General features: G+C 42.7%; 2 protein-coding genes across 2 annotated transcripts; both read right to left on the bottom strand.

Annotated features, from left to right (window-relative positions):
- Positions 1 to 4,704: 4,704 nt before the first annotated feature.
- On the bottom strand, positions 4,705 to 38,694 carry MRPL3 (mitochondrial ribosomal protein L3). Its single transcript, XM_063124765.1, has 10 exons — positions 38,543 to 38,694; positions 36,895 to 37,076; positions 35,508 to 35,599; positions 33,811 to 33,909; positions 25,112 to 25,211; positions 23,339 to 23,399; positions 18,689 to 18,797; positions 18,014 to 18,091; positions 17,519 to 17,596; positions 4,705 to 5,262 (listed from the first exon to the last, which is right to left on the bottom strand). Exons 1-10 carry the CDS (start codon positions 38,650 to 38,652, stop codon positions 5,113 to 5,115), a joined length of 1,059 nt encoding a protein of 352 aa, XP_062980835.1. The 5' UTR covers positions 38,653 to 38,694; the 3' UTR covers positions 4,705 to 5,112.
- A 10,042-nt stretch (positions 38,695 to 48,736) lies between these two features.
- On the bottom strand, positions 48,737 to 257,413 carry CPNE4 (copine 4). The gene is made up of 16 exons (XM_063124856.1): positions 257,370 to 257,413; positions 203,560 to 203,742; positions 146,728 to 146,907; positions 139,038 to 139,109; positions 137,491 to 137,565; positions 126,410 to 126,493; positions 123,145 to 123,234; positions 100,696 to 100,794; positions 83,392 to 83,478; positions 81,143 to 81,202; positions 69,604 to 69,737; positions 61,498 to 61,552; positions 59,653 to 59,704; positions 57,252 to 57,385; positions 52,745 to 52,981; positions 48,737 to 48,897 (listed from the first exon to the last, which is right to left on the bottom strand). Exons 2-16 carry the CDS (start codon positions 203,737 to 203,739, stop codon positions 48,766 to 48,768), a joined length of 1,671 nt encoding a protein of 556 aa, XP_062980926.1. The 5' UTR covers positions 203,740 to 203,742; positions 257,370 to 257,413; the 3' UTR covers positions 48,737 to 48,765.
- Positions 257,414 to 288,358: the final 30,945 nt, after the last annotated feature.

The following is a 288,358-nucleotide window of genomic DNA, read 5'->3' as shown; positions in this document are numbered from 1 at the left end:
TGGAATAGGAGCAGAGTATTCCTTATTTTCACAAGGATTACATAGAACAGATGGAAAGGGAACTACATCCTGCAGGATAAGTACTAATTTGGATTCACTTTTCTTCTCAGGAGGGGAAACCAGGACCCAGGTTCTGTTACACCCAGGTTTGTACTTTGCTCTCTTGTTTAGGCTGCTTCCAAATGGAGGGCTCCTGCACCACCAGTTAGAAGGCACCGTGCAGCTATTCCATATTTGTCTCCGTAATGGATTTTCTGCAGTGAGAAAAAGGATGGAGGAAGTAGTGGGAAAACCGTGATTATGAGTGGAAGAGGACATCAGGACATTCTGTGAATGAGGCAAAGTGATGACCAATCAAAGGCTCTTCTGGAAGCACCTTTACGCCATTTGCATATTATGAAACTGTCCTAGAAAGAAGTACTTTTATTTTTACTTTCCAAAACTGAAAAATGGAGGCAACAGAGAAGAGAGCTTGAGTAGAGCAGGCAAATGGGAGATTTCATGCAGTTACCAGAAAGCAAAGAACTACATCCCTTGGCACTGAGAAATGACATATCATGTACCTGTGCTAGAGAAGCAAATACATGAGAGCAGCACATTGGGACTCTACTTTTTCAAACCATCATCCCCTTGCATTTTATTTAAATTGCTGGCTAGCAGATATAATATATTAAATCAATGATAATCCTTCTGGATATGTTTAAGTGATTATATCTCCCAATAGGAAAGTTTTGGAAGTTAACACATTACTCATAGTAATCTCAAACGTGTGTGTGTGTGTGTGTGTGTGTGTGTGTATGGGATGTGTGTGCTTTCAATTATAGGACATAGCTACAAAACGCCTTGTAAATTAACACTAATATAACCATGAAATTAAATGATTTGGGTATCCCCCCAACCTTTAATTCTAGATTCATAGATTAGGTATATAGTTTCAAAACATAATTTATATTTAATGTCAGGTTTAAAATGGATTTGTTTTTGGGTTTTTTAATTAAAATCTCATTATGCTTATAAATAAGCAATTGTTTCCAATACGATAGAGCATCTAATGTGAAATGATTCATTGGGAGCTCATATTTAAAACATCAGCCTTGATAAGAATCGATAACTGAGTCTGACATGGCATTATATTTCCGTGAAAAGGCATAATACTCATCCAGATCAAAGCAGACAGTTTGGACATTAATTAATGCGACAGGTTTGGGTGTAAGATGAGCATCGATGGAGGAGAACAATGATGTTTTCTCTTATAAGTGCAATCTTTTCTTCTTCTTAAGATAATTGAGGGAGTAGCTAAGGTTGCCATCTATAGTGAACTGTGAAATGGGCAAACTTGAAAATTGTTTCTTAAAGTACTTCTTTCCCCCATTCTTGTTTCTAGGGGAACTTGGGAGAGGGAAGGCACACTTAAATGCTCACAAGATTGCGTTAGCTCCTGAAAGGTCCGCAGCGAGTGATATATGTTTGTCAGTCAGATTTGGGAAAAACTGAAAAGAATTTTTATTTTTTTTACTATCCACCTTATTCACTGCATCCCTGTTAATGCATACTTCGGGAGAAGAACAACCTTTGGAATTGTTAAGATAGACGCAAGTGAACCAAACACTCAGGCAGCTTCCTCTGCAGGTTTGCCTTCAACAACTCTGACAGCGGCTGTTGAAGCTACTGTTCCATTAAAGGAAGTGAGTTGTGTTGCTGGCTGTCAGATACGCTGTAGCAAAAGCGGCAAAGGAAAGCCACCACTGAGAGGGGTGGCCTCCTTCCGTGGAAAGGTCTCTTGAACCGTACATCAACCCATGCCTTTCTGTCTCCCAACATTTGACAAGTTACGCTTGCGAGAAGTTCCATTTCGGAAGATTAACGCTCCTCCTCTTCATTTCCCATGTGTGTTTTTTTCCATTAAGAGTAAAAGAGGGGAGGAAAGAAACCAAATGATTAAGTCAAGCAAGCATCTCAAAAGCCGAAGCAGCATTTTAAGGAGTACTGCTCCTTACCGAAATTTAACACGGCAGCTGGAAGCTGGGTTCTAGAGTAGCCCAGGATTCCTCAGAAGCTTATCAGGGGTTCTTCAAGTAGTAAAGGCAAATAAACTTTCCGAAATACAGGTTTTCTAGCACTATTTATTTTCCCCTGCAAGACGAAGAGTGGTGTGTTCTAAGATGCATTCTGAGTTTATGCTGAGTTTATGCTGGCCCTGTCAAGTTTCCCATAGCTTAGTGTACACCAATGATGGGGAAATGTGTGACCCTCCAGATGTTGTTGGACCACACCACTGTGGTCATTCCACACCACTGGCTATGGTAGCTAGGGCTGATGGGAATTGCAGTCCAGCAACATCTGAACAGCCACTCGTTCCTCACCCTGAGTGTACACAAACCATGCTGGAGCCACGTGCAAGGTTATGTTACTATCCTATAAAGCCCTAAACAACTTGGGACCAGGATACCTAGCAGACTGCCTTCCCTTATATAAACCCAGACAACATTTATGATCGTCGGAAGAGGTCCTGCTCATCATTCTAAGGAAACCCTGACCACGGGCCTTCTCTGTAGCGGCACCCACCCTCTGGAAAACCCTCCCTCATGCAGTTCAGGAGGCGGAAAATGTAACATCCTTCAAATGCCTCCTGGAAACATAACTGTTTAGACAAGCTTTCCCTGGATTATAACTTATTCTGGTTTTATATGACATTTTAATTTTTTTTTAATGTTTTAAATCTTTATCTTTGTATATTATAGTTTTAATTATAAACTGCCCAGAGAGCCTTGGGCAGTAAAAATATGTAATAAAATGAATAAATAGACTCTTATCTTGTTGCCCACAGGGGCCAGATGGATGGTTCTAAGCTTTCAAAGCAGGCCATCAAGGCAAAAAAAACCTCTGCTAGATTAATACCCCCAACCCAGCAATATATCCAGAAACATGTAGGGTATTTAGAGTAGACCCACTGAAACCAATGGGACTTAAGGTGCACTGACTTAATGACTATTGATAGACATATACTCTAATAATAATAATAATAATAATTTCTTACCCGCTTCTCCATTTTAATCGAGGAGGGGATATGTCTAATCTGCTTTTAAAACCATTTAAACTTCAGCCCATCATCCCATCTTGTGGCAGAATTAGAGATGTGAAAGCCCGGAAAAAAACTGGAAAGATTCAGAAGAAAAAAACATCCCCCCCCCCAAAAAAAAATGAAGAAAAAATGGATTATGGAATGTTTTATTTTAGCATGATGAACAAAATATTTAAGACAGGGTGTTCATATACTTCTCCAAATGATTTCTAAAAACTATGTACAGTATCAGATTATCACAATTTCTGTGCACTGAGGACAAGCAAGTCCTAGGTTGCAAACTGAGACTACAGCTCTCAAATGCAAGGTGCATTTCTGCCTCTAGGAGGCACTGTCATTGCAGCAGAAACTGAAACTGATAGTGATAGCTACAGTATATGCCAGAAAATTAATCAGATTAATTTTCACGCATATTCCCTTCTCAGGGTTTTTTTTTTTTTATGGGAATGGGTGTTTTATGTCTGCTTGACACTGTGGAAGACTAGCAGAGACATAAATATTTTTCTTGGTTACTAATGTTGATGGTTTCTTCTGTTTGTTTTAATTTTTTTGCCTGCTCCTCATAAACTGGCAAAACTAAAGAGGTTCCTTACAGTTCAGGAGCTTGTAGCTCCATTTGTTACAAAAAAGAGTAAAAATTTAAAGAAGTAAATTCAATTTGTAATAATTGTTTGAATACACTGTACTTTTAATATACCCAAAGTGATAATTTTATGCCAAACCAACTTGGACATAATTACATTTTATGTTCCTAAAGTAAAGTGACTTTCAATCTGTAAAAAGTGCTAATTTTCCTTTTTCAAAATTTTCCAGAAAAATTCAGTTTCCCTCCCCCCAAAATGTTTTTTTCCCCCATGGCTTCAAAATTTCTGGAAATTTTACATCTCTGGGCAGAATATGCTGAAGAATCCTCTGAAATGTACAAGAGTTCTGACAACAACCCCTACTGAGAAGTTGATGGGGAAACGTAGGAAGTTTGAAAAACCACTGGACTAAGTGAAGTGTTCCACATATATTTTCCTATTCTTATACAGCACGTGCCTTTCATATAGAAATAAATGTATGAGGCCTATGGCAGGACTGGCTTGAAAAGGCGTTTCATTCACACTGAAATGGGCAGTTTTGATTTGTCAATTATTATTTTGGGCTAAATAAAAAAGGACGTCTTGAAAAAACCAAAGATGCTTTATTTGAAAGTAAATCCAAAGAGTAAAAAGGCGTCTCAAACCATGTTTTTTGTTTGGTGGTGGTAGCTGGGGCGAGGAGGGAATCAGAGATGAATTGTGCAATCCTATCTATGCATGTCTAGTTACAAATAGGTCCATTTGAGTCCAATGAGGCTTCTTCCCAAGGAAACATGCTGATGTATCAGTGAAACAAAGGGGTGTGTGTGTGTAGTGAAGCGTAATATTTCATAAACCGGTTCTCCTTGAACCAGATCAGTTCACATGGTTTCGATCAAACCACTGTTTCCTGCAAGCAAAAACAGAAATTTAAGTCCTAGGGTGTTTTTGATGAGACAGGGAAGGGGAATATGGCAGATATCCAATTCCTGATGGTAGGTCTTGTGAAGTTTCCCCATGATGCTGAACAGTGACAAATAGTAGACATCTCTGCATCACTTAAAATGGAAATATGTTTTTAATCAATCAAATAATTATTGTTAATGGTCTTTTAAGGAAGAGGAAAAACAAAGGACACATAATATGGTTGGAACAGATATATTAACTTTATCAGTTTGGAAGTTTTGGAATTAAAAACATTTTTTTAAAGTTGTTGATCAGCAATGTCACCATTTCTTTGCTCATCCTTTTTCAGCCTCTCTTAAGTTTGCTATAGCTGTTTATATATTTCAGTGCAGTTTTAGAACCTGTTGCCATACAGAAAATGCTTGACAAAAATAACCCATTGTCCAGGGTTGTGTTGGGTAGGTTGATGATGTCAGAGGACCCTTGGAGGACTTCTTGCATTGGGCCTTTCCAACTGACATTTATAATGGGAAAGCTGGGTGTTCCTCGGGATGTCAGGAGCTAAGCGAACGTGATGGAGGGCTCACTGAACTGGAAAACTTCCTCATCATACAGGTCATCAGGCAGCTCTTCTTCACCATCAGCAAAAAACGTTGGGAATGGTGAGTTCTTACAGTCATCTTGGTATGCTGGTAAAGATGAATCACGGATCTAGAACACAAGAGCAAGGAGCATTGATTTTAAAAAGGACAGAAAATCACAAAGAACATAAAACAGAAAATGACTGGTAAATTGGGCAACACCTGAACAAACCGGTGCCTGAACAGTTTTTGGTTTCCTTTGTTTTACAAACTACTCTTAGGCCGTAGCTAGACCTCAGGTTTATCCCAGGATTGTCCTGGGGTCAAACCTGTTCATCTAAGTGCCACACAGGGCATCCAGTGCTCAGGCAGGGACGAACCCGGGATGATCCTGGGATAAACCTTAGGTCTAGCTACGGCCTTAGTGAGTACAGCTAATACTACTTAAAACAAAACGTATTTTATTAATTATTATACTTGTTAAATACACTACACTTCTCTAGGTCTTGGAGGGAACATTGGGGCTGGAAAAGGATGTGGAGAGCAATGGGAAACCATTAGGGAGGTCTGTGGAGTGACCTATGGGGAGAGAAAGCAGGCAGGGGGGTATAGATAGGTATTTTAGGCGTGGGTGTGAGCAAATGAGTGAGATAAGAGAGGGACTTTGGAGAGAAAGAAATGAGCGACTGGGGTAGTGGATCATGTGTGTAGGGAGTGTGGTGAAAAGGAGTGAGAGTGAATGGTGGGCTCATTCTGAATATGAGAGGGAGAACAAACCAACTGTGGGTTAAAAAGCAGGTTTGTGTTCTGGGGCTCAGCCCCCACTTCTGCCTTATTTTCAGGATCTTGGGCAACTTACCCGTTTTTTAGCCTTGCCATTTTGTCTTTCTGTAAAATGAGTGTTTCGTAACTGCCCACCGTGGCAGCCATTTTGTGAGGGTGCCCATGACACAAGTCAAAATTTCAAATACGCCCACCAGCCCCAAAAGGTTAGAGACCCCTGTTGTTGTCAGCAAAAATAGGTGACTGGGTAGACACAGAGCCCACTTTCTTCCAAATGAGTGTAGACACCAAACGGGAAGTGTATAGAAAAGGGAATTACAAGCCTGACTATTCTGATAGTCCAGTCAATAGTTCTTAAATGGAAGAGGTTCAGACATTAAGGACACTATCTGGCCAAAGTTAAGCACATCTAAGTTGCACTGTTTTCAATGGCAAAGTGTGAAGCACATGATTAACTCTTTCTTATTGGAAGCATGAAAACATTTCAACTTCAACGTGCTTAAGAGTATATGGATCAACTTCTTTTTTCTCAAATGAGCTGTCCTGTAGTGCTCATTCAAGTCAACAAATGTAAAGTGTGGACAAAGTAATCCTGATCAATGGTCAGCAATTTCCAGGCTGGTTTACACAAAAGGTAGCAGGATCAAATCCCACCCACGCCATTACGACTTGAATTGCTTGAACCCAGCACTGCGTGGATAGCTCCATGCAAAGAATAGGACTGGAGAACTCTTATTTTAAATCATTACTCCATTATCCGTCCTTTCATTTATGTGTAATGTTTACTAACATGTGGGAAAGCTGTGAAACTTTGCAGAAAGTTTAGTGCTGCCCAGTGATACATTGGAGAAGGAGGGACACATGGACCAGGTTTAGGTACTGTGTCCTTTCTAACTGATATCAGATGGGTAAGCAGTATTTGGTATATCAAAGCCCCCATTGTCAGCCTAAGAGATGAACACTATGGGCCAAACTAGATGGCAATTACATGAAGGCAATTATGATTTTATTAGAATGTAAGCCTATGCAGCAGGGTCTTGCTATTTACTGTTTTACTCTGTACAGCACCATGTACATTGATGGTGCTATATAAATAAATAATAATAATATTTTGAGGGAGGCTGGAGATAGGAATTTAGCCCATTATCCCCTCCCATGGTCCTGATGAAAATCCCTCTCCTCCAAGGCTGTACTTGCATTGGGAAGAAAGCCTTTGTTGGTACCATCAGCTCTGACTCCATCAGTATATATGTGAAGGTAGAGTTTGTTTGCCCCCAATGTGCATCACCTTACACACAGAACACAAATTGAGCCCCATTTGTCATTTTCATGCCTCTTCACCCAGCTTGAAGAGACCCTACTGGAACTCTTGGCAGTCTCTGGGTGTTCTACCACCCTGAATAATTGGGTGTCATCCGCAAAGCTGGTCACCTCCCTGCTCATCCCTAACTCCTGATCATTAATGAACAATAAAGATCCTTGGGGAACTCCAGTGTTTACATTCCTCCATGATGATAACTGTTCTTTTATTCCTACTCTCTTCTTTCTGTTCTTTTAGCTAGCTACCGACTGATGAAAGAACCTGTCCTCTTCTCTCATGGCTGCTAAGTTTACTCAGGAGCCTTAGTGAAGGACTTTGTCAAAAGCTTTTTGGAAGTCCCAAATTTGCATTGCCGATACATGCCTATGCCATCTTACTGCATCTTTAACATGTTGGGAGTCCACAGTGCTCGTAAAAGCTACAATATTTATATATATATATATATATATATATATATATATATATATATATATATATATTTCTGATATAACACCAAATAATCAAAAGCAGAACTTTTTTATTTATTTATTTTAAAAAATCAGTTACATCAACCCTTTCTTGAAAACAACAATGTAGCTCAATATCTAAATGTCAAGAATGAATCAGCCAGGGAATTCATGTCTACAGAATGGTCCCAGATCACGTAGCAGCCAAACCTCCAAAGGCAGAAGCACCAAAAACAGGGTCTGCCACTTGAGGATCTTTAAGGGTCGAGGGGGAAAAACACAGGAGAAGGTTCTTCTTCAAGTTATGCCCTCCAGCTTGTGTTTTGGGAACTGGCCTGTATCTGACAATAAAAGCTGCACAGCAGGCGTAAGTCTGGAAATGGAACGTTGGCATTCAGAAAATGTTACTGGCTTTTAATCATGGTTTTGCAGAACAGTAAATTAATGCGCTGCGGACACCTAGGGAAACAGACCTACAAGACAGTGCGCTATTGTCAGCAGAGCTGTCAAGTACAAACAACTAGAGTTTGGCAGAACAGAATCAGCAAAAATTGCATGAGCATGTGGCAAGCTGGGTGCTTTAGCAATTGGGTGAAGTCACAGCTCAGTTTACAGCTTAGTAACGCTCCAGGCTGTATCAGTACTTTTACACTGACTGTAACAAGATGTAAGACACTTACATGGGGGGGGGGGGGGGAACGCTTCTTTCCAGAGAGTGCAAGATTCGAATCTTTTTGCCACAGTAAAATTGTTTGACTAATGAAAGAGTTGTGGAGATCAAATCTTGAATTTGTTTTTTGCAAGGTTCTTTAGTGCCCGATTGCTCCTCTGATAAGAGTTAGCAGCCTGCTAGAGGCGCCTTCCCCAACCTGGCCGCCCTCTAGATGTGTTGGATTACAACTTCCATCAACCCAGGCTGGCTGGGGATGAAAGGTGTTGTAGTTCAACATAGCCAGATGGCGTCAGGTTGGGGAAGGCTGTGCTAGAATGAAGAAGCTGTCCTAGGCAACGCATGTGCCTTCTGGACACACCTTTCCCCCTTGCTTATGTTAATTTAAGAACAACTAAATGAGCTGCGATTCATTGTTTAGCTACAGTGAAGCTTAGAGATTTAAAAATAAAAATTAAGAGCATGGCCAGCTACGTTCTGACGAGAGCTAACATCATATGCACCATGGTTTCCTGTCAAATTAGGTGCCAGGAGCCAGAGGCATCACACTCCATGGTAAGTGAAGCATTTGATGGGCTCAGGTGAGACTCATACAAAAACATAGATAAATGAGAAATTTCAGCCTTCCAAGTTGATAAAAATTAAACCACAGGGCAGGCACAAGGTAACACACCATTATGCTTAATACTTTTATCCTGCTCTATCTGTTTACTGGACTACAGCCGGGAATCAGAAGTGTTACAAACTAAATTATTAAAATTGTATTAATTTAACCTGCATCTTTTTCTGTGCAAGAAAGTATAGATTTGGTTAAGATTTCTATATTTACTAAGTGCTTATTGAAGATATGAATACCCATGCTTTTTTTACAGTGGTGCTGTGGGAACATTCGTGTTGTTTTTGAGTGTTTTCCTTTTACTCTTGTGTGTTTACTGTATTTGTCCTTACTTGAAAATCAATAAAAATAGTATTTAAAAATTGTGTTAATTTTTGTAAATACCCATAATCTATTTCCAAGACAAATGGTAGAGCCTGTTACTCAGAAGTTTGTTTGTTTTGGCTCTTGCTATGCCCACATTATGTTGTTCATGCTTTGGTTCTACGAGCTTACATGTACTGTGAATCGAGAAGACAACAAACATACTTTCTTAATGAAAATTTCACTTGATTTTCAATTTTAAAAAAATCTTTCTTAAGGGAATGAACATGCTTTTGGGTCAGTTTTCTTGCTAAACAGAAAACAATTAAATGATATGCTGCACAGCTTGGATACAAAACCATATTCTAATTAAAGCAGAAATACACCAATGTTCAGTTAGAAGAGACTTTGCAATTTTAGGGTTGGAGAAAGACCTTAATACCATTCATTTAAGGTTATTTCAAGACTTCTGGGGGAAATGTTTTCTATAAATGTACATCTGCCAAAGTGCACAGAGGCTTAAGGGTTGCTAAGCAACCAGTGAAGAGGGCACCAATGTACCTTAGCTGTGCTTTTTATGCACATAAGGCAGCGGCCACATTTTTTTTTTACACTTTCATAGCAAATTATATTGTTTAAAATGTACTTGAATGAAGCATTTTTAACAAAAATGAAATCCATTAGAAGTGTTGGCCTAGGGAATGCACACTTGCCAAAGATCCAGTTTCTTTAGTGCTATAGTTCACACATGATAAATTAAGTATCGCATAAGACTTACCAACGCAAACTTGGGAGCCTAAATCAATACAACCCTTACCTATCAAGTGAAACTGGGGACTACAACAGTAGGACTTCCTATCCGGCGCTATTGAAGTTCTCCCAGCATATAGACTCATCTAGTCCTTTGTGTTTCAGTTTTTTTTAAAGATCATAAAAACATTTTTGTTTCAGCAAGCTTTCAGAGAAGATTTACCTTTTATTATTTGGCTACTCTGGTTTTGCATTACTGATATTTTAATAAACACAATGAAGAATCTTGTGGCACCTTAAACACAAACACATTTATTATGGCCTTTGTGGATCTTACCAGATGAAGCAGACAGGCTCTAGTCCATAAAACCTTATGCTATACTATATTTGTTAGTCTTTAAAATGCCATAAGCCTCTTCGTTGTTTTTCCTGCAGGAGACTAACACCGCAACCCACTGGAGTTTTATAATGTGCCTCATTGTATTATCTACCATTTATTGCTTTCTACTATCTATAAACAAGTTTGAATTCCCAGTTGAATGTAAAGGCTGGAAATAATATACCTCACTGGCCATGCAGTATTTACCCAGTACATTATTGCTTTCATCCGAAGAACTGTAATGGATCATAATGAGTGGCCAACATGGATGCTGCCCCCCCCCCTTTCTTGAAGTCCTACTGCCACTACTGAACTTGTCACAGAAATTCAGTGGGGCAGCAGCCAAAAAGGACGGATTTCCTCTTTGTTTTAGCGAGAAGCAAGCTGCATTGGCAGAGTGGCATAGCAGCAAAAAAGGGGGGGAAAGAAGAAAAAAAAAGGGGAAGGGGTAATCAGTCCTTTTTTTTGTTTTTGCTGCTTTACTCTCTAATTTCGGTCCCTCGATCCCAGAAGTTGCAGACTCCTGGATAAGATGGATGAAATCGTGCACATATATCTAAGCACAGGTGATAGCAAACAAATTGCCAGCTAATAGCACTGAATGATGCAGAGGTGGGTAACAAGGAAGACTTGGATCTACTAGAGAATCTCTTGGCTGATTGGCTGTAAATTGTTTGCCTGTAAACTGGCTGCAAGGTTTTCTGACTCCCAACTGTTGAACAATGGCAACAACAAATTGGCTTTTCCCCTCTAAACTAGGCTGTGGAAATGAAGAAAGCTTGTGGGTAACTAGGAGTGGACTTTGCTGTGAAAGGGATAGCTTAACACAGTTAAGCTATGTTACTGAAACGAATTCCTGGGCTCATCCTGTTTCTAGGTATGAATTCTAGGTGTGTCTTTTGCACATAGCTCCGGTTGATGGATCTTAGGGTGCTAGTAAAAACCAAAATAAATCCCTCAAGCCTGAAGTTTGCCCACTCCAGGGCTATTATATTACAAACATGTGGCTATAGAAAAGCCTTCCTCAATGCAATGTGTTGGACTATGTGAGGTTTAGGTGCACGTTCTGAAGGGCTCTGAAATATATGGATTACAGGAACTAGTCAAGTTCAAACAGCAGTTGATCACAATATAACTACAACAAAAAAGCAGGGGGGGAGATAAAAAAATATGAGAAGACACCCATAAAAAGTAACAGAAAATAAAATTAAAATAATCCTCAATGTGTTCTAATTTTCCCTCATAAAGAAGTGAACAAGAGAGAAGATTCCTTACAAAGCTGCTACAATGGTAGTCAAAAGAGACTACCATTAAGGTAATCGGCATGGACCGGCTGCGGATATCCACACCGGGAGGAAGGTTCCTGCCCCAAATCCTCAGTCATCATAGGTTCCCAAATGGGAGTCTGTACAGGCGCAAAGCCCATACGTGTGAATGCACTGATGACTACAAGAACTTTAGGTGCTTATTCTGAAGAACTGGAACATCTGGATTAGAGAAAATTGTTAAATTCAGACTGTCACACCAATGGTGTCATTATTACATATACAGATAGTTATCAATATGATGGAATTTGAGGTGGCCCTTAGTATAGTTAGTGCAGGGACACAACAAAATACCTAGCATTTTTTCCGAAGGCAAGGTGTTCAGAGGTGCTTGTGGAGATGCAGATATTGAAAAAACCTGACTTTAGCAAAGGACTTTGTTGTGTAGGTAAAACTGCCTAAAGGGAGAGTTGGTGTGTAATATGAGTAAGAGCCAAGGTTGTGGTCTTTTCTGTTTTTAACAGTTTTTTTCCTAATATTAATTTACTGAGAAGTGCTCATTGCAAGATCAGCAGTCATCAAGTCTTGGACTTGGGAAATTATAATGTGTAGGGTTTTCACTGAAGAGGAACATGCAAGGAAAATTCACCTTATTGCAAATGTTGATTAGTCCCATTTACGCTAGTCATCTAAACAGGACTAATGTTTTATTGAAACTGTTCCTAACCGTCTAAATTGTTTTAAATTCTGTATGTTTCTTTTTTTTTATGCTGCATTTTATTATCTTTGAATTGTTGAAAACTGCCCAGAGAGCTTTGGCTATTGGGCAGTACAGAAGTGAAATAAATAAATAAATAGTAATTAGTTAAAAGCTGTAAGAGAAGATACATGCACCCCCACAACTAATAGTTACATGCATGTCAGATAACCAGCCATTTCATTAGATGACACTTGCCAAGTTAAAGTTGTGCTGAAGACCTTGACCCCTTCCTCCTCCCATTCCAAAACTGGGCTTGCTGAAGCCCACCACTCAACACACAGATGACTGTTGCCATCTATAAAACTACTAATTTAATCACTCATCTTCCTTTCAGAAGTGTTAGTATAGTTGACATTGCCATGAAGACTTTGAAATCCAGATACAGATTTATGCTGGATCAACTGTGTTGGCTGAAGTGGACTTCCCCATCCTCTCCTTTCCACGGCAGTCCTTCCAGCCCCCTACACAGAGAGTGTAGAAAATACTACACAGAAAATGCTACATAGATTGAGAAGACCTTGGTAAATGGATTGAACTGTTAGGAGAAGAGGAGATCCTCCAAAGCTGGGTGGAAGGATCTGCAAGCAGAGCCCTTTCTCTCAAGGGAGGTCCTTTCCACTCAAGGAAGGCAGATCCTGGACCCAACCCCACAGTCTTATGCCAGAAAGGAAATTGGTGATGAAACTGATGTACATTCTTGCATTCATAATTGCTATGTAGTCCTTCCCATCTAAAAATTTCAAATGCTTTAGGGAAAGGTCAGGAAAAGGGGACACTTCTGCCATGACGCAGACTATAAGAATGCTACAGAGCGACAACTGAATGCAATTTGTGCCTGTAACTATCTGAACAGAATGCACACTTTTGTAAGAAAGGTTGTTTTACAGAGTAGCTCTCTTGTGGGTGAACGTTTTGAGGTGGCTAAAAAGCCATGGTGTCTTCACCCCCACCTCCAGCAAAGATGGGAGAAAGGCACAGGAACAAGGTTGAGAGCAAATACGTAAGACTAGATCAAGCAATTCAGTTTCTAATACACCTCCTAAAATGCATTCCCAAAAGGCAAAGGTGGGGATATAATTGAACAAAACATGAATGTTCTGGATAGCAAGAGTGATATTTAATAAGACACCTAGTCATTCACCTGCAATATGTTTTATTGTTAGACTCCATCCTGGACACCTGTCTTTAAGACAGTTATTAGCATCTAAGGTCACCATTTTGTTAAAAGAATATTAATGGTAAGAAAGGCCCAGCTGAACTCTTGTTTCCAACAAGTACAGCCATCATCCCCAAGCACCCTCTTTTGTTATATGGGATGAAAGGCCAGCTCAGTCTTTCTCTCATAGCAAGTAGCATCTTTTCCAGTGCTTATGAGCAGTAATGTCATCACTTTTCTCTAAACTGTATAAATACCCTCAGTTTGGAGAGTCCAAAGTCGTCTTCTTACCAGAGGCATGGGGCCATTCTGCTGATATCACTAGGCTTCTTGCTTGCTAGAGCAAGGTGCCATTGAAGGGTGTCCTGTGTCCCCTAGCCAAGTCTCCCCGCTTTCTTCCCTCTTCACCTGAGACCAGGAGCTGCAACGCTCACCAGTATGCAGGAAAGAGCTTCAGCGAAGGATAAGTATATTGTCTTAGGGGGTTCTTAATACAAGTTGTAGCCTCCATGCCCCTCTTTCATCTCTCTCCCCCTCCCTCCGTGTGTGTGTGTGTGTGTATGCTTTAAGACTCTTAGGCCTCCATTTGCTCAGCTAATTTCCCCAAAACTAGCTTGTGCATTTGAATCTGTGTAAACATCAATAAATGTGACATTGTTCTCTTCAATGGCGTGAGCCTCTTTGGGTGAGAATCACATACTTAGCCATAGGTGCTCTATTGCCAATGTCTAAAGATTCCTTGTAAGTGGATGTGTAAGTCTTGTCAGAACACGTTTAAGTTTGTACACGGATCTAACTAGAGCACATCACATAACAGAGTTGGATCCAATGGTTCCCCTTCCTCAGTTGGAGAAAGACTCCATCCCACTGGAGGAAGGGAACTTTTGTCTCCAAGCCACTGAGTTTATTTACTCAAGTCCTGTTCACATTCCGTGGCTTGTAGACTGTACACATGACGGGATGTGGGAACAATCATACCTGATTGCTTGTAAAACCATATAAATTGGGACCTATATACACAGATGTCTACAAACAGGCACTATTTGCATGATCCATCCACTGCTAAAAAGGGGTGGCTGACTCTTAAGACTGGTGCTGTTATGCCAATTGGCACGGGTTCATACCAGACTGGCTAGAGGGTTAAAGTGCACAAGCACAATTTCTCATGTCATGTGTATGACCTACACAGCCGTTATAGGAGGAACCAGACTAAATCTTTTAATGTTTACCATTTTTAATTGTTGTAAACTGCCCAGAGAGCTTTGGCTGTGGGGCAGTATATAAATGTAATAAAATAAATAAATAAATAAATAAAGCCATCACGGCATAAAAATATGGCGAAAATGCAATTTTACACTTCATGGGATATATCTGATAGCACTGAAACAGATACTGCAATAAGTTGAGATCAACTTCTATGGCATTGAAAGAGATGCCTATGACAGCTGCATTCAAAATGGTTTCGTTCCATTTCCCCACCCCACCCCCACCCAGTCAGATTTCACTAGCTGTGCAACAAGCCTTGGCTCAGCGTTTTTCAATTTCCTGTGTTTGTAGTTTTGCTGACTGAAGCACTGTTTTGTCAAGGACTCCTCAAACCTTGTGGTCCAATTTCCATACCAACGTCCTTCTAGCACAAGACAGGAACAAAAACAGCGCGCAACCTAATTGAATGCGACAGTTTGGTAGAGAGGAATCAAGAGAACAAGGGCGAGACTGAAGAAAAGCTTCTAGCATCCTTAACTCTCTATGTCAAGAGAATACCAACCAAACTTGGGGAAATGCAACAATATTGCATTAAAATGATTGTTCTGTTACTGCGACTGCAAGGCAAAGGTCACTCTGGTCTCTTTCACCAGCCTAAGGAGCCAAGGGCCACATGGAATTCCACCCCCCACCCCCAGGAATATTCTCAGCAAGTGGAAGACCAGCCTGGACCCAACCATCAGCCAGAGAAGAAGGAGCTTGCTTCCTGCTTCCCCATCTTGTGACTGCAGAACCATCAGGAAGGCCATTCTCACCCCGGTTACTGGCCAAAGGACCAACCATTGTGGTGCCATTTCCATCCCAACAGGAACAGCAGTAAGGGAAAACTAGCCCATTCAAAACCTGCGTCGGCATTGCCAAACTTGATTTCCCTCCTCTACGTTTCGTCGCCACTCCGCTTCCTTCCCGTATCTTCTCTAGCAGCCTGTGATCTTGAAGGCAGGGGCCTTGTGAGTCCTTTTTGCCTTTAACGTACAAGTGCCTGCCAGCCGTATTTTGTCCAGAATGTCAATTGCTACGTGCTGCTTTGAGAAGGTATTTTTGTTGGAATGTGGGATAAAGATATAATGAATAAATAAAATGGATATTGGATGCAGTTATTAGAAAGTAAAGTTGTCTCGGACTATACACAAGCTGCACTTTTTAGGAATGCTTGCAGAGGCAAAAATATTTTCCCCTTGAGAAAGGTCAAATAATTACTGGATGCAGATAACATCTCTGTGGAGATCGAATCTAATAAAAATAAAATCTAATAAAAAGTAATGAAATCCATTTTTTTTAAAAAAAACCAAAACAAACCCAAAATCTCTCAATACCCTTTCCGAAGTATTTTTTTCTATAAGCTTTCCAAATGTTTAAATGTAAGAGAGGCCACAATCCAGCAGCTATATGATTGTGGCAGATTTCCAGGGAGGAAACGCTTCCCCGGTCAGCAGCTTCTGAATAACACGGCAAGGAACTTTTGAAAGACAGAAGCAGTGCCGTGAGAAATTGGGGTTAGGACAGGCAAGCTCTTGAGTGCACTCGTAGGAGTTTTCTGGATTGTGGCCCTTTTCTCCAGAGCTATGGGACCTCCCAATTTCAGCCCGTTTGGAATCATAGGCTGTCTGAAACCTCTCATTCTTAGCTTTGAGTATTGCCAGAACCTTAGCGTTAAAAAGAACTATTGGAGAAACTCTGAATATGCATCAACAGAAGCAAAGGAAGCTGTGTTGGTCCCATAGTAAAAATGCCAAAATCCAGTGATGGGCATTTATTAGGACCAATAAATGAACCGGCCAGACAGCTTCAGCTATTGGGCGGTATAAAAATGTAATAAATAAATCTTAAGGCCAAAGAATAGTGAGTGAGATTTTGCCCAACTGCAGGCACAAAATACATTTTCTCTTGATGTGATTTTATACACACAAGCTTCACTTTTCAGTACTTGTGTAACCTAGCAGGGTCGAATCCATGGGCAGTACCCTATTTCATGCTAGTGCTAATGTAAATTAAGTTGCGCTAGCATAAAGGCCCTCTAACACAGCACCAATAGCATTTGTTTACGTAACATAATTTACGTTAGCGCTAGTGTTGAATAGGATAGGCATAACCCACTGCCTAAACTGCTGCTGTGGCAAAAGAAGCCACATTTCTGCTTTAAAGCAAGGTATGCAGTGAGACCCGAAAGAGCACTATTTGTCACTAAAGTAAGGGTCTCATGGGTCTTTTTGCTGCTGCACCACTAACTTGTGATGGTGTGGCAGTGAGGGGGGCTGCAAAACAGCCTGCACGTTGCCTACCCCCGTTCTCAGCAATGTTGTGAGATTAATTTGTGATGAGTTCCTTTAAAAAGTGTTTTCTAATTTTTCTTGGTCATGCCTTAGTAAAGTAATTTACTAATTGTAATCTGTAAACAAAAACATATCTTGCTCGTTAACAGGCTCCTTGACCAACAGCTGATAACATCAGTGTGTGTAATTTCTGAGACGGCTTTCACTGCTAGTTATTGTTGGATAACAATGTAAGAAGACTTTCCCCTTTTAAGACAATGGTCTAAACAAAGTACGAGGCCCTGCAGCAGAGGATACTACGTAATAATGAAGAAACAAAAGAATCAATATTGTACAACAAAGCATTCACTAGTGTATTGGGTCAATGCATTATGCAACAGTTCAAGAGTCCAACTTACCTTTACTAAACAATTTCTATGACCTGGAACAGCACCATTTACATAAACGATGTTGTGCTTTGCAGAGATCCGCCATACCTGAAAGATCGAAATTACCAAATTGAAACCAAAACATTTTATTACAGTTTCATAATGTATTTGATTTGCGAACTATGACCCCAAAATATTTCCAAAGACAATTGCCACCTCGGGAAATTTCAGACCCTCCTCCCCTGGCATCATCAGTGGCCACAGTGGCAAGCGAGGGTTAGGGAAGGCCTTCCCACTTGCCCTGAAGGAATGCTGTTGTCACTTTGAGAAAACAAGCAAGATGGGCATGGTAATAACTGCAGCCATCTCCCCATCCATTGGTTGGTTTGCTTCTTTTGTATTTATTAAGAGGAAAAGTGGTATCTGCTGTTACATGATGGTAATTCTGCACTAGGAAGCGACTAGTGCAGGCATCACAGATATTCCTAAATTGCCGCAGCTTTATCCCACATACATAATCCTCACCTTTAGCCCTTTAACTGTCCTGTAGCGGTTACCCATCTGTCCAGGCATTTTCTTTCCTTTGAAGACCCTTCCAACCCTCTATCTCAAAAAGACCAAATAAGAGTTAGACACGTACGACAGAAGTGCCCCTATATGAAAAGCTCACAAGGGTAAAAGAAGGAAATTCAAACCAGGTACCAAAGCAGGTTTTTCATAACATCATGCCATCCATCGGGGGTAGGCAACTTGGTGCCCTCCAGATGTTTTCGACTAGAACTTCCATCAGCCCCAGTCAGCATGCCCAATGGTCAAGGATTATGGGAGCTGCAGCACAAAACTTCTGTAGGACACCTTGTCACCTACCCATGCCATACATGCTAGTTAAACTGATGCTTACAATCCAATCCTATACCTGCTCAATCCGAAGTTAGCCCCATTATGTCCAGTGGGGCTTACTCCTAGGTAAGGGGGTGTAGGATGGTACCCTAAGACAATCTTCTGCACAATTATTTGGAAGTTCCATTAAACTCAGTGGGAAACTGTCCCAGGGTCAACATGCAGGGTCCCAACAGATTGCTTGATTTAGGGAGCTTTTGCGTTGATTAAAATGTCAGGAGAAATGGGAATAAATTCATTTTTAAAAACATGTATCTTTTTCTATTGACAAAAGTAATAAACACTGTTACGAATACGTACAGTATTGGAAATTGCTCCAGGTCGTCTGTGTGTTTTAGTTTGGCCATGGCTAGCAGGCTGGCCTTTAAAACCCCATCTTTTCATAACTCCTTGGAAGCCTTTGCCAATCCTAAAAGCAAACATAGCCAGAACTAAATCAGTTTTGAAATAGCCATCTAGGAAAAGATAATTTCCCCATTTTTTCTAGTAGTACATGTTTTAGCAAACACTAGCAATCAGCTTGGTCCTTGTGTCCTCTATTAATCAATGCTTCTGAACCATTTTCAAGGGCAGCCGCATGCAGAGCACATTACAGCAGCTTGAAATCAAGGGGTTCCCCAACGTATGTACCACAAGAAGCGGCGGGGATAATTCGCATACTCCTGAGGAATTCTGGGAAGTGAGCAGAAGTCACTGCGAGCAGCAGAGATGTTGGACTTCAACTGACCGGCTCAAGACAGCGGTGCGCGTGGAATTGGAAACATTTGGGGGTTTTCCTCCCTGGCCCCACCTACTTTTGCCTATGGCCCCACCCTGGGAATGCAGTCCTCAAAAGCTTCTCTGGAATGTAATTTGGCCCTTGAGCTGAAAAAGGTTTGTTACCCCAACCAAAACACTTCTACTTTTGGCTATTTCTACAATGGAGCCAAAGTTGGAACAGATCCAGGCAATTTGATCAGCAAAGTACTTTGCAAAAACATTACAGTGGGCCACTGAGCATTCCAAGCCCTCAATTGAAATGATCAGGATATAAAATCTCCTTTACAACTCAGACCAAACAATACATTGGCTTGGATCCAGCCTATGCTATGTTCTAGTCCAGATGTGCAGAACCTCCATTTCATGGGACACCCCAATCTGGCCCATGTAATCTCGTAGGGTTCCTCCAGAGGGCATGGTTTTAGGCTCCAAGCCCTAACCCCTGGAGGAATCCCCACGGGGGAGGCATCGCCCCACTGCTATCTCCAATCTGACATAAAAATTAAGATTCCCTTGCTGGTGAACACCAACATCGGGGCATGGCGGATCCTGGGCATTGAGACTTGCCCGCATAGGGAAAAGTTACCGTTCTCTCTGGTGTAGATGAGTCCCAATACCCACTGCTATCTTTGATTGGCACAGTTCCATATATCCTTTCAGTAAGAAAAAAGGGGGTTATATCAGGGGTCGGGGCCATGCCCACCCCCCAATGTGACATCATGTACAGCCCATGATTTCTGGTGTCATCTGGTGGGCAGCACAGGATGAATCCACCCCCCTCACTGCAAAACAGTTCTGCACCCCTGTTCTAGTCCCACTGAAATCAATCAGACACATTAGTCATGACTAACTTAATTCCTAATTATTTCAATGACGCTAAAGCATAATTGTCTTAGTCCAGAACAAACCCATTATACAAGGATCCAATATACACTCTCTTCCCTCAGAGGGTCTCAATTACTGTACATTTTGTAGCAGAGCGGAGTAACATTTTCTTGATTCAACCCGAAATTAATTTGCTGAAAAAATACCCCATGGGAAATACTCCTCAAATAGAAAAGTGGCAATGTTACTTATGAAGTTAGCTGTCATTCCAGGAATATCTTATGTACATATTTCAACCACATATGTTTAAGCAAACTAGAAGAGCACGAACATGTTTGTTTAACCTGTAATTTTCAGACAGCTAAAGTTTGGAGCTGCATTTGTGCTTAAGGATCAAAAAGCAACTGCTTCCAAGTAACCCTGCAAGTCAGTAGAAAGAAGTGTTGCTCGAAAAGGATTATACCAGAATGAGGTATTCCTAAAGAGCTTCTCGAATTGCAGCATAATCCTATGCAAGTTTACGCTTAAGTAAATCTCACTGCTTTCAATTAAGTTTACTCACAGGTAACTGAGCACAGGATTATGCCCCAAGGGTAGGAATAACCACCATTAAATAGACAGTGGGATTTCCTAGACATATCAGGGATCGGCAGCACAGTGCCTGCCAAGACCCCCGAGTGCACCTGCCAGACCCCCTGGCACTCATCACCATCTGCCTCTCCACCCCCGTCTGTCCACGTTCCTTAGCCCCTGCACATATTCCCCACTCAGAAGACAACACACACAAAAAGCTGGGTGGACAGCAATAAAGCCTTAAATTTTCCTTAGTTGATTCAATTTATATAGCACATTTGCACTACATTTTGGTCATACACATAGTGATAATTAGAGCAAAAAGTGTGTGTAGACTGGATAGGAATGGGAACAAATTGAGCCAGAGGACTGCAGTAAACTAAGCCAAAGTACGTATAATTGAAGTAATCACATATTCTTCCCCATGCCTCCATTCCTTCCTTTCTCACTTGTCTCCTGGTGTTTATTTTAGCTTGTAAGCCCCTTGGGGTAGGGACCTGTCATACCTATTCCCTGTAAAGTGCCATGTAAATAGATGGCACTATAGAATTATTAAACTTAATCATCATCAGATACTTAAAACAGAAATCTTCAACCTTTATTTTTCATTTTAAATGGATGCACCCGAAGCTTCTTCGCTTTCTTTTTGGGATGTAAATATGAAGTCAAATCCACCAGCTGAAAATGACACAACCCAATGTACCGAATGTTTAGAGCAGATGTTTGGTGGGATGGTGAAACTTAAAGCAACTAGATTCAAGCAGGGAGCACTGACCACACACTGATAGGGTTGGGACACAATGACCAACCATGTGTTAAACAATCCATCGTTAGTTGGGGCCGCACAGAAGCGATCGCGCATGCTCTGCCATGTCCATTTGCCACATTGCAAAACAACCCAGGAGTACCCCAATCCTTAACAACCCAGAGTTTTAACTCAACAACCCATGGGTTAAAAAACACACAATTAAAATTGACAGCCATTTATAGTGGCCCAGTTCAGATGTAAGTTGTTACACCTGAACTGGGCCACTAGAATTTGGGAAATTATTAATTCTTTAGCAATAGAGCAGAATTTGGGGGTGGGGTGTAGGAAGAGGACCACAAATCATGATCTGAAGGAACCAAACTTCAAAGAAAATAGCTCTGTCAACTTTAATTAACCAGTGTAATCCCTGGTCTCATAGGACTAAGTGTCCACTTCAACATTTCATTCTGATGGCCCTTTTTAAAAGAAGAAAAGGAAAGATGGGAATTATCCACACAGCCATAAATAGTGCTTTTCGAGGGATAAAAATCGAAAAGCAATTTCATCACAACAAATTGTACACATATAAGAGGCAGCACTCTGGGAACAATTTTTCCCCCATGCCTGTGTCAAGCTTTAACAAGCTCCAAGTATACTACAAGGGAAAGTTTCCAGGGTTTAATAGACAATAGATTGCAGCCTATTACTATGGTGCATAACCTTGCCTCTCTTATGATTATGTTGAATGCCATAAATTCAAAGCTGGTGTTCATGTGCCCTTTGAGCTCTCTTACATTATGAAGAAATTAAAAGGGACCAAAAAAGGAAGAAACGGATAAGAATAGGTGAGAATTTGATTCAGTTTGCTTCTTGTCTGGACATAACGGGCAAAAACAGAGAGTGGGTGGGACAAACACACATGCATAGTCATACACACTATTATAAAATAACAGCAATTCTATATAAGGATAGGATCTGGACTAAAGGGATGTGCACACGCAGGAGAAAGCCACATAAACAGCCAGAGTTTTGCTTTCACTAGAAAAGCTTTCACAACTGAGCTGATGAGTTGCTTTTGAAAACCAAAAAAAGAGGGGGCCATTATGCTGAGCAGTGGGAAGTGTTGGAGTTAATCATGAAAACATAGGAAAAGGCTCTCCCCATGCCCGTTTCTCTTATTTAAATACCAGCCTGTATCTTACCCCTGGATTCAGAAATGGAACCCATTCTACATCCATCTGGAATTATATTAATCTTTCAATCACTGTATCCAAAATTGCTATTCACTGGATGTCCCACACAAGTTATCTGCTAAAATGCTAAAAATGTATGAGAAGAAAGTTTCATTTGCAAACCATCAACAATTTAAGACCAAGTAGTTAAAACAGTAGCTACATTATAATTAGCCAAGAATGAAGGAAACTACAAATGAAACTCATAATTTGAGAGAGGTGCCGCATAACATGAGAGAAAGAGGGGAAGGACAGTGAGCCCGAGGAACTGCCCAGAATTACCATCTAGCTCCTCGTGTTTCAACTGCCACCACAGAACTACAGCTTGCCCTGAGGGGAGGAGACATTTGGCTTTTAAAAAGTTTTATTTCCTGTGGCGTTACTATTCCTAGGACAGGCCCAAGACCTGAGATGAAGGACAAGCAGCTGACTGGACAGGTAGCTGAACCTTCCTTCAACACTAGCAATGCAACAGCATTCTCCACCACACCTGAAGGCAGTATGGTAGCTTAGGGGGAATGGGCCACTGCTCTCTCCAGCAGAACCACACTGCCGTCTTCCAGAATCTGCCACCTGAGGCAACCACCTCACTCTGCCTAATGGAAGGACCTGTCCTGACGTTTTTCTTTCTATAGTTTTACCGATGCTTTTTGTTTTAATATATTTATGTGCACCACTTTGTGAAGTTCACCTGAATAGTAGTATATAAATACCATGGATAAATAAAAGCACCAAAAACATTAAACAAAAACTACTAATCATTCCATAGTTAAAAACACCCATATATAAAAATGGCTATGGGACAAAACTTACGTTTTTGAAGTGACGTCCACATACTGTCCGGGGCGGAAGTGAGCAGCATACAAGGGAGTCCCTTCAAACAGATGGGGAATGTAATTAAGTTAAGCCAATAAATTACTGCATGGCATAGCAAACAATTAGTGCCAGTCTATTTGTTTTATGACTGTGAAGGAGGAGACATTAGAATCAAGTGAACTGCGCCAAATTACTTCAAAATACTGTGGTTACATATGCACATTACAACTAATGTGCATAAAGCGTACAAGTCAAGAGCGCCTGCCAATTCCAAGGTAACAGTAGAGATAAAGGTGCAGTATATTATTCTTTCCGTGACATGATAGAGACAGACAATGGTCATGTTCACTTGTCATGATAAACCAATGAGCTTTGGGGTTGTATACTCCTGCCACACACGCATACCCATCCGACACAGCCAGGAGGAAGAGTTTGGAAGTTTTTGCTTTTAGTTAACTGTGATTTGTCATATTGTTCGGAGCAAAAAAATTGTGCTTAATATTAACTATGCTTAATTTAAAAATAAGCCAACTTCAAACCATGGATTGGGAAGACAGTTTGTTTGAAACTAATACCCGTTAATATTAACAACTCCCCGCTTGGATAGCACAGGGTGTCGTGTTTAACTAAAACTAGAAGCAAAAGCTTCTGAACTCGTGTTGGCAATGTGGGAGGGGAGAAAAGTGGGTATGCATGAGCAAAAGGTTCACCACTGCTCATGTACATCATGCTCAACGATGGTTTATTAGCAAATACAGCTAATGTTTAACACAAAATAGCTGTTGTAAGTTTAGTGGCTAACCATCTTCCATGATCTCACTCTCTCACACACACACCATTCTAAACACCTCTCATCAATGTTCCAACTTGTCTGCTTGAATATTTTTTTCTTCAATCCTGTCTCTCCAGACGTAACTGCACATAAGAACAGACTAATTTCCTAAGGGTGGAATCCCATGTATGTTTAGACAGTAAACAAATCCTACAACTCCCAGCATCCCCAAGCAGCGTGGCTGTCTGGGGCATGCTGGGAGCTGTAGGTGTTTTCTCTGTCAAATCAGGCACAGGATTGCACCCTAAATTGTTGATATTTGAATTCATTTTGAATTATATTTCTCAACAACCTTTTTAAAAAACCAACATTGGAAGACAAATGTATTTGGAAACAATATTTGATGCATAGACTTTCCGACATTCCCTCTACAACGTTGTAAAAAACTTTACAATGAAATGGAAGACTCGAAAACCAGTCATACAGTTTTAATTTAAAATGTTGGGTGAGATGGTCATAATATAATATACTTCTGCTATTCAATACATTTTTTGATGAAAAGGGAAGTGCACATACACAATAAACAACACACAGGAGACTCCTATAAGAGGAGTGTTTGTTAAATGTAAAACTACAGTAAAGGAATAATACTAGTCAATGACACTCACAAATGTTTTGACTCATTTTATGTGTCTTGTATAAAATAAGAAATTTAGGAAGTTTATTTTTTTTTAAAAAAATAACTATCTTAAAGGAAGCTTCTTCTTTTTTTTAAAAAAAAAGGTAGCCAGCATACAAGAAAGCAACGTTACCCTCCCATAGAAAATGAGTGTTATTTAATTGTGACCTTTTACATACATGGGATTTTTCTAAAAAACATAAAATGACATATTAAAATGTATCAGCACACTTTCATACCTCTACTCAATAGCTCTGATTTAAAAAGATGGAATATTATGCAAAATTATATTCAAGGCCCTCCATTTTGCAAAAATTACCTGGCTTAATGATAGCGTTATGTGACACTCTAAAAGTTGTAATTTTCTGCTTTGGCGGAATGCCAACTTCTCTGTACATCTCCATTGCACTCACCCCTTTCTGGAAAAAACCACATGGCACATAACAAAATGGGGAAATATTAGGACTTTAGAGCTTGAGCTTAAAATGTTTTAAACAATATTTTGAAATACCAGACGATATTGTAATTTTGAAAAGGATTTGCATTTGTGATAAAGGTTAAAGAGAGACTTTGCCAAAGAATTCATATATCATGGTCTGTAATAGTATTAAAGCACAATCCTACCCATGTCTACACTGAAGAAAGCTCTATTGGCTTCAATGGTCCTTACTCTGATTTTATTTATTTATTTATTTATTTATTACATTTCTATACCGCCCAATAGCCGGAGCTCTCTGGGCGGTTCACAAAAATAGGATTTAAATAGGATTCCAGGCTTAATTTCCTTTCAAGGATTTTGTTCAGTTTATAGTCTAAATGCAAAGAGGTAAAAATTAAGTGTTTAACCATGGCCCAGATAATTGCGCACTTAGGGCATAGCTGTACTACAGACTTGAAAGTGGTTGAATAGATATTTCCTCGCTCAAAAGGAAAACTGAGAGTTGTCATTTTATGATGGGACAGGGATTTCTAACGTGTTCACATATAACAAGCCAGGATTCCTGACTCTTCCTGCCTTACTGAGCAGCGTGTTGGTACACACAGCCCGTTTGCTCCTACTTCACTTCTCCCTTTGTGCAAGCGGTAAAAACTAATCAGGATGGGATAGCTTCTGGTGACATCTGAAATCAGGATCCTGGTTTGCTGCTCCCAGACAAGCCATAATCGTATGTCAGCAAGAAGCCAGGGTTTATTGTTGCCATAGCAACCTTGGCTTGTTTAGGAACAACAAACAAAGATCCTGGATTTGGATGCTATCGCAAAGGATCCCTTCCCAGCTGTTGCATCAGCTTATGTGACTAGGGAGAATGCACCAGATGTTGCTCATTCACAGTAAGCAAAAACTTCCTTGTGTGCAAATATGGACAGTGAATCTGTAGCACCCTCATGATTCATTGGGAGAAACGTAACACTTTAATAGGTAAAAAGGTGATAATAAATTAGTAGTTAACACTTCTGCTTTCTGTGCTTGGGTAGATTCTAATCGCTTAGTCACCTGGAGGTTAGATAGAAGCTACTTAAAATAAATTCCTTTTCCACCAGCTGTGGATGGATTAATCTGACCAAATAAGTCGCTGTTACCAGATATGTCCACAAAGTCACTACATTCATTTTTTAAAAAGTTATCCTTATCCTGCCTTTCCAACAAGGAGCTCAGGGTGGCCCAAAGCTTCCCATCTCTTCCTCAAAGCTGCACTGGAAGCAGCAGCATGGAGAAATGTGAAGCTGAAGGTTGCACTAGCACATTCCTGTAATACTAAACCATATTACGTATGAATGCAGCCTGTGAAATTTATGGATGTGCAATAGATCTGCAAATATGAACATGAGAATTTTTTAAATGGTTAATAAAAAATCAAAATGTCAAAAGTTGATGACTAATTACATGGACCAAGTTCCTACCAAACAGGGTTTCCACTCAGCTCCTAATAATAATAATAATAAAAAGCATATGAATAATGTTTAAAAGCTTGTTAAAGAAGAAAGATCTGGATTAAATCTAAAACTGCACAGTGAGAACAAAAAAGGTGAAAGTTCTGATTCCTTCACATTTTTAATTTCAATTCAACATACTTTCAGGGACTGTAATCTTTAATAAAAGGAGTTTTATTAACCAAACGCGGAGAAAAAACAGTTTATAAATGGTTTATGGTGGATTAAAGGAACTGTCCTTGAGTTTCCCTCTCAACATATTAACTAAATGGAAGCTAAATTAATGAAAACTGCAAATGCAAGAAGCCGTATAGCTGAATTTCGTACTTAAAATGGATCCCCCTAAAAAGCAATTTATGTGACTGACAGGAGTGACACACTTGGATAATCACCATCTGTAAGGTGGTCAGTGTTGTTGAAGTTATCTGCAATTTTCCTTTTCCCAGTGAAAATGTCTGCCTGAACTTTTAAATGAATCCATCAAGACAATTTTAAGGTGATAGAGCATCACTCAAGAATCTGCAGAGTACTAATTATTTTGCGCATAAATTGTGTAAAACGAGGAAACCCTGACAACTCTGTGGTGCAAGACCAGGGCTAAAATACATATTATCTGTCACCTTCATGAGACTGTTTCTCTCACACGCTCAGAAATCAGCACTGGAAATCAATGGAACTTGCTTTCAAGAAAGACATTTAGGATAGGAGTGTTCGAGTTTATAACAGGGTGTGAGGGTGGAACAAGGGCCATTAACCCACAGAGTTGTGGCTACATAATAAATCGTGCATTTGATTGATTTTTTTCTGTATGTTAATAGCCCGAGGGACACCTTTGAAAGAGCAGATAGTGTTGGCTGTCAGCACCTTCAAAGCTCTCCTCAGGCCCTCACCCCATTCCTCTCTCTTCTGCCGTGCCATTTCACCCCCACCCACCCCCTCTGTTCTGGAAAATCTCTACATAGAAGAAGCTTCCTGTCAGCCCAAACCAAAACTGTTCTAACAACAGAGCTTAGAGCTCACTGTTCCTGTATTTCTTTGCTGGTTCTCACACTGGCCCAGTCAAGGCAATTGAAACACTTTGGGTGACTCCTCCAACTCCTCCTTGCCAGCTGCAGGTGGCAGTGGTGCATTTCTGAGGGAAAGAGCAGAGAGCACAGCTGTTTTTGCTTTCTTTCTTTCCTGTCTGCTCAAGATTGGCTTCAGGAATTGCAGTAGCACCAGGCGCACACTCCAGGTAGTGAGGGAAAGAGAAGGGAACAAAATGGCAGCCGTCACCGCCTCATCGTGCTGCTGTCTTCACTTCTTTCCAGGGCTCACGTTTGCTCATACTGTACCATTGCCTACCCAGAGTAGGTTGCAGCATGTGATGGGCCAGAGGGAATCAGGGTGAAGGTTCCTTGCCCATGGCTTGTACAATAAAGGTGGTCTATTTCTAGGACAATCCTTTTACAAATCTCTCTCTCTTTAATGCTCATTACTGTGTATAGTAACCACTTTGGAATGCAAAATGTAGCACCCTACAGCACATGTACACATGAAATGACTTTATATCTGGTATTCAGGGATCCTGTTTTAGGTCAAAAAATAATCGACAGATATAATGCAGTCTGAGGATGGTTACAATAATCAATAAGCGAGGAGATGAAGAGATAGTCAAGACAGGCAAAATTGCTTTTTAGATGCTTTGCCTCCAAATATCTGATTCCAGCTTTCACATTTTTTCAACATGTTGAAGGAAAATTTCATCAAGATGTTTTATAGAGCATGGCATAGGTAAGCATTTCAATTTCTGGAAATATACAGACTATACCAGAGAGGGCATTGAACATATTAACAAGTACATACATCTGAAGAACATCTTGTAAAAACAGAATCACAGGCTATTTCAAGTAAGGATATGTGTGCACACTTCAGCATCACATAATATTTCTCCAATGGGTTAGGATATGAAAGATCTGTCTCCCAGGTACAGAACATATGTGGCTGCAGCCCTTGTTAGTTTAAGGGTGAGATTTATCTTTAGCTGTTGCCAACAGGAATCTGGGTGGCTGTAGGTATTGAGCATAGGTCCCACTATTTGCAGCTACTTGTAGGATACCAGTTTCAGGCATTCCCCAAAGCTGTGACAGCAGAGCAGTTATAGCCTCTTTTCGGTCTAAAATAATTTATTTGATTTAGTATTGCACTATTAAAAATAGTTATTCTACCCTTCAAAAGTTTCCAGGGTGGACATGATAAACAGTTAATGCCTGCAACAGGCACAGCTTTGATTTTACATCTAGTAGAGCATGTTGTGTAGGAATGATAGATCAAATTATGCAGCCTGAAAGTAGGTAGAGTTGGCTGTCACACATACTGTTCTCTCTTGGAACCAAGGAGGAAAATGTACAAAGATCTTTTAATTCTACAGCCTAGTATTTGCAACTTAACATACCATGACTTCAAGCTACAGGTATTTAAATAATCACCCCACAGCTCCCTAAAAAGATTTTAAGTGATTTTTTATAGTATCATTATTTTTAAGACTGAAGTTCGCTATCTGTAAACAAAAACACACAGTTCATTTTTCAATCTGGACTACTTTTACTTCTGAAGAACTATTTCCACATGTGCCACAGCTGTTCCCACATAGGCTAGCCATTACATAAATAATGAACATTAAAGAGAGATATAAAATCTTCAGGTTGATGACACTGGAGGGTCAGCCTGCAAATGAGAACAGATGATAAGATCTAGGCCAGAGGTGGGCAACTTGTGGTCCCCTAGATGTTTTGAATTACAACTTCCATGATCTCTCACCATTGGCTATGCTGGCTAGGGTTGTTAAGAGTTGTAGGCCAAAACTGCCCAATATTATATAACTGCCCTGTTTAATTACCCTTATTCAACAGAGGAAGGTGGGAATCCGCTAGAGACTGGGGCTTCAAGGCAATGTCATTTATTAAGTCCATTTGCAGCCTATCCTTTCTCCAAAGGACTTGGCAGTGTACATGGGGTTAATCACATTTTATTTAAGAAAATGCACTTAGGTAGGCTCAAACTCACACTCTGAACTTCATGCATGAACAGAGATTTGAACTGAGGTAAGCCCAGCACTCTATCCATGCATAACTAGATGTCAGTGAACTGACATGGTAAAATGAGGGTTCAGAGTAGGAATGTGCACTCCACCCCAGAATCATCTGGTAACCACAAACATCCTCAGAGCATTCAATCTTCCAGTGGAGAGACCTGCCACTTCCAAACCCATCGATTAATATCAGAACAGAGACATGCCCAATCGGAGCTTCTGAAGTCTCTGGAATTATCCTGCTGTGTGTGTGTGTCTCCATATTTGGAAGATGCTGAGTGGGGTGATGAGGGGTAGCTTTGATATTGAGTTCTGTGGCTAACCAATAAGAATAGCCACAGCAGTGTTCTCCTCCAATCACAGTGTTCAGGGAAGTGGGAAACACTAACTGGCTGGATTCTGGTGGGGGAGGGAGAGCGTTTCTGCTTGGACTCATAGAAGTCCACATTTCCACCATGTGAAAGTGCTGCTGGGCTGGCTAGTAGGTGAGAAAGCTTGGCAGGCAATTTATTTCAGTGGCTGGGTGTGTGGTGTGTGTGTCCATCCAACAGATCTGGATCGCAGCAGGTTGGAGAAGGTTGGAGTGGGGAAATTTTAAAAAAGTCCTAAAAAATCAAGGCATAAACCTATCTAATTCAAACTTGGTGGACCTGAAGCTCTCCTTAAGAGCTATCAATGTACCAAATTTTATCTCTTTATCTTTAAAAATGAGGGAGCTGTAAGCATTTCAGTTAATACTAGTTACCCAAATACCGAACAGTTCTTTGAGGGTAATTTGATGAGGCGGAGAGAGGGGAAGGGCTCCAGAATCGAGGCAGAGAATCACCTCTACAGAGCTCCAGATCAGATTTTGAGGCAGAGAAGACCCACTTTGCACACCCCTAGTTGAGAGCATGATGCCATGCTACACGTTTGTTTCAGTTTCAGGGCCAAGAGTAGATACATTTTCATGCCTGAAGACAGACTAGGAATCATCTGTAACACCCCTTAAAACACACATACATTAATAACTGTGTCCTAGGTAGGGCTGGTGACATTCCTGTATTTTTAAGACAAGCCTTATATAGAGACATTTAGCAACTTTAACCACCACTTTACCTCTATGCCACAAGTTTTACCCACACTTTCTGCATGTTAGCTTGCTGTTAAAGGCAGAGAGCAGGGCCAGGAAGTGCGTCTCAGATCCTTGCCAGGAAACAAAATATGAGAACTAACGCAGATTTTCATGTCCCATTGTAAATTAATCAAATGGGTTCAACTGAATATGCTAGTCCTAGCCTAGCCATATATTTCAAAGAAGATGTTAGGGCTCAAAGTGGGGACAGACATGCTGGGCCCACCTCCAACTTCCTCATGTGCATTGACCCCCACCCCTTTGTTCGTCAATCCCATGATCAGGCCTGAACAGGGATCTACTTGTGTTCGACTGAACGTGATTAGATCCCTACTTCAGACTCTATTACATGGAATGGTGAAGCTGGAGAATTAAAGGGCTGTGGCCTGATGCAGCAGAGTGGCCCCGGCCCCACTTTGTGCCCTCGCGTATTCTTTGGAACACATAAATAGGGCTGGAGTTAAAATAACTTGTGTAGAAACACATATTTCAATGCTGAAAACCAGACCCTGAACCTGCTCGCTGCCAAGGCAAAAGAAAGACTGGCTAGTCCAGCCCCCAGCTGAATTTCATTTCACTGCCTCCTAGCAGATAGATAGGAGAGGAGAACATCCCAGTGCCTGGAGACTAGATGGCAAGAAGGTTTGTTCATTCAAATATACATCACTATTAGTTAGAAGCAGCAGACATATGTTCAATAGTATCTAGAACACTTTAGCCCAATCCTTTGATTATTTTCTCTGAAGCAAGTTTCACTCAGTTTAATCAGGTCCAGAGAATGACTTGGTCAGTGCCTGAATGGAGCCTTATTTAAAGGGATAGAGCAGTGTCCCTTTAGTTAAGGATGGACAGTAAAAAAAGCATTCTACCATTATAAAGGGATAATGGAGGGGTCATTCCAACATTTATAAAATTGAAAATATTTCACCAATCTTCCTGGAATGTACATGTGCCAGAAAGAAATGTTGATTTTACATACCCTGAAAATTTCAAGAAGATTTGTGAACGATTGAGGGGGGGGAAAGGCAGTTTAAAGTAGAAAAGAAAACAACAACCTCTCATACTGTGATTACTGAATGTAGGTTGGCGATTTTTTTATCCACGAAATTTGGAGGAATGAGCCCCTTACTCATTAATCCAGTGGTGGTGTCTTCTTCTTTCTAGTTGGTGGAATAGCTTTTCTTTTTTTAAAATTCCCTTCGATTGATTTTTAATTAATATATATTCATCCTATTAGAGTCCCATTGTCTTAGGTCTACTCAGAAGTAAGTCCCATTGTCTTAGGTCTACTCAGAAACTGCTAGCTGCCATCAAATAGAGACCCCTCATGTGAAGCAGAGAAACAACTGATAGTTCCCCAAAAGGACAGAGTGCAGTTGCTTGAACTATCACATGATATTCCATGTCCAAGACATATAAGAGTTGAGAAAACCTGAAGGAGATTGTTGGCTAACTTTTATTGGCAAAATAACTTTAAAATTGATCAACCCCTTACTAAGAAACAAATGAGAGCCTTTCTTGGGATGGCAGGATAATATAGAAGGTTTATCCCAAAATTTGGTGAAGTAGCAACTCCTCTGCATGAATTGACCAAGAAAGGGAACCCGACAAAGTTCAATGGACAGAAGCATGCCAAAAAGCTTTTGACCAGCTAAAAACATCATTGTGCAAAGAACCTATTTTAACTGCCCCAGACTTTGGACAGACTTTCATTTTAAGCACAGATGCTTCAGATGTGGACTGCTGCTAGCTGCTGTTTTGAAAGGATGATTCAGTAAGATGTAAAACAGGTGGGTAGTATCATTTGCAATCCCTCTGCCTAAGTCACTTACTTCTGAGTAGACATAAGACAATGGGACTTACTTCTGAGTAGACATAAGACCCTTAGCACACTTACTTGGGAGAAAGGCCCACTGGAGACAATAGGACTTTTAAAGTTGGAATAAACAGCCCATTAAAGCCTATGGAAATTAACCAAAATGCTTACAGCTCCATCATTTTTAAAGATAAAAAAATGAAACTTGGGACTCTGAGAGCTCCTAAGTAGGGCTTTAGGCATAGCAAGTTTGAAGTCAGTATGTCTCATGGTCAGGACAGCTAGTAGCCCCATGACTTGCAATGATGGGAGTTGTCGTCCAACACCTTTGGAGGGCACCAGGTTGGGGAAAGGCTGCTCTAAACAAACAAAAAAAGAGAACCAGGTGGCCCTAAGTTGTTGTCATCAGTTTTCCACAACCTCACAGTCACCTCTGCATATCATATTCTCCATCCCATCCTCATGAATTATCTGCTTTGGGAGAATGAGAATTTCACTTGCACTTTCTCCTTTGGGAGGATGTGGCGTAAAGGCTGGTGAGGCTTAACTACAGATTTCCCTGCTTTTTGGTGCTTGGTTGAAAACTGTAGAGCCTTAATGTTGTTTTGTAAACCGTAGGTTTTTTGTTTAATGAATATAAGATAACTCTGCAAAAGGAAAAGTAGGATGTGTGTGTAATAAATATTGTTTTTTATTACAGGAGAGTAAAAGCTTCTTGCACAAACTAATGTGGTGGGATTAGAGGACAAATGGAGGCATAGCTTCATATCTGCAACACAAAAGAATTGATCTGATTAAATAAACAGAACACTGTCCTGTTTATTAAAACAAGGATATCGGATACAAAAATCCTCTACCTTCCCTTCATGAATTCTCCTTAATAATTATTAGCAAAGGGAAAGAGTGGGGCAGAAGAGATCAGTTTCAAGTATTTATAACCAGCAGAGGCACATGTGCGGGTTTTTTTATGGCAAGCGTTGAGATATACAGAGAGGCACCTCACCTAAAACCTCTTATCAATGCACCCTAGAGAAGCATTTAATGAAAACTGATATTCTGACACAAAAAGCAATATAATAGACTTACATGAAACTGAGACACATTTTTTCCTCCAACGACTAGACCCTGATATTTTCCATCATATTCTTCCTTTGGTATGTGCTTTACTACATGGCAGTCTCGAACCTTCAAAAGATGACTCAAAATGGTAAAAAAGTTCTGAAAACCCATATATATTGATCAAACAGCAACAAACCATTGTAAGATGCCACTAAACAACGCAGAGAAAGCTACACTGCATGGTTCTGCAACTTTAATCATTTATTTATTTTTTACTTTCTTATTCAAATTTACATTTATCGCTTTCCAAAAAGGCATCAAATCGGTGAACAAGGAAGTGAGGTGGGTGGACCCTGCCAAAGGGAAGTGAGGCCGGTGGCGAACAGGAAGAGGGCCTTTCCTGCTGAGGCACCCCAGCTGTGGAATGAGCTCCTTAGAGAGGTTTGTCGGGAGCCTACATTGTGCTCCTTTCTGTGCCAGCTGATGACATTTATACTTTCCTAGTCTTTTAGCTCTGCTGTTTTAAATCCGTACATTAAACCTCTGCATTGCTACTAGGTTTTATTCTGGTTGAACTTTCATATTATGATTTTAAGCTTCCATATTTTGTATTTTATGCTGCACCTTGTGGTTTAAATTTTTTGTGAACCACCCAGAGAGCTTTGGCTATTGGGTAGCACAGAAGTTAAATGAAATGAGTAAATAAAATACAATAGCATAAACATTAAATATAGCAATAAAAACAACACAACACAAACCAATCAGCAAAACCATACACTCCACTATGTGCTACAAACCATAGCTGGCTGGGTTACATGAATGTCAGAACCGTAGGGGCCTCTATAATATCCTTTGGTAAAGGGTTCCAGAGGGTGGGTGCTGCAGTACTAAATGCTCTACTGCAAGTGTTCCAGAGGCGAACCTCAGGAGCATGTGGTACCCTCAGAAAAGTTCCCCTCTGATACTTGAAGAGATCAGAAAGGCACATAAGGGGTGAGGCAGTCTCTAAGGTAATCTAGTCAGAAGTTGTTTAGGGTTAACAACCCCTTGAACTTTGCCTGGTAGCTTATTGTCACTCTTTTTGCAAGGGTGCAGCTTGCTGTTGGAAAAAGAAGCCCCATTAGCAGCCTTGTTGCCACATTTTGCACCAGCTGCCAAGAAAGGAGTGAGGCTGGGGAAAAGGTAACAGGGCCATCTGGGAACTCCAGAGGGCCAGACTGGGAACCTTCGTGGACCAGATTCCACCCTTGGGCCTAGGGTTTTACACACCTCAGTTAATCCTAGGCACTACTGGACTGGCTCTCTTAAATAGTCATTTGTCTGTGGCAAGTCAGAACCTATTTCAAGAGAGACTTTTGTAAAACGAAAGGGATTTGTTTTTTTTTTCCTTTATGACCGTTTGCTTGCCACAAATGGTGGGAATGTTTGTGCACTTATTCACGATGCTCACTGGTCCCTGGGATACAACTCCGGAGTATAGGATTCACTGTACTGACAAGAGTATAAGAGGTCTGCCAAGATCCAAATTAAGACTCGTTTGCCTTTAGAGAGCCACACAATTCTCTAGACTCAGTTTAAGACTGTAAAGTTGTAAAGGTGAGATAAAACTGCTATAAAGAGAACTTTGATATATAGAAGATAAAAAGAAACCAAATAAAATCTAGAAAACAGAGTACTTCAACAAAGCATTACGTTTTTGAAATTCAGAGCATTATTTGTCTTACATGAAGTAACGTGACAGCCATTCTTTCACCTTTTTTGGTCCATAATGGCATCATCCCCAACTTTACTGCAACAAGGCCAACTCTTTTGGACCCTGTATGAAAAAGTAAAAGAAAAGGACTATAACACAGCCATCCTTTATTTAAATTTCTAGCCTATTGCATTCCAAGCGCTCAGGGAAGGTAGCACTTTAAAAACAAAGGGCTCCATCCAATGTATTTGCAGATGCAGCACCTCTAAATGGAAGGAGCACTACTATATTGTATTAACAGTGCCTGGTGTGGACATACAGACACATGCTCAGGCACCATACCAGATCATTACATGGTTACAGGAGGCTTGTGCACACCTCCAATATCCCCATTCAGCTATTCAGTTAAGGTTTGTGAGTTGGGAACTTGAGTTCCTGTAATGAATTTTGGGGGTGGGGGTGGGGGTGGAGGAGAGAAAGCTATGGGATACGGGAATTATGCAAAGGCTTCCCATTCCTCAGTGGTCTAGCACATGTGCACCCACACACAAATGGGGGGAAGACATGAAACAATATTATTATTTATATAGCACCATCAATGTACATGGTGCTGTACAGAGTAAAACAGTAAATAGCAAGACCCTGCCACATAGGCTTACATTCTAATAAAATCATAATAAAACAATAAGGAGGGGAAGAGAATGCAAACAGGCACAGGGTAGGGTAAACAGGCACTGGGTAGGGTAAAACTAACAGTATAAAGTCAGAACAAAATCAAGTTTTAAAAGCTTTAGGAAAAAGAAAAGTTTTTAGCTGAGCTTTAAAAGCTGCGGTTGAACTTGTAGTTCTCAAATGTTCTGGAAGAGCGTTCCAGGCATAAGGGGCAGCAGAAGAAAATGGACGAAGCCGAGCAAGGGAAGTAGAGACCCTTGGGCAGGCGAGAAACATGGCATCAGAGGAGCGAAGAGCACGAGCGGGGGAATAGTGTGAGATGAGAGAGGAGAGATAGGAAGGAGCTAGATAGTGAAAAGCTTTGTAGGTCAACAGGAGAAGTTTATATTGGATTCTGAAGTGAATTGGAAGCCAATGAAGAGATTTCAGAAGTGGAGTTACATGGTCAGAGCGGCGAGCCAAGAAGATGATCTTAGCAGCAGAGTGGTGAACAGAAACCAACGGACTGATGTGAGAAGAAGGAAGGCCAGTGAGAAGAAAGGAAGGACAGTGAGAAGAAACAGTATCTGTTAAATGGGGGAGAAGACGTGAAAGGATCGGTTATGTCCCATGTGAGTTGTGCCCATTACAGACTAGATCAAGCTCACAGATTTTAAACATATCTGTAGTTAAAAAATCAGAACAAAAGATGACGAACTGTTCTTAATTTACAGTTGCTTTAGCTCTTGATCCTAGTATTTACAAACCTGGCTCCCAGGGGTGCAAAGGCCAAGGTTCATCTTTCAATGGACACAGTTTATTGGCTGTTTGAGCTTTGAATTCTTCTGCTGTAAACTTCTTAAGGAACTCAGTATTTTCTTCTGAAAGGTGCTCATCCCACCATGTGGGATTGTCAATAATGTGCCTCGTTATGACACTCCACAGACCCCTGCCAAATGGAAGACAAAAATGTTTTAGAAAATGAGACACACTGTAACGTTTCCAGAGTTTCACTTCTTCAACTCAGACCTCTATCTTTAAGATATCCCCAAGTCATCAATTAAAGAGATAGGTTAAAAATAATAATCATCCATGTCTGGTAAACACCTGCAACACATTCCAAAAAGCAAAAACTGGGGGAGAGTAGGAATCTGATAGCCACGTTAGCAATTTAAAGGATTGGAAACAAAGAGTTGATATTAATAAATTACTCAACTGACAGCCTTAAAAAGCCAAGCACATAATTACTAAACCCTCTAATTTGCCTAGGAGTACATCTAGAATATTATTGCAACATATCACAAACTAGCAAGGGAGCAGAATGGGGATGGAATGTAACAACATTTTGCATGTCTTATTTGTACCCTTCTGGTACAGCTTCCAGAAATGTGTGGGTTGTGCCCCAATTAACACTGTGCTAAAGGAGAGATGGGGCTGCATTACCCCAACTGTTGCAGACTTAGCAACTGCAAGCTGAGAATGAAGTTATGTGGGAAGAGAAAGGGTGTATGAACGAGAAAGGGTGTGTGTTTAGCAGGCCATGCAGGGAAAAAGCAGCATTAGGAAAGTGACAGTCATGTAGATACAAGCAACTATGTTCCTTGGGTATACAGAAGATCTAGTAAGCCTGAGGTGAAATTTCATTGGGGAAAATCTATTCTGTTAAGGTCAACAGACCTGAGGACTCCTAAAAGCAATATATATTGTAGTTGCATGGCACCTGTTGACACAATAGCATGTATCTTAGGTCTGTTTCACACACCAAATTTTTAGCAAACAAGGGAGATAAATATGGAGTTATAAATGTGTTACATTGCTGTTAAAAATATTTGTACAAATGTCAAGTTTCTGGAAACTGGTTTGGGTTTCCTGCTATGAATATTTATTTAAACCACACTCCCTTATCACAGCTGATGGGAATTGACGTCCAAAAGATCTGGAGGGCATCAGGTTGGGGAAAGGTAGGCTTATCACAGGCGCATATAAACTTTCTTCCCATCCACCACTGGTCCGTAAAGCCACAACAAAAAAGTATGAGCAGGGTTGGGTAGAGAAGAGTAATTCTACAGCATCAAGAAGTGGCAGTTAGTTCACAGTTGGTACACAGTCAAGGACTGATCAGCTACCCTTGTTCAAAGCACAAATCACCCCAGAGCATCTCCCAAATGAAAACAGCACGGTTTCTAGCTATTAGGATTCAAGCAGTTTCACACGAACTTTTAATAAGACAGAAAATCAGCAGATAAAGCTTTACCCGGCAGAGAGGGGGTAATCATTGGCTACTGAATTTCTGTCTTTTCTGCCGCTATTAAGGGAAGGGGGGAGGGGAGGAGACGACTACCTTAGCCAGCATACATGCGAAGGAGGGGAAAGAGACAAGGACCGGGCTAGAACGAGCGCCCACCACCCACGTACCCGCTCCTAAGTCCGGCCTCTCTAGCCTCCGCTGCCACGTGAGCTGAACCGAGGAGGCCTCTGGACAGGAGCCGCGCGCCCAACCGACACAGCAGCCCCACGCCCGGCATGGTCCCCCCGTCCCGAAAGCGGTCCTCTCTCGGCTGGGGAAAAGACCGTCCGCTCCGAAAAACCTTCCCTCGCAACCCGCGAACGTAAGTTCCGGGTACACTTCATTCCTACCCGCTCCGTGAGCACGCTGGGAGGAGGCGGAGCTTATGCAAGATTGCTGGCGCCGAAGGAGCGTTTCTCAGAGTCAAAGATTCATCCCAGCTGCTGCAACCATAGAGTGGGAGTCCATGTGAGCAGAGCGGTTGTTGTATCCCGGGTTTCAGTCGCGGGGAAAAGAAGGCGGGGCGAAGCTTGAGCCTCTCTTGTTGTTGAGGGGAGGTTGTCTGTCACTGCTGAGCGGCTTTGACTGGCTGGGGTACCCTGGGACCTGTAGTCCAGCGCGCCTGGAGGGCCCCAGGTTGCGGGAGGCTGCTCTGGCCATCTTTCACTCCACGCGCCATGAACTATTTGATAAACCTCTCTCTTGTCTTTTAGTCGCCTTTTCTCCTCAAAACTAAAATGCCCGAAATGTGTTAGCCTCTCCTCAGTCAGGCCAGCATTCAGGTTAATAATATGGTGAAGCCTAGGAATATGCACACTAAGGGTGCAATCCCATGCATATTTAGACAGAAAAAAAGTCCTTAAAAGGCCCAGAATTCGCTGGCTGGGGAATTCTGGGAGTTCTAGGACTTTTTTTCCTTTCTAAACTTGCATAGGATTGCACCTTCAGAAGCTCCTTCCTACAGGCATTTGCAAATTGCCTTTCCCTTACCAGTTATTACTTCCATTCCAGCTTGTCCTCTGGTATAGAAAGTCACACAGAAAATACGAGTGAATTAACATGTATTAACATGTATCACACTCTAATGGTGTGTACTATACCCCAATACTGGACATCCACAACTCAGTTTAATTGCTGAGTCTTTGGGCAGGGCAATCCTACATGCCTATTTGGACTGCTTTGATGTTAGAACCTCCAGTCTATCCAATGCCCTACTGTGCTGCTACTGGCAGGGTGGACGTGGTGGAGAAGTGGTGTTTGCCACCTTTCATTTGAATTTTTAAAAGAATTATTTCCCTCCCATTGTAATTGTTTATGCCAGTTCCAGTGCTGGCATCAAGTTCCCCCATGGTGAGCGGCTGGGACGAAGAGTATTGGATCCAGCACCTATGCCACTTGTGCCTGTGCCACATCCCTGTTCCTGTGTCTCTGATGTTATAAGGGTGAGGGCTATGGATCTTTCTGCATGGCTGAGTAGCTGGGGAAACCATAGAATAGTAGAGTTGGAAGGGGCCTATAAGGCCATCGAGTCCAACCCCCTGCTCAGTGCAGGAATACAACTAAAGCATACCTGACAGATGCTTGTCCAGCTTCTCTTGAATGCCTCTAGTGTGGGAGAGCCCACAACCTCCCTAGGTAACTAGTTCCATCGTCGTAGTGCTCTAACAGTCAGGAAGTTTTTCCTGATGTCCAGCTGGAATCTGGCTTCCTATAACTTGAGCCCATTATTCCGTGTCCTGCATTCTGGGATGATCGGGAAGAGATCCTGGCCCTCTTCTGGGTGACAACCTTTCAAGTACTTGAAGAGTGCTATCATGTCTCCCCTCAATCTTCTCTTCTCCAGGCTAAACATGCCCTGTTGTTTCAGTCTCTCTTCATAGGGCTTTGTTTCCAGACACCTGGTCATTCTGGTTGCCCTCCTCTGAGGGTCAGATCTCCCCCTTTGAGATCACTCCACAACCATAGCTCTCCAACTTTGGGGGTGGGGGGAGAGATAAAATCATTTGTATGACTCCTGGGTTGCTGTCCCAGGAACCATAGCTTTGCAGTGTGAAACAGCAAATAATGGTTTAGGAAGGCATAGAAAGGGGGCAGATGGAGGGCTCCTGGCACTAAACCAGAAGAGGTTGTGAAGCTATTCTGTCTTTTCTTCCTTCACATATTTTCCATGGTAAAAGCAAAGATGGAAGAAGTAGTAGGAAAACACAGGAAGGTTATAAATGGAAGACAATCCCCTGTAAAATTCTGTGCATGAGGCAGAACAATGACACCATAAACGCCTCTTCTGGAAGTACCTGGAATCTCAAATTATTGCCATGCAACAATTTGTTTGGAACAAGTAGGGAACAGCCACCAAACATGAAAAGTGGTGCGAAGAGGACAGATGCAAACAGAGAATTGGACTTGGGATGCCTCACTCAGAAACCTAAAAGTATTTCTGCCGCTGTAGCCAGTGGTGGTTCCAGATTTTGTGGGGGGCGGGTAGGGCTTGGCAAAATGCCCTCAGTGGACTCCCTGTTTGAGTGGGCCCAACGCTTCCTTGCTGTTGTCACCACTACCCCTTTCCCTTTCGGTCTGATCTGCATGGCTGCCCAGAGGGAGAGGGCCAGGTAAGTGAAAGCTGCTTTTCCTTTCCCCTTGCTCCTGTTATTGCTCATGTGCTTAGAGGAATATAGGTGAACAGGCATTGACAGCAACGAGGCCGGATCTACACTACTGCTTTAAAGCGCTTTATAACAGTTTTGACAACTGTATATGGCGTGTGTCCTGGGCCCCAACAATTGTCAAAACTGTTATAAAGTGCTTTAAAGCAGTAGTGTAGATCCTGTCCAGGTCCAGGGAGCTCCTGGGGTTGGCAGTGGGCCACACGAAATGCCTAATAATGCCTATCTCTGACGCCAGCTCTAACCAGAGCGTTAGTGTGTGAAAAACAAACTTGGGGGGGGATCTACACTACTGCTTTTAAAGCGCTTTAAAGCACTTTGAATACGTTTTGAAAACTGTATATGCAGTGTGTCCTGGGCCCCAACAGTTGTCAAAACTGTTATAAAGCACTTTAAAGCAGTAGTGTAGATCCCCCCCAGATCATCCTGAATTCTGCATTGGACTCTGGAAGCTGAGTGGTGAGAGATTCAGGACAGGTAAAATGAGGTACTTTTTCACACAGCACATAGTTAAACTATGGCATTTGCTACCACTGAATGTAGTGATGACCACCAACTTGGTGGCTTTAAAAGGGGATTAGAGATATTCATAGAATCATAGAATCGTAGAATCATAGAATAGCAGAGTTGGAAGGGGCCTACAAGGCCATCGAGTCCAACCCCCTGCTCAATGCAGGAATCCACCCTAAAGCATCCCTGACAGATGCTTGATGCATTGATAGTGGCTATCAATAGCTACTAGTCCTGGCAGCTATATACCGTATTTCTTCGATTGTAAGACGCCATCGATTGTAAGACGCACACTAATTTCAGTACCACCAACAGAAAAAAAGCTTTGATTCTAAGAATAATAATCGCACCCCGTTTTTAGAGATGTTTATATGGGGAAAAGGTGCATCTTAGAATCGAAGAAATACGGTATTACCTCCACCAACAGAAGAAGTATGCCAATGTACAACAATTGCTGGGGAACATGGGGGGAGGGTGTTGTTACACCCGTGCCCTGTTTGTGGATTTCCCACAGGCAGCTGGTTTGCCACTGTTTGAACAGAATGCTGGATTAGAGAGGCAGGGCTGGGGCCTGAATTCAGTATGGCTTGTCTTATGTTGTTATCACCTGTTCGCCAAAGTGGCATGTGGGTATGCGAACCTCACTGTCTCATTCTTACATTTGGGTTCATTTAATTGTATGGGAATGAAAACTGCCCAGCTAAGAGAGAAACACCCAAGTACCCTTTCTTTCCATATAGCAGAAAAAAATAATGAGGCTTCTCCCCCTCCTCAAACCAGTGATCAGAACTGGTGGTAGTATTTCGAATGCATTGGCTCATTGATTGCTTCTGTTTCATGGGTGTGTGGGGGCTTTAATTACTACCTGTTTGCTACTTTAGTTTATTCCTTGTTTTATAAATTCTAGATCTATACATATGAATTAAACCAATCCTGATCATTACTGTTGAATTGGATTTGAAAGCATCTGCATAATTGGGAAGCTTTTCAGTGTCAGAAGAGGAAGATTAGATTTCCTTTGAAAAAACAGGTTACCATTCCACTTCCAGCATTACAATGGCACATTTATGCCAAAAGCTAGAGATTTGACTTGAAAAGTATTGAGCAATCTGACCTGGCCAACCTAATGGCAGAGCAGTTTTTAACTGAAAGAGAAATCTACCAAGAGAAATTTACGGAGTGGGGTCAGGGTGGGGGGGGGACCCTTTCCTTTGTGTCTGTATATTTAACAATTCTTCTCACCTAAACCTTTCATATCTTACTGAATTGAGTCATTCCATCGGGTACAATGAATTTCAAATCTGACTTTAAAACCCTATGTGCCACAGTCCATTAAGCTCTGAACACTCTGTCTCGCATCACCTCGTACATTACTTACGTTCGGTTACATGATTGTCTTTTATGTTTAAATCTCTGTAGCAATCTGCAGCTGGCAATTGCTATGCCACACGTGACTGTATTTCCTTGCACTTCTGCCTCGCTAAGGTCTTTTCTACATGAGGCTTTAAGCTCACCGCTTTACTGAGGCTTTTGCTTTCAGATTCTTAGCGTGATTAAGATCTGCTCCGTTACATGTGGTTTTTTCCCCAGGGAGTTTCTTTCTCTGCCTTTCTATATGTTCCACTACACAACCACTAGATGGCACTGTAGTATGGTGGAATTGCACAAATGCACCAGGAGTTCATGCCACTATTTACAAAAATACCAGTCTTTCCTCATTAGAAAAAAATCCTGCTGTAATGGTTGCAAAGCACGGGAGAAGCCCTGGAGGTGCTTTACACAACAATGTATAAAGCACCGCAAACTACCATGAGTGAGGAATCATGAGTGCACAATAAATGCCTCATGTAGAAAGACTTTTAGAAGCACATCAAAGCTGCCATAAACCAAGTCACATCACTGGTCCAACTAGCTCAGTCACAGCGGCTCTCTATCATTTCAGGCAAGCATCTCTCTCAGCCTACTTGGAAATGTCAGGCACTTAACCTGGGACTTTTTGCATGCAAAGCATGTGCTCTATCCCTGAGCTATTGCTCCACCTCAAAGGAGAAGCAAAGTCATATGTACCCTCAAACATACAATGAAGTTGTACCTTTATTCAGATTCTGAAACTATCCATGTCGTTTTGAGAGGACAGGATTTCCATCCATGTAGGAAATATCCCAGCCAAATTTGACTTTCACATGATAGACTTGGGTCAAGTCTTGCAGATCAGTCTACAAGAGTTACTATTCCGTTAACTTAAAATAATAATAATAATAAAAATTATTATTTCAATCTGCCCACACATACCTATGCTAGTCATTTTTGTCCTAAAAGGAAAAAGAAGAAGAGTCGATTTTTATCAAATTTTTTGCTTGGTTGCCTGGAGGAAATTATTACTGCTTTGGAGGTCCTCAGTGGGCTCTGCTGACTAGTAGTCACTGGCCAAAGGATCACAATGAAGAACAAGGGCAAGAAATGCTGTCAGGCACTGTGCTATTTCTGATTCTGATACTTTACTTCAGCTTTCCCCAGCATGGCACCCTTCAGATGTGGGCTAAGTTTGTGCAATTCAATTCTGATTTAGTTCAGAGAAACCTTGGCTAGGCAGATACGTTCTCACAGGTCTGGCAAAAGTAGTGCTCTTACTGTTTGTGAAAATCTGTGTGTGTGTGTGTGTGTGTTCTTTTAAAGTAAGACTGTTATTTAGAATGATGGCAAATGCTGTTTGGAACTCTCTAGTTGTATAGTTTGGAAAACTGCCAAAATCATCTTGGGATGGATCCAGAATCTGCCTTCTGTTAATGGAAGGGCTCCATTCATGGAATGTGCCTCTGCCTGACTTTTGGGAATCCTTGAACCCAGTGCTGGCTCCAGTTTTGGAGGCCCCTTGGGCAAAACACCCTCAATGGGCCAATCCCCTGAGTGAATCTACCTTCTTACCACTATTCACTCTAGTTGCTCTTGATCCTCCTGTTCCTCATCATTGCTCCCACTTGCTTGCTTGAGAGACAGAGAGACAAGTTGGTAGTGGCATCTACTGTTCCGCCTCCTCACCACCACCGTTGCCTGGGCCAGAACAAGAGGACACGCAGGTTACAATGGTGAAGCGGAGGAGCAATCCAGGGGCCACTTGTGAGTGGGCTCCCACTGACGTATGTGGGCCCTTGGCAGGGGTCTGATCATGCCTACCCTTGATGCCTGCACTACCTGCACCACAGGCCACCTCCATTCAGCAGAGTCCCCAACCCTCTGAGTAGTATTTTCAGAGTGCTGAAGGGTCTGCTGTGGGGAGAGGGGACAGGACGTCCCTTTCCATCAGCCCAGTTGCACAGGCCTCAATCTGTATCCAACCTCTTCCTCAAGATCTCCTGATAAGTTCATGTCCAAGCTAGAAATTCAATATTATATTTCCCTTGTTATTTTTAAACCATATTTCTGCTGGAAGCCGATAAAGAGAAAAGGGAGGGGGGACATGGAGAGAGCTTGAAAGTCATTGCATTATAGATTTGGAACGAAGTGCCTTGTCAGAGGCAGGGTGTTTGAGGAAATTCTTTTTCAAAAAATAATGGTTGGCTGCATGTCAGTGCCAGCTAGAATTAACTGACTCAAACCTTGAGTGACAGTAAACTGTGGATGGAGCATTTGTTCACAATTTACACCTATGACCATGTAAGAATTGGCCACCAGTTATCTCCGCTGGAAGAATTTGTATTGGACAGCACAATCAGAAAGCATTCTCAGATCACAGTGGAGTCGTCTCTAAACCGAGGTTATTGAACATGACCTATTTGCATATTACTGTAGCAAATAGATCACTGAGGATAATTTGGGTCTCTTTTCCTGCCATTGATTAAATAAATCTTGAGGTTCTTTAGCAAATTATTATTTTGTGTTTCATTTAACTAAAAAAAATATTGTTTCAACAACAAAAAAGGTCGTAACGTTAGGTCAACAAGTATAATGTCTTGGTAACAGCCTATGGCTGAGACCCAGAGAAAGTGGATCTTTACGTCTTGTTGAATGGGACAGCTTGATATTGACTAACTTACATCCTGTTGATTTCAATATGATTTACAGTGCAATCCCAGGCATGTCTACTCAGAAGTAAACCCCATTAATTTCAGTGAGGCTTGTTCCCATATTAGTGAGCGCTGGGCCGTTTCTACACCTGCCTTTTCCCCCAGGATTGTCCCGGGATCATCCCTGTGTATCCAAATGACACACAGGGTATCCCAGCAGCAGGCAGAGACGATGCCTCCATTTACCTGGGATAATCCTTACGTGTAGAAAGAGCCCTGGTTTTTCTGGGACAATTTCTTTGCCTGTTTTGTTATGTTTAATCTACTATGCTTGATACCTTTTAATTGTGTTTTACTGCTCATTTTAAAGCTTTCAATGTCTCTCCCCCCCCCCCCCGCATTTCAGTTGTATGTCACGTTGAATTAAGGCAGAAAGAATTTGCATTTTTTAAAAAACTAACTTCCTCTGGATTGGGTCATGTGTACTCATGTTGCGATTATAGGATGGGCAGTTCTAACCTAACTAAAAAAGCACAATTTTTTTTTTTGCCACAGCAGCTTTCTAACTTATCAGTATACCCCTGTAAACTCCCTAAAACTGTCTTAAATCCCCAATCTAAAGAACAGTTTTTACAGTTCCGTTGATTTCAATAGCACTTAATTCCAACAGGGCTGCTTGGGACTGTGGCTAGATCTAAATTACAGGCCCAGTTTAGAGTAGCCGTGTGTCCTCTTTTACAGAGGACAGTTCTCTATCTGACAGGCAGACAGAGAAATGACCTCTATTTTGAAGGTGACTTCTACTCGAAAGACTAGCCTGTCCCAAGTCCAGAAGAAGGAAGACCTGGGCCTTGAAGTTGCCCATCCACATTTAGCACCTGGACAGCAGAATGAGCAAGGCTCATGGGTCATCTTATCCCACTCTTCTCCACTAAGGTGAGATGTACTGTATTTCTCCTTAAATTAAAAGTTTCTAAATTTGCACCTATACATATACATTAGCCTATGCAAACTGTATGCAAATCAATGCCTTTTGTCCATGTTTTAGTGATGCAGTTCCTCTTTTGGGGTGATTCATAGGTTTTTTGTGGGGGTTGGGGGATTTCTTATTAGAGGCTTTCGGTAGTCCCTCCTATTCTTTCCTCACTCTACCCTGCAAATCATCTTTATACAACAACACAGTTAAGTCATGTACTGTCTGGGAGATGCCCCAGTGTAGCAGTTAAATCAAGCAGGTCCTTAATTGCATCAGACTAAGACGTTCTTAGTCTTAGATGTTAAATGTATCAATTTTCAATTAATTTTTAAAAGCAAATTCCCAGAATCCCCACCATGGCTTTGAACATCTGCAATCCTCCTCAGTGGAAAGTAAGTAGCCTCCATTAGCTGTTGCAAGGGGGGCAGTGCATTAGGAGTTGGCTGGAATCTCTTCCCCCTTTGTAACACTGATGATTATTTTGTTCCCCTGAGGAAGAATGTATTTATTTGGGGTGTTTATTCAGCATTACTAACTGAAGTTCTCAAGGTGGCCTACAACAATTTAAAATGTAACAAAACAGTCAAGAGATACTAGGACAGGCAAAGGTATACACAATTATTCTCCCAGTCCTTAGATCAGTGGTGATCCATGGCAAGGGGTCCAGTGGCCATTTTTAGCCCTGGAACTGCCCCCCCTGCAGGCATCCATAGTGCTATGGAGGGCCAAAAGGGTCAAAATTGCAAACAAGCTAATGTTGCCTTTAGCACACCGTAGCCTCTACAGATACCATTTAAAAATAATAATACAAGACTGTAGGGGATGGTGGAGGACATAGCAGGTGCTTCAGATGTTCCAGATGCTATTCTGCTTCTCAGGACCATGGGGAATTAGAGGAAATGGCTGCTCCAGAAGCCAAATATTAGTTCTTCAGAGGATGAGGCCTACTCACCCAGGCTGCTATGCTGATGTTTCTCGCAATTTTGGCTCCTGGTGACATGCAAGAGGCACTGGGGTAGCAAAGGTGTTTACAATTCTCAGATGTTCCAACAGAATTACAGATGTTCAAATCACATTGGGAATTGTGGGAAATTTTAAAATCAACTTTTGAATAAATCATTTCTTTCCACCGATTGGCTTTGTCCTTTCTGTAGCTTTTCTACTATTGGGTACCTTTCTTATAGTTATGGTACATCAGAAGCACAGGACTCCAAGGATGCAAGCAGCCTGTGTGACAATAACCCTTCCAGTGATCTGTTGTGTTAAATGAAGTCATGCAGGATAGGTCTCAGAGTATCCACACGAAATTTGGCATTGTGAATGAAATTGAAAGAACAAGCAAACAATGTTCTAAAAATGATCAGATGTGTCCAAAATATAGTCCTCCAAATCCTGTAACAGCTAGCCATGACTATGGCTTTTAACATAACATGGCATGTAGACCTACTGGCCAATACCTACACATTAAGAAGTATTGCAGCAGCTACAATCTCCTGCTGTTACAGAAATTATGTGAATCCCTTGAGCTTTCTACACAGTCTTCAAATGTAGACAATCTTGGCTATGTTTGGCCACATCTCTTACAAGCTGCTATCATGCTTATTACATACATCTTACTCATGCTTTGGTGGTGTAATTTCCTAGAATGGTTTGGAGTGATTCTTTTTCTTAAAAAAAACGTTGTTACTTTAAGTATGGAATTGTTGATGACATTTTCTGAGCAAGCAGATTTGTGGCAAGAAATAAACACAACAACTGCAAAACTGTGTTGTTTTTATTTTAGAACATGCAAAATACAGTCCATGCATCTGCCATTTTGAAAAATCTTTTCATTTCATAGCAGATAAACCCAAAGACGTTTTGGCTATCAACTTCCAATAAATGTTTCAAAATGCTTTACAGTGTAAAGATAATAAGAAATTTAGCAAAATTTCAACAAACCTGTATAAAAAACAGATACAGATAACTTTCGTTTCAAGGCGACATGCTGTAATGTAAAGAGTTATAATTTTGTTTTGTTTTGTTTTCATAAAAAGTCTTCAACAATACAATTGCTTAATCTTTACCTGCAAGCCTTTAGGCTACACATGCAAAAAAAAGTATTTGAGTTAAAAATCACCAAAACGTGCTATTTTCATTTAAATACAATAGTTGTAAGTAGTAGCATTTCTGAACTCTGTAAAAGTGTCCAGGGAAGTTCATGGAGCTAGTGTCCTGGAAGACTCATACTCTGACATACATTTTGGTTTAATCGCTTTCCCATTGTAATAGTCCACCACTTGATTTGGAACTTCAGCCAAAACACTTTTTGCTAACGCAGCTGGGGATGCCTGCAGGAAATGGTAGAAAATAACATTGGTTAACTCACTTCTGTGCAAAAGGCGCCAACTATTTCATAACCAACAGTGTTGAGATGAGCACAACAAGGTTAGCCTGTAAGATGTTAGATATGCCACCATCAAACTCTCTTAGGGTGCTATCCTATGCATATTTAAACAGAAAAAAGTCCTACAACTCCCAGCATTCCCCAGTTAGCAAGCTGAGAGATGTGGGGCTTTTTTTTTTCTTTTCTAAATCATATTTTTTGTTCCTTGCATCCAGTTGGCCAGCTGTTTGAAGACTGAGAAATTTGGAGGGTTATTGTCCCCATCATCGCTATTCAAGTGAAACCTTATTTGAGTGCTCTGAGTACTTATTGATTTTCACCAGACTATTCTATGTTTCTACTTTCCAGGTTGTCTCTGGTAGCTGTGAATCTTTCAGTATATATAAATAAACTAAACTACACTCCATCTACCTTTATTCTGGTAGATTTGTGAACGATGTTCAAATAGGAGAGCCATCGAATGCTTTCTATAGTCTATCATTATCTAATATTATATTATTTATATACCTGCATTTGATAGCTTTAGTTATTGGGTGGCGTAGAAATCTAATAAATAAATAACACTTTTGAAATTTATAATCAGTTTAGGCAGTAATTTTAACTACAACTGATTACTACGAATAGGTCCCATTGAACTCAATGTTGCTTACTTTTGTAGGATTGCACTGCTAATGTATTCATTCTGGTTTATTTGTTCTAGACAGAAAATAATCTGATATTTATGCTTTAAATCTGTCTTTGCTATTCCATCGGTTTTTGTAACAACTTTTAGACCTTATCCAAATTCTTAACCATTGATTTTATATTGTCATGGTAGGAACAAAAAATATAGATGCCATTTAGTTTAAGTTCTGGAGTTCTTGTTTATCTTCCTCTCTTATGACAGACTCAGGTTTCATGTAGTGCCCAAGATAGTGAAGACTGCTTTATACATTACATTATTACGTATATACCTAAATATGTAAATGTGATAAACACACGTAGAACAGAAGTACACTTGTCAAGGAGTGAGGATTGACTAGTATGTTTGCTCTGTATCATGTATGAAATGATCATCTTGTCCTAAGGTGTTTTCATACATTACTCTAAAAATGACTATCAAATTTCTCCCTATTCGTACCACGAGTGGACATTATTAACATGGCATAGAAAACATGCCATATTAAAGGTCAGGGGTTGGATCCAACCTTAGTCATGCTTAGAGTGGACCCATTGTAATCAATGGGACTTAAGTGAACTTTGTCCCATTGATTTCAATAGACCTACTCTAATCATGACTATGACTGGATCCAACCCAATAATTGCATATTCTCTTTCTCTCTTCCTCCCCTTTAATAATTAACAGGGAAACGCTTGATGTGACGATTCCACATTTGGAGGAGGAGGGAAGAGACTCAACACTGTTCTTTTCAGCCGTAATATATACTTCCAGCCCTAATCCAATATTTTCTGGCCAGTGTGGAATTCACATTTGCATGGTATCCTAATTTTTAAGTAAAGGGGGAAAAAGGAAAAAGAATTAGAAGTGTGAACCTCCATTTAATCATCTCTTATATAAATTTAAAAGGAGTTGGTTGCAGTCTTGTTCTACAAAACCTCAAACAATCTATCCAGGCACACAGTTACATGCACTTAAATTCTATTGAAGTAAAAAACACATCCCCTCTACATTGGCATCTTTGGGAATTGAATATTTCATCCTTATTTTATTTTAAAGACTAGAACACATGTAGAATCTAAGCTGGTTACATAATAGGTCCTGAATTATTGTATAAACTCTGTAAATCAGGCTAATAGTACACACACTTAGGATAGAAACGCATACACAGCTCATAGAATATTGAGTGTTGGATCCAGATTTACAGTGGATCAACTGTGCTGGAGGAAGTGGACCTTACCCAACTCTTCCTTCCTTGGCAGGTCTTCCAGCCCCCTGAAAAAGTTACAGAGACTCAGGAAACCCACCTGGATGTGGGGAGGAGGAGGGATCCCCCCAAATCAGGTGGAGGGTCCTTCTGCAAGCAGAGACATTCCTCTGGCAGAAGGCAGATCCTGGAACCAACCCTGAATAATGAATATATTCAGTGTTCTATGATGCTTTCCCTCTCCATCCTTGGGGACTGCCTTACAGTGCAAACCTATGCATGTAAAATCAGAATTCAGTCCCATCGAGTTCAAAAGAACTTACTCACAGGAAATGTTTATAGCATTGCACCCCTACTTCATTTATAATTATTACTGAAGTATTCAAATCTGGATATGAAAATATAATACAAAATGAGACAACTGCACACAATGAACATTAGTTTTGCTTTTTTATTTTTATTCATAAGTATGCAAACTCACACATCAATTCTAAGTAAATGTAGACACAAATCCCATTGAATCTACATTTGATTAAATGTGATTAGCTTTTTCACCTAGAAATCTAGTGGTCTTTAATAGATAAATTCATCATCGTGATTAAGGATGACAGTTACTTTCTTTCTGGGATGAAAGTTGCTCAGTACCAAAACAACAGAGGCAGGACACTGGGGCTTAAAGAGCTGAATTCTGCATGTGTATAAGAACTTTGTGTTTATATGTTTTCTTTGAACAATGTTCTGCCTGGCAGAATTTAGACAAGTCTGTGAACTTTGTGAACCGCCCAGAGAGCTTCGGCTATTGGGTGGTATAGAAATGTAATAAATAAATAAAATAAATAAAAGTCAATGCTCTCTGGCTTCTCACTGTGGAACAAAAAGAGGGTTGGAATTTATCTCATTCATTTACTGGGCTGGATCCAGAAAGCCAGTTTGCAAGTAACATCAACCCATAGTTTGTTGTTGGGTTAACTGCTGGGTTGTTTAGCAATCCCACAATGCACTACCTACAAAGGAGCCAATCATGGGATTTTGCGCTAAAGCAGAAGACGTGGGCATGCTGCAGGCAGTATGCCTGTGTGCCCCCAACAGACCATCAGTTTTTAAACCAATGGATTGTTATTACATACGGTCTTAGTCATACCTAAGAGCAGACCCACTGAAATCACTTGAATTGACCCTGTTGTTTTCAGTGGGTCTACTCAGAGGCCTTTGCTAGACCTACCTGGTAATCCGTGCGGGAGGAGGGGCGAGCCTGCGGTACAGCTACCGCAGGCTGTCGCTCCAATCCACATGTCAGATGCAACGGGCTAAAGGAAAGCCTCGTCATGTCCACCATTTTTTTTTCAATTAAAGGGCCGGATGCGCACGAACGCTCGTGCGTTTAGGTAAGTATTTTTTTTTTAAAAAAATCATTCTCCCCGATCTCCTCCCCTGCTCCAATCTCCCCCCTGCCCCGATCTCCCCACACTGCCCCGATCTCCCCACACTGCCCCTAACTCCCCCCGCCCCGATGGCCACAGCGCTCCTGCGGAGGGCTGCACCCCGCCTGCCACTTTTCCTGGCTACTCGTGAGTAATTGCGGTAGCTGGGAAAAGCGGTGGAATGGCTACATGCTCGCAGTCTCAGGCTCAGCCCAAGACTGTGGGAAATACCGGGCCAAAAGTGGTGCCCGTTATCTTGGGGCCAGGGAGGGTTGACTGAGCCCGGGATCCCCTGTGCGTCATCTGGACACAAAGGGGGGAGCCCGGGGTTCACACCGGGCTAACTTGTGGTCTAGCAAAGGCCAGAGTATGACTATGTCTGGATTCAGTCCACTGTCTTGGAAGTCTAAAAAACCCTGCACCCTTAGTCATGAAAACAATGAAAGAATCCCTAGACTAAGAAATAACACCTTCCAAAAGAAAACACGGTGAAAATTCATCTTACGTGTTTGAAGTTTCTGAATGGCACAAACTGAACAATGTCACGGAGAACTGGCTCTCCCTTGGGAGATCTCAGGATCCCATCGTCGCCATCTAGCATCTGCATGTCACTGAAATCGGCGTTCCCAACTCCAACGATGATGACCGACATGGGCAGATGGGAGGCGTGAACAATGGCTTCGCGTGTGTCAGCCATGTCTGTGATGACACCGTCCGTCAGGATCAGCAGGATGAAATATTGCTAGAGTTTGAAGAAGAAAATCAAAATTCGTCTCCAGCAACTAGATAAAGACTTCAGAGGTTCCCTGGCATTCCCTCCCCCACCCCTGTGGCAGTGGAGGCTGGTGGCTCCGATGTCAGTGGAGAGGGGAAATCCGTTCCGGGTTTCAGTCAGAAGCACCTTGAATAGCTCATTTAGAGTTCTGATTGAAACCCGGAGTGGATTCCCCGCCCTACTGACATCAGAGCCACCAGCTTCTATTGCGCTGTGCTTATTTTTATTGTGCTATTAATAAGGTTGGGAGGAGGAAGATTAAAATGTTTAAAAGTTAAATACAGCGCTAGCATACACTCATTGCTAGGGAGGCCATATGAAAAGGCAGGGCTCCTGCATTTTTAACAGTTATATAGAAAAGGTGCTGCATGCAAACAAATGACACCTGCTGAAATTCCCTCTTCATCACAATAGTTAAAGCTGCAGGAGCCCTGCCTTCTTTTGTAAAGTGATCAGATAGCTCTTGCAGCTTTAACTGTTGTGATGAAGAGGGAATTCCACCAGGTGCTGCATGCATACAAGTGACAGCTGCTGAAATTCCCTTTTTCAATACAATTGTTAAAGGTACAGAAGCCCTGCCCTCCTTTTCATATGGTCACCATACTCATTACCTACTAGACATAGATATTGCAGAATGACTGGCTTTCTTAAGAAGAGCCATGTAACCACACGTATAGTCTTTTCTCCCTCCCCACTCTTCTATGTGCTTTACGGGAGTGCCTGACCAAAAAACCCCAGGAGAAGGAGGGAGGTAACAGTTGTAAGTTGGAGCACACAATTTGTGTGGTCATGGGGGATTTGCCTAAGGCATTGAAACATTTGTGGCCCAGTTTCTAAGTGTATGACTTTAGAATGTCCAATTGGATGGCCAGTCTAGTAGCTCTGTAAAGATAACAGAAATTACAGCCCATGGCTCCAATCCAGTTAAAGGTCCTCATGATGAAGTCCCACTGAAAGCAAAGGGACTGTTTTTAACAGGAGTGCTGGTCTGGAGTGTTTGTACTGTGTGTTGGGTACTCGAGACAGATTAGGGATTCTGCTGGTGTACCGTCCACCCCGCTGCCCAACAGTCTCCCTGCCTGAGCTGACGGAGGTTGTCTCGGACCTGGTGTTGAGGACCCCCAGGATGGTGGTTCTGGGGGATCTCAACTTCCATGCCGAGGCTGCTGTATCCGGAGCGGCTCAGGACTTCATGGCTGCCATGACAACCATGGGGCTGTCTCAACATGTCATCGGCCCAACACATGCAAAGGGACACACACTTGATCTGGTTTTCTCGACTGGACAGGAGGATGGTGATCTGGAAGTGGGGGAACTAACATCTACCCCCTTGTCATGGTCGGATCACTTCCTACTGAGGTTTAGACTCTCGGCGGCCTTTCCCCTCTGCAAGGGTGGGGGGCCTATTAAAATGGTCCGCCCCCGGAGGCTAATGGACTCCGATGGATTCCAGAGGGCTCTGGGGGATTTTCCTGCTGATATGGCCGGTGCTCCTGTCGAAGCCCAGGTCGCTCTGTGGAATGCAGAGATGACTCGGGCGGTTGACACGATCGCGCCCAAGCGTCCTCTCCCTCTGAGCAGAGCCCGGTCAGCTCCTTGGTATACATCTGAGCTGAGGGTGATGAAGCAAGAGGGGAGATGGCTAGAACGCAGGTGGAGGAAAACTCGTGCTGGGTCTGATCGAACACGGGCTAGAGCTCACTATCGAGCCTACTCTGTGGCGGTGAGGGTGGCAAAGAGGCAGTTCTTTTCCACCAGCATTGCGTCTTCTCGGTGTCGTCCGGCGGAGCTTTTCCGAGTGGTTCGTGGCCTGTTACACTCTGGGCCAGGGCGTGAGATAGTTGAACCCTCGGTAGCACGCTGTGACGAGTTTGCACGGCACTTTGAAGATAAAGTCGCTCAGATTCGTCATGAATTGGACACCACACTTAATGCAGCACCACTAGTAGAGGCGTTCAGAGCGCCGTCCGGCTCAGTTTTATTGGATGAGTTTCAGTTATTGAGGCCCGAGGATGTGGACAAGGTGCTTGGCCAAGTCCGGTCGACCACCTGTGTGCTTGACCCTTGCCCCTCGTGGCTCATTACATCAAATAAGGAGGGGATCGCCGGCTGGGTCCAGGAGGTTGTAAATGCCTCCTTGAGAGAGGGAGTGGTGCCGGCCTCTTTAAAAGAGGCGGTAATTAGACCACTCCTGAAGAAGCCTAATCTGGACCTGGAGGAGGTTAACAACTACAGGCCGGTGGCTAATATCCCTTTCCTGGGCAAGGTGCTTGAGCGGGTGGTTGCAGGACAACTCCAGGCACTCTTGAATGAAACGGATTATCTAGATCCATTTCAATCGGGTTTCAGGCCTGGTTTTGGAACAGAAACTGCCTTGGTCGCCCTGTGGGATGACCTCTGTCGGGAGAGAGACAGGGGGAGTGCGACCCTGTTGGTTCTCCTGGACCTCTCAGCGGCCTTCGATACCATCGACCATGGTATCCTTCTGGATAGGTTGTCTGAGCTGGGAGTTGGAGGTACTGCGTTGCAGTGGTTCCGCTCCTACTTGGATGGCCGATTCCAGAAGGTGGTGCTGGGGGATTATTGCTCTGTGCCGTGGCTCCTAAGCCATGGGGTTCCGCAGGGCTCTATTTTATCCCCTATGCTGTTTAACATATACATGAAGCCGCTGGGGGAGGTTATCCGGAGATGTGGACTGAGGTGTCATCAATATGCGGATGACACCCAGCTCTACCTTTCCTTTTCATCAAACCCAGGTGAGGCAGTGGCTGTTCTGAACCAGTGCCTGGGCACGGTAATGGACTGGATGAGGGCTAACAAACTGAGACTCAATCCAGACAAGACGGAGGTACTGTTAGCGGGTGGTTCATTTGTCCGGCGAGGTGATGTTTGCCCTGTCCTGGACGGGGTTGCACTCTCTCTAAAGGATCGGGTCCGTAGTTTGGGGGTGCTCTTCGATCCAGAACTGTCACTTGAGGCACAGGTGAACTCAGTGGCAAAGAGCACCTTTTATCAGCTTAGGCTGATATACCAACTGCGCCCTTATCTGGACAGTGATAGCCTAGCTACAGTTATCCATGCTCTGATAACCTCTCGTTTGGATTACTGCAATGCGTTATACGTGGGGCTGCCTTTGAAAACGGTCCGGAAGCTTCAGCTGGTACAAAACAGGGCAGCCCGTTTACTAACAGGGACTGGCTGGCGAGATCACATTACGCCAGTCCTTTTACAACTTCATTGGCTGCCAGTCCAGGTCCGGGCCCGATTCAAAGTGCTGGTATTGACATTTAAAGCCCTAAACGGTTTGGGGCCAGGTTATTTGAAGGAACGCCTCCTCCCATATGTACCTACCCGGACCTTAAGATCATCTACAGGGGCCCTTCTCCATGAGCCCCTGCCAAAGGAAGTGAGGCAGGTGGCTACTAGGAGGAGGGCTTTCTCCGCTGTGGCACCCCGGTTGTGGAATGAGCTCCCCAGAGAGGTCCGCCTGGTGCCTACACTGTACTCCTTTCGTCGCCAGCTGAAGACCTTTTTATTCACTCAGTATTTTAACACTTAATTTTAACTTAAATTTAAATTATACTGTTTTAACTCTGTATTTTAACCTTATATCAATTTTGCTGCGTGGTTTTATCCTGGTTGTGCTTTTTATATTGTATTTTGTATTTGTATTTTTAACTTGTTGGTTGTTTTATGATGATTTTAATTTTTGTGAACCGCCCAGAGAGCTTCGGCTATTGGGCGGTATAAAAATGTAATAAATAAATAAATAAATAAATAAAGGACTAACTCTCCAGTAAGTGTTTACAGAACGGCTGCATTACAACTGCCTCTGGATTGGGATCAGCGATGACGGTTGTATGAACGGCACTTAAAAACAATATCATATTGTTATAATCAAGAGGTGCTATTTCTGACTTACACACACAAGATCACACTATTTCACACTCAATGAATTGTGGAAATGGCTCCTATACACACATGTGCATGCACACACACAAATGTCGTGGTTCTTCGCTGAACCTCCATGATGAGAATGCACACGCCAAACACAGATTTAAAGAGTGGGGGGAATTCATCCCTTCCCCATGCTTTAGCCACCTGGAAGGTAATCACACAGGTGTGATTAAATTATACAAATGGTTAACAAAGCTGTGTTACGTGCACTTGCAGATGCCACCAATGGGAAAAAGGTAAAGGAGGCCTAGTCTAGTTTGCAGTCGGCAGTGATCCTTACCGATGCCTCCTTAGTGTTGATTTCTTCCGATGCTGATTTAGCCACCTTCTGAATGATGGGAGCAATGTTTGTAGGCCCATAAAGCTGAAGCTTCGGGAGGCAATTCTGATATGCTTCAACTACTCCTTGAATTCCTTACACAATAAAAAGATGAAGAAAACAATCACAGAATCATAGCATTGGTCTAAATGGCTGTCTAGTCTCTGCTGGAATCTCTCCAGTGACAGAGAGCCAAGCACCTCCCTGGGCAGTTGGTTCCATTATCTGAATGCTCTGACCTTTAGGAAGTTTTGCCTGATGTTCAACCGAAATCTGCCTTTGTATAACATAAGCCCATTATTTCCTGTCTTTCAATCTTGGATGACAGAAAACAGGTTGCGGCTCTCTTTTCTGTGGCAACCTTTTAGGTACTTAAAGTGCTATCATATCCCCCCTTAGTCTTCTCTTCTCAAGGCTAAACATATCCAGTTCCTTCCATGCCACACACACACACACACACACACACACACACCGCTCATAGGACTCTGGCCTAATCAACACCAAGCAGGATATTGCACTATTAAAGTATGAAAGCAATATATCAAAGGCAGGAGCCACACTACTGCTTTATAGTGGTATTGAAGTGCACTGACAACTGTTGGGGCCCATTGACACATAGCACATACCGCTTTCATAGTGCTATATCCTGCTTGGTGTGACTCCTGCCTCTTATATACTTCTTTCATACCATTTTTGTAGTGCTATATTCTGCTTGGTGTAGATTAGGCCTCCGTTTCTAGTCTCCTGATCATTTTTGTTGCCCTTCTCTGAAAAGTTTATCTGAATCCTTCTTAAAGTGCCTAGACATGGACAGAGTACTCAAGGCGAGGTCTGACCAGTGCAGAGTAGAATGGAACGATCACTTCCTGTGATTTTGAAGCTCTACTTCCATTGATGCAACCTCAAATAGCATTGAAGTCAGCTATTTAGCAAATAAATAAATAATTGGGGGGGGGAGGGGAGAGGCAACGATTCAGAAGTAAGAGATCATCATTCCATTACCAAATATGTTTTAAAGGAAGCGATTCCTGCAATTTTACACACACACACACACACACACACACACACGATTCACGATTCTGCCAATTTATTCTGCACAGCTGCAACTCCGAAGGGTTTGTTCAAAGCAGCTGTCCCCTGCTGACCTGACCTCTTTTAGATGTTATGTAATACATAATTCATGAGCCAGCTTCTCTCCTTGCCAGCAGCATTTAACTGTGCATTTTGCAGCTATTAACCGTCCCATATGATATTAACACACTTTGTAAATGCATTAGGTTTACATTCAGCTGAGGCACTAGAAAATGTTCACACTTCCAGGCCTATAGACTTTAATTATTAGATGGTGATAACTTGGTAGTATTTCTTTGTCTCTTCCTGCCAGTAGTCAAAGGTTTACTTGTAGCGAAGCGAAGCACTTCACAACAGGCCAGGCCCTTTTCCAAAACCCCTTATTGACTGAAGTATCTGGGCATATCTATAACAAACTGAAAATTCTTGGATCTTATACCCAGCCAGGTCTACAATTCAGCAGAGTGAGGCAACTGCTTGGGGTGGGTGGGTGAGCCTCCCCAGCCATTCCTCTATGGGAGGAAAAATGCTCTGTGTGCCACAGAACCTGCCCTGCATCCCCTAAATTAGTTTCCTGCCCTCTAGTGCTGTGGAGGTCACTACCCTGTTGAAGTAAGATTCAATAGCCAGTCCAGTCAGCTTCTGTACATGAAATGAGGATGGGTGGGCACCATCTTTTCTTTTGGCTCAAGCAGCCTTTTCTTGCAGAATAATTCGTGCACAGCTGAATTTCTCTTCATCTATACATTGTTTATATCCAACTTCTCCAGGGTGAAGTTGACTCACAGTCAAGTAAATTAAAACAAGACCTACTGAGGCCTTACAGAGAGTCAGAACATTGTTCCATCCAGCTCAAAATGGACCTCACTGACTGACAGTGACTTCTCCAGGGTTTCAGGTAAGGGTCTTTTCCAGCCTTACCTGAAGATGCTGGACACTGAACCTGGCATCTTCTGCATGCAGTGCTCCAGAGACAATAGTTCTCAGTTGGCCTGCTAATATTTTAGCAATAAGTTATTTCCCCTTAACTAAGTAGCAAGCTGAAAAAAAGATTTACAGTGGAATCCTATTGAGTTACTCAAAGGTAACTGGTTATAGGATTTTAGCCTTAATAATGATGATAGATGCTCTTCTCTTTCCCCCACTAGGAAGCTATCTAACATCTGTGACTGTGCCTCAGTCAGTCGCGTAGCTTGCATCATTATTTCCAAGAAAGCTTAATAAACAGCCACAACAAATGACATGGTTTACACCCAAATGTGTGTCATATTTACTACGACAGAACTATTACCTGCGCATTCCGGGTTGTCTTCATTAAAGTTGATGGCAAAATCGTGAGAGACCTGTGGACCAGCCCCCCCCCAAAAAAATTAGATAATTTTTTAGTTCAGAAAAGTGATTGAGCTGTTTTCCAATAGCAGATGGAGAGTTCAGATATACTATCTTCATCCAGACAAACAAGTACTGAGAAATGTATTTTAGGGAGCTGTCTTATTGAGACAGTCAGCAGCCTCTGAAGCTGGAGGCTGCCGAGTATCCAATGTAGGGCAGCTGCAGCATGGAGCTATCAAAATTAATGGTAGACATTATCACTGTGTTCATTACATTCCCAATTTGAGGCAAGCTATTTCCAGTATATGTGTAATGGTTGACTTAAGTGTACAATTTGTGAAGAACCTCAGATCTAAGGATCAAATCTGGCACTCTGGAAGTCCCATTCTGGCCCTCCGAGTTTCTCTAGAAGTCCACACCCCTTTCCCTGGCTCTTCCCCTTTCCTCCAAACACCAATTGTTTGGTGCTTTCTTGGGGTTTGTGCAGTTTTCTCCCCCATTGAAACATTGAAATGCCTCTCCTAAGGCTGATTTACTGACAGTAAGAGCTTTAAGTTCCAATAATGCTGGTATGTTTAGAAATTTGGCCCCACCTCTTTGACCCCGCCTACAACAGGAATGCAGCCCTCGAGAGGTTCTCCAAAATGGAATTTGGCCCTCAGACTGAAAGAGATTCTGCACCCCTGGTGCAAATGCATCTGGCCCAAATGTTTAGCCTTACTATTTATGTACTCAACAATATTAAGCAAGTAGATACCTTTCCAGCTGCATGTGTTTTACCAGGAGAAAAATGAATCAAGTTTACCGTTCAAGTCACCATTTTGTCAGCTTTTTCAAAACTACGCATGTTTGACTTTCTAGCACCTTATTTGTCTTATCCCTCATGCATTTCACATTATGATAGGAAAAGCACAACATTTCCCCTCGTAATTGGAAGCAAGAATATCTTAAGGGGCATATGTTGGCGATAGGTATCGTTATTGCATTTAGAGAGACAGATGGAAACAGCATAATTCATCCTATGCAGTGATTTCCCATTAAGTGTGAAGTGTAAGTGTAAAGTTAAAACAATCTTATTGGCTACCATTAATCGAAGAGTCAGTCACTCAGTCCTGTAAATAATGTGCCTCAAAAGAACACTGTTCTAAGCACAGACAACTAGTACAGAGCTTTTCTATTCTAGTGGTCACATAAGTTAAATTGTCCAGTCAATCACGCAAAAATGTATGCAACTTCCTTCCTTCCTTTTTACTTTATTCAACCCCCCTCTACCTCAGCCAATTTCTGGCCAGCTCTTATACCCCATTCTCAAATCACAAAGAACAGCTGCTTCACGTCAAGTGCATTCACACACATACACACACACTCCTCTCAGCAGTGACATTAATCCCATCCTTTTGAAGCATTGACACCCAGCCTAAATATCAAAAGTGCTATTTTCTAAAAATAAAGTATGTCACAACAGGAGGGGAAATTGAGTGGCATGGGAACTCTGCAATATGGTAATATTATGTGAAGAGCCAAAGGGCTTCAAATTATCATCATTGGCACAAGATTGGTTTGGAACTCATAATTATGTATACAGAGATATGGTCTGAGCAGAGCGCCTCAGAATTGCAAGCATCCCGGGTAACTAAAATTGCTTCTGCCACTCATTCACCTCTCCTGCTGAGTTCTTCTCCTCTCCCACCAGCTGCCCCACAGCCTTCCAAGTTCACCTCCCACTCATACATTCTCTCTTCAACAACCTATACATTGTGCTACATACACCAAGAGAAAGAGGAAGATTCACCTGTACACCTACTTTATAGTCCGGAGGTATTCTGGCTCCAAAACCATAGACGGGGAACATTTTATCACTGAAATCAGAACAAAAAACAGGGTTAGCTTTTATTCCCCCATCCCACACACAATAAGCCCATTCCATTGTTTCACAAAAACATCACAGAGTAGAAGAAAGTTTTGTAAGATCAAGCATTTTATTCACTCCTGTTCAAATGATCACAAAAACCTGTTCAGTCTTCTTTACATATTTATCAAAGATTCAAAAGCACAGATATCATTAGCTTCTCACCTATTTTCTCATTGTTATTTATGTTTTTATACATTTCCTACGCTGATTATTCCCTGTCATTTGGCATGCTTATATACATTTCCACATGTTGCTATAAGACATGAATTTCTCCAAATTGTACAATTCTGACTTGGAGCTAGGTAACAAATGGCACTGTAAGTTGGACCTAAGTAATGGGTTCAAAATCTGGATACTTCTCATAGGAATAGATGCATATGGAGCTGCTTTATACTGAGCCTGACCACTGGTCTATCTAGCTGAGTATTGCCTCTATTGACTGCCAGCATCTCCAGGGTTCCAGACGGGTCTTCCCCAGCCTTAGTGGAGAGGCTGGGGATTGAACCTGGGACCTTCTGTGGGCAAAGCGTCTATTCTATGACTGAGTTATAGCCCTTCACTTGAGTCAGACAGGATTGATTCAAATATCTTGTATCTCAAATACATTGTGAATAAAGACAACAGGACTAATCCAGGTGTATCGAGTCAAGCAAGCAAGATGTCTATTCTCAAGTGTTGTCTGATGTTTACTATTAACTTACTCAATATTTCTATTTGCAATGCTTGGATCTACCAGTGCCTTTCTGGTTATTAGTCACCCTAAAGACTATAGCTAAGCTATAGACCTTTTTCATCGTTTTTACTCCCCTGAAAGCCAGCCAACTCCCTTAAGTTAAGGAAATGAAATAATTTGGACATAACCTAATTGCCAGCTCAACCATAACATTGCCATAATGATAATATAACTTACCAACAAAATGGAATGGTTGTTGATGCTATGGAAGTTAACTAATGGAATGAGTATATCTTCTGAATGCTTTAGGTATCCTATCTTTCCAATGTGATTCAAGGCAGGACAAGTGTTGGCCTGTTACATCCCTTCTAACTGCAATATTCTGTTCAGAATATTGCCGTGCAGCCTGACCCTAAGTATGTTTACTGCCAAATAAATCCCATTCTGTTTGATTTACTCTCCAGTAAGTGTACACTGAACTGCAGCCATAGTACTTCCAACAAGATAAATACTGGATTGGGGATGGTGACTAGATGATGCAATAACATTTACTTCTTTTAGATCACAGGTATGAAGTTATATATTCCTGTAGTATGTAAATACTACTTCTACCCATTCAATAATGGGTAGAATCCTGCACTTTGTACTTATGTGCTCTAGCATATGGACAATCAGTCTTGGATTCCCCCTCCCCCTTTAATCTGTTGGTATATATATATATATATATATATATATATATATATATATATATTATAATATTAATATAATATTATATATGTCAAGAAATACTTTTGTAAGCCGCCATGAGAGCCTTTTTTGGCTGAATGGCGGCATAAAAATCCATATATATATACACAATTCTACTGTAGGTTTAATTCTAACTTTTGTAATTTATTATTATTATTATTATTATTATTATTATTATTATTTATTTATTTATTTATATAGCACCATCAATGTACATGGTGCTGTACAGAGTAAAACAGTAAAACAGTAAATAGCAAGACCCTGCCGCTTAGGCTTACATATTTATATGTTTTAATTGTACATGTTTTAATCTTGTAAACCGCCTTGAATCCCAGTACTGGGAAAAAGGCGGGAAATAAATAATAATAATAATAATAATAATAATAATAATAATAATAATAATAGCCAGCAACTTTTAAGTTATAAGGCAATGATGCTTTTGAAAAACAAAACAAGGGGTGTCATAAACAAAGCAGGTGGTGCAACTTTCATGCTAATTGCCTGCTGATTGCCATCTCTTTGAATATATGCTGATAGAAGCAGGAATTGGGATGCAAAAAAAAAAAAGTCCAACAGACTAAGAACTCAGAACAACAACAACAACAACAACAAAAGGACCAAAGGATTGAAAACTGTTCTACCAAAGAGTAATCAGAACTGGATTTAGAACCACTCCCTTTTTTTGAAGTGCATGAAGAATCAGATAGAATAACTCAGGGTTATTCTATCCACAATTACACATGTGGCTATGTGTGCAGAACTGTGTATGTATCCCTTAGAGCACTCACTTAGTGAATGAAACAAGCAGGCAACAAAATCTCCATTCTGCACCAAGCCTCGAAATATATACATAGGAAACAAGCAATACAAAATATCCAGAAGTTCTGTGGTACAGTTTGAAATGTGATTCTGAATCCTTTAGAACACAACACGTGATGTACAAATGCTATCATAAATTGCATTTCAAAGAAGATCAAGGGCCCTGCTATTTGGTTAAACTCTAACAAAAGTTGCTTGTCTTTAACTTTTACTAAACTTGCAACTGTGAACAAATGCTATCAGTTCTATTGTTGCAGACAATGCATTCCGGAGGCACGGTAGGCAGAAGCATCCTTATCTATCCAACTGCTTCCGGCATTATGGAAGCTGTTATGGATGTGCACTGGCAGGCGTCTCAGCTAAGGATGTTGGAGAAATCCTCAATGGAACCAAATGAGTTGAGGTCTTTTTTTTTTATCAATCCAACCTGCAGATTCTGTAGTGGACCAGCTTTTCCCCATGGACGTGTGGACCATTTCCCTAACCTTCAGAATTTTTGTGCAATTTTTGTTGTACATAATTTTTAAAAAAAACCTGGCCAAAACCATGCATTTCCCCCATAGGCTAAAGTGTGAAATTGTGCATTTGGAGGGAATACGGATATTTGGCATGTGTGAGTAGCATAAATTTGCATTTGCGCAAATTTGGGAACTGAAAAAAAAAATCCAATTCCATCAATGGGCAGAGGACAGAATGAAAAGCACCTTACAATCTGCAAAATACAGACGGAACAGATTTTGCCCATTCTGTACATTTAGATTCAGTTACTGATCAATGCAATACTGTTGCCATGAGAAGCTTGTGTAAAACTGAAAATGGACAGTACTTTTCTCTTCTCCCAAACACTTAACAACATATGCTGAGTTTTTAACTGAGCCCAGAATAGTTGTTATAAATGGAAATTGTTGTTTTAAAGCTTTTGTTGGTTTTAAATTTTTGTATATTTGTTTTCACTGTTTTTAACCCTTGTAAACCGCCCAGAGAGCTTTCGCTCTGGGGCGGTATATAAATGTAATAAAATAAATAAATAAATAAATAAATAAAATACTTCCAATCAGAAGTCAGGAAGATGGTTTTCTCACAAGTGAAACTTTCTCTGCTACTGAATCGTATCAACAATTCCATAATGAAAACTCCAGATGGAGACATTATACCAGTACATGAGGCCACCCCTGTTGTCTGATTCACGGAGATAGGGCTGTTTTGGATTTTACATCAGGGAAGTGCAAGTTGCTACCACCAAGCTAAATTCAACCTACCACCCCTCTCTGGGCCGTGAAAGACTACAGTAAGATGAGTTAATTCCTGTGTGGTGATTTTTTTTTTTAAAAAAAAAAGTTACAAGATCACATAATGTTTAAAAATAGAGCTTAAAATATATGCACCTGCTTTAGTTATTCTTCTGTCCATTTCTCTCTCTCTCTCTTGCTTTTTTTTTTTAAAAAATAAATTGCTCCTGAGGTGCCTTGGGGAAGTGGAATCTGCTGACTATGGAGAAACACGTGCTCATAATTGAGCTTTAAGTGCATGGAGACGGAAAGTGGCAGTGTGCTACCTACAAGAGGAATAATTAATGAACATGGGGAATACACATGCTCTGAAGCTAACTTCTGAAAGGCATCTACTAATGAATTAACTGACAAAGCTGAATCTAAATACTATACCCATAAATTGACCTGATTAACATTAAAATTAGCTGCTCTGGCAAAAGCAAAAATAAAAATAAAAAAGCAACAGCCCCAAACATGCCAACTCTCCGCACCTCCTTCAATGAACTCCCCAATAGGCGAATCACAAGGATGCAGTAAACACCTATTTCAAGATTAGTAACAACACTAAAAATAGGAAATATATATGTACAAAGATAGGAAACTGCCTTAGCAGCCACATTCACAAACAACGGTAAGCCAGAAATCTGGAGAACCCTGGCTTCGCTTTCAGGAGCTGCATGCTGGTATACACAGGCTGATACTTTGCTGCTTCCGCCAGTGGGAACAGCTAAACCAGGGGTGTAAACAGAGCCGACCGTATCGTTGGGCAGAGTGAAGCGGTCACTTCAGGCAGATGCTGGAAGGAGGCAGCAAGATATTGGAAAAGAGGCCAGTGTGCCATGAGACCTGTTCTGCAGCCTGCTATGCAGCCCCCTCCCAAATTATCCTGCTGTCTTCAGGTGCATGGGGGATGATCAATACAGAAGACAAACCACCAGCCAATCCAGTCGGATCTTGTACATGGAGTGGGAGAGGGCACTATCTCATCTTCATATCAGGCAGCAAAAAGTCTTGGGCTGGCCCTGGTGTACAACCTGGTGGCCCTGAAGGCCTTAACTCCAGCCTCCACCACTGCTGAATTCTCATAATTCATTGTAGTTTCCCACTGATTTTATCATTGCTATAGGCCATCCTGGCTGGCCTATAGCATGCATGTATGAGGTTCTTTGGGGAAGGGAACAATCCGTATCAGGATCACTGGGAGACAGAGAAGGAGTGGGGATCCTCATGGAGTTTGCGCTTTTCCCACCACTGGTACCAATGAGGAAAGTGTTTTCTATGTTGGGATTGCTGGGACATGCCACCAACCTCCAAGCTTGGCTGCTGCATCGTCGTTTGAAACTTAATATGGCAAAGACTGAATTGCTTGTTTTTCCTCCTAAACCTTCTCCTCATCTCTCATTCTCTCTTACTGTCAACGATATTACGCTTACTCCAGTCAAGGAAGCTCGTAGTCTTGGCTTTATATTTGATTCCTTGCTCTCCTTTATTCCTCATATTGAGGAAGTAGCTAAATCCTGCCGTTTTTTCCTGTATAATATTGCCAGGATTCAATCATTTTTGTCTGTCTCTTCTGCCAAGACACTTGTTCATGCACTGGTTATCTCTCGGCTGGACTACTACAACCTACTTCTCTCCGGCCTTCCTTCTTCTCACATCAGTCCGTTGGTTTCTGTCCACCACTCTGCCGCTAAGATCATCTTCCTGGCTCGCCGCTCTGACCATGTTACTCCACTTCTGAAATCTCTTCATTGGCTTCCAATTCACTTCAGAATCCAATATAAACTTCTCCTGTTGACCTTCAAAGCTTTTCACGGTCTAGCTCCTCCCTATCTCTCCTCTCTCATCTCACACTATTGCCCCGCTCGTGCTCTTCGCTCCTCTGATGCCATGTTTCTCGCCTGCCCAAGGGTCTCTACTTCCCTTGCTCGGCTTCGTCCATTTTCTTCCGCTGCCCCTTACGCCTGGAACGCTCTTCCAGAACATTTGAGAACTACAAGCTCAATCGCAGCTTTTAAAGCTCAGCTAAAAACCTTTCTCTTTCCTAAAGCTTTTATAACTTGATGTTGTTTGGACTTTATACTGTTAATTTTACCCTACCCTGTGCCTGTTTACCCTACCCGGTGCCTGTCTGCATTCTCTTCCCCTCCTTATTGTCTTACCATGATTTAATTAGAATGTAAGCCTATGCGGCAGGGTCTTGCTATTTACTGTTTTACTGTTTTACTCTGTACAGCACCATGTACATTGATAGTGCTATATAAATAAATATAATAATAATAATAATAAGAAGAAGAAGAAGAAGAAGAAGTCAGCATCATATGCAGCCCTCAGGGCCAAAAAGGTTTTGCTCTCCTGAGCTAAACTAGCTAGGCACTGAAAGTGTAATATGTCATCTGAACTGGGGCTTCTGTCTTGTTGCCTGTTTTACAGGCCAGAATTGCAAACCAGCAAATGTTCCTGGTTCCTGGCTTGTTTGTCATCTGGGTTCGGATGACACGCTAAGCTTTCAATTCCTGGTTCGTTAGTTCAGCAGGAGAAACCAAGTGGGAGCGAACAGTTTGCATGTGGCCATCAAGCAGCAGCGGCAGGTAAGGTTGTTGGTTGTAGACTGAAATAGAAGACATCGTGACCCGTTGCAAAGGAAGGGAAACACAATGGTTCCTGGGAAAATGCATAGTCATGAAGTTTCAGGAAACTTCATTGTTGTGAATGTACCCAGGATGCACTGCGCTCCCATTCCCTTTGGAAACATTCTTCTTTGTTTCCCGAGTTGTAAACTGGGGGACTTTTCTATGGACTGAAAATGCTGTTCCTACAAATATAATGAGAAATGGTGCCATATGATTTTGTGGACAAAGGAGGGATGAAGGCACTCAACAGTAATCAGTTTTTATCCAGGCCCTTTGCTGGCACACACATAATCACCAGTTCTCTAAGGATTTAATTCCAATTTGCAGAAGTTCCATTTGCACGACTCTAGCAGCGTTCCACTCAACTCCTTCACTTGCCTTTGAAAGGAGCTTTCATTACCATGTAAACAGCATTCCTTTGAAGCAGCATCATTACTGCCCCCTGTAGTTTAATACGTGGAAGACAACAGTAAACTCCTCAAGAATGATCCAGAAGCGAAATTAGCATCAGGCTGACAAGGCACTCTGTCAATTTCATAACGGACATTCCTGTCTGATAAGTACGTCCATGGTACCACATATGATGGACAGCCAATGCATATTTCAGGAGCGCATGGGAAATAATAATGATGTGCCCAGATACAAGCTGTGAGACTAATCAAAGAATGCAGAAGGACCCAATTAATTCAAATCAATGAGATTTGGCTATAGGTATTGCTAGCCAGGGTGTGGAAACAATTAGTTTGACAAAAATACTCAATATAGACAAAGCAGAATACTTTGGGGTTCATTAGATGATCCCTTTACCATTGGTTAAAGACTGCCTAAATCAGCCTTCCTCAAACTGGTTCAGACATGTTGGACTGAAACTCCCATCATTCCTAGCCAGGATAGCCACTAGTTTCAGTCCAACATATCTGGAGGGAAGGCTGAACTAGATAATGTGGGCTATTAATTAATTTATTTGTAATAATTATATACCACTTAATACAATAAAATCCCTAAGCAGTTTAAGAGAGATATGGGATTGGATCCAGATTTAGATGTATCTTTAGATATGGTGAGCAGTATAAAAATTGAAAATAAATAAAACTTAAATAAATAAACTGACACTGGATGAACTGCACCAACAGAAGTTGACTTCTCTGTCGCCCCCTTCCAGTGGTAGCCCCTCCAGCTCCCAGAAAATGCTACACAGAGAGTCTGGAGGCGCTATTGAATGAGTGGGTTGTGTCTGGGGGCATGGGTGATCACCCAAAATTGGGCAGAAGGACCTCTGAAGAGTGGAGCTTTTCCTCTTGTGGAAGGCAGATCCTGGATCCAACCCATGAACTGCAAGAAAGACATACTTGGGCCAGGATTGAAAGAGCAACTGTGGGCGCACACACAGTTCCCTCGATTAAGACCACGAGCTTCCCACTTCAAATCCAGAAGTGACAATATGGTGCATGGCTGCTAAACATAAATGCACGTGGTGGCTAGTTACACAGATGTGCATGTGCTTTATGTTTAAATGGTCAGTGTGACAATGGGAGGAATGGTGGGCTGGTTGGAGATATGAATACACCAGATGTATCAAGGCAATGGTTGATGGTGGGGTGGATTAGGATCTGAATGCATGAAACCAGTTTGTTGAACAGGTCTGGGGATTAGCTATCAAGACCTCAAAAGGTTCTATTTTGGTTTATTACTAAAAGCTTTCCGCAGGCCCAATCATGCTAAAACTCTTGGAGATTTTCACTGCAGCAGACACAGCATTGTTCTAAAGCTATCAGCATGTAACCACCAAAGTTATTATCCTATTATCTGACTGCCACCTAGAAACTACTCTGAAGCAAATGTGGTCATCTTTCACCTGTCGTAGTCTTGGCAGATCTCCCCAACAGCGACCAGGGCCTTCAAGTATTCATTTGGCTGATAGGGGTGGATGTAGTGGAGTGAACAGCTGTTCCGGGGATCACCATTTGAGGCAGTGAAATCTATCGCTACCTGGAAAAGAAAGGAGAGAAGAGCAAGTTACCATACGTAAGCTTCTCTGCCGTGTGCCTCCTTCTTCATGAGAATGGTGATAAGCAGTGGAAATTGACAGCAGGAACCAAGAGAGCTGGTTGCACCATGCAACTATTTGTATGGCCTTCCCAAACAACCTGGTGCCTCATAATGTGCAGCACGTAGTAAGACTTATGTGTGACATACACCAAAAGGTAGTATGTGATATTATATAAAAGCATACACACAACTATGCTGTAGAATCCATTTTTAATCATTACTTATTATACATCGTACTCGCCTTTCCAATATAAGCCATAGAGCCAGGTCAGGTTACAAACCAACAGAAAACAAAACCAGTAACAACACAACTCTCACAACATACTGTAAAAATAACAGTATCTGTAGTGACATTTTATTTATTTATATCTTAAATATTTGCGCCCTGTTTTTCCAGCAGAAGTGCCCAAGGTAGCTAATGGAGTGCAGTAGAGAGCAGGAGATAACTCACAACAAAACATAAAAGAGTGATATTCCAGAAAGTAATCAAAACCTAAGAGTGGTTGCAGCTGAAAACACAACTTAGGGCCTCAACAGGCGAAAGAGCGAGATCTTAATAATCCTCCTGATTTCATTCAGCTTGAATGGTCATCATGGTTCATTCATCCTCAATGAAGTTCTCTGAGGTAAGTCTAGCGTGGCCACTTAGGCATCACCAAAAAAGAGGAAACGCATCACCAAAAAAGAGAACAATAGAGGATAGACATTGGTATAAAATCTGCATACACTAATTTATATAGAGAGATGCAAATCTAGAAAGAGTTACTATAATTTAAACATGACCATAGTAATGAAGACCATGAACAGATTACTGTCTGTGGCATGACATAATCTGAATTCTATAGAACGGTCAAGAGGTGTGTGTGTGTGTGTGTGTGTGTGTTGGAGAGGGCAAACACTAAATGGGCTTTAGGGTTTTTTCACCCCTAAAAGCCTTTCCAGACATCTATTGCATCCATAGCTGAGTTGAGGGCACAGGCTCATCAAATTTCTACTTCAAAATTAATGACTATGCATGATTCATGATCCTTTATGTAGAAGAGCTCAGGCTTTAGCTGTGTGTGGGATTGACTTTGTTTTTCACTAGAACCCCGAGGTCCACCAACTGAAGCCTAATGCAAAATAGTGACTCAGGAAGGCAGACACAGAATTGTGGAACAAGGTGGCTCTGAGCCCAGAAATTTGTTTTCATTATCAAAACTGAAGCCTGTAGACAAGTCCTTGCAAACATAAATCTACTCCAGTTCCCCCCCCACACACACACACACTCCAAAAAGCTTTCTCAATTTCATCGGCGAAATTCAGGAGAGGAACAGGCCGTTTGTTCTTGCTATTATTAAACCATTGGGAGTTAGAAACAGAGTGGCCACATAGGCATCGCCCCCCCCCCAAAAAAACAGATTTGCATAACATTTGCATATGCTGATTTATATTTATAGATGCAAATTTAGAAAAAATATTATGGAAATACGATTCATCTGAGTAGAGCGAGGAAGATTGTGGTTCCTTATTTTTAACAGTCTTTGGATTGCGCAGCCCTTCAAGTAGAGGACAGCTTCAAACAGAGGACTGGCCTCTGTAAAATAGGGGACATGCCATCCCAGTTGGAATTCCTTGCTGATCTACTGCAAAACACCGAGAGATCCTAATCTGACTTTTGACCACTCCTGCTGTATTTGTTCCCAGGTTCCTAAATCCACAATTAAGGGGGAAAGATTAGGTGGTTCCCTAATGAAGTCCACAGATCCACCTAGGTTCCTTCCAATGTTACACCCCCTCACAACTTTCTAAAACAATGGGGGGGACAACACAAAAAGGTGAGGGGGCAAGCACTGAATATGGGTGGATCTGCAGAGGCAACTTGATTAAACCAAGTAACACAGCCTGGCATGTGGACCACTGAGAGACATGGTGGAAAGACCAGGCAGAGGGATCACAGTGGGTAAATCACGACCTCCCACTATAGCTTTCTAAAACAGTAGCAAATGAGGCCCATCAAAAAAGATCACTGAGGAGCACCTTGAACACCCCGTAATTCACACACAGCCTGAAATACTACTTGATATTTTCGGCTCATTTTCAAAACCAACTGCAAATGCCCCCAAAGTAGAGATGGACAGATTTTGTTAAATCTGCTACGTCTGTGTTTTGTGGACTATTCGGTGTCTTTCGTTCCATTGTCCACTCACTGACAGAATCAGATTTTTTAAATGAGAATTTTGTTCCTGTATGCAAGTTTCCCCTTGTGTTAATAAGTATTTGTGCAACATCCCCCCAAAGTTGAAAAATGAACTGCAAGTCTGCAGAATCCATGCGAATCATAAAAAGTCGGTCCGCCGTGGAATGTGCAGGTCGCATTCACAAAAATCCAAAGCCGTTTGGACCTGTTGCGTATATTTTCTCCAAATCTCAATATACTTGAATAAAATTATATTTCTGTGTTTTATTTGTTTCAACCTAACTTATCACAGTAAAACAAATGAAACTCAGTGTCTCTTCCAATTATGTTACAATGTTCATTTGTCTAATTATAAGTTCTAAGCAATCAGAGCTTAATTTAATCCCCCACACTCAGGTGCTTTCAGGTTCACACATCTGTTTAACAAAATCACTGCAAAATTAAAATGTTCCACACTGTATATATGAATTTAAACTCCAGGCGGTGTCAGATACCTGCATTCATTTCATTCTTACTGCTTAAACTTTATTATGATTTCGGTAAAACTAACAATTGGTACTGCACTTTCCCTATCCAAATAATTTTATGAGCTAATTAACCATTCCACGTTTCTTTTACAGATGGAAGAGAGCTTGAAGTTCAGCCAGGAGGCAAAACTCAAATTTGAGCTTTGAACAGAGTTTGGTACATCATGCCCTCATTTTTTGAGAAACGAGAGGCATCTGGCAGCAAAAAGAGAAGTTTTACCTAACCTTTTAGAACTCCTGGCATCTGTATTTCCGGAAATGTCTTAGTGGTTTCCAGTTCAGGGAAAATTGGACTGTGTCACCATCGAGTTTCCTCAATGAACCAGGACAAAAATGCAAGACAAGCTGGACAATTGCATGAATTGAAATCGTATAAATGGAATGGAGCCCGACACCGTGCAAAGTAAAGTCACGCACTTGTGGACTAAGAGTGAACAAATTTCCAGCTGATAACACAAGTGTCAGCTGGAAAGGATAGAGCAGCCTTCCCCAAACTGGTCTGTCCTCCAGAGGCTTTGGACTACAACTCCCATAATCTTCAGTGACCATGCTGGCTGGGGATAATGGCAGTTAGAGTCCAATATATCTGGAGGACACACCAGTTTGGGGAAGGCTGGAATAGAGGAAAGGAAGAGAGCTGCCAGTGATTTTCACTGACAACAGAATGACTGCAGGCCATCAAAGGGATGCAGCGATAAAGTTTTCACTAAGGAGACTTTTGATGGAGATTGCACTACTGCTACTTGGTGCAGTTTTATAAATTGGTATCGGGATCAGAAATAGGGGGAGACAGAAAATTAATGCAATCCACGAAGAAACCCTAATGCAGACAGATTCTCTGGAAAACTTGTCTAATCCTAGGAAAAACAGTTGCAGGTAGGTTAAAAACTTGCACCCAATGGAGGCTGGTGGCTCCAATTTTGGTGGGTGGTGAATCCAGTCTGGGGTTTAGAGCTTTATCACACCAGCGTTATACTGTGCAATCACTGCGAATTGCGTGCAAAGGACTCTGAAGTTTTCCAGTTTATAATCTGCTTTTATTGTGAAGTACTCTGAAGTTTTCCAGTTTATAATCTGCTTTGACTGTGAAGTACTCCCATGCATCCTGCTTTAATTGTTAGATAAAGGGAAAAGACCCGCCCTATTTTGCTACTAGTTTTGGAGCGAATCATTTGTTATTTTCCGAGCGGCCACTGGGGGCGCAGGAGCAGGATTTGATAGGTTTAAAGGAAAATTAAACAAATGCTTACATCTGTGTAAGCTTTAAAGATAAAGGCATCAAAATTGGCACAGTAATAGATATGAAGGAGAGCTTTAAGTATACCGAATTTGAATTGGATTGGGTCATCCGTTGATTTTTTATGATTTTTTTACATTTCACCCCTTAAACCCTTTGCAAAGGATCTTAGGAGCGCTGCCACCCGGGGTGTGATTTAACAACAACAGCGCCAACAGCTTAGCGCTGTAGGGGATAAATCGAGGGAAACAGGTATGTGGGATGAAGCTTTTAGTCTGAGCCAGCCGACACTCAAAAGGAGCTATCCAAGGTAATGAACCCTCCCCAAATAAAAGTGGGTTCAGCACCTTGGATAGCGCCTTTAGCAGTGCAGCCATCAGCCTCCATTGCTTACACCTGACCTATTTATTTCAAGGTGTGCTACTGAGTTCATTTAACAAAAGGATCAAGTTAGGGCACAATTCTATGCATATTTAGACAAACAGCAACAACCTACTGCTCCAGCATGGCTTTCATCTAAAGATGCAGAGGATTTTGTCTTTACTTCGACATCTTTTCTCTCCCCCACCCCAATTATGGAGTTAACATCATTTCTGCATCATCATCATCATCATCATCATCATCATCATCATCATCATCATCATCATCTTTATATCCTGCCTTTTGCCCAATGCTGGGCCTCAACGAGGCATCACAAAATTTAAAATATATACATTAAAAACCTATAAACAGAGATATACAAAAGTTAAAAGTATATTAAACATATTCCAATATTAAAACATTTAAACATTTAAAATGACAATATGTGTCATAATGTGAGGCTGCTTTTGAAAACTGTTCTGAAACTTCAGGTGGTCCAGAATGCTCCAGACAGACCGTTAACCAGGGCTGGTTACAGACAATACGCTTCTCCTTTGTTGAAACAGCTTCACTGGCTACTGGTCTGTTTCTGGGCATGGCATGGGCGCAGGCTACCTGAAAGACTGCCTTCCCCCATAGTTCTTTAAATCTTCAGAAGAGGCCATTTTTTCAAGACCACCACCTTCAGAGTAGTGATGACACGGGCACCCAACTGGATCCAGGAGTCTGTCGGATTCACCTGCGTTGCCCCGGATGCAATTGGGCACCCACAGTGTGCTTATGAACCCATGCTCTGAGTGCCCACGAGGCCCAACGAGCACTCAGCGGCCATCTGCTCTCGTCATGCGGAGTCTTCATAGTGCACCACAAGAGAGGCTCTGGAAATTATGTATTTCCCCCGTTGCGTAAATAGTGGCTGAATAGGCCCCATTTATGTAAGAGCATTTGCACCTTTACTCTTGTGTAAATGGGGCTTTTACAGCTACCATTTACGCAACGGGGGAAATGAGGAATTTCCGGAGCGAGGATGGCTGGCTCCCAAGGGCTCACTGGGCCTTGCTGAGCCTCAAACGAAGCTTGTCCAGCCAGACAAGCAGGGGCGGGTGGCAGCGGGGTGAGCGTCTGATGGATCAGATGTGTGCGACTTCGCCAGTCCCTACTTCAGAGGCACATTTCATGGCAACGGGAAGGAGTCCTTCTCGGTTGCCACTCCTTCACTGTAGGACTTCCTGTTGAGGGAGACTCCCTCTCTGCTGTCCTTCGATCAGCAGGCAAAGACCACTTTAGTCAAGAGGGCCTTTCAGATGTAAGTGGGACTGTTTATATTTTGTCATTGTGATTTTATTTGTTTTTAATTGCGTTTTAATGTATCCACTTATTATTTTTTTTATCACCCTTTATTAGTGATCGCAAGCCACCTTGATTGCCATTTTTGGTAGAAAGGTCAGGTACAAATCAAATCAATCAATAAAATGTCAAAGGCCCTAACCTGGGTTTGGAGGTGTGTCAACCAGTTCTGGACAGGGTTACACTCCCCCTGACAGACTGCGTTCGCAGCTTAGGGGTGCTTCTGGATCCTTCGCTCCAAATGATAGCCCAGATAGATGCAACAGCCAGGAGTGCCTACTATCAGCTTTGGCTGATATGCCAGCTGCGCCCCTTCCTAAAGTTAGAAGACCTAAAGATGGAAGTGCACGTGCTGGTAACTTCGAGGCTCGACTTCTGCAATGCGCTCTACATAGAGAATCTACAAACTACGAGTTCCATCATAGATTTTAAAATGCGTTGGAAAACTCATCTGTTTTCCATAGCTTTTGGTATTTTAGCCTGATTTACTGTTCTCATTGCTATGATTATTCCTTTATTTCTGTATAATGAACAAGTAGCAACGGTAAGAACAGACCACGGAACAACGGACTGGTTTAAGATTGGGAAAGGAGTACGGCAGGGTTGTATACTCTCACCTTATCTATTTAACTTGTATGCAGAACACATCATGCGACGTGCTGGGCTTGACGAATCCAAGGCTGGAGTTAAAATCGCAGGAAGAAACATTAACAACCTCAGATATGCAGATGACACCACTTTGATGGCTGAAAGCGAGGAGGAGCTGAGGAGCCTTATGACAAAGGTGAAAGAAGAAAGTGCAAAAGCCGAGTTGCAGTTAAACCTCAAAAAAACCAAGATTATGGCAACTAGCTTGATTGATAACTGGCAAATAGAGGGAGAAAACGTGGAGGCAGTGACAGACTTTGTATTTCTGGGCGCAAAGATTACTGCAGACGCTGACTGCAGCCAGGAAATCAGAAGACATTTACTTCTTGGGAGGAGAGCAATGACAAATCTTGATAAAATAGTTAAGAGCAGAGACACCACACTGACAACAAAGGTCCGCATAGTTAAAGCAATGGTATTCCCCGTAGTAACCTATGGCTGCGAGAGCTGGACCATAAGGAAAGCTGAGCGAAGGAAGATAGATGCTTTTGAACTGTGGTGTTGGAGGAAAATTCTGAGAGTGCCTTGGACTGCAAGAAGATCAAACCAGTCCATACTCCAGGAAATAAAGCCAGACTGCTCATTTGAGGGAATGGCATTAAAGGCAAAACTGAAGTACTTTGGCCACATAATGAGAAGACAGGATACCCTGGAGAAGAGGCTGATGCTAGGGAAAGTGGAAGGCAAAAGGAAGAGGGGCCGACCAAGGGCAAGATGGATGGATGATATTCTGGAGGTGATGGACTTGACCTTGGGGGAGCTTGGGGTGGCGACGGCCGACAGAAAGCTCTGGCGTGGGCTGGTCCATGAAGTCACAAAGAGTCAGAAGCGACTGAACGAATAAACAACAACAAACTTCCCCCCTTCATATGTTTTAATGTGATTTTAGACTGTAAGCCTCTAGGCAGGGTATTGCTCTTTTATTTGTATATTCTGTACAGCACCAAGTACATTGTTGGTGCTAAATAATAATAATAATAATAATAATAATAATAATAATAATAATAATAATAATAATAATAATAATAGAGCTACCTTTGTGCCTAGTCCGGAAACTTCAACTAGTTTAAAATATGGAAGCCAGGTTGGTCACTGGTACACCTAGGGGTGACCATATTACACCAACACTAAAATCACTTCACAGGCTGTCAATTAGTTTCCAGGCAAAGTATAAAGTGTTGGTTATTACCTTTAAAGCCCTACATGGTTTGAGTTCCAGTTACCTTCGGGATTGCCTTCTCCTTACAATGTGCCCCCCACACTTAGATCCTCTGGGAAGAATTTACTCCAGTCAGCCAAAACTAGGCTGACAACTGTTACCTGGAGGACCTTCTCTTCTGCCACTCCCAGACTGTGGAATGGCCTGCTGGGAGAGATTTGTCAACTTAATAGTCTTTTCAAATTCACGAAGGCTATAAAGACTGATCTCTTCTGGCAGGCTTACCCAGATGAATTTTAAGATATTTGACTGTTATTTTTAATATTGTATCAGTTTTATATGTTTTTAATCAATTTTATGTATTTTGTGGTATTTGTATCTACTGTTATTCCCCACCTTGATCCAGAGTAGAGGCGGGTAAGAAATATATACATTGGCTAAAACTTTTATAGAACGTTCTGATTCTCTTTGAAGACGGGGAAATGCTAGAAGCACATTTGTTCGCATATGGTGGAAATGCAAGCATGTCAGGAATTATTGGAGAGATATTTTGCAATGTCCTAAAGACGTTATTGGATATGAAACTCAACTGGATTCTTTACCTCTCCTTTCTGGGATGTTTAAAGAGGGAAGTAAGAAAGGTTCATATGGTGAGAGTGGCATGCCTGTTAACAGCAGCTTGGATTCTGTTGGAAAAAGCAGGGCTCCCTTCCATCATTAGGGATTTGGAGGGTGGGTGGGTAGGTGGGTGGAATCTGGGACATTATGTTAATGAACAGGCTTACTTTTTCATAAGTATGTTTGGGAAGGAAAAAATCCAGACAATGATAAATGTTCTCCAATAGAATGCACATTGACTTTTTAACTAAGGCCTGCCAGCACTGCATTTGAAAGACATTCCTGTGTTTTTAAATAGCCTCATTTATTTGTGAGGTATGAGTTGGAAGTTGCATTTCCTATGACTTGAAGAAATGAAGCAGCAGGACCTGAAATTCCCCCTTGCCTGCTATTAAAATGACATTTCATAATGCCAAACAATGGCGCCTTCATTTCAAACCAACAAGAGATTTTCTGGTCTTTGGCCATGCTCACATCAGGTTTCCAGGTAACCTAATTTCCTCTCGAATGGAATTAGCATCTTCCGTTTCGCTCACACGTATTTCCATTTTTTTTTTCAGAAGAGCCGTATGAAAACGTGCCATGCAAATTCCATGCAATTCACAGCAGAGTGAGCTATGAGCTTGTTTCTCCTTAGCTAATGATATTGATACAATGCCACACAATGGCCCTGGTCAGTCTAGAACCTGTTTAGAAGAGTCCATGGGCTTTCTGGGAGGGAGGGGGAGGATCTCACGATATGCTAATCACGAGATCCTGCCCCTCAGTCCACACATGTCGCGCGATGTCCCGGGAGGACAGAGGATGTCGTGCCCGCCATTTTTAATTTTTTTTTACTGAAAATGAGTGCAAGAGCGCTCGAACGCCACAGTAAGTTTTTTTTTTTTAAAAAAAACCCTGCTCCCGCTCCCCCCACCCCCGATGGGCATGGAGCTCCTGAAAGGCTCCGTGCCCCGTGTCTGGCTCCTCGTGAGGAGCCGGGACAAACCGGGATCGCCGCCCACACATCCCGCGGTCTCAGGATAATCCTGAGACCGCAAGAAAAACTGGGATAGAAGTGTAAGGCTATATCCTGGGGAAAGGGAAGGATCATCCCTCCCTGCTCCTGGGATCCCCTGTGCATCACGTGGACACACAGGGACGATCCCTGGGATATTGCCCCATCTAGCCATGCCCCATGTTTGATGCCCCCCCCAATAGCATCCTGATCTTAAAGGGATTCTGCATAGGTTTTGCAGCAGGGGTGTTGAACATCTTTTGGCCTAAGGGACAAATTCCAATTCAAAGAAGCTCTCATTCTGGGGTGGGCAGAGCTAAATGCCAAAGTGGCAAAAATACCCACATATTTTAGCTTAAAGCTCTTATTGCCAGCAAACAAGCTTTACAACAGGCATTTCAACCTTTTAGAATGGGAGCGGGGGGAGAAACAGAACACAAAAACACCGGAAGTTGCCAAATCAGAATGTTGGCCCATCCAGCCCAGTATTGTGGACACTGACTGGCAGCTGCTCTTCAGGGTTTCAGCCAGAAATTTTTCCAGCCCTACTTGGAGGTGCAAAGCAGGTGGTCTTAATTCTGAGCTATTGCCCCTCCTAAATCCAAACTGCACAAAACCCAAAGGATTGGTGGCTGGGAGAAAGGGAGTAGGACCATGGGAAGTGGGGGTGACCTTCTGGGGAGCCCCAGAAGGCCAGATCGGAGAGCTCCTTGGATAGCTCCTTTAAGGTTCTGACGAGTTCCAACTGGAACCCATAGAGAATTCACTGCCCCACTGACGTTGGAGTCGCCAGCCTTCACTGACCCCAGGTAGGCCCCAGGCCTGAGGTTCTGCACCCCTGTTCTACACAATGGGTTGAAAAGGACCAAACATTTGCTTGCCTTTCGCCGACATGTTCTTTCCAGCCCAAAGTGATATGCTCACAAAGGATGCGCGGAGCCTCTTCAGTACGCTCAGCGTGATGCGCCAAAAGCTCTCATTAGCTCTTCAAATTAGCAGGTACATCATACCATAGCTTTTTGTTCGGAAACCCATGCTTAGCATCTTAGCTCCCTCCCCTATCAAACGGCCTTTCAGATCACAGCTGCATCGTATTGTCTGCACCCTGCTTGAACTCAATGGAAACGTAATTAATTTGAAAACAAAAAGAGAGTGGGCTGTCTTACCAGTTAAGTTCAGAACTCTGCACCTGCTTTTGTGGAAATATTGTCAATACAAAAGCTGGTCCTTAATCTGGTATAAAGATCCCTGCAAGTAACGGTGCCTGTTTTCTTCCGTGGATATTATCACAAATCTTGCGATAATGTCCCACTTCCATGTTAATCTGTACCTACTCTGTGTACATGGTTTTTAAAATAAATTTTACTGTAAAATATGCTTTTTCACACTACTTTTACACCACTTAATATCCTAAAATCTCTAAGCAGTTCACAACACAATACATTTGTAACACAGAATCATGTTTTCCGCCCCCACCATAAAACGTGCATTTTATAAGTATTTTAGTATGTTTTTAAAGCCAAAAACTCCATCGCAAAATTTTGGGGGGGGGTGCAAAAATCAGAAACATAAATCCATTCTGATCTGCACTTTAGCTCGGGAGGTGCAAATCAGACTGGCTTATTTGAAAATGTGCACTGAACAAAATTTTCAACGTTGCTCATTTCAGCAAGATGTACGCTAATAATGATAAATACGTAAAGACTGAGACCACTGCACAAGAGTGAATGTACCACTTGCTGGCTCTCTATGCAAACGTCAGCTGTTTATAAGCAAAATTAACTGTGACATACTACCAGATTTTAGCTGAACAAAATCATGGGGAGTTTCCAACAGGATCCCACTGATTCTGTTGTGCAAGCAGGATCCACCACTTGCACAATCGGGATTTAGCACTTCAGAATGCAAGGCCCCAAATGACCGGAAATGCTAGTTTCCAGATTGTCCCATGATGTGAGCTCTGCTGATCTGTCCCATTCTGGAAACAAGCATTTCTGTTCTTTTTCAGTTCCTACCTGAAGCACTAAATCCCGGAAGGTGGATCCCGCTGGTACTCGGGCAGACTTGGATACGGCCCCATGACATATGAAGCACACATAAAAATACTTTACCTACTCAGTCTCCCGTGTAAGTGCAGTAAAAGCTTATGGTGCATGATGTACTGGTGGGTGAGGGGAGAGTATTACCTGCTACTTAGTTTATCCCATATGTGAAATGATTTTTTAAAAAATTGCCCTGTGAAAGGCTTCCATCTTCATTTAGAAACCACTTACTGTAAACTGTATTTGGCATCCACCCATGATGTAGTCTAGGAATGAATGCATCTTGTGAATCTGGAAGTAAGAGAGCCAGAAACCTGCATTAAAATGGCACATGCTTAAATACGTCTTCATGTATTGCAAGGGAAGGTACATTTTTGAAGAAGGCAATTCTCCAGAGAGCACACTGACAATGCGGTACAGAGGAAATAAAGAAAAATGCTCCTACCCACCCACCCCGCCAAACCTTTGTACCTGTACAACAGGGAGAGAATGGCAATCTACTTTAGGTCACTGCTGAGATGGAATGGATTTTAAAGAGATTTGAAGGATGACGCTATCATTTTATTTTTATTTATTATTGCATTTATATCCTGTCTTTTTTCCCTCCAAGGAACCCAAGGCAGCACTCCTCCTCCTCCTCCTCCTCCTCCTCCTCCTCTTCATTTTATCCTCACAACAACAACCCTGAGAGGTAGGTTGGGCTGAAAGTTTGCAACTCAGTGAGCTTCCACGGCCAAGTGGGACTAGAATCTGCTTCTCCCGACTCCCAATCCAGCACCTTACCCGCTGCTGTGCTAAGACAGTTCCCACAATCACGGAGCGGGAAATAAGCCATGGTGGCTTATTTCCCCCCGCACCCTGCATCTGCTGGTCACATGCCAGGAAGATTTGCATAACTACCCTCGGCAGTGCAACTTGTCATGTCGTGCAAGCCTGGCCAGGGCAGCTTGTTGCCATGGCTAACAAGCCACCAAGGCTCATAGTGGGGACAGGGTAGCCATTCCCAAAGATGGTGCATGGAAAAAACACGCTGCCTTGTGCCAATGCAAGGAACCATCTTCTGCTCAGGTATGAGTGTAGCATTCCCCAATGGAGCGCTCTCCAGATGTGGTGGACTGCAATTCCCATATTTCCCAGCCAGAATGGCCAAGAATTATTATGGGAGTTGCAGTCTAACACAACCAGAGGGTACCACATTGGCCAGTGCTGCCATACAGGCACCAGCAGTCTCTCACTCCCCACTTGTATTTCTGATGGCCATTTTCATGGCATCCATACCTGGCCACTTTGCTAGCTCATTGCCCCCCAACACCACCGCATCACTGCGGCAAAGTGGAATCGATACAGCTTTGCAGCAGGAGTGAGCACAGGCTTCTGGGCAGGAAAAATCACAGCACTGCTCTCCAATGGCAGGAATGGGGAGCAAATCCGAGGGACTGGAACACTTCAAAAGCCATTTTTCTTTCTTTCTGGCAGCTCTGCGCAACTTTGAAAGCCTGTAGCAGTGCAGATGCGCTGGTACAGTTCATTTAATTTCTGCATTATATATCATAACTGCCTTTACTTTCGTTCGTTAGAGTTTAGCATCGCCATGACAGCCATTCCTAGGTTTGCTAAGCCTGCCCCCTGGCCTGCATTCCTGCGCTTACTCTGCGCTGGGATCTGCCCCTAGCTACAGAATGCTCACTTTCTTAACCCGAAACGAAGCCACCACCGACAGCTGAAGAAACAACTGTGGTGACATCGGACCAATGGAAAAAGTCACAGTGAAACGACACTTCGAAAAGCACAGTTTCACGGAGAAAAGCCCCATGTTGCCGCAAGTTGGCAGCTGCATCATTTAAACAACGGGGTGCAAATGCACAGCCATGATGGGGTATATAGAGCATATAAGCAAGTCCGGTATCTTTAGGATGGGCAGCTCCCATTATTTTGTCTAGGAGCACTTCCAAGTATATTTCACCCCACATAATCAAACGTTCATTTGACTGAAACCACGTCTTGCAATTAAGATCTCGGTGGCCGGTGTGTAACTTCAAGGCATCCTGAGCAATGAAACTATGTGTGCAGTATAGAATCTTACTTCTCTCCTGGTTAGCTTCAATGCACATTTTGCTCCTGGGCATCACAAATTAAGGAAGCCAGTAAAACACTGATGCTCCTTCCACTAAACAACTAGATGCATTTATGGGGAACAGAATGGATCTATAAGGGTCAACAACCACATTTCTGAGCAGCAACTGTCATCCCAGTGAAAACACTGATCCACCTTGACTTAGCAACATCTGTTATGCTACCTTTGGGAATCCCTCACTGTAATTAATTTCTATGACTTGTTTGCCTTGTTTTTGTTTTTAAACAGAAATGTCCACAAAATGTGGATCATTGAGTCCAATTCTATTTCCTCACTTTGGTTTTTAACTCAGATTAAAAATAATAATAATCAGCTTCCAATTGAAACATTGTTTAAATGACAGCACCTTGCACAGGTTAAGAATGACGATGCCAGAGTTCTTGTAATTCTTCTTCTTTACTTTGTACTTGGGGTTTATGCACTCCCACTGTACCTGCAAAAAACACAAGTCAGTGCATGAAAGCCATTCTATGTTAGCAACTGAATCATTTATTCGGGATGCACAATGTGTGCTCTGCAGATGAAAACAAAAAATCACACAAAGTAATCCAAAGCTAAAGACATCTAAACATCACATAGTCAGGAGGGAATTAGCCCTAATCCAGAGCCTTGTGCAAACATCTATTCCAAATATGTGTGTGTGTGTGTGTGTATCTGTTTGCAAATACTGATTTGTCATGGACTTTGGCAAAGCTAGTCAAATGTACAAGGATGAATTTATTGCCTTGCTGGTGTACACAAAAGGCCCATCTAGTTTATCATTCTGTATCCAGCAGTGCCAGCATCTGGGAATCTCACAAGCAGGGCACAATGGAGATAGCCTGTTCTTCTATTTATTATCACACTTATATCCCACCTACTGCTTTATAAGGGCACTGAAGTGCACTGACAACTGTTGGAGCCCATGACACATTTCATATACTGTTTTCAAACCACTTGCAACGTGTTATATCCTGCTTGGTCTAGATCTGGCCCTGGTCAACGTGTCTGAGTTTAACTAGGGTGACCATATGAAAAGGAGGACAGGGCTCCTGTATCTTTAACAGTTGCATAGAAAAGGGAATTTCAGCAGGTGTCATTTGTATATATGGGGAACCTGGTGAAATTTTCTCTTCATCATAACAGTTAAAGCTGCAGGAGCTATACTGCAGCTATGCTGTAGCTATACTGTGACCAGATTTAAAAGAGGGCAGGACACCCGCAACTTTAACTGCTGTGATGAAGAGGAAATTTCCCCAGGTTCTCCATCCAAATGACACCTGCTGAAATTCCCTTTTCAATACAACTGTTAAAGATACAGGAGCCCTGTCCTCCTTTTCATATGGTCACCCTAGTTTAACTGATGTCCAGAATAATTCCATAAGTTACTGATGCATTGTGTGAAAAAGTGCTTTCTTTCATCAGTCCTAAATGTGCATAGAATGAGGAGGCTGGCTAGAGTTCAATGTTTTATAGGGCCAGGTGAGATCCCATTGCCCCCTTATGACCCCTGATAACTGCTGAGCTACTGAGCTGCAGTTTCACCTCCTGGCCATCTTCAGTGGTGGTGCCGAATACTGCGAGAAATGTATGGGAATTTCATTTTAGTTCACAAATCATCAAAACTTGCCCCATTTGCAACCATGAACACAAATGTGAATTGGAGTACCACTTTCTGGAAAACTCATATATTCCTGACCTCACAATTGCATTTGAAAAATGTGTATTTTTTTAACAATGCACACGTTAAAATACGCATTTCCACCCAAATGCACATTTTCATGCTTAATCAATAGGAGAAAAAGTGTAAACTTTTGAAAAATGCACACATTCCTCAATCAAACGGAAAGCAAAACAGGTTGCAGATGAAAATGGAACCAAGGTGAAAACCAAGTTTCAAAGCGGAGTTAGGGGAATTTCAGTTCGAGCATTCCTGGTTCTCTCATTCCTTAAAACTGCTATAGTGGCACAGAACCAGCAGGGCAAGAAGGATCTTGGAATTGTTGCAGATCACAAGCTGAATATGAGCCAACATTGTGATGTGGCTGGGGGGAAAAGCAAACGTTATTTTGGGCTGCATTAATAAAAGTACAGCTTCCAAATCACGTGAGGTACTGGTTCCCCTCTATTCAGCACTGGTTAGGCCTCATTTTGAGTACTGTATCGAGTTCTGGGTACCACACTTCAAGAAGATTGCAGACAAGCTGGAGGGGGTTCAGAGAAGGGAAATACAGATGACCAGTGGTCTGGAAACAAAGCCCTATGAGGAGAGACTGAAAGAAGTGGCATATTTAGCCTGGAGATTGAGAAGACATGATAGCACTCTTCAAATATTTATTTATTTATTGCATTTCTATACTGCCCAATAGCTAAAGCTCTCTGGGTGGTTTTCAAAATTAAGACAATTCAAAGTATAAAACAACAGTATAAAACCATAATATAAAATGCAATATAAAAGCACAACCAAGATAAAAACAGCAGCAATGCAAAAAGGTTGTCACACAGAGGAGGGGCAGGATCTCTTCTTGATCATCCCAGAGTGCAGGACATGGAATAATGGGCTCATGTTACAGGAAGCCAGATTCAGCCTGGACATTGGGAAAAAACTTCCTGACTGTTAAAGCAATATGACAATGGAACCAGTTACCTGGGGAGGTTGTGGGCTCTCATACACTAGAGGCCTTCAAGAGGCAGCTGGACAGCCATCTTTCAGGTATGGTTTAAGGTGAATTCCCGCATTGAGCAGGGGGTTGGACTCAATGGCCTTATAGGTGCCTTCCAACTCTACTATTCTTTGATAGAGTCTCAGGGTCCAGATTCCTACCTTTTTACAGTTTAACTCCAGCACCAATGGAGCTCTTACGAAAGCAAGTAGAGACTAAGGCTATTATCAGTTTTATGCATACAGGTTAACCGCTGAGAAATACATTTATACTGAAATTTAACCAGATTTGAATACATTTCCAAATGTACAAATATACACTTTATGGCCATTTAAGCTTTTATCCACTGACAGTGAAAGTACTTTAGAATTCACTCCTCAAGGCAGAATGTTTATTTTATCAATGTAGTCTCATTAAATTCAATGTAAATGTATTTTTCTGTCTACCATCCTTATGTACAGAATGCACATTTCATTGATGCTATCACACTTCAGTGCTTATAGTCCATTAGTGGTCTCATCTGCTTCTGCAAGCTATTTATCTGTGTTATGCTGTTTAATAGGTTTTAAAATATTCCTTGGAGGGTAAAAAATCAACCATTCATGTGAGGTAGACCCATTAGTACTGGAGTCACAAATTGCTTGAAGTTACAATTTACACTTACAACACAATGCTATATATGTCTACTTACAAGAAAACCCTATTAAATTCAATGCAGCTTACTCCCAGGTAAGTCGGAGTAAACCACTGTATTCAATGGGAAATACTTATGAGTAGACATGTATAGGATTGCACTGTTAATCAGCTTTACTCCCATTGAAATTATAGAATAAAACCTCTTTGATGCAAACACGTGCATTTTAAGTGCTTTGTAAATTGAACCCATATACAGAACTAATGTAAATTCTGTCTAAATCAGTCTCTTATTTATTTATTTCCATTTCTCTACTGCGCTCTGGGCAGTTTACAAAAATCAAAACCCCAAGGGACAACATAAAATATAAAATATCTTAGTGCGGCGCTCAGTCTTTAAAATCGCCATCAGTTTTACTTTGATAGGTGCTCCAATCCAGTTGTTCCCATGCACCCTTGGAGTTTCTACTCTGAACACAGAGCTGCACATGCTAAGAAGATGTTGCCCCGTTCTATTCCATGTGGGGAATACTCCACATGTGCAATCCCAATGAGCTCATGGTACATTCTCTAACACTGATGGGGGTGGCTCAGAATTGTTTACGTGGGTTCAGTATATGCACACATGCATCAGAACCTGACAGAGCCGTGAATTTCAATAATGATAAGAAAATAAACAAATAGGATTTAAGTGAAGCTTGTTTGCAGATAAGATGTTTAGGATCAGGAACTCTAAACAGAGCTTAATTTCTAAAATTCATGTTCAAGGTTAAAAATGTAGAATACAATATAGGCCAATACCCATTTTCATGTTAAAAGTAATCATTTGCTTAAATTATGATTTACTTTAAGGTTTTCTAGTATGCTTTAGGTTACAATCCTATACTCAGTTTCCTGGCAGCCAGCCCCATTGAACTCAATCAGACTCACTTTTGAGTAGGCATGCATATGGTTCTGCTGTCAGGGCCTCTTTGTGAATGTAATACTTTCTTTCAATGATGTTTAAAAATGCATGAAACACACCCCTCAAAAAGTGCTTGAGTTTATTGTCATAATGCTAAAGGATATTAAAAACCACCTTTTTGAGAGTAGATACAATGCTATTTAAGACAACTAAAATTGCAATACTACTCTGTGATCTGGATCTAATCCTGTGCATAGTGAAGAGTGGATAAGTTCGATTTAAGGGCATCCTTTATTTTTAAGTGGAATCCCTTCATTTTAAAACATGTTTCTTATTTTAGAGTTTAGGAAGATATAGAACATATTTCTTATTTCAGCTGTATTATGCTAGAAAGCAAACTTCATGTGCATGATATGGTAAGCGTATATATTTATTTGTTATAAATTAAGGGTGTTATAAATTTATAACAATTTATTTGTTATAAATTAAGGGTGCAATTCTATCCATGTTTAGACAGAAAAAAGTCCAAAGATTCCCAGGATTCCCCAGCCAGTATGCATAGAACTGCATCCTAAAATAAGAAATAAACAAATAAATATGTCATTGACATGTTTGGAATCTCGGCTGTGTCTTGTCAAAATTAGGCCTCCTGACTTTAGTGCCCATGGAAACAAATACTGCAACTACACAACATAGCAAAACTTGTATCGAATCATTTATAAGTAATATTTATTTTGGAGCAGGGGAAACTTAGCCTGCTTTTCTCAGGACAGACCTGAAAAAAACCACTATAGCACATTATAGCATTTATTATCAAAAGGAGCAGGTAAACCTGATTCTGGACTGTACCACTTCAGATATGTCCAGTTACACATCATAAAATGCTTCATACAAAAAAAATAAAAGAAAAAAGTTCCTTCCATATAGAAAACTAAACAGCAAGGAGAAAGTGAGGTTAGAAGCTAAGTTTCTATGTGCAAGGATTTTCCCCCATTTAGTATGGTGCAGCATTCACTTGTCTGGCCATTCCTGCAGTCTGAATATGCTACAGTCCAGAACAGAATTATTACTTCAGCTGAAATGTGTAAAACCTGGAACATAAGAGAAAGGCGTTTCTGCTGCAATTGAATATTGTGAGTGAAGTGCTTCATATGCTTCTGCTGATGCTCTTGGTATCTTCATAGGAGGATTATTCAGGAACTGCCAGACGGAGGGCTTCTAGTGCTAAATTATCAAAAGACATTTCACCTTTTCTTAAAGGAATTTTTTCTCATATGAAAAGAGATGGAAGAAGCAGTCAGGAAACATGGAAGGGCTACAAACTGAAGGCAACAATGTCTGGAACATCTCCCCGCCCCAATTTCTGTGAATGAGGCAGTGTGATTGCACAGTAAATGCCTCATCTGGAAGCACCCTTCTTTCAGTGACTCAGTGAGCCACATTTGTTGCCCTTTGAGTACCCACCAAAAGATTAAAAGCTCTCCTTAAAGCAGAACTTTCAACCCCTTCGCCTTGGAGTCTGGCAAATGGAGCTGATAACTAGACAAATTTAACAAGAGAAATATTTCCCAGACAGCTGAACACTCTCTGGTTTGCTCTGGAGATCAATTATTCATGTTGTGAAAAAAAATTTTTTTTCCAGTCGAGGTAACAGACAGATACGGGACCACATGTTCCTGGGATTTTTCCCAACAACTCCCCCTCTAGAGAGCTTGCTCCAAGTTCACACTCTGGCCTCTTCCATATCCTGATATCGAAATGATGGTTTCCCTCAACATAGTTGGGAAACAAAATTGACAAGAGATGGGAGAGGTACTAACCTAATAAGTCAAATCTGGCCATATGAACGACTTAATCTGAGCTGCCTCTTTCCCCTGTGGCTCCATCTTCAATGCCACAATTCAACTCTGCAACTTTTGGCATGGTGTATTGGTATTTTGACACATAGCTCTTGCTATAAATAAATGGTCTCCCAATGTGTGCTGAGCTTCTTTTCAGATGCTGGTACACTCAGTCTGCAAACATAAACAGGGCTTATAGAGGTGCTCTCTGATCTAGAGATTCCTTGCAGTATAGACAGCTTCAATACAACCCAAGAGACTTGACTATGACTTGCTGAGTCATTTCCTAACTAATCAAGTCAAGTTTAGAGTGGAGAACCCTATCGGAATAATATTAAGATGTTGGCTAACAAGTCGTTTTATTATTAAATACATAGCCTCTAGTATTTTGTTGGAAAGGAGATTCCCTTATATTTCCAAAAGGTACCTCCATTCCTAAACATACTGTTTGGATGTAACTTGAAAGTAATTAATCATTGTTTCATGTTTCATCTAAACTGGGAAACTATGGTTACCAACATTGGATCTTAAACCAACTTCAAACTGTGGTTTTAGATCCTGGTGTCTTCTGAAGCTTGTAACCACAGTTTCCTGAGATGGGCCTGACAGTAGCCCTATTCAGGAATTAATCTTACCAGTTTTAACAACATGCGAGTGTTATCATGTTGAGTAGCTCCGCCTTGGCATTGCACACATTAAACAGCCCCTCCCCCTGGTATCCACACAAGCAGCACAAACATCTAAAGAGAGGTGGCCTTCATGCATACAGATTTGGGCATAGTGGCCTCCATGCAATCCAGAATCCTATGCTATCAGGGTTCCGGGTCACATGAAAACTGTATGCACTGTGTTGATTCCAGAATGTGCTTGGTTCCACAGTTAAAACACGCATCGTATGGTAAATACCCAATTTAATATAGTAATAGGATTTCGTTTTGACACCTCAAATATTCTCTACATTTTGGTTTGGATCTATGCCATGTTTGTCACACTTAAATGATATTGAAATCAATGGGACTTAAGTCAGTAATGACTAATGTGCCCCATTGATTTCAGTGGGATTAAAATAGAAGTAAGAACATAAGAGCCATGCTGGATCAGATCAAGGGTCCATCTAGTCCAGCATTCTGTGCATACAATGGCCAACCAGCTGCCCACAGAAACTTCCAAGCAGGACATGAGTGCAAAAGCACCCTCTCGCCCATGTTCCCCAGCAACAGGTGTACATAGGCATCCTGCCTCTAATACTGGAGTTAATTTAGGCTGGACCCAACCGGTTGTCTTTGAATCTTCAGAGATCAGACAATGTTCACATGGCTACTTTTAAATAACCACATTATAAACATGCCAAATTAAATAACATTCTCACCTTGTGGAAATTTCCATTGAGATTGCAAATGTAAGAGGGTTTCTCAGCCTATTATGGAAACAGATTTTCCAGTTATATAATAATCCCACTGCTAATTGCCCAGGTGCGCCTTCATTTTAAGGCTATTTTTAAATTCATCTAGTTCTCTTTAATTGAGCAGAGCAACGTCCGTGGCACCCTTGACTGGCTTTATCAAAATGTCTTACCAAAATTTGTGCAAGATTTATACAAGTGCAAGATGTTTTGACAAAATAGAAAGAATCCATTACTGTCAAGAATCATGTAGTACTTACACCGAGCAAAGGCATTTTTCATATGACATACGAGATCAGATATTTTTCTCTTTCAGACTGGTCAAGTCGAATGGCTGCAAACCTAAAGTCCCCGTCCCCACCAAGAAAATGTCATAGAGGCCAAAATCAAAACACGATTCCTCTTCAAATGCACATAGTAAATAGACTGCTGGACTTTGATCAAAGAGACAAGAGTTCATATTTGTACTCAGTAGTGATGAGGAATTGGTCTGTTATTACATGAGTGGGTCTTGGGCTGATGTGCTCCCTCTTCCCGGTACACTATGATTCACATTTCCTGGATTGCAGCAAACAATGGGTAGGATTTAGGGCTGTGCTCCACTTAGGGTCGTAGAAGCGGCATCAGAGTGGCCTGATTCGTCTCCGGTAAAGGCAGAGGTGTATCGGTTTGGGGGGGCAGTGGAGCAACATGGAGTGGGTTGCGGATTTGCGGAGCGCTCCGCTTGTTTTCGGCGCTCCGCCCGCAATTTTGGTATTTTGCCCCATAGGATTGCATTGGCTGAAAATATGACTATAACTTCTTCTTTAAAAAAAAAGAAGAAGAAGAAGATAGATCCCTGAAACTTACTGTGCGTAGACATTGATGATTGGGAGTCATTTGTGTCGATTTTCAGAAGTTTTCGTCGTGCAGTTTGCTTGCTATAATTTTATATTCTTGTTGTTTATTCGTTCAGTCGTTTCCGACTCTTCGTGACTTCATGGACCAGCCCACGCCAGTGCTTTCTGTCGGCCGTTGCCACCCCCAGCTCCCCCAAGGTCAAGTCTGTCACCTCCAGAATATCATCCATCCATCTTGCCCTTGGGCGGCCCCTCTTCCTTTTGCCTTCCACTTTCCCTAGCATCAGCCTCTTCTCCAGGGTATCCTGTCTTCTCATTATGTGGCCAAAGTACTTCAGTTTTGCCTTTAATGCCATTCCCTCAAGTGAGCAGTCTGGCTTTATTTCCTGGAGTATGGACTGGTTTGATCTTCTTGCAGTCCAAGGCACTCTCAGAATTTTCCTCCAACACCACAGTTCAAAAGCATCTATCTTCCTTCGCTCAGCCTTCCTTATGGTCCAGCTCTCGCAGCCATAGGTTACTACGGGGAATACCATTGCTTTAACTATGCAGACCTTTGTTGTCAGTGTGGTGTTTCTGCTCTTAACTATTTTATCAAGATTTGTCATTGCTCTCCTCCCAAGAAGTAAATGACTTCTGATTTCCTGGCTGCAGTCAGCGTCTGTGGTAATCTTTGCGCCCAGAAATACAAAGTCTGTCACTGCCTCCACGTTTTCTCCCTCTATTTGCCAGTTATCAATCAAGGTGGTTGCCATAATCTTGGTTTTTTTGAGGTTTAACTGCAACCCAGCTTTTACACTTTCTTCTTTCACCTTTGTCACAAGGCTCCTCAGCTCCTCCTCGCTTTCAGCCATCAAAGTGGTGTCATCTGCATATCTGAGATTGTTAATGTTTCTTCCTGTGATTTTAATTCCAGCTTTGGATTCGTCAAGCCCAGCACGTCGCATGATGTGTTCTGCATACAAGTTGAATAGGTAAGGTGAGAGTATACAACCCTGCCGTACTCCTTTCCCAATCTTAAACCAGTCCATTGTTCCGTGGTCTGTTCTTACCGTTGCTACTTGTTCGTTATACAAATTCCTCAGGAGGCAGACAAGATGACTTGGTATCCCCATACCACCAAGAACTTGCCACAGTTTGTTATGATCCACACAGTCAAAGGCTTTAGAATAGTCAATAAAACAGAAATAGATGTTTTTCTGGAACTCCCTGGCTTTCTCCATTATCCAGCGGATATTGGCAATTTGGTCTCTAGTTCCTCTGCCTTTTCTAAACCCAGCTTGTACATCTGGCAATTCTTGCTCCATGAATTGCTGGAGTCTACATTGCAGGATCTTGAGCATTACCTTGCTGGCATGTGAAATAAGTGCCACTGTCCGATAGTTTGAACATTCTTTAGTGTTTCCCTTTTTTGGTATGGGGATATAAGTTGATTTTTTCCAGTCTGATGGCCATTCTTGTGTTTTCCAAATTTGCTGGCATATGGCATGCATCACCTTGACAGCATCATCTTGCAATATTTTAAACAGTTCAGCTGGGATACCGTCGTCTCCTGCTGCCTTGTTATTAACAATGCTTCTTAAGGCCCATTCAACCTCACTCTTCAGGATGTCTGGCTCTAACTCACTGACCACACCGTCTGAGCTATCCCTGATATTATTATCCTTCCTATATAGATCTTCCGTATATTCTTGCCACCTTTTCTTGATCTCTTCTGTTTCTGTTAGGTCCTTGCCATCTTTGTTTTTGATCATACCCATTTTTGCCTGGAATTTACCTCCGATGTTTCTAATTTTCTGGAAGAGGTCTCTTGTCCTTCCTATTCTATTGTCTTCTTCCACTTCTGCACATTGCTTGATTAAAAATAATTCCTTATCTCTTCTGGCTAACCTCTGGAATTTTGCATTTAATTGGGCATATCTCCCCCTATCACTGTTGCCTTTTGCTTTCCTTCTTTCTTGGGCTACTTCCAGTGTCTCAGCAGACAGCCATCTTGCCTTCTTGGTTTTCTTTTTCGTTGGGACGTTTTTTGTTGCCACCTCTTGGACAATGTTGCGAACTTCTGTCCGTAGTTCTTCCGGGACCCTATCTACTAAATCTAGTCCCTTAAATCTGTTCTTCACTTCCACTGCATATTCATTAGGAATATTAGTGAGCTCATATCTAACTGATCTGTGGGTCTTCCCTATTCTCTTTAGTTTGATTCTAAATTGTGCAATAAGAAGTTCGTGATCTGAACTACAGTCAGCTCCAGGTCTTGTTTTTACTGTCTGTATAGATGTCCGCCACCTTTGGCTGCAAAGGATGTAGTCAATCTGATTTCGGTGTCGGCCATCTGGTGAAGTCCATGTACAAAGCCGTCTTTTCGGTTGTTGGAAGAGAGTGTTTGTTATGCACAGTGAGTTGTCCTGGCAGAATTCTATCAGCCTATGTCCCGCTTCATTTTGTTCTCCTAGACCATGCTTACCTGTAATTCCAGGTGTTATTTGGCTACCCACCTTGGCGTTCCAGTCCCCTGTAACGAAAATAACATCTCTTTTTGGTGTATTATCCAGTAGGTGCTGCAGATCTTCATAGAACTGATCAACTTCTACTTCTTTAGCATCTGTGGTTGGGGCATATATTTGGATCACTGTGATGTTAAATGGCTTACCCTGAATTCGAATTGAGATCATTCTATCATTTTTTGGATTGTATCCAAGCACTGCTTTAGCCACTTTATTATTAATTATGAAGGCTACTCCATTTCTTCTGTGATCCTCATGTTCACAGTAGTAGATCTGGTGGTGATCTGATGTGAAGTGGCCCATTCCAGTCCATTTCAGTTCACTGACACCCAATATATCTATATTTAATCTTGACATCTCACCAATAACCACATCCAATTTGCCCTGGCTCATAGATCTTACATTCCAGGTTCCTATGGTGTGTTGATCTTTAGAACATCGGATTCGTCGTTCACCACCAGCACCGTCGGCCGCTAGCCGTATTTTTGGCTTTGAGCTAGCTGCGTCATCACATCTGGGGCTAGTTGAACTTATCCTCTGTTCCTCCCCAGTAGCATTTTGACCATCTTCCGACCTGGGGGTCCCATCTTCCGATGGTATACCGACATACCTCTGGTTGTACTGATCCATTTAGTTTTCACGGCAAGAATACTGGGGTGGGTTGCCATTACCTTCCCCAGGGATCGTATTTAGTCTGACCTCTCTGCCATGACCTTCCCGTCTTGGGTGTCCCTTCACGGTTTAGCTCATGGCATCCTTGAGGTGCTCAAGCTCCAGCACCACGACAAGGTAACGATCTCCTTTGCATTCTATAATTTTTATAGAATGGCTAAAACGGGAGGGGGGAAGCGCTTTTTCCCCACCTTGATGATTGACAGATTCAACGCCCAATCATGATAAGTGATCACCTGATGTGAAGCATCCTCCAATCCCAATGTTGGGGGTGGGGAATAAGCAAAACGGGATACTTAGTAACGTGGGATACTAGTAACTTTGATTTCTTTGTCTTTTGATCGGACTTTTTTCAGTGTTTTGAAGCAGTAGCCCCAGTAAACTCACACACACAACCTTAAATCATATACTAAGTAAAATAACAGATAGGCAACACACCACTGCAAGGTACCCACCATAACCTTGGGGAACAACTGAATAGATGTGGTGCAAGAGAATGATGTCCTTATGGCATGTGGACATGCTCAGTGCACACTGCTCTGCCTTGGGGGGTCATCAGAACCCTCCAAAGGGTAGCCAGTGGAGAAGCCAATGAGTTACACGAGTTGAAGTGTGATGTTGCTTCTCAAAGGCACGTACCTAGACAGGACTGGCCAAATGACTGGTGAATCCTCTGTCCCGCTGGGCACGTCCACTTTCCCCTTACTGGTAATAAAGTCAGACAAAGCCTTTTTTAAAAAAAAAAATCTTGTTGTGGTGATTATTACTAGATTCAGTAGCACTGCTGCTTTTAATTCCACCCCTCCTGTGTTTGTTGGTTTGTTTGTTTAATTTATATACCACCCCATAGCCAAAGCTCTCCTGGCTTTCCCTCTTCAGTGAAGTCAGGCAGGCTTTCATTGTGGTTCAACTTGTTATTGTTTTTGTGATTATTATTATTATTATTAATATTAGTACTGCTATTATTAACATTATTATTGTTTAATAATGGCTATGATCACAGTGCAGTCAATCAACTCTGAAGCAAGGAAGACAAAGGTTTACTCTTATCCTCCTAGCCCCCTATTAGTTATGGGATGCAAAGGCATCTCTCTGTGCTGTTCCCGCCTCACAGGGCTGGTTTGCATTACTGGCCTTGCATGGCCTGGAAAGTGGAAACAATCCATGGCTCACTTACTTGTGCCCCCAGAAATGTCTGCTGCATGCCCGCGTTCCCGCCTCCGCCTGGGTGCTCTCGTTGTGGGGTATTGGATCTGCTGTCTGGGACTTACTTTCCCACAGATCTATGGCATATTGTGTGTGTGTGTGTGTGTGTGTGTGTGTGTAGCACCTCTCTGTCTGCCTCTCTGCCCTCCTGGTGCCTGGGAGATGTAGATGGGGTGCGTGGGTCAACCCCACAAGCCTCTTGCATGCTTGCTCCCAGTGCTTCGGGGGCATAGCCGCCGCCTGCTGCCTCTCCTCTTCTGTGCCCACCTCACAGGGCTGGTTTGTGTGTGTCTTGCTTTGACTCAGGGCATTAGTCCTTCCTGGTGATGAAAAGGCAGCTGCATTGCTGCTGCACTCACCCTGTTGAAGTTCCTTGTTAATTTTTGAAGTGTTGAAGATTCTTATTTAGGTTTATCTTTAAATATTCCCCACAATTCATGGTATGTTGGGATTTACTTTGAAATGGCCATGAATATTTAGAAGCCCATTTACCTGTCTGCAGCTTACAAAATCCCTGAGATAGATGCATTTCTGAAAATGGGGTGGGGGAATATTTTTAAATATTCCTCAAAAATCATCAGGGCATGCTCAGATTTGCTTCAAACTTGGCATAAATGTGGATCTAAGTGGAAGCTGTGATGGTGCCCATTTTCAAGTTTCTATCTTGAAAAATGATGGAGATATTTGCATTTCTGAAAATTGGGTGGGGGATTTTTAAATATTCACCAAAAATCAGTGGATGCTTGGATTTGCTTCAAACTGGGTGGAATGTGATACATGTATAAGCTCTCATGGTGCCAATTTTGTGGTTTCTAACATTAAAAGTAAAAAAGTTATATGTGTTCGATTTTCAATGCAAGTCTATGGGGGGGGGGGGGACATGGAGCTCCGATCCGGATCCAGAGCCCTACAGCAGAGTGGAGCATAGGTGGATCGATGTGGGGTGGAGCAGACCCGATCTGGAATTTGAGGATCAGGATCCAGAGCGGATCGGGGGGGGTGGTGGTCCATGCACAGCCGTAGTAGGATTCAGATTTAGTCCTACTTAGAGCAGACCCATTGAAATCAATGGGAATTCATAACTAACTGAACTCCCATTGATTTCAATGAGTGTACTCTAAGTATAATCAAATCTGGATCCAATCCCATAGATCGATATCATGACAATCTATGGCTTGTACTTGTTCTCCAAGTATTGCTCATCTAACAGCAAACAATGACGTTAGTGTTGTGTGTGGACTTCTTACTTAACCTACCTCACAGGGATATTGTGAAAAGAAAATAGAATAATCCTATGTATACTATGCTGAGCTCCTTGGAGGAAGGGCAAGATAAGAGCAAGATATATATGTCATGAACAGTCAATGAAAAGCAACCATATCAGAAGCTAACCACATGTCAGGATTGGGCCCAGGCTCCTGGTGGATCCTGAAGATTCTGTTTGTAGGAGAGCTAGGAGAGAAGTAGTTGGAATAGAGGGTGGAGAAGGAAATCCCCCAGGACTCCCCAGGAGCCAGGGAAGAATCTTCCCAAGGGCAAAACAATCTGGTGGGTCAGGACCAAGTACCGCCTTCCCACATCCCTGTGGGAAAATAACTTCTCACAGAGGAGGAGGAGCATAACTTGGCTGATGCAAGAGTCTGCCTTCGATCCAACAGGGTGGACTTTATGAGAGGGGTGAGATGCTCTGCCAAGTTGGCCCCCCACCAAAGACAAGGGAGACAGGATCCACCCTGAAGGAGGGTCGTAGAAAGCCATTGAGGTTCTGTGTTGTTGTTTTGTTCAGTCGCTTCCGACTCTTCGTGACTTCATGGACCAGAGTAGTCTATTGTTAGTTTAGCAGCAACTCTCTTCCTTACTGGAATTTCCCCTTAATAGAGTACTTCGAGTAGCTAATTAGGCCCTGGGGGCAGTCTTTGGGCTTCTACTAAGTGATTAGTTTAAAAGGCCTCTGTTAGCATAATAAAGAAGTGTTGACTGGAAGTTTGACTCTCTACCTTATTACTGCACAGCGGGAGGGCTTGTAGCTCTAACACCAGAGTTGGTTCTAGGGTTTTCAGGGTCTTGAGGTATCCTCTGTCCCCTCACCATAAGCTCTCTTTACCCTCCTGAATAAAATATGCTGAAGACTAGTGCCTGATTTATTCTTCTCTTTGAATGTGGAATCTGGTCACTCAGAGAAATTTGCACAAGCGTAAATGATAGCAAGGTCCCAAGAGGAGAACAGGGCTGGATCTACACTACTGCTTTAAAGCGCTTTATAACAGTTATAAAGCACTTTAACTGCTTTAAAGCCCTATAAAACTGTTATAAAGCGCTTTAAAGCAGTAGTGTAGATCCGGCCCAGGTGAGTACTACAGCGCAGTGTTGCAGTGACCTCCACCACCTTAAACATGTCACGGCAGCATTTTACACTTCTTCAAATGCCTCTGGATGACTGAAGGCCTATATGCTTTCCTTGGAAAATACTAGCAAGGTTTTTCTTGGATTACACTATGTGTTTTGTACCTTCTGTTTGCTACAATAGAAAGAAAATATGCAAGAGTCAACATTTAAGTTTCTTAATAAAATTGATCAAAACTAATATGTCCAGTATTACACAACCATAGGAAATGACAATCGTCTGTCATATTCATCATCTCTCACCAATCCAAATTTGTGTGGATAGAGCTACTAGCTGGAATTATTAATGGGCCGCTCATTCCAATTTTACTAAAGCCTTTAATTCATGATTGATTTTAGAACCCAATTTGTTTCATTAGGATGGGATCTAATGCAGCTGAGGGCTATAAAAGCAGAAAAAGTTCCTAACAGTTTTTTTTTTTTACACTCTCCTTAATAAAAGCTTATTTTCTATATAATTTGGGTGGGTGGGCTGGCTGCTTTGTAATAACATTTTTGCAATTTGCAGGTTCCATCTTTTTGATAAAGAGATTGTCTCACTCAACCTAGAGATTTTATATTTTAGGCATATGGAGCACAAAAGTTCAGCTGATAAGGGACAACATATTGTTATGCTCACACCACTTCTCTGAGTGGTGAGATGTTTCTAGGCCACAGCACTTAGCCAGGTTTGGTTCTCCTTGGAAGGAGGTCACTGGAGGTGCCTGGGAGTTCAATACTATTTGGATTTATGTACGAATATGCAGGTTGATCATAAGGTGGAGGTACGGCTTAAACCCTTCAACAGACAGCCAAAGTCCACTGTTCCCACTTCAGATCTCTATGGTGACAACCAGCACCCTAAGATACTTACAGAGCCCAAGCTCAGCTCTCTGTGTTTCTTTGTCTCTGCCCCACTCAAATTGCAGTCTGACCTTTGTTTCCCTATGGAGACCTCCCCCTGGCTAGAGGGTGCAACAAGGATGAGTAATTGCCAACCATCACTTAGCCTTTTTGGACCGTCTTTGCTCCCATGGAGACACATCACCTGAATAGTATGGGTTATCAACCAGTGGAAGCTGGTGGCTTCAATTTCAGTGGGACTGTAAATCCATTCTGGGTTTCAGTCAGAACCAGCCAGAACTCTAAAGGAGCTATCCAAGGTGTTTAACTCAATCCCTGAAAATAGGTTCTGCAACTTTAGAGTTCCAGGTGGTTCTTACTGAAACCCAGACTGGGTTCACAGCCCCACCGAAACTGGAGCCATCAGCCTCCACTGCTATCAACACCCTACAGTCAAGTCCAAGACACTGGAAATGTATTTTGAGACTGATGTCTTAATTTTCCCCATGTAGGGTTACTGCTGCTTGTGTGACCCACTTTAGGTCAGGCAGCAACCTAGTAGTGGGTCCCAATCCACCAGTTAAAGTGGCCTAAATTGTGCTGCAGAAGATGTTTCTTATCCTAATGTTTCTAAACATGCCTTGCTTTACCTCCTCCCAAAAGATTTCCTACCAGGGGAGTAGGGAGTCAAACATTCTGAGTGAGAGGACGGAGGAGCACTCAACTCACCCATAAAGAATAAGTGTCACCCCTACAGAGAACAATCGAATGTACAACAACATCCTAGATCAGAAGCTTTCATACCCTTCCCGGAAGCGAACTGACAGCTTTCTAGATCTTAAGGTTGCTAATAAGTTGACCCAATGAAATGGGAGGTCAGTTACCCAGAGAGTACTAAGAAGCCTGCTCAGACATTCCAATTAACATCTAGCTCTGTTCCAGTTCCTACTGAAACCGCTAGTGACATTTTAGCATAGCACAGATTCCAAGCAAGAAGAGGATGTGTTGTGAGGTGGCGGCAGCCCAAAAACAACTGTATACATTCTGTAGAAGAATTAGTCTGAGAAATATAATATACTACTACTTGTCTATTAAGACCAAAACAGGAAAAGTGCTTGTCTGTATAAGTCGTACCAATTTGGACATTTTTCCACCAAGCAAACAAGACACAGCTTAGTTCCATGCAGCAGGAGTAAGCGACAGGGCCACAGCTTTCAGGCATGCAAATACAGTTTCATTCTAACATTATCACGTACTTAAACTTACATTGCTCTTATCTCTGATCAGTAATCAGAGATAAGAGCAGGATTTCCCTGCACTCTGCTGAAGAAAGGCTGGCTTTCTTGGGAAATTCCAGCTCTTACCTCTGATCAGTGACTGGAGATAAAGTGTGTGTATGTGGGATGGGAGTTCTTCACAGAGCTGGAGGGAGAAAGGGTAGGGCCTGAGGAAAAAGCTTGTGGACTGGATGGAGAACATTTACAGGCCTCCACCTTTGCTTTAATTGCTAAGCTTATTTTCCGGACCAATGATATATGAGTCTAGAGTTTCTTGTGTGCACTCTAATCACCCTTTGTCTAAATTCCTTGTATGAAATCTTCTTAAAAACCTAATCAAATGTTGGCTGAAGTGTTTACATCACTTCAATAAAAGGGATTACATGAATGGCAAGGCAGTATTCTGCACATTTTGCATTAAACTCTGCTGACCACAGGTTGAAAATGCTACTATTTTAATTCTGCTATTGTTTTCAAATTACATACATTCACCTGAGCTTACCTGTCTCCCTTCCATTGCTCCTCGCATCTCCTTGAATGTTGAACTGAACTCTCCAATGAAGTCGTGCTTGCCATTGGAATCCCAGTCCCAAACTATGCACTGAAAGACAAAAAGAATATTTAATCCTTCTTTAAAAAGACTTTGGGAGCAGCATCATGAAAAGCCATCCATAGAATCAAGGCGTGTACAAGGTGCTTCCAAACTCTTATTTCACTTATCCACACCACAAACAGGTTAGGAAAGTTAGCCAGAGATATAGGAACCCAAATGAACTGTATAACCAAGTAAAGATCTGAACTTGGATCAAGGGCCAATCACACTGGCTCCAACTCAACAAAATACGGATGCTGCAATAGGTCCCCACCCACACATACCCATTGCTGCCAAGAATTTTTTAAACAGCTCCCATAGCCCATCTAGGGAATGCTTGTGAAGTAACCAGGTTCAGGAGAAACGAATAGCTGGAACAGGAGTCTTTTGCTATTCTTGCTGTCCGAGACCCACCTAGTTTCAGCTTGCTTTAACAGCCGAGGAAGGCAATGGCAAACCACCCCTCTATAAGGCCTGCCAAGAAAACGTCAGTGAAAGCTGGTGTCCCTCCAAGAGTCAGTAATGACCCAGTGCTTGCACGAGAGGTTCCTTTCCTTTCCTTCCTTCTTCATAAGGCATTTATCGTGTGCTCATCATTCCCTATTCACAGTCGTTTACGGGTTCTTTACACACTGACATTATTCTCCAGTTTCGTTTCTACCCAGCACTTTCAGTGAGTTTTTTTTAGAGCAGGAAAACATGGCATTTAATTGTGAAAGTAAAAGAAAGCAGACCCACTGGAGGCGGACTTGCTCTCTTGCTGATCGTGAATCCCTTGTGTGGTATCACCAACAATATTATAGGGATGTGGTGAGGATGAAGAAATCCTTCTTTTCCTCATGCTTAGATGAGACAAAAAACCAGCCGGCTGGCCTGATAAATCCTGACTGAACAGCAACAGTAACAGAGCCTAAAGTTGATGGATGTGACAAGTTTGCTCATTTCTTTGCTGATAAATTCAGCAGGATTAGGGTGGCTTTCCCTCCAGGTTTACCTGCAGAGTTGCTGCTGGAGGCTTCGAGGACACAGCCTTCACTTGATAGCTTTGGCCCAGTATCCCTGACTGAATTTTTTGGGGGGAGAGGGGTTGGCTGGCTCCAGCACCACGATGCTGGAAATGGTGAGGTGGCACTATGAAATTGTTTTAATAAAAAAATAAATTTCCTCTTGTATATTTGTGTTGTTCCATCATACCACTGTGGCACCTAGAGGTTATGTAGCAGCAAAGAAGAAAAAAAAGGAAAAAAAGGGGGGGAAAAGGCAATGCTCCTCATGTAGTACTTGGATCTCAATTCTGCGATGAAACCAAAATTAAATACAGCCAATTAACAGCCGATTGACAGTCTTGTGTAGAAAAGTTGTATAAGACACCTTCCAGATGTTGTTGAACTATCATTCCTCACCATTGGCTGTGTTGGCTACTGCTGATGGAAGCTGTAGCCTAGCAACAACTGGAGGGTCACACATTTCCCATCCTGGCTATAAGGGATGGAAAGTGGAAACAAAGTACGTCCCCTATTTCAGGATCCTAACTGAAATAACAGAGAATGAAATTGGCTCTATGTTGAGGGAATCGGACCAATTTCACCTGTGTGAAAGTGTTAGGAAGATGGGTGGGCAGCAGCTTTCAGGGAAACAGAATAAAATGCACTGACAGTTTCTATTGAGTATCCCATATGCAGCAATAATACACTCATACTGGTACACACGATCTAATGGAACATAACAATCTTAAGCGATACTTCTCCTGCGACATAGAGGAGTAAATGCCCATTTCCAGCATGCAGGTTTCAAAAGCAATGTGTGTTTTTCACTTGTTATTTCTCGAACCTATATCCCCCAAAGTGGCTTCAACTGCATCTCAGGTGCTTCAAGCAGCATCTCTTATACTGAGATGAAGAACAGATCCAAGCAAGCTGCGTGCTCCCCGCTGTGCATTACCTACCACCTTGAACATTCACTGCGGAGTAAGGCTACGTGAGCGTTTTGGTCACCAATGAGGTTGGTAGCTCTTCTTCAGCCCCACCATATGATTGCCACACAGAGGTTCTGAATAATGAGTGAAAGATCCCCAATATTCACAGTATTCATTTGTTACACCAGCCTTTGCCAACCTAGTTCCCCCCAGATGTATTGAACTATAAGTCCCATCATTCCCCAGTCAGCACGGCCATTGGCTATGCTGGTTGGGGATGTTGGAAGTTGTAATCCAACACATCTGGAGGGAATCAGGTTAGGGAAGGGAGTACTATAGTATTATTGGAGCCCAAAGCTTTCAATGTGAGAGTAATGTATAAAGGATTGCCTCTTAACATGAAACGATTTAGTCTGATTTTCAAGTGTCTCAAAATCCTCCCCACTGTGGTAGAATGGATCTCTTTCTTAACTTGGGAGATATTGGCCATTTCTCTAATACATGTTGGCCATTTCTCTAATACGTGAATTGAAAAGGGATAAGATTTTCCCCAACTAAATGCAAAGCTAAATAAAACCATGAGACAAATTCTGTTATTTTAATTATTTCCAGTGTATAGTACCTTTTGACTGTTGGCGACCCAAACATTTATATGTACACTAAGGGAGGTTCACATGAAGCCCTCCCACATGTGATGAAGAGACACTTGAGGGGGTCATAGGCCACATGTGGTAGCCCCGCCACATGCTATGGCCACATCCTCCACTGCCATCAGCTGTGGCAGAAACACTCCTCTGCTGTCCATAGTTCAGACCATGTACATATGTACTGGTGGGGTTCTGATAGAGTTCTACATATGAACTCCACCAGGTGAGGAGGGACCCTGATTTGGCCAGGGTCCCTCTTTGCACACACATGAATATACATAGAATGCCCTTTCCTACTCAGTCCAAATGCAGAGACGGTGGGGAAAAGTTTCTACCATGGGAACTGGGAAGGGCTGGTCCAAAATTTTTTGCTGCCTGAGACAAAGGACAAGATGGCACCCCCTCCATTCTGCATCGAGAAGCCAAATGGACTGGTGATGGGATTGTGTCCTCCACTATAACTGAGGACAGCAGGCAGGACAGGCTGTAAGGCACAACTTTGTCCTCCAAGGGAAAGGAATGGATTGTGTGTGGGGGGGGGGGGGAGGGGGTCAGCATCTGCTGCCAGAGGCAGTTGCCTCACACTGCCTAATAATAGGGCTGGTCCAGCAGCTGGGGTGTGGCTGTAGTAGTGCAAGGACAGCACACAAACCCTGTGGACCCTCCTCATACGATCTTTCGATGTGTGTGGGAAAAGGTTCATATGAACCTCCCTACTATTAAGCATTCCGTAAGGAGGGGGAAGCTGCTGAGGAGGATGTCCTGGTAGTTGTTGTTGTTGTTGTTGTTGTTGTTGTTGTTGTTGTTGTTGTTTTTAGGCCCAAGAAACTCTTCACTGATCAGGGAGGGGAAAAGAACATGCCTGTGGCATATTCTGTTATGTTTCACCACATAAGTCTATAGTTTTGACCTTTACATCCCAAAGGGATGAAATATGTTTGAATCAAGCACACAAAGTACATTTCTCTCTGCACAGCGCAGCCGTTTGGTGACAACTTTGACAGAGATAGGAGAGATGAATCCCTCCGTGCCCATGTTTATATATTTAGAGATACTCCGTGAAAAAAGAGATTGCTGTGAAATTCCCCACCCTGCCCCAATCTGAAATCAAGAATGTCTCTTGATACTGGCAGCATAAGTCCTATCACTAAAAGAAAAACAGAGCATTGGAGTGTGAAAGGGGGGTGGCAGGAAGAGGCCAGAACCCTTTCTTCTCTGGTCCTTTTCCAGCTCAAAATCACTCTTCCCAAATTGCTTTATTTCACCAATTGGCGGTGGGGAGATACGTCGCCATGCTATCTACCCACCCACCCCCAGCCCCATCACCCTGTGGGTGAAAAAGCCACTTCAGGGAAGGAGACTGTGAACTGGAAACAGACTAGAGAGAAAAGGGCTTAAGCAGCCACTTCACCTCCCACCTTTCTTCTACTCAGACCCAGGCAGCCCATTAGGGAAAATCTTGCAGGGAGAATTACTGGACTGAGCAACAGGCCGCTCCATCTAGTCTTTTACCTTCTGGTGCCAACACAAACCACCAAGGAGAGTTGCAAAATTAGAAACAAACAGAACAATCCTTTGCAATGAGGGCTTCTTTCCCTGGTGCAAAAATCATACATTGGTCAGTGCGATAATCATTACTGTACAACATTTTGAAGAACTTCTTTCCCCCTTTCTTCTCTGATGATTATTGTTGTTGTTGTTGTTGTTGTTGTTGTTGTTGTTGTTGTTGTTGTTGTTGTTATTATTATTATTATTATTATTATTATTATTATTATTTAATTAAAAACCAAACTGTTCTGGCCTATTGCTTCACCAAAGAGGTGGTAAGAGTGGAGGAAATGGCAGCATTTTGGTTTAAACCTCCGCCTTCCAAATATTTCAGAGAAACATTACACACCATTGACCATCATGTTTGATCTATAGTGAATTATTTATCCAGCACCTGATCCAACTTGCATTGAGAAAGATCCCTTTACCTAATTTGCATATACATCATCCCATTGTTAACAATAGCATCTCTTAATTATGTTTTGTACTTTCTTTGATGGAAATATCGTATGCTGTTTGCTGTTTACATCGTATGCTGTATGTTAACCTTGGTTTAGTGCCTTGATATAGAAGGGGCAGGCAACATGGTGCCCTGACATCCTCCCAGGTTGTTGTTTTTTAATATTATTATGAACACATTTTCTTACCAGCAGGTGGGAAATAGAAATGTGAAATAGATTTCTGCTGGTGCTGAAAATGGTGGGTTTAAAGGTATTGAGATTCAGATCCATGACTGCTGCTTTGTACTCAGTCCTTTGGGCAGGTTGCTTGTCCTTTTCCATGCCTCCCGTGGCAGCCATTTTGTGGTGATGCCCAGGACATATTCTCTTGGAGAATGGACAGTTGAGTCAGAGTTGCATGATGAGTGTTGACTTTGATGAGTGTCTACTTTGCTCTCCACCCAACAATGTCCTCTAACCTCTCCTCTTTATAGAAGGGGGAACACTGGAACACATAGCCTTTAATCATATTTCCTTTATTCTTTCATGTTCAATCTTTCCTGTCCCTCCCCACCCCACACACACACTTAAAAAACAAACATACACAATTGCCGGTTGCTGATTAAAGAAAAAGAACAAAGAATCATGATTGCACTAATGATCCATTCATTATCTGCAGTTCATTATAATGCCAGAAAGTTGTTGAAAAGAAGAAAGGACTGTTTTGGATTATTTGAGGTTTGAATTTTAATTGGAGATCATTAAAAGTCAAATTACATTTAACAAGGTCAAGGTTAACAAAGATCAGGCTGTTTGTTTATTTCACTCCTTTGGACTTCTCATTTTGGCTTTTCAGAAGCCAGATAATAATGTTGAATTGCTGGACAAAAGAAACCATTATTATCTCTGTGTTGTTTGCACAGCTATAATTAGGGCAAGGGTAAAGGGTGCTTGTAAACTGGCCTAGTACAATTGCCTATTACGCAAGACATTTACATCTGGCTATAAACATTCATTGCCAACCTCAACCAGTGCGCCATATACAATATGCTTCTAAAGAATTCATGTAATGTAAAACTAAAAAGAACATTGGCTTCCAAATTCATATGTGAGTTTAAGGCACTATGCCATCCACGTACACTGCACATTATTGGTGGTGAATTTTGAGCCACCCCTGCTGCTCCCACTAAAATTGCCCCCTGCAGTAACGATAACAAAAAAAGCAGCATTTTTTTCTCAAAACCAAAGCGCATGCTTGTCATGCCCCTTGTTTTCAAGAAAATTGGCCGCTTTTTTTGTTTTGCTGCTGCTGCCGCACTGCAAAATTTGGGCAGCAAATTTGGGGGGGCAGTGGAGGGGTACAGGGGTACAGTCCCTTGTGATGTCTGGGGGCAAAGGTGCCTCCTCAACCTCGATAGGTTGCCCACCCCTGCTGTACATGTTTTCCAACTAATTTGCTATGAATATCAGTCCAACCCCCTCCCTCAAACAACACACAATTTGCTATCTATGCATGTATCTATCTATTTATTCAACAGGTATGTGCTTGTTTGTATTTATTTATATTATTACTTACTGCTATGATGGAAATCAAAGCAGCAAACAAAGAATTTCAAGGCAGTCTCCCATTTAGATATTGAAGAGGCCCTGACTTCCTTGCTTCAATGATTGCGCATCATGTGTCATCATATCATGCTCTGGCGCTTCCAGAGAATGCCCTGCATTCTCTGCACAACAGTCACGGGAGACCCCATGATACTAACAACAATACCAACAATTAAACCTATAAAACCATGACAAATCAAGCTTGCTATAGGATGAAGGCTACTAGTTATATATCAACTGCTACTATATTTCAACAGCTACTAGTTATATATCAAATCAAGGATGAAGGCTACTACTTATATATCAACTGAACAATCTGAGCTTTTTTATTGCATTTATATCCCACCCTTTGTCCAAAGAGAACAGGGTGGTGTACATAGGTCTCCACCCTATTTTATCGGCATAACAACCTTGTGAGGTAGTTCAGGGTGACAGATAGTGACCAGTCAAAGTTCCCCATTGAGCTACATGGTTGAAGTAGAATTTGGCTTCTGGTGTCCCAGGTTCTAGTCCACGACTTTGGGACAATTTATTCTAATGATGGTACAATGTTTGGAGAGGGGATGAGGTACCGTTCCTTCTGCCTCACCTTCAACAAGTTAAGAAGCATCCACTGAAGCTGTGGATTGGGCAAAGATTCCATAACAATGCATCTGGCATGGAAGTAAAACTAAAACACTATTTGGAAATATTCAGCATTCACGAGATTTTCCAATTTGCCATTCAAGCTTTTTGAATGAGAAATTCTGTAGCAAAATTCAAACCAGCCTCCAGTAGGAGTGATGGTGTAAGCACCTTTGGTAAAACAGTATTTCAGCTTCCCTCCCTCCCATGTTTTAATGATCTGCAGGGTGGGAAAAAGCGAGACGCTGCAAGGAGAGCCCTGCTGGATCAGACCAAAGGCTTATCAGTTATTATTATATTATTATAAACTGCTCTCTGGGCAGTTTACAAAGATTAAAAATCATTAAGACACAGTATACAAAGTTTAAAAACCATTCACATAAGGAACAACAGGCAGTATACACAGAAACAACTTAAATCTAAAAACAACTTTGAGCAGTTGGCTATAAACTTCAGCCAAATCCATGCCCGATTAAAACGTATCATATACTGCCAAATGCCTGAGAAAAGGGAAGGCTCTTAACCTAGTGCCAAAAAGATCACAATGTTGGCACCAGGTGGGCCTCTTCTGGGAGATCTTCCAGAACTGGAGGGCCTCCACTGAGAAGGCCTTTCCTTTGTTGCAGCCTCCTGAGCCTACCTCAGAGGAGGCAGCCAGAGGAGGACCTTAGATGCTGAGCATAGTGCGCAGATAGATTCATGTCGGGAGAGGCGCTCCATCATGTATCGCGGTCTTAAGCCATGTAAGCCTTTATAGGTTAAAAACAGTTCCTTGAATCAAGCCTGGAAGTATACAGGCAGCTAATATGAGTAGGCCAGAGTCAGATTTATATGGTCGGACCTTGTAGTCCCTGTTATCAATCTAGTCCAGCGTTCTGTTCCTACAGATGCCCTATGGGAAACCCACAAGCAATGATACCCTCCTGCTCACGTTTCTCAGCAGCTGGCACTGACTGCCTCCCATCCTGGAGGTAATAATCTCTTACTGTATTTTAAATTTCTGTATTGCTAGGTTTTATTTTGGTTTTTTTATTTTATACTGTAGTTTTAAATGTTTACATTTTTACAATGTATTTTAGGCTACATTTTGTGGCTTTAATTGTTGGGAACTGCTCAGAGAACTTCAGCGATTGGGCGGTATAGAAATGTAATAAATTAATTAATAAATAGGAGAAATGGGTGGGACCTGTTTCAGTGATGATTTTGTTGGGTCAGTTCAGAAGCATTCCCTTCATGGACTCAATTAAGGAGCAAGAATATAGCTTTTATGGCAGGAAGAATTTGCAGTGTTCTGAAATGCCATATTTCATTTGCCCTCAGGATGACATCGTTCCATGCTCATAACTGGCTGTAACCATATTTCCACATATCAACACACTGTGAACCTCAGGGCCAGTTGCTTCATTTTTTGCTTAGCCATCTTTGAGCTAGAGGGTGGGTCCAATGGTTCTGAAGTTTCTGTTACCAACACCTTCTAGGCCTCCTTCTCCTCAGGTAGTAAGCCTATAAACACCATTTGCTGTGGAACATGGGTGGGAGGGTGCTGTCACACCCATGTCCTGGATGACAGCTGGTCGGCCACTGTGTGAACAGAGTGCGGGACTAGACGGACCCTTGGTATGATCCAGCATGGCACTTCTTATATTCTAAGGCAGGACCACACTAAAAATAAAATAAAATTGCTATTAAAGGTACTATTCCCCTCCCCCAGCGAATAATTCCCAAATAGATAAATGACAAGAGACTTAGAGGGAATGGAGAAGCACCAGCTATATGCCTTTTCAGTGGCCTGCTGGTGTCAGATAAAACACAGCGTCACTCATTACATTAAATGAGAATCTGGCCCTGTGAATCAATGTTTTGTTGTATAGTTTCCTGCAAAATAAGCCACTGTTTCGACAACATAACAAAAGCAACATATGTATGATTGCCACTTGTGCAAACGCTGCTTTCTGATTCTTTCTCACTCAACTCGTAAGGTTGCCAAACTGCCTCATCAGTTTTTACAAGAATTATTCTCGATTTAATTATATCTTTTGTTCTATTCTATTGTGCAAATGCTACCTTTGGTTTATTTATGAGAAGTGAGAGGCATCTAATCCCTTTAGGATATCTTCTATCACCCTTTCCATCCACTAGTCCTTTCAAGTGACCCAAATACTGGGCAATATCCAATGCTGCTGCTCCACTCTGCTTATGCAATTGTCAACATGTTAGCATAAGTGACATCTAGTGTAATAACAACAGTGATAGAGAAGGTTTTCCTGGGAAACCCATAGTGCCAGCAAAGGCTATTGCCATTGCACTAGAGGTCATTTGCACTAGTACTACTTCAATGGCCCAAGCAGAGCGACAGTGTTGGATACTGCCCATTAACTCTGAGGGGACTATCTCATCCTTGGTCCAGGGTAGGGAACCAGATGCTGTCCTAGAACATGGAAGCCAGAAATCATGAAGGGGTCTGAAGCTCCATTTATGGATGAATTGATGAAGGATTCCTGTGCAGGAAATTGCTCCTGTCACACAGAGAACCAGATAACAATAGCAGTGGTGGCTCCAGGGTTTTTAGGATCTTGGGCAAAACACCCTCAGTGAACCCTGTTCCTCAGTGACTCTCTCTTCTCACCACCATTGTCACCAGCTACTCATCTTCTTTCTCCTTGCTACCACTTCTTGTTTGATAAGCAGAGAGACAGTGAGAAAATAGGGAGGGGTATATTCTGTTCCTCCTTTTCACCACTACCATTATCTGAGGCAGGTGAACAAACAAATTGCAATGATGACAAGGAACACGTCCAGGGGGCTCTTATCAGTAGGCCACTGCTGGGGTTGGGCCCTTGGCAGGTGCCCAACCATGCCTACCCTTGACACAAGCCACAGACTACTCTCTGAAGTCTCCAAGGAGATGTCCTGCTAATTGCCCAAGGTTCCATAGTCACCTATGTCCCCCACCTGAGACACAAATAGGCTATCCAAGCAAAAATTCCTCCAAAAGAGCCAAAGGACTTAGAAGAACAGAGAAATCAGGAGCAACATTGTTAGTGCAAATGGGGTCCCCCCGACACAGCACTTGAGGGAACATCCGATGCCCCCTGTGAACCTGTCTACTCCCTGCGCATTTCAAAAAACTTCTTTTTCAATTTTAAAAAAATAAAAATTGTTAGGGTGCCAGGTTCTCCTTCCAATTCCTGAACCTACCATTGATCAGCTGTTTAGCAGCCAGGAAGAGAAAGGAAGGCAAAAGGATAGAGGGGGAGAGAAAGAGAGAGGCTAGAGGCTAGGAGCGGAGAGAAAGAGTGAGCTAAAGAGGTGTTGGGTTGGGCAGAGAAATAGCAAGGCAAGAGAATGGGAGTGAAGAGAAAGAGTGTAAAGGGGAAAGGTCTTTGTGGGCAGAAGAAGGTTGGGCGTGCCACAAAGCAACTCTTTCCATTTCCTCTACCCTCTCCCAGTCCCTGTCCTCACTATATCTCTCCCCCACACATGGCAGGCCCCGATGGCAGCCATTACGTGACCAGCCACGTTCTCCATAGGAGCCATTTTGTGGTGGTGTCCGCAGCAGTTTCTCAAATTCCCAATTGTGTCCATGGGTCCAAAAAGCTTGGGCACTTCTGCTCTATCTCAAGGGTAGAGAACCGTCCTTCTGCTTCTGCTCTTTCATGGCCCTATGCGTGTTTCTTGTTATTGTTGAAAGCCGCTCAGGAGTGCTCCTGCTTTGAAAGGTGGTTTAGAAATATTCTAATTAATCAAAGGACTGCATTCACCCTGGAGTAATCTGTTGGGGTCCACATGCCAGTAGTAGGCAGAGCTATGGATGTGTGTGTGGGGGGGGGCAGACCCAAAGGTGTAGGATCACCCCCTTCTCTTGCCTTGAGAATGAGGCTGAGCAAGGATCTGAACTCAGGTCTGGATGGGGAGAATCCCTTTTCCAAGACTATCCTGCTATCCAACAGACCACACCAGCTCCCAGCTGTTCCCTGAGCTGTGTTGATTCCCAGTCTTCCATGAAGCAGACCCGTCACTATCATTTAATTGGTATGTAATCTTTTCTAAGAGGTCTGAACAGCCAGAGATTTTAATTTAACTCTTCCAAGGAACTTTCCCCAGATATTACACTGTCATAGCAGATAAGACAAATTTGGCAGAAAAGGTGATTTCGACAAAGCCATTGATAAGAGACTAACAGGAGATAAATGGAACCAAGGAATGGGGAGGTTAATAGGATGCTGTCTCAGAGGCCTGGGCTATAAAATGATCACAGCCAAAAACAGCTTTAAACTGGTTGAAAATAGATGGATTTATTATTGAACAGGCCAAGAGCTTGTCTACGTAAAATGTGGAGGGTTTAGTCATGATGAGTATTAATTTAAGTAGTTGTTTGTGAGTTCTATGTCTACCATGGATAAGACTGGCAATTACTCAAATGTGCCACCAGGCTGTGTGCTAATGGTTGGCATCATTGGACACCCTCTAAGGTCTAAATTCCAGCTGGGGCAGGTTCACTGCTTGTAGGAATTGCCCTAGATCCTCTTCCTTTCCTGTGAGCAGGTGCCTAACCATGCCTATTCTTGATGCCGGTTCTGATCAGCTGATCTGGCCATCAGGGCTGGCATCAAGGGTCGGCATAGTTGGGCACCTGCTGAGGGTCCATACCCCAGCAGGGACCCATTGACAAGAATCCATTGGACTTCCTCCTCCTCTTTAACCTGCTTGTTCACCCGCCTCTCACTCTGGCCATGTCAATGGTGGGCGAGAAGGAGGAGATGCTACTACCTGCTTGCTCACTGGCTCTCTGTCAAGCAAGCAAATGGTAGCAATGATGAGAAAGAGGATCAAGAGCTATAGCAACTGGCAACAATGATGGTGAGAAGACAGCGGGGGCCATTGAGGGTGTCTTGCCCAAGGGACCTCAACCATCTGGAGCTGGCCATAACAGTTTCCATTCTCCTGCCCACAATTTCATGGGAATCCCACATCTCACAACAAGCTAAGAGAGCATCTTGGCTGTCAAGGCAACTGGATTGATGCCACCCACCCCACCAGGACAACTGGAAGTATGAGAGCAAGAAGAACATTTGAGAATAGAGAAGAGATGTGGTGGTAACAGTTGCTGCCACCATAAGAGCAGCAATAGCAAATGTCTTCCTGGCTTTAAATGCAGCATCAGCATCCACCTCTCTGTTAGGTCAGGTCAGGTGTGTGTTCGGGCGCACACAACACAAGTTTGTGTGTGTCAACATGTGTTTGAATGTTGAGGGAATGTAGGGCCTACTCTTGGACAGCTTCACCACAACCTGGAGCTGGAGCTACTTGCCATAAAGGCTGTTTTATGATCAATGTAGCCTGTCTTGGGCTAGTCCAAGACCTGACTGTGTGGCTGCTTCAGGATGGGCTAAAGGCCATTACATAAGACTTTCCCCATGGCTTTCATGCAGCCCGATGGCAAGGTTCAGACCCCAGTATTTAAGATTTTATGGGAACTACTAGTGAATAATACACTGCTAATAATTTCCCTGCTAATTTAGCACACACCATGTATTTTGCACTGAGAAAACATCAAATGTCAAGCTGTCTTGTGTTTGATTGTCCATTTTGGTAGATTAAATAAATACCGTTTGAGATTGCTTGAGTGAACATTATGTAAAATGGAAGCTATTTCTTTTCATTATCTTGTCATGCGATCTCGCCCAGTCTCTCTTCTTTTCTCCAGTAGACTTGGCTATTCAAGTGGATTAAAAGCTTTTAAAAAACATATCTACCAAATGGCAAACAGAGGATGCTTATTGAAAGTAATGATTAAATAGACCCTTTGTATATCTTCATGGCCCTTCGCTGCTCTTGAAGTTAATTTAGTTCACAGAAACTATTAAGACTTACTAGGACTTGAAGCATTAGATTTGGCTGCCTGGGATATCGCTGTAAAAATAGACTGAAAACATTATGCCAATACAATTTCTTATCAGATGAATGCTGTTCTGCTACTGATAACGTGACAGACTCTATTCTAGGTATGGGACAAAATTTTTTTGCACACGGCTATGTCTGGATTACTTTTTATGATATGCAGCAGTAGGTAAGCCACAGGATTTGAGAGAAACATGCATACTATGGTACCTCTGTTTTATAAATTACCTTCTTAGCATTTATTATTATAAAGGTTTTTTTTTTTTAACGGTTCACATGATGGAAATGATGATAATTCTATATACACAATGTATGGGTCCCCCCGGTCCCCCTCCCCCCATTTTCATGATGTATTTTCTGTTTTGTCTGTTGATATTCACAATAAAAAGTTTGAAAATTAAAATAAATAAATAAAGGATTTGTGTGGGGTTTTTTTAAAAAAAAAGAAAGAAAGAAAAGGAAAATAAAAGAATGGGTTTCAAGAGAGAAAATACAGACACAGGATTTTCAATCGCCAATGTCTAAATTTTACCCCTTAATTACAGCAGAAAGAAGTAGGTCAGTCTATTCAGATATTTAACGGCTAATCTTCAATAGCTTACCAGGTATCTAGGTTGTCCAAATAGGACTAATTATGCTCGTAATAATTGCAGGTGTGAAATCAAAGGCTTTGGTTAACGCTGGCTCCCCTTGCCAACATTCTGCTGATTAATATGCAATTTCCCAAGGCTTACAATGGCACACCTGAGAGCAGCAACGCACACTGAGATAATACACATCGCGAATCTACTGATCTATACATTTATACCGCACGTTACAGTGAGCCGGGATGCTAAATCTAAAACAATGTGTCTAAAACAACAAAAGGTATCAATTTCAGTTGCTACTGAAAGATGCAGCTGGGCACTTGTTGGGGCAGAAAGACCATTCAACCTTTATGCTCCTGTTCCTGCTCAGCACTACCTCTGATCTCCTTTTTGATATGTCAGCTGGGAGAAGAAAAGCTCCCGGATGTTTACTTATTCCCAGTGGCATAGCGATAAATTTTGAAGTGCAGCCACTCATCATGACAGTCTCCATAGCCACGGCCCCCAAGGAGTGTCCAAAAAACCAGGCCGCGGTGTTCATCCATAATAACAAACTACTCCTAGCAGTTTTCATCTCCATCAGGAGCAGGTCTCCTCATAAGCTAATGGGTCTAAATTGCCCATTCAGTATCATTCACCCTAAAATTCTTTGCATTACAACAGGAAACAATATATAGTTGCTGAGAAAATTAATTTCACTCCTAGCTAATGTGAAGGGACACCTGATTTAGAGGTAAAAAATTAAGATTATTTGTAACTTATTGTTTAAATACTGGGTTCAGTCTCCTGCCCTCTTTGTGGACTTCCTGAACACTGATGGTAAATGTGCAGGCACTCAGCATGACAGTCACTGAGGGAGCTAAGGACATCTGGAAGTTGCCACATCTGGAAAGCCAACTTTGTACAAAGCTTCTTTTTATGTGTGTGTCTGTGTCATATCAGCAGATTAGATCCTCTCTATTGAGATGGCTGCATCTTTGCCTCTCCTTCTCTCTGATTTTTTTTAATACAGATAGCATGCTATCAGTTGTGAGAAAGAAAAAGAAAACAGCAACGTTTCATAAAAAGAAAAGAGCAACGTTTCATAAGTTTTGCTACAGACCTAAATTACTGGGCAAGTCAAATGATGAGTGACTATCCAATCCAATGGCAGCTTCCCTCCCATAACAATTAGCAGCTGGGGTGGGGGGTTGATTTTCATCAGGATCATGGCTCTGTGGAAAGGGTTAAGTCCCCTTCTGGTGTCTGATCCTGATTGATCCCGATTGGCTTCTTTTTCTTTTAAAGCAGAATACATGTGAAACACAATCATGTATTTTGCGTATTGTCTAGTTTGACTCTGACAATCAGGTTTCCCGGAAATATACTTGAGGGAGTGCCTCTCCCTATATATGCCTGCCTGAGACTTGAGATCTGTTGGAGGACATATGCTATGGTGGGACATGGGAGAGGGCTTTCTCTGTTGTGGCACCCCAGCTGTGGAATGCCCTCCCCTTGGAGGCCCAACTGGCCCTGGCCTCATTTCGGCATGCTTTTTTTAAAAAACAAAGGCTTTGATGGCTAAATTCACCAAGGTTGCACAAAGTTGTAATTGTTTTAGTTGCTTCTATTACTTTTAAATTCTATACTAGTTTTAGCTTGATTAATGGTTTAAGTTGTTTTCAGCTGTGTATATTTGTTTTATACGGTTTGTATGATTTTATCTGTACACCACCCTGAGATCCCAGTGATATAGGACAGGATACAAATGTATGTATGTATGTATGAATAAATAAATAAATAAGGCACTAGAAAATATATTGCAGGATGTATTTGAATAACAGCTGGCAACCTGTTTTTTTTTTTTTTAAGAGCATAATTTTAGCATTCTACTTTGAAACCGAGACACTTCCTATAGTAACCTCTCTGTTTTTAGGAAAGGCTAAGAAGCTGGGTTATATGCTGTTTCATTTGACTGAAATGGAGATTTTAAACACAGAGTGTCCAACTGATAACTTTGGCAAAGAAACAGGGTAGACTTCCTGTGCATATTCAACTCCCCAGCAAGCTGCACGTCCCGCTTGGTTCTGAATGATCCCTGCCCATTCGCATTAGAGCAGAGGTGGTGAACCCTCTTTCAGCTCAGGGGCCAAATTCAGCTTCAGGGAAGCTCCCAGGGACCCCATTTCAGGGCCAAACACAAAAGAGATGGGCCAAAAATAGGGGTGTGCACGGACCCCCCAATCCGCTTCGTGGCCCTATCCGGAAAATCCGGATCGGGCCCGATTCTCTTCACGCTGCTCCGCCCGTCTCCCGCTCCACTCCGCGGAGCGAGATCCGGCTTCGCCGCCGTCACTATATGGACGGTGGCAGTGCAAGATAAGCCACCCACCCACCCCGCCCCCTTACCTTCCTCCGTCGCAGGCTTCAATTGAGGCCCCGGTTGAAGCCGGAAGAGGCCTCGGCCTTCACTTCCGGCTTCAACCGGGGCCTCAATTGAAGCCTGCGATGGAGGAAGGTAAGCGTCCCCCCTCCCTGCTCCCTTACCTGGCGTAGCCGCTGCATGGATGGCAGCGCCGGTGGTGCCAGGTAGGCCAGGCCCCCGCCCCTGCCCCCGCCCCCTTACCTTCCTCCATCGTGGGCTTCAATTGAGGCCCCGGTTGAAGCCGGAAGAGGCCTCGGCCTTCACTTCCGGCTTCAACCGGGGCCTCAATTGAAGCCTGCAACGGAGGAAGGTAAGCGTCCCCCCTCCCTGCTCCCTTAACTGTTGTGATGAAGTGGGAAAATGCACAAAATTCAGGAAACCACCAAATGATCAGTGGTTGTGGGAAAGGGGAAAGAGTAATTCCACCTGGGGAAACCCAGAGAGCCAATTTTGGCCCGTGGACCTGAAGCCCCCCACTCCTGCCATAGGGCTTCAGTGAGTGCAGGATCAATATGGGGCATGCAGTCCCAATGGCCAATGTAATGCTAGTCACTTGCTAGCATGTTGCCGTCTTTCACTTTTAGGGAGCTTAAGAGAAACAAAGCTGCCATCACAACACACTTTAAATGGCAAGAGGCCTTTGCAAGGTCGCCATGGCCCAAACTGGGAAAAAACTGAATGAGGGCTTTTCAATCTTGTTTTAAAGTAAGAGACAAACAGACATGATAGATTTGCGTGGACTTAAAAAGACACCTTTTTAGCAGAAGTTGTTTCATCATTTATGCTTAAAGATTGTATCACTGTAGTCTGGGAAAAAAATAGCAGTGAGCAAAGAGACCCTTGGCACCAGCCCTGCATGTAAAAGGAGGAGATTTTATTAGACATCGTCTTCGGCTTTTAGGAAATCAAAAGGAGGGAACGAGAATCGCCTCTCATCAAGTGTCTTTCATACATTCCAAGTTCCATTGATTTCAAAGTAACAAATGCATTCAGGTTCACTTATTCCAATCTTTTATGACTTATTTGTTTAAAACATTTATATCCCACCCTATATCATTAAGATCTCAGAGCAGTGTACAGATAAAAGCATACAGTATAAAACAATAAATATGCACAGCTAAAACCAAGTTAAACCATGAACCAAGTTAAAACAATATATCATTTAAAAGCAGTAAAAGCAATTAAAACAGTTAAGATAATGACAGATTTGAACTCTTGATGGCCATTCTTTTCCATCAGCAGAATAAACAAAGCACAGGGACAGCCTTGAAAATGCTCAATATTTGGAAATGTAGGAATACATTCTTTAAAACACACACAAACACACACACACGCACAAATATATCATGTACATTTAATTTACTTAAGAATCTCTGTCTCCCCCCCCCACACACACACAGATATCTGACGCATATATGACCTTCTTCTAAACATTTCCCCCTTTCCTCTGAGGATACGGGGTAAGTTTATCTGAAGAAGGAATATTGAGCAGAGTGAAATAATGTTAAAGTGCTAAGGAAGCAGGTTTCTGTGAAATAGAAGAGCTCCTGACCCTGACACCCAAATATTTTTATTTCTTACACAGGCCTGGTTCAGATATAACAGAAAACCATGATTTTCTACTACATGAACAAGCCGGCACAAACCACAATTGAGAACAAGCCAGGATCTGAAACCACAGTTCGATGCTGGCTTGTTCTTATTAGCCATAGTTTAAACAAACCAGAGTTTGGACATCTCAGGGAAAAATATCTAGCATAAAACTGAAAGTGGGAGTTTTTGATTCCTTCCTCCAGTGAGGGACAGATGGGGGGTGCGGATGTAAGCCCAAAGTTAGTTATGGCTTGGGGACCCATGGTTTCCAGTTACATCTGAAGGGAATCATGGTTTCTAGTTACATCTGAAGTAGACCATTGTGTCAAACAGATCACTGTATTGTGGGTCAGGAAGGAACCTTACTATCTCCTACAATGCCTGCTGATTCTGAGCATTTGGGTAGCCCAGTTTTGTGATCTTTAGAGGAGTGTATTCAGGAATCTTCCCCCATTCACTGAAGTGAGTGGGGAACTCCTAGCACAGGTGGTAGTGGAAAGTAAATGAGAAACCATTAGTAAATGGATTGGGACAAAGGTCCCAAAATCCTCTCCGTTTGGACTTACTACTGCCTGAGCCTTTGAGGCACTCTTCACTTGGACTCTCCATCCCATTTAGACTCTCATGTCTTTGAACTTTGATTGCTAAGAACTTGCCATGAAAAGTAGTGCTATAGTTTCCATAGACCTGCAATTCTTGTTGGCTATGGATTTGGACCCACACAGTGTGGTGATACCAAAGTGGAAGCTATGGTAAATCAAATCTCTGTGTCTGTGGGATTACTCTTGACTTTTCTATTTGAAAGCCCTTGACCCATGCAGAGGGGTGGTTTCAATGAAGATTTCAAGGTCGCATGTATGGATTTGTTAAGGTCTTTTTCTAGAACCCTTGTCTTTGACTACCAGGGATGGCTTACGCCAGGAATCATTCAAGCCCCTTGCCCTGTATTCTGATCAATAGAGACTGTGATGCTGAAACCAAGTTGCAAGCTCTATGGTGACATGGTTAAAGTTATTAGCTTTGGATTGTTTGGGAATTACTTATGGAGCCTATAGCTAATTGTCACCAGCTATATGATTTCCAAAGAATGTAGCCATTAATCTTTTATGGAGGGATATGCTACAATAAAAAAGTCTCACTGATTTGGGGTATCCTGAGTCAGAATGCCAGAGTATGAGCTTCAAGGATTGGGCACCATTTTCCCCCAAAGCTAATTTAAAAAGAAATTGTGAGGGGGGGGGGGCAGGGCGGTGACAGCCTGCAAGCCACACGTTGCCCCTCCTGCCCCGATTTAGAAGAACCCCACTGTCTTTTAAAAGTTCACAGTCCCTGGGCATTTTGTTTACTTGCCACGGCCCCTTCCCATATTCCACAGCATGTCAAGAGGTGGTTGTTACTGGTATGTTTCCAAAACACAGTGGGACTGTGGGAGTGATCAGAAGAAAAAGATCCTGTCAGGCTGAAAGTACATGTTAGCCTGAGTGAGCCATCCAAGCAGAGCGAGAAAGGCTGTCTCAGAAAACCCTAATGCTGCCTGGGGTAGGAACCATTCATCACCGCCTTTCACCTTCAAACTGCCATTTCTCAAAAACAGAAGAGTCCCTGGAGATCCAAACAGCAGCGAGTTGCTTTTCAGTTATTTTAATCTCTCTGATAGCACGTCTCTCAAGGCATCCAAGATATTAGAGCCCTTAATAGACAACACTTGCATGGTCCTTTCATCTTCAAAGTGTTTTAGATGTATCTTCATTGACCCAAATCTATAGTAGTAATTAATAGGATGGGTCATTTGTAACATATATGAGAATTATAATAACAAATTTCATTACATAAGGGACATAATAATAATAATGGGCCCATTCTCACTGGAACTAGCAGAAATGTGGATGAGGAACATCCTGAGGGAAATTTCCACTGTGAGGCCTTTCAGCTTCATCCTTTCCCCCCTGTCATAAATATAACTGGGTAGAAAGGATGGGGTACATAAAAAGAGGAAAGGGTGTTTGGTTCTTGGAGCATGTGATATCAGTTCCATATTTACCAACAGCTCATTTGGACATGAGCAAAAATGAGAGCGATGTACATATTTGGGCACAGGTAACTAGCCAGCCATAACATGCAGTCACCATTGACTCCCCCTCCCCTCCGCCCCAAGTTCTCAATGTATCCTACAGTACTCAGATGAGGAAAGGGGATTTCTCATAACACACTGGACCTGGAAGGAAAAAGAAGCAGCTCAAGCCTCCCTGCTTGCTCTAAAACCCATCACATCATGAAAGATCCCTCCTCCTTATCTCAAGTCAAAGGACAGGAGGGTTTCTTTCATTGTTGTTGAACTGCTTCTGCCGGCTCTAAAGCTCAAAGAATTAGGAAATCAGGGGAGGGAGTTTTCTCATGTTGTCCTGAACAGAGGCCCTCACCTGGTCAGATTTGTGGAAGCCTGAAGAAAGGGCAGAACTAGATGTGAGATCAGACATTGCTGTCATTAGCACAGCAGGGAAATGAATGATCACATTAGATGAGGTGTTTTCAAAATTAGATGTTATGGGGAAAGGAGCTGGAACTGGGCAGAGGATTACCATATGAACCTAACCATACACTAAAGTCAACACCTGAACTCAGATACCATCCCCTTGTATCTGAGTTCGGCACGTGGGTACATGAGACAGGGCCTTTTCAGTTATTGTGCCTATCCTTAGAACGCCCTTCTGAGAGGTCACCTGTCTCATCACTGCTTGCTTTTCGGCATGTAGCAAAGACATGGCAGTTTCAATATGTGTTTATAGGAGCTGGATGAAGTTTTTTTATTCTTGTTTTAGCTTAGATTTTTTTCTGTTTAAAAAATAATGTTTATTTTATGTTTATTGATTTTCCCCAGCTGTCAGTACAAAGAGCAAAGCTTCCTAATTTGTTCTGGTATCCATTTCTGGAATATTATCAGTATGATTATATGGAATATTATCAGTTTGAACTAAGATATTGCCTTTTTAAAAAAAACAAAATCAAGAGGGTTTCTATCCTTTTAACAGTAAACAGACCAGCAGAAAGGCAAGGCCTTTGAAAAACTGAGCAGATGTGGTAATGGGTAAATTTCTATTAGGTATATCCCACAGGCCTGGCCTAATACATTTTGGCACATGAAGCAAATAATAATAATAATAATAATAATAATAATAATAATAATAATAATAATAATAATGTATCCCATTCCTTTCCCATTCACTGCCATAGTAAATATATAATAAATGTAATAACTGAAAATGAATATACCATCTTTTAATTACATTAAAAATCTCAGTGAGCTGAGGCAGCCACCAGAGAGTTCTCATGTGAAATAGTAAGCCATGAATGTTGACTATAAAACCAGAACGTGAGTGAGTGGTGTGCTGGTGCATGCAGCCTGTTTGCTCCTGCTTCATCCCTCGCTTCAGGCAAATGTAAATTAAGCAGGAAAGGAAGAGCTTCTCATGACATGATATCTGAATCAGGACAAACAAGCCAGGATTTGTAAGTCAACAACGAGCCCTAGTTTGTTGCTGGTTTACAATCCTGGTCTGTTTGGTGGCAACAAACCAGGATTGAAGGTTTGGCTGTTTCAAGAAGCCCTTTCCAGCTTATTTTACCTACTCACACAAAGGGAGGGACAAAGCAAAGATAAAGGAGCTGTGGGCACTGGCATGCTGCTTGTTAACACCCTAGTATAGTAAGCCATAATTCAGTGATATGTGCTCGACTTGAAAATGTGTAGACTGTTGGATCCTGGAATGGATCCTGGTTATGTTTTCCATTGATTTGTTAATTGCTGAGGATCTGGAGGAACAGAAGACTCAGCAGAAACTTAAAGGTCAACTCTACACCTGGACATTGAGTGTCATAATTGAATAATTGTCTAACTGATTGTCTTCAATTAAGGGTTGCAAGGAGTTGCATCATTGTACAGGTTGTCTATAAAAGTAAATGTATTTTCAAGTTCCTGTATAACTTCCATGTCCCCCATGTGAGCTGTATTGACTGACCGTTTGTAAGTATTTGTATCTGTACTGCCATAACGAAATTATATATTTATTTGCCAGTAAAAAGGTTTATTTTAACCTACATAAATCTCTGTCTTAATTCACGTCTTTGCTGACTTGGCTGAGAACCGCTGTAATCTCTGCTAGTCTCTGTAGGGCCCAGACAGAGACTTAACACAAAAGGTTATGTGCTAGAAACCCAGTCTGTGCAATAACTAAACAGCTTCTAAAGCCATAACTCAACACAGACAGGTTTTTGAACTGGAAACATAAAATTATGTCATGCATGGGCATACTAAGTTCCATGGCTGTCTTCGTTTGTAAGCAAGATACTGCAGACTCACAACCAAGTAGAACAGCCTTCCCCAACCTGATGCCCTCCGGAAGTCTTGGGCTACAACACCCAAGATTCCTGACCGTTGGCCACATTGGCTGATGAGAGTTGTAGTTCAAAACATCTGAGAGGCACCAGATTGGGGAAGGCTGAAATAGAAGAATGCCGAACCATTCAGTTGAACTGGGTCTCATTTTGCTCAGCCACTTATTATTTCTCTTGCTTGACGACTGAGTCATAGTAGATTATGGAGCTCAGCCCTAATTCATATTAAGCTTCAACATGGCTTTTAAACCGAGCTGTTTTGTTTGTTTTTATTCACTTGGCATGAAGAGCACCCTTTTTGTGTAAGAGGAGGGTAGAGATGGAGTGTCAGTTTTTTCTAAATATTGTTCCTAACAGTTTTTTGGTTTTCAATCTATCCATTTTGGAGCAGCAACCCTGATTGAAACATGCAGCACTTTATTTTTTGCTCTCCGAAATATTTCAATTCTGTTGGCTTAAGTGGTGTTACATCGAGGGACCTTTACAATATTATGCAGAATCATTAGGGGAACATACTGCTGTGCAAATTTTAATTCAAACTGACTAAGCATAAATAAATCTGCAAGAAGATGCGCTTTCATGTCAAAGGAGAGAGTGGTGGGTTGGTTTTTTTTAAGTAGTAGCAGTCTTTAATTTCAAAGTCTTAAAAGAGGAGTATTTAAATGCAAAGCTTCTTGCTCCATAGTTCATTGAGATCACTGACCTTTAGTCTACGGTCCTGGTCTCCACTGCAGAGCGAATTTACCGACACCTTAAATGACTTCCAGGCAGGGTTTAAATTATTCATCACCACCTAGGAATGAGATAAAAGAAACTATAAATGTATTTCAAAAATGAAGTGTTAAAAAACAATAATAATGATTTACAAATGAAGGCCTATTATCATAAAGATTTTTTATTATTATTTAATGGGCAAGGAAGACTATATCCCTAGGAATAATTAAGTGTGGCACACTTTTTTCCTTGTTTTTTTGTGTGTCTGTAGACTTGACAATATCAATCAATTTAACATAATATTGAGCAGGCTATTTGTTAACCAATAGCTTTGACATTTGACAATTTGTTTTTATAATTCAGCTCCTTCCCATAGCCCATTAGAGCCTGTGATTTCTTTTGCTTCAGGACTGGTACAGTAAAACACACACAGGAAGAATACAGCACAGAGCAAGCAAGCAGATTTCTAACCATTCAAGACAGAGATTGAAAATGTGTGAAATGACAACATGAGCATAGAAAATAGAATGACATCCTGGGCATATTTCATAGTAATGGGTGTGGAGTGGAATTCACTCAGCTCCATATTAAGTAAGGTTGAAATCCTATTCATGTTTTGACAGAAAAAAACTCCTACAACCTGCATTCCCCAGAGGATTTCTGGTTCTGGGAATCAAAATGAGGCAGAAGACACATAGAAAAATTGATTGGGGAGGAAACCTCCCATCACTTTAGACTCTTTAATAATTTTTCGCAGACGAGTTATGTGAGAAGAAGAATGGAGGGAGTTGGGTTTCCCATGCATTAGAACCATTTTGTGAACTTTTCAAAGCCACATTGTATTTAATTTTTTTTTATTTACTTCTTCAGAGGCTGGGCACTTACTTGCCTGCCATTCAAGCACAGGATAGGTCACGTGGCATGGTGCAACAGCAAAGTTGCCTACCCACCCCCAGAGCAATGTCCAGCAAGTTCATGCAGATGTTTATCTTTTTGTCCCCTTGGGTTTTTTAAAATTTAAATAGGGACATGTGATATCATTCATGCGGTTTGCTCTTGAGGGCAAGATTTTTCATTCACAAATAACCATCATGGGGCTGGGCAGGGGGTGGGGGGAGGGAAGGGCAGCTTGGTTGAGTCTGTGGTTTGGGGAGGCTTCAACTTTTTACCCCCTGCGGCATTCCCAATCCACATTAGGGCCCATTCGCCAATTTGCATGGAGGGGAGAAAGCTCCTATTCACTCCAATTAGAGCCCTTTTCTTCATGTAAATAGCAGGCGTGGGGGAAGGGGGGGCTGACCATAGTGTGTGTGTGTGTGTGTGTATGTGTGTGTGTGTAAAAGTAAAAGAAAACCCCCTCCCCCATGCCACAATCCATTGGAACAAATGGGAGCACTTCCCCATGCAAAAAGCCACAGGAGCCCTCATGCAAATCAGGAATACAGTGGAGGCAAAGATATAAATTAGGGGTGTGCACAGACCCCTCCGCTCTGCCCATACTCCGCTCCTCTTTGCCGCGGAGCTCCGGCTCCGAATCGGAGCTCCGCAGTGGAGGGGAGTGGTGCCAGGTAAGGCCGGGAGAGGAGGGCGGGGGGGTTTACCGGGCCCTGCCGCCGTCGACACCCGTGCGACGACGGCGGCAGAGCCTGGTAAGGGACCAAGGGGGAGGGGGGCCTTACCTGCCTCTGTTCGCGGTCCATCGGCTTCTTCAATTGAGCCCGCGGTTCAGCCAGGAAGTCCTGGCCACAAGTGCGGCCTAGACTTCCTGGTTGAACCGCGGGCTCAATTGAAGAAGCCGAGGGACCGCGTACGGAGGCAGGTAAGGGAGAGGAGGGGGGGTTACCAGGCCCTGCCGCTGTCGCCGCATGGGCGACAGCGGCAGCGGCAGGGGCAGGGCCCGGTAAACCCCACTTACCTTTCTGGCGGAGCTCTGGATCGAGGTGAAGGATCTGCCTTCACCTCGATCCTCTTCGCCACGCTCCGCCGGCCCCCCAATCCTCTTCGCCTCCGCCTTAAGGGGAGGCAAAGCACCCCGCTCCGCTTCTAATTCACCGGTCCGATTAGAAGCGGAGCAGATCCCTAATTTAAATCCCTCTTCCCTCACGCCTCAATCCCAAGCCAGCTCCCCAAGGATGGCCATGTGTCCTGTTTTCCAGAGGATAGTCCTCCACTTGATAGTCCTCCATTTTGAAGGTGTCTTGATTTAAAGATTCATTTAGCCTAAGTCCAGTTTGAAGGTAAAGAACCATCGAAAGGAAGAACAGGGGCCCTGAAGTTGTCCACCAACAGCACCTGGACAGCAGACTGAACAAGGCACACAGAACACCTGGCCATAGTCTTCCACTATAAAGTGATATGTCCTGTACTAAATTTATATCTACATGTATAAATTAGCATGTGCAATTTTTATGCAAACCAGTGGCTTCTTTTGTCCTCTTTTTCGGTGGTGACCCTATCGTCTGCCCCCTCACACACTGTTTATTTGTGATAGAAAAATCTTGCACTCAAGGGCAAACCACACTAATAACAGTACAAGCAGTTTGGCTCTTATTTCTCTGGAGGGTATGCACTCTATTTTCCCCCAATAGTACAGGAAATACCAAAATATATCCTCTTGATTTTCTAAAAAAATGGTACCATTATCTTTCCCAGAGTCAGGGTCTACCTCTCTTCTGTTACATGGGGCCAGGATATAATGCTATTGTTGCTGGAACCATGTTGCCATTTGTTAGGGTGACCATATGCAGCCCCTGGTGAAATTCCCTCTTCATCACAACAGTTAAAGCTGTGAGAGCCCTGCACTCTTTTGCATCTGCTCACTCTAGTAAAGCTCCTGCAGTTTTAACTGTTATGATGAAGAGGGAATTTCACCTTGTGCTGCATTGCATACAAATGACACCTGCTGAAATTCCCTTTTCTACACAACTGTTAAAGATACAGGAGCCCTGTCCTTTTCATATGGTCACCCTACATTTGGAAAACAGCAAAATAAATGTTTATCATTTTTTACTACTATCAGAAGGCCCTAAATCTACTCCAAAGCAGCCTAAATAAGAAGCTTATTGAGGGAGTGGTTACATGCATGTAAAATGGGATAAAAGTGGAATGCACCCTCCCCCAGGTAATTGTGTGGGTTTGTGTGTGAACATCCTATCAAATTGTGTGAATAATAATAATAATAATAATAATAATAATAATAATAATAATAATAATAGAACACCTCACACAGACAGCTGTACCCATTTTGAGCTCACCTCAGTCCTGTGAACAAGCTGCTGGGTGGCATCATCATTCATCCGGAAAATTTCCAGAAACGGATCAGATTTGCTGAAGAAATCCTGAAATGGAAACATGCAGATCTTTGTTTTAAAAGCCTGTTAGATTTGATCTACATAACCTCTCTGCTCCCCAACTGAAGGAAAATGGAAATTCATTCCGCTTTAATCTCTAAGCAAACATTTGCTCCCACAACAACTTGGTAGCCAAGTGACCAGCGTTAGGGTGGCCATGTGTCCTACGTTACAGAGAATTGTCCTATATTTGGAATCATGTTATCTTTGAAAGGCTGTCGAGTCCAAGTCTGGTGTAAAGATAGAGCAGAGGCTGGGACGTTTCTCACCAACACCTGGAGAGCACAATGAGTAGGCACACAGGTTACTTGATCACAACCTCCCCCACTGTGCTGAGAGGTATTATATTTTTATTTAAATCATAGTAATTTCAAAAAATGCATGCATACATATAAATCAGCATAGGCAAATTTTATGCAAAAGATGTCCTCTTTTGTCCCACTTTTGGTGGAATGTTTCCTCTTTTTTGGCGAAGTGTAAGTGGCTACCTTCAGTCATCTACAGAGACTCTCCTCTGGTTGGCCCAGGCGTGAGGTAAGGTGGGTGGAGATAGGGATGTGGGCCTTCTTGGTTATGGCACCTCATCTTTGAAAATATGTCCCAAAGGGGAGCCAGTGCAACTGTATTCTTGGTACTCAGTGAAGTCCTTTTTATTCTTCTAGGCCTTAAGTGATTGAATTGCTGCTTTATTGCTATTTGAAGCACCTCATAAAGCACCTTGACAGTGGGCCTTCTCTGTAGCGGCAGCCACCCTCTGAAAAACCCTCCCACGAGCAGTTTGGGAGGTGGAATATGTAATATGTTTTAAACGCCTCCTAAAAACATATCTCTTTAGACAAGCCTTCCCTGGACTGTAACTTATTCTGGTTTTATGTGATTTTGAAAGTTTTAAATTGGATTTTCACAACATAGTTTTAGTTGTAAACTGCCCAGAGAGCGTATTTAACAAATAAAATAAATAAATTTTGTTAGAGCCTTTAGAGAATTTACTAGGGGTGTGCAAAGTGGGTCTTCTCCACCTCAAAATTCAAGCCAGAGCTCCATTGAGGTGATTCTCTGCCCTGATTTCAGAGCGGCTCCCTTTACTGTGCCCTGTCAGATTTTCGGATAACCGCTCTAGTTAATGGAAATGAATCAAATGCTTACAGCTCCCTCAATTTTAAAAATAAAGAGATGAAACTTGGCACGGTGATAGCTTTAGACATGCCAAGTTTGGATCAGATCCCTTCAAGCCTTTTAAGGAATTTTTAAATGTCGTGGTTTTAAAATTAATTGGTTTTTTTTTAAAAAAAAAGCTGCCATTTTTAAAGATAAAGAGATGAAACTTGGCATGATGATAGCTCTTAAGTAGTGCTTTAGACATGCCAAGCACACACAAAAGTTAATCCACCCCTGCACATTTATGGAGGGAGCTTTTATCCTTTACTTTGCTGATGCAGAGCTCCACTGCTGGTGGTGGAAGTTTCTACTCCAGCCTACTGGTGCCCTCCAGATCTATTGGACACCACCCCCTCACACACACACACACACACACACTGGAAGCCCAGCCAGCCAACAGGAGTAATAGTTTAACTGAAATAAAGAGCCTGCCTGTGCCTGACTCAGGTGTAGAAGCTTTCTCACTCACAATGCCAGCCGGCCCAACAGCACTTTCACACTCTGGAAATGTGGATGATTGACTTCTATGAGTCTGAGCAGAAATGTGCTCTCTCTTCTCCCATCTCCCCATCAGCAGCCAGTTAGTACTTCCCACTCCCCCGAACACTGCGATTGAAGGAGAACACGGTCACTGTCAGCGCTGTGGCAATTCCTAATTGGTTAGCCACAGATGTCAATATCAAAGCTACCCCTCACCCCACTCAGCGTCTTCCAAATATGGAGATATTCAATTGACACACACACACACACACACACACACACACACACACACCATTGACGCCTGAAAAACAGTCGGATAATTTCGGAGACGTTAGAAGCTCCAATTGGACACGTCTCTGCTCTGATATTAATTGATGGGTTTGGAAGTGGTCAATCTCCGCTCTGGAAGATCGAATGTTCCGCAGATGTTCATGGTTGCCAGATAATTCAGTGACTGAGTGCACAGCCCTAGTATTTACTCCCTCTCTATGGAGCTTCCCTGCCTGTTGATGTCAGGAAAGTACCAATATGGTTTTGTGTTCGGCAACTGCTGAAGACATTTTTATTTAAGCACACCTTTCCCTGACTAACCAGCCATGGTTTTATTGGTACAATCTTATTTTAAATGTTTTAATTTTGTATTATTATTATTATTATTATTATTATTATTATTATTATTATTATTTCTTGTTCACCACTTGGATATGAAATTGCATGCAGAGCTGTGTTTAAATTTTGCAAATGAAGGCATTATCATGTAAATTGGGCATCTCTATCATGGGATGGCCATATGGCATGTCCACGTCACTTGCAATATTACCTACAGTATGTGGTGGAGGCAAGAAAGGAGAAGGCCTGCCCCTAAAGCCATAGGAAAGTCCTAATAGGAATCCTCCGTTAGTATATCAATTTGCCCTTTGTTGACATGTTTTTCCTTAACCATAAACAGTAAACTCATTTCTGTATTATGGGACTATTCTCAACATAGCTGGGATTAGCCTAATTTAAAATCTGTTCAACAAATTGTTCAAACAAATTGCTTGCTTTAAGCCAGGGACAGCAAACTTTTGGGGCCCTGGGCACATTTGGCAATTTGAGAAACTGTTGTGGGCACCACTACAAAATGGCTGCCGTGGGAAGCATGGCAACAGACAAGTAACCTGCCCAAGAGACTAAGTACAAAGAGGTGGTGGGTCTGAATACCAGTCCACTAAACAACTACTTTGAATCCACAGGTTTCAGCACCAACAGAAACCTATTTCACAGCAATCCCAGCTGCTAGTAAAGTTTAAGCAGATTTTAAGCACAGAAGTCACTTCACACATCTGCGGTAATAATTATGATCTACACATATGTCATATTCTGTCACCATCTTCAGTCAAAAGAGACACCAGTTACATATTTCGTGGAATATACTTGGCAGAAAATAAATTTATGAATTCAATCCCAAAGCAATTAAAGTTTCTTCTTAAAAAACAAGAAAGACTCCACTGTAATGGAAAAAATTAAGTATGTTGGGCCTGTTGGGGAATGAGAAAATATGACATTCTAGGTCAACCCATTGGGCCAAAATGAAAATAAATGCATGAAAGCTCAGCCTGGGCAATTTGAATTACATGTTCAGTTTTAATAATTAGATTCTGCTGAGGGTGAGGAGTGAAAAGTATAGTTTCATAGACACTCTTTAAATGCATAGTGCAAATGCTGATTATTTCTAAAGAAATGTTATATAATCAGCTTCTGAAACTATTATTGCTTAACAACCCAGAATAATTCTTGCTAAAGGAAATATTTTTCTGCTTGTTTCAATTTAGCAGATCTTAGTTCATAGATAATGATGTTTTCAAAATATTGATGTTAGTAAACCCAACCAAATTAGGGTGACCATATGAAAAGGAGGACAGGGCTCCTATATCTTTAACAGTTGTATTGAAAAGGGAATTTCAGCAGGTGTCATTTGTATGCATGCAGCACCTGGTGAAATTCCCTCTTCATTACACCAGTTAAAGCTGCAGGAGTATACCAGATTTAAAAGAGGGCAGGGCACCTGCAGCTTTAACTGTTGTGATGAAGAGGGAATTTCCCCAGGTTCTCCATATATACAAATGACACCTGCTGAAATTTCCTTTTCGATACAACTGTTAAAGATACAGGAGCCCTGTCCTCCTTTCCATATGGTCACCCTATCAAAGTATGTTAAAACTACCTTTTAGGGCAGAACCCTCACATCGGTTAAACTTGATCTATCCATTTCCTCAACAGGCCAAGTGGTCAGTCAGTTCAGAGCCATCTACAAACAGATCATGTGAATGCTCAGCACGGCAAACAAGACTCTCAGGCTACTGATTAACAAATCCCAAATCCAACAGAAACTGGCCAGCTGAACTGATCTGATGATCCTCAATCTCCAAGGAAGCTGCTGTGAAGATTCTTGCCTTAGAACTCATTAAGCTGGCAAAAACTAGTTCAGCTGCCGAAGTTGCATTATTTACTCCTTAGTCTCTCATTTCAGATGAGGCTCTTTGTTTGGTTATCATGCCTGATTTTTCAAAAGGACAAAGATAAAAAAAATAGTTGCCATTCCATGAACAAGTAGTAGTATGTTAACAGGCAGTGACTTTGCACCCTAACCACCTGGGATGCAGCTGACATGACCTATATCCAAGGTGTTACTGAAGCACACCAGAGTAACACCTCTGATGCATATCATGGTTACTTGTGAAGCCTTCATAGATCCCAAATAGATATGTATACCAAAATATACATATCTATTCAGGATGTATGAAAAGTTCACAAGTTCATTGTACTTTCAAATGAATTGAGTATGTCAGAATGTATTCCATCCCAAGCTTGTTTTATGTTCATGAAGCAAGCCTATGCATGTTGAGACAGAAAAAACTTCTACAACTGCCAGCATTTCCCAGTCAGCAAAACAACCAGGGGAATGCTGGGAGTTGTAGGCCTTTTTTCTTTTTAACCATGCATAGGTTTGCACCCTAAAGGTATTCACTTGCTAATTTTTTTTTTAAAATTATGATTGTGGCTTATGTTTCCATATGTGGCCACAAAGAAAACCAGAGCAGGGATGAGGGAATCGGTCAGTTTCACTCTCTCTTGCATTTGATATTTTTAAATCTCAAGTTCTTTCTCTCCCAAATATGAAGAACTTTGTGAATTTTGGTAAATTCTTATCAAAAACAAACAAAATTCTCATCCATCTTCATCCAAATTCAATAGTCCCTCATACTTCAGACTGCACGCAAGTTCAACTGCTTGCAAAAACTTCCTTCCATATTGAAAACGAGCACATTAGGGTGAAACGAGTAGGTCGTGCAACAAAATGTTGCAGGTGGAGCACTGTTGTTCAGGATTCCAGCCATACCATTCCATTCTGTAGGGTGACCATATGAAAAGGAGGACAGGACTCCTGTATCTTTAACAGTTGTGTTGAAAGGGGAATTTCAGCAGGTGTCATTTGTATGCATGAAGCAGCGGGTGAAATTCCCTCTTCATCCCAACACTTCAAGCTGCTCTAGCTATACTAGAGTGACCACATACAAAAGAGGGCAGGACTCTTGCAGCTTTAACTGTTGGAATGGAGAGAGAATTTCACCAGGTGCTGCATGCATACAAATGACACCTGCTGAAATTCCCTTTTCTATGCAGGAGCCCTGTCCTCCTTTCCATATGGTCATCCTACCATTCCTCCTACTTCTATAGTTGGTACACGAACAGATCTCATGTGTAGAGTGTGAAGAGCTAAGGCTATCAAAACACTACTGATGCATATCTTTCTTTATTTCAGTGTCGCCATGAAATGTACTTGCGATCAAATTAATGTTTCCATGAATGTAACAGCTATAATGATGCCTGCCTGCAAGGGCATTGTTTTCACCAGATTGTGGAGTACACTTGTGGATACAAAGGAAAATCAACTATTGGAGCACCTGCTCTTTTGTATTTAGGAGTGGCAATGGTGGCAGCTTTTTGGGGGACATGACCAGAAAAGCACAAGCTATAGCTAACAAGCTTGTTATAATTTTATGCCATGCTTTGAACGTATGCCTAAATCTAGCCTCTTAAACTCACCTCCAAGAGGTTAAATATAATGGGCAGGTTTAAAAAAGAAGAGGAAAGACTGAGAATCAGCAGTTCTCTCCCCAGTGAAGGATAATTCACCTTTCAGATTAGACAGAAAGCCAAGGTCCCGGATGTTTAGAGTGATTAAAGATCCCCAACTTAGGGATGCTATTAACCTTTGCACCGTAGTCAAATTACAAATTCATTACACTCTACCAACCTAAATATTTCTGGCAGTTTTAATTAGATTTTCTACTCCTAGTCACATAACGGCCTATGCTGGCAAATGCTGCACGTGGTCATAATTTCTCCCACATGAGTAGAACTCATCCCCACCCCCGAATAGCTTTGCTTGCATGATCACCTGCAATCTTTGGTTGGGAGGCTCACACTGCTGAAGCCAATATGCCTGAGCCTCAGGCTAGGACACCTCCAATGACCTCAGTCCTACGGCCTGATCCTCTACGCAGGTGGACTGAGATGAGGCAGTAGCAGTTCATCGGTATAAATAAATGAACGTAAGGGGACAGGCTGGCTCTAGGTTTGATGGGGGCCTCTGGGGGGGAATGCTCCTGCATCAGGGCTAGGGATGTCAGAGAAATCCATTTCTGGTTGGAGTTTGACATGTTCGTTTTCCTAGGATTGCCCCCTTTGTTTTAGTTCCTGTTGCAGCACCTGACTTAACCTACAGCGAGTCAGGAAAGTTTGCATATTTTCTGAGAATTTTGCACATGCAAGTTCTGCAATTTGCACAAATCTCTGAGCAATTTGCTCTAGTTACAGTCAAATTAAAGTTGAATTTGTGCAAACCATGCAAATTGCAGAACCTTCCAACCCCCACCCCCACCCCCCAAACAAACCACAAATCACCCACCCAAGTTCCTGGACTTCAGAGTATAGCCTGCTTAGAGGCGCACAGTGAGTCGTACCCACCGTGGAATTCTGTTGAGCCAAAAAAGAACCGGATTTCCCAGTGACAGTATCCTTAATCAGGACACCCCACCCCACCCCTCGAACGCTTACTTGGTGACAGTGGCAAGCAGCAGCAGGCACAGTGGTCTAATCAGTACTGGGGTAGAGCCATTTAGATCTCCCATAATACAGCGTTGTGCAGCATTGTCCTGTGGCATTTCTCCAGGACTTTATGGGAAATTTAAATGGTGGCTCCTAGACCCAGCCTCTCAGCAAAGAGTGTTGGTCATGATTGGGGGCCAGGCTGGGCACGGGGATCCCAAAAGACGCCAAGTCTCTGGACCTCATCCCAGCTCAAGCCCTGGCAGATCAGCAGTCAACAACTGTGCTCCTACTGCACTCTTCCCTCCCTCCTATGGTATATTTGGGACATGTGGTATCTTACACTATTTGTTGATTCTGGAACCAGGAAGATGGGCACCGTTCTGTGCTAACTATGCACCAGCGTTGCCCTGCAGGCAATAAACGCTGCATGAAAAGAGGGACAGAGCAGGATGCCTCTACAAATTCGTGGCTGTAAATCAGCAGCGAAAGATGATCTACAGCGCTTCTTCTTGATTTGAATGAAAGAATCTACCAAGTTGCTCAGCAGCATTCTATCATGGTGCAGTAGAGGGAGAGATGGCCAACAGGATCCATTCTATCAACTCTGCTGAGAGATCAGCTCTTTGTGGTTCCCAATAGGTGCTAAATCTTTATTAGTTGGGACTGGCCAATATGATCATGTGATGCCAGTATTTCGTCAGCTGCCCTGGCTTTGAGACTGTTTCCAAGCAAAATTCAAAGTGTTCATGTTGACCTTTAAAACCCTAAACGGCTTGGGACCAGAGTATCTAAAGGAACATCTTCTCCCAGATGTACCTGCTCGTACCTTTAGGTCTTCTTTGGAGACCCTCCTCTGGGTGCTCCTGCCAAAGGAGGCTAGATGAGTGGCTGCAAGAGAGAGGCCCTTCTCCGTGGTGGCACTCCACTTATGGAATTAACGCCCCGAAGACAAAGAACTTTCTCCACTTATGGAATAAACGCCCCGAAGACAAAGAACTTTCTCCACTTATGGAATAAACGCCCCAAAGACAAAGAACTTTCTCCACTTATGGAATAAACGGCCCGAAGACAAAGAACTTTCTCCCCTTATGGAATAAACGCCCCGAAGACAAAGAACTTTCTCCACTTATGGAATAAACGCCCCGAAGACAAAGAACTTTCTCCACTTATGGAATAAACGCCCCGAAGACAAAGAACTTTCTCCACTTATGGAATAAACGCCCCGAAGACAAAGAACTTTCTCCGCTTATGGAATTAACGCCCCGAAGACAAAGAACTTTCTCCACTTATGGAATAAACGCCCCGAAGACAAAGAACTTTCTCCACTTATGGAATAAACGCCCCGAAGACAAAGAACTTTCTCCACTTAAGGAATTAACGCCCCGAAGACAAAGAACTTTCTCCACTTATGGAATAAACGCCCCGAAGACAAAGAACTTTCTCCACTTATGGAATAAACGCCCCGAAGACAAAGAACTTTCTCCACTTATGGAATTAACGCCCCGAAGACAAAGAACTTTCTCCACTTATGGAATAAACGCCCCGAAGACAAAGAACTTTGGTGCCAGACAAAGAACTTTCTTTCCTCCCAGGCATTTTAGAGTCTAGATTTTTATGGCTGTTTTATCAATTCCTGTTTTTTACTGTTTTGCATTACATTGTATTTTATTCTTTTAAATATCTGTATTGTATTGTATATTTTTAACTGTTCTGTAGCATTTAAGTCTTTTAAGTGTTTTTAATCCACCCAGGGAATATTAGTTATTGGGTGGATTAGAAATAGAATAAATAAATAATTTTTCCTCTTTCCTCCTGAACCCTTTTTCTTTTTGTGCTGTGTCTTTTACATTCTAAACCTGCAAGCAGAGACTGTCTTGTTTATTACTTCTCTTATGTAGGCTGTTCTGAGAGCCTGTTTGGCTGAGGTAAGGGGTCAAAATAAACTAAACATACAAACAAAACTAATGAACACAGGCCAAATGTCAATTCTCGTATCTTGTGGAATAGTCACCAGGGGAGTGGATGTGTGGGATCGCCAATATTAAGTTCTGGCGTTCAAAGCATTGGCTTGATTATTGCAGGCCTCACTTTCATCTACTTGAAAAGCATTCCCCTAAGAGATCTGATAATTACAAAGGGAATGCTCTCCATTAAGTTAAATAAGTACTTGTCGGTTATTGTACTTATATGATCTGTTAGAGTAATTGGGTTGAAAAGGGCCCTGGAGGAGCTGATCTGTGGATATCAAATCCAGTTGCCAACATTGTGTCACACACACACTAGTATGACCCAGAAAGAGAACCCAAATAAAGAAGCAGGGCTGTGGTAACAGAAGCAGATGTCTTTTCAAAGGCAGGGTCATTGGAATCCCTCTAGGCATGGAGAAGATTGAGTCCCCAGACCAATGGTGCCTAGAGATGAGGGTTTTCTGGAAAAATGTGGATTATTTCTTTCAGATTTCCTTCCCAAAATAGCACGTACTTTCCTTACGCTGTTTCAATGTAAGGAAGAACCCCCAAAGATACTGAAAACTGCTGGCATTCTAATACATTTTAGCAAACCAATGAACCATGAATAATATGAATTATTCCTCTGTTTCAACAGCATTTAACTCTCTTCCACTGAGGTTGTTGGAGCACTCTTCAGCTTCGCTGTCAGTGCCACTATCTATTACAGCCTTCCCTAACCTGGTGCCCTCTAGATATCTTGGACTACTAGTCCCAGCATCCATGCTGGCTGGAGGCTGCTGGGAGTTGCACTCCAACACATCTGGAAGGCAACAGGTAGGGGAGGACTGACCTATTACTTCCATTTCATATACATGTATTTCAACAACACATATGCATTCATCAGGGATGTCGTGAGTGCCCGACTGGGCCAGGGGGTTCAGTAGAGCCCCCCCCCACGTCCACTCCCCCTGAATCCAGTCAGGCACTCCAGACACAAGCACGGACCCCACTCGAGTGCCTGTGAGGTCCCTAGAGTTCTTGGAAACTGCCTGTGCCTCGTGCCGAAATTGTGCACTTCCCACCCTGTGTCAATGGTGGCCGCCATTGAAACGGGGTGGGTGGGTGTTGGGTAAGTGCACAATTTTGGCGGGAAAATGGGCGGCTGCCAAGCACTCGTTGGCCAAGCTGAGCCTCAGAAGAGGTGAGTGGGGGCGAATGGTGGCAGCAACAGGTGAGTGTCTACCGAGGCGCACGCGGGTGAGTTTGCCCACCTCTAGTTTTCGCTCACAGTGATAATCAGCTGAAAAATATTGAGTACAACTTTGAAATTACCAAGCTTGCTCACTATCATATTTGAAACGGGCAGCTCGTCATTGTTATGAATAAACTTCTGAAATGGAAAATTTCTGCAGAAAAATAAAGCGCTAGAACGCTTACCAGATAGTATTCTATTTTGGAAAAATGCTGCCCCACATCACTGGCAGTATCCCCAGGTGCACTCCTCTTCTTTCCTCCATGTAAGTAAATGGATACCATTCATTCCTATCTGCATCTGGAGTCACTTTATTCCTTCACCCCCTAGCACCCGGTGGCTCAACTCTCATCGGAAACAATTCTCTCTCTCTCTCTCTCTCTCTCTCTCTCTCTCTCTCTCTGTGTGTGTGTGTGTGTGAGAGAGAGAGAGAGAGAGAGAGAGAGTAGGTGCACTGCACCCCCAGGGATCCTTGTAACACTTTTGATTCTCAAAATGATGAACCGTCATTAAAATGCCTAGAACTAGTAAATAAAGATGCCTCTAGAATAAAAAACCTTTCCTTAATGAGAGCGTTTTCAGTTGAACGGGCGAGAAGTTTCGCCAACTGCTCAAAAAAAGCATCAAATTCCCTGACGTCTGAGATGTTTAGTTACGAAAACCTCTCTGAAAACAACAAACAGCCCATGCTCAACATCATTCCCAAGAGCTCCCAAATGTATATCTTAGGATGCCAACCTTGGATGTTATGTCTTTGATAGCTTGTAAAAGGCTGACTGATGTGATTGGTGGCATTTTATATACATGAGGTCTCCGCATAATTAAATTGTCTTGGTCTTAATTACGTTCCATGGGGAGTTTTTTCTAATTACTAGGCAACGTGAGGAAAGCCTCATTATGGGCCTTGATCTCGGATCTCTGATATGTTTAATAACATCAGCACTCCAAAAATAGCTACAGGAAAGGCTGTTTTATTAAATCACATTTGTCTGCATTCTTATGTCTTTCGGTGAGGTTAACATTAAGCTGCGGGCTTAATGGCAGCTTACCTTGTCATCTAATTTCCGTGCGCTGAAGGAAAGTTCAACGTAGTCATCATTGCCAGATAATTCTTCCGCAATCACCTAGGTGAAAAGTCACAGTTATGTTTAAATGGAGGGAAGAATGAACTCCGGAAGAGTACCATTTAAGATGCCCATGCATGGAAATATGAAAAATATTAGCCTCGTCAGCCTGCAGAAATTTGGCAGCCCCATTGCTAGGAATGAAGCAAAAAGGAGCAATATAATCTAAAGCAGGGATAAATCCCATTACAATTTTCCCGGAGGTTTAATGTTACATTTTATGGCCATATGATAATATTATAAGGCTGCATTTAGACAACACGGTAGTCAAACAGTGGGGTAATAATCATTTCGAATTTGTTTATCTAGGGGTACTCCCCACACGACATGATAATAATCAACTGCGGTGTGGATTTGGATCAGTGTTGAGTTAACTTAGTCCAAACTGAGTTGACTCACTCATCCCCCCCTCTCTCTCCCCACTCAGTCCTCCCACCAGCATCCCATCAGCCATTGCTGCCAAAAATCTATCCTGCCAGCTGGACTAGAGCGGCAGCTGCTGCTTTGACTGCTCTTTCCTTGCGATTCTGTGGCTGACGAAATAAGCAACGGTGCCCTCCACACAACATGATAACCAATGGTGGCTCAAGTAGCCAAATGGTTATTTGCATTGGTTATTCAGCCAAATAACAAACGGTTAAAAAACTCCCGCCACACAACACAACTGTCAACTATTTAAACCACCGTTAGTCTGAACCCAGTCTAATACTTGTTTGATAATTCCTCAAGTAATGGGACACTAAAGAAAATAACATCATTCACTTGGATGCAAACTTTACCAATAATTTGACCCAGGAGTACACAATTCAATGATGGTTTGCAGGTCTCAAAAGCTGTGAACTGAACGTTGGTAAATGAAGATTTGACTAAAAATTCAATCAGGCTAGATCTAAGACAGACTTTTTAAAAACAAAATTGTTATATTTCCTCTGTTCTCTTTTAACTTTTTTTATAAGGCTGTAGCAAAAAATTTATTAACTTATTTCTATATGAACTAATGGGGCTTGTCTTGACTAAAAGTTACCTTGCTGGAGTGGTTAGCTAGGAGCCAGAACATGCGAGCTTGAATACAAAATAATTATAATGGCTTGCCGGCTGCCAGACTGGTTTACTAGAACAGGGGTCCCCAATCTTGGGTTCTAGTATTATGAGAAAGGGACAAAAATGTATCCCTCTCCTTATTCTTCAAATCATGGACATTATATATAGCAGTGTTTTAAGGGCAGTTCAAAGGATTTTTAAAATGCTGTTGTAGATGTTTCTTACTTTTGTTAAGAAAAGCTGTATTGTTTTTAAAAGGATGGAACAGTTCAACCCTATGTATTGACAGTTTCTGGAAAAGAATGGGTGCATGTCAGCAAATGTGAAGCACTTGTAATTAGGCACGGATGTACAAAATGAATGTTGCTGAGAATAAATACTTTTTTTCTCCTGAGGAAAAAGAGAAGGAACAGTATTTCAGTTGGACCTACCGTTATGGAAGATTTTCCAGCCGTATTGCCATGTTTCAATAAAGATTTTGAGAGTTTTCTCTGTGAAACAATCTGTATAAAAATGATAAGAGAGAGCTTTAGAAAACAACATTGTTTCTAGGTTTGTGATGTGTCTTTTATCTAAGAAAACTAAAACAACAACGCTGCGATAAAGTACTTCCATGCCAGATGATATTACAAGCTGTTTCAAAGATGAGGCATCAGCAAGTGATCTCAAAATATATCTCCCTCTGAAAGTTAGGAGAGTCCAAGTAATGAAAATTGCAATTCTGAACACATTTATTCAGGAGTAAACTCCATTCAATTGAATGGGGCTTTCTTTTTGGGGGAATACATACATATGGGATTGTGCTGCACTTCAACAAGTCAATCGCCCACAGTTCTACAATTCCTTGGCACACATGCTTAATTTCCTAGGTGAAACAAATGTAGTTTCTAGAAGCAGCAGTAAAAGGTGAGCAATTGTTTATATAGAGCTGAATGTTGTTCTCAGAACATTTTGGTTTGAACAGTGTGAGAGGAGGGCTTCCTGATGGCAGGGCAAAAGTTTTCACAGAACTGGCCTCTACTGACTGTTTTGGCCACCACATTCATATGTTGCATAATCTGGACACCAGTGACTATCATGCTCCTAGATGTTGGTAGATGACACCCCTCCCTGCTCTGAACCCTCACAGGTGATCCAGAGGGAGAGCAAGAAATATTATCCTTACTTGGACTTGTCATCATGTAGCATCATCATGAAGGCAAATCAGAGTGAGGGTAATACACCTTTCCCTCACTCTGGAGCACTGTGAGACAAAAAATAATTGTATCACCAGTGATCAAGAGTGCAATTGTCACAGCTGACACATTTGCCCCATGTTTTGCACACACACACACACTCCCCATTCCCCAAATTACTGAAATAAACTCTTAAGTTCATGGTGGAGAAGTCAGGAGATGGAATATACACCATGGAAATTAATGAGCCTTTGAAGTGCTTAATTCTGGCTGGACCATGCCCTTAGTAGGAATGTATGGATTTTACTGAATCCATTCCGTCTGTGTTTTACAGATTCTCAAGAGTTTTTCATTCCACTGTCTGCTCATTGATGGAATCAGAATTTTGTTCCTGTTTGCAAATACACTCTTCGCTCATGCACTCCCCACCCTCCAAAGTAAAAAAAACTGGTCTGCAACTCTGCAGAATTTGCACGACTTGGAAAAAGCCGGCCTGCTGCAGAATCCACTGGGCGGATTCACAGAAATCTGAACTCCTTTGAATAATTGATTTTCTATAACATCTCTAGCCCTTAGATTTTAAAAATCCATTTTGCTGTGAAAGACTAACATTGATTCCCTTCCTAGAAACTAAACTTTGTGGAGCAGTTGTCACTATTGTCCTATTATAAATGTGCCTATTTATTACTTTTTATCGTACCCAGGAAGCTAAAGGCAGTGTGCATGGTCAATCCCTCTCACCCATTTTATCCACACAACAATCCTGTGAGGTAGGCTATGTAGAGAGAGTGTGACTAGTGCAAAATAACACAAACGAGGTTCATGGCTGATGGGGATTTGAATCCAGGTCTCCCCAATGTAATCCTACACTCTACACCAGCCATGCCCAACCAGGGCCAAATCCATACCTTATGTGAAATCATTTTGATCCCATATTGGTAATATTATATCCCTTTTGCCCGTTTATACCTCTTAGGACATACAATGACATTTGTTGTGGTATTTTTGGATAATGTGGAATAAAAAAGCAGGAAATAACAGTATGGATCGTGTAATGTGCCCCAACAGTTATCAGAGCACTTTAATCCCACTATAAAGCAGGAGCTAAAGCCCAAAACATCTGGAGGGCACCAGATTGGGGAAGGCTGCTCTACATCTACCAAAGGTTCTGCTTCTCTCCGTAACTATGTGCCTCCTACAGAGGTTGAGCAAAGGAGAAGACAGAATTTAATTCCATAGTCTTGCAATGAGTTTCCAGAATCAGACAGTAGCACTACTCACTCCTTGCTTGATTTGATGCCTGCAAACGACAGCAAGAGGAGCATGATTGAAATGTGTATAATTACAGGGCCTTTTCTGTAGCTGCACCTAAATTGTAGAATTCTTTGCCCCAGGGGGGTTGGATGGCCCCCCTGGGGCAAAGTGTTTCACAGTATGGCAAAAGCTTGTTTTTGCTTGTTTTGTTAGGTAGGTGAGGCTGTTTTTGTTGCTGTTTTAATCAAAGGTCTCTTTTTTATCTTCTGCACCTATCTCTGGTTATTACATCCGCCCTGGGGTAGATGTAATAACCACAGGCAGAAGGGGCAGAATGCTTTGCCCAGTCGAAACTAGCGGTTACATCTGGGATTTGGGAGAAGGGTTTCCAGTTCCCGGCCATAATTGGGCTCCAGTCCCTATCACTTTGGAAATTAATTCATGGGAGATAATATTTATGTTATTTATTTATTTTTATATTAAAATATACATCCAGCCCTCCTGGTGTTTATGCACCACTCAGGACATCTAACTATTAAAAACACTATAAAACACATACAACACAATAAAGTTCCAGGCCCATAAACCTCACAATATAATAAACCAGAGACAGGTGCAGAAGATAAAACAGAGACCTTTGATTAAAATAACATCAACAGCCTCACCTACCTAACAAAACAAGCTGAACAGAAAGGCTTTTGCCATACTGTGAAACACTGTAAGGACGGGGGACATCCAACCTCCCTGGAGCAAAGAATTCCACAATTTAGGTGCAGCTACAGAAAAGCCCCTGTTAATTATACACATTTCAATCATGCTCCTCTTGCTGTCTTTTGCAGGCATCAAATCAAGCAAGGAGTGAGTACTGCTACTGTCTGAATCCAAAGTCTGTCGGCAACAGGACTGAAAGATATTGGCACCCTGTCATTCTACAAGCTGTTGCACTTATTTGTCATACGCTCACTTAACTTCTTAGGAGAAAATATGACTGTCACCTATTTTCTTCTCTAGTAACACAAATCAAATTGTGCCAGAGTTCCACAGCAGAAGAAAGAAAACCCTGAAAAAGGAGGCTTGGATAGCAAAGTTTCACTATCTAGTTCAAGAGAAGCAAATGTGCAATGTAAGGAAAAACAAAGGAGTCACACTTACTTTAATATAAAAGGCCTAGGGTTTCTTTTTACAATCTGCTGTATACCTGGCAAATCTATCAGTCTGGAGGAAATTTATTGCTTTTTCGTGGTGTGGGGAGGGCATCCACTAGTTACAAAAAGCAGAGCATCCACTTATAAAAATGCAAGTCATCCATTTATATATCTGTATTAGCTGTAGATTATACACCTTCATATTAACTGCATTCTTCATTTTCAGGAGTCATCTTGTTCCTTATTTAATATTTTGGCAGCAACTGCTTCTGTCTGCAGTGTGGGTTAGCATAATGAAAAACTAGAGTAGCCTTCCCCAACCTGGTTTCCTCCACATGTGGTGGATGACAACTCCCATTATCCCTAGTCAGTGCTGGCTGGGGATGGTAGATGTTGTCGTCCAACACATCTGGAGGGTGCCGGTCAGGGAAGACTGGCTTAAGGCAAAATCCCATGCACGATTAGACAGAAAAAAGTCCTACAACTCCCAGCATTCTTCTGCCAGCATGTAGGATTTTTTTTCTGTCTAACTATGCATAGGATTGTGCCCTTAAAGGCTAAGTACCGCCTTTTTGTCCAAGAAGTTCAGGATAACATATATGATACTCTTTCCACCCCACCCCACCCAAATTTTTATCCTCAAACAACCTTGTGAAGACATTATGCTGAGAGAGATTTGCTAGCTCGTCCTCATGGCTGATTGGGGATTTGAACGCTGGTCTCCCTCTCCAAGGGATCAACACAATGCTCACTACACCACACTACCTCATGTCTAACACTGAGTAGGGTGACCATATGAAAAGGAGGACAGGGCTCCTGTATCTTTAACAGTTGTATTGAAAAGGGAATTTCTGCAGGTGTCATTTATATATATGGGGAACCTGGTGAAATTCCCTCTTCATCACCACAGTTAAAGCTGCAGGAGCGATACTAGAGTGACCAGATTTAAAAGAGGGCAGGGCACCTGCAGCTTTAACTGGTGTGGTGAATAGGAAATTTCACCGGGTTCTCTATATATACAAATGACACCTGCTGAAATTCCCTTTTCTATGCAACTGTTAAAGATACAGGTGTCCTGTCCTTCTTTTCATGTGGTCACCCTATTAAAGTATGTTAAAGCAAATAGTAGCAATGGTGAAGAGGAGGAGGAGGAGGAGGAACAACAATAGCAGCTGGTGACAATAGAATTGAGAAGGTAGATTTACTGAGGGAAGGCCTATTGAGGGTGCCTTGCCCAAGGCTCCTCAAAGCCTGGAGATGCCACAAAGCTCTAAAAGACTTCTAATAGAGCTTTGAATATCAATCTCTCTGCTCACGCTGTAGCTATATTTTATTAAACAGAGTGGCTGGATTATTCTGATGATTCTATCATCCATACACTTGAATGGAGTACAACTCTCTCAGCGATTAGTGTAATTTTGCCACAGCAAACACTTTTCATCCAGAAAGACTGCTTTTGGGCTCTTCCAGCCAAAAGCTGTCAAACAAATGGGAAGTAAAATAGATCCATTTGGCAGTTAAATGCCTTCAGCATTGCCTTGAAGAGTAATTAATAATTAGGGAATGCAGGGCATCATTTGTAGAATTGAGAGGAAATCAATTTTTACTGGCATTAAAGTGCCCTTTGAATATGCATACTAAGATGTGCCTCTTAACTAGTCACCTTTCAGAAACTGCCATCAATTATAAATCATGTTTATTGCTTATTTATGGGTGTAAAAATCCCCTACCAAGAAAGATCATAAAGATTGCTGGCTTCCAAGCTAGCAAGTCGCTACCAAGCAGAACACACAGACTTTAGAAGCAACTGAGACGTTCAATATGCAGACCCTCAAATATCAGCAGTTCAGGAGTCAGGGCATCATGGCGGAACTCCAAGATGGCTGAATGGGCAGATTTTGACAAAAGCTTCCTGGTTGTCAGAATATCTACGTTTGACAACTTTGCCTGCAGTTTGCAGGGGAAAAGTGGTCTCCAGTAGATCAAATTGCAACTGTCATTTGCTTAGAACATGGTTCTCTAGTGATCTGGAAAATTGCCTCAGCCATTTTTAATTCACACAAGCTACTATGACCATTCTAGATGTGAGGAGCGACAAGGGTGACCCTATGGAAAGGAGGACAGTGCCCCTGTATCTTTAACAGTTGTATAGAAAAAGGAATTTCAGCCGGTGTCATTTGTATGCACGCAGCCCCTGGTGAAATTCCCTCTTCATCACAACAGTTAAAGCTGCAGGAGCTATTCTAGAGTGACCAGATACAAAAGAGGGCAGGGCTCCTGCAGCTTTAACTGTTGTGATGAAGAGGGAATTTCACCAGGTGCTGCATGCATACAAATGACACCTGCTGAAATTCCCCTTTCACTACAACTGTTAAAGATACAGAAGCCATGTTCTGCTTTCCATATGATCACCCTACTCTTGGGTCACTTCTCACAGCTGCTTATGGCAGTGTTGACACAAGATCAGGGATCAAACCAATGTCTCTTTTTCCCATTGGGCTGTTTCCCTGCTGCCAATCCAGAGAACAGATCAGCAGGAGGTGGGCAGCTTTGTATCACAGCCAGCACTCGCTTTCCGATATCCCAAGTGCTTTTGTACCTGTATATAACATCATTCTTATTCATTTCTGGTACCTTTGTGGAACCATTCTGGACAATGCTGCTGGTGAGTTTCCTTCTAGTTCCCAATAGATCATGACCAGATCAGATCAACACTAGTGCTTTTTATCGGTACTGAAGCACACTTATAACTGTTAGACATGTTACACACTCCGCATACCCCCTTTCTAGCATTATTTCCTGCTTTTTATTCCGCATTATCAAAAATTCTGCAATAGATGTAATTTGGTGTGCTATGACGCATAAATGAGCCAGAGGGATATGGTGTCACCATGATGGGATTGTATCGTTATGACACAAGGTGTAGATCTGGCCCACTTCTTAATATCGCCACACTATTGTAGTTTTAATTACAAAAAAAGTAAGAAACATCCCTTGAAAGAGTCCAATTTTCCCCATTTTTGTTCTGTATGTTTATAGTTAGTTTCCGTTCTCTCTACTCCAGGACCATTTTTGTTTTTGTTTATCCACATTAATTGTGATCAGGAATCACATGACTGTGGTGATGTCAAAGTACCCTACGGCCTGTCAGATTTGGTTATGTGATGTGAGTGCAAATGACGCAAATTGCTTATCTTCATGGAAGACCAAACTAGGTGGGAATCTACACTGATGTTATTCTAACGTTTTGAATGGGTTACTGTGACGCACATCGTCACGTGACCCTGGGTCTCCAACGTTGCAAATGAGTTGTACTTACAGGTTCTATTTCTTAGTTCCAGCATGGCTACAGATTCATGTGCCTCGTCCTACCGGTAATTTTCCTCTCCCTTTCTCAGAGCTGCTGGGTTTGCTCCGCCCACTTCCTGTTCTCCTTCCTTCGCCCCGTTTGCTATCTTATCTGCTACAGCAGATAATTCACACCAGCGTTATACTGTGCAGTCACTGACAATTGCATGCAAAGGACTCAGAAGTTTTCCACCTTAGAATCTGCTTTGATTGTGAAGTAGTCCCATGCATCCAGCGTTAATTGTGCTCCTTTTGCAAAAGATTCACCCGAGCCGCTACTGTGGGCGCAGGAGCAGGATTTCAAACAAATGCTTACATCTGCGTAAGCTTTATAGATAAAGACACCAAAACTGGCACAGTAATTCAAATACCAAATTTGAATCAAATTGGATCATCGGTTGATTTTTTATGATTTTTTTTTAACATTTCCCCCCTCTTTGCAAAGGAGCTGAGGAGCGCTCAAAGGATCACTGTAGCTCCGTGCAGGAAAATTAACAGGGGTCCAAAGTCCAAAACTCATGACTAGCAGGGCTTAAATGGGGCTGCTGCTAAAATTTTTCAATTTGGTCTCCCATCGAAACTCTGACCAGACCCAGCCCTGCTTAGCTTCAGCAAAGTGGCTGGCTCCTATACATTCAGGAAATTCCCTAGGACTTGCATTAAGATGTTTTGGGAGGAGATTTGTGTGTGCGTATGACTATTGCCCTGCCCTGCTCTGCTGGCTAGGAATGAGGCAGGCAGTGGGCGGAGCAAACCCAGCAGCTCTCACAGAAGAGGGAGAACAACGGAAGGATTGAACAATGTGCCCTGAAGTTCCGTTGCAGCGAAACGTAAGTCACGCTGGTGTGTCCCGTGATACAGAGAACCATGTTAGAAAGGGACACTAGCAATGCTATAAGACTAGTGTAGATCCGGCCTAGATAAGACACTGGAAAATCCATGATTAGAACTGCTTTTTCTTTTTTTTACAGTGGGAGCTACCTTTTTTTTTTTAGAGAAAGAGCTACCATTCAGAAATTATGCACCACACAGATGTGTGAAGAAGCCCTTCCAAAACAAAATCAAACATGTTCAGCCCTTCATCTCCCTCAGATATCACATATAGAAAGCACAATTAACAATAGTTTTTTTCCTAGCAGTGATAGCCAGGTAAACAAATGCAGAAAGAAAACAGAACCCAAGAAGGGAAAGAATCCAACCTGTCCAAGAGTGCATTCCATGCCACCAAGAAAGTCTGCTTCTTTAAGCCCATTGTGATTGCTGCTGATGTCATGCACTTCAAATCGTAGCCGCTGAACTTCTTCAAAATAAAAGTCCACTGTGAAAAGCTTTGAGAAGATGGGGTTTATGCAAGTTCGAATCACTTCCGTCCTGTCAACCTGTCAATCAAGAGATAATTAATGTCAAGCGTTTTTTTTCATTCAACTGGAAGAAAAATGAAATTTAAAACACTTGCCCCAAGCAGAACAAGAGAAGAAAATAGCTATTTAGCATAACTACTTCAAAAACAAAACATTTTCTTTAAAAAGCTTTTTTCCTAAACAACAAACTGCCAGGAAAAGAATTTTTTTTGTGACACCCCCCCTTGAAATAGGTTTGGGGGAGGTTTAAATATTGATAGTTTTCAAGGTAGTCAGGCAAAGACATTAATAATAGAAATAAAACACAGCACATGTATGGACAGAATTCCTTCATTCACAGACCGAAAATGAGATAAGCACGTAAAATGTTATTATCTGAACATTTTGGAGGCTTAAAAGATGCCAGATTGAGTGTTGTTTCACTCATGCATGTACATCATGTCAACTGCTTCCAGCAAAAGGCATTATGCTTCAGATCCAGTGAAAAATGATAACTAAGTCCTATCAAAAGCAATGGCAAACAGCTCAGTTGCAACCAAATCGAGACCCAATATTTTCTAAAGGCCTTCAGGATCGAATTAATAGTGATGAAGAACATGGGCCTTCCAACAAAAAATACTGCCTGTCATGCCCCACCTGGAAGAGTTCTCCTCAAATAGGGTGACCATATGAAAAGGAGGACAGGGCTCCTGTATCTTTAACAGTTGCATTGAAAAGGGAATTTCAGCAGGTGTCATTTGTATATATGGAGAACCTGGGGAAATTTCCTCTTCATCACAACAGCTAAAGCTGCAGGTGCCCTGCCCTCTTTTAAATCTGTCGCTCTAATATAGCTCCTGCACCTTTAACTGTTGTGATGAAGAAGGAATTTCACCAGGTTCTCCATATATACAAATGACACCTGCTGAAATTCCCTTTCCTATGCAACTATTAAAGATACAGGAGCCCTGTCCTCCTTTTCATATGGTCACCCTATCCTCAAAGGAAGAGCTAGAGGCCCCAGGGAATCCCAGACCAACGACTGCCATCAGACCCACATGACCCTGAGCCCTCGGGGGAGATGATTATGGGACCACCCCTATCAGAGGAAAGAGATTCTGCCTCTGGGGCAGAAGTTGAGCAACCTCCTGACCCCTGGAGAGCGTCATCACCTCAAGTGACAGGCAAGTAAGGCTCCTGTGTGAAGGAGTGCTTGCCTCCAGGAAAGATCTCCTCAGGAGAAAGTGACTCCTCAGAAATAAGGCTCCTGAAAGGGAGGCCTGATTACAGCAGCCTCTGGGTGGAGCTCCAGTAGGCCTTGTGCTTAAAAGCCTTCACAGAAAATCCAGCCAGCGTTGGAACATCTTGGTCCATTGCACCTTTGCTTTGTTTTTTGTCGCCTGAACAGTGCCTGATGCCCTGTTTCCTGACCTTTTGGACTGCTTGATGACTCTGCTCCTGGACTGTGTAACATACCTGACTGGTTTTTGATCTTTTGCTTATTATCCTGACTGCTCCTGCTCTTGCCTGTTCCTCTTGTCTGCCTGACTACCTCTGTTCTGATCCCTGCCTAAATTTTAACCACCTCTGTTGTAATCGGAACCTTTTTGGCTAACAACCTGTAGGCTTGAATGTTTGCTAACTCCACTGCATTTAGAGCGCGCTACAGGCAAAGCAGGGCACTGCCTTGTTTTGAGTTACCCATTCTTTCTCCTGTAACATGTAATAGGAATATGATGCCACATGATGTCACAAGTAGTACAATACATAATGCGAACTTCTATCTGTTGCTACAGGAGGGAGAAGGGGAAATCCAAAATGGTACAGCTGTAAGTTCCAAGTTCTTCATTAATGCCTGACTTCTGCCCTTTGTCGTGACTAACTTTTGCTGGACTGTGTCCATTGAGGAAGGAAGATCAGAGAGCCAAAAGGAACACTGTGGCTCTCGCAGAATGATTCACATCTGCAAAGGCTGTGGAAAAAACAAATCGTAACCATATTCCATGGTCTGAAACTTCTCAGAAGGTACCTCTCAAATATAAGTCAAAGACAGAAGCTTTCTGCAAGCTTTAGATTTTGATTGAACAATAGTTCCAGTAAGATAAAACAGAAATGGTTGAGACTCTAGAATTTGGCAACTGACGCTACAGACCTGCCTGTGTTTACTGGGGCTTACTCCCTAGTAAGTTTGTCTAGCATTGCAGCCTGAACCTATCCCACATAAAGCACCTTTTTACTCTATTGAATGTATAAACATTTCACGCCAGTTCCTAAATATTGATCGCATTCAGGAAGCCTAAGAAAGAAAACCTTGCATCTGGCAAGGGAGAACAGTGTTATTTTTAGGACAAATGGAAATTAACAAGATGAAACTTTCCAGGCAGCAATAACTTATATGAGATTCTGATACAAGCGCAAAGCAATTTACACTTCACTCGGTAGCTCATGAGTAAGTTTTTATTAAGTGTGCTTTCACACCATTTCATCTCCGTACCACAAATGAAAAGCCATCAAAAAAGGTCACCATGCTTGATAGTCATTTTCACATTAACTGATGTTTGAAAATAATGATAGAGTTAACCCTTTTCCAGGATAGCACTGGAACACAAACAGAAAGCAAGGATTACCCTAATTATTCCAAAAGGTTGTCTTGCACCAGGGATGAGTTCTTTGGGTAATTAAAGTTTAAGGTTATGCTCCTGTATGGACATTCATCACCTTTGCATGTGTGAAACCACCATCACAGATCGAAGGCCACAGACAGAGCTATCACATCACCTCAATCACCATGGGTGAAATTCAACGGTATCCATCTGCCAACAGAATAGACACAGATAACAGAACACATGTTCCATGCCTGCAGCCCTCCCTGCACTCCAAACTCTGGTCCAGAGGGTTGGGGCATCCTCAAGAGCAGATTTGGGGAGGGGCGGTACAGGGGGAAGAGGAGGAAAGGCAGGTCCTGCACCATAAGAGGAAATCAAATAACCCAATGTTGGATGTCACCCACTTCTTTTCAATAAAGAACAATTCACACATTCATCCAAGAACTGATTAGTAAGTCATCAAGCGATGAAATATTAAGGAATGCAGAGAAATGTGTGAATCCTTTTGGGGCCAACTAATCTTGAAGTTCCCTCTCTGTTGTCAGCATTTCATTTCTCGTAGCATGTGCCTCTATGGCTCCAACATACAAGGGACTCAATCAAGTCTCAAGAAACTTAGTAAGAACATTGTGCTATCTCCTTCCAATGCTTCGCTTGCTCATCAGCCTAGCACTATCACCTGTTTGTCTACTGGACCTGCCTACCCATCACTGGCATGGGGTGATGGGAGATGTAGTCCAACACCTCAGCAGGGCACCAGATTGGGTAAGGCTGTGTAAAGCAATTACTTATGGATGGCTGAATCTTTCAATTTCCTTAGGTTCTTGTTTTTCCAATCAAGTTAGGCTCATCCAGAACTTTGAGAACCTTTTTTTTGGTGTGTGTGTGTGTGTGTTAAATTTGGCTTGAAAATGTCTATGAATTTTTGTGCACATTTCCACTAATGCATGCATTTTTGTATGCAATTATGCCTAACATACATATTTTGCAAGCAATTTCCACAGTATAATGCACTTCTGAATATTATTTTCACCAATACATGCATTTCTGTGTAGACGTTCCACTAACAGATGCATTTTTGTACACTTTTTTGTTTGTTTGGAGAACTCCATTGCAAAATTTGGGGAAGTGTAAGTTTTAAAGAATAACTATGTTTTGGTTTGCGTATTCCAATCCAGTCATTAATTTGCAAGCCAAAAGCCAGTATGATTTAAAAAGTGTGAAATTAGGGAAGTTTGCATTAAAAAGTGAACCAAAAGATTTTCTCCCCCATTCATACAAATAGCCCTGCATAATTTCTAGAATTATTTCCCTCCCTCATATGCACACACAGAAACATTCCACTCTGCAGTCTGACTGTTAACATTTTTTTTTCCAGCTGAGGATACCTTAACTTTCTCTGGGCTTCTGCTTGAACACAATCACTGTAAGTACACTCAAGAAAAGGGCCTTTTGTGTATATTCAAACACATTGATTCAGAGAAGTCCAGAATTTCAGAGACTGATCCAGTTCCTGCAAGAAGTGTGATGTTCCATTAATGTAAAGCTGGGCAGCTGAGTCTAGACACATTGTAAATTTCTCACAATAATCCCAGATCGATACTAGATCAGAAGTATTGCAGGGAATTTAAATGGTGGCTAGATCCTGGTGCTGCAGTGGCAGCATTTTTAAGCCCTCCCCCCACCCCACCCCACCCCACCCCGGGTAAGCATCCAGAGCAGGCCCTTATCATTAACCTCAGATGCCAGGTGTTCATGCCAGCTGAGACAACAGTAGTGATTGGGAATGAGTTGGCTACCCGGACTTCTTTAAAACACCTAAAAAAGAAATCTGTGGAATACTCCAGAATGTCTTCCAGAATGTTCGAGATCACTCTTGCCCTCTGCAGCACATGGATCACCCCTGCTTTTAGATTCATGTGTCTCCAGACATACAAGAGGATGTATACCACTTATATGGAGGACCAATTTGGAGAGGAGTGTATTGCACAAGTGTTTAACTATGTTAGAGTTTTTATTGTGCTCAAACAGGCCACTGCCACAAAATTAAAGTATCGCCACCACCTCATCACAAATGTCCGGAGATAAAGAGTTTTCATTTTCATTGAATGGAGTGATGTTATTATGATCATGATCTTTACCTGATCTTTAAACATCTGTGTGTTAAAAGTGGGGAAATCTCATTGCATCATTCAAGTAATTTGCAGTTTAATGATTTACCTATAAATAGCCACCCAGCAAGGCACTGAATGCTGCTAAAGACCTCCAAATGTATACACTTGGGTAACCAAAGCATTACTAATATTCATTCTCAGGGATGGGTTTATGAATCATGCCAATTGATAGGGATCCAGTACGGCTGTCGGTTTAAGAAAGCTATCTGCTAATGACATGCTCTTAATGAAAGATTTATTAATTCACTTTCAATGGTATAATCTAAATCGTAAATTAATTAAGTCACTGAGGCATTAAAAATGATAGGGGGGAATGAAGAGCACTCCATTATGTAACATGTGATGCAATGGACCATGATTTCCTTCAACTTCCTCTGTGGTAAATGAAAGCATTACGATGAAGCCCATAGTTCAGCACGAAGGTTCCCATTGGTCCCATTGTAACTGCACACGGTCCAAATTTAGATTTGGATCAGCATGACTTCCTGATGTCAGTTCCGCATATTATTCAGTTCCGCGTATTATTCTGTATCTGTGGTTCTACCCTTAGATAAAGAATGACCCCACTGGCACCGTTATCATTTCTCCTTGCTCCAACATTGGAAGAGGACATAGAAATGTGACATTAGCTCAGCATGTTAACCAACAACAACCCTGGTGGAAACATGGATGCCATGTTGAGCACTGCTTACTGTACATACACCTTCAGGCTGCCCCCCCCCCCCCCCAAACACTGAATTTGCAGCTGAAACTTAGCAGCACAGTAGCACTGCAGCAAAAAGGGGCTGATTTCTCTGGCACTAAACCATAGCTTGTTTTTTATGTTCCTATTTTGCCTGCAAAGGGGAAATTGGTCTTTTTGGGTTGCCATGCTACTGAAATTTCTATGGCAAATTCGTAAGTGACAACAGAGGGGTGTGTGTGCGTGTGTATTTGTGAACCGCCCATAACTTTTGTGAACTGCCCAGAGAGCTTCGGCTATTGGGCGGTATAAAAATGTAATAAATAAATAAATAAATAAATATATGGACCATGTGTTGCCACCCCCCTGCTCTAGGCCTTATACCCCGCATGTTTCTTACTGGCCCATCTCCTTTCCTTGCTCTTAAGTTATTTGATTTGATTTATTACATTTATATACCACCCCATAACCAAAGCTCTCTGGGCGGTTTACAAAAGTTAAAAACATTGAACATTAAAAAGTGTACAAAATTTAAAACCATCAAAAACATAAACAGTATAAAAACAACCCATGCATTAGGTTCAGTTAGTGCCAAACTACACATTCTGCTAACTGGCTGATACTTTTCTTTACTCCAGTGTAACTGCCCATGCTCTCAATGTAGAAGGGAAGGATTAAACCTCTCCCTCCCACCTCTTCCTAAAATTCCAATCTCATGATTGGAATATTATGGGGAATATTTAAATAAGAAGGAGAGAGTCTCCATGATTTTTTGGCCTTTAGATACACAGGATTTGCTAAGTATCAGTCAAAGAGGATTTCTGCTTAATGACCAAGAGAAGTTCTTTGCAAATATGCAACAAGAGAAAACACCCACCAAAGATATCCCAGCTGCACAGGTGTCAAAGGAGCCCTTTGTGAGGTAGCCAAAATGTGTGGTTCCTTCATCAACCTACCAGTAATTCACACTCACATTGCAAGGATGGTAGGGGTGGTGGAAACATGGTTTCCCTCTCTAGTTAACAGATCCAAGGCTATTTGGATTATCTAATTTGGAAGGAGGAGGAGGAGAGGAAACTTGAAAGGTCAGTTAGTTCTTGCCTATGACAGAACTTCAGCATTTACCATCTATTTCTACAGGGTGATCGTTTGAGAAATTACAATTTTCTTCCTATAATATGATTAAATTATTTTATGATTTCCATAAAGTAGGCGTTAAGGGCCATAATAGCAAGCCTATTAACCCCATTCCTAACTTTTCTTTGTCATACAGTGCTTCAGACTTAAGATGTTGGATAATTTGAATATTCACGTGCCATCATTGAATAAGGGCTAGGGGGTGGGTTCAATTCAAAGGGAACTCCAGATGTTAGATTTTCCAAGTCCATTTGGATGAATGGCACTTGGAACCAGCCCGCTGACAGCCATTTGAAAAACTCCTCAACTCAATCCAATCTAGTGATATTTTGAAGTAAAGAAGCTTCTATACTTGAAGAGAAAACTCCTTAATAGCTCAGGTCAAACACTCAGCCTTTAATATCCGGAGAACTGGCAGCTGCCTTGAGAAAGTCAATCCATCAAAGGAAGAGTAGCAAAAGCAGAAGACTTAGGCAACAGTGTGCATGAAAATCTATTTGGCAGAAGCTAATCTCAAACAAGAGTTTTCAATAAGTGAATAACTGAAAATACATAATTAAGACTGCAATCCTGAGAATTAAAGGCAGATATGACTATCTACAGGTACAATGTAAAGAGTGTAAGGCTGGAATGACCATGATTCTAAATCTGAGCTAGGAACCTATCCGGTGGCATTGGGAGACACCCCCCCCCCTTTATCCCTCAGCATCAGCCACATTTTATTCATGTATTCATTAAAAATTATGTCACACCCTTATCTGCAATAAGGGAATAAAAATATTGACCTGTTTAACAGGCTTTTGAGCAGATTATTCAGAGAATGCATATGATATAGTATTATATTAACACACACACACACACACACACACACACACAGAGAGAGGGGGGGTATGTGTGTACGTACTGTAAACTTATCATATCGTTAGAGATACATAAGAAAGCTGTTATGGTTTCATCACTGGAACTGCCCTTACCTTACATCTTTATGGCTATGGCTCAGGTCCCAACTTCCTCCATGTTGTGGAGCTGCCAGGGCCTTGCCTCTGTATAGGAGGGACCATATGTGCAAAACAGCATTTGTTACAGGGCATTGCAGAACTCCATTGGAGTCCAGGAGTAAATTTTACCCTAGTTCAGGGATAAGCAACATGGTGTTCACAGGCACCAAGTTGCCTCTGGACACTTCTTGACGCCTGCCATGGTGCCTCCAGCTGCTGCATCTTTATTTCCCATGAATGCCTCTGGGCTATGTTTTGTGGCTCAGAGACATTCTTAGGAGGAGACCTTTTTAAAAAGCCAGCAGTGACGAGGCCATAGCACAGAGAGAGGGGGGGAGGGAGGGGGGAGAGAGAGAGTTCCAAAGGTGCAGGACCACCACTGAGTAAGTCAGTACCCACCAGCCCAATGGCTCTTGCTGGTGAGCCACCGAATAGGGCCTCTGACAACGATTTTAATACTTGAGCAGGCTCATACCTGTGTAGACTTTCAGATAATGTGGTATCCAAACCAGTTAGGTGTTTAGATATTGTACAGGTATTCCATCTTTTCCTCCTTAACAGGAAAACGCAAGAGTGGAAGACAACATTGGCTGGACCACTCAGGGCCGGTGCCAGACTATTTTGTGCCCTAGGCAAGGTGAGTTACTTGCACACACACACCCAAATTGCCAACCTTGATTTTTAAGAACACGTTTTGTAGAAAAAACAAAAAGCACAAAACTTGAAACTGCTAAATTTATTTTAAATTCCAAAAATAAGTAATAATTTTAACAGCATTGAAGAATAACCCCTTGAAGTTTGGATGATGCTTTGTACAGAAGTCAACAGGCCACTGTGCAACACAAACCAAGTATAGATTGCCATTCAATAGTCCAAAGCTCTGGGAAAGGGAGATACTAGTGGGTGCAACGGAACTAGCAGAGGCACAATGGCATCATCAGATACTGTCGCTTGTTGACTACATGCTCAGTAGTAAAGCAAGGTTTGCGTCTTAAGAGGAAGGATTGTAGCTGGTCATGTGAATGGATGCGTCCTGATGAGGCTTTTACCATGCACTCACCCTGCCCCATTCATGGAATTTTACAGTGGGATTAGAAGATGTTGTCTTCATCTTCCAACCCCATGTTTTCCCACCTTTCTTTCAGCTCCCTGCCTGCACCCCCCCCCAAGGAGAAAGAGACGGAATGGCTGCACAACGTCTATTGATTGGTTGTGCTAGAAGCCTTCCGTTTGGAAGCTGCCGGTGGGCGCATACAATAAGAGAACTAGAGGGATAGTCTGCCCTGGTATATATTACTATGTAAAGCGTGATGCAACCCTCAAAAGAACACATACCTGCTGTTTACCAGAAAAGTTACTTCCTTTTTGAGGAACCAACCTGTTGTTAAATAAACCTTAGACAGTTCTTCGTTACCTACGTGCCACTTTTTCCTCTTCATACAAAATCCTAGAGATGTTTAGATGCTTTTAAAAAATAAAATAAATTTGGAACGTTGAGTGGAAAAATCTATGTTCCACACCCTTGTCAGTGATAACTATCCGGGTTTTGTTGAAGTGGCCAGGGAGAGCAGCAGCAACAGGAGCAGGCGGCGGTGGCAGCCAGAGGAACACGCGGTGGATGTGGGTGAAAGCAGGAGCAGGAAGAGCAAGCCAGGCTTTGTCTTGGACACGTCAGGCTTGGCAAGGCGCTCCCTTGGCAGCGGCCCGAATCCAGAATGGCCAAGGTGTGGGGGGACTCGGAAAAGAAGAGGAAGCCGCTCTTGGGCCGTGTACTGGGAGCAGCAGCGGGACGGAGGGAGGGAGCGAGGGAGGAAACGCCGGTGGGCAGCAAACACGGGCAGGCGCACGGGCAGCAAACCCACTTTGCACCTTTTGAGCCAGCAGCATTTCCCCCCTCTTGCGATTGGGCTCCTCCCTCCGGTTACATGGTTCAAAAGAGGGAGGCGCCGGCGCTGCAGTGACTGCAGAGGCATTGAGACAGAGGGGCATCATCTTCCTCCTCACACGGCGCACCGCACGGTCGTCGTCTGCTGCTGCTGCTCTTCACGCCGGCTGGCTCATTGCTTCTGCACAGTCGGTTCAGCCTGCTGGAATGCTGCCTGCCCGCGCCCAGGCAGCCACCTGACCTGCCTACTTGTAGCGCCGGCCCTGGGACCACCCATAAAATTCTATGAATGAGGCAAGGCAATTGCAAGATAAATGCTTCATCCGGACACCCAACGTCCCCAAAGCCTTTTCTTCTAAGGATTCTGACAAGGCACTTCCGACACACCTCGACAGCACTACTGACAATGTCACTTGACTCGATCTAGGTTTTCAACTGTTAGTTTCAAGAAATGGTATTATTTTACAAGTCTGTCTTTCCCTGAAATAAGGGAAGCAGACTGATATATTGGCCTGAATGGAAAAGAACAAAAGCTGTGGAAGGCTGACAAAAGTAGGTGGGGCCTTTTCGGATAGAATCTGCACAGCACATTGTTCCATTCAGTATTTTCTTGCCAGTCATCCTGAATAAAAAAAAACTCTGGAGAATGACAGAATAATTAACGCAGACAAAATTGTGCTATCTAGTTTCAAATAGAGAGAAGCCCTAATGCAGGAGATCCCATCAGAGATATCACGTTGCTAAATGCAGGGGGGCGGGGCGGGGGACGGGGGACTGCAATACAAAAAAACCACACATTTGGTCTTCAAACATCCTTTTATCCCACCTAAATCCAATCTCTTTACACTTGTTATTAATAACAGAGAACCCTTCCTTCTAATAGCTCCTCTCTATTATTTCTTCATAGGACAGTTTTCCCCTGCTCATCAGTAGAAATCAGATAATGCGGCTGAGCAGACGAGGCGAAAATGGACTTATCCACACAAAAGTGAAAAACTAGGATGAACAAAAATAAAAGTAATTAAACTATTAAACTTTCTTTACTTTTTTTTTGGTCAGCTAACACTTTCAGGAACAGACACTGAAATGCTATACCTTTGTGTGATCAGCTGTTAGAATGCCAGAAACAGGCTGGGCTTGAAACAGAGACCATGGCAGGATCTACATTACTGCTTTAAAATGGTTTATGACAACCATTGAGGTCCAGGACACACTCCAGATACTGTTTTCAAAGTGTCATATCCTGCTTGGTGGAGATCTGGCTCATGTTATGGCCAAGGAAGAACCAAAGTCAACCATTCATCAATTCAGAGCCATTGATGGAGGACCAACTCGGTTCTGAGTGTTCACAGAACATTGAGATAAGAATACAGGGATGCCTGAACAGCAAACAAGCACTGCTGAGTAGTAGCTATCAACTAGTCAGCCTTGAGGCCTTGAACTGGACTTCCATAGTTAGGATGGGCGAATCTGTCAATCTCCGTTTCTTGTTTTCCAGTCTTTAGTTCAGTTCATCCCTAACTTTGAGAAAGTCTCCAATCTTACGTTTGATTTTTTAAAAAACTTTGATTTTTTTTTAACATTTGCATGAAAATTCATACACATTTTTTGTGTGCGTGCTTCTCTTAACGCAAGCATTTTTGTATCCATTTTGCCTAATTGTTTGCATGGGATTTTCTTAATATAATGCATTTTTAAAATGTTATTTCCCATGTGATACACATTTGTGTGTGCTTTTTTTATTGGAGAATTTCACTACTTAATTCAGAGAAGAGCAAATTTTGAAGGATAACCGAGCTTTGGTTGGAAGAGTGGATTGAAAGTGAGAAATTAGGTAAGTTTGCATTAAACGTGTGAACCCCATTAAAATGTGAACTGGACAAATTTCTCCCCCATCCTTAGTTCGTGGTGCTGCTCACATAGTCACTGGCTTCACTCGGGAGCGGTGGGAGAATCCTTTTCACTTGTTTCCAGCCAGCCTACTCAATTTAGAGCAGTGGTCTTCAATCATGACCCAAAAGTGTGTCATGAGATCAGTTTAGATGGGTCGCAGCAAAGCTGTTGCCAACATATTGGGCAATTGTTAAATGGTGAAAGTGCTCCCATGTTGCAGGTCAGGTGTCCGAGGTGGGTCTCAGGTCGGGACCAGTTGAAGATCACTGACTTAGTGAATATGGTGACCACGTGGCATTCACAGAAGTGCGTTATTTGCAGGGTTTGTCTCAGCCCTTTGCTAGACCTACCGTGAAATTCGGGTGTGAGAAGGGGTGATCTCGTGTTGTAAATAACACGAGATCCCACCCTCATCTTGATGTCAGTCAAGTCAACTCTAGTAGAGAGCCGTCGCACCCACCATTTTTTCTTTTTCCAAGGGGCAGCAGGGCAGGAGTGCTGCTGCGACAAACGGTAGGGTTTTTTTTAAAAGAAAAACTTCCCCAATCCCCCCTCCGGCCCCAATCTCTCCCCCCCCCCCGGCCCTGATCTCTCTCCCCACCCTGGCCCCGATGGGTGCAGCGCTCCTGGGGAGTGCTGTGCCGCATGCGTGGCTTCTCCCAGCTCCTTGTGAGTAATCGCCGAAGCCAGGAGAAGCCGCGGAACAGCCCACACGCTTGCGGTCTTGGGCTCAGCTTGAGACCGTGGGAAATACCGGGCTACAAGTGGAGCCTATTACCTGGGGCAAGGGAGGGTTGACCCCTGCCTGAGCCTGGGATCTCCTGTGCGTCATCTGGACGCACAGGGGCGATCCCGGGTATCAGCCCGGGCTAACCCATCGTCTAGCTAAGGCCTCAGTCTCTGAAGGCCTATGGTAACTGGCTTGACTATGCCAGGGCCCTGGATTAGTCCCCCATAGGATACTCATGAAGGAATTTCAACCCTAACCTCTGTACTTGGTAGGTTTGGACCCTTGCATCCTCTTTTGAATCACAGCCATTTATTAAAAGAATGTCACTGCAGGAACATGCATTATTAGTAAAACATGTCAATATGAATTACCCAGAGAAAAACCTTTCCAAATTGGTTTGTAGGGCGAAGGATCCAAAACAATAATCTGTCATTATAGGGCTGAGGTTTTATTTTATTTATTTATTTATTTATTTTATTACATTTATATACCGCCCCACAGCCGAAGCTCTCTGGGCGGTTTACAACAATTAATTAAAAATAGTAAACATTAAAAGTATACAAAAAAATTAAAAACATAAAAACAGTATAAAAACAACAGTATCCATTTAGAAACAACAATTCTGGGGTCCATTAAAAACAAACAATGTTGTTAAATGCTGTTAAAATGGGAGAAGAGAAAAGTCTTGACCTGGCGCCGAAAAGATAACAATGTTGGCGCCAGGCAAGCCTCATCGGGAAGATCATTCCACAGTCGGGGGGCCACCACTGAGAAGGTCCTCTCCCTTGTTGCCATCCTCTGAGCTTCCCTAGGGGTAGGCGCTTGGAGGAGGACCTTAGATGTTGAGCGCAGTGTACGGGTAGGTTCATGTCGGGAGAGGCGTTCCATCAGGTAATGTGGTCCCAAGCCATGTAGGGCTTTATAGGTTTCAATCCCTTAGAGAGAAATTCTATGCATGTTTGGTCAGGAAAAAAGTCCTGCAACTCCCACCATGCCCCACCCCAGCCATGGAGCATTTGTGCCTTTAACCTTGTGTCAATGGGGCCTTTGAGGGGCCATTGTTGTGGGGCGAGGGAGCGCGCAATTTAAGATAGAATCCCAAAATTGCGCAATTCCCCCCATTGTGTCGATGGTGACCACCGTTGATGCAGGAGGGAAAGGTGTGCAACTCTGGTGTGTGGCCAGGCGGCTGCCAAGCACTTGCTGGGGCCTCACTCATGTTTGGAGTACCTGACTGGCTGCAGGGGCCTGGATGTGGGCAGGCAGATTTCTGCTGGACTCCTGGACCCAGTTGGGCACTCGCAGCCATCTCTAGCTGGAAAAATTCCTGCGTGAAGCCTGGATAGCTGCTGCCAGTCAATGCTGCCAGCGCTGGGCTCATTGGACCAATGGCTTGACTCACTTTGCAGACGCTTCCTAGTTTCCTATGTTTTTGAACAACTGACAGGGTAAGTCAGGGCACTGCGTCACCAACAGCAACAAAATACCGATGTGGATTTTCTATTTCTTCCAGCTTATTTATTTCTCCCACTAGGCAAAATTGTGTACAAAACTGCATGCATTAGGAGAAACGCTCACAAAAATGTGTATGAATTCTCATGTGACCCAGGCAAAGCACGTTTGGGATGGACCAAGCTTAAGATTGGAAAAGTGAGGGAGAGAAATGGACAGTGACAGATTCGGACATCTCTACTCACTGCACACAGAAATCAAAACTCATAAACCCGCATGAATGGGTAACTTCCAAACACTGGACAATGGATAATTTTCAAACACTGTAGATTACCCCTTCCCCCACCTTTACTGTCCATGCAACAAATGGCTTTTGGAGAGAGCATGATTCAGTTGGTGTATTTATTTATTCTTTTTTTAAAAAGAAAAAAAAAAAAGAGGGCACCGAAACCTATTCTTTCATACTCCTTTCTGTCCTTTAAATGTCTTTGCATGATGTCACTCCTAAATGGTCCACCTGCATCAATAAACCAAAAGCTGTTCTAACTCAATCTAGGTCCATTACACTTGATTATGAGGACGACGCCATCCAAATTGTATAGAAAAGCAGAGCCAAGATTAAGACAAACGTTGACATTTGTTACACCATCCAGTATCCACTGTTGAAGGATATCATGTTCTCGGTGTCTTTCCATCGGCGTTCAAGTGGATTTTAAATGCTCTCTAATAGCCATATTGCTGAAAATGCTGCACAATCTTCTGGATGCGTTTCGCCGCATAATCCATAGCAGGCTAAAGTTTAATGTACCTTCTGGCATGTGGGTTGCTTATCTACATTTCGAAATCACTTTAGCGAAGGAGAGAAGCCCTCTGCTAATGCAGTTTGGCATTAGGATAAAAGCCAATGAGGCCTTTTCCATCAAAAGGCATTTTAGAAAGATTAACACCATGTTAATCAGCATGCGGAACTGTTGTCGCATTGGTTTCAAACCACAATATACTGAAAGGGAACTGCCTTCATCTTTTTAAAGGCACAGTTCCAGGCAAACATTTAATGAGATCTACTATACCAGGGGTGGACAATATCCCGGGGTCCGGAAGCTTATTTCCCTGTCCTGGAACCCACCAAGGTTCACACCCATAGCCCCCCTGCATTGCTGTTGAAATTCAGTGTCACAGTGTCATGGCAATAAAAAAAGGGGTGGCACTTCTCTTTAAAACCATCCCTTTTGGGCGGCCATGTCACTATACTACTGAATTTTTGTGGGAAACCATTGCTTGCTGCTGCTGCTTTTTTTCAAAGAAGGAAACATCAGGCCCGTTTTGTGCTGGAGCAGTATGGAAAGAGCCATGGGAGGTGACTCCCACACCACTGCTAGGTAAATGAGAAATAGTCCCTCTGAATTCCAGCAAAAAATGTAGGCCGTCACAATGTGACAGATGCCTTAATAAGTAACTCAAAGTCATGCCAACTGAGAGAGAGCCCTAAAAAGCTCCCTATCTCTCTGTCTCCTAGGAGATGTTTACCAGCTATGCAGTGGCTAGGATATTTCAGGCCCACAGTCACTCTCTTTAGTTGCTTCTCATTAATAAGAACATAAGAAGTGGCACGCTGGATCAGACCGAGGGTCCATCAGACCAAGGTTCCCACAGAGTGTGATCCTGAAAGAAAGTGGCCAAGTAGCAGTGCTGGCTCTAGGTTTTTGAGGACCCTTTGGCAAGACAGCTTCAATGGGCCCCTTCCCTCAGGGAGTCAAGCTTCTCACTGACTTTGTGATCAGCTGCTATTGCTCCTCATCCTCTTTCTCATAATTGCTACCATTTGGTAGCTGGGCCGGAAGAAAGCCAAGGAGCAAGCAGGCAGGGGCACCTACTCTTCCACTTCCTCATCACCACTGTTGTCCGGGCCCGAGCGAGAGACAGGTGAACAAGCAGGTTGCCATGGTGAAGAGGAGCAGGTAGAGATGCTGGAGAAATCCATGATGGACCCCAATGTGGTCCAATTCCTATGAATCCGAACTGTGGAGTGGCCCTCCCTACCCACAGGACTTCCAGATTTTGTGTGGGCTGTTTTCTGTCTTTAAACAGCTGCTTTAGATGGCTGCTCCAGCCAAGGCATGATGGGAGGTGTAGGCATTTCAAGTAAAACAAAAAATGCAGTTTATCATGAAGCCCTAATTTAAAATACAGTTCTTATTAACACAGTTTCCCATTTATTCTAACAAAACAATATACTAACTCAACCAAACAAAAACAACAACAACCAACCTAAAGTTGAATACATTGCAGAGAAATTTATTATTTATCAAATAAATGTTATAAACATTATTCATGGACCCGAGCAACACCAGGCATATCAGCTAGTAAAATATAAAATATGGAATCTTAAAAGGTCTGCCTCTTAATGTTGTCCATATTTCCACTGAATATAATAAATAAGTAAACATCACATAGTATCTCTTTCATTTGAAATTTTGGCATGGTAGTCTGATGGGTGTCTACAGAGTACAAATTGTTCAGTCAAGAGTTGGCTCTCTAACATTCATGTTGCATGTGTTGCTGCCTTCTAAGCCCAAGGGAAAAGGTCATTTGGCATGTATACTGGGGATCAGAATATTTCTCCCACTCTCTCAAACTCTTAAACAGTCTGGAAGCTCTCTTCATAACAGCTAACTATATACCTTCTGTTATGCATCTGTCATTGGTAGCCTTAACTTGGCACCTCTATTTGCAACTTCACACTTCAAGAAAATAGCGTCATACCCTTCAGCCTGTGATATGCTATATTAGTCGTTCTTCTTTTCTTCAGACTGATTCCTACTTCTTCTTGCAAGGAACAAGACAGATTAAGAGGCACTTCATGTAGACAACAGTCACCTGACTCTTGGCTAGGCAGCCTTTTGCAGGCATAATAGGGAGCGACAATGCTGTGTCTCACCTTCACAAAACTGGAATATGACATTCCCAGTGTATGAGCATATATACGCTCAGAGAAAGAGGTCTGCAAAAAGCAGCCCATGCATCATAGTGGTCATCAGATATCAATCTAAAGCATACTGATGGAGCTGGTTAAACTATAATGCTAAGTAAAGCCACAGAGTACAAACCCGGCTTTATCAGGCCTCTTGCTATGGTGGAGCTACATCAACCACATTTCTTGCTCTCCTGAGCAAATTAAAACGAGGAATAAATCCTGCAACGTTGAATAGTGTTTTTCAATGTCCTGCTTGTGGGTTCTCACAGGCATCTAGTTGGTCACTGTGTGAACAGAATGGCGGACGAGATCGACCTTTAGTCTGATCCAGCAAAGCTCTTCTTGTATTCTTGGTCAGGTCATTTTCAGCTTTATGCTTCAGCTAATGCTAAATGCCACTATTTCAAACAGTAAGAACTTCTTGAACTCAAGATGTCGGTACTTTGGGAGAAGCAGTTGGGGTCAGAATTCACTTAGTATTCATGTGCTGAGGTCGGATGAAAGGGTCTGCACACAGTAAAATTGCAAGCTTTCACGTTCTGCAGAAAATAAATTTCTGAAAAATGCTAGAAGAGTGTGTTTTTCAGATCACATTAAACTGTGATCTTTCCATTTCCACATGACCCTTTGATGACAGGGATTCAACCCATGTAGGTGGGATGGGAGCCCAGGTGCTACCATCAGCTGTACAAATTGTAGGCTACAACATTTGAGTGTATCTCCCACTCAAGCTGGTAAGAAAAACATTCAACAGAATTTCACTTGTGTAGAATCCTAAATCTGAGCTTATAAGGACAGGGTGATCACAAACAGGTTCATAGATAATTTTAGAATGGGTTTAGACAGATTTCCAGGGGACAAGCAGGTCCATCGGTAGGTATTTACTATGATAGTAGGCTGGCCACTTATGACTTGCCAAAAAAAAAAAAAAAAAAGGAGAAAAAATTAAGAGGAAATGCATCACCAAAAAAAGAGGACAAAAGTTCAGAAGTAGGAGCTATTTGCATAAAATTTGCAAATGCTAATTTATGTGTAGAGATGCAAACTTAAAAATACTTTTTCATAATTTAAATAGAAATCTTCCTATAGTGTGGTAACCTGTGACCAGGTGATCTGGACGCCTACCTATTCAGTCTGCTGTCCAGGTGATAATTCTTGACAAGCAACAGTTCTTGTGGTTCTATATCTTTAAATTGGAATTTGACAGGAGAGTCCTTCCCATGGAGGTCACGTTCAAATAGAGGAGGTCGTTTGTAAAAGAGGTCTCATGGCGACCCTATGTCCACTAAAATGAATTTCCAAGTTCAGGGCAGAATTTCAGATTTTGGGTGGGGACGGCACCATTACTGGATTGCTGGACTTGGTGGACCCTTCCTCTTCTTATGTTCTCAATTTGGTATGAGTTACGAACGTATTATCTAACTGCGGCAAAACCAGGCATGGGTGACAAGAATCTTTGTTGCTAATGACACATCACCTGTACTTGTTTTCACACTCCCTGTTAATACTGTTGTAAATTATGGTACGTATTTTCACAGCAAGCTCTTCTGCTTAATATTCAGAGTCAGACATGTGGTGCATTCAGTCATTTCCCCCCTCCCCCCAGTCAGAGTCACTGACAGTTTTAGGCATCTTAAAAGTAATGTCTCACATACAAATAAAGACAACATTCAGGAAAGGAGTATTAAGCATAAGTATAATATTTTTTTAAAAAAAATGAAATATGTCAGGACAAGCCAACCTTAGGCAAAGTATTGAGACTACCTGCCACTTCACACCAGACACCACTAGTGGCCTAGGCTAGTGTATGGCGTTGTTGGTATTTGACCATTTTTTAGTCAGTCACAAACCCTTTTCTCTTCAGCCTGGCTAACTTTTGTTATTGGAGTTGGGCTCCATGGAGTGGTTAGTTGATATTTTAGATTCTGAACTTAATGGTGTACATGGGGGCCCATCTTTAGAGGGAAATGTGTATTGTTTCACATACTTCACCATGTGATAAGCCAGCTTTGCTGAGTTTGGGGGACCTTCTGCTTTTTCTCCTGAGTTGGGCCCTGACAGGGTCTTACGAGGTGCAAAAGAAGACTGGGTCCTTCTGTAGTTTAATAGTTATGTAGAAGAGGGAACTTCAGCAGGTGTAGCTTAGGCCGTCTCTACACCAGCCATTTAGTCCAGAATAGTATGGAGGTTGTCCCTACTGGGTCACATGACACACAGCTGATCCCATTGTGATCTAGGGACAACCCCTCAGTTTTCCAGGGGTATTGATGACTACTTCTGTCCCAGTTCCCCTCCCCCCACTCTCACAAAAATCCTGAGGTGCACAGCTGGTGTGCCCTCCCCTTGCGAAGCTGTTGCTGTTCCTCATGAGTATCAAGCCTCAGCAAACAGACAACCAGCTGTGCGGAGCGAGCCCATGGGTAGTGGGGGTGAGGGGGAGAGCACTGTCGGCATGCTCTGGATGGGTCTTGTGGTCTTTCAGCGCCATTTTTTTAAAAAATAAATCATCTTCACACAGGATCGCCACTCTGCTCTTGTGCAAGAGTCAGGAGTCATAACACCCACCCACTGAAGAATAGCTCTCCTTAAATTGCGGGCAAACTCACTGCCATGCGCCCCATGAGGAATGATTGCTGAAGCAGAAAACTTTGCTTCCCTCTGGGACTGGAGGCAACATGTAGCCATCTGCACTACCCTGTTTTCCCGAAAATAAGACAGTGTCTTATATTAATTTTTGCTCCCAAAGATGCGCTAGGTCTTATTTTCAGGGGATGTCTTATTTTTCCATGAAGAAGAATACGGTACACATTTATTGTTGAACAACAAAAAAGGAAATTTATTACTTGTATACGGTCACCAGACATTTCCCCCCCCACCACCTCAGTCACCCCTGTGTGTCTGTGCCGGCCAGATTCCACACAATGTGCCCTACTCCTGCCCCGCACGACTCACTCACTGTCTAATGGTGAGTCAGCCAGACTCCGTCAGGGCAGAGCGAGCAGCAGGCGGCAGAAGGCGCCAGCTTGTCCTGGCGGTGGCGCGGGCTCTCTGATTTAAAGAGACCTCGCACTGCCTGAACAGCTCCGGCTGCGCTGCGGCCAATCAGAGAGCTGCGCGGCGGCGCCCGCCGCTGCGGTCCAGAGGAGTCAGGCGCTTTACGGTAGCTTCGGTTTACGGTAGCTTATATTCCGGGGTGGCCTTATTATCGGGGAGGCCTTATGTTCGGGGGAGGCCTTATTTTCGGGGGAGGTCTTATTTTCGGAGGATGTCTTATATTACAGCGAGAGGCAAAACTGGAAGTAGGTCTTATTTTCGGGGATGTCTTACTTTCGAGAAAAGACGGTAGCAGCCTGAAAACACACATACAGTTGCACTGCACATCATATGGTTGTACTGCACATCATGTTTAACTTTTGTCAAATCAAAGTTAGACCTTAAAAAGTGATACTGTCTAGAATGCTTCTCCTCTCTCTCTCTCTCTCTCTCTCTCTCTCTGTGTGTGTGCGCGCACGCGCACAAAAAGAAATTCAATTACACTTTGTTGAATTCTGCACTTAGAAAGATCTTCTGTGTGGCTCTGTCATGATAAGAGAGTGACTGTAAATAAGGTGCATTTTCCCTCTCATTGAAACCCAATTGGAACAATACATTTTACCTGTACAGCAGAAAATTGATTTAGCCTCATTTAATGCTCTCTAGGAAGAAATCATTCTGCCATGAGCTTCCTGGGGTGCTTCCGTTTACTATACAAAAAGCTCAAAATGTCATCACATTTACAAATGAACAGAAAGGCAGTCACTAGTCACAGCAGCAAACCATGAGCTACTTCCTCCCCAGGCTAATGTTTTATTGTTAGAATAATAAAAACATGTATATTAATGATATTGGCCCCAGTCAAGAGACATTGACATGCAAAATACAGTATTGTGAACAGGGCTGCTCAGGCATAAAACTACACTCAGAATAGACATAATGGATCTGTATTCACATTCACAGATAGATGTGAAGGCACAGGGCTGGTGTCCAGGGTAGGCATGGTCAGGCTCTCGCTGAGGGCCCACACTCCAGCAGAGGTCCATTGACAAAATCCCCCAGAGTTGCTGTTCCTCTTCACCATTGCAAGCTGCTTGTTCAACTGCCTCTCACTCTGGCCCAGGCAAGGGCGGTGGTGAGGAGGAGGAAGAGGAGCAAGAAATGCCCCTGACTATTTGCTCTCTGCCTGTCAAGCAAGCAAGAGCAATGGTGAGAAAGAGGAGGAGGAGCAATAGAAGCTAGTTACAAAGGCAGTGGGAAGGTTGGCACACTGACAGAGGGCCCTCCAAAACCTGAAGCTAGCACTGGGAAGGTACATTCTCCTCTGTCTTGCTGGGGTGCTGAGATGGTATTTTTCAGCAAGCCAAATAAGTCAAGAGGCAAACATTCAAAATGGAACTTAGAGAAAATGACCTTGTTTGGACATAAGGGTGTCATCCAGCGGCAAATCATGGGTTAATTGAAGGCAAGTCTTAATAGAGCCTTTAAGGTCCCCATTTGTCTGGGGGGGACACACGATTTCCCCAAGGCTGGGGAAATGGCATGTTGTCATAAATCACTAGTGTTAAACTCGATAAGCAGGAGGTAAAAGTCAACCAACAGCCCGTGTTCGAAAGCCAAAGTATCCGTCAGAAGCCGGGCTGAACAACACTGGGTTCAGGAAAGCGTCAAAGAGTTGTCAGCGTCTGGTCCAAGGTCAGGATAAGTCCAGGCAAGATCAAGGTGCTGGTATGAAGGAACGAAGACAAGGCACCAAGAACAATAGCTGCTTCCAGTGCCGTTTCTGAGTTCTGGCAAGTCTTTTATGGGGATTGTGGTGACTGGGAATTGTTGTCAGCTGCATGGGCCTTCAACTAGCTTCTGCCTGTTCCCGTGAAGGGCCACTCCCCAAACACTCCCAGGCAGGGCCAGGCAAAGCTGGTAATAGGCCCGGGCCAGATGGGAAATGTAGGCCCCATTTCCAACTGCTCATTAACTATTTTTTTAATCAGTTCTAAATACATGTGAACTAGAACAATTTATAAAAAAAGTAGTGGCAAGCACTTTTATTCAAGATGTATAATAAGACATCACTTCTTCACATTCAGAAATGCTTTACATGCTTTTGTCTCATCTCTGCTGCAAATCTTTACCAAAGGGTCCCCCTTTGCCTCTACCAGAGGGACTCAGAGTAGGACCCCTCAAAATCGTAGGCCCATGCCAACTGGCCCCACTGCCCAGCCAGCCCTGCTCCCAGGCTCAGCTGTTCCTCCTTTCTGTTTAATCCCTCAAACTGAAGCACCACACGTTTCCTCCCTCCACGCTAATGGTATCCTTGCATTAATGCAGAGAGCTTCGTCTATTAGGTGGCATAGAAATGCAACAAATAAATAAATAAATACCGCAAGGGCTCCCAGGGCCCAGTTCATGGGGGCAGGCTGCAGCTGTGAGAGTGCTCCCTGAGCTCGCCCACCACTTCTAGGGAGTCCTGGCTAAAGTTCCTTGGAAGCTTAACAAGGTTCTGTCAGTAAGAAGACCAATCATGATGGACAATTTCCCCCGAAATGATGGCTTGGCTGCTACTTTGGATCTTTTGCAGTGTCCAGTCACAAGAGAGTATTAAACCCAACAGCACAGACCTATTTGAACTTAGCTGTTGCAGAAGTCCTGCAATGTTCAGGACTTCTGCAACAGCCAAGTCACTGTGGACAGTATCCCCTGGAGGCAGAAAGTCGGAAAGTTGGCCGATACGTTGGCCGAGTTGATACTGGTGTCAAAAGTCAGTTGCTGCCAATAGCTTGAGAAGACACATAGATGTGATTAAAAATTCTTTTTGTGTTCCCTAGCGGAGAAATTGCAAGAGCCTGCCGTCGAGCCGCCTATTTCTCCGCTTTTAAATCAGGCCAATAATTCTGTGTACGTTTTAAGCACAGCCAGATATTTCTTCCAGCTGACAATCCAAAGGATGTCACACTGCTTGAGTGCCTAAACTACTTAGCCATTCTGACTTTAAAGACCCAAAACCTAAAGGATTTTGATAGTGTTCTTTTAGCCTGATGAACAGGCTAAAAGCAGCAGCAGCAGATGCACTCAACGTTACTTCAAATCAGCCTTTCTAAACCTAAGGCCTCTAGATATGTCGGACTAAAACTCCCATCCACCCTGCCAGCATACCTAATGGCAGCACCAGCTGGGGATTATGGGAGTTATAGTCTAACAGATCTGTAGGCCACTGAGTTGGGGAAGAACGGGTTGAGGGACATTTTTAGATTGGAGTTCCTACAACTTTCTATCACACACGTTAACAGAATATGGTAGTTGTGCAGTGCTGTCAGTTCCAAGCACTAAAGAGAAGTAAACAAAACATAAATAAATCTTTCTTTGGTCTTTAGATCCACCAGCAAACACATGCTGGCAGCTTGGTGACCCACACACTAAGTTCCCACAGGGAGGTTGCAATTGCCATTTGGGGATATATATATATTTCTCGGTGGTTCTGTCAGCACTCAACACCTGAGTTCACTATTACAGGGAGCAATGATACTGGCATGTCTGCACTTACCAGATATCCTGGGGTCATCTCTAGGCTGTCCCTGTGCATCCATATGATACACAGGGGATCCCAGGGGCAACCCGGGATGATCAGGGACTTTCCCCGGGATATCTGGGACTGTGGATTTCCCAATATTTCCACATTCCTGGGACCATCCCAAGGAGCGCGAGCGGTGTGGCCGCCACTTCCGGGTTGTCCCACTTTTCCGCGAGTAGCAAAGCCGGGCACGGAGCTGCACAGGGAGGCTCCATGCCCATGGGGGGCAGCAATTTTGCCGTCCCTAGGATGGTGGGGTGGGTGGGAGCAGTGGTTTTTTTGTTTTTTTTTACCTTTTCCCATGCGACCATCTCCTCTTAAACAAACAAACAAAAAAGGCAGCCACAATGTCCCTCTTCCTTTCTGCGATGTCACATGGCCATCTAGACCCTGGGGGAAGATCACGGAAGCAAGTAAATCCACAATCCTCCCCCCTGCCTCCCTCTACACCTTAGATGTAGACATTTATTTATTTAAATTTATTTATTTAAAACATTTATATCCCGCCCTATATCAATAAGATCTCAGGGCGGCGTACAGATAAAAGCATACAGTATAAAACAGTAAATATACACAGCTAAAAACAAATTAAACCATAAACCAAGTTAAAACAATATATAATTTAAAAGTAGTAAAACTATTAAAAGAGTTCAAACAATGTGTCAACTTAGTGAATTCAACCATTAAAAGCTTTGTTAAAAAGCCATGTTTTCACTTGGCGTCGCCATGCCCACTGTTGTGAAAATTCATTGCTCTTCAGCATACACAGAAAATTGTTGATTGTTCTCAGCATCTGTCCTTATGGTTTGATTCTGGGGGGATTTTTTTTTCTACAGTGATGGACAGAGCAATCCTAACCCACTCACTTCCCAGATCCAGAGTTAGATGGAGATGCTGCTCCACCACCACAAAGGCCCCTACTGTGCCTGTGGAGAGCTATTTACATGGAAAGCTTTCACCAGCAGTAGCTAGCATATCCCCCTGCAAAACAGAGCATTTGGGTGGCAAATAGCTTGGGTTCGGCTGCACCCAAAGCCTCTCCAATCCCCCCCCCCAAAGGCCTCCTGGATTGGGCTCCTCAGTTATGCCAGCCAGGAGCTAGTGTAGGGTGTTTCCCTCCTGCTGTAACCAATGGGAGGTAGGAAAAATTAAACCTGCACCACCATGGAAAAAATCACCACCATCCCACCTCCCACTTTGGCTGGCATTATCCATAGCAGAGCAGATCCCATGTTTTGCAAACAGAAGGTCCCAGCTTCAAACCTCAGCATCTCCAGGGAGGGCCAGGAAGGAATCCCACCTGAAATGCTGCAGAGCCACTGCCAGTCAGTGTCAACTATACTAGGCTAGAAGGACCCATGGTCTGACTCAGTATAAGGCAGTTTCCAATGTGCCTGTGGCTTTGGATGAAGGGGGAGATCTGCTGCTTTGCTCACCCCCACCCAACTCCAATTTGGATTGCACTGCTAATCTTTATGTAGGAGATGGTATGAATGCTTGTCACTCTGAAATGGATGGAATGTCGTCATGAAGTACCCAGACGGTGAGCCGTCTCTGTAGCGGCATCCACCGTTTAGAAAACCTCCCCTCATGTAGTTCGGGAGGCCGAAAATGTAGCATCATTCAAATGCCTCCTGAAAATACACTTGTTTACCCAGACCTTCCCTGAGCCTTAAATAAATTAACTACACCACTCCATTTTACAGTCCCATTTTACTGCTCTTTGTTGTTAGAAATGATTCAATACCGAGTTTTTATGGTATGTTTTAATACTGTGTTTTAATATTGTAATCTGAGAGATTCTATTATAATCAGCTGTATAGAAGAATTACAAATAAAAGAAAAGAAAATGTATTCACATATGGAGTAGGATGAGAGGCCAGATGTACACCAAGCAGGTTCTAACACTTTGAAAACAGTTTGGAAACTGTATCTGGAGTGTGTCCTGGGCCCCAACAGTTGTCAATACCATTATAAACCATTTTAAAGCAGTAGTGTAGATCCTGCCAGAGTCTCTTTTGCTGCAACTTTCTTGGATCAAACAGCTAGGAAGCACATTATCTCCACCTAGGAAAAAGTGTCACAGTCATGAAGCAACTTTTGGTGCTGGAGGAATGCAGCCAAGGTAACTGTGATAACTAGATGCTGTACATTCATTAGTACCAGAACTAGGAGTGTTAAACCCATTACATCTGTGTTTCACAGAATGTCAGGAGTCTTTCATTTCCTTTTAGGGAAATGTTGTTATTTTTAGAATTGTGTTCCACTTGCATAAGTGCACTTTAGTGCTAAATGTGCATTAGTGCAAGTGCAAATTTGTGCAAATCTGCCCAAATGATTTTTAAAAACGGCATGCAGAATCCACATGACTTATCAAAAGCTGCTCTGCTTTGGAACCAGCAGGTCAGATTCATAGAAATCTGAACTCATTTGAATCTATTGTGGATTTCTCCGACATTCCTAACCACCACTAATGCGTTGCGCTTTTTATACTTCTCAGCTTCCAGAGAGATCCACCTCAATAAAATGTGCAAATTGCTGAATTTCCAAGAGAGTCTAGTGTTCTAGCAGGGTGAATATCCCACAATATTTTTATATTGTATTTTGCATTCATGTTTTTAAATTGTTGGTTGTTTTTATGCTTTTCATGGTTTTAATTTTTGTGAACCGCCCAGAGAGCTTTGGCTATTGGGCAGTATAAAAATGTAATAAATAAATAAACAAATAAATATTTATTGCGAGATCTCCCCGTCAGCGCATGACGACCTCAGAGGGAGAGGCGTCGCACCCACCATTTTCTTTTTCGTAAGGGGACAACAGCGCACGAACGCTTGTGCAAAAGGTAAGTATTTTTTAAAAAGAACTACTTTCTCCGCTCCCCCACCCCACCCCCGATGGGCGCAGTGCTCCTGAGGAGCGCTGTGCTTCATGCGCGGGTCCTGGCTCTTTGTGAGGAACCACGAGGAGCTGGGACAAACCGTGGCACCCGGCCACACATTCCACAGTCTCGGGCCTAAAGGGGAGGGCGAGATCCCGGGGCAAGGGAGGGATCATCCCTCCCTGATGCCGGGATCCCCTGTGCATCATGTGGATGCACAGGGACAATCCCAGGGATTGCCTGGGGATAAAGCCCCGTCTAGCTATAGCCTCAGAAGCAAAAGAATTTAATCTTTCTAGACTCTTAGGGGTAGGGTCAAGGGCATGTTCATGTTTTTATATATGCCATGGAAAACACCCCTCCTCACATATAATAATAATAATAATAATAATAATAATAATAATAATAATAATAATAATATTTCTTACCCGCCTCTCCATCTTGATACAGGCGGGGAACAACAATAAGTATAAAATACATAAAGTATTGATTAAAAACATAGTATACATTGTTAAAACTTCCTAAGAAAAATACTAAAAACATACTAAAAGCATCTTGAAATTCCACAGTATAGGCCTGCTGGAAGAGATCAGTCTTTACAGCTTTCTTAAATGCTAAAACACTGTTAAGTTGATGGATCTCCTCCAGCAGGCCGTTCCACAGTCTGGAAGCAGCAGAAGAGAAGGTCCTCTGGGTAATACCTGTCAGCCTAGTTTTGGCTGGCTGAAGGAAGTTCTTCCCAGAGGACCTGAGTGTGTGGGGTGGATTGTATGGGAGAAGGCGATCCCACAGGTAGCCTGGATGCAAACCATGTAGGGCTTTAAAGGTGATAACCAACACTTTATACTTTGCACGGAAACTAATTGGAAGCCAGTGAAGAGATTTTAAAACTGGTGTAATGTGGTCACACCTAGGTGTACCGGTGACTAGCCTGGCTGCCATATTTTAACTGGTTGAAGCTTCCAGACTAGGCACAACGGTAGAGCGCATTGCCTCGAAGTTACCAGCGTGTACTTGCACATAAACCTTGCTGCAGGCACAACTGAGCCTTTCTAAGAACACTGCTGCATACCACATTACTCTTTAATAAACAGAAGATGAAACATTTATTCCCTCTTTTGGTTGAGTGTGTTGGATTCCCACCGCATGACCTCAAAATCAATGAGATAGCATAGAACAGGTTGCTGTGTGCTTCTCGGCTAAAAACAAACAAACAAACCACTCAAGAAAAGCAACAATCCCCAAGCCGTCCTGGAACACAGGTGAAGAGTTGCAACATAAGGGCGCTGAGTAGGGGTGGGCAAAATGGGTGAGCGCTCGCCCTGCAAGTGCTCACCCCGCTGCCTCTGTAGCCCAGCCCCCATGAACCAGGCTACACAAACCTGCCGCCCAGTGCTCATGAGGCTCGCGGGCGCTTGGCAGCTGCCTGCCCTAACTTCCAACTGCATTAATGGTGACTGCCATTAACGCAGCAGGGGGAAACACGCCATTTCTGGAGGCTCCAGAAAGTGTGCATTTCCCCCTTCCATGCTAAAGGCAGCAAGGAGGGGCTTAAAGGCAGGCCCAGTTGGATGCTCGTGCCATCCCTGGCACTGGGTCAACAAACAAGAAATCCTATCACTTGTATTAGGAAAGGAAAGGAACCTCTCGTGCAAGCACTGAGTCATTACTGACACTTGGAGGGACGCCAGCTTTCGCTGACGTTTTCTTGGCAGGCCTTATAGCGGGGTGGTTTGCCGTTGCCTTCCCCGGCCGTTATTACCTTTCCCCCAGCTAACTGGGTACTCATTTTACCGACTGAGTCGACCCGAGCCGGCTGCCTGAAACCAGCTTCCGCTGGAATCGAACTCAGGCCGTGGGGAGAGTTTCATCTGCAGAAACTGCTGCTTTACTGCTCTGCGCCACACGAGGCTCATATCACTTGTATTACTCTGGACTTATTACCTTTCTCTTTTTTTCTTTATGTATCTCTATCATGGGTGGGGAACCTCAGGCCCCTTGGCAAAATCTGGCCTGCATGAGCTCTTTCCTGGGAACCTCTGGGGTTCCCAAGAAGGCCATGGTCCTTCCCAAGCCCCACCACTTTCCCCAAATGACTGATTACTTGGTGGTTTTCCAGCTTTTGTGTGGTCCCACCCACCCAAAAAAGACAGCAATAAGGGCCAGTATTTGTTACGGTTTTAACCAATTATATATAGCTACATGTTTACAGCATTATGATTATGGGAATGTTTATGTCGTGACCTGCATGGAAACTTTTGAAATTAAAATGTAAGCTATATATTACAAAACAACAACAACACTCTTCCCTAAGGACTGTCAGTCCTTGTACAAACAATGGAATGATTCAGAATTTATGCTTCTGTTAAAGCAGATATGGCAATAATTTAACAAACTCTGATGCAATTTTAATTGCATTAATATGCAATAAAAAAGTCTGTTTTTGACAGCCTGAACTACATAAACACTTATTGGTTTAAATATTAAATACAACATAGGCTTTTCACATATAATTAACGGCTTTTTCTTCCTGGAAGCATTTTGAAAACTAATGACTAGCTTCATTGCAGCTGGCTTCCATACTGTTGAGTACATTCAAGCAAGATTAAATTTGATGTTTAGCATCACTTTGAAATATTAATCAGAAAACAACACTTTTAGCATTTAGATACATTAGCAGGGCTGAAGGAAGCTGTGAGAAAAGGGGCAAAGAATGTTGTGTAGAATATTTTATGTATCATAACCAAAGCCATCAATTCTATGATAACAAAGAGACTCCAGTGTGTTGGGTAACAAATAGACCAGGAAGGGGGGGCAACATGTGTCCCCCTCAGCCTCTTTTGTATCCCCACCGCCAAAGAAGTGACAGGTTACTGCTAAGGTTTGGTAGCACAGCAGCAAATATGGCATTTTCTTCTCTCTCTCTTTTAAAAATAAGCAGCATTTTGCCAGTGGCATGGCAACAAAAATGGCACAGCTTTAAAGAAAATCGGACCCTTTTTTGCTGCTATATTTTGGCAGAAGGGCAGCAGGGAGGGTGGAGGGGTTCTCAGGGGAAACTGCCCCCCAGACGTCTGGAAGTTGTTCAACGCAGAAACAGACCTACTCTCATCTCGGCCTCCGTCCTGCCAAGTAGCTGAGAAGGAATAGGTGTGATATTTGTCCCGTCAGGGAAAGGGGCTTGTGGGATTTTCTGCCTCAAGTGCCAAACGTAACTTGGCTGCCTGCCCGTGGGTATTTATGTACCTTGCCGTGGTGGTGGTGGTAGGAAGAGCAAGGTGGGGGCATTTGCTCCTCCTCCTCCTCAGGCAGCAAAATGGCTGATGGGCAAGGATGACTAGGCCCCACCAAGAGGTATGAAGAAGAAAACAACTTCTCTTTAGCAAAGCCTGCACCAAAGGGAAAGGGAGATCTCACAGATACACTGATGACGACCCAGGGCATTTGTGGTAGTAAACTCTCCTGATCAGGGTTGCCAGCTACCCAGAAAAACAAAAAGGCTTGCTTTCTGGCTGATTGCCAGGAAAACAAAGCTCAAGGCCATATTTCCCGGTTCAGCATGTTTTTAAAAGTCATTTGGTTTTTGGATGCATGTAGGCAAGGACTCAATGACCCTGTTGAGATGTCATGCTAAGCCATGGTGGGTAAGCATTTTGAGCTAAACTTTACGTCTTAGTGTGTCGTGTGAACCATTCCTAACCATGGTTTAAAGGTGCTCACTTACCGTTTGCTGCAAAAGGGTTAGCAGCCCAACCATGGCTTAGTGTGTTGTCTGAACATGCTCAATATCTATGTGTGTGTGTGCGCGCACAAAGGAGGGGTTAAGCAGACTGGTCCAGATTACCCACTGCACAGCTTTAGCCCTGTTTAGATTAGGCTTTAGAGGACTTGCGGGGGGCATATGCCCCACAACTTTGCTCAGCCCTGTGTGAGCCTCCTGAGTCCTTGGCAAAGTGCACTTTTTGGAGGCCCCGAAAAGGATGCTTCGCTTCCCACCCCCAAGGCCCTCTTAACCTTGCATTAAGAGGGCCTTTAAGGCCCCGATTGGCGCATTGGGGGGAAGGCGAAGTGTGCTTTGCGGGACCTCTGGAAAGTGTGCATTTCCCTCGGCCAATTTCTTTTTTAAAGGGCATACAAAAATGCATTTGAAAACAATGGACAAAAGTGCATTCTAGTAGAGAAAGCTGCTTTGTGTCTGTATTAGACAAAATGTATACAAAATGTGGATATCCTGAGAAATGCAGATGAAAATGTGTACGAATATTTGTAAATATTTTTTAAAAACTGCAAACTGGTGCAAAGGGAATGAACATCAGATTGGAAAACAAGTAACTGAGAAAAAACAAACCTGACAGATTTGTCTGTCCCTAGTCATGGCTTTGTGTTGACTCAGGGTTGTATAAGATCCCCTGATCTGCAATGCAAGTAAAATCGGCTATGGGGCAGTCCTTTCACGAGGATACCTGAGTGGGACTTGGTATTGCTGGGAGCCCAAGTTGTCTCCTGCTGTATTGCCACTAGTCCAGCATCGGATTAAAGCTCTGTTACAAACTCGAACAATCCAGTTTCAACCCAAGTGCTTGGGTTTAGCAAATATATTTCTCCATAATACCAGAACACAAAGCAATTTGTCTCCTCTTGAGTACAGAAGGCAGAGGAGATGCTTCTCTTCACTTTGCTACAATATTACATATAAGAGGTTGGTGAAGTTTCATCTTGTTTCAGGGACTTTCAGCTCAGGGGAAGGCTGTCAGATGTTTTGACCGATGATATAACGAGTCATCAGTCAAGAAGCAGATGTAATGGGCAAGCCATTGCTGATCTCTCTCTTACATAAGTCAAGGGCACATGTCAAAAGTTTTATAATATATTAACACACCTTTTTTATTTCTGTAATCCATACTATGTTTTCTCCTTTGTTTGATTTTTAGCCCTCGTGATGACATTGCTTAGTTCAGAGCCCCATACTATAATCTCTTTCATACCTTAAGGGATTCTTGTTTCCACGGAAAAGATGTGTGCATTCTACTTTCACATGTTACAGCAGAAAGAAGAAGCACAAATTACTCTTGATAATCCCGAGAGGAATGCAAACCACGGCTATTAGAACAGCTGCTAAATCTGCTTGAATTGTCAGATTAGTCACATACCATTGAATTAGGATTCCAAAATATAATCTTCCATTTCCCCAAACTTCCCCAGATCTCGCTATCAATTCCAAAGAGCCTCCCTTAGTTCTTCATTGACTACCACACTGTTCTGAGGCTCCCTAATTCCCATAATGAAATATCTTCTAGCCAGAAAACTGGATTTAATTCACTGAATCACTTTTTGGAAATACTAGAACAACACTTAAATATAGATGCTTTAGCCATCATGAATATAATTTCCTAAATTCTGTCTGTCTTGGTGGAATATAGGATGTTTTTATCCAACTGTTTGATAATATTTATTTAAAATAGCTGAGTTTTATGTGCAGGCTAGTACATTAACATCCCTTTTTGCCCCAAACTCACTGAATCACCAAATCACACAATGCTGTACAATCTAGAAAGACATGTGTGTGAACATATACCCAACATTATTTCCATAATTCATGCTGATCTCATGCTACAGTGTGGAATAAATAATCTAAATATGTGCCCTAACCAGAGCAAGATGCTGAGTCTTAATATGGATCCCCTCATTTTGAGTATTGCATCCAGTTCTGGGCACCACACTTCAAGAAGGATGCAGACAAGCTGGAGGGGGTTTAGAGGAAGGCAACAATGATGATCAGTAGTCTGGAAACAAAACCCTATGAAGAGAGACTGAAAGAACTGTCCCGCTGCATGATTTTGGGGAATCCCTTTTACTCTCTCACACACACCATGGTTCACCCCATTCAGTGGGGCCTCCTGACTCTCTGCATTTTCACAGGGCTGGAGGGGCTCCCATGGGAAGAAGGGGTTGGGAAAGTCCACTTCTCCCAGTGCAGCTGATAAAGCTTAAATCTGGATCCAACCCAATATTTCAGAATTTACTTTGAATATGCATTTCCATAATTATTTCTGAGTAATCATTATTTATAGAAGCACATATAGGCAAATACAAGAAGGCAGCTTCATTATCCTTGAAACACAAGCACATCCAAGGCCTTTCATCATCCTTCTGTAGATCTTTCATAGCCATGGAACAGCATTTGGCGTATTAGAGAACAGCCCTTGCAAGCATGTGTTTCAACCCCATTGGGAGGGGGTGATTTGGAAAGGGGAAACATCAGGTGGAGAAAGGATTTAGGGTCTCCTCCCTTCCCACTGCTTCTCCTCTAACTTCCTTCCGTCCAAGTAGCGTTGCTTTTTAAAACATGGAACTAGGATGCTAGCCCTCTTCAAAGAAACCCCTCATACATTCCCAGAAAGCACATGGGGAAAGTGGGATCGTGCCAACTAGCCATGCCCCTGCAGTTGGTGTCCCCTTACGGCATTGCCCTCTCCATGCCCACATGTTCTGTTGATTGCGCAGGGTTGTTTCGAGGTGCATGGATGTGTAGGGCTCCTTTTCATACATCCAACTGAGTGCATAGACATTGGGAGCATGGCCACAGTGAGGGCGTGGCTATCTGGTGCAGTTCCACTCCCCCTTTATGCTTTCAAAGAGTGTGTAAGTTGCTTGTCTAAAGACACACATTACGGCAGGAGTGCAGAATGTCTTTTAACCCGAGGGCCACATTCCATTTCACAGAAGCTTTCAGGGACCAGTGGTGGGTAGGGCAAAAGGAGTGTGGCCAAAGGCAAAAGGGATGGGATCAAAAAGACCAGCATATTTGAGTTTCAAGCTCTTGCTGTTAGTAACTAAGCTTGAGGAGAGGTAATTTCCAGACTGTTAGAATGGGGAGGAAATGCACAAAACCCAGGAAACCATGAAACAATTGGTGGGTGGGGCCAGGGGGCAATCTGGGGAATCCTGGAGGGCTGAACCCCAGGTGGATCAGATCTGGGTCACAAGCCTGAGCTTCTACACCCCTGCGTAAGGGTGTAAAATGTATTTAGGCCCAATTGTTAATCTTGGTGGGGTTCTATCATTTATGACTGTCAGCAGATTTGCAAAAAAAAAAAAAAAAAATCTTAATCACAGGACAAATACAACCCACACTTAAAATCCCATGGAGGGGGCCAAACTCGATGAGTCACCGTTCACATAATTAGCAGCTTCTGAATGGCTTTTTAAAGCAAATAGGAAACACAGGGGACCTGATCCAGATCGGGACCCTACTATGGGAGTTGGGGGGAGGGTGGCGGCTTTTACCTCACACCCAACTGAGGTGTTGATCCTGATCTGGTCACCACACACCTGATATTTACATCGGGGGGAAAGCTTCCCTAGGCATAAATGGAAGCTTCCCCCCACCGAACTCCCCATGCAAATAGCAGGCATGGGGAGACCGATCTGGATTGGTACCACTGTGGGGAGCAAAGGGTTAACACCCCCCCAAGCTCCAAGGTAGGGGCCTGATCTGGATCAGGTCCCCTGTGCCTTCTGTTTGCTTTTAAAAAGCCATTCACCAAGTACTAACAAGGTGAATAGTGTCTCCAAGGTAGGGGTTACCCATCCCACCCTGTCCTGTGCCTATTTGCATTTTAAAACCCATTCATGTAATTGCTAATCACGTGAATGGTGTCTCTGTCTCATCTAATTCGGCTCTAAATCTCCTAGCAATGTGTCCCTAAACAAAATGAGAGTTATCTTTTATTTTCTATAATATCTTGTGTGTGTGTGTGTGTGTGTGCGTGAGAGAGAGAGAGAGAGAGACCTGGGACAAGTAAAGAAAGTTTCTAAATGCTGGACAATTTAAAACTTGGGGTATAAGATCTGTAAAAGGACAGGCATGCATTAAACCAAATGCAGTATACACAGTAGAAAAAATACTTTTGCATTCTCCCACTGGAATACTAAACACTGTTTTTCATGAATATGTATAATTAGATGTTCTCTGTGAGTGAGAAGTAGTAATTAATTCAGTGTTAAAAATCACAACCTATTACTTGAACACCATAGCAACCAACATTGCCAAAAGAGAAAATGAAATTTCAAAGCCTATTTTTAAATTATTACATTTGCACATTTCCCCAAAATTTTGAAGCAGGCTACACTTATTTTTAGATAAAGACAATAGAAGTTAACTTGTCAGCATGCAAAGACGTAAGCTTAGTGAAGCAACAACGATTTACTGTAGAAAGATCAAATAGCCTGGTGACTTCTAAGATGCTGAGGGTGTTAAAATGAAAAAGTACAACAACATGATTGATTGCTGTGCATATTTGTTTTAACAGGAGAATGCAAAACATCCTGATGGTCACATATTAATACGATTTGAACAAGAAGAACTTTAAATTTTCAGTGAGGTAGTGTTTTGCGGGGGACAGGGAGCAAAATAAAAGTTGAACACTCACCTTCCTTCATTTCTAATTCGATGAATCACAAAGCCAATGGGTTGATTCCAAATTTAGTTATATTTAGAGTAGACCCATTGAAACTAATGGGATTATGTACTTTTAATTCCAGTGGGTCTACTCAAAGTATGGAAGCAACCCAACGTTATAACAGGTCAACACTACATAGCCAGATGTGATTATGTGATGGTGTCATTCGGGGGTAAACAAACCCAACGGAGAAAAAGAGCCAATGCCTCCCATGAAAAGAATCACCAAGGGATGGTGGTGGTGCTTTCCGACGTTGCAGAAAACATTCATGGAAAGATGCCCCTTTCCATTCATCTCAGCCCTACCACATATATCTGGGACTGGCAGTGATGCAGACCATCCCAGGGATGGAGGGACCTCTTTGTTGAAGCTCAACTCAATTCCTTCAACATGAATTTAGACACAGATGACCTTTCTGTGCCTGATTGCATATCTACTCTGATAGAGAAGGGTTGAATGGATGTTCAGTCCGACTCCCAGGTCTGTAAGTCTAGGCTAGGCATATTTACTTCTGGACAGATTGGATGGGATGTAGGAACACTAGTATCCCAATATTTTATTAAGTTGACAATAATCTTGATCTGCTTCATAAAATCAATGAAGCTAAGGGCCAAACTAAGTATTTTTGTAATCACACATAGCTGACCGATACGTGATTAAGCCCCAGTTTGGATATGGACTTGAGCTTGCCCATCCACAGTGAGCTCCTACAGAGCAGACTGAGGAGGCACTCAGTTCCCTTGCTCACAGTCTCCCCCATTCAGGCAAGCTGGATTGTATTTTGCTCCAAATTACAGTAAACACTTTTAGGCATGTAAATTAGAATAGGCAAATTTTATGTAAACCTCTGACCTCCTTTGTCCTCCTTTTGGGTTGATACATTTCATGTTTTTGTTTAGGTGAAGCCTAGTGCTCACGCTGCCCAGGATCAATCCCCTGCATCTTCAGACTGTTTGGCAGACTGACAAATCCTGGTGTGTGCAGATTAGGGATGTCCGTCACTAGGAAATTTGTTTCTCTTTTGGTTTGAAGGATTTCGGCAGCATATATGATTCACTTTGCATTTGTGAGCCAAGCTCTGGGCTGTTCCCCAAGCTCTAGGAACTTTTTTGTGCCTTTTGAAGGCAAGCTTCTGCAATTTCTGCAAATTTCTGAGCAATTTCTGCAAATTACAGGCGAATTTGCACAAATTAAGCAAATCGCCCCATAATTTGCATAGTCTGCACAAATTCAGATGTAATTTGCAGAAAATCTGCAAATTTCCCCATAATTTGTGTGATTTGCACAAATTTGGCAATAATTTGTGGAAATTGCTCAGAAATTTGCGCAAATCGCATAATTATTCCTCCCCTCCCCAATGCACAAAATTCCTGGAAAATCCACTAATTTGCCCAACATGCTGCAGACCAAGTTTGGCACAACAGCAAGAACAACAACAACAACAACTTCTTTCTCGCCTCTCCATTTGGATCAAGGCGGGGAACAACAGTAAGTATAAAATACATAAAATGAAGTGGGGGTAGGCAATCCTAGGAAAACTCATGAAACTCCAACCCCCCAAAAGCATTTGCACTCATCCCTAGCAAGAATGAGTCTCACACCCTACTTCCCATCAGTCTGTGCTTCCCACTTCACTGCTTCCCATCACAACCTGTGAACCTTCCTCTCCAACAGGATCACTAGCAGGTGGGCAAGGCTAAAGCCTCCCCCTTCAGCAATCCTACTCAACATCCTTGGGATTGGGGTGATCTTAAGGCTTTAACCTCATCCCCCAACCAAGCAATCCTACTCAATGAGGAGAGGTTAAATCCTCCACTCCACACTCAGCAATCTGGATCAGGATGTGTGTAGGAGGAGTGTGTGCATGCATGCGTGTGTGTGTGTGTGTGTGTGTGTGTGGCCCTTGAACACCCACCCAACTAAACATTCAACCTTTGGGACCATAATCTTCTTCCGAGACTTTGAATTGCTAAGAGCTAGATCAGTGGTTTCCAAACTTTTTCAGGTCACCGCCCCCTTAGTTCCACAAACTCATGCCCAGTGCCCCCCTACCCTACACTACAGAAATCATTATTCAGCATAGCGGTTTTCAACGACCCACTAAGGAAGATAATAACAATAAAATTCAAAACAGTAACAATTAATTGAATATTTATTCAAAATCTGAAGCACCCGCCACAGGCTTGCCGAGGGAGGGAGAGAGGAGGGAGGGAAAAGAAAGTGAACGCCTCTGTTTTGCAGCCGGCGTGGCGGGGCACACCAAGCAAAGTATGTCTCTTCATTAGCGTTTTGGTGCTTTTGAAACATTTCAATTCACCGTTAAAAGGACTCTTCTTAAACGGTATTAATACATGTGTGGATTCTTCTGCTATACGGTTTGGGACCAAACTACCTTCCCCCATAAAAGTGTTCCTGGGTGTTAAGACCTTCTGGAGAGGCGCTTATTGGAAAAGACCACCTCGAGCAACCCCCCTGCCGTCCCCTTGCCTCTTAACGCCCCCCTATGCAATCCCACAGCCCCCAAGGGGGCAGTACCGCCCACTTTGGGAACCTCTGAGCTAGATGGACAAATCATCAAACTCAGAACATAGGAACTTCAATTGTTTAAATGACCCAATCCAGGAATCTGCCTTTATGCCTAGTGCAAGTCACTGTGTAAATCAGGAGTGCACAAACTTTTTGGTTCTGAGGCCCCGTTATGCAGGCTTGGGGATCAGGGCCACATGGATGCATGCACGCACACACATATACATGCACACATGCACCCACCCCCACCCCAGTGATCTGTATCAGGGTCACTGGGAGAAGGAGTGGACAGCTTCCCCCAGTGATCTTCATACTAATTTTTCTTTCCAGCAAGGGAACAGCAATCTGTTTGAAGGTCTCTGGGGGGGGGGGGAATTTGTGGTGGCAGGAGGGTTAGGGCACCCTTGAGGCTGCAATTAAGATCTTGGAGGGCCACATGCACCCTTGATGTAAATGAAACATATTGGGACTTTAGCACTGTTTAGTTTACCCTAACTCAGAGACTATGAAAACAACACAGAATCACCTATAATTCCAAAATGAAAGTAGTCAAAGGCCTCCTGAGGCTATCCTTTCCAATTATAAGCAGGATAGCATGGAAGTGTGTGCATGTGTGTGTTTAAAAATAAACACTGGAATCCGTGTGTTTACCTCGTGTTGAATCATTGCCCCCATGGTTGTCCAAGTTTTCCCTCATTTATCATCGAGAAAGCATATTTTTCCTTCAGTGGATGGAAACTGTAGCCCATATCTCAAAATGGTTGTTTTCTTTATTTGATAAAACAACCACAGAAAGTTTGAACACACTGCCCAGAGATTACGGAAGTAACTAACACAATTTTCTCCTTATGTAATCCGCCCTGCCCTCTAGATCCATACAGCTATTTTTTTGCCTCACACAGTCCCTGTCCTGAACGTATTTCCAGGAGTTTTGTGATTGGTAAGTAACCCCCATGCTTGAAACACTTTGCAGGTGGTTTGCGGGTGCTTGCCAAGTGGTTGCTTTTGTTAAAACGTCCCTTCTTGAAGACACTGACCCTGTTCAGACGATATGCTAAGCCACGATGGTTAAGCATTATGGCTTAGCATGTCGTGTGAACCATGGCTTAGCATGTCGTGTGAACCATTCCTAACTATGGTGACTACATAACCACAGTTTAAACATGCTCGCTAAGCACTTGCTTCAAAAGGGTTAATGGCCTAACAATAGCTTAGTGTGTTGTCTGAACACACCCACTTTGTATTCCACTTTCTACTACAAAATGCCCGCAAGGCAGCTTATAATAAGTTAAACCGTTTGAACTATGGTGTGTAACTGCCACCAAAGTGGTGAGGCATGGCACTCTTGATTCCGAGTGTGTTGCCTTAAACTAAAGGTCTGCGCTCAGTCCTGAACAGCTGGGCTGATACCATTTGTCAGTAGACACAATAAAATTCAACCCTGCACTGAAGACATTTACAAGTACTTTCCTAACATTTCTCCTTGCTGTAAGTAATTCACAATCTGCTTCTCCAATCATCAAATGAAAAAATGTACAAGGAGATCACTAAAGGGGGTAGATTGCAGAGAAAACAGACTCTTATTAACGTTCCCATCATTATGAAAATATTTCAAAAGTGCCACCTAGAAGGGATCTGAATTCATTCTAAATTAATGTCGTATGGGGTTTAGCCTCTCTTTTATTCATCATAAGGCAAATATCATAAAGAAGAAATGGATTTTGATTTCCCCACCCTAGTATTTCAGATGGGTTGGGAAAGTACACCCAACAGAATGAACATCATCTGTTGAGTAAGAAGACGTTTTTGAGATAGAAACAAAGATTAAGAGGTTCTGAACTGCCCACAGCCACACAGCTTCATTTTGTGGCTGGCCAGTGAAAAGAAATTATTCTACAGCTACTGCAGCACTAATCGTATTTTTTGGAAAGCACTTCATGCACAGACTCATGTGGCTAGATAATTAAACACATTGGGTTGGCTCCAGACTAAACTGCACTTAGGTCCCATTGAAATCAATGGGGCTTCACTTAGTCGTGAAGTGCAACTAACATAGTTTGGATCCAACTCATTGTATTAACTGTGGCATTAGTAGGGCTTTTAAGCCTCCGGAAATTTCACATTTCCAACCCCCCTCCCCCCAGGCCAATGGGGGCCACCATTAGTGTGGAAGGAGGAAATGTGCAATTTCGGCAGCAGCTGCGGGTGCCTGCTGAGCGCATGCCAAGGCCTCGCGACCGCTTGGCAGAGGCTCACGGGAGTGGGTGGCAGCAGTGGCGGGTTGAGTGCCTGGAGAGTGCAGCACTGGCAATTTTGCCCATCCCTACAGTGCATCCATGTTTGTATCTCATAGGAAGTGGCCTTAAGATTGACGTTTTTAAGGCACTCACTTCTAAAATCTACAATACAGCCTTCCCTCCCCAACCTGGTGCCCTCCAGATGTTTTGGACAACAAGTCCCAGAATTCCTGACCATCGTCCACGCTAGCTGGGGCTGATGGGAACTGAAATCCAAAGCACTGGGAGGGCATCAGGTTGGGAAAGGCTCCTCTAATCTATAAGGGAGTGATGTCTGAACCACAGTTGTCTGAACTAAAAATAGACTCTCCATATACAGCTGGATGCATGTGAAAAGACTGATACCTTGTTAACTAGGTATCGCCACCTTCCCATGAAATCATATTTCAGAACCACAACACACACTACAATCACAATAACAGGAATGCCACTAAAAATGGTCTACGAGAGCATACCATAGGGATCAGTACAATAACGTTGTTTGTCTCTCACGGCCCACATCCTTCCATGTTCCCAGTGACTGCAGAAGAAGATATCGAGACTCAAAATGAGATGGTTGTCATCCATGTGTCGAGTGCTCAAGGTTGGGTAGGGATGTCAGAAAAATCTCCAATGCATTCAAATGAGTTCGGATTTCTATGAAGTGGACGGGCTTTTTGTGAGTCCTGTTGGTTCTGTGGCTACATTGATTGGTTTTTTTCACTTTTAGGGGGGACTTGCGCTAATTTGCATTAACTGCTATGCTTTAGTGTAAGTATGTATAGCGCTAATTAACACTAATGTGAATTAGCACAAGTAGAAAGAAATTCTGGTTAAAAAATTAAATCAATTCCATCAATGAACAGAGAATGAAATGAAAGACACCTGACAACCCACAAAACACAGACAGAACGGATTTAACAAAATCCGTGCATCCCTCAGGGCGGGGAATGAGGGATAGCTGTCCTTCACTAAGCCAACTTCTCACATTTCCTGATAAGACTTTCAAAAGACAAGTAGGAAACCAGAAATGTCCTCATAACAGACAGACGTGCCCATAACATTGCCACCGAACCCACACATCTACCGTATGTGGGATTCCACCTCCCATGATCCCATAAGCATAAAAGCAATAAGGGAAACCCTGAGTCGGGAAGGCAGTCTCAATGGACAGAGTGAATGGATTTTCATTTTAAAGAGCATTAAATTAAAATAATGCAGCTGGCTTTGCTATAATATAATTTAATTTGTGATAATATACTTCATTTTAAAAGACTTCTTCAGTAGGGCTGTGCACAGACCCCCTGATCCGCTTCAGAGCCCGATTCAGACCCTCCTGTGCCTGTTTGGATATTGAGCGGTATAAAAATGCAATAAACAAACAAACAACAAACATACCAAAGTACAATGAATGCAAAAGGGGGAGTGGCAGGAGACAGACCATGCTTAAAGAACTTAGGTGTGTACAATTCATATGGACATTGCCTCTGTTCAAAAGTTATGATACACACATAGAGACTGGGGTGCAGGCCAGTGGGCATAATATCCCCTACACACATTTGTTCTAAACAGATACATTTCATTTCATTTCTTCCATTTCTATACCGCCCAAGAGCCAAAGCTCTCTGAGAAGTTTGCAAAGATTCAAACCTTAAAAATACATAATAAAAAACCACACACGGACAAACATATAAACAGACGAGACACGTTCAGCTCCTAACAGGTTAAGTTTAGAAATCAGAACTGCATCTGTTGGAGTGCCCCAGGAGGATCAGAAATAGTTGCTCAGCAGGTTCCTCTTTCAAGCTCAAAATCTAATAATTATACAGGCAGCATCGTGATATAAAAAGAGGTCCTGGTATGCCAAAACACTAAGCTGCAAATTCGCCAATATCTCTTCGTGATGGGGTAAAGAAAGGGCATGCCAGTTTGGAAGGCCTTTAAGATGCCACAAACAAGACGCGTTGTTGTAAAGAGCTGAATAAGCCAAGGACTCACCCTCAACATGGGCAGGATCTACACTACTGCTTTAAAGCGCTTTAAAAGCACTTTATAACAGTTTTGACAACTGCTGGGGCGCAAGACACACTCTATATACAGTTGTCAAAACTGTTATAAAGTGCTTTAAAGCAGTAGTGTAGATCCAGCCATGGTGAAGTACAAGCGTGTGCATGGGCATACATGCCAGGAAGGTTTGTACAAGTTGATATTTAGCCCTGAGGAAATCAGTACTTTAATAAGATCAAAGCCCATGATACTGAAACTGCTTATAGTGAAAAATGAACTTCTAATGTGCAATCTGAAAGCACTCTTCAAATACTTGAAGAAAGGCTGTCGCATGGAGGAGGACCTGTTCTCTGCTGCCCCATTAGACTAGTCCTAATAGGCAGACATTACAAGGTAGCAGTTTTTGGTTGAACATTAAGAGAAACTTCTTGATAGTAAGAGCAGTTCAACAATGGAGTCAGTTGCCTGCTGAGGTGGGCTCTCCCTCACTGGGGCTCTTAAAGCATAGGCTAGAAAGCCATCCTTCGGGCATGCTCTAGCTCTGGACTTCCTGCATCGAATAGGGGTTGGACTACATGTCTACAAGCAGGGATGGCATCAGAGGTGGGCATGGCTGGGCACCGGCCGAGGGCCCACATCCCAGCAGGGGCCCTCTGAGAAGAGATCCTTGAGTTGTTCCTCTTCTTTTCCATTGCAACCTACTCATTCACCTGCCTCTCACTCTGTCCCAGGCAATGGTGGCGGTGAGGAGGAGGAGCAGTAGATACCCCTGCCTACTTGTTAACTGGCTGTTAAGCAAGCAAGTGGCAGTAGTGATGAGAAAGAGCGGGAGAAGCAATAGCAGCTGCTGACAATGCTGGTGAGAAGATACTCACTGAGGGAGGGGGCTCATTGAGGGATTTTTTATTTTTTTTGCCCAAGAGCCCTTAAATATCTGGAGCTAACTCTGCTTGCAATGCCTGCTCCAACTCCATGATTCTACGAAGTAGGTACTCTGTGTCAGCCTTCCCAAACCTGGTGCCCTCCTGATATTTTGCAGTACAACTCCCAGCACTCCTGACCACTGGCAATGTTGACAGAGTGAGACTTGTAGTCCCAAACATCTGGAGGGTAGCAGGTCAGGGAAAGCTGCTATGTATGAACACTTCCTTATTTCAGAATTTGTTCCTCCATCCAAGACATTCAGAAGCTTTACACCCGACAAAGTTAATGTATTCCCTACAACTGTCCTGCTGAACTAGTCCATGAAGAAATAGTTCTTCACCAGTATTGTATCGGAGAAGACCATGAGAAAATTGGGGAGGAGTGAACTGATTTGTGGCTGTGAAAATGGGATAACCTTCATTCTACGCTCTTATATTAATCGTTACACTGATTGTGGTTTTGATACCACTCCCACCACCACCAGGGATGGGGGGGAGGGGAATTGTATCTTTTGGCTGTTGGAAAGGTACCATTCACCCTCAACTACATTGCTCTGTGGTCATGAGTAACAACTGGAATTCTTTTCCTGAGAATGTTGAGGTTTAGAGGAGACAATTCCAAACAGATCATCTGACAGGATTGACTAGGAAATGGAAGCACAGACAGAAATCGTCAGAAAGAGAAATCAGGCCCTAGCAATACAAGTGTAATACTTGATAGTTTTAGAGAGTGCTTTAAAAAAAAAAAAACTCTGTCAAGGGGCCTCTGGCCAGAAGAACCTAATATTTCTGTATCTCTACAAATTTCATTCCTATCTATTCAAGTATTTGATTAGGCTACTTGAAAAAATACAACACATTAAATGGAGAAACAAGGAAAGGCTGCAAACTGATAAAGAGAAAATTACATTAATATTTGGTATTCATTAAAAACCAACCAGTTTAAATCCCTTCTCAGAAAAAAGATAACATTCCAATAAATATTCACAGTTTTAGACAAAGACTAGGTGGAAATTCTTTAAAGACATGTAGCAACTCCTTTCTCGGAGGCCCATTCAACTGTACAAGTGAAAAAAATTAACTCTGTCTGTACTCTCTTGTTAATATTATGGGTTTCATGCTTAGAGTTGCCACCTTTCTTTTTCTCTTTTACTAGTCCTGCTCCTGTGCCTTTAACAGCAGACGGTAGCTCAAAATCTCAGTAGGTTTTCCTATTTCTTCATGCCAGCGAGAGCTTTGACTGTTATGTTTCTGGTCACTGTTAAAAGCACAGGCACAGAAGCAGTGAAATAAAATCGTAATCCTGGCTATGATAACTTTGAGAAATGATAAAACCACTAACTCAAACCTGGATGATGATGATGATGATGATGATGATGATGATGATGATGATGATATTTATTTGTATCCTACCTTTTGCCCAATACTGGGCCTCAAGGCAGTCTTACAAAGTTTAAAACATACATTGTAAAACCTAGGAAAAGAAATGTTAAAAAAAGTGTTTAAAATACACAACAAAATTATAAGTCATTAACATAGATGGAGGACCAAATTACTCTCCAAAGGCCTGTTGGAACAAACAAGTTTTAGCCTGCTTCCAAAAGCCCATCAAGGAGGGAGCCAATCTTGCTTCCCCAGGAAGAGAGTTCCAAAGCACTGGAGCAGCCATTGAGAAGGCCCTCTCTAATGTTCCCACCAAGCGCGCCTGTGAAGATGGTGGGACTGAAAGAAGGGCTTCTCCAAAAGATCTTAAAGTATGGGCAGGCTCATAAGGGAGAATACGATCTTTCAAATAACCTGGACCCGAGCCATATAGGGCTTTATAGGTCATAACCAGCACTTTGAATTGTGCCCGGAAACAGAGTGGAAGCCAGTGGAGCTGTTTTAACACGGGACTTGTATGCTCCCTGTAACCAGCCCCAGTCAACAATCTGGCTGCAGCTCTTTGAACCAGCTGGAGTTTCCGAACACTCTTCAGCTATTGGGCGGTATAAAAATGAAAGAAAGAAGGAAAGAAAGAAAGAAAGAAAGAAAGAAAGAAAGAAAGAAAGAAAGAAAGACAGACAGCCCCAAGTAGAACATGTTACAGTAATCCAATCAGGATGGAACTAAGGCATGTGTTACCGTGGCCAGGTCTAGGAATGGGCGTAGCTGGTGCACTAGCTTTAACTGTGCAAATGCAATCCTGGCCACCGCTGAAACCTGGGCATCCAGGCTCAGGGCTGAATCCAGAAGTACACCCAAGCTGCGGACCTGTGTCTTCAGGGGGAGTGTAACCCCATCCAGGGATAGTTACTTATGAACCACTAAAAAAGAGGACGCCAATTTGCATTAACCTTTGCATATGCTAATTCATGCATTTAGATGCACATTTAGAAATGTTTATTATAATCTAAACAGAAATACAATACATCTTGTGGTGGTGTGGAAGGCTGTGACCATGTGACCTGAATGCCTTGGTCAGTCTGCTGCCCGGGTGCTGTGGATGGGCACGTTCAAGGCCCAACTGTCTTCCTTCTCGTGGTTCTTCTATCTTTAAACCAGACTGGGTCTGGGCAGCCCTTCCAATTGAGGACACCTCCAAATAGAGAAATGTCCTCTGTAAAAGAGAACACATTGTGTTCTAATTAGGTGCCACCTTGACACCTAATTAGTTTAAGCCAGAATTAGATGGTGGCGGGGGAGAGAGGGAGTATACTACAGGAATAAAGGCTATTCTGTCACCTCACCAACCAAGTCCAAGCTCTTGTTTCTCAAAAACCCAACCATTTTCTTTAACTGAAAGAACAACACCTCAAACAGCGCAGATAGGATGAATTGACATATGAGAGCCCAGTATTTCTTAGCAAACTAATTTCAGATGTGTATATTATTTATTATTATTATTAGTAGTAGTAGTAGTAATAGTAGTACCCTGTTTCCCCGAAAGTAAGACATCCCCCGAAAATAAGACCTACTTCCAGTTTTGCCTCTTGCTGTAATATACGGCATCCCCCCGAAAATAAGACCTTTTTTTTTGTTCAACAATAAATGTGTACCGTATTCTTCTTCATGGAAAAATAAGACATCCCCTGAAAATAAGACCTAGCGCATCTTTGGGATCAAAAATTAATATAAGACACTGTCTTATTTTCGGGGAAACAGGGTAGTAGTAGTATTGTTATTAGTATTAGTATTATTTACATTTCTGTACTGCCCCGTAGCGGTAGCTCTCTGGACAGTTTACAAAGATTAAAAACAATATGCATAATTTTAAAACATAAAAAATACACCAGAGAGTATACACAGAGACAGCACACATCTAAAAACAACTTTGAGCAATCAGCCAAACCGTAAAACAAATGTATAAATGGAGATGTGTGCTGCCATCAGAAGTAATTTTGCAACTCATTTTGAAGCACCTCTGGGCCAGGAAGACTTTGGAGAAAGTTGCCTTTGAACATATGAAGGTCCCTCATACTGGCCTACTGAGCCCAGTACTGCCTACTCTGACAGGCAGGTGCTCCCCAGTGTATCCTTGGAGGGTTCTCCCAGTCTTGCTACCAGAGAACATTTTAGCTGGACTGTAGGAAGCTACATTATACTGGGACAGGCTAGGTGCCCGACTTTCCTCAGTATTGTTTGCTCTGATTGGCAACAAAGTAGTAAATTTTGAAGCACAGGTCCGGAGCTCATCCGGATAGTATCTGCACACAGACACAGCAGCAGCAGCACAGAGCAATATGCAGTTTATCCGGCTCAGCATGACTGCAGTCCTATGCATAAAGCTCCATTGAACTCAGTGGTCCTAACTTCTGACTGCATAGGTTCAACCTGGAAAGCACACAGAGCTTTAACAAAATATCTTCAGCCAGCTGAAATGTAACCTTTAGCTTTTAATGAAAAATGCAAACAAGCTTGCAAAGGAATGTTACTATTCAGCCTCCTAAAGTGAAGTAGGAAGCCCATCAAAGAAAAGAAAAGATATGTCTAAACTCTGCTTGTTTTCCCCTTCTTATTCTTTGATTTCTGTCACAAACAATGTCCTGCTATAGCCTCATTCATGCTAGAGCAAGGAGGGTCTGTTAGTTACCCTGGTGATCTAGAAGATGACCACCCCTACTTTGAAAAAAGCCCAGAAGCGGCCAGCAGAATTTAGTGGCTCTGATTTCGGTGGGGCTGTGAATCCATTCTGGGTTTCAAACAGAACCAGCCAGAACTCTAAAAGAGCTGTGCAAGGTGCTGAACCTAATTTGGGAATAGGTTTCAGCACCTAGCATCTTCAGAGTTCTGGCTGGTTTTGACTGAAACCCAGAAAGGATTCGCAGCCCCACCAAATTCAGAACCACCAACCTCCTCTGGAAGCAGCACTCCCTTCACGACACCAGTGCTCTAGGGTCTCAGGCTGAGGTCTTTCAAATCACCTATTACCTGATCCTTTAAAAACAACAACCCTGGAGATGCAAAGATGAAATCTGAAGCCTTCCCCATGCAAAGCACGCGCTCTACAATGTTACAGTATCTGCATGTCCAATCACTTATCTCTTATCTGTCTCATTCAGTAGCTAATTTTCCCTGCTCCACCCCCTCCCAGCTCTTAGGGGAAATTAGCTGCTCAGAAAGAGAGAAACGAAAGGGAAGATAAACTATGGGTAGAGAAAAGCAACCAGACGTTCTTCCCTTACTGGGCACACAATTTCTATGCCCTCCAGCTCTCTCTGCTGGGGAAGCATTCAGAATTCTCCACTGGCAGACCTTTCATTCTGAAGCTGCCTGCTCTCACATGGCATTTGTAACAGGTTGCCAAGCCAGTGATGCAGGAGTCCCTTTTGAAGTGCCCATCATAATAGTCCCCCCACAGCCCCTGAAGAGACTCCAAAAATGCAGGCAATCCCGCAGCTGTAGTCATCCACAACTGACCAGGGCTACCTGGTGGAGATGAAAAATCCACTAGGACCAGGTCTTTTGTAAAGCCAATGGGTGTGAATGGCCTGTTGTTGCTGGGGGAATTCAGCAGCTAAGCTCAGAGGGAACAGGGAAGCTTGGGGTGGGGGTAGGGGTTGATGACTTCAGCTCCCTGCTATTAAAAAAGTGCTGGGGCTGTGTCCCTGCAAACCCCGATTCCACTACACCATGGAGCCAAGCTCTTAGACATTTAAATTAGAGACCTTCCTGCAATGTTTACCATGTACATGCATGCTTGAATAATAGCAAAGGAGCAGGCTGGCAAAGACAAATACCTTTTGATGACTGAGCACATTCCAGAAGCAGTGTTCTATTATACATTCCAGGACTCATGGGAGGGCAGATGTCATCCTTGACTATGAACCCAGCCTGATAAAGAACTCCGACGTCACGATGGCTAAGTTTAGATTCACACAAAACCCTTCCTCCAGCCTAACTCATGTGCTTATCTTTGATAATAAATTCTTTGAGCCTACACTGTGGCTTTCAAATGGCAAAATATAATATCACGCAGCAGCCTGTTCTAAGACACAGCTGCCTTTATGAACGCCCCTTAATGAACCATAGCCTGTAACCTCAGATCACCGATATGACAGATTTTCACATTGTTTGAGGATGTAAGGAGAGAAGAAGAAGAAAAGGAGGTGTTGCAATCAGAACCGCTTCCAGCAGAGGATAAAAATGTGTGAAGTAGGTTATAATTCATTTGCCAATTATATAGGAAAATGGTGTTTGTTGCCTTCCTCTTTGAAAACTGCCTGTGTGCGTGTCTATGCACATGTACGGGTGGTCTAGGAATTAATGTCGCTCCCCATGTGCTACAAGGGCTATAATGAACATGGAGTTTTGAACTCTAAAGGATTTTCCTGTTTTCTTCTGTGAGCCAGAGAATGCTCCAAGTGCGCAATGCTATATTTACAGGCACCTTGAGCTGGATCCAGATTTACAGCAGATCAACAGCACTGACAGAAGTGGACTTCTCCTCCCACTCCTTCTTATGGCAACCCCTCCAACCCCCAGAAAATGCTCCATAAAGAGCCAGGAAACCCTGACAAATGGGTTAAGTGGTAGTGTGTGTGCACGTCCTCAAAAATTAGGTGGAGGGATGGAGCCCTTCCTCTTATGGAAGTGTACTGGAAATGTGGAAGACAATTGCTATTTTGAGGACTTAGTGGTGTACAACAATTGCTCCTTCTTCTGGTTGGGCCTGTTGCTGTTAGTCGTTAGCTATGCTTCTTCTTCCCAGAGTCAGTTATCTGTTTGAGAATCGAAAGATAGTAAATAAACGTCTGGCGAGAACTCAAAGTCAACCATTTGTTAGGAGAGTAGCTCGCATGGAGTCATCTATGCTGCCTTACTGCCAGGCATTCTCAATGTTATAGGACTATGGCAGGATAGGTGTTGGATTAATATGAGCATAATGGTATTTATTAATCCCCGAGACACTCTCAGGGTGGGATCTCAATTTAGGCCGAACTGGAAGGTCATTATTGGAGTCACATCTGTTGCCATATTTTGATGGGATGCCCAGAAACTATAGAATTATAAGCGTATGATCTTGCTTTGACGTTCCTTGTTGCAATCAGAGCGTTTTGCTTTTCCGCTGTGTTAGTTTATTCTTAATGAAATCTTTAGCCTTCACCATTAGTGTGTACATTGTATTCTGAACCCTAAAAAGAATCATTACCCCTTGGCAACACAAGGTCCCTTCCTTTTGTGGAAGGCAATCCTGGATCCAAGCTATTGCCTATACAACTGGGTTCTGTTCAAATATTTGAAGAAAGGCCATATATATGTCAGATAAGTCCCTTAGTCAATAAAATGGATGGCTGCTGATTTTTTATGTGTGTGTGTGCAAACAGATGGCAGTAATTTCGTTAAAATACTTTTTGCTAAGTTTAGCTTAGAGAGCTAGTAGACTTGGAGAGGATCTACACTAGTATATGAAACGTTGCTTTTACAGTCATTGAACGTTTTGTTTTTGAACGATTTAAAACGTAGCAGTTTTTAAAACGTTTACTTACTTTTCTCTTTCTGTGGGAATGCATTCCTTTTGGCCACACTAAGAAAAGAAATCCATTTGTTCTTTTTCCCCGTCTGCCAATTTCCCCTCCCACTTCCTCTTCTCTCCAAGAATCCTCCACTTACAAATGATCCAGCATGCAGCCTCCCAAAAGTGAAACTAAAAAGTCTGCAAAAAAGAGTCTTGAAAGAAAAAAACGGCTCCAACTTTGGGTGCGGAAATTACATAAACATGCCCCCCGGAATGCGATTGGCTAATTAAGAACTACAGGAATACGTTGAAATCGGCCACATCATACCAAATAAAACGACTTATTTCAGAGAAGTTCAAAATAAAAACCGGAGAACAGACAACAATAAAATGTCACAAACTGAACGTCATGTGGTGAAATACTACCAAATGCACACTTCAAAATGGTAAGACACATTCTAACTTGACTAGCGTAGATCCCCTCCAGGAGTTCACCCCTAACAGCTCGTCTGTACTGAGAGTGTGCTATGGGTAAGGGCTGAGTTGAATCTGCTGTCATTCACAATTGACCTGTGCCATTTATATTAAAAATATCTGCAAGTCCATATAGGCAGGGACAAAAACAGCAGTGATGGTAAAGGTGTCAAGCTGCACAATATTGAAGGGCAATCTTCCCACTAAAAGAGAGGGTCCCATACGTGGGCACAGCAAATGGTTCTGTGAACTCCATGATACAACAACCATGTCGAATCGAAAGCCACAGGTTGGGTTAGGTCCTGGATGGGAGACTGTCTGGGAACTCTATGCTTGCTACCCTCAGCTCCATGGGAGAGAGGTGAGCTATAATAAATGCATAGGGCCCTGGCACAAGTAACAACTTTGCAGAGTGCCAAGGACAAGGAGGGAGAGCAGAAGTGATAGCCCCAGCCAAGGCTATTCCTGTGACATTTTAAAAATCTGTCATTTCAGTCAGATACCATGTAAAAAGTATCCTGTGGGGTGGTTGCTTTAAAAGGTCTATTTTGAGAAGACACTTGATTTAATGTGGCAGCATCTGCAAGCTGTGAGCTAATGGACAGAAAACCTATTTTCCTGACAAGTAACATTTTTAAAAGAAGGGAAACCAACTTTTTGTTCTGTTTTTTAAAAAAAGGAAAATCATCCCTCCTCCCCCAATCTATTCAGGTGGGTAATCTGGATTCATATAGTTGGATAAGCATTTGCTCAAAGGCTTACTGTGTCCTACAAGATGGATATGGCAAATTATTCTGTAGACAAGATCAGTGGTCGGTGTTGCAAGACAAATGTGAAGAAACAGATCAAGCTTATGGATGAAAGTCTTTTCAATAGTGCTTAAACTCTTGTTTTATTTTGCTTTGTGTATTACAGACCCATCAGGCTCAGCTTAGGCTATCAGCCACACGGAGTGGCCTGCCAGACATCAACATTCAGAGCTCCACTTTCTTTTCCTTTCAGTTCCAGGCAACAGCTAAAATGAAAGAGGCCTACAATAAATTCATCAGGCAGCAGGTAGGCCTTTATAGGTGGCTTTGGGACTGCTTGGTGGATCATAAGTGGTGTAGGCCTGGGGCATAGAGTGGCCACTCACGAACCACCAAAAAGAAGGAAATATATCACCCCAAAAAAGGATTTGTATGACATTTGCATATGCTAATTCATATGTATATATGCAAATTTAGAAATAATTATTATAATTGAAATAGAAATATTGTATAGCTCACCATAGCGGGGAAGACTGAGACCCGTGACTGTGTGCCTTGGTCAATTTACTGCCCAGAAGTTGTGGATGGGCAACTTCAAGACCCAACTTTCTCTTCTAATGGTCTATTTATTTTTAAACTGGACTTGGGCTAGAGGAGCCCTTCAAACAGAGGCCACCTTAGAGGAGTTACATTGCAATAACACATGGGAAGGCCACAAATTCCCCACCCCTGATGTAAATGGAATAATGCACTGTGAGAGATGGTGTGGGGTTGGCGACCTGGGCGTTGCTCCACCTGAAGATAATTACGGCATTGCCGAAATGGGTGAGGGGAGGATGTCATGGCTGAGCAGTGAGTCCAAGCTACAAACACTGATGTATAAAAGGCATGGGAGAGATAGAGAAGTGGGAGTTCAGGAAAGAGCAACAGCTGGAAGCCCAAGCTGTGGAGATTGATGAGGAGCAAGGCAAGCTTTGTTTTTCTGGAGATTGGTGGAGTACTAGGAGACAGATTTGTTGAGCTGGAGAGGAGGTATAATAAAACCTTGGATCGCTGTGTCGAGTTAGTCTTCCCCTAGCCCAAGATGGGAGATATTGAGCTCTCAAGGGTTGCAGAGATGCTAAATTGGCTCTGAGAAGATCGTATCAATAAGGGAGTTTTTCATGCTGACAATTTGCCACCCTTTAATGACAACCGCTTCTGTCTGCCAAGGGATGGACAAATCTTTTTATTTCTGAACCATCTACCCATAGTTTTGCACTATTTCTACAGTAATCTCAAACTCCCTCTGAAAAAATGCATTTATATATACATTTAAAAATGTGTGTTTTGTCTCAAAATATTATTTAAATGCTCCGGAATCTGTTTAGATGTGGAGAGGTATATAAATGTTTTAAATAAATAAATAAAATGCGTATTTGATGCATTTAAGTTGCCAAAAACGGTGTTGCAGTATTTGGAGAAGCATAAAATACGGTGCCTAGTGGTTCTGATCCACATATTAGCCTGAGAGGTGAGGACCAGCTCATTCCTTACAGGAATTCACATAGTCCGAATTCCTCTGTCATCCCTAACTCCGCCTCATTGACTCTTCCCCGCTGACAGGCCTGCATCCTGCCTTCAAAACAGAAGACCGTCGGCGTAGTATAAGAAAATGTTAACCTATAATCGTCTATACTTTTATACCTTCCACTAAATCCAGCAGCGTCTATAACAGGGGCAATACATTTGAATGTTTGTAAATTGAAATTAGGAGTATTTGCTCGTGGATTCCCAGGAGTATTTGCTCAAGAATTCTTGCCAGCTCCAGGAGATCTTGACCTGGCTTTGGATCTAGACTTAGTCATGCATGGAATAGACCATAGACCCAGACCATATGGTACTTGAGGCCACAGTGATGGTCGTACATGCCGAAAAATAGGGGAGGGAGGGAAATGAGATTACTTCCCCTTAAGGGAAGCCTCTATCAAAGGCTCTTTGCTAGCAGCCTGCCATTTTTGTGTGTTTTATCTGGCTTTTTTCATCTATTACTATTGTTGTTGTTTCTAGCCAAGTCTGTAATCAATTTGTTTTTAAAGTCCCTGTGATTGTTAGCCACCTTCAGCACCTTTTTCTTGGTGGAAAAGTGGGGTACACATTGAATGAATACAATAAATAAATAATCTGATCCCATTACCGTCAGTCCATCAATTTCAAAGGGCCTACTCAGGCTGGATCCAAACCTTGGACTGCAACCCTAACCTCCTGTCAATGGCCAGCTGAGGGGGTTTAGAACAGGACCAGAGTGCTGCCCTGTTGGCAAAGACGAATTCCATGGGCAGGAGGGTAGGACTATCATGGAGGCCTCTGGTACACCCACGGAATGCTCTGTCGGTGTAGGAACCCCGCTGGCCGTGTTCCTGCTAGTAGTAAGCCCTCAAATGCTGGCTTTAAAGCCCCTTTTACCCCCCCCCCAAAGAGGATGCTGGATTGGACTCCAAACCTAGCCCACCCAGGAGCCAGTGCAGGTATTTGCCATCCCATTGTTTTCAATGGGAGAGAAAATAACAAGAATAAAGATCTGGGGTGTGTGCGTGTGTGTAAAAAGCTTCCTCTCCTGTCTTTCTGGCCTGGCCAGTGCAAGAGGGCAAGGCTTGGAAAGTTGTGGATCTTCTGCCATGGATCTTCTCCTCCCCCACCTTAGCAATGTTCTGTTGGTCCCTGTTGACCAAACCCCATGTATTATTATTATTATTATTATTATTATTATTATTATTATTATTATTAGAGAATTGGCAACCACATTCCTAGATAATAATTCAAGATGTTCATGTCATGCCACCTAATGCAGCTGTCCTCAACCTGGTTCCCTCAAGAGGGCTGTCCACACGTGGGGAAAGTCCTATGGTGGCTGGGGATCTGCGCTGCATCAGTTAGATGACTCAGCTGCAGCTTCGGAGCCACAGCTGCATTTTGAAGAAATCAGGGATTTAACCCGACTTTTTCAAAGGGAGCAAGGTCAACACGGGTCTTCCGTTGTGTAACATCGCTTCGTGGCTAATCCAGGGGTGGAGCCTGGTGAAAGGCAACCTGCGATTGGTTGTCTTCCACCAGGAAGAGGGTGGGGGCGGCTCCGGGACCTGGATGGCTGCCCAGAGATCCCACGCTCCTTCCTTGACATCAAGATTCCCCGACGTCATCCTGGGAAAGGAAAAGCAGGGGGTTGAAGAGGGAGGCGGAGCCAGGTCTGTGCCATAAGGACAGCCCCCAGGTGTGTTCGTTTTCAACTCCCAGCATCCCCCAGCCATGCTGAGAATTGTAGTCCAATGCATCTGGAGTGTTTTTAAAGAGGAAATAACAGCCATTTATGAATGTTTACGAGATAGACATATTGTTGATGTCAGAGCCACTCTCTCCTACTAATGGCAAATTTTTTCTGTGAAATTTGTTTCCATAATTAATGTGATTCTAAGTGAGTGACCTTATGTAACAACAGAAAAAGCTTTAATTATTGTCAGTGATTAATCCGTTTTGTTGGTTTTATTTTTAATCCTGTTATCCTAAAATTATTTTCAACTTAAAGGTCATTTTACACTTTTGTGATCTCACAGATGGCAAAGCTCATCCTTTCTTTCTTGTGGAGGGGGGAAAAAAGAGAGTATTTGGTTATAAAATGCTATATTACAGGTTTTTTGTTTTTTGTTTCTATGGTAGTGCTGCTGTTTTATTTTAATTTGTGGTGACTCCTGTGGAAAGGTGGCATGAAAATATTATAAATAAATAAATACACACGTAATGGTAATTAATTGCCCTGCATGATAGACAGGATAATTATCTCCACCCCCGATCCACCCACCCACCTGATCTGTGTAAATAGAGAGAAATTACAGCTCTCCGGATAAATTTATTTTAAAACATTTTACTTCTTCCAATAGAATGAAATGGAACCCTAAACTTCCAAGTGGCTTTAACAGGTTTCTATGATCCCAGTGTTGATATCTCTTGGGTCAGTATCTCAAAGGCACGAGTTATGTAGGAATATCCCCTCTTTGAAGCTGTTGAAGGAGGCTAAAGGTGCAAAGTTCTAAAGATGTTGAATGTTACTTTCAGCGAAACTCACAGGAAAGGAAGGTGCCCATGTGTAGACCTTCTTACTGAATGGGAACCTATGCATGCAAATGGAACCCTTCTCCGTTTGCTCCACCTTCAAATCCAACACTGAGAACTGTCACACAGTGGAGTGGTAGTAAATTTTGAAATGCAGGCACTCATTATGTCTATCCCCATAGCCACGCCCTCAGGGAGAATCCAAAAATCCAGGCATCTGCATGGATCCATATCAACAAACCCGTTCTAGCAGTTTCCATCTCCACTAGTATCAGATCTTGCTCATTCAAGACCAAGCCCCTGCAAAATACTTTGCACTTCAACAGGGAACAATATTTGGTTGCTGGGGAAATTCATTTCTCCCCACCCACTCCAGCTACTGTGAGGGACGTTGTGAGCACCCAGATGGGACCAGGAGTCCGATGGACTCCCCTGCATCCATGCCCCCAGACCCAGTTGGGCGTCCACAATGTATTCGCGGACCCACAAGTCCACAAGTGACCAGCGGCATCCACCCTGTTCTGGAGGCTCCATTGAGTGGGAAAATGGAGGCTCTGGAAATTGTGCATTTCCTCCATTACGTAAATGATGCCTTTATGGCCGCCACTTATGCAAATTATTATTATTATTATTATTATTATTATTATTATTATTATTATTATTATATTTATTTATTTATTTATATAGCACCATCAATGTACATGGTGCTGTACAGAGTAAAACAGTAAATAGCAAGGCCCTGCCGCATAGGCTTACAATCTAATAAAATCATAGTAAAACAATAAGGAGGGGAAGAGAATGCCAACAGGCACAGGGTAGGGTAAGCAGGCACAGGGTAGGGTAAAACTAACAGTATAAAGTCCGCACAACATCAAGTTTTAAAAGCTTTAGGAAAAAGAAAAGTTTTTAGTTGAGCTTTAAAAGCTGCGATTGAGCTTTAAAAGCTGCAAAGAGGGATTATATAATTTCCGGAGCCTCCATTGTCCCACACAGTTGACAGTTGACAGGCACTTGTCGGACGTTGGTCAAAAGTTCACGCAGTGTGCGAGTGAGGGCAAATTGTAGCAGGGCAAGCACCCCACAACTGGGACCGGGTAAGTTCACCCATCTCTAGACTGCAGCTACTGTATAAGCTCAGAGGAAACAGGGGATCCCGAGGAGGTTGGCAGATGACATCAATGCCTCTGCTAATAAAACAAGTACCAATACTGCATCCCTATGAGCCCTGGCTCCATTACACCACCACTGTCACAAACCAGGCCTTGTATTTCAAGGAGGAGGAGCCGGCCAAGCCACCGGCAGAAGAGCTGGGGCATGCTCCTGATGCCAAGCCAGACCCTGACAAGACACCTCCCACTGTAACTGAGGAGTCAAGTGACTCCTCCACCACCACACCTGCTGGGCAGGAGGTCACTAAGCCAAGAAAAAGCACCCATCTCCAACCAGGCACTTGGCCTTCTAAGAATGTCCATTTTTTGAGCAAGGGGGCAGAGCCTGGGAGGAGCTGAGAGTGGATGCTACAACTCGATGCCCTTGTAGGCCCCTTCCAACTCTGCTGTTCTATGATTCTATGAGATTGTGCTTCATTAGGGGTGCCACCACTTGTTCATGACAAGCTCCTCAACTTTAACATGGTCCTCTCCATGCTGGGAATAGCTGTACCTACCTAATTTGGCCTGTGCAGATGGGTGAGAATTCTGTTTCAGATTGTTTTTGATAAGAATTTACCCAAATTTGCAGAGTTCTTCATATTTGGGATAGAAAGAACTTAAGGTTTTAAAAATCTGAAAGCATGAGAATGTTAAACTGACAGACTCAGCCCCACGCCATTTCCCTAAACCACAGATTGTTTGGTAGTTTTCCCACAGCATTTCCCCTGTTCTAAAAAGTTAAAAGGCTGAGTTACTGGCACTAAAGGCTTTGAATGAAAAGATGCTGGTATTTTTGGCCCCACCCCTTTCCCCTTTGGCCACACCCAGCACTGGAATCCGGCCCCTGAGAGCTTCTCCAAACTGGAATTGGGCCTTTGGGCTGGATGAGGCTCAACATTCCTGCCCTCGTGGATGCAAAGCCTTTTCATATCCATGCTTCCAAAACGACCTTTACTGGGTTGCAGCCTAGAAGATTATTAGTTTCAAGTCATGAGGTACCTCAGAACAGCAGCAATGGGTCCAATTGCAGTAGGACATCAAATCATCTGGGGTGGGGGAAGCTTCCAATCTCCATTTAATAGACACCTACCTCAAACCACTGCCCGTGAGACTGCATTTTCAGGATGACACAAGGATCCGGCTTGGAGAGGGCATCCCTGTCCGATATGCCTTTGCATGCGACTCTCAGTTCTACCTTGGTCAGGCAAGGGCTGCTAAAGATTCCCAGGGTATTGGCTGCTGATTCATAGATGTTGCTCATTTTCTTCATTATCTGTGGGATGGGAGGGAAAAAAATAAAAGTTGCAGTTGCAAAACCATTTTAAAACAGACACACTGCATTTTTGTATTCACACTATGGATGCATGGATTTTGTTAGGTCTGTTCTGTTTGCGTTTCACAGATTGTCAGGTGTCTTCTGTTCCATCATCCATTCACTGACGGAATCAATTTTTTTTTTAACAAAATACTATAATTGCATTCTACTTACACTAATTTGCATTAGTGCAAATTCACCTTGGTTCTAATTTGCACTTGTGTATGTGTGCAATATATGAATGAGCCTTAGCACAAATCCTCCCCAAAAGTGGAAAACTCGTCCGTGGAATCTACATGCCTCGGAAAAAGCTGATCTGCTGTGGAATCTGCAGGTTAGATTCCTAGAAATCCAAACTAATTTGAATCTAATGTGGATCTCTCCAACCTCCTTAATTCACACAGAGATTGTTCCTGCAGTTAGTGCTCTGGAGAGGGACAATTTCTAATGGACAAACCAATTCGAGATGACCAAATTCCTAATGGCCAAAGTAAGTTTGTTTAGTGTAAGCAAAATCCAGTATATCATAGGAATTGGTTGAAAGCATCAGTAATCATACCAATAACCAATGCTGGCTCCAGGTTTTCAAAGATCCTTGGACAAGATACCCTCAGAAGGCCCGGGTTTGATGGCGAGTCTTACTAACACTGCCACCAGCTGATGCTAATTATTTGTTTGTTACCCGCCTCTCTCTCCGGATCGAGGTGGGGTACAACACAAATGCAAACGCCATAAAATACATATAATTAAAACATTCAGAACTAATACATCATTAGAAGCAGCATATTATTAAAAGGCATCTTAAAATTCCACTGGTAGGCTTGCTGGAAGAGATCAGTCTTCATAGCTTTCTTAAAATCCGGAAGGCTGTTAAGTTGACGAATCTCTCTACCAAGCAAGAAAGCAACTGATGCTACCAGTTGCGTACTTGCTTGGTAGAGAGCCAAAGAACAAGTAGGCAGCGGCATCTACTGCTCTTTCTTCACACCATTCTCTGGACCGGAGTGAGAAGACGGTGAACCAGCAGGTTGCAGCAGTACAGAAGAGGAGCAGGTCCAGGGGGAACTTGTCAGTGGGAAAGCCAATAATCCATTTCATGCTTCATAGCCATTATCTCCAAAATCAAGTGAAACGCTTGTAATGTGTGGAAGAACAATGAGATTTTTTGTATGAGATTGATTTTGGTACAGGGCAGTGATGGCCAACATTTCAGACTGTCCAAGACACATATGACCACCTTCACAATTTTGTGAGCCCCAAGACGAGACCTACCTTTGCGTACATATTAGATTTGATTTGTTTCATTAATTTGTTGTGTCAGCTTCTCCAGCGAATGTTGGAGTGTATAGGTGTCATTTTAACGTGTTTAGCTTGTTCCTTTCCCCCTTTCATTGTGATCCAGGAAGGTATTTTGATGAAAAGGGTTTGCAATTTGTTTCACAGCGGCGTTTCAGGTTTCTTGCTTTGTGGTGAGTTAGTTATGCATTTGCGGATAAGGCACAGGAATTGGCTTCCTTTAACAGTGAATGCATTTTTCCCCCATCGGGCTTAAAACTTTGATTTCTCTCCTGCATGAACATATGCAGTTGTACTTTCACAGGCAGCAATGGTGTCAGATTTTAAATAAGCATCTTTGACATTATTAACATATGGGTTTGTGATACAGGTGTTGATATGTCTGGTTGGTACGAAGATCACAAGATAGCTAGTGGAATAGGGGAGAGAACCCTTGGAACTTGCTAGGAGATAGAGAACCACAGCTTTAGAGCAACAGGATTTTTGGAAAGCTGTGTGCCCTTTTAATCCAAACTCAGCAACAGGAGGAGGAAAAAGGGGAAAGTGTCATAATCCCATCTGTTCAGTTTCAGGCAATTTAAAATACAGCACTGCTCTAGCTTTCAAAAACCAGTTAGTTAGGGTGTTTACATCTATATCATTCCCATCTCATACGACTTTTCAAATGTATGGTATCAGACAAATTAAACAACTGGACTTCAACACTTGTAGGTGAAAAAAATCTGCCAATGGATTGACATTTTCTTATTCAGCTCTGAATAAGAAAATTCTTTTTCATGACAGAATTTGATAGTTAATTTATGCCTTCTATATTATTTCAAAAGATCAAAGCTGATACTTATCCATTATTTCTTCCTCTTAGGGCCAGTTCTTACATCATAAATGGCTTCCTTCTGGTGCCACTCTGATGTACAAACTATGTAGGAGGGGTGGGAACCATGGTGGCAGCAAAGGGCAGTCTGGGGCTGTGACCCTTCCCATATGATTCCCACCACAGGCCTACTATATTCCAACATTACTGGAGAGGTGTTGGAAACAGCTGTAGTGGACCATTCCTAATTTACAATGTTCCAGTGAAATCTGATCACATGGAAGCTGGCTGGATCTATAGTAATAAAAGAGAATGTGTATTAGGGGTATGCGCTCTGCACGGAAAATCCGGGGGTCCGCCAGACCTCCAATAAACCTCTGAAATCACGGTGCTGTTAGGGGGTGTTTGCAAAACTGTTGGAAACTTGTGGTGCAGTTAAAAGATCGTTTGGAGCCCTGAATGTATCTGTAGGTCTGAAGGTTTTTTACGTGATTTGAGGGCAGGTTTCATGTTGATAGATGGCTAACTGAACACACTTCCATATTAGGAAGATACCAAGGGGTGAAGGGGGAGAAGTTTAGAGATTGACTAAACAATAGCCACAGTCTCCTCCCTGCCTCCTCTGTGGCTAAACAACAGCCACAGTCTCCTCCCTGTCCCCCCTCCAATCATACTGCTTAGGGAGAGGCATTGCAAATGATATAACCCATTTTCCCTACCCTGGAACTCATTCATTTGCTAGGTTGTTGAGCGAGAAAGAGTCCAAGTTCCACTTCCCACATGCACTATTGATGTTGGCTGAAAGGAAGGAATTAGGAAAAATCGCTCATGTTGTGAAAATAATGAAAACCATCCCATTTAAATGTGTTGTCCCAGGAAGTCATGATGATTGGCAGGCAGTGTGGATCCATATAGTCTCACAATCCAATATTAGGATATGGAAAAGAATCTTGTGCGAAAAGCTGATCTGTGTACTGCAAATATGGACGCAAATTAGCTTGGAGTAAAGTCAAGAGAAGAAGGGGCAGTGAGAGAAAAAAATGCTAGTAGTAGCATATCTCCTGTTTTGAAGACAGGACTCAGGTTTATATGCTTTGAATATAAAATAGGTATTCATATTTGTTCTTGTCTGAGCTCTCATATGAAGAGCACACACACACACCCCATTTCACCCTATTAGAGCAAACAGTCAGGGAGTGTCTGTATGGGGGAGTTGAGGGGGATTTTTTTTTAAAAAAAATCCTAAAAATCCAGGGATGAAGGGATCTGCTTTAAATTTGGCATGGCTAAAGCCCTACTTAAGAGCTACCAGAGTACTAAGTTTTATCTCTTTATCTTTAAAAGTGACGGGAATGTGTGCAGTTTTGTTAACTCCCATTGACGGTAATAGCATGGCTCTTCAAAAATGAAGTGGTTTTCCTATGAGTAATCCGGCGGTGCAGGGAGACAAACTGCTCCCACAATCAGGGCAGGGAATCACCTCATTGGAGCTGCACCCCAAATTTCAGGGAGGGACTGAGCCACTCTGCACACCCCTAATGTGCATGCACCTGTCTGTGCATCCACCAGCACCATCGTGCCAATATTGTGAAACCTAGACATCTGAAATATAGTATGCACACTAAGTGACCATAGGGATGTTAACCTCAGGGGTTACTTGTTTAAAAATGTATTAATTAATTTTAATGTGTCTGTGTGGTTGGATCCTGCAGTAAGATCTTTAGCCACAAGAGGCAGACTTCCTAAGCAGCATATAACTTTGCAGTCCATATAGTTAGATGCCAGGGTTCATTTGCTAGTAATAAAATATTTTCTGAGCCTACAGTAACTTTGATTGAAATAGATATCACACCCAATTGATTGTCAAATATTCACCTTCATCTTAAATAGAGAATTACATTCAAGTATTCATTATTGTAGCTCATTTTAATTTTCCTTCTAGTATTTTAGTAGCACATAAGTATTTTATTAGCTGCTTATTCAGTCCTTCTCTGATGAGAAGCTAGAATTCCTGAGAGGAAGCTGGTGCAGAAAGTTGATGGACTTAAGTTGGATAAGAAAGTGTCCTATTGAGGTCACACCATGATACATTTTTCATTCCCTGCCACGTTGATTCCATTTCCCTTTCTTTTAGCAAGGAAAGGGTACATCATGTCACTAAGGGACTCCCTTCCAGAGCCATTTCTCATTAACCAGTGACACTCCACATGCCAGGAGATATATTTTAAAAAGAGACACAAAAACACAGAAGGCAAGTAAAGGATTCAAACACCCAAAATCATATGTTGAAAAAGAACAGTCATATGATTGACTAATAAAATAGAAAACAGGGCATGCCAAAGTCTCAAGTGAGACATGAACCTCACGACGTTGGAGCTATTTGGGTTACCTCAGTCAAAGAGCCTGACTTTGGAGTTATTTGGATTACCTCTGAATAACCTTCCAAATCTCTGAGGCATTTCTGAAGCCTCAGGGCCAGCCTGCTTTACCTTGCACCACTTCAGATACAGGTCACCTGTATCCGAAGTGGTACAAGGTAAAGCAGGCTGGCCCTGAGGCTTCAGAAATGCCTCAGAGATTTGGAAGGGTATTTTCTGGTCAGTCCAGCCACTAGTGTGACGAAGTTCTCCATCCCAACAGAGAGCAGTGGGGAGGCAAAGGAGGAGGTGTCATTCTTTGGCTGACAGCAGTAGCTTTCAACCAGGGGATGGCTTTACTAGAGCTCTCCTTCTTGCTTTCAACCACACTCCATTTGAGAGGAACATAGAAGGAACTTATCAGGCAGGGAGGTAGCGTAGATTTGGGGTTGGGAGAGTACTGCTGTTACCACCTGTGCTGCCTCCTCTCCTGTTGGCGTAAATCCACAGTAATGAGCTAGGCTTCTCAGCTCTGGAACGAAGAGCAAGAAGTACCCCTAACACCCACACTATGTGTAAGAATTGTGTGCTAGTGTTCTGTGGGCAGGCATGCTTTTATGGTTTGTACCAACCCTACTCTAAGACCCCGACTTTCTGTGTATGTATGAACAACAGAGTCTTGTGGCACCTTAAAGACTAACAAATGTATCTAGGGTGCAATGTTAGGACAGAAAAGAGTCCTACAACTTATTCACAAATCACATTTTAGGTGTGCACACCTAAAAATTGTAATGCACAAATTAGCCCTCAAAGTCACTCCTGCCATAATCAATCTGTTGTTCACCAGGTGTTTTGGACTACAACTCCCAGAACTCCTAGCCCTTGGCAATTCTGGCTGGGGCTGATGGGAGTTGAAGTCCAAAAGTTCTGGATGGTGCCAAGTTGGGGGAAGTCTGCCCTAAGTGATTGCTGACAATGTCCAACAGTGACGTTTAAAAAGGAAACCAGAGCACTGCAGGAGATTAAAATCAGGAAGTCAGGTAGGATTCTCAGAAGCTTCACAACTAGAAAACAAAACAAAATATTGATGTTTGTGTGTGTGTAATCAACAGGTTGCAATTTCAATAGCTCTCTTCTCTAAAATGTGGATTGCAAAATTGATTGAGCCTGTAATCCTATACACAATTACCTTAAGTCTACTGACCTCATTGCACTAGCTTACACTATTGCCATTGCACTAGGTGTCACTTACGCTAGCACTTTCTCAATTGCTTAAGTGCAGTGGTTCCTTTGGGTACCAGCCATTATTTTGAAGTTGATGCGATGGCTTCCTTAATTCCAGCAGTGCTATATTTTCACCCCGTGTATCATTTGAGAACGTTGCATCAGCACTGTGGTGACTTTTGAATAAACATCTGCAGCAATGACTTCAGATCATCAGTCAGAAAGAAAAGGCCACTCAAATTTCATGCATACTAATGAATGAAATCAACTGAAGCAAATGTTCATTTCAGTGTTCCTTCTCAATGTAATTATAACACAACAATGGTTTGCAAGCAACTTCTTTCTGATGCTCCCCAAATAGTTTTCCAATGTTAATTTTTATGTCAACTCATTTTACAGATGGCAAATCACAGAGTTTAAGCAATTTACTCAAAGACCATATCACAAGGGCTCAAGTTCACACTTCTCTATATATTTACAGATCACTTGAGGACATGCTAGTTATGAGCTTCAAGGACTTTAAAAATGTACTTGTTCTGTTTGAGAGATACTACAATAATGAGACAAAGGGCTTGTGGGACTTCAAAACAAGTGTGTTTAGGCATTCCAGTTTTTAGAAGTGGTCCAACCTAGGGGAAAATCCCCAACTATCAGTGTCTTCTCTATCGTTAGTTGCCATTAGTCCAACAAAACCATTTAAAGACAGCAATTTTAAAACTTTCTGGCCAGGCCACATATAAGCTGACATGCCTAACCAAGCAGGCCTGTTGATTCATGGGCTGAGCAGAGTAGCACTGCAGCTGGGGGGGGGGGGGGGGGGGGAGAAGTTTATGTTTGATTCAACAGGCTTTTTTTTTTGCATGTTCTGTTTGTTTTAGCAAGGTATGCACAGTAGGCATTTTTGGTAGATCATCTAAAAGAAATTAAAAATGGTAGATCATCAACAAGCAATTAAAAATGGAGAGGAGGAAGAGGATTATGTATGCCACCTTGGGTTCCTTGGAGGAAAAAAGGCGAGATATAAATGTAATAAATAAATAAATAAATAAAATCCACATTTACCACAACTCATTCTGGGAAACTATGCAGCAGCAGGGCAAATGTAATTTGGGCAAAGCCCAAAGCATTCAGACCACTTCTTCAGCACCATGGCCAGCTCCAATGAACAGCTCCTCCAGCCCTCTTATAATATCAGCTCAGGGTGAATGTGTTTGCTGAATGAGTCTCAGAGGAAATGCAGAGGGTGGATGGGATACTTAATCCTTCTCCTGCCTCCACATTCTCCCAATGGCAATTCCCTCCAGCCATCTCCTCCTTCCCCAAGTGGGATCTGAGCTTGGAAATAAACCTGGCTGGGAAACTTGAAATAAAGAAGCAGGCGAGGGGATGTGGCAGGCGAGGGAAAGATCAAGCATCCACTCCCACCCATCTTCTGAAATCAGCCTCTGCTGCATTCCTCTAGACCAACAAACGTGGGGTTGGAGACCTGCATTTCCTGACTTAATGTGTAGAACAAGCCCTTGGTTTGGTTGAGTCCTTTGACCACATTTGTCTTCATTTACTTCTTGATCTTTGCTCCTCCTGCTCTTATCCAATCTTAGGATTCACAGTCCAATCCTATGGGTGGTGATTCAAAAATAAATTCCTCTAATTTGAATAGGTCATGCTCTTAGGTAACTGTGCATAGAACCACAGTCTTGGTATCATTCCAGGTTCTATCAAAGTACCTTAAGGCTGCAAACCTACACACACTTACTTGAGTGCAAATCCCATTAAATTCAATAGGACATCTGAGAAGGATATGAAGAGGATTGTGATATTAAAAAACTTTCCAAAATGGAACTTAAAGATTCTCTCTCCCCCTTTTTCTTCCTCCCTCACGCAGCATTTTACAACCATTTAACATCACAAAGTCTTCTGTCATGCACCATTCAAGACAACTGTATAAGAAGGGCAGAAAATGTATTCTTTACAGACCAGCTCTGATCAATCTCTATGGTGATAATGCTACAGTCTATTGAAATTACCTCGGTTAATGAAGACAAAATGTAAACTGTCAGCCCTAAATGGAATATATATTATCCCTTATTAAGTTAAAGGCAAGAGGTGAGCTTACAGCCTTCCAGAGAAAAGGCCAGGGCCATGAAAAATTAATTTATCCTGCCCCACCACGGATATTTGTGCAACTCAAGCAACAATCAGGGATAATGATTTAAAACGACATCTATGGAAAGAGGGAAAAGAGCTCTTCACAAAATGAGCAACATCAATAAATTTGGCAAGATGACAAGATGAGAAGAATTGCCGATTACATAACAGCGAGTGCTAGGAAGATCCCTTACTGCAGCTAATGTAGTTGGACAGCAGGGTAGAAGGTCTTAGAACAAAGTGCAAACTGTGAAAATGGAAATATGCACATCTCTCACAATTCAAAGGGACTAATCTAACCAGTTGTTTGAAGTATCCCGTTATAAGCGGGAGCCACACCGGAAGGATAAAAAGACATCTGACACCTAATGGGCATCTGCTTGGCCACTGTGGGAATGGAATGGTGGACTGGATAGGCCTTTGGTCAGACCCAGCAGGGCTTGTTTTATGTTCTTTTGAACTTGAACCGGACAGCCTATTCAAGCTGAATGTTGATGTCATTATATAGTCTGTATAAACTTGAAGGCTTATTCTGAAGGTCAGCACTGACTGGCATTTACCAGCTAGTAACTCACATGGAAATCAATAATGTCCTGAAAAAAGGAGAGGAGAATGTGAACACTCGCCAGTTTCGGGTGAAGCTTGGATGCATGATAGAATTCTTCCCATCACTCAGAAAGGGGTCGGACCATTGATCAAGAAGTAGTTTTCCACAGTGTACATATAACCCCTTGGTGAACTGGCTTGCTGTATCATTCTGAAGGCTCTTGGAATATGTAGATTGTAGAGGCAGCATGTGCCACATTATTGCATCTAACCCCCTAAATAAGCACCATGCAGTCATGTGCTGCAATGCTTCTGGACTTATACTAGCCATTTCTTAGAACAGACAAAGTGCAGATCCTCTCACCAATAAATCCTAATACAAAAGCCATTGACACCTGTAAGGTCCTCCTATGGATGCCTACTCCGAGGGAAGCAACAAGAGAGAGGGGTCTTCTCTGTGATGGCCCCCCAACTGTGGAACAATCGCCCTGACAAGGCCCTCCTGGCATTGTCATCTTTTCGGCACTAGGTCAAGACTTTTCTCTTCTCCCAGGCATTTAGCAATATGTAATGAGCCCGGGTCTGTTTTTTGGCTCATTGTTTGTCAAATTGTTCTAGTGTATGTGCATGCATTTTGCATGTTTTTGTGGTTTTTCATTTTTGTATATTGTTTTAAAGTGTTTTCATCTTATGTGAACCACCCAGACAGCTTTGGCTATGGGGAGGAATATAAATGCAATAAATAAATAAATAAATAAATTAAAAAGGCATGACTGGGAACATCCACAGTTACATCCATTAATCTGTTTCTGATTGAACCCAGAGAGGAACCACTGCCAAGTCTCAAGATACAAGGCTGTGGGGTATCTACAGTCCTTGTTATGGACATCTTGCAGAGCTTGGGAAGGACAAGCACACTATAGTAGTCCAGTGTTAGGACCAATGAAGGCTGGTGGCTCTGATGTCAGTGGGACAGGGAATCCACTCCGTTTTTCAGTCAGAAATGGTCAGTACTCTAAAGTAGCCATTCAAGGTGCTTCCACATGTTGGATATCTCCTATTGAGCTCTGACTGGTTCTGACTGAAATTCTGAACAGATTCACCACCCCACTAACATCAGGGCACCATCCTCTACTGGGCAGGATCTGTAGGAGCTAGAGCAGTCTTTCCCCAACTCTGGTGCCTGCCAGATATTTTGGAGTTCAACTCCCAGCATTCCCAGCCAGCAGAGCCAATGGCCAGGAATGCTGGGAGTCTTGTAATCCAAAACATCTGGAGGGTACCAGATTGGAGAAAGTTGGACCAAGGGCAGAACCAAGACTAATCCAATTCCACCAATGAGCAGCCGATGGAATGAAAAAGGCCTGACAATCCATGAAACACAGGTGGAATGGATTTAACAAAATCCATCCATCCCTAGTGTCATGCAGTATTCAGCATAGAAGTTGATATACAGTCCAACGCCATATAGATCCTACACATGAGACTCGCAGGGTGGGTGGGGAGCAGCGAGGATTCAGGGTACAAATGTACATGCATAAAATAACAGAAACCCAAGACCAAACTTCAGTGCAGGGGCGTGTTGGAGAACTAAACTCCACCACCCAGCAAATGCTCCAGGGACACACTATACATTTTGCAACAAATCCCCCAGCAGTTGTGTCAAGGGGCGGTGACTAGTAGAAGGACCAACTGCTAACTTCTCAAAATACTTATCCCCATCCAAACCCAATGCCACGCTTTTATATCCTACTTGCCCAAATCTCTAACAGCACATTCTGTATTCTCCCGCCCCCTGCCACGCCACCCAGTTGCAAATAATGGCAAATTACAGATTGCAAATGTTGCACATTCTTTGACATGTCTGTGCTACTAATTTAAGCCAGGGGAGGGAAGTGGCTGATGCTGTTGCATACAGTACCTGCACTACTAGACATAAATTCTGAGCCTAAAAAGATGGGTGGAATACGGTATGGGTGCACTGAGCCAAGACAGTGACCCTCCTAATGGGTCTGATAAAGTTTCTAGGATGGACATTTAACAGGTCTGTTTTACCCAGATGGACAAAGATCAATAGGAGGTTACCTGCTAAATCAGCTGGAATTCAGAAACTGATGTAGGATTTCTGCCTGCATGGACTTGTGTATTGCAATATGCTACAGTGGGGAAATTGTGCCCATTTTCAGAATTGTGCCAGTGAAGGTAGCTTTGTATCTACATTGATTTCCTGGGTTCTTCTAGCCAGGCAAATTCTCTACTAAAATTCATTATTTACCATAGTGAACTACTAGGGCAATTGCCTCCTATCTACAAGGTGGTAAACACAAGATGCCTTTACTTAGAACTTATAATATCATAATTATAAGTTAGGACTACTTATAATATCATCAAAGATTATAAATTATTGCTTCCTATAATTCAATAAGTTATAAGTAAGGGAGTGTTGCACTTTCTATCTACAGTATGTCAGGGGTGGGAAACCTCAGCTCGTGGGTCAAATCCAGCCCTGCTGGGATCCAAATCTGACCCTTTGGGCCACCCCCTTTTTTCTGGTCACACCCCCTTCATGAGTGATGATCATTTGGTGTTTTTCTAGCTTGTGCATGTTTTTTTCCCTTTCCAAAAGGTGGAATTGCCTATCCTTAGTTACAAGCAAGAACAGCTTTAAACTCAAATATGCCAGAATTTTTGCCCTTGCGCCTTTTGTCTTTGGCCCCGCCCACCATTGGAATGTGGTCTCTGGGAGCCTCTCCAAAATTGAATTTGGCCCTCAGGCTGAAAGAGCCTCTCACCCTGATCTAGATAACCAGCAGTGAAGTGTATATGACTGGTGTTTTACAAATTTGAGGCGGGCACTGGCACAGACAACCCCACAAGAGAAGGTCCTTGCTACCTCTCCATAAATCTCACACTTGTTATTATCTCAAAAACACTCTATATTTTATTTGACTGTACCTTCCCATAAGCAGCTTCTGGCGAACCCCAGTCAAACTGATATACAAAAGCTCAACAACAGCAGAAGCAACAGGATGGAGGACAAAAACAAAACAAAAAAACCAAATCTTGCCACTATTTTTTTATTTTTTGGTATGCTGTCAGTCGCTGAACTTCAAAGTAATTGAACAACTGCAAGCCTGTCAAACATTTTTCTCTCACTTCAGCAGACACATTACATGTCATCAAACACAGCCCCACTCTCAAAGAAAGAAAAATTGGACTTCAAAGCCATTTGGAGCTATCTGTCCTTTATCCACAGCCCAGTTCTATTGTTAGTCATAAAGTTAGTCTGTCAGTTACAGGAAACACAGGAAAGAATTTGGTCCCCGGCACAAGGGTGATGTATGAGGTGTCCTTATTTTCAAAGGCTAGGATGGAAAGAAAGCGTACATAATTTTGCTCAGCTCTTCCCATTACACATGAGGGCTGGTTCAAGGCATTTTGCTGCCTGAGGCAAAGGACAAGATGGCTTCCCCCTCTACAAAGAGAAGCTGACTGCCCCAGCAGTTGACTCTTACTTCAGCACTAGTCATGGGATAGTGTCCTCCACCACACCTGCCTCAGGTGTGGAGTCACCACTCCTCACCTGAGAAGGCCTTATTTTGTGTGTCATACACAGCTCCAGTGGAGGTTGGTGGCTCCAATTTCGGTGGGCCTATGACTACATTTCAATTAGAACCAGCCAGAACCACCCAGAATAGGTTCAGCACCTTGGACATCTCCTTTAGAGTTCTGGCTGATAGAAACCCAGAATGGATTCACAGCACCACCAAAATCAGAGCCACCAGCCTCCATTGCATAGCTCTGGTTTCTCTTCCATTTTAGTGGGTTCTCTTGCATTAAAACGGATGCACCTGAACACTGTCAGCAGCATTCTCCACCAACAAGACAAAGGCCTCTTGCTTTGCCATATTGTTTTAGCCAACTGTTTGTCTCCTACAAGGGCAGGGTTGATTGTTTATTTGTTTTGTTGTTGCTGTTTTGCCCAATGTACCATGAATTAAGAAACACCAGATAGCCAACATATGTCCATCAGCTCACTTTCCCCAACTGTTATAATGTATTTTCCAAGGCAAATTTTGTCACCATGACAACACTATAACCATTCAAGAGATTTTAGAACTATAATGGGGAAGGAGGGAAGGTTCCTTCATTAGCTAGATTGCCTTTTATCTTGCATCATCATCATCATCATCATCATCATTATTATTTGCATTTATGTTGCATCTTTTTTTACTTGAGAGGAACCCAAGGCTGCTTACACAGTCCTCTTCTCCATTTTATCCTCACAACAACTAAGTGACGTAGGTTAGGCCGAGGATCAGTGACTGGCCCAAAGTCACCCAGTGAGCTTGCTTCATGGTTGAGTGGGGACTAAAACCCGGATGTCCCGAGTCCCAGTCTGACACTCTAACCACTAACCCACACTGGCTCTCAAATTTAATGGTCAAATTTTGCTTTACTGGATGCTACAACTGAATCAACTAATTGCAGAAATAGAAATAAAAAGAGGGAATTCAAGTTCTTGTACCTGAATAATCATTAAGTTCCATATGGCACAGGGCCATTTAAAAATCATTTGGAAGTCCTGGCCGCAGGATTGTGACTGGCCATGATAACAGAGGTTCAGCAGCCTTTTGTGCCTGAGAGTAATTATTTCCCTTTGAAGGATCCACCAGACATCAGACCACATCAGGTCATTAACACATGAGGTTGCATCTAGATTTATGCTGAATCAACGGTGCTGACCGAACTGGGTTTCTCCACCCTCCCCTTCTCATGGCAGCTCCTTCAGCCCCTTGAAATGCTACACAGAGTCAGGAGACCCTGCTGGGTGTGGTGAGCTGCGGTGTGTGTGTTCATTGGGGAGGAATCCCCACAAATGGGGTGGAAGGCCATTTTGCGAGTGGAGCCCTGCTCTTCACAAAAGGTCCTTTCCTCTAGAGGGAGGCAGATCCTGGATCCAGCTCTTCCACAGGAACGGATTACCCTGATGTTGGCAGTCTTGCAACCTAATTCTCTGTTCGTTTACTCATAAAATGCTCTCCCTGCTTTAGTTCAACTGGACTTACTCCCAAGGAAATATATACAGGTTAATGGCCAACGGGACATTTCAGAGATCCATAAACAAAGTGAGCATGCTTGTAGTAATTATAAATAAGTGGGGTACACTTGTAGTAACTGTGGTAAGTGTAGTAAGCTTTCCCTGATCTTGTGCCCTCCAGTTATGTTGGACTACAACTCACATCTTTCCCAGCCATGCTGAAGGGAACCAAATTAAGGAAGGCTGAGTTAGAGTGATGGATTAGGATTGGGGAGACCGGCCCAAATCCTCAGATAGCCCTGAATCTCACAGGGAATTCTTGGACCAGTGTCTCTGTCTCCCTCCGCTTTCTCTCTCAGCCTGACCTATAGCACAGAGCTGTTGTGGAGATAAAAGTGGTGGGGGAGAGACCAGTGTGCTTCACCTTGAGCTCCTTGGAGGAAAGGTGGGATATAAATGTAATAAAAATAAAAATAAATGAAATGGCTAGCCTGCGTGTGAGATATCACACTGCACCTGTAATGGAATGCTTAGGCCATAGAAAAGCCTTGGCTGGCTGGAAGAAGGTTCTGTGTTGCCAATGGGTACCCTATTTCACATTTTCAGGCACTAAGCCCCAGCACAGAGTGCACAGAAGCCAATTTGAAAACAAACAAACAAGCAAACTTGCTGCTGTCTATGTGAATTGGAGAAGGTATAAAAGAAGCAATGGGTCATGTAATGGATGAGGGCGAGTGGACGATCCTCATGTCACAAATGGTCACATTCTCCTAATGTAACCTGGCAGCTCCATCAGCAGCTTTCAGTTCTGCTAGCACACTTACCCTCAGTGACGCCTCGAGATCATTCAGGTGATAGCTGAACTGTATCGCACGGGGCGGTGGGGAAGGAAATTAACTTCATGTCAAACCACCAGCTAACTGCAACCCTCCTCCTCCCAGCAACGCAGAAAACAGAAAGACAATGTCGGCCATTTCAAGAAGAAACGTGACCTCATGAGAGCATTTCTGCCTGTAGGCTCATCGCCAGGATTCTAGGAGATGGTTTCAGAAACCGCTTGATCACCCTTGCTTGTCAAGCTCACACACAACATTCTTACTCCACTGAAAGGTGGCAAAGGCCGTCCTGTAATGGGTGGTCTTGGTTGTATCAGCGCTGATCGCAGCAATACCGAGAGAACCGTGTCTTTAGGCAATGATTCATGAAAAAGGGGCATCTTGGTTGCTCCACTCAGGCATGTGTACACAAAGAGTTTTAATTAGCAACACAGCAAGTGGCAGCTCATCATATAGCAAGCAATTAAGTATCAGGGGGTTTACCTACATGATTCATCTACTGAGGGATGTGTGAGGAATGTGCAGTGAGCTGGTACTTTTGCATCCTAAGCACACTTTCATCCAGAAATGATATCCCAGGGTGCCTTATTCCTGACTGTGTAGAATACCCCTGCTGGCTCCCTTTCCTTCTTTTATTTTTGTCTGCCACATTTGTATAGTCAATAGAGACGTGAAAATGGGACACCGAGTTGATGATATATTATTTTAGTACCATAGTGATATAACTTTCAACTCAAGGAGAGGAAAGGAGGTGCACTTGCTTTATATTCAATGAGCAAGGGGAACTGTTGTGGCAACAGTGAGTTACTGAAACCATCAAGGCATTTCCACCGAAATCTGGTGGCTTGCCCCATTCAAAAGTTTTGAAAGACCAACTCAAAAACTAGGGAAGTTGTGAGTGGCCAACTGTGTCCGGGAATCCGGCGGACCCGGAAACCCCACCTGCGTCTGCTGCCCAGACCCAGTTGGGCACTCCTGGCATGAATGCAGACCTTGCTCAAGTGTCTGCAAGTCCCGTAGAACACTTGGCAGCCACCCGCCTTCACAATGAAATTGCACACTTCCCCTCTCCGCTGTGTCAATGGTGGCCCTAAAGGCTCAATTTCCATAATTGTAAAGGCGTGAAAGGAGCATTCACGCCTTTACCCTTTCATAAATGAGGCCTTTACAGCCACCATTGATGGAGCAGAAAGGAGAAGTGTGCAATTTACAGAGGCTCCAGAAACTGCATAATTCCCCCCCCCCCATTGCATCAATGGTGGCTGCCACGGACATGGGAGTGTGCAATTTTGGTGTGAGGGCAGGCGGCTGCTGAGTGTTCACCAGGCCAAGCCTATGAAAAGGCTCATGCGGCTTGGTGGAAGTGGGCAGTGGCGACGGGGTGCGAGCTCGCCCACCCCTATCGAAAACCCACATTTCCTTTTATGCCCAACAATGCTTCTTTACGTGTAGAGATCATAAACCTGTACATCTTATTTCAATACATCTCACTCTAAAAAAATAACCATTTTCTCAGAACCCTGAGATTTAACAAAATATTCAATGAACAACAACAAAAACGCTTTCAGTTCAACATGTTGTGTTAAGGGCTTTCCATGTTCATTCAATCTCCAAAATGACTGGGATCTAGAGTTGTTAAGAGCCATCCCCTTAACAGATACATTGTATAGGTCATATGCGTATGGTATCCTGTGCAGTGGTCCACCACTACCTTGGAACTGGGTGGCTGTCAGTGTCAGAGTGGACCTAAGTCCAGATTTCTCTGTTTGTTGGACTAGACCAGATGGACACTATGCAACTAAAGCTATCATGCAACTAAAGCTGCCATTCCACATTACAAATACCCAACTGGCAACCAATACCATAAACACAGAATGAAAGCACGCATGATGAGAAAGAGAATGAGGAGCAGTACCAGGTGGTGACAATGGTGGTGAGAAGGTGGACTCACTGAGGGACGGGGCACATTGAGGGTGTCTTGCCCAAGGGCCCCCCAAAACTTGGAGCCACACTGCATGTAACGCAACAGTAGTTGGGCCATGTCTGCCAAGATTATTTTTGGGTCAGCTGGAAGTAACTCAGGAAGGATCTACACTACTGCTTTAAAATGGTTTATAACAGTAGTAACAACTGTTGGGGCCCAGGACACACTCCATATACAGTTTTCAAACCATTTTCAAAGTCTCATATCTTGCTTGGTGTAGATCTGGACTCAGTCAAATCAGAGTACCTCTGACTGAGCTGAGTGTCATTGAGTCACCTGCAGCCCATTCACAAGCGCAGGGAATGTTATGCTTATTATGACAACTAGAGTGGTCTGTTAAAGCCCGGTTTACACTTGGCCGTCTTCATTGGGTCCCTTATCAAACTGGAGCATATCCAGAGAAGTGCACCATAGATGGTGACGAGTCTGGAGACCAAGTCCTATGAGGAAAAGTTGAAGGAGCTGGAGTTGCTTAGCATGAAGAAGAGATGCTTAAGAGCTGATATGATAGCCATTTTCAAATATTTGAAGGAGAACATTTATTTTGTGTTGCTCCAAAGGATAGAGCCTCAACCAATAAGTTCAAATTACAAGAAAAAGGATCAAAAGTAAACAGAAGGACTTTGTGATGGTATGAGCTGTTCAACAGTGGAACAGGCTATTTCAGAAGGTGATGAGCTCTCCTTGTTAGAGGTTTTTAAGCAGAGTCTGGATGGCGATGTCCACCTATCAGGAGTCCTGTAGTAGTTGATTTCCTGCAATGGCAGGAGTTGGACTAGATGACTGTGGAGGTCTTGTCTAATCTGATTCTATGATTCTCTTAAGAGCACCCATTGGTGATACTAAGGCAGTGTGAAGCCTGTACTCTGTTGGCTAGTGACCACTGGGAATCCCAGGTAAACTGTTCTGTACTTTCATAAGGAAGAGGAGGAAACAATAAATTAGCACATTAGACACTTTTTAATTCTTCTTCCACAATATATGACATACCGTTCTCTGGTCCAGGATCCAGATCCAGACCAGAAGTGGTGGTGGGGATACTAATACTAACTCATATGAAAGTGAGGAAGGTCTTATTAATGTTTGCCAAATATGTTTGGAGACATTAATCTTTAGTCTCTCAAAGTATTTTCAGCATACCGTGCTTCAATAATAAGTGGAGTTTATTTTGGAGTTGCATAAAAAATGATTAGGAAGCAGCTCAAGCTAAAAATAAGATAAATTGGCAGAGGAACAGATGTCTGGGAGAAGCTGCACAATCTTTGACAAACTGGAAGTTTTTAAGAAGAATCTGGATAAACATCACAGGATAGCTTTGGCATAGGTTAATCCTTGCCAGGATAAGGGACTGGAATTAGATAACAGGAACTGAGGTCCTTTCCCAGTCCCATGATTTGATAGTTTTGTGACTCCGAGCCAGACTTTCACAGAAGTTTCCATCGAGGGTTTTACACCACTTAGGCTGCAATCCTATATACACTTACCTGGAAGTAAGCCCCATTGAACACAATGGGATCTACTATTTTATTTATTTATTTATTTATTTTATTACATTTTTATACTGCCCATTAACTGAGGCTGTCTGGGCAGTGCACAATTAAACCCATAAAATACAACAAGTATCAAATAAATTAAAAACGTTACAAGTTTAAAAAGGCAATTTAAAGCCAGCTAAGTTAAAGTCCAGGGAAAGCCTATGTGAAAAGGTATGTTTTCAGAAGGCGTTTAAAGGATATTACATTTTACACCTCCCAAACTGCATGAGGGAGGGTTTTCCAGAGTGTGGGTGCCACTACAGACAAGGCCCGCTGTCAAGGTTCTTCATAGTGATTTACTTCTGAGTAGACAGCTTGCACTGCCAGAGGATGTAGCAAAGTAATGTTCAATGTAGGACTGTAACATCTGCAGCACAGTCCTATGCATGTCTACTCAGAAGTAAGTCCCACTGAGTGCAATGAGACTTACTCCCAGGTCAGAGTATATAGGGAAGCAGCTTTAAATCAATTTGTTAATTTTTTTAAAGAGGCCTTGAAGTAAAAAGTTGGTCTGTTTAATCAGGCTACAGTTTTATAACATGCGGATGTATATTACTACTACTTAAAAATATCTGATGATGGCATGCACTAATGTTTCTTCCAAAATAGTGCCTACAAGATATGCATGCATTACCTAAAAACAAAGAACATATGCTCTTTGCATCAGAATATTTTACCTATATGTAAATTTAATTAATTGACTAAAACTCATGCAATAAATCAGTTAAGATTTCTTTCATCAACTGATGGACTCATTTACAAATATTGAGAGCTCTCTAGCATATGTATTCAGATAGACCTTTCTAGAGTGCCTAACCTTTCACTTTGGCTTGTTGCTATGTATCTTGGTTTATAATACAATCCTCAGAATGTAAGATTAAGAGCTTTTCTACATGAGGCTGTTAAACTGCCCAGAAAGCTTCGGCTATGGGGCGGTATATAAATGTAATAAATAAATAAATAATCTGTTGTGTGTACTTTCAGTTTCATCACAGAATTGAGATCCAAGCATTACACAAAAAGTGTTTCCATTCCTGCTTTTATGCTACCTAACCTCTAGATGGCACTGTGGTATAATGGAATAATGCAAGTACACAAGTGGAAAAGGCATTTTCTTTTGCTTTCACAAACAATAACATGATGAATGCAAAATAAATGCTTAGTGTAGAAAACCTATTAGACCTGGATTCAGAGAATCACAGAACTGGAAGTGGCTGTGCAGGCCATTTAGTCCAACATCCTGATTGATACATGAAATTTAGAACTAGAACTGCTCTTATCATCAAAGAGTTCTTTTAATATTCAACTGAACTAGGGTGAACAATTATGGATTGCCAGAAAAGAGGATATGCATCCAAAAGAAAAAAAGAGGACGAACGTGTACAGAACCTTCTATGTGCTGATTAAATGTAAAGATGAAAAAGATACAATTACTAAGGCTTGAACTTTACAGAAAGCAAGTCAACCCATTTTCCATCCAAATCACTGCCAATTCAATTAATTTGCAACTCACCCCAGATCACCGAAACAAGTTATTTTTCCATTAATTCACCCACAATTAATTTCCCACCCAGGCAGACCCTGTTCCACAATCAATTCCCACATTCATCATTATCTCCCCCCACCATCTAAATTAAATGAAACATAAACAGGGGTGTGTGATTCCATTCAGGTGGTGGTGGGGATACTTTTTTTTTTTTCATTTTGAGAGAAGGCTGAATTCAGTTTTGGAGGAGCTCTTAGGGCTCCGTCCAAGTGGTAGCCAGGGCCAAAGGCAAAAGAGGTTGGACCAAAATGCCAAAAAATACCAGCACATTGAAGCTTGAAACTCTTACTGCCAAGAACTTAGCTTTAGGGGAGGTTGCGACGTTACACGTATACTAGGCCAGCCGCATAAACCCTTCTCAGGCCAAGCATCATCACTTGAAAACCTGAGGGCAGGTTAAATAAAACCATTCCCCTAGCTATGAGGGAAATAGGTTAAATATAGGATCTGTTTTTAAAAGTACTGTGAGTATATTCTGGTGAGGGTGTTTGATAACTGTGAGGCAGGTAAATAATTCCAATTTTTGTGAACCACCCAGAGAGCTTCGGCTATTGGGCGGTATAAAAATGTAATAAATAAATAATAAATAAATAAATATAATTAAAGCTGACACATGGTAATTGGTAGCTAACAAAACAGTAGGTTTATTGTAACGTTAAAAGCTTCAAATGAAAATATAATGCTTCCAATCCTGCCTAATCCAAACTCCCCATCAACCACCTCTCTCTCTCTCTCTCTCTCTCTCTCTCTCTCTCCTCACACTAATCCTAAATCCCTAGCAAATAATCTCCTCTCACTCCACAAATAATTCCAATCTCCACTCACAACAACAACATAACCAATTCCTCCCCTCACTCGTTATATACTCCTTCCCCCACCCCACTTATTACATCACAAACCACACCCACTCAGTTCTAACATTCCATACTCACCAGACATACTAATCTAGATGTATACCAGATACTCAATAGTGGGGTAACACCACAGAGGTATTTCAGCAGGCATGTGCCATCTGGGGAATTCTGCCCTATTGTTGAGACCAATGTATGAGACCTTTCTTTGGGAGCCCTCTGCAGTTAGAGATTAGGTGGTTGGCAACTAGGAAAAACAGCCTTCTCTGTGGTGGCACCATCACTTTGGGATGTTCTCTCCACGGTTTCTAGCCTGGTGCCCAGCTAAGGTCTTTTTATTTGCCAAGAACATTCAATAAATGTAATACTCCTGCTTTATATTTCAGTTTTATCTACAATGGTTTTTCTGTTTTGTTGCTGTCTTTGGAAGTTGTAAAGGGTATTTTTAGTGATTATATTTAAATGTTATTTGTGTATTGTTTTAATTTTAATCTGAGTAAGTAGCTTTGAATTTTTTTAAAAACACACACACGCATAAGGTGAGATACAGTTTTAAAGAAAAAACAGCCAAATGAATAAATAGGTGCCAATGTAGAGCAGAAAGGGCAGAAGAGAAAAGGATGAGGAAGATTGACTTGGGTGGTAGGAATGATGCACCCTAACCATGTTGTAAACCAGGAGAGGGCAACCTCTGGCCCGAAGGTCTAATCTGGCCCATGAAGGTTCCCCATCCAGTCAGCAGAGGTTTGGACTCCCACTGTTGGCCATTCCCAAAGCACCACCCTGTCCCTAAGACTCATCCTCTAGCCTGGAGAGTGTTCTCTTTATGACTGGAGATGTCAAGGGGATTCGCCTACACTGATGGGAGGGGAGAATGAGGGGAGACATGATAGCACTCTTCAAGTACTTGAAAAGTTGTCACACAGAGGAGGGCCAGGACCTCTTCTCAATCATTCCAGAGTGCAGGACATGGACTAATGGGCTCAAGTTACAGGAAGGCTCAAGTTACGGCTGGACATCAGGAAAAACTTCCTGACTGTTAGAGCAGTACAACAATGGAACCGGTTACTTAGGGAGGTTGTGATCTCTCCCACCCTAGAGGCCTTCAAGAGGCAGCTGGACAGCCATCTGTCAGGGATGCTTTAAGGTGGATTCCTGCATTGAGCAGGGGGTTGGACTCGATAGCCTTCCAACTCAACTATGTTATGATCTCATCTTCCCAATGGATGGCAAGTGACACACAGAGGAATCAAAGGTTAAGAGATTACAAGGGGATTGGAGGAGCGGTGGCTTCACCTGGCCTGCATCTTCTGCCCAAAAGGACAAGACCCATGTGCAGTGAAGCCAGTTTGTATCAGATGCGCCAGGAGGATTATTTTGCAGATGAACTCCGCAGGGACCAAATGACAACAGAGGTCATGGCCATGCCTCTGATTTCATTTGGCCCACTGAAGGCTGGGTGGGGTGGATCCACTTCCCCCATTCTGCTTTTCCCTTCTACCAAGCAACTATGTGCTGTTTTAAAGGAGAGACCGAGAAATCCACAAGCAACTTAAAAGGGAAAATTCAGTGACGGAATTCCTGGCTCTCAATAGCAAGCATTTCTAGGCAAGCTAAAACTCAACACATTTAATATAATAATAATAATAAAAATGATAGCTACCTTGGGGGATATATAAGCTCTAGAAAATCAATCACTTATTCACATAACAATTATCAGTTATGTTTCCTAAAATGAAAGCACTCTGATGCCTCATAAAATTAGGTACAATAATGTTGCCGAGTGTTGTGAGCTTGAAACCCTGCTATCCAAAGTTATTGGCTTTCTTTGGAAAGCTGCTTAGTAAACTACTAAAGCTAAAATGTCTTCATCTCCCTACTTGGGGGACCCACCAAAAATATTAATGCAGGTTGTTAATCAACGTGTGTTGTCAGAGTCTTCTCTGTCTCACCAGCACTAGATGCTGTGCTGGGAATCCATATCTCTTAAAGAAACTTTCCATCCACGAGGCAAAGTTGAGAAGACTTGCTACATGGGGCTACTCTTGAAAACAGTCTGGAAACTTCCACTGGTTCAGAATGTGGCCACCCTTGTTTTGAAATGGAGCACCTTTTATGACCCCCCTCCCAGATTTAAGATCAGCCAATGATGCCAGCAATTCATTTTGGATGCTAGCGTTAGGGATAGGTGAGAATTTCATTTCGGTTTGGTTTTGATAAGAATTTACCTAAATCTACAAAGCTCACACTATTGGGTACAAATAGAACTTGAGATCTAAAAAGAACTGGAATGTGAGTGCAATTGAAACTGACCCAGGACTTTGAGCCCTTTGCTCTTAAAAGACTGGGTTTGAAGTCACATTCATACTTAACTAGAGTTGCCACCTTTTTTAATGACACTCTCCTCATCTTTAACAGTTACAGGAAGGTACACCCGGGTCCTCTCCAAGATGGATTAGATGTACCAACTGAATTTGGCTGGTGCAGATGACTGATAATTTCATTCCAGTTCATTTTGGGGAAGTATTTCCCCAAAATGGCAAAGTTCATATTCAGGAGAGGAAGAACTGAGTTTTGTTTTGTTTTTAAACTGAATGTGGGAGGAAGCAAAACTGAAAGATAAGCCCATCCTTACCTAGAACATTACCAGTTAGGAGTAGGATTTTCCCTGTTGTGCCCCCAAAACTGCAGAAAACCCTACCCAGGAAGTTCAATTGTCTACTGCACCTGTCTCCTTTTAGAGGAAGGGCTAAACTATTTTTATTCCGCTGAGCCTTTGCAAACAACGCTCTTATATTAGGGATAGGTGAATGAGTGATGTTTGAGATTCCCCAGGATTCCCCAAACGTCATCACACTGCTTGTCTCGTGCCCAATTCGTGTTTGTGATTGCTGCTCACTCTGCACAAATGGGAAAACTGCAAAAATCGAGCAGCGATCGAACGTGAAACTTGTACAGATTACCCGAAATCTGCACAGATTTTCTAATTTGTGCAATTTCCCTCCATAGCTTGAAGCACGGGTGATTTAGTTTACAGGGGGGAAATTGCACAAATCAAACTGGAAGAGTTGAGCAAACCTGAAATTCTCACACATCCTTATCTTCAATCTGAGGATGTGAATACTTCAGGCTAGCAAAATGTCTCACAAGATTTCCACACATCCCTACATTTGAACCCATCTCTTCAGCATCTCACAGTTAACATTCCACTCTCCATTTTACATCCGAGAGCTCCATCTGACAAAAAGAAAAAGGGGAAACGATAAGGACTTGACAGACAAGTGGTATGATTTAGCAACTATCTTTTAAGAGAAAGAGAGATTACCGCAATTATTGCAATAGGACAGATGTTACAGAATTTGTTAACATAAAGATATGGTTATACGAATTGAGTGCCAAAAGCTATGTCTGATCTGTGTAGGAGAAAGTGTAAACAAATTGTTTCTTATTGCACAACTACTGTTCCTAATTGGAAAAAACAAATACTGACATAGAATTAACTCCCAAAGTCATTCTAATGCACGGACCAACCTTCATTCTGAGGAACTGCAAAAGGATTTAAGAGCGATGCCCCTGGCAATTCTTTGTGGACTTTTGTCTTCTCCCACATAATTGGCTGCTCTCTAGAGTAAATGAGTGGGCATAGGGGGTGGACAATGCCAACTGGGAAGCAAGGTGGATTTCACAGGCCATCAAGGAAGTGCAAATACAGAGCAAGTAGAAGTGGTGGGTGGAAACCAGTCACTTTGCTAACAGCCTTAGGGGACTTTTACTTTCAGGTTTTAATGGCCAGTGTGGTAGCACAGAACAAGGAATTGAGCACATTTTACAGGGCTTTATGCCGGAAGCAAGGGGAAGTCAGTGTGGACTTTGCCATCTATTCCTTGCTGACTGTGTGGGATGGAAGACTACATACATTGCAACCCCCTGGGAATCTCAGAGAACGTCTTTATTTATATATTACTGAAATTTCTACCAGGACATTCTATCAAATACTCTAGGCAGCTTACAGTAAAAAAAGAATCAATCAACCCACCCACCCAACCCACCACACAATACTATATAAAACAAGAATCACAACAAAACATAACAATCAAAGCAAGCTAGCGGACCAAAAAAAAAAAAGCGTTAAAATGCAGTAGCAACACAGATGCATATTGAGAACCCTAAAACTGACCGGCAACAAAATGAGCTTCTATCTAAGGTTCCAGCCAGTCATGTCCATTTCCAGCTTCTTCAATACCATTCTTCTCTCCCTCAAATTTTTCATCCCAAGCTGCAACATTCAGTCACTATTCTGTGCTCACTGAGAATGCTCAGTCCTCATTGGGCTGTTTTGCTTTCTTCCCTCAGAGCTTTTCCCCCAATGCACGCACGCACGCACACACACTTCTGCAGACCTTGGGGTTCCCTGAAGCCTGCTGATACCTCCCTCTTCTGCTTGGATGGTGCCAGGTTGGCTATGTAATGACCAATGCTTGGCGATAGATAGATGGTCCTTAAAAGTCTGAAGTAAAAACATCTTTTTGATAACTGCTGTTAGCCGGTAACTAATACTCCCATTTAGGAAAGGTCATAGAGAGGGTTGTGGTGGCACCAATCCAAACACTCTTGAATAAGATTGATTATCTAGACTAATTTCAGTCTTGCTTTAGAGTAGGGATGGGTGAACTCCTCCAGGTCTGACTTGTTGGATGCTCACCCCACCGCCACCGCCTTTCGACCCACTTGCACACTGCGCAAGCTTCTTTGATAGCCTGGCGAGGATCCAACGAGTGCTTGGCAGCCATCTGCCTGGTAGCCATCCACCCTTGTCTGGAGCCTCCATTATGTGTGACAATAGAGGCTCTGGAAATTACATAATCCCCTTGCTGCTGTATAAATGGCGCCCGTAAAGGCCTAATTTACAGAAGAGTAGAGATGTGAAGGCCCAGAAAAACCCGGACCCACCCTCCCCCATTTTTTCCCAAAGCTTTTTTTTTGGGGGGGGGGTGTCCAAAAAATTGAAAAAAAATAAAGAAAAAATGGATTATGGGATGTTTTGTTTTAGCATGGTGAATAAAATGTTTAGGACAAGGTGTTCAGATATTTACTTCTCCAACTGATTTCTAAAAACTATGTACAGTATCAGATTATTACAATTTCTGTGCACCAAGGACAAGCAAGTCCTAGGTTGCAAATTGAGACTGCAACTCTCAAATCTTGGTCCCCCCTTTTTGTCAGTTCTTTTTATGGGAATGGGTGCTTTATGTTCGCTTGACACTGTGGAGGACTAGTGGAGACACAATTTTCTTTGTTACTAATGTTGATGGTTTCCTCTGATGTTGTTTTAAATTATTTTTTGCCTGCTCCTCATAAACTGGCAAAACCAAAGAGGTTCTTTCCAGTTCAGGTGTTCCTAACAGTTCAGGAGCTTGTAGCTCCATTTGTTACCAATTTTTTTTTTAACAAAGTAAATTCAATTTGTAATAATTGTTTGAATACACTGTACTTTTAATATACCAAATATAATATTTTTATGCCAAACCAACTTGGACTTAATTACATTTTATGTTCCTAAAGTAACAAAGTGACTTTCAATCTGTAAAAAGTGCTAATATTGCATTTTTTCAATTTTTCTTAAAATTCCCGTTTTTTTCCACACACACACACACACACACAAACGGGGGGAAATCTGTTTTTTTCCATGCCTTCAAAATTTCCAGAAATTTTACATCTCTACCCAAGAGTAAAGGTACAAACAGATTCACACTCATTCCTTTCTGACCAGACTTAAACCTTCATCAGAGAAGTGAACTCAGGGACAACTAGTTCTTCCAGCTTCTCACAGAATCTGGCTGTGCAGAGTGCTGATTGGCTGGCCCTTGTGACAATCACATGACCACTCTCTCCCTGCCTCAAGCACTGTTTCATGTAGTGGGAAAATATATATTTAAAGACACCAAATAAATGCTTACCTAAACACATAAAAATGCCAAGCAACTAGATTCCCGACCCCCTTAAAACCATGGATTAGGGGACTAGAGGCAAAGGTTGAGGAAAATCAGATCTCATCTCACAATAGAAAAAAACCCACCCAATCTCCTGGAAGGACATAATTAGACTACAAATCTCTAGCCTTTATTCCTAATTTTCTACACTGTTGACTGGCAGAATGGAGCAATATTATGGTGCAAAATAAGAACTTTTAATTTGCTTCATATGCTATTGCACAGGCCACTCCTGTGAACTGTAGGAACATAAGAAGCACCATGCTGGATCAGACCAAGGGTCCATGTAGTCCAGCACTCTGTTCACAGAGTGGCCAACCAGCCATCGGCCAGGGACCAACAAAGCAGGACATGGTGCAACAGCACCCTCCCACCCATGTTCCCCAGCACCCGCTGGATCTGAGGGACACAGATTGAGTTCAGGAAAAAAAAGAAATAAATCATGAATGAGTACAACAACTCCAGGTGACTAGGAAAGTAAATTGGCCAAATCATGGATATTACAAGGAACAAGACAGAACAGGAAATTAGTCTTCAAGCTGTCACCCATTACTTTCGATTCAAGCCAATGCTTAATAATTGCACAGGGCATTCCAATAGGATATGTCTCTTTCAGACCACAATATTTATATACTGCTCCCCATCCAAAGATTTCAGAGTGGTGAACAACAAATAGAATAAAAACATTTAATAAAAATGTATTACAATTACTATTTTTAAAAGAACAAAGTTCTGATAAAAAAAACAAGTTCTGCTAAAACTGTGTCTGGTATGGGGGTGATCTTAGAAACCAGGGGCACCATCCAGCCCAGTTTAAGCAATTTTGAGTCCCATGAATTTCATTTCCCAGAGAAAGAAAAGCATGCACTTAACTCTCTCCCACTGAAATCAGTGAGGCTTAAGGAAATGCAGCTACATGACAAAAAATAAAATAAAATTGCTAGCCAGGACTCGTCTCTTTTGCCATATGTGTGAAAGGGCTACTAGGGACTGTGATGTTCAGCTGCCTATTATGCATTAAATGTAAATAATTGTCAAGTTATGGTTTACATTATGCATAAAGTTCCAGGGAGTAAGGAGGCCTCAATGTACTTATGATTTGTATCCACAGGTTGGGTTCGTAAGAGAGGTGGGGTTTGAATGTCTGAGTGCTGATTGGACGGTGGAGAGGGGAGTGCTTGGATTGGCTGTGTGAGAGTGGGAGGAACTGGAGAAAAGTAGCTATATATTATATAGTCTGGGCAGACAGTGTGTGTATGGGGGAGTGTTATGAGTCTGTGAAGGGTAGGGTAGAAGTGGGGTAGAGAGAAGTGGATGATTTTAGTATTCTATAGTGGAACCTTATAAGAAAGAACTGATGGAAACCAATATGCTTAGAACCTTGTAACCATACGCATTTGAACTGAGGAAACCAATAAGCTTATGTACACACACTTACTTACATTAATAAATACTAATTACTTTTAAACAACTGGTGTGGTCTGTGGAGGAGTGACGGAGGAGAGAACAATGAATGGTGGCAGCGGAATGGAAAACTGAGGGCTAGGTTGCTGGGGTGTGGAGCCTATTTATTTATTTATTGCATTTCTATACCGCCCAATAGCTGAATCCTAAAGAATAAAGGTGAGACAGGAGCAGTAGGCCTAAATCCTCACACACATCATTAGCACAGGGGGGATTGAAGTGGTCCTGGGTGCTAGTGGCGTGGATAGTCCTGTCAGGTAGCTTGTGGGCATCTCAGCTGAAGCCAAGATGACACAGGTGGCAGGACATCACAGGGACAAGGGCAGGCAACATCATTTCTAGAAATGGCAAATTGCTTTCCTGGCTTTTAGCTAATAATAATACCAACTCGCGAAGTAATAAAATCAAGTGGGCCCAGCTGTGTGAAATCTGTGAAAACAGGACGACATGGTGCTCTCAGCAGCTGCAAAGCAACATTTTAAAAAATAACAACACCTTCAGCGGGTAAACAGGATCTCCCCCCTTTCAAACAATATGGAATGTCGAGGATTTAACACAGCCTTCTCTGCCCAGCTGCCTTTTCTTTTAGGTGGGCAGCCCTCGCAGAGCCGAGCTTTGCGAGGGCTCGTTCCGCATCTCTGCCCTGCTAGGCCACCGTTCTTTTCAAATTACGAGCCATGCTGCTTCCCTAAGCTTTCACACTGTTCGCCCGTGCGGGCATGTAGCCTAAATGCCAGCTAACACCATCAACAAAAATGTAATCCAACTGTACTCGGAGACAGAGGCACGCTCTAAATGTGCCATTGCAATTTAAAGCCACGTGGTCCTATACCTCCTGAGCCTTTCCTTCGTAGGGTGGACTGCAAAATGCCAACGGGGTTCCAAAGGTTATTAAGATCATTGTCGATAACACTCTATGGGGGAAAGTTTGCAGCCACGATAACACACTTGCTTCGAAAGGGGAAGGAAGCGAAGACATGATTAGGGTGGGTGGGGGAAACTGGCAAGAGAGAATGGACTGATCTTTTTGTGTTGTTCGCAAAAGAGCCTCTGTTCTCCCTGACTCTGTCAGAAATCACATTTCACAGCAAAAGGCATGGAAGAAATTAAAACACTATCCATGCTTAGGGATGTACAAGGGTTTTGTTTCAGTTTGCGAATCATCTGAGCTTGCCCTGTTCGCAAGCCCAAATGTGAACAGGAGCGCTTTTTCTCAAAAAATGTCCAGACATTCCCAAACTTATAATCAAGTTCAAAAATGTGTATTTATAAAACAATGTGCACTTTGAAATGTACATTTTTAAAAAAGAAATACACATTTTCATACTTTAGTCAATGAAGGGGGAGGTGTGCACTTTTTCCATTGGAAAGGACTGAAAAACACAGTCACAAACAAAAACAGGAGGAATTCAAAGTAAGCTTTGAAGTGACATTCAGAGAATTTTGGCCAGCTCGAGCAACCCTGGTTCTCTCAACCTTGTTGGTGTTTGCTGGAGGACAATCTAGAGCAGGGGTAGAAAACTTGGGGTCCTCCAGATGCTGTTGGACTCCCAATAGCTCCAACCAGCGTGGGCAATCGCCAGGGATTATGCGAGTTGTGTCACCCTCCAGGTATTTTGGGGCTTTATTTCCCCACCCTTGGTGTAGAGTAAGAGTGGAGAACCTCTTTCAGCCCAAAGGGTGAATTCCATTTTGGAGAAATTTGCATGGGCCACATTCCAGTGGCTGGCAAGATTACCAGCCTATTGTAGCTTAAAGGTCTTACTGCCAGTAACCATGTGTTAGGAGAAGCATTTCAACAATTCCCAATGGGGAAAAGAATGGAGTACTTGTAATCAACCTTCTGAACACCTTGAAACCTGATCCAGCTCTTTCGAGCAGTATGCTATAAAATTGTAGGTCTGAACTGAAAGTGTACAATGTAAGGAGTTTTTTAAGGTCTCTAAATCCTTGGTAAATATAGAATATCTTCCCACTAAGCAAACATGCAGAAATATATCCTTGTGCACTGCTCTTCAGATTCCTTAGAGAAAAGTTTCTAATTAATTAGGGCCTGCAGAAACCCACAATTCCCCAAGGCCAGCATATGTGTGTGTAGTTCAACCTACTTTATCTGAAGATTTTTCAGTTACAAATGAGCAATACAGTATTAACCAAGATTTCATTAACCACTCATTTCTCACATAACCACCAACTTCCACTTACATTTTACTTTTCAGAGTTAAGAGACCAAATTTATTCCAAATGTGTAGTATTATTACAATTTTGCATCGCTTTCTCCATTTCCAAAACTCTCTCTCTCTCTCTGTATTTAAAAAAAAGGTTTATTTGTGTCAATATCACAATTGAAATACAGAATTGAGTTTAGCAGGCTATTTTATATATCCCTTTTTTAGACTCAGTATTTACCATAAATAGGAATGATCCCCCCCAAGTACCCTTGAAAGATGGGTGCAATGTAGTTCTGGTTTTCATACATATTTTATCCATTATAAGAAAACCAGCCCTTATTAATGGAACCTAGGGCCATTTCTATAATGAAGCCAGTTAAAATTTGGCTACTGTTAACAAAAGGCCTATTCTCTTTCTCTAAGTAACCCAACAAAACCATAAATGGATACAAGGAGATGGTATTTCTTCCAACATGTTTCTTTTTAATGGGATGCATTTTTACTGCATCTTGTCGTTAAAGTGATTTTCCTGATCTTGGTGGATAGCAGTGCAAGGCAGAGTGACTTCCAAATCTTTGTCAAGAACCCCTGATCCCCTCTTTCTTTGCCCATTTTATAACATATAGTAGTTGTATATCCCAGTAGCATGCACCCAGACATTTCTACACAAATGATATAGCACCTTTGACATATGTTTAACTCCTAGCTATTCAGGATGCTTGAAGACTTTTGCACTTCCCTGAATTTGTAACACTATTCTCATCTCAATAAATGCACCAAAATGCACATAAAAGTGTGGATTTTAAAATAATATATATGAAAATCCATATTTTGTGGAAAATATGTTTGTATTTAAACACAAAATTGTGTGCATTAAAATTAAAAACGCATATCCATATGAAAAGAGGGTGGACTTAGGAAAGAACATATATGAAACTGTCAAGGACTGGAAATAGATGGATCCATCCATCTCTAATAACTATCAAACATTCACATTTTTGTATGGGCTAGGGATGCTGCGGGAATCCGAGAGGGGCGGTGGAGTCTGGTGGCCTCCCCTGCTTGGCCTCCAGGACCCTGTTCACTGAGCTACCGCCAGTTATCGGATTCATCCGCCACCATATTTCCGGAAAACTTCAAGCTACCATTGTTAAGCAAAATGGCAGCTTGCTAAAAGGATTAAAATAAAATACAGCTGGAAAGCACCAGATTGGGGAAGGCAGATTTAGCATATGACCTGTTTGGCATGATCCAGGAAAATGTAAGCACTTCTAAGTTTCACAGTGTTCATTGCAAGATATGTAAGTACTGTATTTCTTCCATTCTAAGACGCACTTTTTTTCCCCATATAAAAATCTCTAAAAATGGGGTGCGTCTTAGAATCGCGGTTGCGTTTATTATTTCTTAGAATCAAAGCTTTTTTCTGTTGTTGGTACTGAAATTAGTGTGCATCTTACAATTGATGGCGTCTTAGTATCGAAGAAGTACGGTAAGTGCATGCTTAACTCTTCCATTCAACTGGACTAAATGCATCTTTTCCGCATTAGATTTGCCAGACTGGCATGAAACAGATCGCAAATGCAGGGCTGGGCAGAGGGGGCCGGGCAGTGGGGCCAGTTGGCATGGGCCTACGATTTTGAGGGGGGCCTACTCCAAGTCCCCCTGGTAGAGGGAAAGAGGGACCCTTTGGTAAAGATTTGTTACAAAGTAGCTTGATTTTTCTGTTGTTGATGATGAATTTGCCCAAAGAAAAGCACGTAAAGCATTTCTGAATGTGAAGAAATGATATCTTATATACATCTTGAATAAAAGATTCAAGATGTACCTTTTTTTATAAATCGTTCTAGTTCATATGTATTTAGAACTGATTAAAAAAAATACTTAATGTAGGGTGACCATATGAAAAGGAGGACAGGGCTCCTGTATCTTTAACAGTTGTATTGAAAAGGCATTTCAGCAGGTGTCCTTTGTATATATGGGGAACCTGGTGAAATTTCCTCTTCATCACAACAGTTAAAGCTGCAGGTGCCCTGCCCTCTTTTAAATCTGGTCACTCAAGTATAGCACCTGCAACTTTAACTGTTGTGATGAAGAGGAAATTTCCCCAGGTTCTCCATATATACAAATGACATCTACTGAAATTTCCTTTTCTATGCAACTGTTAAAGATATAGGAGCCCTTTTCATATGGTCACCCTACTTAATGAGCAGTTTGAAATGGGGCCTACATTTCCTATCTGGCCCAGGCTTATTACCAGCTTTGCCCGGCCCTGCGCAAATGAGTTTTCCAAAATGATGCAGCTCCCTACCCTGTATCCTCTGGACGCTGTTATCTTTAAATGAATTGGGCATAACAAACTGACACTCAAAGGGAACCCATTTGAGCCTCCCATTTTGAAATTTGAAAAGAGCATTTGACAATCTGAAATGTGTATAACAAAAACATAAATAGATGAAAAGGCTTGTTTTTCATTGTATTCTTTTAAACTACTTCTTCAGCCAGAATGCCATCACAATCGGTACTTGGCAATTTCAGATGGCGATGGGGATCCAAAGGAGTACCTCAAATGCAGTGTTCCAAGTGGCTTTAAGTCTCCAGGTCCAAAGCCATTTAGACATACAGAGATGCACATGCACTGTGAGTTGGGTCCAGAAATGGACTGGTAGCCAGTGTAGCAGTTCTAGACCTGGTAAAGTATGCTCTGTATAGCCAGTCCCAATGACTAACGCAGATGTTACATTTAGTTTTACTATTGTTGCCATTGTTTTATCATTGTTTTGTACTAACTGAAGCTTCAGAGAAGTCTTCAAATGCAATTCCATACACAATATACTGCAGTAATCGAACCAGTAATCGCTCAGCAGTGTGTGGATAACACTGCCCAAGTAGGTTATTTATGAGCAACCATGCATAAGCATTGGGCTGTAGTGGTCAGCAAGACAAGACTGACGAATGATCCCTGCCTTCACGTTTATAAGGCCATCATCAGATAAGTGGTTTAGCACATGCTCACTACTGCCCACTCAGTATTTTGTGCATCCTTTAGATGCCGGTGTTCGCCCCCACTACTTGCCTTTTTTCCATCACAAAACGGACCCCTTTTAATCTGACTTATTTGGGGGGGGTGGAATGGAATGTGTCACCATTTCCTTCTGCATGCAGGAAAAGCAGTGTGATAAAAATGGCCCCTGAATGGGCCATGTGGTCTTTGTTTACTTCCTCTTTCCTCTCCAGGAAGAAAGAGGAAGTAATGTGGGACAGGAGCAGGCGCGGAGAAGTGACGGTAAGGAATTGCAATTTCCCCCCATCTGAAGACGCTCTAAGTACCTTCTTTCATACGAAAATTTTCCCTCCTCCCGTCTTAGATAATCTAAATCCAAGGTAGTTTGGTGGACACATCTGCAATAATGTAGATATATATATTCATTAAACTTAATGGGCCTCTGAACATCTGCGAAATACATGTTGAAACATAATAAATTGAGACCAAATCCATACCAAACACCAGTATATGGAGTGCATGTATGCCTATGCATGTATAGATAGTAATCAGTTGTCACACACTGGTCATAAACAGCAGTTTAGGAAAGCAATTAACAGCAGACCCAACAAGGCTCAGCTGTCTGGCTTGATTTTTCATCTTGCTAACATGAGATTTGCAGTTAATTTTTGTTCTATCACAATAGACCTTGATTTACTCTCTCTCTACCTCTCTCTCACACACACTAATTCCAGCGACACGTGTCTGTGGTTGCAACTTAAGGTAAATCAAGCCACAAATGCTTAAATCTATATATCGATATAACATTATTTTAATGCATAGTGCAATTCTATGCATACTTACTCAGAAGTAAATATTTATTTATTTAGAGTATTTTTTATCCCACACCTCAGCCAAAAAGGCTCTCGGAGCGGCTTACAATTTATCAGTAAAGAAGATATAAATATTGCTCTGTTCAACAGGGCTTACTCCCAAATTACAGCCTTATACCTTAATATATTACATGGAAATGAATACAATGGAATAAAATGGGACTTGCACGCACTTGATGCTTAGAACATAAGAACCTTCTGGATCAGACCAAAGGCCTATCTAGTCCAGCATTCTGTTCTCCCAGTGGCCAACTAGATGTCCGCGAGAAGCCCACAAGAAGGTCATGAGTGCCATCGCACCATTGGGTACATGCTCAACTATGCACAAACAGATTCCAATTCTCCTCTACGAGCAGAGAGATATTTGGTACTTCCTTTACGAAATGAGAAGAAACTCTGTCTTGGACAGGACACCTAATGGCCCTAATCCAGGAAAAGTTAAAATAATTTAAGTGCCATTGAAAGCAATGGGACCAGTTAGTCTAATGTAACTCTTATCGATTTCAACCAGAATTCCAGGTCGCTAATCAGGGGGGGCGAGGGTGAGAATTCAAAGGGGTGGTGCTCGAATACAAAAGCATCCCTGCTTGAATTCTTGTGAAGAGAATCAAGGCAGGCAGTCCCACCTCACTTCAACTTGCAGTCCATTGAGCATCCACTGCCGCCTCTGCCTCCCCCTGCCTTTTTACGAAGGCGGGGAAAAAAAGTACTTCAATTAAGGTGTCAGAAAAGAGAGCAGTGGTGGTGGGTGCTCCTTTAGATCAGGAGTGGGCAGAAGGTAGATCTCCTGCTGTTTTGGCCTTCAGCTCTCAGAAGCCCCTGCCAGGGTCAGGACTGCTGGGAATTGAAGTCCTAAATATCTGGAGATTTACTTTCTACCCATCCTGCTTTAGATTAAAAATGGGCAGACTTCAGGCTTATGGAATCTGCTTTGGATTTTATTTTATTTCATTACTAGAACCCAGAGATCTGCCAATCAGAGCCAGAAGCCAAAGACATATACTTTGAATTACAGAATTCTGAGTAGGGAATTTGTTTCTAGTATCAAAACAAAAATTTGTTTCTAGTATCAAAACAGTCTTTCTACACAAAAACCCACTATTTGTCTCTTCACCCGCTTTTGTTTTAAGAACATAAGAAGAGCCATGCTGGATCAGACCAAGGGTCCATCTAGTCCACAGCACTCTATGCACACAATGGCCAACCAGCTGCCGACCAGGGATTCACAAGCAGGACATGGGTGCAACAGGACACATCTTCATTTCAGTAGTATAACGTGGGTGTGTGGGTGTAGAAAGAGAAAGAGACAGGGTAGGGGAGAGAGGAAGATTTTGTTCTTGCCATTGTTAAACAACTGGGAGTCAGAAATCCTTACTGATATTTATGTAATTTATAAAAGGATTCTGAAACAGTTAAGAAAAAAGTCAAAATACAAAAAATATATAAATATTTCAAATCAAATTATATCAATAAAACAATGGGTAGCCATTATGGAAAAGATTGTTTAAATCGAAAAGTCTTGAGCAGACGCCAAGAACAAGGCAAGGTTGGTGCCCATCTGAAATCAATTGGCAGGGAGTTCCACAGAGAGGGAGCCAGCACATTAAAAGCTCTACTCCTAGTGGACTCTAAATTCTCAACGCACCTCAGGTCATGCAGAACCATGCAGATCTACTTCAAATCACCCAAACATCTACCAGTAGATTCCAACCTATCCTCTGCCCTTCTATGCACTTGTGGTCACATTTAAATGAACTTTTCGCATTCACAAGCGAATGCACATATAACAGCAGCATGCCAACAGCAGATTGGCATGCTAACTTTCTTCCCGTTTTGCAAACTTACACATTTATTTCATTAAAAAAACCCACAAACCTAAATATAATTCATTCATAAACGTTTCTCTCAATTACAGACCACCCTTCTTCCTTACAAATTAACCCAGGAAGCTCTGAAGTTGTAATTTTCAAAAATCACTGATTATTAACCTATGCTAGAGAGCTCAGTTCTCTTGAACTACTTACGCGGCAAGAAGATGCTGCTTGATGCTTTAAGTGCTCGATATCTGGATTTCATTGGCCATATATGAAGAACGGTAATGTAGCAAATAGGAAGCCAGTGGGGGGAGGGGGAGAAATCTGTAAAAACTAAAGTTCCCATCTCTGCTGGATATCCGTTGGGTTGCCAATTGCTGCCCAAAATACAGGTCTTTGGGCTTCAAAGGAGACACATTTAGTTTGGTAGAGTCAATACATCTCTTTATATTTACCATGATTAACATTAACATGGGGCTCATCTACACCAAGCAGGATATTTCACTATGAAAGTGGCATAAAAGCAGATTATTATCATTATTATTATTATTATTATTATTATTATTATTATTATATTTATTTGTATCCCGCCTTTTGCCCAATACTGGGCCTCAAGACAGTATTACAAAGTTTAAAACATACATTTTAAAACATAGGAAAAGAAATGTAAAAAATAAAAGTTTAAAAATACACAACAAAATTATAAGTCAGTAGGGGGAGAAAACAAATCAAAACAAACAAGGGGACAGGCCCGCGCCTTGGTGTCGCCCCCTTGGTGGCGGACCCACCCCCAAAGGAGCCGGCCTCTTAAGCTCCTGTATATAAAAGGCAGGAGCCACACTACTGCTTCATAACAGTATTGAAGTGCACTGACAACTGTCGGGCCCCATGACACATATCATATACTGCTTTCATACCACTTTCAGAGTGTTATATCCTGCTTGGTGTAGATGTGTCCTGGGCCCCAACAGTTGTCAGTGCACTTCAATACCACTATAAAGCAACAGTGTGGCTCCTGCCTTTTATATACTGCTTTCATACCACTTTCATAGTGGAATATCCTGCTTGGTGTAGATGAGTCCATGGGCACAGAAAAGCACATTTCAATGTGATGGGGATGCATAGAGGTGGTTCACACAACACGCTAACCCACACTCAATGGTTGACTGTGGGATGTTTTGAACTGTAGGCTGTTTGTTGAACCATGGGTTAGCATGTTGTCTAGTACAGCAGGAATAGGCTTCATTGTGAAGGCAGGCTATGGATGTAGCATTTGGTATATGAGAATAAATGTGGTGTAACAGCTGTAGTAAGATCAGGGAGACCCAAATCTGAACCCCCACTCAGTCATAAAACTTGCTGAGTGACCTTGGGCAGTCACTCACTCTCAGCTCAGCTCATTCTCTGGAGCTCCTTGGATAAAAATGTAATAAATACATCTAAAAGGCCTTGAAAGTGAGAACCTGAAGATGGACCTACAAAAACATTGAACATGTTGAGCCACAGAAGAACTTTCCAGCTCTCCCTCCCCTCCCCTCCCCCCTCTCCATCTCTGGTTCCTTCCTCTCATTTAGAAGAATGTGTTTTTAGTTAGATGCTAAATCTTTTAGTTCAGGGGTGAAGAACTGGTCACCTTCCAGATGTTATTGGACTTCAACTCCCATAAGCCCCAGCCAGCACAGCCAATTGTCAGGGATAATGGGAGCTGTCATTCAACAACATCCAGAGGGCCAGAGGTTTGTCAGCCTTGCTTTAGCTAACAGACCAGCTTGACAGTTTTCTTCTCCATCCAATGCACCTATTGTTGGGAGCGTTCTGGACCAGGCAGATCTTCCCAAGCAGGGCGATTACGGAGTGAGAAGAAGGTGAGTTTCTTTGCCATTCTTTCAGTGCATACTTACCAGTGAAGTGTTTGTGTGTCAGGAGGTTGGAGTGGGGCTTCCTGATCTTCCATTAGTGACTGAATATAAAGAAGCACGGGGTGCTGTTGATTCTGGATCAGCGGAATGAAAGGGTGTGCTCTAATTAGCACTGGATGCAGTTTACTGGCACATCAATGGACTGTGGAAAGACGGCAGCGTCTTCAACTAGAGGACTGTGGAGACAGACATGTCCAACTTATCTCAGAGCTGTAACCCAGGGACACAACACACATCTGGAGCAGAGATGACTCAAGAGGGAGGAGGGGTTCTCTCTCTACATTTTCTACGCGCTGAGTTTCAGCTGGTACTCTAATGCCCCCTAGTGCCTCGCCACTCAAACAGCAGCTGTCATCCCATTTTTAATCCTCACTAATCACCTAGAAGGCAGGTGCCCTAGTTTGCATCTTTACAACAGATGGACCTGGTACCCTCCCGACAACCCTTCTGAAGCAAAATAATGGCACTTAACTTTACTTTGCTTCATCAAAGCTGCTACAGCCTTTTAAGAGTCTGCCCACAGAGGAATATATTCTGACAATGTATTCCCTCCCCCACTCCACCCCAAAAAAGGAGGGTGCCCATGTTTTGCATGGGTTAGGACACTCCTTTCATTAACGACCATCAAACTAGTTTTCCTGCCAGTGAAACACTGTTAGATCCTCTGTTTTATCCAGAGTTCTAAAAGGGGCAGAATAAAATAGAGAGGAAAAGAAACATATATTCTACCTAATAATAAGGTGCATGTTCCCACTGTTCCACTATGCTGAATTATAATTACAGTTGGTACTTGTTCTCCTGGCAGGGCTTTTTTTTTTTTTTGGTTTTCATTGCGACAGGCGTAATTTCAACAGGTGAAGTCACTAAGTACATTTATACACTTGAAAAAGCTCCCCCTGTAGCATTTTACTTAAAACATTAAATCTGCCAGGCTTCATTTTGTCAGGGTCTGGGGCACCTTACAATCAACACGATAAACAAATATTTCAAAACAAAAAACTGGGGGTGGGGAGCAGGAAGAATCAAAGAACTTTTAAAAGCAGCCGAGCATCAAAATAAAGTTTAAAACTCTAACAATGCAATGCATGACCTGGGTATAAGTACAAGTCTTCCTCTTGCATTGGAACAACCCAGACATTTTGCAGCCTGAGTGGAGCAGCAAAAGTCTGTTTGTCTGTCTCTCTCAAACACACACACACACACACACACACACACACACACACTGCAAAGTGAAGACACACAGAACCCAAGGGCAGCCAACCTATTTTGGTACTTGTGGCAAGCATCCCACAAGCTCTTCTTTCCTACCATGTCAGTAAAAATGTAACAGAAACAAATTAAATAACTAGCAGTATGGTGCTCCTTCATGATACGCCCCAAATTAGCTACCTCCCTCTGCTTAATGGTAGAGCCAGCACTGCTGGGGAGGGTGTCCCAGAGACAGAGCATCACAGCTGCAAAGTCATCACTTGCCCAGCCTCTGAAAGCAGCGACACTCAGAGGAGGGCCTCAAAAGACAGCATTTGGGCAGATTCACATAGGTGCAGGTGGTCTTTTAGACAGACAGGTTCTCGGCTATATAGGGTAGGGCCAACATCAAGGGTAGGCATGGTTGGGCCCCTGCCAAGGGCTCACACAGCAGCAGGGGCCAGTGGAGAAGAGCCCCTGGACTTGCTGCTCCTCTCCAACACAGAAACTTGCTTGTTCATCTGCCTCTTGCTCTGGACCAGACAACAGAGCTGGGGAGAAAGAGGAGCAGCAGATGCCGCTGGCTACTTGCTCACCAGCTCTCTGCCTGTCAAGCAAGCAAGTGGGAGCAATGAGGAGGAGAAATAGCAGCTGGTAACAACGGCGAGAAGGTGGACTCACTGAGAGGGGCCCCGTTAAGGCGGTTTTGCCCAGAGGCCTTCAAAAACGTGGCGCCTGCACTGGTGGTGGGGGAGCATGTGACTGTCAGGGACCTGTTGCAGGCCCAGAATCTCTTTCAGGAGAAGAAGTAGGGGCCCAATTACAACTCCATAGAAGGAAGTTACCTTCTATATAACAGGAATGGTTTTGCTTTGTGTGGGGATTTTGATTGGGTCACTCATCAGCGGAGGTTGGCTGATGTGTTTCTTTCCTCCAAGACAAAGCAGTGATAGCGCCACTGTTAAGAATTGCTGCGTTCTTAAAATATACCACAGAAATACAGGTTTGGCTGCAAATTTGAAAGAAGACTCCTTGATGAAGGGCTTGCTAGGTCACTTTTGGTAGCCTTGGTTACAGGACCTAGGATTAATCATACCCCAAACAGTAATCATAATGGCCACGTCATCTATGCATACTTTAAATTAATAATCAGAGCCCCAACATCAGGCATATAATCTTATCCAGCACCCACACAGAAAAAGTTAGGAACTGCTTTTAAATTTTGTAGCCTTCTGCTGCCATTTTCATCAGCGCTGAGTGGCAAAACGCCACCAGGATCACAAATATTGCTATTAACTGCTGTGGGTTGCATCCACTACATGTTTTTCCATGTGAAATCACACCCTACTGGGATGGCAAGAAAGAGAAAAGAGGTGGTTCACAAAGATTACAGTGATTTGGATTGTCAGGCAGGGTTTCCAAAAATGTAGACAACTTCTACACCGATTTTAGTTCATCAAAACTTTCTGATGATTTAATTTTTGGTGTATGTGTGGAATGTTAAATTACATCAGCTTTACCTAACCTGGAGCCCTTCAGATGTGTTAGACTTCAACTCCCATCATCCCCAGCCAGCATGGCCATTGGCCAATGCACCAGGAGTCCAACACATTGGTGGGGGGGCACTAGGTTAGAGAAAGTTGGCTTACACTCTCTACGGTGTTTCCTGTGCAGGAACTGTATGGCCAAAGATAATACGGTTCTAGCACAGCTTCTTCGACTACTAGTCTAAAATGGTAAAACTGCCACTTGAGCCAATCTACCATGCAGAAGGAAGCCAGGGCTCAGGAATCTGTGGAGTGGTTCACTCTGGATCTCTGAAACCATCTGAGGCTTTGGGAGCATTCCCGTTCACTTCCGGCCTCAGACAAAACCTGAATCTCTCAGAAGAGCCCCACTTTGGTTCTAGATTCAGGTGAATGCACACCACTACAGAATATTAGGAAGTCATTCTGAAATCCAACGTGATGAAAGCATTTTTTCTACTATTTAGGCATGTGTATTATTTATTAAGATTGTGAAATGTATTTAACAATACACACTTGACTGAGTACAGACTGCAATGCAGGAAAGTCCTAAAGGGCTTCTACACAATGGCAAGTCATCCAACCGAGGAAGGTCTTCCAGACTTGGCCTGTGCAGCATGAGAAAGCCAACACTCTCAGTCCTTGAAAGTCAAGGCTATTTCCTATATCCCACACATTCACTGGTTATGTGGTGTCATTGTGTCCAGTTTTAATGGAAGAAGTAGGAAAGACAGCTTGGAGCAGCCTTCCCCAACATGGTACCCTCCAGATATTTTGGCCTACAATTCCCATTACCCCAGACTGTTAGCCACACTGGTTAGGGCTGATAGTTGTCGTCCAAGACATCAGGAGAATTACAGTTGTCATTAACGTGATTAATGGTTTAATTTGTTTTTAGCTGTGTATATTTATTGTTTTGTATTGTATGATTTTATCTGTATGCTGCTCTGAGATCCTAGTGATATAGAGTGGGATACAAATGTTTTAAATAAAATAAATAGATAAATATCTATTGCATGAGATGAAGTATCGGATTAGTCTTCCAGCAGCCATACTGAAAGCTGGTGTTGACTCCACATCTAAGATAGTTGACAGCGTTGTCAAGGAAACTTCCACAAAGTTTCTCAGTTGCATAGCAGAAGGAACAATCCTGGTGTGAATTGGGACCTACCATCTCCACTAAAGGTCGAGAGTTGGGGGAAGAACCATAGCTCGATGGTTGCAAGAAGAAAGTCACGGGTTCAATCCCCAGCACCTCTACTTAAAAGAATTAGGTAGCAGGGGATGAGGGCATCCTCTGCCTAACCCTGGAGAGCTGCTGCCAGACAGAGTCGACAATACTAAGCTAGACAAACATTCTGGCCTGGCATAAAGCAATGCTTTATTTTCCTTCCTGTGACCCATTATGGGAACTGGGAAGAACCCATGGATCTACCCTATGAGCTGATCTGCCAGGGCTAGAGGTCTCACTATAGGCAGTGAAGTATTCTTATACATTGGAGTGACTCTGTCCATGAGGACAGCTACTGGGTCTCTATTGCCTGGCAGAAGAAAAAGTATTTCCAGGTCAGGCTGGAAATTTGCCTAGGCAAAAGCATACTAGTCTATATTTTAGTTTTAATGTCCCCTACCCCAGTTGGTTTTTCACCTCCCTCCCCTGTCTGTTACTGTGATTTTAGATTGTAAGCCATATGGCAGATTGTCTTGTTTTGTTTTATTCTGTACAGCGCCATGAACATTGATGGTGCTTTATAAATAATAATAATAATAATAATAATAATAATAATAATAATAGGCATTGCATCTAACACTGGACTTGCAGTTCCTGCCTTCTGACTCCTAGTTCCTGCCCTCTGACTCCAGGTTCCCAGCTGTCACCCTACAGCCTGGCACTAATACCAAGGTCTAATACCATAATGCAGTGTATCCACCTTGGCTGTTCAAATCTGCCAAGGATGTCAAAAGTATGCACTGGGGTATACGTATTACATAGTCACATGGCACAAATGCAGAATCACGTCACACTGGGCACAGCATTAGGCATCATATTGAATTTCTGCTTTCTTTTTCATTTAAATCAAGTCCCTAGGTAGCCCAATGACTGTGGAGATCTCATTTTATCCTCCCAACAACCAATGAGTTCAGTTTGGCTGAGGTAGTGACTTGCCCAAAGCCACCTGATGGGCTTCATAACTGACAGAGAGATTTGAGGCTGAATTTCTCACATCCAAACCCCACACACCACTGAATAGGCTTGAAAGTGTATTTCGAGCGATAATCTGTGGAAATCTCACAATTTGAAGCTAGGGGTGGGGGCTGAGCAAGGAGTGGAACTTCAGCATCCTGCATAGCTCTGTCTAGGAAAGGAATGGTGTCCACGCCACTAAGGCCCACAATACATCTTCTAAGGGACAAACTAGAAAATATATTAAATGTACATCTGCATTTAATGCATTTTTAATGTTTAGAAAGACTGGGAGGGCATCTGATTCAGGACTCCAGCGCAATTTAGGAGTAATGTCACTGTGAGCTAAGGCAGGCCAACTAGTCAGGAAAATATGGCTCTGCTTCCATCTGTGCCTTTAATGGCACCTGGACCTTTAGAAACCAGCAGCAACTGAAGGGCTTCATGGCATGGAGATAAATGTGATCATCTGTTCAGGGTTGTAGTTTTGCAGTTCAAACCTCTGTGAAAGGGAAGGAACAGCTCAAAAGTTGACAATTCCACTGGGAGGCTGTTTTAGGCCAAAGCATTCTTTTCGAATTCTGCACTGTTCATCACACGTCAATGCATTTTCTGCCCTGAGCCAGTTCCAAGCAGAATTTTAGTAATACACTTGTTGCAGTGCAATAAGCCTGCAACGGATCTACACTACTGCTTTAAAGCGCTTTATAACAGTTTTATAGCGCTTTAAAGCAGTTAAAGCGCTTTATAACTGTTATAAAGCGCTTTAAAGCAGTAGTGTAGATCCTACCTTGGTTGGCTTTTCTAATTTGAAGGTCCATGATGAACACAGGAAGCCACCTTATGGAGATATGAGCCCATCTAGCTCAATGCTGTCTACATTGACTGATAGAAAGCTCTCTAGGACTTTATACCAGGATCTTCCCCAGCCTTACCTGGAGATGAGAATGAACCTGAGGCTTTTTGCATGCAGCTTTAAGAAGATCCTTTATGTTGATCTAATGAAGCCTTCCCCAACCTTGTGCCCTCTAGATGTGTTGGACAACAACTCACGATCATCCCCAGGGGATGTGGGAATTGCAGTCCAACACATCTGGAGGGCACTAGACTGGGGAAGGGTGTTCGTTAAAAAACCCATAAAATCCACTACTTCTGAGATTGATTTTAACTCTGCTCCAAAGAGTCCCAGGCAAGGTTTTACAATCGCTATCTACACGAGATGCCAGGGACATGACCCAATACTTAAAATAATACCTGACATTTACTTCATTGAACTCCTATAGCTCTTCCTTTTCCTAATTTAAAGTTGAAAAGTGAGAAAGGCTAACAAAAATAAAAAATACACATTTGGTGACTTATAATGAAAACACATATCATTGAAGGCCAATAGATTTATGAGAGGACATTGCTGACCACAATATGCCTCACACTCCCATTCTACACATGCCGGCCAAAAGCCAACACCAAATAAGCCAACACCAAATTCCAATCAAATGCGCTGGAGCATAAACTCTGTATTAGATTGCAGCTCTTACATGGAAAAAAATAACTCCAGTCACTCCAAAGGTTTTACTGCAACAGCATGTTCCACACCACACATTCAGAATCAGGATCAATGGCTTGGCGTGAAAGATAAATTAAGGATGTTCATGGAAGGAAATTCTTCCATCCCCTCCACTCCTCTACAGACACTTGTGCCTTCAAAAAGACTCAGGGGTGGGGGTGAACAACATGGGATGGGGCTCAGAAGGATGGGAGGGGTAGGGCAGTATCGTAGTCGATATTAGTGCTAACTTACATTATGTTGCATTAGCGTAAGCATCCTCTTGCCAATGGTATTAGCTGGTGCAATGAATTTTCCTAGGAAACCCATTGCGCCATCTAATGCTGGTGGTATTTTGCTAGAGGCAGCTTATGCTACAACCTACACTAACCTGCCCCCCTCCAGATATATTAGGACTGCAACTCCCATAATTCCCAGCCAACATGACCACTGGAGTTGCAGTCCCAACGCATCTGGAGGGCTCTAAGTTGGGGAAGGCTGTAGTGGCACAATGTAATTTACGTTAGGATTAGTGTCAACTTGGGTATTGTCTATTAATAAATTTGTTAGTCTCTATGGATAAAATCCAACCTAAGTCTAACTTAGAGTAGACTCGTTGAAATGAATGGGGATTAATGTAATCATGACTAGCTTAAGTCCCATTCATTGCAACGGCTCTACCCTAAGTAGGATTTAGGTTGGATTTTTACCGATTGGTTCCACGAGACTTCCGTGCTTTCCTCCCATGAACTTCCTTACATTAACTTATCTTCGATCTGACAAAACAAATACATCAAACATATTTAGTTGTGGTTACTTGTGCTACATTCCGCCCCACACGCTCAGGTCCTCTGGGAAAGATTTACTTCAGTCAGCCACAACTAGGCTGGCAACTGTTACCCAGAGGACCTTTTCTTCTGCCAATCTCAGACTGTGGAATGGCCTGCCAGAGGAGATGCTTCGTCTTAATACTCTCTCTGAGTTTAAGACAGCCATAAAGACTAATCTCTTCCAGCAGGCCTCCCCAGATGAATTTTAAACCTAAGAATTTTAAGATGCTGTGATAGTTATTTTAACATATCTGTTTTATATGCTCTTTTAACTAATTTTATGTATTATATTGTATTTAGTGTTGTTCCCTGCCTCGATCCAGAGGGAGAGGCGGGTAATAAATAAATTTATTATTATATTATTAGTATTAGTATTATTTCCAGTGAGTCAGTTCAAGACTTTAAAAATTTAAGTCCCTAAAACAAATCCACTCAATGGGGCATCCCAAAGGAGAGGCTCAAATGCAAAGTTATGTAGAGTGTAATCCTATGCATGTTTGGGCAGAAAAAGTCTCACAATTCTTACCATGCTAGCTGGGGGATTCTGGAAGTTGTAAGACTCTTTTTCCCCTTTCTAAATATGCATAGGATTGCTTGCTTAGTCAAGTTTCTGTAACAAACCACAAATGCTACTTTCAGGACCCTTAAACAGGCTGCACTCTTCGCTGACTTTAATAAACAATCTGTCTTATAAAGATTAATTATCTGCCCAATCTAGCCCGCCTCCCTGCTCTTCAGTGGAAAAATAATGGATATGCTCTAATTTGAGACATAACACCAAATCTATGCAAAACTGCAAGTCAAACTTTAGTAAGAGTACTGTGCACATTATTTATTATTATTATTATTATTATTATTATTATTATTATTATTATTACAAGCCTAAAATTAAATGACATGGTTTAACAGTTTTTTCTTTTCCTGGGGAAAAAAAAACATTTCTCATAGAAAGCTTTCACAGGTATCACAACATCAATTTCATATTTTTCACAGCACCAAAGCTAAAAGCGGAACTAGCAATGCAGAAAAAGTGGATGTGGAGCAAAATTTAATCTAAAGCATCCTAAACATCTAAAGGAAATCTTTCTTTCTTTAACTTGCGGCTGCATAGATCATTCATTGAGGCATTTTCCATTTTATTACTACTGACAAAGGTGGAATTTGCAAGAGGGAAAAGTAAATAAACATGTGAACGAGGTAAAGAGTTGAGAAAGGCGAAGAGTGAAACAAGTCACTTCATTAGATTACAACGACGTATCTGAAAAGTTGAAAATATAGTCCCTAGCACCCAGCGCTGAGATTTAATTTATTGGCTTGTATATTAGTACTTAAAGCTAATGGATTTCCCAAGAGTCAGCTCATCAAATCCAAGTTTATTTGGAAGCAAGTCAGACTGAGGGCTGGTTTCCACATACATGTTCATCACTTCATGCCTGTGGGCCACCCTGGGTAAAACTTTCAGGACACCTCAAACCCAGCAGCTTGGATCCAGACTCAGGCATACTTAGAGTAGATCCACTGTGTTCAATGGGACTTAAGTCTGTCATTATTAACTAAAGCCCCACTTAGTTCAATGGGTCTAGTCAAACATGGCTAGATCTTGTTGGGTCCAAGTCAACACTTTTCAATGGAGATCAAGTGACCAATTAAATCCCAGTGGTACTTACTTCCAAATAAATGCCAGGAACTTCTATATGCTAGAGTTGACCATACTGGACAATGTGGACAAATGGTTTAGACTAGAATACAGCAGCTTCTTATTAGGGGTGTGCACAGACCCCCCGCTCCGCTTCACTTGCAGATCCGCCATTTTCCGGATCGGGCCGCTCCGCCCCGCCCCCGCTCCGCCCACTTCCGCTCCGCTCCGCCCGGAGCTCCGGATCCGGATCCGGAGCTCCGTTTCCCCCCCCATAGGCTTGCATTGAAAGCTAAAAAATTATACAACTTTTTTTCTGTTCAAGTTAGAAACCTCATGTTTGGCACCATGACACCTCATGGGGATATACACACGCATGCCAAGTTTCAAAGCAATCCCATCATCCCCTGATTTTTGGCGAATTTTTGAAAATCGGGCACCCCACACACAACATCCCTGCGAGGTGGGCAGGGGAGGAGGGAGGGAAGGCAGGCAGGCATGCAGCTGGCATTTCTGGGGGCATAAGGAAGTGAGCCAAGGATAAGCCAGTAATGCATATAAAATGGAATAAATCAATCAATAAACAAAGGAGGGGTGGAATTAAAAGCAGCAGTGTTGCTCAATAAACAACAAGAAGAACTTTTTTTAAAAGGCTATATCTGTCTTTTACCAGCAATAGGGGGACGTGCCCGGGGGAGGGGGAAGTAGCTGCCAGTTCAAGACACTGACAGCCACAGCTCCGAGAAGAAGTAAAACGCTCACTTCGACTCAGAACAGGCATTGCTCCACCACTGAAAAGTGACCATTCACTTCAACTCATGAGAGGCATTGCTCCACCGTTTTACTCTCTTTGGAAGGCTCTATGGCCTTCCAGTGCAAGAGAGAGTGGGGGCACGTCCACGATGAGATGCCCTAGGGGAGCTCATCCCCTTGCACCACATCGATTCAGTTGTTCCCCAAGGTTAGGGTGGGGAGCAGTGCTGTGTTTTTCTATCTCTTATTCTTGGCTTAGTATATGATTTCAGGTTGTGTTTGTGCATTTGGTGGGGCTACTGTGTTAAAAAACACGGGGAAAAGCCCGTTCAGATGAAGAAAGAGAAGTTTCCCAGAATCCCAAGTTACCTGTTTTGCCTATGCCCTCCTCCAACTTTGGGATCATCATGACCGGGAGCTGACTCTGCCCCTCAGCCCTTTGAAAAGGTATTTTTCCCGCCGATTTTTTAAAAACGTCTAGCCCGCGACCCGTACGATGCAGAAAGTTGAGAGTGGTCTCAAAATGACCCCCATCCACGACTCTCTGTGCACAAGAATTTTCAGAACGATAGCTTAACCCCCCCCCCAGTTATCCCCGATTCTTTCCCTCAATGCAATCCTATGGGCGAAAAGCCGAAACGCAGTTTGAGCCGCGCGGTTGACCCGATTTTTAAAAAAATATTGCACGTGAACCACAGCACGCAGAAAGTTGAGAGTGGTCTCAAAATGACCCCCATCCACGACTCTCTGTGCACAAGAATTTTCAGAACGATAGCTTAAACCCCCCCCCCCCAGTTATCCCCGATTCTTTCCCTCAATGCAATCCTATGGGCGAAAAGCCGAAACGCAGTTTGAGCCGCGCGGTTGACCCGATTTTTAAAAAAATATTGCACGTGAACCACAGCACGCAGAGAGGTGAGAGTGGTCTCAAAATGACCCCCATCCACGACTCTCTGTGCACAAGAATTTCCAGAATGATAGCTTCAAAAACAACGTAGTTATGCGCGATTATTTGCCGCAATGCAATCCTATGGCGAAATGTTTTCAAGATGGCGACCGGAGCGCTCCGCCTGAACTCGGAGCTCCGAAAAATGGTCGCTTCTCTTCGCCTTGCTTCTAGGGGGTCCGCGGTCCGCTCCTACTCCGCCTCTGGGTAAGGCGGAGCAGGCCAATCCGCTACTGCTTCTACACTCCTAATCGGAGCGGAGCACATCCCTACTTCTTATATTTCTTCGTTAAGGAGACAGATCACACTAATGAAGAGCTGGAAAGCCTGGATAGTTCCTCCGTCATTAGTCCAATATAAGGTATTACCTTATCCATTTTTCTCTCCTTAAATCTATGGGGCCAACAGTGCAACAACAGCTGTCCGTATAGAGCCTAAAGGAGGTGGCTGAACCGGAACATAACCAGAACCTTTTTGGCTTTGTCAAAATGTTGATCTGACTCTCTGACCCATCTCACAATAGCTTGTTGAAAGTACAGAAAAGAATAGCAACGGACAAATCTGTCAGTTTCACTGTCTCCCACATTCATTTTATCACCATCATCACCCCAAGTTCTTTCTGCCCTGTTTAAGGCATTTCTGAATTTTGGTATGTTCTTATCAAGCAACAAACCAAGTGAAATTCTCACACATCTGCACTAACAAAGATTCAGTGGCTACATCTATGCCTAGGGAGAAGAAGACCATGTTGTACCTGCCTTCCAGTGAAGGTGGCTCTAATTTCGGTGGGGCTGTGAATCCACCCAAGGTTTCAGTCAGAACCTGCCGGAATTCTAAAGGAGATATCCAAGGTGATGAACCGATTTGGGGGGGTAAGGTTCAGCACCTTGGATAGCTCCTTTAGAGTTCTGGCTGGTTCTTACTGAAATCCAGAATGGATTTACACTACAGCCATACCGAAATTGGAGCCGTCACCCTCCACTACTGCCTTCCATGTAGCTATTAGATATGACGAGCCTGTCATAAAGAGGTGGCAATGCTATTTCAGTGCCACAAACATGATTGAATACACTGGGATTAAAACCTAGAATTTTAAGAGCCAAGTACTAAAAGCTCTCTGCCTGGATGGACGAATCTACCAATTTCACTTTCTCCCACATTAATGTCATTTTAAAAATCTCAAGCCCTTCCTATCCCATTTATGGAGAAATTTGTGGATTTGGGGAACTTCTTATAAAAAAATGAACCCAATGAAATTCACACCTCTCCCTAGAATACTGCAGGAGTGCAAAAACTATGCCCTGTGAATACCATCCATGTGTTGGAAAAACTTCATGAAGAAGAGGATGATGCCCTGACTTTTTTCATGTGCCAGAGTTGGCACACTAGCTGGAAATAATTCCCACAGATTTCAGTGGAACTGGCTTTCACCAAAGACTGTGTGCAGCACAATCCTATGCATGCTTGTTTGGAAGTAAATTCCACTGAATTTGATGGGGGCTTAGTCGCTGGTAAGTGCATTATTTAGAATTATAGTCTTAGAAAGGGAACTTTTGGCATACAATTCTAAACTTATTCGATGAAATGAAGGTGGCATATTGCCAAATAAGAGCGCAATCTTGTATATTCTTATCTGGGAGTAAGACCCATTGAATTTAATAGGACTTACTTCTGAATAATGCAAAGGATTGCATAAATGCATTTTAGGATTGTGGTAAAAAACATACATGGAGAGATGTTCCTATTTTTTTCAGATATAATCTGCAATCCTATACAATGCCTCGTTAAAAACAATGGGACTTAGGTCCAATTTAAATGGAACACCGAGCATGTAAGAAAAACTCACCTGTACAGCATCCAGTGCTGCTGGCATCTCTTTTAAGCCAGGACCTCAGCTGCCAGAGCACATTCAGTGGTAACATGCCAGCGTAGTCCCCTCTTGGGCAATAGATCACTGGCATGATATTGAGGAATGCTTAAGTGAGGTGACCTGGTTTATAGTGCAACCTGAGGCATGTCTACCCAGATGTAAGTCCCACTGAGTTCAATGGGACTTACTACCAGCTAAATGAATTTAGGTTGCAGGCTTAACAATGCCGTGTCTGCAATTGTTGTTGTTATTGTTATTTCCTGCACAACCACTTTCACATTTAAACCAGGCCTTACTCCTAAGCAAAATGCAAATGATCAGTTTATTCATTCCCTTTACTAATTCCCCTTACAGTTGCCATCACGTCCCCTGGTGGTGAGCTCCAGAGCAGTCCCGAACATGTTGCTGTCTGGGGCACAGGAGAAGATGGTGTCTCACCATACCCACCCAGATTCCATGAACAAAAGCCAACCAGTGGCAGCTGAACCTTATTTCAACCCTGATGGCAGGACAGCATCCTTCACTATTTGTGTGTCCCTCAAGATGCTTTGGCCTACAACTCCCATCATCCCTCACATTGGCTTTCCTAGATAGGGCTGATGGGAGTTGCAGTCCACCAACATCTGGAGGGTCACATGTTCCCCATCCCAGGGCAGGTCCCGGGGCACATACAGGTCTCTCCATTCCTTGCCCCTCAGCATCTACTGCCTGGGACGGTCGCCTTCCCTGCCTAATGGTAGAGCCAGCCCGGCATGCCATCAAAACTGGCTTTTCAGGTCTTTGCAAACCTTTTACTTTAGGCAAGATCTCTGGTCCTGATTCTCTGAAACTTCAAGCAAATCCTCTTTGCCAGCCAGAGTTGCTTTTTGCATCTAGCCAGTCCAACAGTATGCAAAGTGCGCAATATGGTGGCATAATTATTATATATTTTAACACAGAGTTCATTTGGGGTAATCTGGGAGTTCTAGTTACTGTGGACAAAAGTGAGGACAGCTCAAATCAACACTGAATGTTAAGGAGCAACTTGTTGATTGTGCTGTATCTCTGCACCAGAAACAGAGATACAGCACAATGGTTGCAGGCATCAGCCCTGACACCCATTTCAGCAAGAAACAGCAGGTGAGCAGTTGTCTGACCTGCTCTCTGCAGGCAAAGAGAAGTCAGCACATTTTCCCAACTGCAGAACTGGGCTAGGAGAGTAAAACTTGACAATCAACCTAGGGTTCTTTTCTTCATTTTAATAAATGGAGAATGGCAATTAGGGCACTATTACAAAAGACTACAATCCTAGGATTGTTTACTCAAGGGGAAGTCCCATTGGTTTCAGTGAGACATACTTCGGAGTAAAGTGCCATGATGCACAAAGCAGCTCTGAGTCACTCACCTGCTTCTTGAATTGCATGGAGGGGCGAGGTTGGAAGGGGGGGGAATCAAATGTATATCCCAACCAATCAAGGTTTTTGCATCAGAAAGCTAAATTAACTCACATGTGCAAAAAGAAAAGTATTACTCAAGACAAGCTTGCATCTTATATACAAAGGTGAATCTTGCCAAATAGGTGCTTCAGGACTAGAAACTTGAGAAATTTTGCATGATCCCTATCTTTTTAAAATATCCTCTCTCTTCCTTTCTAATACTGTTGTCTGTTAACTCTGTTGGTCCCGATATTATATGCAACAAATGCTCCCTCCTTATATTTTTCAAAACCATTCCGAACTGTGCATTTATCCCAAACCCTCTTTAGTTGCCTCTCACGTGTACTGTCCGCTTCCTTTTGTGCGACTACTATGCAAACACAAGAAGCACCTCAGTTAGTCCTGAGTATCTATGAACTGCCCCCTACAGCATTTGAACATTTAATTTTAATAAATGAAGTGGATTGGCGTTGATGCCAAGTAAGAGGATGTCATTCAGTCATTTGCAGGTACCTCATCAAAAACTGAAGACCAAAGGCAAAGAACGTTCCATTTTGTTCACACGCCCCTTCCTGTTCCTTTCTGGCAGGCTTTCCCAACCTTGGATCTCCAGATGTTGCTGGACTCCAAATCCCATAATCTCCAGCCAGTGTGGCCAGTGGTCAGGGATTCTGGGAACTGTAGTGCAATGATATTTGGGGACCCAAATGCAGTAATGGGAGAGAAAGAATGTTATTTATTTATTTATTTATTTTATATACCGCCCCATAGCCGAAGCTCTCTGTGCTTTAGAGCTGTACAGCCTGCCATGGGATGGATCCAGGATCTGCCTTCCTCCAGAGGTAGGGCTCCATTTACAGAAGGCGCCTCCACCTGGTTTGGAAGGATCTCCCCATCACTCCATCTCCTGGCTCTGGGTATAGCATTTTCAGGGGGCTGCCAGGGGAAGAAGGGGGCGGGGATGTCTACTTCTGCCAGCACTGTTGATCCAGCATAAATCTGGCTTCAACCCAATATTTGTAAAGCTTAAGTGGACTTAGTCAAGTGACAATATCTAACCCTTTCTGCTACCACACTATTGTTCCCAATTATTAACAGGTGGAAGATTAAGGCTAAGGGAAAGCAAAATGTCCAACTCCACAAAGCAATTTCTCAAACCTGAACCCAGATCTCACACAAGTTCCCGTTCTTGATCCAAATTAAAACAAAAACAAGAAACACCCATCAGCTCTCCAAAACGCTCCACACCCACCAAATAATCAGACATCCCAAGAAATGGACTCCTAGAAATAGTTATATTGGGGTAAGGTCAGACCACACTACATCGAAATTTTCTCAATGGGACTGGGATTTCCCAGTCAGTCACCAGAGGCTGGCAGTGCAAGCAATCGCAGGCATGTCTATACTGAAAGAAATCTTACCTAGGTCAAACAACGGATAGCAGCCTAAGTGTGGCTCACTGGATGAGTAGCAGCAGCTGCTACTGAACACGGCGCAACTCAAAGGAGTTAAGAAGTGCCCATTTCCGTAGAGAGAGAGATGGACTTCATAACGGCTTTACACGCTTTCTCGCCTGTGTTAGACGCCAATAACTACCGGAGAAGCAAAGATGCTTTCTAGACGCTCTTCCCTTCCGCTGCCGCCCCCATCAACTTTTTCGAAGAAGCCAAGTAACAGGCGGAGCGCGAGGGCAGAGGGGAGATTGCGTGGACGCCCACGCTAAGAATATCGCTCCTCTTAAGATAGTCCAGGGAGAAAGGCTCTCTCACACACATACGCACACTGCCCCCCCCCCACCCAAAACACACACCCCTACATCAAGGAAAGCCGGATGGATCGAGTTCAACAGTCTCAGTGAATTTCAATTTTTTCTCAATTAATTAAATAACAGCACTTGAGACTACTCCATGCCGAGAGAGAGAGAGAGAAGGGGGGGGGGCGAAAAGAGAGAAAATGGGGACATTTCCCATCACCACTGCCTGGAAATCAAAGCTTTGCACAGGACTCCCAGGTGGTCTCCCGGCTATTTGCAAAGTTCCCCCGCGTGAGATCGCGTTCCTGATCGTCCTTTATCGTTGCGAGAAAAGCGTGTGTGTGAGAGAGAGAGAATCTAGAGCGTTTGTGTAACTGAAATTGACTAAATCAAGAGCGGCTCGTCTTGACCTGGGAATGCGCGAAAATGAACGGCCCTCCACCACTACAAATGACTCGGAAGGAGAGAGGGAAAGAAAGTTAGCAAGCGCGTTTTGGAACCGCAGAGGCGAGCCGCGAGGAGCCTTCCCCTTACCTGAGCAGCCGATCTGAAAGGAAGCTCTGGGGCGCGCCGCTCGCTCGCTCGCTCTCTCCGGACGGACGGCGATGCTGGCCGAGAGGAGACCCTCCCGGCGCGCTTTAAATCCTCCCTGCCAGCTAGTTCAGCAAGCGCGCTGGGCTCGGGAGAGGACGGGCAGCTGCGGGCGGGAGAGGAAGTCTCATCCCTCCGGAAAGCCGGGCTCCATCCTCCGCGCTTGGCAAAGGAGCGAGGGGCTCTGGCTGCGCTCGCCTCTGACGGGCGGGATGGATGCCGAGAGCAGAAGTGGGAGGTTTTGGGGGCTGCCAAGCAGGCAGCTCCGCGCAACGAGAGATTCCCCACCTTCTGAAGCGCCTGGGCTCGGGAGGCGGTGGGAGAAGCCCCGCTCGCGCGCCCCCTGCAGGCGGCAGGCGTGGCCGCCGAGCCAGGGCGCTTCCCCCCCCCCCCCCCCAGGCGCCTCGTCGCCTTTTGTCACACGAAGCTCTCTCTCTCTCTCTCTCTCTCTCTCTCTCTCTCTCTCTCTCTCTCTCTCTCTCTCTCTCTCTCTCTCGTTTTTACGGGCGAGCCCGCAAGCAAGCCAACGCTTGCCAGCGGGGCCTTTGACCAAAGAATCTTTCGTCAAATATTTCTGCGCATCGGACACCCTCCAGAGCTGTGTCACTGAACAGAAACATGAATTAAATCATTTAGAATACATATTTCTGTATATCGGTGACACGGCTCTGGAGGGTGTGGCAAACGCTCAAAAACATGTCAGGCCTTTGAAATCAACTTAGGACTTTGGCAGTAGGAGGCTTCAGCCTACCTTAAGGGTTGTTGAGTTCATTCCTGCCTAGTTGTCCCTTGCGTGTAACAGCAGTTTTAAGAGGACATGTAAGGAAGCCCCACAACTTTCAAATAAAAGTAGGCAGAGCAGGGGTAGAGACCATTAGCCACAGGAGCCAAAAACTACCCACGCGCCCTGCTAGGGCCCAAAGGCTGGTTTTTCCACAGAAGGCCGCACTGCTTTTTCTCCAGCCTCCAATGGCTTAGTGGCTCCTGGGTTCTGTACAGTTCGGCCCCATTCTAAAAAGGTCGACATGCCTCTGCTAAGGCGTAAGATGTTTTAAGGATGTTTTAGGATGTTTTAAGGATGTTTTTAACAATGTATATTGTGTTTTAGTTCAGTTTTGTTTATTTTATTGTTTGTTGTTGTTCCGCACCTTGATCAAGGTGGAGAGGCGGGGTAAGAAATAAATTTATTATTATTATTATTTACTGGTAAGAACACCTTGCAGCTAAAATATGTGTTTTTGGCTCCGCCTTCGGCCCCACCCATCATTGGGTGGCACATGCACACCCATCCCACACAAGTTTCTCCAAAATGGAATTCTGCCTCGGGTTGAAAGAGCTTCAACACCCCGCTGCTCTGCAGACTCAGGAGGAAAGCAGTCTCTAAAGGTCACGACTGAACTAAGGGTGTGAACGCTAAGTAAATTAATCAATTTAGGATCAGTTGATTAATCAGCAAAAGGGAGTGCATACTAAATACAGACCTTTTTTAAAAGGCTGTTTTGGACCTCATTTTGACTGATGTTTTAGTCTTATTTAACTACTCCCACTATTCTCAGCTTCAAATGCCCCTCCTGAAGCTGCTTTTTCCTGAGGGGGAGGAATCAGCCATCAGGTTTTTGTGTCACATTCGGCATGTAACTCATCGTTCCACCCTCAAATGTTCAGGAAAGGCTTGTGTTATAGCCCTTGTTGGACTGTACCATCTCAGCACATCGGTTGGGGATTGTTGGGTTGAATGTGCCAGGAGGTTAAAAAAAAAAATCCTTGAATGTGGCGAGTTAGAATGTTATGAAAAAGTAATTGAGCCCCATTTGAATTCTGAGGAAGTACAGTCATAGGAGTACCGGAATTTGCTTTAGACCAGGGTGAGCAACTTGTGGCCTGCAAGATATTTTGGCCTACAATTCACTAACTATTGGCTATGCTGACTAGGCCTGATGGGAGTTGTAGGCCTACAGACCCAACACTGTGCACTGAGAACAAAAGAACATAAGACGTGTCATGCTGGATCAGACAAAGGGTCCATCTAGTCCAGCACTCTGTTAACACAGTGGCAGTGGCTCTCCAGGGTTTCAGACAGAAGCCCTCCCAAGTCCTATCTGGAGGTGCCAGCAACTGAACCTGGAACCTTTTGCATATAGAGCATGTGTTTTACCATTGGGTGCACTTTTCCCAAACCAATGAATCAGTACAAGGAGCCATGGGGTGACATGCTCTAATGTGGGAGTCCCTGAAGTGAAATAACATTTTTTAAACTTAGAACCAGGGTCTATTGCTTTAGGTAATCTTAAAATGCCAGTGGTGCCTTCCTCAGAAGAGTACAGTATATTAAAGTACTGTGCTGTTGCGTACATAACAACCTGTTGTGAAATCCCAAGGAGTTGTCCAAGGGAGCCATTGTGCTAAAGCTAAGTAGGTCTCAGCAGTGCCAGCTCCAGGTTATGGAAGCCCCTTGAGCAAGACACCCTCAATGGGCCCTCAGTAAGTTCTCCTCACTGCCATTGTCAGAGGCTGCTATTGTTACTCATCTGCCTTCCCCTCAGAGAGAGCCACCGTGGGGCACCTACTGCTCCACCCTCTCACCCAAGGCTAGCAAAAGGCATTTTGCTGCCTGAGGCAAAGCCCAAGATGGCGCCCCCTCCCATTCCAGGTTTAAAAGCTGACTGAACTGGCAGTTGGGTCTGACTTCAATACTGGGAGTGGGGCAGCGTCCTCCACTGCACCTGAAGGCAGCAGCCTAGCTCATGGGACACAGGGCAGGCTGCATCAGATGCAGCTCTCTCCTCCACCACCTTGCTGCTGGCTCCCAGCATCTGATGTCTGAGGCAACTGCCTCACTCAACGTAATGGCAGGGCCAGTTCTGTTCTCACCACCACTGTTGTCTGGGGTAGAGCAAGAGGCAGGTGCAACAAGCAGTTGGAATGGTGAAGAGGAGCAGGTCCAGAGGGCTCTTGTCAGTGGGCTTCTGCCGAGATGTGGGCCCTTGGCAGGTGCCCTATCATGCCCACCCTTGATCCTGGTCTTGTCAGTGATCGGATAGGAAGCCTCTTGGGAATGTCTCTCATATGCACCACTTTAAATGGTGGTATGTTTGAAAGACAAGATATAAGTATATTAAATCAGTAACAGTACATTAAATAACCACAGGCACACCTACACAGATAGTAGCAGGCATGTCCTATAAGAGGCACAAAGTGTAGAAAGCAGCATATTGCCATAGTCCACAGGGAGATAGTCCTTCCACATTAAAAAGAGAAAAAAGAAAGGAAAAGAAAAAACACCCAGCAACAACAATGTGTGATGAAGACCTGACATCCCTGCTAACAAGCACTCACTCTCTAATTAGGAGGAATTAACATCTGCCAGAATTTTTTTTTTCCATTTCATTTCTATTTTTTTTTTTTTTTTGTTGGAGACAATGTTAAAGATCTTAGGCCTTGCTTTCTCTTAGTGCAGACTGACAGTGCAGTGTTACATTATAGAAAACACATGTATCCTAGTGTGCTTGCAACCTCAAGCAAGAACAAAACTTGATGAGCATGTCGAAGCATCTACAAAAAATAAACCTAATTCTCTACTATAATTCCAAGTGAGATTAACATCTACCTGTAATATCTCCTCATTACTACCGATTTCCTGTGTGTTTTCCACTTACCTCCTTCCGATGCCCATTACTGTTGATGTAAAGGCTGCATCGTCTTCCGGGTTCCTTATTTAGAACATCTACAGCAAAACAGCCGAGATATTTAACCACTTCTGGTCCTCCAACGGCAAAGATCATTTTCATGTCTTGATTTTTGTATACAGACGTCGGGGTCTGTAGGTTAATCACATAAGGGACAGCAAGCATCATCACATTGTCCTAGGCTTGTCACATTAGGAGGAGGAAGAACTGGGATAGGATGACTAAGGGATGGGAAGGGGGAAATATAGTTTTTCTAAAGGAATTTGCAGTACAAACAGGTTTAGCCAACATTCTGAACTGTATATATAAACTTGGGTTGTTCATCTTCTAGAGTTTCATGTATGATCGGAGCACAGAATTTAGATTTTTTTAAAAAAAATCTCTCAAATTTGTTACCACAATACATTTTTCCTATATACAAGCAGACCTAGCCTTTCTGGGTGGAAGCAAACATAGCCGAGATTGTCAATATGTGGCTAGTACCAAGTCCCTAATCGGGGCAGCACATTTCCCCAACTATTGCATGATTCACAGAAATATCTGTTGATTGTATCTACAGATGTCCTGTCCATATGTTACACTTGTTCACTCCAGCATAGCCTTCCCCAACCTGGAGACCTCCAGATGTATTGAACGACAAATTCCACAATCCCCATCCAAGTTGGGGAAGCCTGATTTAGCACACAGAGCTTTTCTACAAAAGGCTGTTAATTGCTGTATAAACTTTCATTTTTGTAGCAGAATTGAGACCCAAACAATACATGAGGAACATATCCTTTCCTGCTTTTCTGCTACATAACCTCTAGATGGTGCTGTGCTATAGCAGAATAGTGCAAAGACACAAGTACAAACAGTACTTTCAGAAATAATAGCCTGTTTTCCCTGTTCTAAAAAACCCTGGGAAAGTGCTCTGAAAAAACAAACAAAAGTGAAATTGGAGGATCACAACACTATCTGAAGAATCCATGAGGCACAATAAATGCCTTGTGTAGAAAAACTTATAAAAAGGGAAAGCCAGGGCTGGTATTGTAATAATTTATTTCATTTATTAGCACTTTTATCTGTGATGATGTAATGAACCATAAAAGCCATAAAGAATTAGGCTCTCTATTTTTGGAAGTAGCATATATGGAAGCAGCAAAAAGGTGGAAAACCCAGAATAGCATACCTGGGTTTGATAAGTTGCACTAGCTGAGAAGGGGGATGACCAAGCAAGGTGGTTTTATAAAGATATGGTTTCCATTTTTATTTTATTTTTACTTTTTATGAACAAAAAAGAAAATTACTTCAAACCTCCAATCTCAGAGAGATTTTGGAGAGATGCAATGTCTTAAGATTCAATTACATATACATTGTGCAATTCTTTACCTCTACTATAACTTTGGCACTACAAAAATTGAATGGGATATTTACATAGTATAATGAGCACTTGTACTTTAAAATATTGTTTGAAGTTTTACCTGCTTAATGAACTATAATTTTAAAAACACTAAGGAAAAAATATATTTCTACCCCTCATAGTTTCACAAACTCCTATGCACCAGAATTACTCTTTTTACCCTAAAAGGGGAGAATGCATAGCTCAGTTGCACAGCACATGGATTCCACCATACCACTCTGACAAAGAATTCAACAATCCTGCAAATCTCATTAGTTTCAGATTTGAGCAAGCTGCAAACTGAACAAATTATTGGACTCCTTGGTACAGCTTCATATACAATGAATGTTATCTTAACTATTCTGTCTCTCCTTCGTTCCCTCTCTCTACCCTACATATTTTCCATACATATATCCCTTTTGTTCATCTCAGGTCCATTCATCCACTCATTGCAGACTAACTGCTTGTACCACATCCCCGTACCAAACAAAGACTCAGATTCCAGAAAAATACTGGGAGAAGATCACAGGCAAAACACAACTTGCTTTATGTTCAACATTGAATCTTTATTTGACTCTTCGAAGAAAAATCGGCTTCCTGCCTAAACCAGGCTCCCTGGGGTTGGGGGGAGGATGGTGGGACTAATAGAGATGCAGAGCATGGACTTTATTATGTATATAAGAAGCAGCCTTGAATATCACCCTGTGGTTATTTATATCTCTCTCTGATGTACTTCTTTCTATTTCAACTGTTTGCTCTATTCAGCTGCTGAGTCTCCATCTAGTGTTGCCAAAGAGCTCTGGTTTTCCTTCTCACCAAGAGGATGTTAAAGTGTTCAAAGGACAGTAAGAGAGCCAGACCATAAATACCGTCTTCTTCCTGCGGGTGGCATTAATATGTCTCGACAGTACAAAGGTCTGTTCAGAATTGAAAGAAAGACAGAAAGTGACTTTACAGAAGAGGTGTAGGGAGGGATTATGGCTATGAGAGGAAGGTACGTTTGCCAATATTTTCAATGGCTTTTTTTTTTAAAAAAATTAGCAATTTAAATTAATGCAGTGATTTTAAATAATCATTACCACCACACTGCCAGCACTGCAACCTTTGGGCTCATACTTTGCAGACTTTGCAAAAACACATTAAGAATGCAGAATGCTGCAGAGAAGCATTTAGGGATTTATAAAACAAAACAAAACAAAACCCTGCCCAAGTTTATAGAGGTTGGTTTTATTTTTTTAATGCAACCAAACCTTGCTACTGAGTATTTATGACCATGTAAATTACATAACACCAAACTTCTAGAGAGACATGTTTGTAACTTCAAACAGGGGTGATGGTGCCCAGCCCTCAAGGGGAATGGTTTCACAAATCTTGGGGTGAGGGTTACAGGTTTTCAAAGGTGCAACTCCAGTGTTGGCAATCTACCCCTGCTTATTAGGTTGCTCTGGCAGGAATGACCCACTAGCAACAACCAGTGTTTTCCAATGCTGTTAAATGGCTAAGGGTGCAATCCCATGCAAGATTGGAAGAAGAAAAACAAACAATTCCCTGCATTCTGCACTTCTCTCTCTCTAAACATGCATAGGATTGTTCTCTAAAAGTACAATCCTATACATGTCTACTAGGGGTGTGCACAGACCCCCCGCTCCGCTTCACTTGCAGATCCGCCATTTTCCGGATCGGGCCGCTCCGCCCCGCCCCCGCTCCGCCCACTTCCGCTCCGCTCCGCCCGGAGCTCCGGATCCGGATCCGGAGCTCCATTTCCCCCCCCCATAGGCTTGCATTGAAAGCTAAAAAATTATACAACTTTTTTTCTGTTCAAGTTAGAAACCTCATGTTTGGCACCATGACACCTCATGGGGATATACACACGCATGCCAAGTTTCAAAGCAATCCCATCATCCCCTGATTTTTGGCGAATTTTTGAAAATCGGGCACCCCACACACACCATCCCTGCGAGGTGGGCAGGGGAGGAGGGAGGGAAGGCAGGCAGGCATGCAGCTGGCATTTCTGGGGGCATAAGGAAGTGAGCCAAGGATAAGCCAGTAATGCATATAAAATGGAATAAATCAATCAATAAACAAAGGAGGGGTGGAATTAAAAGCAGCAGTGTTGCTCAATAAACAACAAGAAGAACTTTTTTTAAAAGGCTATATCTGTCTTTTACCAGCAATAGGGGGACGTGCCCGGGGGAGGGGGAAGTAGCTGCCAGTTCAAGACACTGACAGCCACAGCTCCGAGAAGAAGTAAAACGCTCACTTCGACTCAGAACAGGCATTGCTCCACCACTGAAAAGTGACCATTCACTTCAACTCATGAGAGGCATTGCTCCACCGTTTTACTCTCTTTGGAAGGCTCTATGGCCTTCCAGTGCAAGAGAGAGTGGGGGCACGTCCACGATGAGATGCCCTAGGGGAGCTCATCCCCTTGCACCACATCGATTCAGTTGTTCCCCAAGGTTAGGGTGGGGAGCAGTGCTGTGTTTTTCTATCTCTTATTCTTGGCTTAGTATATGATTTCAGGTTGTGTTTGTGCATTTGGTGGGGCTACTGTGTTAAAAAACACGGGGAAAAGCCCGTTCAGATGAAGAAAGAGAAGTTTCCCAGAATCCCAAGTTACCTGTTTTGCCTATGCCCTCCTCCAACTTTGGGATCATCATGACCGGGAGCTGACTCTGCCCCTCAGCCCTTTGAAAAAGGTATTTTTCCCGCCGATTTTTTAAAAACGTCTAGCCCGCGACCCGTACGATGCAGAAAGTTGAGAGTGGTCTCAAAATGACCCCCATCCACGACTCTCTGTGCACAAGAATTTTCAGAACGATAGCTTAAACCCCCCCCCCCAGTTATCCCCGATTCTTTCCCTCAATGCAATCCTATGGGCGAAAAGCCGAAACGCAGTTTGAGCCGCGCGGTTGACCCGATTTTTAAAAAAATATTGCACGTGAACCACAGCACGCAGAAAGTTGAGAGTGGTCTCAAAATGACCCCCATCCACGACTCTCTGTGCACAAGAATTTTCAGAACGATAGCTTAAACCCCCCCCCAGTTATCCCCGATTCTTTCCCTCAATGCAATCCTATGGGCGAAAAGCCGAAACGCAGTTTGAGCCGCGCGGTTGACCCGATTTTTAAAAAAATATTGCACGTGAACCACAGCACGCAGAGAGGTGAGAGTGGTCTCAAAATGACCCCCATCCACGACTCTCTGTGCACAAGAATTTCCAGAATGATAGCTTCAAAAACAACGTAGTTATGCGCGATTATTTGCCGCAATGCAATCCTATGGCGAAATGTTTTCAAGATGGCGACCGGAGCGCTCCGCCTGAACTCGGAGCTCCGAAAAATGGTCGCTTCTCTTCGCCTTGCTTCTAGGGGGTCCGCGGTCCGCTCCTACTCCGCCTCTGGGTAAGGCGGAGCAGGCCAATCCGCTACTGCTTCTACGCTCCTAATCGGAGCGGAGCACATCCCTAATGTCTACCCTGATATAAATTCTACTGTGTACAGTGGCGGGGCTCACTCCCAGGTCTTCAGTCCTGAACACACTTACTAAGGAGTAACCCCTTTGAACACAGTGGGACTCACATCCAAGTAAACATATATAGGATCACTCCACAAACAATAGGTCAAGGAATTGGGGAGGGCGGGCCCAGGCCCAGGAAGTGGGCAGTTTTTCAGAGGCTCCCAACTCAGGGTCCAATGAAGCTATTTCTCGATGTGACAGGGGTACACGCAGCTGCCTCCCATGTTTGGTTGTAACTTGTCAGATATCAGTTCGCCAACATCACAAGTTGCATTCTAAACCTGGTGGGGTGTAAGCATCGGCGCATGAGTCATAAACTGTGACTCAAAGACTGTCTGACAAAAGAGCGAAGAGCCCCATGCTATGAGTAGATGTACCATTCTCACTTCTACACCAGAGTCCTTCTCATGGGCGAGGTACCATCGTGCTGGTTTTTCTTTTCTTTTTTTCTCCTCAAAACACATCCACTGCTAAGGAAAACTGCCTCCAGTTAGTTAAAAGAAAAGTACCTGTCATATCATACAACCGTCTCTTTTTCCCAGCTGACAAACCATTTATTTATTGCTATGAATCCCAGGATCAGTGTTAACCCAGGTTGGGGTAGGAGAAAGCTAGGCTTTTCTGTTCTGAGAACTTTCTAATTTTGTACATTGCATCTGAGCTGTGTTATAGGCTGGCTCCCGAGATACAGAAGACACAGTCGCAGCATGCAGAGGGATACAGAATGGCACCCAGGGCAGGGAACCATCCCAACCCTCTCATCAATTTGGCAATAACATCTGAACAAACTGCTCCCACGAGCTGCTGCTGCTGCCAGTGCCTCCTTGACTGTGTGGGACTTGGAGCTATGGTGTGAATGATGGAAAATAATCAAGAGCAGGGAATTTTTGAATGATGGGGCTATGATTGCACGTCAAAGTCATGGTGACGAGGCAAATCACTTCAGACTTGCTCTAATGCTTTATGGCTTCACCTGATTCCCCATAGCTGAATGAGATTTGTGGCATTCAGCTTTTGCCCAATATTTGATGCTGGTACAGTGAAGGCTGGTGGCGCGAGTGTCAGTGGGGCAGTGAATCCACTCTGGGTTTCAGTCACAACCAGTCAGAACTCTAAATGAGCTATCCAAGGCAGTGAATCTGCTCTGGGTTTCAGTCAGAACTGTAAAGCCCATGTAGTGTAGTGGTTAAAGTGTTGGAGTCAGGAGATCCGAGTTCTAGTCCCCACTCGGCCATGAATGAATGAATGAATTTTATTTACGGTCACAAGACCAGCAAAACAACACAACAATATGAGCACATATAATATTCTCAAACCGACAGAATAAAATGGGACTATGAATAAAACAATATATGGTGACAATTAATTAGTATATATGCCACATATTTTAAGAGATTAAAACATTATCACAATCAGATGATATCATCCCACGCCGACAAGCAATTGCCGCAGCACAAAATTTAGCCACCTTGGAGGTTATCTGAGAGTTCTGATCAGCCAAAAGAGTCTGTATAGAACACATCAGATCTCCCAGGTATTCCTTGTAAAATAGGAGTGATGAAAGTATGCCGAAAATCACAATAAAAGGAGCAGTACAACAATACATGATCCACAATTTCTATCATGTCAGCTTTACAGGGGCATAGGCGCTTAGAATATGGAATATTATTATATTTACCCTCCAAAAATGCGGAGGGAAGCACATTAAATTTAGCCTGCGTGAACACTTTCCTGTATTTTGGAATAGTTAAAGAAGTTAAATATGTTGCAGGAAGGAGAGCCTGCCCCCTATCTCTAAATTCAGGATATGGGGTTGCTGCTCTTATATGATCTTGTAACTCAATGTCACTAATACGCTGGTATATATCCTCCTTGGCTTTTGAAAGGCCTAATGCCAAAATGGCATCTCACGAGAAACCCAAAGTACACAATTTTTCGTTCACAGCCCTTTTCCATTTGGACTGAAATGCATCAGTCAGAGTCAAAGGGGCCAAGCCTTGAGGAGAGAATGTCATTTTTAGCCAGAGGTTTAACTTGTACCTCCAGGCACGGGATTCAACCGAGATTTGACCTGTCTCTAGACGTAGAAGTACGTTGGGCACACAGCTTGGAAGACAAAGAATATTTCTCAGAAATTTTGTTTGGGTGGATTCCATAGCAGTAAAATTGCTGTAAGTACAGAATTGTGCACCATAAAGCAATTGTGTTAACACGTTGGTGGAAAACACTTGTAAGGCTGATGGTATATACTGTCCTCCTTTGGCATAAAAAAAACGAAATTAGTGATTTGACACTCCTCTGTGCATTTGCAATGGCATTAAAGATTTGACTCCTTCATGAGCCAGACGATTGAAAGATGACTCCAAAATATTTATAAGTTTTAACCTGTTCAATTAAATGCCCATTTATCTGCCAATGATGTTTAATCCGCTTTCTGGTAAAAACCAAGACTTTAGATTTAGTGTAATTAATTACCAACTTTTCGGTTTTACAATAGATGCCTAAAGCTCTTAATAACCGCCTCAAGCCAATGCATGTCAAAGAGAGAAGTACCGCGTCATCTGCATATAGTAAAATAGACAACGATCTATGTGCCAACTTGGGAGGGTGAGAGTTTATCTCAGAGAGCCCCTTGACCAAAGAGTTGATATAAATGTTAAACAAGGTGGGGGCAAGAACACAGCCTTGTCTAACACCAATGTGAATTGGAATCGCTCTGGTCAGATGGCCTACACGGTCGCATCTTACCTGCACCCACGTTTTATCATAGAGGCTACGAATAAGGAACAACAATCGCCTATCAATGTTGGTATCCTCAAGCCTTTGCCACAACCTATCTCTCAGGATTAAATTGAAAGCAGACTTAAAGTCGATAAAGGCTGTGTAAAGTGCCCCTCCGGAAGCAGAGGAGTATTTCTTAGCCAGATGTTGTAGTACAAGTCCTTGATCCGCTGTGGAACGCCCAGGTCTGAAGCCTGCCTGCTCATCTTCCAGAAGATTTTCCTCCTCCATCCAGCTTAAAAGTTTCTCAAGGAGGTGACTAGCATACAACTTACTCACAATGCTCAGCAGACCAATTGGCCTATAATTAACGGGGTCCCCTCTTTTCCCTTTTTTATATATCGGAACAATTGTAGCAAGGCCCCAGTCCTCTGGTATACATGCTGTCCGATTGATACAAGTAAATAAGACTGCTAGAACAGGGGCCCACCACTCCATATTGGCCTTAAGCATCTCAGGAAGAATATTGTCACTCCCGGGTGCTTTACCTTGTTTAAGTTTAGAAATAAGGCTGTTAATTTCAGAAATAGAAACGGGAGGCCAATCGGGGACATTCGCCAGTTCAGTTTGCGACAGTGAGATTCCAGTTTGTCTTTCTGCATACAGTTCACTAAAGTATAGTTCCCATGTCTTAACAGGAATATGAAAGTCCATTCTACCTGGTTTACTCTGCCAACTAGAGGAGACAATTCTCCAAAAGGTGGCTGTGTCCCGAGCCCTTGAAGTGACAATTAGATTCTGCCAATCCGCTCTCTGCGCCTGATTCTTTTTCGCCTTAATCAAGTTTTTATATCTCTTCTTTAAAGACAACCATTCAGAGGGTAGAGTCGGCAAATCTAATTCCCTGTAGGTCCTGTATTTATCTATTAAGGATTTCTTCATATCCACACATTCTTGGTCAAACCAAGGTTTGGACAGGGAGGGACATATGTGAGGGGTTTTTTAGTCAAACAGTTTTGAAAGAATAAAATAATCTCTTGATACGACTCTAAGACAGTTTGCGAGAACCCTGCAGTTAGCAAAGTGTCTCGCAATCTAAGACAATTTTCTGAGTGTAACAATGTAAATTATCAGGTCATTATCTAACCTGCCAGACCATCTTACATGTGAGGCTTTAATTTCAGGCTCTGGGAAGATCCAAGGTCCATGATCTGCATGGACTTCCTGATCCCTAAGGTTCAGGAGTACCATTAAAGGAAGGTGGTCACTCTCTGTACGCGTACCCACCCTGCAACTAATCACCAAATCTAACAGATTATACGATACAATAAAATAATCAATTGTTGATGCTCCAGAGCCTGATAAAAATGTGTATTCACCTTTTCTGTCTCCCTCTGTGCCCCCATTTAACAACACTAAATCTAAATCATTTATCATATGTACGAGGCACAATCCGGAGTAATTGCAACCCCTGTCTTTAGACTGCCTTTCAGGTAATAAATGTGCCACCAAAGGGTGTTCACCATAATGGCGGTGGAGAGCTTCATCATTCGGACCAATTCTGGCATTAAAATCTCCTGCCAGTATCACAGATGCTCCCGGATGCTCAGATGTCTTTCTTTTGATGAACTCTTGCAGTCTGGACCACCTATCCTTATTTAGATGTTTTATACTCAGAAGGGGTAGATAAACATTTATTAATAACAAGTGAAATTCAATCACTAGAGAAATTGCAATACCAGGTAAACAGTCTGAACTAGTGAAGATGGCTCTGAGTTTAGTTGAAACCAGAATCCCAAGGCCTCCCTTAGAGCGCCCTCCCCTAGTACTTGGCTCTGCTTTTAATGAGTAGGTTGCAAAGCCATTCAATTCCAGTTCCTCCCTTGTCCAAGTCTCCTGTAGCAGTAGGATATCGTGACTGCTAATAAAATCCTGTAGAGATGGATCAGCAGTCTTGCTCTGTCAGCCTGCAACGTTCCAAGAAAGCAATGTTAGTTGTGAATTCTGATGGCATAAATTTGGTCAATCCAGGGTATTGGATTGGCCATGGAAACCCACTGGGTGACTTTGGGCCAGTCACAGACTCTTAGCCCAACCCACCTCACAGGGTTGTTATTGCGAGGATAAAATGGAGAGGAGGATTATGTACACCGCCTTGGGTTCCTTAAGAGGAAAACGCAACAACAACAACAACAACAACAACAACAACAACAACAACAGAGCTCTGCACCTTGGATAGTTCCTTTAGATTTCTGACTGAAACCCAGAGCAGATTCACTGCATCAGTGACATCGGAGCTACTTGCTTCCGCTGTGCTGGTAGTACTGTATCTTACACTTATTGAAAAGTCAAGGTCAGTGGGGGTCGGGTAATGCAAAGAACAGGAAGTCATTGTAGTGCAACAGGTTACTTGGCCTGATGACTTTGTGTCGGTGCAGTCAAGCAAAATGAATCAATGTGCTGAAAAGAATCAAGAGTCCATCTAGTCCAGCCTCCTGTGCAAAAAGGCAGGGTGCTTTGTTCATCAACTCTCCCCCAACCCTACACAGTCCGGAGAGGAGGAATCTACATGCAGAAAGAAATGTAATGAAGTTGACTTTGTTTCCCTGCAGTGTAGTTTATCATTTATTACCAAACTCTCATATTAACCATCTTGTGAAGCAGTTCCAATACTATCCCCATTTTATGGGCTGCGGTCTGTAACCTAATTTAATATAAAAGTGGCAGGAAGGCAAATGTTTACATGAATGAAAGACAAGGAGATTCATAAGCAAGCTAGATTTGAACCCAGATTCCATAGCTCAGCATGCAACCTTCTATCCAGCAGATCACAGCTAACCAAGCACAAAGAAGTGAATGTTCTTGTGGGAGCACCTTAAACCTAAGGCATCAAAAAGGAGTATAGTCAAAACACTGCAGCTTTTCAATATGGAGTCTGTTCTAACCTTTGGAAGGGATTTCTCTTTGTGTGCATCTGGGCCGACAGCTTTCCCCAACTTGGTGCCATTCAGACATTTTGGACACAGGCCTTCACCACCATTCCTGTCCATTGACCATGCTGGCTGGGGTTGATGGATACTGTAATACAAAACATTTGGAGGTCATGAGGCTGGGGGAAGGCTGACACTGGAGCTTTAGAGGTGATACACATATTTGTCTCTCCCATGATTAATTGTACCCTCTTAGGTAATAGCAGGAAAAAAAGATTATTTATATGTTTAATAGGAAAACATAAAAACATTCAAGCAGTATGAGAATTATAGTTTTATAAGAAGGATAGCATGTATCTCAGATTGTGCAAATGATGCTGCCTAAATAAGGATTTGGTTCAATCAGTGGGCAAAATGGCATAATGCCACTGGTGCCCCGCCACCACACATGATATTTTAAGCACATATCATGCTCCTTTGCATGATCAGCCTGAAGCTAGCACAGCGCTGCATTTGGGGGGCGGGGAAGGCCTCATTATTCCCCTCCCTTTTTATAATATCTGATTATTGACAAAGATTTATGAGGTGCACTGAAGTGCTAGAGAGGGGGAAGAGGGGTGGTGTGGGTGTATATATGGATATTTCCTTGCACCAGTCAGAATCACAACAGAAACACCACCAGCAGAAAAGGGATTGCATTTTCCCACCAAGAGAAGTTCATGATGGTTTCACTTCTATGATTTTTCCACAGCAGCATTTTCTTGGGTGGGAAGGAAGGAATCTGGAATATCTGCAACAAATGGGGTTCTGCATTTATTTATTGTTTTCCCACCAATTGTGTGGTTTAAGGTTGCAGATTAATCCCTGCCAGGGTGGTTATTTTATTGAGTTTAGGAAACAGAAAAGATGAGCTTTGGTTGCTAAGCAACTACAGGATGCCTTCTTCAACCCATCCATCTCCTGTTGAGCTTGGAGGTGGCCAGAGAAGATGTCCTGCCATTTCTAAGAAACCACTCTGTGTTCAGTTCTTTTCATCATATCTAGATCAGTGGAAATAAAAATATTCACGCTACAGAACAAGTTGTAGCATCTCCACCATGTGGGGGAGGGGGGTTTCTGATAGTTGGACTACAACTCCGTAGTGGCTAAGGTGTTGGACTGAGAGTCGGGAGATCCAGGTTCTAGTCCCCACTCGGCCATGGAAACCCACTGGGTCACTTTGGGCCAGTCACAGACTCTCAGCCCAACCTACTTCACAGGATTGTTTTTGTGAGGATAACATGGAGAGGAGGATTATGTATACCACCTTAGGTTTCTTGGAGGAAAAAAGGCGGGGTATAAATAAATAAATAAAACAGACTGAAGGGAGGGCTATAATAAGGAATAGACAGCTTGTTGTTAAAAAGAGGACCTTTCTTCCAGGTCCATGCTTCTCTATAACAATAAGGGTGAATTCATATGATTACATTATTATTTTATTGGAATACAATACAATGGAAACAAGATTCAGAACATAGGAAGCTGCCTTATACTGAGTCAGACCACTGGTCCATCTAGCTCTGTATTGTCAACACTGACTGGCAGCAGGTTCCAGGCAGGAAGTTTTCCATTCCTACCTGGAGATGTCGGGGATTGAACATGGGACCTTCTGCATGCAAAGCAGGTGCTCTACCACTGAGCTGCACCCCCTCCCTCTAAGAATGTCTGAAGGATAGCCATCATTTGATCAGCTGTTTCGAGATGACAGTTTCACCGTGCCAGATTTTTTAAAGCTTGCCACGCACATCCACACACACTCCCAAAACATGGTGGACCCTTTTCAGATTATTTTTGCAGGAAGACTGAGAAAAGATACACAGCAATTGTGCTGTAGAAAAACTGGCTTTGTGAATTGTTCCTGAAATACTGGGGGTGGGGGAGAAATCAAAATCTGCAGAAAGTTAATATTTCATATAGAGTTTACAGTTTTGAGGGCACTTACATCTCAATCCCAAATATGTGTATTTAGGAGTAAGTCCCAATGTTTGCAATAGGATTTGCTTCCAAGTATGTATGGTTAGCATCCAGACTTAGGGCCAAACTAATTGTGTGATGGGAACACCATGTTTGAATCTCCTGCTGTCTTTTCTTCTTTCTGGGAAAAGCAGACATGGAAGGGGGAATTGGTTTGGGGCCAAAGCATGGGAGTAGAAGGGTGTGTGTGTGTGTGTGTGTGTGTGTGTGTGTGTGTGTGACCGTGATCCTTTGCCTAATGCCATGGCCCAAATCCAAATGATGCTTCTTAAGTTGATGTTAGCCACAGAGGGACATCTTACAGGCGCTTAGGCTGTTGCCAAACTTGAGCCCTTGGGCACTGCTGAGCCAATGCTTTTCTGCAGCCAACAGTATTAGAACAGTGGTTCCACAAGGCACTTAATATAGTGCTATTTTCCCCATAAAAATCCACCCATTCCATCCCAATAAACAGGATCTCGCTTTATGTTTATTCAAAAGTAAATTCTGTTCACCAAAGGTCCAGATTCTCCCTGCATGCCTTAATTCATACCTTTCTCCTTGCCCCTTTCTTTTGAAATGGCTAATTCATTGCTTCCTGTTCAGGCATTGTAGCTGCTGCACTCCTGAATTCCACATAGTTATTTGATGTAAACCCCACCTTTTCACACACACCCCAAAAATGTTCAAGGTAACAATCATAAAAACATTTTAAGCAGTCATTAAAAACAGTAGTAAGACAAATGCATTAAAGCACATATAACAAATTATAAAAAGGAATTAATCAGTTCCTGTTCCTTGTGATATGGCATTAATTCTTCATTTTCTCTCTGCACCAGAACAATTGTTCATGATTTTGTATGCCTGCAATTGTGAAATTACAAAATGTTGTTCATTAAACAAACAAAGATGATCAATTACTCTAGTTGTAAAAAGGAAACCAGTCATTAAAGTCTCACTCCCTGCAAGGAGCAGGAACTGATTAATAAAATCAGTTCAGGAATTCAAAAGCCCTGGAACAGCATATTTTAAAAATAGCTATTGTAAGGTGTGGGGAAATAGGATCCGGTCATGGTGACAGGCATGGAGGTTCACTGAAGTCCTGATGAACTTCCCCATCATCACCACACACATTTACTATTAGCCTCTGGCAGCTTTGGTGGGGGAGTGATTTTTGTTAGGACCTTGATGTGGTGTGTTAAACCTCTCCCTATGAGCTATGGTCCCAATCCCCACAAACACCCCTACATTAATTGATTATTTAAAAAGTCACATCTGTATCAATAGGTAGAACTAAGTGAGACAGACAGGAAGTCAGATGGAAGAGGAAGTCAGGGACACTTAGACTTTGATTAAAGAATACTCGCCCAATCAGGAAGTGACTCAGCACTCTCGGGAGTCAGTCAGGGCTGGAGAGAAGCTAGGTAGTAGAGTATAAGTTTGTTTGATAAAATAAAGGTTTTATTTTTATACTTCGCTGCATTCCTCATTTATTATTATTAATATAGCACCAACAATGTACTTGGTGCTGTACAAAATATGCAAATAAAACAGTGATACCCTGCCTAGAGGCTTACAACCTAAAACATTTGCAACAACCCCTTCTTTGAAACATCTAGTTTAGCCCTAATTAGCCACTTTAAAAAGTAGGGGGGGGGCAAGGAAGAAGCTATTAATAAGCAGTGTTCCACATTCTGAAAGAGTGCAGTGTGCTCTCTCACAAAATGGCTGCTATCGGAACTTGCCCATTCAAAAATGGCTGCCATAAGGGGCATGGCCAGTCACAAAACACTCATTTCCCCAAAGTAGCTTACCTAAGAACAAGGCAGATATGGGTCCTGAGCTCCAAAGCACAAACTCACTCTTTTGAATCCAAACAAAGATGGTGCTGGAGGGCAGCTCATCACTTTGCAACATACCAGCCTCCCAGTTAAAAATGTTATTTATAAAGAAACATTAAAAAAAAATTAAACTTAGGAGAGGCAGAGAGCCTGGGAAGGCACCAGGACGGGTGTTTGAGACCCCTGAATTAAAGAGTCAATAACCCCCAAAAGACAATAGTCCACACTAGAGAAACTGGTGCTGCAATCGCACATTAAGACCCCAAATAAAAAGAAATCACCAGAAATCAAAAGGCAAGATGCTGAACCCCTCCCCTAGGTACCCCTTCCCTGAGGCTATGAGTACATTTATGGTGTACAATAGGGGGGTTATCCTTTCACTTCAAACCTTGTCCCTTATACACTTTCAAGCCGAGATGAAGGAAATACTGCTTTTCCTACCGGACTTCGACCACTCTCAATATTACTGCCACCATGTCTTCCCAATAATATACCTATTGTCTCACACTGACTATCTTGAATGATAGATGCCACACCGAATGTTGATGGACAAAATAAATGATTGTTTATTAATAACACTTTAAAACAGTAGATAAGATGTATTTGTGTGTGCTCAATAAAGCACTGAAGTTATTGTTTCCTTTTTATAATACCTATCCTATTCTTAACTCCTCCCTCAACCTGTAGCCTCAGAATAATAAACAGCTCATCTCTGCACTTTCTAACTCTCTCACTATCTAACTGACACTCCTATTTCAAACACTGTTACCTCATGTTCTCCACCAATCAGACACCAGCACACCAACATTCCATTCACTCACTCCCCCCCTTCCCCCTTAATTCACTTCACTTACTGTATTTGTAAAGTACATTACCTCACATGACCAGGCAACACACAAGAATATATATATATATATATATATATATATATATATATATATGTGTGTGTGTGTGTGTGTGTGTGTGTGTGTGTGTGTGTGTGTGTGTGTGTGTGTGTCTAAATGGAAGCAATTGTAATATTATATGCGATTTAGGATGATAGTGTGCCCTTCATAAACTATTTAAAGACGCAACTTAAAGCTGCAATTTGGAGCACACATTGCATGTGATTTCAGCCTTCTTATCCCTTGCACACACACACCCCAGTCTCCTCCCTCTCTCCGTACTCCTTTGGCTCCTTCATAGTGCATGCTTTGCTGCCACCCCATTTGTCAAACAGCACCTGCTTATGCCTGTTTCATTCCATCACCTTGAAGGAGGGGAAAACCGTAAAGCTTATTTAACAGCGGTGATCTATTGCTTTTACTCTTTAAAACTGGCTGAGCTGGTGGAATTTTTTTAAAAGTCGTCTTTTTATGAAGAATAATGTCTTGCTTCAAAACACCCAGGCCCGTTCAGCTAAAGTTTCCACACACCACAGGGAACATTTCTGTGTGTCAGCAACCAAAGGCTTCACTCCACAGGGACAGAGGCCTCATCTTGAAAGAGGTTGCCGACACCAGAATATCATAGGTAGCACAGGAACCCTCATTATTTTCACCTAACAATCGGAAACACTGAGGACACACATGCACCCCGACTGCGGTAATTCAGGAGTTCAGATACCATGTTTGAGGGATGGGCAGGAAATTGGTTTGGTTCACATTTTAATGTGAGATGACCCAATTTGCACCTCCAGGACCTGAATGAGGAACCAAACACATTTTGCGGTTGGAAATTTCCGTGTGCCTGAGTTTGTAAATGCGTCACACACACACCCGTGCACACACAGGCATCTGACAAGATAATATATTTGAACAACACTTTAGTCAATGGCTGCATGTGTATAACAATGCATACCTCTGAAAAACTGTGTACAAAAATGCATACAAATTTCTGTGTGGGGGAAAAAGAGGCTCAGAAGGAACAAGGATGGAACACGTCTAGCAGTGGAAAACTGAGAACTTGGACAAGATCAAGTTTAACTCATTCATCCGTCTCTACCCTATTCAGATTTGATCTATTATTTATTTATTTATTACATTTTTATACCACCCAACAGCCGAAGCTCTCTGGACGGTTCACAAAAATTAAAACCATAATAAAACAACCAACAGGTTAATTTCTTATCCTACTGTGGGTAGGATAAGAAACAATGGGTTTAAACCAGAGGCAGGTAGATTTAGGCTAACTATTATGAGGAAGCTTCCTCTATTGAATCTTTTTTAAAAAATACGAGGCTTTTTCATATGCAGGGCTATGTGAAGCCCTCAGGTATGCCAGAGGAGTTTTTAACTGGAAAATTATGCCCTCACATAACTAGCCTTGAGAAACAGAGCGGTGTAGTGCCGTGGTTAAACATATGACCTAGAAGTTTCCTCCAAGGAGCACTGGAAACATTTCCTCCATGGAGCAATGGAAACAAAAGGAGTGTATCCTTTTGATTCTCACAACCACCCCTAAAATAGATTCAACCAAGAGATTGTGAATTGTCCAAGGCTACTTGGTGTCATAAATTTTAACCCAGTTCTCCCCATTACAAGCCCAGCATTGTCATCTCCTTCTCTAAATAGAGCTGACACCATGGGATTGCTGTTAAAAATGGCAAATTCATGCCCCTCCACTCCCCATAATATGTATGTATGTATGTATTATGTATTTATTTATTTATTTATTACTTTTATATACCGCCCCATAGCGGTTTACAAAATTATAGAAATATGTGGTGGCATCTCATTGTACATTTCCCCACCCTCCACTTCACATTACTGGCTGCTGAAGGGAAGGGAAAACTGACATGATGACATCACCTCACACATGATGATCATTACATATCATGGGGAAAGGAGGAGGAAGTTACGGTTTCACTGGCAACGTCAGCTTCACTGGCACGTCTAGTAACATCCAAAGGCACATCTCTGAGGCACATTTAGAAGCAGGGAGGTGTCAGATGAACTCATGCCCTGCATCTTCCAAACTCCAAAGAAACACAACTTCAGGACTTCATAAGAGCATGGAAAGAGCCATGTTGAATTAGACCATGGCCTGTCTTGTCCAGCATTCCGCTCCTAGGCCGTAGCTAGACCTAGGGTTTATCCCAGGATCATCCTGGGTTCATCCCTGCCTGAGCGCTGGATGCCCTGTGTGGCACTTAGAAGAACAGGTTTGACCCCAGGACAATCCTGGGATAAACTTTAGGTCTAGCTGTGGCCCTAGTGTGGCAAACTAGAATTTAAGTGCAACAGCACCTTTTCTGCTTGTACTCCCAGTAAATGGCATACAGAGACATACTGGCCTGGTTTGCATGATCTCCACAGCCCACCATGGCTTATTTAAGCAACAGTGGGTTGTAGTGTGTGTCAGCAACCATTGTGAATATTCAAGCAGTCACTGTGGCTTATTGTACTATGTGAACCAGGCGAGTTGTTAACAACCCATCCACAATGCACAAACAACCCATAGGTTGTGGGTGGCTTGTTAATTATGGCAACAATCCACCCTGTGCCCGGTTCACGCATCACAACAAGCTGCAGCAATTGCCCAGCACAGCTTGGATATTCATAACAGCCAACAGCATGAACTTTTTTGCTTTCCTGTCCTTCAACAAAACTGATGTGGATGCCTTCAGAGCCCACGTAGCCATGCAATCTGCAGGGCTAGCTTCCTGCTATCATTGCAGGAACATTTAGGGAACAGATACTTGCATCATTGTTAGACGAGGGTTTAGCTGGGGCTGATACCAAGGCTCACCCCTGTGCATCCAGATGACAAACAGGGGATCCCGGGGTCAGCCCGGGCTAAACCCTCCCTTGCCCTGGGATAAGCGGCACCGGTTGTGGCCCGTTATTTCCACAGCCCTGGGCTGAGCCCAGGACTGCGGAAGGTCTAGCCGTTTCCGCGGCTTTTCCTGGCTACGTGGCTTACTTGCGAGTAGCCAGGAGAAGCCGAACACTGTGCCTGTCGAGCCAGGAGGAAAGTAGATCAGGGCCAGGGTGGGGAAGAGCAGACCCGGCGGGAGAGATGGGGGGGGAAGAGCAGAGCCAGGGGACATTGGGGGGATTGTGGCCCAGGGGCGATGGGGGAGATCGGACATGGCTGGCAGGGGGGCAGGAGGGGAATCGGACATGGCGGGGGGGACATCTGACATGGCAGGCAGGCAAGGGGGATCGGACATCACAGGGGGAAATCGGGGGCAGAGGGAGTGGGGAACCCTTTTTTTTAAAAAAAAAAACACCTACCTTTGTCGTTGGTGCACTCCTGCGCATGTGGCCCCTTTAACAGTAAAAAAAAATGGCCGTCTTGACAGGGCTTTCCTTTACCACATTGCGTGTCACTGGGGCGATGGCCCGCTCTAGCTGGAGTGCAGGCTCGCCCCTACTAGCGACCGGATTAACAGGTAAGTCTAGCAAAGCCCGTGATCTTTGTGCCTTGACCCGTCTTGTGCTTTGTGGTGTACTGGGAACATCAACAGTCGCCATGATAACCATTAATCCTTTTTTTGTTTTTGTACATACTGACAGCCATTTGTGCTTTTTAATGAAAACCAGAGTAATAATCCTACATATATTAATGGCCCCAAAGGGATTTCCTCTGCTTGATATGAACAACCAGGGACCTCTGAGAAATTGGCAATGGATTAGAATGAGTTCAGATTTCTATCAATCTGACCCATGGATTCTGTCATGGACTGGATTTTTCCACGTTATGCAGATTCCACAGACTGGTTTTTCACTTTTAGGTCAAATTTGTGTTAATTTGCTAATTAGTTAATGAGCATTAGCACTAATTCACATCAACTAGAGCAAATTGTTCTATTTTACCAGTAGAACAAACTCCTGGTAAAAAGAAAACAGATTCAGTCAATGAGTGGATGATGGAATGAAAGACACCCGACAATCCAAGAAACACAGGCAGAACAGATTTAACAAAACCTGAACATTCCTGCCAGCAATGGATTAGATTCTATTTTAAAAGTAAGCATGTTCTACTTAATATGGATGAGCCAATTGCACATGAGAACTTCAAGTCTGTCCTGGTGTAAGGTGCCACATAGTTTCACCTTGTGCATGGGTGACTTCATGCATAAGTGCGAACGGCAACGCTCCCCTGAGTCCATGCTGTTAACAAAACTTTACAGGGACTTGTATTAAAATTAAATAGGTGACACCTTTACTACATCATAAGGGCTCACTTTGGATTTGTGCATGAAGGTAGAACTTTCTGCCCTATTTTCTTCTTTCTTGGAAAAAAAACCCATTGAAGTTTGTTTGTTTCATAGTGTAGCAGGGATAAAGTTTGGGAGGTCACCAATACTTCTAATTGCACCAGCAAAGGAATTAGAAAACCATGACCAAATGCATGAAAGTTTTCCCTCTGTTTGGTTGCACAGCACTGCACACTGAAATCATACTAGAATCTGAGCCAGAATACTAGAATCAATTAATTCAGAGTATTTTTAAACCAGTTTTCCAAACCAATCAAGGCAGTTTACAAAATGTCCAAAACATAAAATCCATAAGCTGATTAAAACATAGTTAAACAGTAAAAACATGAAACTTCTGTGAGTGGTCTCAAGCAAGCTTCATCTCTGCAAAACACTGTTATATAGGTCTGAATTCTCTTCTGAAAGCTGTTGGAACAAGTTGCCTGCCTGAAGCCTGGGAGATGCCTGAGTCTTGCAAATTTAGGGCGCAATCCTATGCATGTTTAGTCCAAAAAAATCCTATCCACAACTCCCAGCATTGCCCAGCCAGCCATGCTGGTTGGGAAATGCTGGGAGTAATAGGACTTTTTTCTATCTAAATATGCATAGGATTGCACCTTTATATGCAAGCTGCCTTGCCTGAGGTGTCTTCACCTTGGCCAGCTCTGTCTTGGAATTCTATCTTCTTACCACTTCAGTGCTTCTACATGACTCCACCACCTCAGCTTTATCTCTCCACAACAGGACAACTTGAAGGATTTATATGAATATGAAGCACAGGAGCAGACAAATGTATGCATCCTCCTACTACAATGCAGTAGGCCAAACTCCCATGATCTCCTTCCCCCCGCTCCCAATACATAGTGGTTACTTCATGTTTGAGTAGGGCCTACTCACATAGGTGTTCGTGTATGTAGGCCCTGATTCACACTGAAAGATTTATGCATAATGTGGGAAGGTTCTTAAGTTGGAGGCATGGTGTGCATATACGAACTGAACCTTGGGCCATTTCTACACCAGCCTGGTGTAGAAGAAGAGAGGGAGGGGGGAGGATCTCATGATATCCTGGTCGCAAGATCCTCCCCTTAGTCCACATGCGGGTGCGACATCCTGGAAGGAAGGAGGGTGTTGCACCCGCCATAAAAAAAAATAAAAAAATTAAAGGAGATTAGTGCACGTGGGCTCCAACTAAATGTAAGTTTGTTTGTGTGTTTTTAAAAAAACAAAAACACGCCCTGACCCCGCTCCCCCCAATTCCTCCCGGCCTGGTTCCTTCCCTCTACTGATCCCCACTACTCGGGGGAGAAGGGAAGAAGCCGGGATGGGTGACCACACCTCCCGTAGCCTCAGGATGATCCCGAGACCACAGGAAAAATCAGATTTTCCCAGAGAGTATTTATCCCTGGGAAAACCCGTTCTCGTCCCTCCTTCCTCCCAGGAGTCCCTGTGCGTCATTTCATCGCACAGGGACTCAGCCGTGACCAGACTGCATTTTCAGGCTGGTGTAGAAAGGGACTGAGTCTTATCTGTTTGCTGCCTCCTGCCATTCTGGCTGGTTTGACCCTACACCTGATTCTATCTTGCTTCTGTCCTTAATCTGCTTCTGTACTCAACACGATTCTACCTTTCACTTTTACCAACCATGGTAAAGGAACTGAAGTCCAGAGGCATGCAAAGTACAAAATGTTTGTCACTCTCTGACAAAAGAAGTGTTTGCCTCATTCTGGTGCATATGATTTTGCACCCGCATGTCAAGAGCCACCTCTCAGAAAATGGGAACCATTCTGAAAATATTTTATGTCATAAAGAAAAATGGGTCTCTCAGATTTCCTACTGGAAACCCTTTCTGTTGTACTCCTTTTCATCAAGGCCTAATGCTAGTGAGCTGATATTTTTCTGCTGAGTTGCACATAACAAAAAGGACTTCAAGGTTGCCATGATATTTTCCCCCCTCCATTTTTTCTAATGAAGAAAGACTCTCCACATGCCATTCTTAACTTTTCACTAATTAAGAAAGTGTTGCCAGGAGCTGCCTTGATTCTCTGTATAAGGTAGATCACATGGGATAGAGGCATTCAAGCATTTGCTTGAAAACACCCTTCAAAATAACAACCTCAGTAAGATAAAATGTATTTGCTCATTTCCCAGCATGAAACGCTACTTCTGGCCCTCAAAATAGCAACTGTGCCGCTCCACACAGAAAGCCTCCTTTAAAAACATCAGAATTGGTTTATTTACTTTTGATCATTTTTGCAGGCCTCTTTCTTAAACCTCTTGATTCACACACTCCTTTCTCCTTCTCTTCCCCCCTCCATCTTTTTTCCTTTTATGCTCTCTCATTTTATCTCACTAAGGCCGTAGCTAGATCTAAGGTTTATCCCAGGATTGTCCTGGGGTCAAACCTGTTCATCTAAGTGCCACACAGGGCATCCAGCGCTCAGGCAGGGATGAACCTGGGATGATCCTGGGATAAACCTTAGGTCTAGCTACGGCCTAACTTTGTTCTTCAGAGCTTTGTTCTTTGCCATTTTGTTTGTTCATTTTGTAAGAGTGCCCAATCCCTCCCTCATTTTCAATTAACTCCCCAGTCCTACGCCCTACTTGCATTACCTGCAACACAACCTTGAATTGGAATTAGTGTTAGAGGCCTAGCACCAGTCCCAGATAGCACTTCTTAAAAAACTCTAAATTGTGCATCACTGAAGTAACAAAATCTCTCAGAAAGTAGAATTTCTCAAATGGAAAAAGTCAAGGGCTCCTGGAAATATTCACACCCTGCATTCCTTGTTATCACAGACTGATTTATTAAAGACTGATTTTAAAAATGAAACCAAGCAAGCTGTGAGTTTCAGTGCTTTCTCCATGAGGATATTTATGGCTGTATCTATTTTCGGTTTCGTCGCAGAATTGAGATCTGAGCTCTTCAACTTCTCCTTTCTGGCTTTTCCACTAGGTGGCAATGAGCTATAGAACAGAATAACATACACACAAGTAGTTATTTTGCTTTCAGAAGTAACACCCCATTTCCCCTGTTCTAAGAAAACCTGAGAAAGTGTTCTTAAAGAACAGGTATGAAACTGGAGGATCACAAAGTAATCTAAAGAACCTGTAAACAACTGTAAGGAATCACGAGCGCACCGGAAATGCCTCTTATAGAAAATCTCTCAGAATAGTGAAGTTGGTACCCAGTAAAAATTACTGCAATTGTGCATCATGATCATAAAATTGACATTTTGCAATTGCGGGTTAAGCTTGTACTACAGTAGCTGACAGGATAACACAGGGTCAAGCTGCAAGGCAGTTCCAAAGTGGATCATGATTCCTAATCATGCAGACTGCCACGCTACTAAACGTCTGTTATTATACATCTTAAACAAGTCATTTTGAATCCAGCAGGTAAGAATTCTCTAGAGGGGGGTTTCCACTAAATGTGAAGTATACATTACATGCAAATGAATGTAAGTCTCCCATACCAAACATCCCATTCTTAAGAGAGATCCTTTCTCCAAGTCCATTTACACTAAAACCAGCAGTTTCCCCACAAATGAATTTCTACCCCCACTTTCCAAAGAGGCAGTCAGTCAACATTCTGTGCACAGTGAGCAGGCTCAGGCCATATTGGACTGCCTTGGGAGGTTTTCCTAAAAAAAAATTGTACTTCTGTAAACCTTGGAGTCCCTTGCTGATAACTCCAGCTTGCACTTGGATGATGCCATTCTGGCGACACAAGGACAGGCAATTGGAAAACTGAGATCATTGTTTACTGCAGCAAAACTGCAACAAAATTTCACAGAACACCTGGGGGATGCTTGTGGAACCCAGAAGATGCCACGGGCTGAAAAATACAGAGCAAGTTGATAAGGGAGACATCAAGTTGTCAAACTGCTTGCACATTTTTAAAAACAAAATTAAAAGAAGAAGCTGAAATCTGGCATGAGTGCAGTCCATCTTGATTATTAGTGTATTGCTGAGGCTGGCAGTGCACCACCCATACACACACTAATACTCACCAAGACCTCCGACTGCACCAGCCAAGATCCCCTAGAACTCCTCCTGACACACCTTCTTTAACCTTGATCCCCCTTCTCTGTACTGCATAAGTTCTTCCCAAGCTTCTGACTTCTGGCTTCAGCAGTACAAAGAAAAGGTAGGCTGTGTGTGTGTTGGGGGGGGGGTTTCACAGTGAGAGAATGGGGAAGGTGCATGGGAGTGAGAATAAAGCAGTTCCACATGGGAGGGGGGGGAACAAGCATGTATGTGTAAATAGAGCAATTCAGGGGAGGGGGAAAATGGAACCAAATACCTAGGAAGGTTGCGGGCTCTCCCACACTGGAGGCCTTCAAGAAGCAGCTGGACAGCCATCTGTCAGGTATGCATTAAGGTGGATTCCTGCATTGAGCAGGGGGTTGCACTTGATGACTTTATAGGCCCCTTCCAACTCTACTATTCTATGATTCTACGATTCTAATTGGAGGAATTTCTGGTGGAGAGTCAAAAATGAAGAAGATCCAAATGGGTGGAGGTAGAAATGGAGAGGATCTAGACAAGGGCAGAGTGGGGCGGGGGCGGGGGAGATCAATGAGACAAATACCCTCCAAAATGACAAATATGCTTCCAGGACTGAAAACATTTCAAATGTGCCCATGGGACTGAAAATCTAGCCTACTCCTGGTGCATTGCGTGCCTTCTGTCCAAAGTGCACAATATGATGCTTCAAGCTGACACTCAGCCTCCCTAAAGACAGAAAGCCAAGTCACAATCTCATAGAATGCTGGGATGTGGAATTTCCCACACATACAGGCCCATAGAGAGTTAAAGAAGAAAAGACAAGATAGGATGGGAGGAATCCTCAGATGGAGGAGGGGAAGGAAGGTTCCTGGGGGAGCCATGAATGTATTTCTGCTTGCAGAACGCAAGCTCTATTTACTAGTATAGAAATTATAGGATTATGAAGCCCATGAAGAGCACTGCCTGCAATCCTGTAATCATTTATGTGCACAGCAGACATCCCTTTTGTTTCGGAAGAGCTTCTGTGCAAGGAACAGTGCACAGCTGTAGTTTGCCATTTTGCCACCCGGTTACTTGACCTTAAGTTAAAAATCAATGCGATTTAAGTGGGTGTAACTCACTGATCGCAAGATTACAGACCTACGTTCTACATCAAATGGCAGAACCCGACAAAACGAACTATCTTCAGGAGGAGGCAGATTGAAAGGAAGAAAGGATAGGCAATGCAGAGAAGGTTCAGAACAAAACTCGCATCTCCAAAAGATGACCGAGGATGGGGCATTCTGGATTTGCCAGATTTATTTCTTTTTCATTCATTTACTTAGATTTCTAACCCACCCTCTATAGGAACAAGTGACACAAAAAACAAGCTTTGAGCACACGTTTTAAAGGTTGCAAAAATGACCTCCGTAATTCCTTTTAACGATCCTGTAAGTTGGGGCATTATTATTACGCCCATATCACAGATCGGGGAAGGAAGGCTGAGAGTCTTCCCTAAGATGTTGGTATTGTAAGGGTTCCCTTACAATTCCCTAAGATGCGGGTATTGTATCATTGTTACTATACACAACCCTGATAGCTTTGCTGAAGGGCAACCTAAGCATCTTGGTATGTATGCACTTCCTTATTATGAATTAACAGATTTTTATACTGCCCCAATTTACAGGATCTGGTGCTTCACGGAAGCAGCTGCAGTCATCCACCATCAACTTGCATTTCACATCTTCTAGTGTCACTTCTAGTTCTGATCTGATGACAAGGGTATTAATCAGAGCACCATTTGATTCAGGGGCTGCTGCAACATATTTTTCATTTATTCCCCTGTTCCCCATTGCTGCTCTACTATTTCCAGCATGGAGTTTGCAGACACTGGCATTTCCTGCCCCACCCCTGTGCCTCCTCACCCTACTAGTGTAAAGCCCATGTCACCATGGGTATGAGTAGTCCTGCTCCTTTCCAGTTTTTGCCTCTCAGTCCCCTCGCCACAGAGGGACTCATGAATAATGCAAATGTGGCTCATTCATAGGGAATCCCCTCCCTCTGAAATGTGCTCCCTCCCTCGCATGCCCCAATTGGCTGCTTCCATCCCCCTTCCCGCTGGTGGTGACGACTAACAGTGTGGCTATGCTCAGGGCCCACCTTCGCACCACACTGATTGGCTGAGCAGGGCTATTTCATTCCACCTGCATGCCTGCTTGGCACAGAGGAAATTATTTGCTCTTAATCAAGCTCTGAAGTTTTTCAGACTTTCAAAAAAATTCTGCACCTCTACACTGCTGAAGCTTCAGTTTAAAACAAAAATGAACAAAATCAGTCAGATAGATCTCGAGTAATAAGCATTACACTACCATATTCTTATATAAGGTACAGCTTGCATGGTTAGGGAGGGAATCTGGTCCAGGAATCAAGCCTCAAAGCTTTAGATGACAAAATGGTAGACTGCAAAATGACAAAAGGGAAAAAACAAGGCACGCTCTAAAGCAAAAGAGGCTACATATTTACTGGCCAACCATAGTCTTGGCACAGACACTTCCCACATATGGCTCCCAATCTCCAGGGCTTATCTGGAGAGGCAGCCTTGATCCCAACCAACCCCCAGCTATTTAACTAGGCCCAGGGAGAAGCAACCAACCTGCTTGATTAATAAAAAGGCACTAATTGCTCCCTCTTGAATACAGCTGGAGAGATATTACTTAAAGGAGAATAACCAAAATCCCTCTAAAAGAGAAGATACTGCTCAAGGCTTAAAGATAAAGGAGCCTAAGACAATACATGCAACTACCCCGGCCAGTATAAAAAGACACTGAAAACCACCCCTGCATCACAGTTTGCACAGCAGGTACAGCTTGCTGTTTAAGACTATATCCTCCTGCAGTCTCTGCAATGTAGTCCACATCCTTTTAGCAGTATCTTCCTTTCTGGTGTGGATGAGCTGGCCGCCTTCTACAGGTCTTTGCTTGTTGCTGTTTCTTTTATTTCACTTTCCTGGTTTGTCTTCAGATCTGTTTGTGCTGAGTGTTTCCTATAGATTGTCCTTGGAGAAGAGCACCTCCATCTTAAATTTCCATAGCTTGTAATTGGCATTGTTCAGCTTTGTTGTTCCTAGTTTGAAATCTGAGCTGCATGTCATTTTCCTGGGGGTCTTCTCTGAACCGCCTTCTTTTTTCTTCTTCTCAGAGTCAATTACCACAGCAGCATTTTTTGCACCCAAAAGCTGTTAGCAGAAGTGGCTGATTAAAGCAGACTGAATCCAGAAAGTGAAGGGCTTGGCAAACTTTACTTGAGATAGGGTGAACCAATCTGTAACAATAGGACTGATGTAAATAATAGTTTACAGGCAAAGATTTCTAATGGAATGTAACCACAACTACTACAAGACATAGTGAACACACTAGTTTTTTTATACATGAAAAACATAGATTACAAAGGAAACGCATTTGGTTCCACGAGGCTGCTAGGCAACATTCCCCTTCCTTGTGACCCCTGTATGAGTCCAAGGCTCTTGATGTATCTAGAGATGTTAATTAGAACTGCACCCTGAGTGGTCCCAGGCACTGCACCTACAAACAACATGCATGAAAATAAAACATATTATTTAATGCAATTCATTTTCACAAGTATATAACAACGGAAGCTCAATCCAGACAAGATGGAGGTATTATTAACAGGTGGTTT

The sequence above is a fragment of the Elgaria multicarinata genome, chromosome 1 (assembly GCF_023053635.1).
Source record: "Elgaria multicarinata webbii isolate HBS135686 ecotype San Diego chromosome 1, rElgMul1.1.pri, whole genome shotgun sequence".
Lineage (NCBI taxonomy): Eukaryota > Metazoa > Chordata > Lepidosauria > Squamata > Anguidae > Elgaria > Elgaria multicarinata.
The sequence above is the reverse complement of the archived record's forward strand: the minus strand, read 5'-3'. Positions and strand labels throughout refer to the sequence as shown.

Excerpts from the sequence above, each read along its gene's own strand:
- CPNE4 (XM_063124856.1), bottom strand. The coding sequence starts at position 203,739 with ATGAAGAAAATGAGCAACATCTATGAATCAGCAGCCAATACCCTGGGA. Across the intron at positions 100,795-123,144 it reads ACCAGGACCGTAGACTAAAG|TGCATAGTTTGGGACTGGGA; the intron begins GTCAGTGATCTC and ends TTTGTCTTTCAG. Across the intron at positions 81,203-83,391 it reads TCATTCTTAACCTGTGCAAG|ATTCACAAGATGCATTCATT; the intron begins GTGCTGTCATTT and ends TCTTACTTCCAG.
- MRPL3 (XM_063124765.1), bottom strand. The coding sequence starts at position 38,652 with ATGCCGGGCGTGGGGCTGCTGTGTCGGTTGGGCGCGCGGCTCCTGTCC. Across the intron at positions 33,910-35,507 it reads TGGCTGTCACGTTACTTCAT|GTTCGAGACTGCCATGTAGT; the intron begins GTAAGACAAATA and ends CATCTTTTGAAG. Across the intron at positions 5,263-17,518 it reads ATAGAAATTGTTTAGTAAAG|ATCCGTGATTCATCTTTACC; the intron begins GTAAGTTGGACT and ends CTTGTGTTCTAG.